General features: G+C 48.5%; 2 protein-coding genes across 2 annotated transcripts; both read right to left on the bottom strand.

Moving 5' to 3' along the window:
- Positions 1–16,477: 16,477 nt before the first annotated feature.
- Positions 16,478–152,119, bottom strand: INPP5D (inositol polyphosphate-5-phosphatase D). Its single transcript, XM_081491016.1, has 27 exons — positions 151,819–152,119; positions 133,606–133,669; positions 96,281–96,431; positions 93,813–93,987; positions 89,758–89,898; positions 81,136–81,223; positions 75,082–75,162; positions 74,858–74,929; positions 73,330–73,453; positions 61,908–62,014; positions 59,922–60,024; positions 57,376–57,572; positions 56,851–56,968; positions 51,201–51,297; positions 50,545–50,683; positions 48,495–48,603; positions 48,239–48,327; positions 44,950–45,031; positions 41,144–41,233; positions 38,676–38,789; positions 37,295–37,377; positions 33,889–33,976; positions 29,559–29,708; positions 27,198–27,294; positions 26,330–26,596; positions 19,052–19,685; positions 16,478–17,679 (listed from the first exon to the last, which is right to left on the bottom strand). The coding sequence occupies exons 1-27, from the start codon at positions 151,950–151,952 to the stop codon at positions 17,677–17,679; spliced, it is 3,597 nt and encodes a 1,198-aa protein (XP_081347142.1). The 5' UTR covers positions 151,953–152,119; the 3' UTR covers positions 16,478–17,676.
- A 28,962-nt stretch (positions 152,120–181,081) lies between these two features.
- NEU2 (neuraminidase 2) lies at positions 181,082–183,586 on the bottom strand. The gene is made up of 2 exons (XM_081486526.1): positions 183,386–183,586; positions 181,082–182,020 (listed from the first exon to the last, which is right to left on the bottom strand). The coding sequence occupies exons 1-2, from the start codon at positions 183,584–183,586 to the stop codon at positions 181,082–181,084; spliced, it is 1,140 nt and encodes a 379-aa protein (XP_081342652.1).
- Positions 183,587–236,599: the final 53,013 nt, after the last annotated feature.

Raw genomic sequence — 236,599 nt, 5'->3', positions numbered from 1 at the left:
TCTCTGAGCATTCTCCATGGGTAACCTGCTGAATCTGTGTGATTAAATTGTCATGTGGGCAAGCCAAGAGTTGGAGATCTGGAAGAAAATTCCATGATCCTAGATACACACCTGCCTCCAGGCCAGTGCTGAAAAGGATACCTGGGTTGGGAGTGGCCCTGGGCAGGAACAGAGGAGGGAGGAGGGTCTTTAGGAAAAATGGAGTAGTTAGTTCCCAACTAGCTACACCAGCCTTACCTGGGGAGGAGATGTTTTAAATGCACATTCCTGCGTTTACCTCTCCCATGTCCTCAGAGCTACTGAGTCAATTTCTCAGTGGGTGGCCCCAGAACCTGTATTTTTATTTTTTTAAAACTTTTTATTTTGCATTGGGGTGTAGCCAATTAATAATGTGGTGATAGTTACAGGTGGACAGCAAAGGGACTCAGCCATACATATACATGTATCCATTCTCCTCTAAAGCCCCCTCCCATCCAGGCTGCCACATAACAGGGAGCAGGGTTCCCTGTGCTATACAATAGGTCCCTGTTGGTTACCCATTTTAAATATAGCAGTGTGCACATGTCCATCCCAAACTCCTCTAACTATCCTTTCTATCCGTCCTCCCCCCCCCACCCCCTGCAACCATAACAGAATCTGTATTTTTAAACAGCACCTCAGGTGATTTTTATGCACACCTGAGTTTGAAGGTCCAGTAGAGCTACATCAGATTTTACAGTCATTAACAGGTTACTGTAGATTCTGCACCTAAGTTACAAATAAATGTTTTGAATGGCTTGCTTAGAACAGTTTGCAGCTTAAAACAAGCAGTATTCGTAGGCTATTTATTGACCACAAAATTTGGAACTTATTATAGATAATCACGATGGTGTGATCACTCACCTAGAGCCAGACATCCTGGAATGTGAAGTCAACTGGGCCTTAGAAAGCATCACTATGAACAAAGCTAGTGGAGGTGATGGAATTCCAGTTGAGCTATTTCAAATCCTGAAAGATGATGCTGTGAAAGTGTTGCACTCAATATGCCAGCAAATTTGGAAGACTCGGCAGTGGCCACAGGACTAGAAAAGGTCAGTTTTCATCCCAATCCCAAAGAAAGGCAATGCTAAAGAATGCTCAAACTACTGCACAATTGCACTCATCTCACACGCTAGTAAAGTAATGCTCAAAATTCTCCAAGCCAGGCTTCAGCAATACATGAACCGTGAACTTCCAGATGTTCAAGCTGGTTTTAGAAAAGGCAGAGGAGCCAGAGATCAAATTGCCAACATCTGCTGGATCATCGAAAAAGCAAGAGACTTCCAGAAAAACATCTATTTCTGCTTTATTGACTATGCCAAAGCCTTTGACTGTGTGGATCACAATAAACTGTGGAAAATCTGAAAGAGATGGGAATACCAGACCACCTGACCTGCCTCTTGAGAAACCTGTATGCAGGTCAGGAAGCAACAGTTAGAACTGGACATGCAACAACAGACTGGTTCCAAATAGGAAAAGGAGTATGTCAAGGCTGTATATTGTCACCCTGCTTATTCAACTTCTATGCAGAGTACATCATGAGAAACGCTGGGCTGGAAGAAACACAAGCTGGAATCAAGATTGCTGGGAGAAATATCGATAACCTCAGATATGCAGATGACACCACCCTTATGGCAGAAAGTGAAGAAGAACTAAAAAGCCTCTTGATGAAAGTGAGAGAGGAGAGTGAAAAAGTTGGCTTAAAGCTCAACATTCGGAAAACTAAGATCATGGCATCTGGTCCCATCACTTCATGGGAAATAGATGGGGAAACAGTGGAAACAGTGTCAGACTTAATTTTGGGGGGCTCCAAAATCACTGCAGATGGTGATTGCAGCCATGAAATTAAAAGACGCTTCCTCCTTGGAAGGAAAGTTATGACCAACCTAGATAACATATTAAAAAGCAGAGACGTTACTTTGCCAACAAAGGTCCATCTAGTCAAGGCTATGGTTTTTCCAGTAGTCATGTATGGTTGCGAGAGTTGGCCTATAAAGAAAGCTGAGTGCTGAAGAATTGATGCTTTTGAACTGTGGTGTTGGAGAAGACTCTTGAGAGTCCCTTGGACTGCAAGGAGATCCAACCAGTCCATCCTAAAGGACATCAGTCCTGGGTGTTCATTGGAAGGACTGATGTTGAAGCTGAAACTCCAATACTTTAGCCACTTGATGCAAAGAGTTGCCTCATTGGAAAAGACCCTGATGCTGGGAAGGATTGGGGGCACGAGGAGAAGGGGACGACAGAGGATGAGATGGCTGGATGGCATCACCAACTCGATGGACATGAGTTTGGGTAAAATCCGGGAGTTGGTGATGGACAGGGAGGCCTGGCATGCAGTCACAAAGAGTTGGACACGACTGAGCGACTGAACTGAACTGAACTGATATGTTATCTAGGATTAGTAATTATATTATGTAAAATATTCCTCAAGCCGTGTACTATCACATGTGCACGCTAAGTCGCTTCAGTCATGTCCAACTCTTTGCAACCCTGTGGACTGTAACCCACCAGGCTCCTCTGTCCATGGGATTCTCCAGGCAATTTTAATGATTTAATAGGAACAACAGAAACCCTTTTTACATGTATTCACTGAAAGTCAGTTAAGTCAAAGATGAGAAAAGACCCACAGTGGTCCTTGGGGCTTCCCAGGTGGCGCTAGTGGTAAAGAATCTGCCTGCCAATGCAGGAGACCCGGGTTTGATTCCTGGGAGGGGAAGATACTCTGGAGGAGGCATGGCTACCCACTCCAGTATTCTTGCCTGGAGAATCCCATGGAAAGAGGAGTCTGGCAGGCTATAGTCCAAAGGACTGTACAGAGACATGGCATGCAGGCACATGCAGTGGTCCTAGAACCTGGGCATCATCAAGACCATTGTATCATGAGATCTGAGTTTTGTTTTGCTGCTTGCGGGGTCTGATGCCAAGATGCACAGCCAATTAAACGGCAACAAAATGCATTTGCAATGAACAGAGAGCAAAGATTCACTTAAATTTAGCATTCTGACTTCATTAAAAATCTTTATCCCCGCGCATAGAACACACTGTGAAAAAGAAATTAACAGAATGACATGAAACAACCCCTCTGTCATCTGGAAGTCTATATTTAGAAACATTTCTAAATGTTTCTGCACCACTGGGACTGTGCAAAAGATTTTCCTTTTCATTTTGCTACAGTATGAACCAGAACCAAAAATGTAAGATGCTAGTTTTAATATTTTTTGTTAACACCACATTGTTGAATGGTGTTATATGCCAATGACGAGAGAGAATGGGTAAAAAAAACCTGTTGTCCATATGTTGCAGCATGAATAATAATTGCATGAGTGGAAACAAAGAAAGAGTGAGTCTCAAAATCCTGTGCACTGTATCAATTACCGTGTCTCAGGATGCCACTCAGTGGGCTCAAGGACATGGTTCTGGGTGTCAGAGGTGCCGTCCTCATGGGTCTTTGGAGGTAGGACCCCCCAGAGCCTGATCATCTTGAGGAAGCCTTACTTGAGGAGCTTCTGGGTACAAACAGTGAGTGCCACTGGGTATTCATTATGATTTTCACTTTTCATTTATTACCTTCAAGTGTGCACATGCGCCTAGTCGCTTCATCTGTGTCTGATCCTTTGCAATCCTATGGAGTGTAGCCCACCAGGCTCCAATGTCCGTGGGGTTCTCCAGGCAAGAATACTGGAGTGGGTTGCCATGCCCTCCTCCAAGGTATCTTCCCAACCCGGGGATCTTCCCAACCCAGGGATCGAACCTGCGTCTCTTATGTGAGTACACAGTATTTTACCCTTCTTGCAAATGACTGAGAAGGTAACTCGCCTCAACTAGTCAAGGGTGAAGTAGGGATCTGAACCCAGCTCTGGGTTCAAATCGTTCTCCCTCTTCTATTACACCTCTTTGTCCCCTTGGCATATGAATCATGTGTTCAGCCTTCGGAACGGTGTTTCTCCAAATGTGAAGCCCTTACCTGGCACCAGCATCAGAATGCTCTGGGATGGGTGTTGAAATTCAGATTCCTGGGCACCATGGAGACCAGGGGAACCCTTCCTTCTGGTGGGCCCAGGAATCTGCACCCTCACAAGTTCCTCTGGTGACTCTCATGCATAAAGAGCTTTGAGTACCATTACTTTTGAGGCATCCAGACAGGCCACTCGGAGACAGCAGCCCACCATGAAACCAAAGCAAAAACTTCCACCTACTTTTGCTTCGTCTGCAGCAAATTGCAAAATCCCAGCCTGGTTTCCACCTGGCGCTCAGTGTGCGCTTTTGAGTCATCTTGCTTTGTGATCAGGTGGTATTTACTTGAGGAATCAAATCCTCGTATTAACATAAGCAAAACATAATTAGAAAAATCTGTTATAAAAACCATTCTGCTTTCCAAGCCAAATATAAATGACTTTGGAGTAAGTCATGCCAGGAATCCCACTTTGTTAGCTCACGTAATTAAGAATGACTCTCTTGCCAATGCTGTCAATGTCTATTTTTCTTAATTGCTTGGACATGTGCCCCCTCCTCCCCCAACTTCTATTCCCAGTGTATGCCTAGTTTGAAAGAGTTGCCATCAGAAGATAATCTTAAAAAAAAATCCCGGAAAACCCAAGGATGATCCTACTCATTTTTGTAGCAAGCTGTGATGGGTTTCGCCCGCCGTCCCTTTGCCCACCCCCACCTCACCCACTCTGACCACAGTACTCTCCTTGTCTGGAGGCTGACCCCAGTGGCCAGCATCACCATGTCAGCTTCCTGGCCCTCTAGTCTCTGGTTGAGTTTGGCCAATGGGAAGGACCAGCAGGAAATAAAAAGGCAGGAGAAGAGGGAAGTCAAAGTGTCCTAACCCCATGCACTTCGCTACTGTTATTATTATTTTTTTTTAATGGCTATAGCTTCTCGTGGGAGTGGGGGCCCTCTTCCTGTCTTTAGCTCTCACTGCCTGGGGTAATATCACACCACTTCAGATCTCTGGGGAGTAATGGCTTTCTGCTGTTGCACCATCCTTAGATGCCTGTATCCCCAAAATAGTCTCCTCATTAATGTCTCTCTTGAGTGTGCCATATCTTATACATATCTATTTACAATCTTGGGTTATGTGCATACAAAGATGTCTAGTCTACCCAAATTCCTGGATTAATTTGCAAATATAATTATTGAGTTAAAATTATTGGGTTTATTTTCAAATATATATATATATATATATATACGGGGAAAATATTAAAGAGTGATAACCTACACCCTCCCACCTTCCTAAGGAGGAAAGAGTGTTGGTTCATTGAGGAAATATAGAGATGGACCATGGGGAATGGAAAGATGTGAGAGTCTAAATTTAGCTGGATAAAAGAGGGATTGCATGAGCTAGGACAGAGAGAGGAGACTGAAGAAGAATCGGTGTAGAGGTGGGTGGTGGAAAGAGAAGGAAGGAGGGAAGAGAAAGGAGAGTGGGCTGCCAAGAGGTGGAGAGAATGCGGGAGAATGGTTTTGAGGATTTTAAAGCAGCTTTCTGTAGATTACACAGTAGATTTCCTGCTGCCCGGCAAGAAAACTTTCAGTTATGATGCACATTTCTCTACAAGGGTTTTTTTTAAATTAATTCTTATTGAAGTATAGTTGCTTTACAATGTTGTGTTAGTTTCTGCTGTACAGCAAAGTGAATCAGCTATTGTTTTGTTCAGTCACTAAGTCAGGTCTGACTCTTTGTGACCCCATGGATTGCAGCCAGCCAGGCTCTTCTGTCCATGGAATTCCCCAGGCAAGAACACTGGAGTGGGTTGCCATTCCCTTCTCCAGGGCATCTTCCCCACCCAGGGATCAAATGCAAGCTCTCCTGCATCTCCTGCACTGGCAGGTGGATTCTTTACTGTCTGAGACACCAGGGGGTGGTATCAATAGTGTATATACGTCAATCCCCACCTCCCAACTCCCCTACCCCTCCCCTGTGCCCCTTGGTATCTATACATTTGGCTGAGGGGGTTTTGAAACATACGAGTTCTTGGACATGTCTCCCATGAAAAGGTGGAATCTATTTCTCTTCCCCTGGAACATGGATTTACTTTGACTAGATGGCAGGAGTGGTTCTGCATGAAGGCAGAGGCTAGGCCAGCAGTGTTACAGCTGCTACTGAGGTCCCAGCTGATGGCCAGACCTGTCAGCGAGCGAATGTTCATATGGTTCCAGCTCCCAGCCTTCAAGCCCACCGTCTGACAGTGGATGGAGCTGGGACAGGCTGTCCCCGAAAAACTCTGCTTGAATTGCAGATTTGTGAGCCAAATAAGGGTGAACCAAAAAAAGTGGAGTGGTTAGTTATATGACAATGGATGAATGGGATGGTTAGACTTGGGTTTCTTCAGTTGGCCTAAAGGTGGACTAGTGTTTGTCAGAAACAAGGAGATGATATGGAAAGAAGGTTTTTTATACTCTTACCAGCCTCCTGAAAAACGCTTCTTAGGGAGAGTTGAATACCTAATATTAAAACAAGCTCTGTATGTCTAGTATGTGGGAGGTACTTAATACATTTACATATTAGATGAGCAAATAAGCCATGTGGGGTGAGGAGTGGGACCCTTGGAAGGTTGCTTCAGTACAGTAGCTACTGAGGGTGGGTTTCTTTGACTCAGAACCTGGCTAAGTGGATGACCCAAGTTTGGGTTGGAGCTCATTTGTTCTAGTTAATAGAGAAGGGAGGTCCAGTGGCTAAAACTCTACTCTCCTGATGCAGGGGGCCCAGGTTCGATCCCCAGTCAGGAAACTAGGTCCCACATGCTGCAACTAAGATCTCAAATGCTAAAACTGAGAGTTCACATGCTGCAACTAAAAATCTCGCACACCACTAAATCCCAGCGCAGCCAAATAAATAAATTTCTAAAAATATTAAAAAACAAGAGAGAAGAGAGCCAGGAGACAGCTAAATGATGTATCTATATGTAAAAAGGAGGGAAAGTTCAGTTCACTTCAGTCACTCAGTCATGTCAGACTCTTTGCGGCCCATGGACTGCAGCACGCCAGGCCTCCCTGTCCATGACCAACTCCCGGAGTTTGCTCAAACTCATGTCCATCAAGTCGGGGAGGCCATCCAACCATCTCATCCTCTGTTGTCCCCTTCTCCTCCTTCCTTCAATCTTTACCAGCATCAGGGTCTTTTCCAGTGAGTCAGCTCTTCACATCAGGTGGCCAAAGTATTGGAGCTTCAGCTTCAGCATCTGTCCTGCCAATGAATATTCAGGACTGATTTCCTTTAGGATGGACTGGTTGGATCTTCTCACAGTCCAAGGGATTCTCAAGAGTCTTCTTCAACCCCATGGGTCAAAAGCATCAATTCTTCAGCACTCAGCTTTCTTTACAGTCCAACTCTCACATCCATACATGACTACTGGAAAAACCATAGCTTTGACTAGGTATACTTTTGTTGGCAAAGTAATGTCTCTGCTTTTTAATATGCTGTCTAGGTTGGTCATAGCTTTTCTTCCAAGGAGCAAGCATCTTTTAATTTCATGGCTGCAGTTACCATCTGCAGTGATTTTGGAGCCTCCCAAAAGAAAGTCTGTCACTGTTTCCATTGTTTTCCCATCTATTTGCCCTGAAGTGATGGGACCAGATGCCATGATCTTAGTTTTCTGAATGTTGAGTTTTAAGCTCTCCTCTTTCACTTTCACCAAGAGGCTCTTTAGTTCTTTTTCGCTTTCTGCCATAAGAAAACATGTGTCTAAAAGTTAGTAGTGGAATTTTTCAGAGAGAATGCCATTTCTTGCAGCAGACCACCTTGGAGGGTAATGGCTATAGCAAAGTGACGACCCCCAAACATGGCAAGGATGGGTTTTGAGTGCAATGGAGAGCCATGCTGTTCCATAGCACAAGGTAAGAAGACTGTGGCGAGATCTAAGCAGAGGGAGGGCCAACGCAGGGGGTGGGACATCCCAGAGAAAGTAGCTTAGAGAGAAATTTCTACTCGCCAGGCGATGTTAGAATTTTCAGAACAAAGATATCTACTAGTTATTTGTGAATTGGCTGTGATATTTTGTGATGAGGCAACCAAATCTTGACCCCAAATTTCAGTGAAGTCTGTCTTCCACATGAGCTTTCCCTCACGGACCAGAATGGGGCAGAAAAGGGTCAAAACCCAGAAATACAGAAGAAATATGGAAGTGGAACTGGAGACCACTGGAAGACACATAGCTCCTTAGGAATCCCCTTCTTTGATGTTTCCTCTGGAAATTAAAATACATATCTTCAACACATCACAGTTTATTTAGAATTAATATTGTACAACTTCATGCTTCATAGGGCTTCCTTGGTGGCTCAGTCAGTAAAGAATCTGCCTGCAAGGCAGGAGACGTGGGTTCGATCTCTGGGTCAGGAAGATCCCCTGGAGAAGGGAACAACAACCCACTCCAGTATTCTTGCCTGAGAATCCCATGGACAGAGGAGACTGGCGGGCTACAGTCCATGGGGTTGCAAAGAGTCAGACACGACTGAAACGGCTTAGCACACACACACCATTTCAAGTGAAATGTTTAAGCCTGACAATCATAAAATTTCATTTCCCACCCTCCTCTATCTTTTATGTTACAATTATCATAAGTATTTCATCTACATACTCTATAAAATCTACAATTAAAGTGTCATAATTATTGTTTTACACAATCATATTTTAAAGAAATTAAGATAAAAAGTCTTTTCTATTTATCCACATATTTTACCATTTCCAATGCTTATCATTCTTTCCTGAAGAACGGGGTTTCTATCTATTGTCATATACCATCAGCCTAAAAAATTCCTTTAGCATTTTTTTTTGGTAGTTGATCTGTTAGCAATGAATTTTCTATTTTCTTTGATCTGAAAATGTCTTGATTTTATGTTCATTCTTGAAGGATATTTTCACTCTGACTAGAATTTTGGGTAGATTTTTTAAAATGTCTCTTTCTCTGCTGAGATTTTCTGTCTTTTGCTCCAGGAATATTTTCCTTTATGTCCCTGGGTATAATCATAATAACTGCTATAACATCTTTATCTGCTAATTTTAATGTCTGGAATGGGGTTGATCTCTGTTGCTTACCTTAACTCTAAGATGGGTCATGTTTGCAGATTCTTTCTATATAAAACAATTTTGGATTATATCCTAGATATGGTGAATGATATTGTATCCTGGATACCGTGAATGATAAATTGCAGATCCCCAGAATTCTGTTATGTTCCTCTGAAGAATGTTGACTGATTTTTTTCTTGTTTAAGATTGTGTGGCTGCACTCAAACTGCAAAACTCGTCTCTCCTGAGATGCTAAGTAGCTTGTCCAAAGACGGGCAGCTAATTGGTAATAAACATTAGCTAATTATGAGTTAAATGCATCGTTGACAAGGGAGCCAGGGACATAAAAGAAGCCGGGCGTGCTGCAGTCCATGGGGTCACAAAGAGTCGGACATGACTGAGTGACTGAATTGAACTGACTTGACAAGGAATATTTACTTCTCTAAGTTTTCATTTGTGTTTAAAAATGCAGCCCTAAAACAAACACTCCCTTGGCTTCCACTTGGTTGTCTTTGACGGAAACTCTGCAGTTGGTGTGATTTACTCCCTTTGCTCTTTGCTTGCTACAGGCATGTACCTGATAGCAGCAGTCCCCAACCTTTCTTGGCACCAGGGACAGGTTTTTGTAGAAGACAATTTTTCCCCATGGACCAGGTGTGGGGGATGGTTTGGGGATGACTCAAGTGCATTACATTTCAGTTCAGTTCAGTTCAGTTCAGTTCAGTTCAGTCGCTCAGTCATGTCTGACTCTTTGCGATCCCATGGACTGCAGCACGCCAGGCCTCCCTGTCCATCACGGAGTTTATTCAAATTCATGTCCATTGATTCAGTGATGCCATCCAACCATCTCATCCTCTGTCGTCCCCTTCTCCTCCTGCCTTCAATCTTTCCCAGCATCAGGGTCTTTTCCAATGAGTCGGTTCTTCTCATCAGGTGGCCAAAGTATTGGAGTTTCAGCTTCACCATCAGTCTTTCCAATGAATATTCAGGACTGATTTCCTTCAGGATGGACTGGTTGGATCTCCTTGCAGTCCAAGAGGCTCTCAAGAGTCTTCTCCAACACCACAGTTCAAAAGCATCAATTCTTCGGCTCTCAGCTTTCTTTATAGTCCAACTCTCACATCCATACATGACTACTGGATTACATTTATTGTGTACTTTATTTCTATTATTATTACATTGTGATAGAGAGTGAAATGATTGTACAACTCACCATCATTTGCCCTCACTGAGAGTCTTCATATGCGTCTGCAAGTAACTGATTCATCATGGTCTCTGTCCAGTCACACCTCTCTGCTAATGATAATCTGTATTTGCAGCCTCTCCCCAGCATTAGCACCACCGTCTCAGCTCCATGTCAGATCATCAGACATTAGATTCTCATAAGGAGGTGCAACCTGGACCCCTTGCATGCACAGTTCACCCTACGGTTTGAGCTCTGATGAAAATCTAAGGCAGCCACTGATCAACAGGAGGGGTTGCTCAGGAGGTTAGGGTTAGGGTTAGGGTTAGCAGTGCTCAGTCGCTCAGTCATGTCCGACCCTTTGTGACCTATGGGCTGTAGCCCGCCAGGCTCTGCTGTCCAGGGAATTTTCCAGGCAAGAAATCCTGGAGCAGGTTGCCATTTCCTACTCTGGGGGATCTTCCTGACCCAGGGATTGAACCCGTCCACAGCTCTTGCATTGGCAGACGGATTCTTTACCACTGCGCCACCTGGGAAGCCTGTGAGTGGTGAGTACCAGCTGTAAATACAGATCAAACTTCCCAACGCACCTGCTGCTCACCTCCTGCTGTGTGACCTAGTTCCTAACAGGCCACTGACAGGTACCAGTCCAGGGCCTGGCGTTGGGGACCCCTGCCTTATAGATCCGAAGTACTTCCTTCCAGCTGCAGAAACAGCTAGGTTTGTCATAGCTTTTCTTCTAGGGAGCAAGTGTCTTTTAATTTCATGGCTGGAGTCACCATCTACAGTGATTTTGGAGCCCCCCAAAATAAAGTCTGTCACTGCTTCCATGATGCCATGATCTTAGTTTTCTGAATTTTGAGTGTCTTTATCTCCAAAAAATAAGTCTCAGGGGAAGTGTGGTGTGGCAGTTATTCACTTCTGGGGTGACATGCCCCTCCCCTCCCTTGGGGACATTTGGCGATGTCTGGTGGGGAGTGTGCTGGCATCTGGTGGGCAGAGGCCAGGGGTGCTGCTGGACACCTACAGTGCACAGACAGCACCCCACAAAGAGTGATTCGGCCCCCAACGTCAATAGTGCCAAGGTCAAGAACCTGACCCCATGGTGAGCACCCCTTGTCCCCATTTTTAGTTCCAGGAGGGTTAATTCCTCAGGTTTACTCCTACAAATGGAGGCTTGTATGTGCCAGGCCTGCTGTTGCTTTGTTCTAGTCCATCCACAGCTGTGACAGGGACAGAGTAAAGGGACAAAGCAGGTGATTAAATAGTTAATCCCACTAGGGGACTGTAAGTAGAGAAAATATGGGAGACCCCTGTAAGTTAATGATTACTCCGGAAAGTAGGTTTGCTTCACCACAAATCCAAGCAGGCTTGCTTAGCAACAAAACCATGCAGCAGAAGCACAAGGTATGCCCCCCAAACAGTAAAAGGGTGGTGGCATGAGACCCACATCTTGCCCAGTGAGCTCAGTAAGTTAGTGATCCCTAGGACATGCTCTCTGCACACATAAAAAATGAAAATTTGTGGGCCTAGCTTTACGATGCAGGAACAAGAAAACTCCTTTGCATCAGGAGGAGCTGATGATGAAAGCATGCCATCTACTCAAGAAAGACAAAGAAGGTCTTCTCCCCCTCCCCACTTTTCCTTTGTTTATAAAACTGGAGCCCAGTAAGTTCCTGGGGCACAGAACTTCTCGCCTGCCTGCTTGTAAACCTCACACGCATCTTGTTCTAATAAATCACTTATCTATCACTTTGCCCCTCCATGAATTCTTTTCTGCACTGAGACATAAAGAACTGTTTGTACCAGAGCTCTTTGGGGCCCCCAGAAACGACACCCAGTGGTCTCAGCTGGACAGGATGGATTCCTGGTGACAAATTAGAAAAAACATGGGAGGACCAGGGGAAATCGCAAGGAGACCCAGCCCTACTGTGGATGGAGCCCTGCTGACACCGGACGTTGGGGCCGAGGCTGATGCCAGGTCCAAGGCTTGGGCTCTCCTATCACAGGGATCATGAGTGTGACCCAAGGAAGTGACCTGTCAGATCTGGAACCAGGACCTGGCCCTAGAAGCTAGGAGCGAAGGAGTCACCCAGGAGGAGGGGTTCTGAGATGCTCATGGCAGCTTCTACATCAGTGAACTTTGAAGCATCCGAGGCTAAGACAGAAACATGAAGAATTACGTGGTTTTGTCAGATCATCAAATTGATTACAACTGACATTTGCTCAGGGTAGACGTGCAGCTAGGGTTATTTATTTATCTTTTTAATAAGAATTTTTTAAAAGAATGCATTTAAGGATTCTCTTCTTTACCTTCAGTGTCATTGACTTTTTGTTACAAATTTTATTTAATCTTCAGAGTGATTTTTTTTTAAAGATGACACCTCTTTATTTTAATTATTTTGGCTATGCCATGGGACATGTGGGATCTTGGTTCCCTGACCAGGAACTGAACCAGTGACCCTTGCATTTGGAAAACCTCCAGGGAAGTCCCCTTTTGAAACAAATCTTTTTGGCCCCACTGCACTCAACATGTAAGATCTGGAATTTTAGTCCCGTGACTAGGGATTGAACCGATGTCCTCAGCAGTGGAAGCTCGGAGTCTTAACCACTGGACCACTAGGGAAGTCCCCACAGCCCGAATGATTTATCTCAAGTAGGTCTTCTCATCTTCACAAGGACCCCATGAGGCTGATGTTACTATTCTCTTGTTTGTACAGATGGAGAAGGGAGGCCAGGTTAAGTACTTAGAGAAGGTCGTACGGTGGGTGGGCAGTGGGGCTGGGGGTGCCCCAGACTCCAAGATCAAGATCCAAGATCACACCACAGGGGCGATCATTCTAAATACTTAATCCTAAAACTTTCTCCCAGCAACCCCTGGAGGAGATCATCGCATGGCCTTTTGTCCACACACGTGGCAATGTAACCTCTGGCTTGTGCATCTGCCTCTTGCGGAAGCCAGGGCTATCGTCTTAGTCCTTTCAGCTCCTCTGGGCCTGCATGGAGCCTGACACACTTCGGCACATTTAGGCAGTCCAGCTCCAGAGTCTGCTCTCAGCCATTACGTACACTGAATGCTCTTTTAAAATAACTGAAGCGAGACGAACCACTTCTGGGGATGTGCTCAACGTGAAGTATGAAAATTCAACTTGCATCCCGTGCACCAAAGCCTGATTCCACATAATGCTGAGGATGGCCTCAGCCTCGGCCCTGCCCCCTCCTTCTCAGGGGCCCCGCCAGCGTGTCCCCCGGTCCCTCCTCCTGGCGTCCCCCTGCTCTGCACACCAGGTGGAGGTGAGGCATGTGAGGTGCTGAGGCCCCCGCCGGGGTGCTGAGATTCAGGTGCAGCAGGCTCAGGGAGCCCCTGAGAGGGACCTCCTCCGACCTCTCGTGCCAGGAGCCTTCCTACCCACGTGAGCAGCCGCCTGTCATTGCTCGAGCCCCTGCAGGGTGAAGCTTTGGCTGTGAGTCATTTCCTCCGCGGCGGTGAGGCAAGCAGGAAGCCAATGGAGGGAGGAGCAGACATGTCAGAGCCAAGTCTCACAGGGGACAGAGTGGCCCAGGACCGCGTGGGTCACGGAGCTGCTGTGGGGTGACCGAGATGATGGCCAGCCGTTCCCGAATGGCCAGGAGCACCGACCAGCACTGCTGTGGTGTCTGGCTGGATGCCAGCTCAGGGGCTCCCTACGTGTTCCTAGGTTTGCTCCCCTTGACTCAGGTCCTCAGAACTGCTCCATCTGTGTAGGTAAAGTGATCCAGCTGGTCCTCTTGGCCTCAGCTTGTCCATCTGCCTCATCCAGTCCCCTAGCCTCAGCTAGCCCATCTGGCCTCAAGGCTGTTTATTTTCTAGGCTTGCCCAGGCTCACCCTGCCCCTTGGTTCCCTTGCCCACACGGGAGGCCTCTACCCACCTCCTTTGGGGACCCCCCTGCAGTCCCCGAAGGCCCAGCTCAGCGGCCTCCTTCATCGCTGCCTGAACCTTTTCCTCCTTCTCCGCATGGAGAACCCTCAAGAGGCTTCTCACACAATCTTGTCTTCCAGGAAGAGGGAGGGACTAACGCTCATTGGAGGCCTACGACGTGCCAGGCGCAGATGCACGCTCACTGAATCTGCACAACCACACCACGCCCAAGGCTCCCTTCTGCCCATTCTACAGGTGAGGAGACTGAGGCTCAGAAATGCTGTTTGGTACAAGATCACATATTTAGGAAACAAAAGACAAGATATTTAAACCTCATTCCTTCCGACTCCACAGCCCACGGTACATACCAGCCCTCCTTGAGGTGGTCCCCCTAGATCGTAGCCCTTATCCTAAGGCCCAGCACATGCTTTTAACTTGTGGTTGAGGGAAGACCGCGAGCCTTCACACCTGGTGTAGAATCACTCCCAGCCCAGCCCGGTGGTGGTGGAAGGCTGGAACCTAGCGAGAGGAGATTGTCTGTGCCTGGACTCGACCTGCCGGCGCTGTTCCCCTACACAGTGTAGGCTTCCCAGAAAGGAGGCTGGCAGGGTGGGGTTGGGGAGGGGTGGTTTCTGTGTGTGTAAGGGGGGTGTGTGTGGGGGTGAGACCACACATTTGCATCACAAAGAGTCTCCTGCTGGAGTGAGGGCTTCCTTGGGCTCGCTGCCTTGCAGAATGCTTCTAGGCCTTCAGATCGCTGGATCTCCATGGAAATTAGTCCGCCAGAGAAAGAAGCTATTTTAAGGACATGGGACGAGAGACCCTGTAGGCTGGGATAGAGAAGCTAGCTGTGGGGGAGAGCGTTTCTGAATGACTCACTCATTTCCCTTCTATGGGGGTGGGGGAAAAAATGGCATGGAAAAAGACCGGCAGCCCAGGGAGGAGTGGCACAGCCGACTCTGACACGCGGAGCCACGGCCGCCATATTGCCGGTGGAGACGCCGAGTGCACGCCGCTGAGAGAGAGAGAGAGAGGCCTTCAGGATCTCAACACCTCCCGTGGCCATCAGATCCTCTGCTTCCAACCAGCTTTCCTATCACGCAATGAAGCAAAAAATTGCTTCTTAAAAAAAAAAAAAAGTGACTGCGGCAGCTTCTGTAACCTCAGGGAACACAGAATTCACCGCAGGGGCAGGGGACGCCTTTGTGAGGAAAGCTTGTTTAATCCCCGCCCTTGGTTAGGGAGCTTGGTGAAGAAGGGCTAAAACCACACAGAGGTAAATCACTTCAGGTGGTAAAGAGGTGGGAATCTCTGCGTTCCCCTCTCATGCTGCTATTTATTGAACAGGGACTCTGGTGTTTGGGAGGCCCAGGGTGGGAAGCAAGCAGACATGGTGGAGAAATCTGGCCCCAAGAGATGGTGGTGGACCCAAGCCTGGGGAGAAAGGTGGTCAGGGACCTTGAGGGGTGGGTGGGTGCAGGGCTGAGCAGCTGAAAGGACAAGAGTGAAAAGCCTTTAATCTCAGTTTGCAGTTTCAGGCATCAGGGAGGGCCCCACTGTCCATCAGCTTACAGTCAAAGTCCTGTTTGGTGCTGAGGCAACTGGTATTGGAGCTTGGGGCCATGGTGGGGGGAACACTGAACCTGCTCAGGGTGCTAGAACTCAGACCATTGCTGCTCCTAGAGTCACTTCTCCTGGGAGCCCTCAGAAATGGCAAAGTGGATGTCCATTCCAGGTCGGGGTGGGTCCAGGCAGCACCCACACTGGCCGTCTGAGCTGGGCGCTGCTCCCTGACCCGTGAACAGTGCATGCTGCTCCTGCAGGTGGGAGCCTGTGACCTGGCAGATTGTTTACACATATTTACTGTCTCTGGAGCTCAGCAACGAACACTTACAAAAGCCAGGAGCAACTGGTGGCTGCAAGGCATCCCTGGAGTCTGCAAAGACATGTGCCATCTCCAGCGAATCCTGGTCTTTTTTGTTGTTCAGTCACTCAGTTGTATCTGACTCTTTGCGACCCTATAGACTGTAGCTAGCCAGGCTCCTCTGTCCATGGAATTCTCCAGGCAAGGATACTCAAGTGGGTTGCTGTGCCTTCCTCCAGGGGATCTTCCCGACCCAGGGATCAAACCTGCATCGCCTACACTGGCAGACAGATTTTTTACCACTGAGCCACCAGGGAAGCCTCCTGGTCCTTGGCCAACTTCAAACCCATTCTACAGAGTCCCCTCTGTCAGGACAATGCTAGCCCATCTCCACTGCAAACCTCCATAACCATCCCTCCCCAGGAGGCCGCTCAGCAGCCCCGACAGCCTAGAAGCACGTCTGTGGCTGAACGTCAGGAAAAAATGCCACACAGATGGGAGCTGAGGAAAGCACAATTTATTGGTCATGCAGACTGACACACGTGGGGATGTGAGATGCGTACCCATCCTCCTGAACTCACACACACTTCTGGATTTGGTTTCCTACATTAATTTCGTTAACGTCAAAAAGCAACAGACACACAAAAATGTCACCAGTCCATTCTCCTAGTAACCAAGGAAGCAGGGCCAAAAGCCACAGAGTTCAGAAAGAAAAGACTGCTTTGAGGGCCAGGAACCAAGAGGCCTGCCCTCCCCAGCAGCCAAGTGGGAAAGGTGGTTTTCTGCAGCAACTAAGGAACAGCAAAGACTTTTCCATCAGCTCGATGAGATACGGCTCGGGGTGCAGCTCATTCCATGGCCTAGCAGTGCCTGCTCACCTGGAGGGCACGGGGGACTTGGTACAAGCCTGGCATCACCAGCCTGGGCTGAAGCCGAATCTGTTTACTGGAGAGCAGGAATTGATTTTCCTTCTACTTCTGACTGAAGAACTTGGGTGACCCAGAGAGATCCCTGTTCACAGGGGCTCAGCTGGATCCCAGCGGCTTTAGCTATAGCAGTGTGCATCACTGAAGCTAGACAAGGCCAAGTTCACTGTACCCTAAATTAACCACACACTCAGAGCTCCCTAAAGGCCAAGCCCTTCCTCACTCCAGGAGGGCACTGGCCTTAATTTTTAATGCTTTGTCCAAACCACTCAGGACATACTGCTTTGAACTGGAAGGGGGCGGGGCGGTCTGGGAATGTGGTTTTAGTTGACTGAAGACTCAACCTGTAATGTTCATAAAGCACTTAGCATGGTACCTGCAGGTGCTGAGTGCTTCACACATGTAACCATTATTATTATTAATATTATTATTACTTATATCTCCACCCAGGAATCAGCACTCTAGTTCCTTTCTTCAAAATGCCAGCCGGAACAAGGCTCTTGGGTCCCAAGTACCAAGATCAGCTGGGGGCCCAGGTGTGCGGGTTGTTGGGTGCCCATCCAATGTGCTGCTTCTTCCAACTTCAGCACTGACGGTCAGGTTTCACAGCCAGTGCACCTTACCGACCACACAGAAGCTAGGCTCTCTCTGGAAAAACACGAAGCCCTGTGCAGGAAGCTGGGTAGGAGGAGTGAACAGGGGTCCTGGGAGAGGGTCCTAGTGGCTTCGTGTTGCTCCTCTGGGCTCCTGTCTCACTGGCGGCTCACCAGGGGCTTCACTGCAGGATAAGAACAGAAGACTCAGCACTGCGTCATTGCCAGGCCACAACTAACTCAAGGGCCCCATGTCTTTGCACGCCCCAAGCTACAGCAGGCTTCCCCTGACAGTGTTGAAGAGGGCCAGCACACTGTTCTCAGAACTTACACATATTCTAATAGATATGTATATGTGTTATATGCATACACAGTAATATGCAATATAATGAAATAATATGTAATAGATAATACATAGACTTTACATCTAAATTATAACATACAGTAATGATATATAATAAAATTTAGCCCTCCCTATAAAACTATGAGGCAGGTTCCACTGATTGCTCATCCACTGACTGATGAGCAAACTGAGGCCCAAGGCCCATAGTCAGAGACTGGGGTGGGGGAGAGAGCTGGGATTCAAACCTAGGACAGTCTGGCTCCAGAATCTGCTCTTAACCACTATTTGTTTTGCTCAAAAAGAAATCTGTTTTATAGGAAAGAAGGGGACATTGAGTCTGAAGTCTCTAAAACACTGGGAAATTTTGAAGAACTAACCCTAATGATGATGATGATGAAATAGAAATGATCTGGGCTCTTTTATATTTATGAAGCCTTATTCTTCTGTGATGTTGGAGAAGACTCTTGAGAGTCCCTTGGACTGCAAGGAGATCCAACAAGTCCATCCTAAAGGAGATCAGTCCTGAATATTCATTGGCAGGACTGATGCTGAAGCTGACGCTCCAATACTTTGGCCACATGATGCAAAGAACTGACTCATTGGAAAAGACCCTGATGCTGGGAAAGATTGAAGGCAGGAGGAGAAGGAGACGATAGAGGATGAGATGGTTGGATGGCACCACCAACTCGATGGACATGAATTTGAGCAAGCTCCGGGAGTTGGTGATACACAGGGAAGCCTGGCATGCTGCAGTCCATGGGGTCGCAAAGAGACAGATAGGACTGAGTGACTGAACTGATTCTTATGGGCCTGACATAGAGGACTCAGTTTACCCACAGCCCCTCCTTTAACCCTTCAACTGTAGGAGCAGGGATTTTTGGGTACAGGCTGGGTTTGAAGTCTGTCTTCACCTCCTTTCTCCTTTTCAGTTCCCTGGGAAGGGTTTCTCGGAACCCACTCCTGGGTCAGGTTGGTCTATCGCATACATGGCCAAGGATGACAGCCCACGTGCCCCAGAGCAAGTTCCTAGCCTGGTGGGTTGCAGCAGGTGCCTGCGCACGCAGGCACCCTCAGAGCACGCATGCACCGCCCGCGCAGGTCCACTGAACATACTCCGGGACACGGCGGGGTATCACTCACACGCACGCTCACCCACGTGCACCTGTATCACGCCCGCGCATGCTCACCCGCCTGCCCACCCGCCCGGAGCGCACCTGCATGGTGGTCCGGCTGAGCGGCGCGTCCTCTGGCCGGTGCTTGGCGTGGTGGGGCAGCTCGGCGTTGTCGCGGTAGTCGCGGCCCTTGGAGTGCTGCAGGTGCAGGACGGCCGGGCTCTTGACTGGGAGGGGCGGCCGCTGCCCCTGGGCGGGCGGGGGTGGCTGGCTGAGTTCCGACCTGGAAGGTTTGATGGGCCTCTTGACCGGCACTGGGACCGGCAGTGGGACCGGCACCGGCACCGGGACCTGCGAGCCGGCCGGGGCCTTGGGCTTCCCTTGGCTCTTGTCCCCGCCCGGCGGACGGCCCTCGGAGGTGGAGCAGGTGAAGGAGCGGACCCGGGGCGTGGGGCTGAGGAAGGGGGCGGGAGGGGGCGCCGGCTTGCCGGTCCCCTTGCCGCCCTCGGCTTCCTGGGCTTTGGAGAGCAGGATGCTGGGTGACACGATTCCCGGGTCCGGGCAGGGCGGGGGCTCCTTCCGCAGCATCTTTGGGGACTCCTGCTCTTTCCTGGGAGCCGGCTTCGGGAATGCGCTCACGGACCCGTACAGCGGGTTCTCAAACATCTCGGGCTTGGTCAGCTGCGGCTCCTCCGGAGGCAAAGGTTCCCCCACGCTCTTCGCTATGTCGCTGGGCCTGGACCGTGGGAAAGGGGACGCACAGGGAAGAAACACAGATGGGGAATGATTGCTGAATGCGTGCGGGGTTTCCTTTGGGGTGATAAAGACCTTTCGAACTGGATCGAAGTGGTGGTTGCCTTAACACAGTGAAGGCACTTAATGCCACCTAGTTGTTCACTGGAAAAATGTTAGGCTTCATTTTATGTTATGTGAATTACACTGTGGTTAAAGAGACAGGAGCAGGAACTCTTACTCTTACTCTTACACTGATGGTCTCACAGGTAGCCTCAACTCTTCCCTTGGACGTTTCCCACCATAGAAAACTGTCCACACCAGAGCATCACTGAGCAAGGGGGACTAGCGAATTCTGCTCTGAGCCGCAGAGGAACAGAAGCTTACCAACAAGCAGGCCGCCCACTCCGTGACCTCCTGTGCTACTGGAGAGCCCTAAGTTCAGAAGCTCGGTTTAACAGAAGCGTGGAAGCCCCCCAAGTGTGAGACGCTGCCCCTGGCACAGGTGGTGGGTGTGAACCAGATGAAATCGGTGCTCACGGGACCCACAGTCCCTAGTAACATGATTCTTTCCTCTGCATAAAGCCCTCTCCCTGGAGAGCTCCTGGTGAGCACGGTTTCCTTTATGCCCTCAATCAGAGTGAGAAGGAAACAAGGGTGTTCATGCTGAAAATTAGAAGCCTCCTCGAGAGATGCATGCGTCAGGAAACAAGCCAGTAGTGAGAAAAGAGGCCTGTCTGATTTATGGACAGAGAAGGAGGTCCAGGCTGTCCCCAGGGTAGGTAAGAGCTTCCTTTGTTTGTGTTTCCTGATTTACTTCTGCTTTTGCTGGAGGTGGTTTCCTGCTGAGTGAACCAGGAGAACCAGGAATGGGGACACGTTTTGCTTTCTGGCCAGGGGCGTGATCTTCCAGGGGCGCGTTCTGTGTTCTGCAAAAATGAGGAAGCTGTTGAGAAGAAAACATGGGTCCCTTGGAAAACACACCGAACCGTTCAGGGCACGACGCCTTGTACTGATGGAGCATGTGCTGAAATGCTGCTCAGAAGTTGCTGAACGGCCACGGCTAATGGACTTTTTAGGGAGCAGGCGGGCAGGGGACAGAGGCGAGATGTCATCCTCTCGCTGGGGCCAACGAGACAAGAAGATGTGGGGTTTCGGGACACGGAGAATTGGGCTGCCACTCATTACTCTTTGGAAAGACCTGGAAGCAGTTGCCTAAGCAGAAGGCCGCCCCTCCCTTCCGGGCCATCCTCAGCACCCACTCTGGATCCCCAAAGACCTCTGCTCTGAGTTAGCCTGGGGAGGAAAGGGCAGAAGGATGAAAGCAGCATTGGGTGAAACTTTACCTGAAGTTTCGGATGAAAAGGCCAGAAGGAGAAAAGAAAGGTGTGTGGCCTGCTGCCTGAAGCTCGCTGTCAGTGATGAGATAGGAAGGATCCTGCTTGCAGAGAATTAGGGGCAGGGCCAGGAAGACAACCCTGGATGCAAGCATTTTGCTGATTGCAAAGATGGGCAGGCAAGCAAACTTCCCTCAAGGAGGGGGATTCTGACACTGTCAGAGAGGGGAAGGCTTGGTGGGGGCGGGGAGAACTGGGGAAGACCGCTGTTAAAAAGTCCTTAATTCCTTGGTGGGAAGTCACGAGGAACCAGCTCCCGTAGTAGCCACGGCTGTGGAATCAGCCAGCCCATCCCCAGGGTACAGAGTGGATTCCTAGGGCCAAATGACTTCACTCCTCAGATCCAGAGTCTGTTCTTTTCTAAAGGAGCAAAGCACCAAGCAGGGTCTGAGAAAAGCCCTCTTTCTCTCTTTTTTTCTTTTTTCTCTGTTTAAACTTTTTATTTTGTATTAGGATATAGCTGATTAACAATGTTGTGATAGTTTCAGCAGTACTTGGATGCAATCTCAAAAACGACAGAATGATCTCTGTTCGTTTCCAAGGCAAACCATTCAATATCATGGTAATCCAAGCCTATGCCCCAATCAGTAACACTGAAGACGCTGAAGTTGAACGGTTCTATGAAGACCTACAAGACCTTTTAGAACTAACGCCCACAAAAGATGCCCTTTTCATTATAGGGGACTGGAATGCAAAAGTAGGAAGTCAAGAAACACCTGGAGTAACAGGCAAATTTGGCCTTGGAGTACAGAATGAAGCAGGGCAAAGGCTAATAGAGTTTTGCCAAGAGAACACACTAGTCATAGCAAATACCCTCTTCCAACAGCACAAGAGAAGACTCTACACATGCACATCACCAGATGGTCGACACTGAAATCAGATTGATTATATTCTTTGCAGCCAAAGATGGAGAAGCTGTATACAGTCAGCAAAAACAAGACCAGGAGATGACAATGGCTCAGATCATGAACTGCTTATTGCCAAATTCAGACTTAAATTGAAGAAAGTAGGGAGAACCACTAGACCATTCAGGTATGACATAAATCAAATCCCTTATGATTATACAGTGGAAGTGAAAAATAGATTTAAGGGACTAGATCTGATAGACACAGTGCCTGATGAACTATGGACAGAGGTTTGTGACACTGTGCAGGAGACAGGGATCAAGACCATCCCCATGGAAAAGAAATGCAAAAAAGCAAAACGGCTGTCTGAGGAGGCCTTACAAGTAGCTGTGAAAAGAAGAGAAGCGAAAAGCAAAGGAGAAAAGGAAAGATATTGCCATTTGAATGCAGAGTTCCAAAGAATAGCAAGGAGAGATAAGAAAGCCTTCCTCAGTGATCAATGCAAAGAAATAGAGGGAAACAACAGAATGGGAAAGACTAGAGAGCTCTTCAAGAAAATTAGAGATAGCAAGGGAACATTTCATGCAAAGATGGGCTCGATAAAGTACAGAAATGGTAGGGACCTAATAGAAGCAGAGGATATTAAGAAGAGGTGGCAAGAATACACAGAAGAACTGTACAAAAAAGATCTTCACCACCCAGATAATCACGATGGTGTGATCACTCACCTAGAGCCAGACATCCTGGAATGTGAAGTCAAGTGGGCCTTAGAAAGCATCACTATGAACAAAGCTAGTGGGGGTGATGGTATTCCAGTTGAGCTATTTCAAATCCTGAAAGATGATGCTGTGAAAGTGCTGCACTCAATATGCCAGCAAATTTGGAAAACTCAGCAGTGGCCACAGGACTGGAAAAGGTCAGTTTTCATTCCAATCCCAAAGAAAGGCAATGCCAAAGAATGCTCAAACTACTGCACAATTGCACTCATCTCACACGCTAGTAAAGTAATGCTCAAAATTCTCCAAGCCAGGCTTCAGCAATACATAAACCGTGAACTTCCAGAAAAACATCTATTTCTGCTTTATTGACTATGCCAAAGCCTTTGACTGTGTGGATCACAATAAACTGTGGAAAATTCTGAAAGAGACGGGAATACCAGACCACCTGACCTGCCTCTTGAGAAACCTGTATGCAGGTCAGGAAGCAACAGTTAGAACTGGACATGCAACAACAGACTGGTTCCAAATAGGAAAAGGAGTATGTCAAGGCTGTATATTGTCACCCTGCTTATTTAACTTATATGCAGAGTACATCATGAGAAACGCTGGGCTGGAAGAAGCATAAGCTGGAATCAAGATTGCCGGGAGAAATCTCAGTAACCTCAGATATGCAGATGACACCACCCTTATGGCAGAAAGTGAAGAAGAACTAAAAAGCCTCTTGATGAAAGTGAGAGAGGAGAGTGAAAAAGTTGGCTTAAAGCTCAACATTCAGAAAACTAAGATCATGGCATCTGGTCCCATGACTTCATGACAAATAGATGGGGAAACAGTGGAAACAGTGTCAGACTTTATTTTTTTGGGCTCCAAAATCACTGCAGATGGTGATTGCAGCAATGAAATTAAAAGACGCTTCCTCCTTGGAAGGAAAGTTATGACCAACCTAGACAGCATATTAAAAAGCAGAGACGTTACTTTCCCAACAAAGGTCCGTCTAGTCAAGGCTATGGTTTTTCCAGTAGTCACATATGGATGTGAGAGTTGGCCTATAAAGAAAGCTGAGTGCTGAAGAATTGATGCTTTTGAACTGTGGTGTTGGAGAAGACTCTTGAGAGTCCTTTGGACTGCAAGGAGATCCAACCAGTCCATCCTAAAGGAGATCAGTCCTGGGTGTTCATTGGAGGGACTGATGTTGAAGCTGAAACTCCAATACTTTGGCCTCCTCATGCGAAGAGTTGCCTCATTGGAAAAGACCCTGATGCTGGGAAGGTTTGGGGGCACGAGGAGAAGGGGACGACAGAGGATGAGATGGCTGGATGGCATCACTGACTCGATGGACATGAGTTTGGGTAAACTCCAGGAGTTGGTGATGGACAGGGAGGCCTGGCATGCTGTGATTCATGGGGTTGCAGAGTCAGACACGAGTGAGCGACTGAACTGAACTGATAGTTTCAGGTGGACAGAAAAGGGACTTAGCTATACATATACACGTATCCATTCTCCCCGAAACCTCTTTCCAACCAGGCTGCCACATAACATTGAGCAGAGTTCCCTGTGCTATCCTGTAGGTCCTTGTTGGTTATCCGTTTTGAATGTAGCAGTGTGTTCATGTCCATCCCAAACTCTCTAACCGTCCCTTCCCTCTGGCAACCATAAGTTCATTTTCTAAGTCTGTGAGTCTCAAGGAGAGCCCCCTTTCTAACCACATGACTTCGGTCCAGGGTGACCAGTCGTCCTGGTTTGCCCAGGACTTAAAGTGTTTCCTGGGATGTGGAATTCCTAGTGCAAAAGAAGGGGACAATGTTGGGCAAATTGGGACAGCTGGTCACTCTGCTTGGTTGTTATGCAGTGTCAGGAGGACTGGGACACCCCCTTTCTCATAACCTCTCAGGCCGCGTGGGAGGTCAGGAGCAGCAGAGGACTGCAGGCAGGCATGGGAGCTCCCAGCTTCTTGCCTCCAATCACCTCCTTGCTGAGAAGGAAGCTGAGCACCCACCCCACCCTGTATCTACGATGTCCCCTTTCTGAAGCTAACACCTGTAAAACAGGAGGGAACTGCTGGCCACCGTGCTCCCAGCTGTGTGCTTAAACTTGAACTTGTGCTGTGTTGAGGTTAACACAAAGAGACATTTACTTCGGGAACTTAGCAACATTTCACTCGAACAATCCCCCTGTTCCCTGTGCTGGTTTCTGTTTGCCGGGGCTGCCAAAGAGGTGCCTCCGGACCCACCATACGGTGGCTTTTGTTCTCACTTTTCCAGGAGAGGAAGCTAGGCTGCTTCTCCTTCTGGGTTTCTTACGGAAAGACTAGAGTCCATGATGTTATCAACAAAGTGTGAAAAATCGAGGTATAGAGACAGACAAGGCTGAGCCCTCCCTGTCCGGTCCTGTCCTCCTTCCTTCTGTCCCTTCCATCCTTCCATTCATCTGTCAAGTTTTTTTTTTTTTTAAGAGAACAAAACTTAAGAGAATTATAAACTGCCCTTCAAGGCAGAGGAAACTCCATCCAGGCCCGGTGAGAGAGTGTTGGGAGTGGCAGGAGATGAGGGGAAACATGTTCTATAGCACGCTCTTTGCTGACTCTGAATTCACGACAGAAAATGCCAAGGGGAACGTGGGACCTCAAGAGAGGGGGAGACAGACCCAGAGCGGTCCCCCCGAAGCCATCATAAATGGTACCAGCATCCCCCAAAGAAGCCTATGCTGATGATACTTTGCGCATCTTCAGTCATTGTTAATTAAGGTCTGCACTTTTAATTTCCGACACCCTGTGGTTACGGGAAATCTGGAGGGCTCTGGAGCCTGCCTTTGCAGGAGGCGCACATGTGGGTTTGCTTGGTTAAGGCAGCGGCTGTGCGGACTTCCCCCAGGCTCCCAGCCTCTGGGCACGTGCTACCTGGACCAATTCTCGATGCAGGCCACCCTTCTCTAACCTCTGGGTTTTTCCCGAAGTTTCACAGCCAAACCCCCTCCCTCTGTGGGCTGACTGCTCTCCTCCCCTTGGGAATTCCCAGTTCCAGCTGCTGCTTGTTCGAATTGGTCTCAACAGCACACAGGGAAAGTTGCACCCGAGAGCAGGAACCACCGCGGTTGAGAGGAGACCGGGGAACTGGAGCTAAGGAGGGAGTCCTACCCGGAAATTCCCATCTCTGCTCTGCAGGGCCCTCCGGGGAGTGGGAGGTTGACGGGCGTTTACTGCTTATAGAAATGTATTTTTCAATGAAGGTTGTTTTTATAGGACTGTGATTTTCTTTGGCAGTATGTTTAAATTTTTTTTCTCCATGTTTTTTAAAAAATCTTTCAAGGGACTTCCCTGGTAGTCCAGTGGCCAAGACTCCACACTCTCAGTATAGGGAGCCGAGGCTCGATCTCAGGTCAGGGAACTAGATCCCACTAAGAGTTTGCATGTCACAACCAAAGATCCAGTGTGCTGCAACTAAGACCTTGCACAGCCAAATAAATGAATGTTAAAAAAAATTAAAAAACGCTTCCAGTTTACACCAATAGCGTAGAAACTGGAAATTCCACATGCATTTCTCAAGAACCTCCTGTGTTCTAGGCCCCGAGGGTGAGTCTGACCAAAGTGGGACATGCGTCCCCACCCTCAGGTGGCTTCTATTCGAGGCCCAGGCTTCCTGGTGGTGAAAAGCCAGGGAAGGGCGAGGTCATGGTAAAGAGGACACTCACCTTGACTCCTGCGTCCTCAGGCAGGCGCCCCGGGTTGCCGTCGACGATGTAAACTTCTTGGGTGATATGGGTGGTTGGGAGGGTGGCGTCGGGGGGCTCTCTCCCCTTCCAGGCCCCAGGGCGGAGTCCTTGAGTGGCTGGTCGTAGCTCCAGGCAGTGGGCTGCTGGTCGGGGGACAGGGTCTGCTTCAAGTGCCCGAAGGCCCCCACCCCCATGTAGCTGGGGTTGATGATTTCGGTGATACCGGAGCTACTGCATGGAGGGACCCTGTAGGGGGAAGGGGGGGACACACACAGTCACACCTCACGGCTCCTCCGGGGCAGCACTGGTCTGAGGACAGTGTCCTTTGATGTCCCTCAGGGCTCCTCAGGCTCTCCCCAACCCCAGTGACTTTCCCCCTTAGAACAAGTGGGGGCTTTTAGCTCTGGAGCCACAGCTGCTAATGTCCTTGGTCCTCAGGAAATATGACACCCATCCAGTGTGATCCTCTCTGTAGCTGCTTCCTCCTGGAGTGGGCGTCTTTCTAGTAGGCTGTGCCTTCCCAAGGCAGGGACAGCACCTAACGTGCCTTGGTTTCTCTAGAACCTGACACATGGAGGTACTCAGTGTTGGTTGAATTGGACTTTGTAACGCAGAAGAGTCTCCATGGCCTTGTCACATTCACACCAACCTCCCCTGAACCTGGGGTTTGAGGTCAGAAGCCTCGGAGCTGGAAGCAGGACAGGCCTCTTGTGGCTGGTGCTTTCTTTCCCTCTGAGTCCTTGCTTTCTCTCTTTCCGCTTCCCCACTCCCTGTCCTGGGTCTAGAAAGCCAGGCTAGTTTGTAGTGAAGCCCTGGCTCTTACCCACCCCCCGGCCCCCCAATCTACCTGTTGGCAGGTTCCCACTGCTTCATGGGGTCATGGTTGGTAAGGCTTTTCAGGGACTTGGGTCCACTGGATTCATCCCGCTCCGTCTTCACAAAGTCTGCAAGAAAGGGGCCAGGAAAGAGCACATGAGAGTGTGTGAGGGTGCAGCCCCCAGGGTTTGGGTCAGGATGGCTCAGAGGTTTCCACTGGGGTGCTGAAGCTGGAGAGTGAGTACTGGCTGCCTAAGGGCAGATTCTGAGACCTCGTGTGTGTTCGGTGGTTGATTAGTTATGCCTGTACGGCTCCAGGGCTGGGAGACTGGGCACGTATGACCCAGAATTGTCATTTCCTGCGGCATCTCCATCTCGGTGGTGTCAGCGAGGGACAAAGCAGGCAGCTATTTCTTGGCAGATCCAAATAAAAGAAATACAACGAGGTAGTGCTGCAAGAGCACTGAGTGCCCAAAGCCAACCTGTTCACAAGCTTAATGGGGAACTGGGACCCCATCTTCATAACTAACTCTGGTTGTGGTTGCAGGGATACCAGGTCCCTCTCAGTTCTAGATCCTGCAAGGGAAAGGAGCTCCCAAGGGCAGAACCAAGAGGCACACCAAAGGGAGGTGGCACCTTCGATGCCCAGAGCCTTCCACGACCAGGGGCTGCCAGACTGTCCGCATACACGAGTCCTGCTATCTTGTTGTTCACGTGAGCGGCAGGACCCCGTCACGTTTACAAACTTACAGATGCTTCAACCTGCGCTTTCACCTTGGACCAGCCACTTGGCTTGGTGTGTGACCTTCAGCCAATCACTTAACCTCTCTGTGCCTCAGTTTCCCTGTCTACCAGCCAAAGACAAGACCTGGCTCTTGGAGCTATTGTGACAGAGAAATGAGGTGGCATTTAATAGATGATCATTTCATGCATCAAGTATAAAATGAAAGCCTGACTCATTTTAGACACTTACTTGAGCACTTTTGAGCAAGAATTAAAGCAAAGAGGAAAAGGAAAACAATGATCTATTGTCTGAGAAGGAAGACAGACTTGATTAACATATTTTGAGCAGCTCTGTGCCTCTCAAATCATTTATTATTTCAAGCAGGGAGGTTTTAATGGGATGGATACTATTGAGAAGGACACATGTTAATTTCTAGGTTTCAAAAAATCTATGCAGGGTTCAGAGAAAACTACAAATTCGCATCTTTCTTGTGTTCTCTTTATGTTACTAGGTCTCTTGTCCACATTTCAATAGTCTCACAGTGAAGTTGTGACAGTTCTCATCTCAGAGATGTGACATCTGAACTTGCCTAATGCAGGAGCCCCCAGCCTTTTTGGCACTAGGGATCGGTTTCGTGGAAGATAGTTTTTCTACAGACTGGGGCGGGGGAAGGGGGTGGTGGTTTCGAGATGAATCAGGTACACACTTACTGTGCACTTTATTTCTAATATTAATACCTCAGCTCCACCTCAGATTATCACGCCTTAGGTCCCAGAGGTTGGGGACGCCTGGCCTAATGGGAATCAGCAGATTTTTCTTTGGAGACCCATAGGGAATGACTCTCTGATGCCGGCATTTCACATGGGGTGAGCAAACACTGGTGATGAGCATTTGCTCCCAAGCTTGTCTGCATTGGTGTCCTTTCTGAGCCACAATAAACACATCCTCCCGATGGCCAGCCAAAGTAAGCAAGTGGCAAATAGGGGGAAGAGAAAGGTTGAGTTCAGGTTCAAGGAGGTGCTAGGGGACTCTGTCAGAGAAGAGAAGGCCACGGAGGGTGGCTGGGATTAGGATCAGGAAGGGCCAAAGAAATGTGCTCAGGATGAGAGTGGGGCTTCCAGGTGCATATGGTGCGTGAAGGCGATACAGAAGGTGCAGAAGCCCAGGGTGGGTACCAGAAGGGCAGGCTGCAGACACATATGAGGGCATATGTGTATATACGAGTGCGCACCATGTGGCCACGAGGAAGAACAGGAACCACATGGGAAATTCTAATCTCAACTGCAGCTGTGGTTTCAATCTCCCTCGCCCCTCAGCCAGGAAAGAGACTGTGAGTAATTGGCAGGTCTGTGCGCAACCCTGGTCGTCCTGGCGGAGGTGTTCACATGGAGTGACAAGGCCTGGAAGGCTCAAGTGAGAGCAGAGGACCTGGGAAACCTACACGCTTCACCTCCTTAGAGATGTGAGTTGAGTGGGGTCGGGGAAGGGTGATCTGAGGCTGTGGACTGTTGCAGTTCTGTAGGGAAACTCTCGCACCTATGGAGGGTTGGGCCAGATTGTCTCTGAGGCCCCCTCCAAGGCTGGCGTTTCGTCTGAGGTCTCAGCAGATGGAATGGTCCATGCCTGTTCCCTGCCCAGCGGTGCTGAGAAGGCGGCAGGTCCACTTACCGTAAAGCTTCTCCCTCATCTTGCCCTGGGAGGTCTGCAGCTTAATGTCCCCCCGGAAGTGACCCGTCATCTCTCCGTGGTGGGTGAGAGGTGCGTAGATGGGGAGCTGAGTTTCCGTGGCTTCTAACCGTAGAGCAATGCAGCCCTCGCCTGCGGAGGTGGGGGGGACAGTAGTCAGGTCAAGACCCCCTCATTTCACAGGAGAAACACCATGCATTTGTCCTGGAGATTTAGCCCCCTTCCCAGAGCTGCAGTGGCCAAGGCAGGGATGATGGGACTAACCTTTCAGAACAACTCCTCAGCAATTTGAGGAAAACAGCTCAAACCTTCAGTGAACTCCACGCAGATTAGTGGGTGCAAGAAATTAAATCATAGAAAATCCAGCAGAAAACCAGAATTAAATACTAATCTGATTGCTGGAGAGAAGGATAACCTCCCAAGGTTTGAAGCAGTGTGAGAAATGACAAAATAAGACTGAAAGATAAGAGGATATAAGAGTTTAAAACTTCTGCATAGAGGAATTTAAAAAAAATGGAAAGAGGACTGAGGCCATTCGGTGCAGCCAGCTTCAGAGGGTATTTTATCTGAACGCCTCAAAAATCAAATCTCCAGCAGAGTAATGGGCAGACTACCCCACAGACATTTTCTACAAAAAAAGAAATGTTAATTTCATTACTCTAAATGAAAACCAATTCAGTCTTCTGAGTCATCAAAAATGCAAATTAAGGCAGCACTAAGGGACTCTCGCACAGACATGAAACTAGCAAAAGAATTAGGAAGCAAAGAACAGTGCCAGTAAGGATCTGGGAAGACCTGTACACTTGGACACGAGAAGGTAAACAGGGCAAGATGGAGCTTTCACAGCCCTCAGTTTGATGACGAGGGCCAAGAATTACAAACACATGTACACGTTGCTTTAGCCAGGAAACATGGGAGCTTGTCCTAAAGAGATGATCCAAAAGAATAAATGTAGCCGAAGGAGACTGAAAAATGTCCACAAAGAAGAAAACGCAACCCCTGTCCACTGTTGGTGGGAATGTAAATAGGTGCAGCCGCTGTGAAAACAGTATGGCATTTCCTTACAAAAAAAAAAAACCAACAACTAAAAATAGAATTGCCTTATGATACAGCAATCTCACTCCTGGTCATATATCTGGAGGAAAGGAGAAAACTCTAATTCAAAAAGATACATTCACCTCTATGTTCATGGTAGCACTATTTACAATAGCCACAACATAGAAGCAACCTAAATGTCCATTAACAGATGAATGTGGTGTACATACAACAATGGAATATTAGCCGTAAGAAAAAGAAATAATGCCATTTGAGGCAATAGGGATGGACCTACCGCTTCTCAGACTGAGTGAAGTAAGTCAGACAGAGACAAATATCATACGATATTACATATGGAATCTGAAGTGTTGTTCAGCATATTTACAAAATAGAAACAGACTCAGAGACATAGAAAACAAACTCATGGTTACGAAAGTGGAAAGGGAGCACCGAGGGGATAAACTAGGAGTTTGGGATTAGCAGATAAAAGCACTACATGTGAAATAAATAGAGTCATACTGTATAACACAGACAGATATATTCAATATCCTATAATAAACCATAATGGAGAACAATATGACAAAATATATATCTGCATGAACTTGCTGTACACCAGAAACCAACACATTGTAAATCAACCGTAGTTTAATAAAAAATAAAAATATCCACAAAGAGCTCCATTTCAGCATTATTGATAACACTAACAAAAATAATTGGCAGAGCCTCAACAGTGGTAGTAAGGAATACTTTTAAAAATGAGGACATAAAATGATTGAAAGCTAGCAAAAAAAATGAAGATACAGTAAATTCATGGACTATTATGAAACTGTTAGAAGCAATCATCATGAAGGCTGGGTTGGAGGATCATGGAAAATGTGTCTTATCTAATACTAGGTGAGGAAAGCAGACTATAACTGGTATCTCTGTGGTAATTATTCATATAGAAATCTATGTGCCTGTGGATGAACACTGGAGTGAGAAAGCAAATAAATATGAGACTGATGGATGATTTTTCTTCCTAGTTATTAGTATGATGGGCCTTCCAGGTGGCACTAGTGGTAAAGAATCCACCTGCCAATGCAGGAGACAGGCATGGGTTCAAACCCTGAGTGGGGAAGATCCCCTGGAGGAGGAAATGGCAGCCCACTCCAGTATTCTTGCCTGAAGACTCTCATGGACAGAGGAGCCTGGCGGACTCCAGTCCATGGGGTCACAAAGAGTCGGACATGAATGAGCATCTGAGCACATCAGTATGATGTGCTAATTGTCAGCATGAACACCAAGAGAAAGAAACAAAGGAGGACCTCAGTGTTTGAAAAGAAGATGGAGCCTCAGACCCGCATGCCTGTTTCCTGTCAGCAAACCTCTTGACACGCAAGCACCACGTGGATCCTTTTTCTTTGCTCTATCAGACTCCTCGGGCTCTACCCACCCCTGCCCTGGCTCAGGGACCCTCTTTTCCAGTGCTGTGGTGGGAGGGAGTGCAGGGCACGATTCTAGAGCTGCGCTGTCTGGGTTCAAGTCCAAGGTCACCCAGCCACTGCCACTGCTGGGTGACCCTGGACAAGTCACTTCATTTCCTCACCTCTGCAACGAGGGTGGTGATGGCACCTAGATCCCAGGGCTCTGGGCAGAGCCTGCAGAGCGGGCAACAGACACACGTGGGCACCCTTCCTGTCTGCAGCCTCTCTCTGCTTCCCAGCTTCTACCAATCAGCATTAACCACCTGCAGATTCCTTCCACTGGAAACAGACACCCTCCCTGGACCCCACTGCACATGCTGGTGGGCCTCACGCCCTCTGCCTCCTTACCCCACTGACCCCCTCACCGCACACAGTTCTCCCAAGTCCAGAGATGATCCCCGGGGCTCTCGGTCTGCAGGACGCAAGTCTTTATTTGGCCAGATCTCTCAGCCACGTTTGCTGTCATAACCACCCCCCCCACCCCCCCCCGAGCAGCTCTGACGGTGTCTGTGACCCCAGTCTTCCATTTTCCTCCCACTTCTCTGGCTGAGTCTCCTTCTCCTGCTCCTACCCATAGCTGACCCAGTTCAGGAAATGGAAACATTACCTCAGCTACGCAAACCACGAGTGCAGGGCCGTCCTCCACCCTCTTCCCCAGATTCCCATGGTCAAACAATGTCCCTTCGCAGTACCTCTCAATTTTAAACTCTCTCTTATTTACCGTCACCGCTTTCATTCTGGCTCCCTCATCCATCATGTTTTGTTGTTGTTGTTGTTCAGTGGCTCAGTCATGTCCGACTCTTTGCAACCCCGTGGACTGCAGCTCACTAGGCTTCCCTGTCCTTCACTATCTCCCGGAGTTTGCTCAAACTCATGTCCACTGAATCGGTGATGCCATCCAACCATCTCATCCTCTGTCACCCCCTTCTCCTCCTGCCCTCAATCTTTCCCAGCATCAGGATCTTTCCCAATGAATCAGTTCTTTGCATCAGCTGGCCAAAGTATTGGAGTTTCAGCTTCAGCATCAGTCCTTCCAATGAATATTCAGGGTTGATTTCCTTTAGGATTGACATCCATCATGTTGATGGATGTTTGCAGTGGCAAACTCTAAGTTTCTAAGTTGCAAAGCTGACTGTGTTATCATCTTGCTTGACTCTTCAGTGGCTTCCTGCTGTCCCCAGGATGTGGTATTTACCCCTAACCTGGCTTGTATGGAGCTGCCAATCTGGCTCCTTGTCTCCAGCCTCTGTTTGGCTACCTGTCCCCTCACTCCATGCTCTAGCTGCACTATACATACCAAGTTCAAGGGCAACGCTAACACCTCGCTGGAGCCAGGGGCAGGCTGAAGATCTTAGAAGATGGTGTCTCTCTAAGAGGACAGTTGTTGGGGCCTCAGGCCTTCTCAAACCAGTCTGGGCTGGGCATTGAGGAGTGCCAGGTGGACCTGGGCTCAAATGAGGGCTCAGCCAGTTACCACCCATGTGACTCACTTTACCTCTCTGAGCCTCAGTTTGCTTATTGACTAATGGAGAAGATAGTGTCTGGTTCACAAGGTCGTGTCAAGATCAGTCAAGTAGGATTTCAAGCGCCTGGCATGGAATCCGACATAGGAGAGGCTCCATGGATGGGAGGGGCTGTGCGTCCCTGTCGGGAGCCCGATGGGTCGGCAGGATGACTTCCTGGTAACTGTACCTCTGGCAGGACCAGGATGGGCAGCTGGTGGGTTTTTTGGTGAAGGAGATAGCTCCTCTCCCTGACATGGGTGGCCTCGATCGCAGGTATGGTACCTATAGCACCTCTCCCAGGACCCTTACCGTAGGATTCGTCGCTGTCGGAGGACTTGATGCTGATCAGGATATGCTGGTCCAGCAGGTACTCGGGGTCAGAGATGATGGGCTTCAGCTGCAGAGAGAACAGCATGGGTTAGCATGGACAGGCGGGGGACAGGCTTGCCAGGGGAGGCAGCCCAGAGAGACGGGAATGTGTGGGGAAAGGGACATAGATGTTCTTTTTAAATTCGAATCTCTGCTTTTCCTGTCCAAGAGAGAAGGAAGGTACTCGTATGTCCACCCTGCCCAGTATGGTGGGGTTAACTTCCTTTCCGACCCCACAACCCCGTTACACTGCACCCGGGGCCCTGTGGAGAGAGCCTGATTCCAAACATGCCTTCACCCACACCGCCTCCCTTCCCTTCCCACACCCGCCCACCCCATGATCAAGGTGGGGACAGGGCCATGCTGATATTCAGACATCCTAACGCACCCCTCTCCCAACAAGAGTGCAGCCCTCCCCTTGGCCCCCCGTCCTGGGATGGAGGCTGCATTGAAGGGGGCACCGCAGGGCCTGCCTTCCATCTGGGAAGGAGGAAACCTGTGTCCACCTGCAGGAGAGCTCCCCCCAGATGGGCCTGGAGGGTCCTGTGGGTTGCTGGAGGGTGGCTCAACAAGTGGAAGGCATAGACCCCAAGTTCCAGCCCGTCCCCGAGTCCCTGCTGGTGTGGCCGGGGGCATGGGGCAGGGCCGGGGGCACAAGCACAGCAAGGGGCTTTGCGAGGCCACCTGCTCCTGGGTGCCAGCTACTGCCTGTGACTTCTTCCCAGCTGAGGGCTGTTCCTCGTGTGGACCCCAACACAGAGGGGCCTAAGAAAACACTCACAGGCTGCCCCCTTCCCTCCCCTCTACAGACACCAAGAGACCCCCTAGTGCAGGCCTCTGGGTCCATGTTGACTGATGGGATGGGCTCTATTCAGAAAGCTCCAGAACAGGTGACCGGACATGGCGGTGGGAACTCTGGGCCATTCTTGAGGCTCCAGCGCTGCCCCCAGAACTTGGTTCACTCACGCGCAGTGACCGCTGGCTCGAAGTCAGCCCCGGGGCCAGGGTGCTACTGAGGCTGGAAGAGGAGCCCCCCACCCCCCACCATCACCATCATCACCGGGCAGCAGGGGAAGCGGGAGGTGGAATCTGAACACAGAAGATCTGAGAGGGACAAGACACCTCGTGGGGGGCAGGGAGCCTCATCAGGTGCCTCGGCGGGGTTGCAGAGGGTGAGGAGAGGGAGTGACAGAGGGGGCCCCTGAGGTGCTGGGGGAGCAGAAGAGACCGAGAGCAGGAGAGGGCCAGGAGCCAGGCCAAGGAGCTGACATCAGGGGCCCCACCGGATGCAGGAAGAGGGGCCAGGAGCAGACGGGCGCTCCAGAAAGACCCCTCGGCCAGGAGGGAGGGATGGAGCCCCCTGGGAGGCAGCAGTGGGGTGGGGAGGACGGGCCAGAGGCAGGAGGGGCAGGAGCGGGGACGTGGGGACTGGGATGCTGGCATCGTTCCCGACTTCACAGAAGTAAGAAACGCGCTGTCTGAGTGCTTCCTGGGGGCGGCGGGAGACGGTGAGGTGGGGCGGGGTGGGGGCTGAGCTGGGACATTGCCTTGGAGCCCAGGGCCACTGGGACTTGGGTCCTGAAAACAGCACCAGATGGGGACTGTGTCAGCTCCGCCCCAGCCTCTTGCGTGCAGCGTGCATGGGTGCTCAGTCATGTCTGACTGCGATCCCATGGACTGTAACCCGCCAGGCTCCTCTGTCCATGGGATTCTCCAGGCAAGAATACTGGAGTGGGTTGCCATTTCCTCCTCCAGGGGATCTTCCAGACCCTGGGATCAAACCTGGGTCTCCTGCGTTCCCTGCACTGGCAGGTGGATTCTTTACCACTAGAGCCACCTGGGAAGCCCCAGCCTCTTGGAGGACCCCAGTCTGAAGTATACCCAGACTAGAAGACTTCGGGACTCCGACATAGGTCTTTTCATGTGTGGTCCACAGGTCGGTTCCAATCAACAGTTAAGGCCAGTGCGGGGAGTCCAGGCGCCTGAGAGCTGCCTGCCCACACCAGCCTGAGGCCGTCCTTTAAAACTCACTTGGGGCATCACATTCCAGGGAATCTTCCAGGGGGGCCTGAAACCCCTGCCCTGTGTGAAAAACTTGCCCGGCCCTGGACACTTCCTCTACGCCCCCTTCCCTTCTAACTGATAAAGAAGCAGGGTCCTATTCCATGTGTCTCCAGAGTGAACACCAGACATGTCCATTATCAACATAACATCACAAAAGCAGTGCTGGGTCCCAGTTTTCTGTAATAAAGACAAATGTGTTCCCACTAAGGTTGCCTGCAATTCTACCCTCTGCTTGCTGGGGGCCAAGGACAGGTCAGGTCCTCTGTGCATCCAGAACCAACACAGTTTTCTCTACTCCTTGGTGTGATCCTCTGAGCCTGGGCTGAGCAGAAGGAACACTGCAGGGGAACTGGGGCCTCAGGCTGTGGGTCCTGGGTCTGTCACTGCAGCTGTGCGACCATGAACAAGCCTCTCTGGGACCTGCCTTCTTTCCTCTGTAAAATCACGTGGTCAGATGACACACCCTCTAGACCCCTTCCAGGATCTATTAGGGGAACTGAAATCCATCTAGGAATATTTGGGCCACTAGGTGTGGGTGAGAGTTGGACCATAAAGAAGGCTGAGCCCCACAGAATTGATGCTTTTGAACTGTGGTGCTGGAGAAGACCCTCGAGAGTCCCTTGGACTGCGAGGATATCAAACCAGTCCATCCTAAAGGAAATCATTCCTGAATATTCATTGGAAGGACTAATGCTGAATTTGAAGCTCCAATACTTTGGCCACCTGATGAGAAGAGATGACTCATTAGAAAAGACCCTGATGCTAGGAAAGATTGAGGGCAGGAGGAGAAGGGAACGACAGAGGATGAGATGGTTGGATGGTATCACCCACTCAATGGACAGGAGTTTGAGCAAGCTCTGGGAGATAGGATTGGGGGCAGGAGGAGAAGGGGATGACAGAGGATGAGATGGTTGGATGGCATCACTAACTCGATGGACATGGGTTTGGGTAAACTCCGAGAGTTGGTGATGGACAGGGAGGCCTGGTGTGCTGTGATTCATGGGGTTGCAAAGAGTCAGACATGACTGAGCGACTGAACTGAACTGAACTGGGAGAGAGTGAAGGACAGGGAAGCCTGGCATGCTGCAGTTCATGGGGTCACAAAGTCAGACATGACTGAGCGACTGAACAACAAAAGGTGCAGGCCCACGTTTAACCGCTGCTGTAAAGAGTGTCATAAACCACCTTGAAAGAGAGGCAGCCGCTTCTGCCCGGCCGGAGCTCTGCCACTGGCCAGCACCTCTGGCTAATGAACGCAAAATCGTCTTTGTTGTTGAGTTACCTTCGGGAGAGTTTCGCCAAACTTCACCACCAACTCCCCTTCGCTTCCTTCTTCATTTTCTCCTTCCTGACTCTTGACGAAACCTGTTGGGGGGAGAAGGAGGCAGGTTTTCAGAACAATGGCCCAAGAACCAGACAGAGAAGACTCCTGAGGTCACTCCACCAGGACCAGGGAGGACACCCACCATCCTCTTATACCTGTTGGGGCCACAGCATCGTTGAGGGGCCAAGCTCGCTGGAGATTCTGTTTTGATTCAGGGGATGGTCATTTGCCAACACGGTCTAATTATTTTTAGGAGACTCAGAGATTTCCCTCCCTCTCGGCTCCTCTTTGCCACAAACCAGGCAAGGGAGGAATCATCACATCATAGGCGAGGAGGAGATTAGGAAACATGGGGGCTCTGGCTCATCCCACGCCACTCAAGATAACAGCCTTTTGAAATGCTAATTTAAGCTTCCCAACATGCTGTTTCCATAGAAATGTATGCAAATGTCTCGAAAGTTTATTAAAAACACCCGCACAAAAATCCTCGTCATTTTTGGAAGTGCTATGCCCTTGCTCGGTGAACTGGGACCCGGGAAGACTTCAGGGAGAAGGCGGATCTGTCACCAGGAGGGGAGCCCAGGCGGTCTGCAGAAGAAGGGAGGTGGGACGGCACTGCAGCAGGAGGCACATGTCTTGTTCCCAGCTTCTGGAAGCATCTGTCATGCTGTCACACAGGGCCTGCTATTGTGGGGTTGACTCCCCACTTCCTAGTCCAGGCTATCTCCTCGAGGAGAGCTAGAAACCACACAGACCGCCTCACCATGGAGCGGCTTTAGACAATATGCCTAGAAATGTCACCTAGAAAGACTGTTTCCTAAACCCAGTTGTGTGAGAACTGCTCCTAGCTGACGGGAGGCTGTCCATCTCTAGCTCGTTTTCAGATGCTCAGACCAGCTGAGAAAGATGTCTGAGAGGCAGGAAAGAGGAGGGGAGCCTGGGGAAGAACAGCAGCTGCCCCATCCCGGTGCTGGCCTCCACGAGCTCCGGACCTTTGCCCAGGACTCTCTGGTCGCGCCAGAGCCCCGGCTTGGGGGACCCACGAGTGGGCCAAACTCCGCCTGGCAGGGCAGGCAGAGGATCCGGTTGCCCTGCTGCCCACCTGGTGCGTCTGTGCACCAGGGACCACCTCGACCCTGGAGCAGCAGCATCGCAGGTCACTGGGGGCCCCTCTTATACTGTCCACCCGCAGCCCCACTCTCTGACCCCTCCCCACCGAGGCCCATCAGGAAGGCTTTCCCAGAGACAGAAGAGAAGCGCCACCAAGGACCAGGCTTTGGTGAAGGGGCCCTGCCCGCGCCGCCCCCGCCAGAAGGCAGTTAGTTGAGCGAGCACGTACTCTCCAAGCAGCTGGAGTGGAACTCCAGGTAGAATTTGGTCTGGGACTTGGTCTTCAGTGTAGCGTAGCACCCGAGAAACTCGATCTGCCCTTGGCTGTCGGTAGTCCCGGGGCCTGGAACAGGGGAGAGCAGAGGTTCGGTTCCAAGTGTGTCCGGAGACGGAGCGCTTTGATCCAGCCCACTCCACCCCTGCAACAGCGAGCTCCCTCCTCACGTCCAAGGTCTAAGCAGAGGGAGGGTGTCCCCTAAAATCCCACCACCCACGCCAGTAACAGCCTCTCTGATGAGTCCAAGCTGGTGCAGGGCAGAGGGAAGAGTTCTACGCTCAGCTCTGCCACCAAAGCTGTGCAGGCCCGGGGTGACACCCTTAACACCGCGGCCTCCCCAGGGGTTCCGGCAAAGAGGGCTGGTAGATGCCCAAATGTATCTTGTTTCTAAGATCACACAGTGAGGCAGGCCTGCTCTTCCTTCCAGGCACGGTTCCTCCTCTTCCTTACTCGGAGCTCCCTACGCTCACGGGTACCCAGGTAACTTGCAAGTGCAGTCTTCCTTTAGATGATGCTTTTGTGAGGGTCCTGAGACTGACTGTGAACAGTGTCCCATCCTTCTGCACAAACTCTGAGCCACCTGAGAGCAAGGACACACACCCCCTCCCTCTATCCCTCCCCTCCTTCCTGCTTTCCTTTCTTTCTCCCCTTGATTGAAGACAAACTGACAAATATAATCATGTATATTTAAAGTGAACAACAGGCTGATTTGATACACACAAACACTGTGAAATGATTTCCAAGGTCAAGATAATAACACCCATCATCTCACATAATTAACTGTTCATTCATGTGTTTTGGTAAGAACGCTTAGGACCTACCCTCAGCAGATTTTAAATGTACTATAAGCTAAGTCACTTCAGTCGTGTCCGACTCTGTGCGACCCATAGACGGCAGCCCACCAGGCTCCTCTGTCCCTGGGATTCTCCAGGCAAGAACACTGGAGTGGGTTGCCATTTCCTTCTCCAATTGTAAGTGTACAATGCTATATTATTATCTATAGTCGTCATGTGGAATATTAGAGCCCTGGAACTTCATTCATCTTATAACTGGAAATCTGTAACCTTTGACTTACCTCTCCTCCCTCTCAACCTCACCAGCTCCTGGCAACTACCACTGTACTCTATATGAAACTGGCGTTTTTAAATAAAGACCCCACATATAATTGATACCATATGTATATCTTCTACTTGTTTCTCTGTCTTATTTCACTTAGCTTTCCTCTCTCTTTTTTTTAAACACCCAACACCAAGGCCATGCTCCACTTAGGCAGACGTTAATCCTGGTCATCGGTGTTGGTGAACATCTACTGTGTGCTGAGTTGCAGTGGACAGAGGGGAAAGCTGACTCTGGGGATGGGATGAGGGTCCTCACTGAGCGTGTGATGTATGGGCTGCTTTATCAATGCTGCAGGAACTCAGAGAACAGAGAGAGGGGTGGAAGCCAGCAAGAGGTAGAAGATTCTGGAAAGGCACAGAGGCCAGAACTAGGAAGGAGACAGGATGGTGGGTCAAGGCATGTGTGGAGAGTGGAGGTCACATTGCTGGGGCCATGGATGTCAGACCAACAGCCCACGGGCAAGAGTGTCTCAGGAAGACAGGGTTCCAGCCTCGTTGACACGAAGGATGAGGAGCAATCCAGGCTTTTCCAACCTGTGTTAGGCCTTGCACACTGTCTGCTGACCATGGAAGTGGGGAGTGGGCAGAGGAGGTTACAACATGGCTCCCTGGTCACCCAGGCCCAGGGCTGGACATTGCTGCTGACAACATCCAGGTCTCTGCTCAGATGAGCCTGGCCTGGCAACCATGGCTGAGCTGGATTATTTGCAAAATTACCTGCAGATCTATAGAGTATTATTTACTCCAGTATTTCCTCAAACACAATCATCTGCATCCCATCTTCACGATTTTTACCGCCTACCACGCACCTGTCCTAATATTGACTTAACATTTCCTTTAAATAGACTTACTTTAAAACCTTAAATAAATGTATTTAAATAAAAGAGTGCATCACAAGACTACATGGAAAACCGGTGTTGCTTGAAGAGTCGCATTTAAAGTTTATTTAAAATAAACGCATTACTAATAAGCGTTCATCCATGTCCCACCCAGAATCGTCTTTGGTGACGTCTTTGTGATCTGTGGCACATCTTGGGAATCACTTATTTTTCCCAATTTTAAAGACTGTATTAAAACTGAGGCTTTAAGAAGCTGGCACGCTTGCCAAAGAGAGAAACATGCTCTGGACTGAAATCATGGTGAGGTTTGGACATGAAGGAACCCAACGTGCAGACTGTGGGCTTGCCCAGAAGGATGAGCCTTTATCTAATGCAGGCAATTGATTGCTGCAAACAGCAGATGAGCGCCCAGCCCTCCTGTCTGCATGGAGGACAGAGGGACAGACACTCCCCCACCACTTACCGTTCTTGGAGACAAACTGGGAGGTGACTCCTGCCTCAAATGTGGCAAAAACAGGGCTGTGGTCACTGGTCATGATGTCACTGGTGCTGCCTGCAGGGGGAGGGAAAGAATTTCTGAGCAGGGGAGGAGAGATCCTTCTGGTCGCGCCAAGGATGGCGAACGCACTGCAGAAATCAACTGATGCTTACGGAAACCTCCACAAGTTTCATGGTTTCGTATGGTTATTCCATTACCTTCCACAATCATGCTTGATAGTCTCTGTGAAAGCCTGTGACCCTCTCCTCCATGGCTAAATATGCCCGTAATAGTTTTTTTTTTTTCCTAAAGACTTGTGAGTTTTTAAATATATAGATTGCTGTGTGTGTGTGAACTGTGGAGTTTTTTTTATGGTTTAAGCACTTTGCTGCCTTGATGAGGAGCTCACGGCCCAGAGTGGGATGGGATTTCGGGTCACTGAGCCCATCATTGTCCCCCAACTCACAATGCCTCTGGAGAGTGTGGAGGTGATGAAAGAGTAGACACTGAGTATAGATGATTTGTTTAAGGAGCTTGGCACTCAGATGAGAAGGGAAGGCAACGGAGCATGTTTAGAGGGGATAACAGAAACAGCAGAGGGTCTAGAAGTCTAGAGTTCTAAGTGCTTGTGATAGAGTTACATGGAGACGTTTGGCTGAGTACTCAGGGCTGGAGATTTTATCTTCTCCTCTGGAGTTAGGATGTTAGGTGGTAGCAGAAGCCACAAGGATGTTGGAGGTTCAGAGGAAGACATGAAGGCTGAGAAGAGATGAGGATGACAGGCCAATGACGAGACATGTCCAGCATTAGTGGGCAAAAGGACACACAGCACAGGAGACTGAGGAGACAGTGAACAGAGATATATCCTTCTCAATAAAGCATGTACAAATCAGCCACAAAAAAAAAGAGATAAACATACCATCCCTCCAACAACCAAAGGGAATGGGCAGAAAATTCACAAGAGAAATACAATAGATGTCCAATAAACAGGAAAAAAAAAAGCTCACTGGCAAACAACCATCAGAAAGACAACTTTTGAGAACTTCCCTGGAGGTACGTGGATAGGCATCTACCTGCCAATGCAAGGTACACGGGTTCAATCCCTGGCCTGGGAAGATTCTACATGCCTCAGGCAACTAAAGGCCAAGAGCCACAGTTACTGAGCCCCTGTGCCTCAACTACTGAAGCCCGTGCGCTGAGAGCCAGTGCTCCACAACAAGAGAAGCCACTGTAATGAGACGCCCAAGGACGGCAATGAAGGCTAGCTTCTGCTCACAGCAACTAGAGAAAGCCCACGCATGGCATCGAAGACCCAGGACGGCCAAATATAAATTTAAAAAATACATAAACAGCAAAATCATTTTTTTTTTCTCCAAAAAGACAACTTGAAACAACAAGGAGATGGATGGAGAAAGAGTGAGGAGAAGCAAGACAGTGGGGAGGCTGGGACTAGGGGAGAAGGAGGGCATGAAACAAAGGGCTCAGGTGAGAAGCTTAGCCAGGCCAGGAGGAGGGCACCCCGTCACTAAGACAGAACGGAAGGGGGAGGCGGGACCCCATCTCAAACGCGCTTGGCCATTGGCAGGAAGAAGTCAGTGAGGGTCAGTGTCGTGTGAAGCAGGAGATGAGGGAAGGGGGACAAGTGTGGGGCCACAGATTCTTAGTGGAAATAAAAGAGTAGTTAAAGGGTGGAAAAGCGGATTTGTTTTAATTGTTCTTTTAAAATACTTTAGATGTGGGGGACTTCCCTGGTGATTCAGTGCGTAAGACTCTGAGCTCCCAATGCTGGGGGCCCAGGTTAGATCCCGGGTCAGGGAACTAGATCCCACAGGCTGAAACTAAAAGTCCGGCACACAGCAAACCACATCGGAGAGCCTGTGTGTTGCAACTGAGACCCAGCACAAACAAATAAGTATTAAAACATATTTTAGATGTGTATTGAACATGATAGAATTAGCACTAGAGGAACTGCTTGCAACCTGGGAGATGGCCTCCCTGCGACTGTGTGCCTTGTGGGTCCCGCCTCCCACGGTCAGGCTGGGCTTGGCCACGTGACTTCCTTGGGCCAAGAGCACACCAGTAAATGTGAAGCAAGCAGAGATCAGGCAAGTGCTTCCACAGCTGGGACTTGCTGCCAGGAATCCCCAGACCCAGGAAGCAGCAGCCTGAACCAGCCTGCCGGCTGGGAGTGGATTTTCAGATAGACGTTACGCAGCCAGAGATAACTGATACATACTATTGATGTTACCACCGGGAGACTCAAGCCCAAAGTTTACCCCCACTTCCTGAGTCAGGACATTAATCCCTTTTGTTTTCCCAATTTCTTGCCCACTTGCTACTCACTAAACCCTCTTCAGCGTGCCATGAAATATCGTAGGCAAAACGTCACACCTCTTCACCTTCCCCTTCATGTGCAAACCTGGCCCTTCCTGGAAGACCCTGCAGCCTCCTAGGTGAGGCCTGGCTTTCCTCCCCTTCCCGACTCGGCCCAGACCCTGGGTGGGAGCAGGGAGGCAGCTGTGTCCTCCCAGCTCCTCCATGCCGCTTCCAGACCAGTCTCCCTCCTTCTTTCTAAAGAACCCCATGATGGGCTGGCTTTGAAAGCCAAGTTTAGGCTCAAAAAGCGGGAATGCCACAGGCCGCCACTTTCTCCTGACTCTCCACAGAGGCTGGTCACAGAAGGCAGACTCAAGAGTTGGCAGGACTCATGGAGCTGCGGGATGAGGGACAGACATCGCACAGAGAGAGGACCGGGGTGACGGCCGGTGGCAGCAGGGGTCACGGGCCTGGAGAGCATGGGTGTGGAGGGGCATGAGGAGGGGATGTGGAGCCTTTGTAGGTTTAGATGCAGAACAGTCCCTTGGCTGTGGCTGTTAGTTGCCTTTCCACGCACCTAAAGGTGAGTGAAGTCCCTTCTGGGGACAGAGCCCAGAGGCCAGGGGACCCCAGGGCACATGCCTTGAACTAGCCCAGGATAGCTGCTTTGGTCCCTTCAGGGCAGCAGAAGGCATGCACAAAAGAGAGGAATGAAAATCTGGTCAACTGTGTGGGACCTGAGCTGAATGTGGGGATTTGCTGGTCCCCAAAGAAAGTGCTGATTCACTGGAAAAGACCCTGATGCTGGGAGAGATTGACAGCAGGAATAGAAGGGGACGACAGAGGATGAGATGGTTGGAGGGCATCACTGACTCAATGGACGTGAGTTTGAGCAAACTCCGGGAGATGGTGATGGACAGGGAGGCCTGGCATGCTGCAGTCCACGGGGTCACAGAGAGTTGGACACGACTGAGCGACTGAACAGCAACAACAGCAGCAACAACAACAGAGGGTGGGAGGCCTGAAGGTGGCCACTAGGCAGCAGCAGGACCCCCACTCTGTGGGGGTGAAACAGGGCTGGATAGCTTTTCCATTATTTAATATTGCATCTCATGCATTTTTCATCAATGTAATCCAAATCTCCCCAAATATGTGTGTGTATACTCATGATATGTATTAGGTTGAACGATATGGATGAACCAATAGTTAACTATTTTTGACTTATGAAAACACCACTTCCATATGGTTTAAACCTAGTAGACTCTCTTCAAAAAAATAAATCTAGATTTAACTGCTCCCTAATTCAAATGTTTCCCAAACCAGGACATTTACTATGTTGCAGTCCGAGATGGGACAGGATACATTGCCTCTTTGAGGTCACCTGACTGGAGCTGCAGGGAGTTCTCCCAGTTTACAGATGGACGGACGGCAGCCCTTTAACTTAGGGAAGCGAAACTTCTTAACTTGCTACTCACCGTAGGACTGACACACCACGTGTACCAGGGGGTAAGACTTCCAGAGGACTCGGTCACACCAGGAAGGCAAATTGTACTTCATCTGCAAGTCAAAGTCAAGGTTTTGTAAAATGCTATCTAATAGATAGCTAGTTAGCTAGCCAGCTAGTTACAGATATAAATAGATAGATAGATTTAATGCAGGGAACATGAGTTCAATCCCTGGTCTGGGAAGATTCCACATACCTCACAGCAACTAAGCCAGCATGCCACAACTACTGAGCCTATACTCTAGAGCTCGTGGTCCACAGCAAGAGAAGCCACCACAATGAGAAGCCCGCACACCACAAGTAGAGAGGAGCCCCCACGTGCCCCAACTAGAGCATGTCCACTAGCAGCAACGAAGTTCCAGCACAGCCAAAAAACAAAAAAACCTCTATGGCAACTGTTCTTTTAGTGTCCACCCAAACCCCTGAACCCAAGTCCAGCTGCTTGCTCAGGGCTTCTGTGTATGTACCTGTTCTCCTTAGCTCACACACTCCACACTGCTGACCACCGACCCTGGCAAGTCTCTCAGCCTGGCTTCTGTGATGCTTCGAGCTGTCTGCTTGGTCCTCTAACCACCTACATCCACTTTTCCTGTCTCCTTCATCGTCTCTGCTTCTGCTTTCCCTCTCAGAAGGGAGATGACCCCACATCTGTCCATAGCTCTTCTACGTTCATCATCCACACACTCCTTGGCGACCTCACCTATTCCCATGGATCTGACCATCTTCTCTGTGCAGACAGCTCCCAGATCTATGATCTAGCCCTGGCATCTTGCTTTAGCATCAGTCTAGCATTCTTAACTGCCCTCTGGATGTTTTCTTTGGGATTTTCCACTCACTTTACACAGTGAGTCTGAAAACAAGCTCTATTTTTCCCCTCGGAGCCAGCTCTGCCTTCTGATCTCACAGTTTGTATTAACGTCAGTCAGATGGATCAATATATCCTGCTTTTCTTCTTTCATTTTCACCATTTCCCTCCTGCTTCAGGCCCAGTTATTTCCCAGCAGGAGCCTCCTCATTGGTCCCCTGCGTCACCCTCATCCTTTACACTGACGCAGACTGGTCTTCTCTGTGTATCACCATGATGCTGCCAGCCCTTCAGGTGATCTTGTAGTGGCTTCCTGACACAGGTGCCCATCCAACAGGTGAGAACGCTTCACCTGGCATCAAGGACCTTCCTCTCTGCCATCTCAGGAGCCCATCTCTTTCTCCTCATACTCAAGTCCAACTAGACCATCCTCTCATACTCAAGTCCAACTAGACCATCCCCTCACCACCTCCAAATGTACCCCTGTGGGCCTGCCCCAATGGTGCCTTTAAACCAGACGAGCCCAACCACACTCGTCTGCCTTTAAGCCAGACAAGCAGCCAGTGAGCACCTCACGAGGTGTCCTGCCCCAGGTCTCAGCCTCCTCGTGGAAGCAGTCCTGGGTCTGCTCTCCTCCTCTCTGCTTTTTTCCCCCTCTAACTGCTGCTTTGTTCAAGCATCTCCCCAACTCTTGGCCTTTCTCTTCCACTTCCATCCAGTCTCCCATCTGCCCCTGAGCCCAGCTGTTGCCCAGAACTCACTCCATTTCCCCAGGCCTCTAGTGGCCCGGGAAGCTCCCCACTGCAGGACCCCTATCCCCCAGGACCCAATACAGGGCTGGTCACCCTGGACCGGCTCCCAGAAGGTGATGAGTGCCAGAATTTCCTGCCTCGGCATCTGCTCCGGCAATCCTTTCAACCTGAAGTGGCTCAGCCCCCCTCAGCCCCTGTCCTGCCTCTTTGTTGAAATCCAAGTGCCCTTCAGGCACCACAAAGCCCCTCTTCAAGAAGCCTCCCGGATTCTTCCCTGCCCTGGTGGTCATGTCCCTCTGTGAGTACTCCTCACAGTATTGGGCATCGCATTATATTCTATCTCTGGTTAGGGCTTCCCTGGTGGCTCAGATGGTAAAGAATCTGCCTGCAGAGCAGGAAGGAAGATACCCTGGAAAAGGGAATGGCTACCCACTCCAGTATTCTTGACTGGAAAAGCCCATGGACAGAGGAGTCTGGCGGGCTACAGTCCATGGGGTCACAAAGAGTCGGACACGACTGAGTGACTAACACTTTCACTTTCTAACTAGTTGTGTCTTTATCTTGTCTTTCCCACTATCAACTCTGTGAGGGCAGACATCTAACTCATCTTTGATCTCCCACCAACTAGGACAGTGCCTAACCCATCACAGGTCATCGGTAAATACCTGTTGAACAAGAATGAATGAATGGTTTATAACAGTTTCCTCACTGTTCCATGGAACACAAGTGGTCTCATAAGATATTAACTGATATTTCATGACCAACTGGATTTGGCACATGAATTTTCCCATAGAGAACCAAGTGCTCATAAACCTGTAAAGGCACTGATTAGTCCCGAAACAAAGAAGCTAGTATAATGATGATTCACTTGGCAGATTAGCAAATATATTTACAGGACTTTAAAAAGAGACAGAAAATATGCAAACAGCTCATACAGCTTAACATAAAAAAACCCAAATAACCCAATCAAAACATGAGCAGAAGACCTAAACAGACATTTCTCCAAAGAAGACAGACATATAGATGCCCAACAGGTACATGAAAAGATACTCAATATCGCTAACTATTAGAGAAACACAAATCAAAACTACAATGAGGTATCACCTCACACTGGTCAGAATGGCCATCTTTATTTTTAAAAATCTACAAATAAATGCTGGAGAGACTGTGGAGAAAAAGGAATCCTCCTACACTCTTGGTGGGAATGTAAATCGGCGCAACCACTATGGAGAACAGTAGGGAGATTCCTTAAAAAACCAAAAATAGAGCTGCCATATCATCCTGCAATCCCACTCCTGGGCATATATCTGGAGAAAACTCTAATTTGAAAAGTTACATGCATTTCAATGTTCATTGCAGCACAACTTACAGGAGCCAAGATGTGGAAACAACCTAAACGTCCATCAACAGATGGATGGATAAAGAAGATGTGGTATACAGTCACGCACACACACACACACGCACACGTGTGAACAGCAGCATCGTGAGCCAGCTCCTTGTAGTGGCCATGTCTGTTTGCCCAGCCTCTCCTTAGAGGAGGGTTTTCTCTGTGACAAGATCAACATAGCATTTCTAGTGCCATTTCTTTTTTGTCACCTAGTGGATGAGGGTTCTCTTCACTTCCTGTTCACCTTTATGGGAATGGACAAAGGAGGGGTGAGATGTGCAAGGCGAGTGGAGACGGAGAACAGGAAAGGACTCACCCCCGTGGCTTTCTGCTTGGTGTAGGCGTATTTGTCCCGAGTCATTCTTTCAAAACGATAGGTGGGTGCGAATGTGATTTCTTCTTCCTCTGAAATCAAACAAAACAGTGGGTTCAGTTTTGACTTCCCATGTTTCACATCTGGGCAAGTTTCTCTTTCCCAGGCATCACTCTTCCCCCGCAGTGAGGATGTTTGGGAAAAAGGGAGACAGGACGATGGAGGGAGGGGGCCAAGAGAAAATGATGGTGGTTCTCACCAAAGTGCAGGAAAACCTTCTGCTCCTTCCTCTCCATGAGCAGCTGGTCATGGGACAGGAGGTCTGCATACTGCTGCTGCTTGATCTTCTGAATGATGGTTTCTGCCTCCTGGAGCAAAGACATGGCCGGGCCGCTGGTAAGACGACCCCTTTACCACATGACAAGGGGCACATCACCTGCCTGCCTGCCTGCCACACCGGGACTCCGAGCCCCTGAAGCTGCCCCAGACCCTGGTTCTAGAGATGTCAAGTTGGTGCTTTTTTACACTCAACCATTTAATAAGGAAAACCCTGCAAGTGTAGTGAAGTGCAAGTGTAGTGAAGTATCAACTCAATAATGGAAGTTTCTGGCTGCTCTAAATTTGCAGAGGGACACTATTTTTGCACACAGACTTCTAGCATCCTTTTTATAAGACTTCCTTGTTAGGTATGTCTCCCTTGCTCTCTCACTGTCTCTGTGAGACAGCTTGTTCATAAAGCTATGAAAGGATCCGAGATCCTGGCCCCTGACTCTGTGGGCACCAGGCCTCTGTGATCTGGGCTCGGACTCTGAGAGTCACCATGATGTTGGTGGGCTGTGCCAGCCTCAGGATCCAGCTGTCCTCTCTCCCAGGACTTATGTTATATCCAAACTCCGGCAGATGCACTGGGCTGACCCTCTGGGGAGCGAATGGCTGTGATGGCCCCTTAATTGTGAAGGGTCAGGATCTGTAGGGCCCCTGTCCATCCCATCCCCTCTGCCTGCTCAGTCAGGAGGGAGAGGAAGAATTCTCAAGAAGGAGGGACGGTGGGAGGAGTTGAGGAGGGTGAGGGGGGTACAGATGGGCCAAGAGCCGGTGTGTTAACGGGAGGCCAAGGAAGTGCAGGATGTGGAATGCCTGGGAAAGCATCCAGGAGCAGAGCCCCAAGGCCCAGGTCCAATCCCAACTGTCAGAGATCTGTGGCCGACCCAAGGCCATCCTCTCAGGCCGCTTGTGTTCTTGTCTGTAAAATCAGGTCTGTCTCCACTGTCCCCTCCCCGCTCACAGACACCAGTGCAAAGGACTCCTGTTACACAGGGAGCAGACAGGCATGGTTCTGCTCTCAGGCCTGGCCCGCTCACAGACACCAGTGCAAAGGACTCCTGTTACACAGGGAGCAGAAAGGCATGGTTCTGCTCTCAGGCCTGGCCCCTGGCCCCTGCCCCCTCTTTCAGGAGCACAAAAGTGACAGAATCTCGTTGTTATCATGTCCAGGGGCCACGCCAGTCTACCTCCTTCCCAGGGAATCCTTTGTCTTCCCCAAGGGAGCAAGGCCGTCTGTGCCAGGGGGCCCCCTCTGACTGCTGCTCATTGGATGGGCGTCCAGCTTCAGGAGTGTCTTCCTTAGGCTGCCTGGTGACTCATGATTTGGGGAGAAACTGAGCTGGTCCCCTCAGAGTTCAGCCTTTCCTCGGGATCTGGGACTGGTGAGTTGAGAGGCTGCTGGTGGTCAGTTAGGGCACCGGAGCAGCAGAGAGGTGGTAGGCAGGGGTGGCCAGAGCGGTGCGTGGGAAGTAGGTGTGAGCAGAAAGTGAAAGTGAAAGTTGCCCAGTCGTGTCCGACTCTTTGCGACCCCATGGACTATACGGTCCATGGAATTCTCCAGGCCAGAATACTAGAGTGGATGGCCGTTCCCTTCTCCAGGGGATCTTCCCAACTCAGGGATCAAACCCATGTCTTCCATATTGCAGGTGGTTTCTTTACCAGCTGAGCCACCAGGGAAGACCAAAAATACCGGGGTGGGTAGCCTATCCCTTCTCCAGCAGATCTTCCCGGCCCAGGAATTGAACTGGGGTCTCCTGCATCGCAGGTGGATTCTTTACCAACTGAGCTACCAGGGAAGCCGGGGTTGAGCAGAGGTCAACGGTAAAGAAAGGCAGTAGCTCCATAGTCGGAACAGTGTAGAGTCCCAGAGGAGTGGCTGCTCTGGCCCAGCTCAGTCCGTGTGTCCCCACAACCCTCCGCCCTGAGCCAGCTCAAGGGAGCCTCTGTCCCGTGCAGCCCCGCCCCGGCCAGAGAGAGCCCCTCACCCAGGTGGGCAGCTCGACGCGGTAGTTGAGATCCCCGAGCCAGAAGAGGTGGGTGAAGCGATGAGTGATGTTAAAGGAACTCAGCTTCTTGTCTCCCAGGGCCAGAAACCGGAGAATATTCATATAGTTTTGGTTTCGCCTAATGAAACGAAAAAGCAGCCAGCTTAGCACAGGGTCGTGGGTTCCCTACTCCATGGGCCAGGAAGTCAGAGGGGGACATGTAGGGAAGTGAGACTTAAGTCTCCAGCAACCACCCATCTGATGTGGTCCCTGGGCTGAACTGGGAATGCAGGGCAGGGCCCCGGGAGCATCCGCTCTGCAGGGACATCAGCCTTCTCGATGACTCTGCTTGACTGGGCCACCAACAGGTAAATCGGGCTTTCACCTGTGACGGTGCCCCAAGGAGGCTTTCCTCTTGAGAAGCGGCGTGGTGTTTGGGCGTCTCTGGGGTTAGTGACACAAGGAAGTGTCTGTTCTGTCCCCTAGGCAAGATTCACCCACACCCCTGTGCCGCAGTTGCCTGTGATGAGACCACAGGAAAAGCCCTTAGAGGCCAACAGGGCAGGGTCTCGGCCCAGGGCTTACGGGGTCTAGCCATTGAGGTCTGTTTGGGCAAATAACCCCGACAGCTGCTCTCAGGCAGTGAGCTCCATTACCTGAGTTTCTTTTCGCTTCCTGAAGTCAGGTGGCTGTTAACAAATCCCAAGGAGGTTCCGTTGAACATGAACGATACCCCAACGGCTCCTTTGTTCCCTACAGGGGGGAGAAGGGAGAAGTCAGAACACCCGACAGGCAAAGCTGCCAAGTGGTGGGAAATCAGGGTGAAGCCATGCCACTCATCAGGAGAGAGCAGGCGTGGGGAAAAGTGGGGGCCAAGCAGAAAGAAGAGCAGCTTCGTCCAGGGTGAGAGATGGCAGGGGATAGGGACTGGGGCGGGGGGTGAGAGTCCTCCAGGACAGCAAGAAAACGGGGTGAACAGCCGGCAGCCTTGGGGTTCTCGGCAGGTCCAAGGGAGGAAGCTGCTGGTGTAAGTCATCCTGACATCGTCCTCTAAGCAGGTGTGTGTGTGTGTGTGTCTGTGTGTGTCCGTTTCCCCATAGGCCCAAGCAGGGCCATCAGAAATACTCAGAAACCTTGAGAAGAAGATGCAGAAGGAGCAGCTGGCAGCTGGGGTGGGGCTGACCTTGCATCAGCAAACCCCAGCTTCCTGGAGAGGCCAGAACCTGCACTGAGACCCGTGGTTCTCAGAGTGCGTTCCCCAGACCAGCAGCATCAGCACCACCTGGGAACTTGTCGCAAGTGCACATGGCAGGCCCCGCCCTGGATCTGCTGAATCAGAGCTTCAGGAGTTGTTGTTCAGTTGCAAAGTCGTGTCTAACTCTTTTGTGACCCCATGGGCTGGGCTGTAGCCCTTCAGACTCCTCTGTCCATGGGATTTCCCAGGCAAGAATATCAGAATGGATTACCATTTCCTTCTCCAGGGGATCTTCCTGACTCAGGGATCAAACCCGCATGTCTTGCATTGGCAGGTGGATTCTTTACAATTGAGCCACCAGGAAAGCTCTAAATATATTACGTTTGTTGTTATTTAGTCACCAAGTTATATCCGATTCTTTGCGACCCCATGGACTGCAGCGCTGAAGGCTTCGCTGCCCATCACCATCTGCCAGAGTTTTCTCAGACTCGTGTCCACTCACTTTGAGAGTGGGAGCCAGTAATCCCTGTCTAACAAGTCCTCTGGGTCGGGAGTTCGGCCAACACTGTCCCACCACCAGCTAAGGATGGTTTTTACATTTTTAAATAGTAGGGGGAAAATCAAAAGAAGAATATTTTGATTAAATTGATATGAAATTAAAATGATATGAAATTCAGAGTCTATAAACAACATCTTATTGGAACACAGCTATGCCTTTAGATAGAGTCTAGTAGTTACGACACAGACAGCGTGACCTGCAGAGTATGAATTATTTACTATCTAGTCTTTTAGAGGACAAGTCTGTCAGCCCTGCTCTAGGTGGTTCTGACACATGCCAAAGTCTGGGAACCTTCTCTGCCCATCATGGTAGCTGTGAGACGTGCTGGTCTTGACTGAGATGGGCTGTGAATATAAGAGACACAACAGAATTGTAAGCCTCAGTAGAAGAATGGACTGTAAATTATCTAATAAACCTTTAAATTGAATATCCACTGAAATGGTAACATTTTGAATGTATGAGCCCTGGTGCCTCAGACGGTAGAGAATCTGCCTGCAATGCAGGAGATCCAGGTTCAATTCCTGAGTCGGGAAGATCCCCTGGAGAAGGGCATGGCAACCCACTCCAGTATTCTTGCCTGGAGAATTCCATGCACAGAGGAGCCTGTCGGGCTACAGTTCATGGGGTTGCGAAGAGTTGGACACTGACTAACACTTTCACTTTCATGAGGTTTGATAAGATATATTGTTAAGATTGACTTTCCTTGTTTCCTTTAATTTGGTACTCAAAATTTAAAACCACCCAGCTGGCTAACATTCTGTCTGGGCTAGATGAGAGTGCCCTGGGGACAAGCCAGGCCTGGGCCTCCTGACCCACAGCTCTCTCCCCTCTGCCCTGGTGATGACTCCCCTGCCCCCAGGAGGCCCCTTCTGCTAGCTTTCTCCCCAGCCTGGGGCCTAGGTTTAAGTCCCTGCCCACCACATCCTTGTCACAGGGCCTTGGGCAGGTTTGGGAACATCACTGTAGCCTCCAGAGCCGTGTCTGTGAGTGGGACTAACGATAGTCCTGCCCCCACAGGGTGTTGGTATTAAAGGATACACAGCAAGCATTTAGCACACGCGGCCTTGCACCAGGTCCACCCTCTAGGAGGTCTCAGCTCTTCCACCAGTCATCCAGCACCCACTGAACTCCTGCCCTGTGCTAACCACGGCTGGGAGCCATTTCAGGGGAAGGAAATGGGGGGAGATTGGCCTCAGAGGAGAAGAGGAGGGGAGGAAAGCAGGGACTGGGAAATGGTGCATGCGAAATCTCCTGCCTCCAAGCTGCCCTCCGAGAACCATGAAACTCAGACTGCCCAGGCCTGCTGCCTCCCTCTCTGGTCTTGTCCCGTCATCCTAGAAGGCTGAGCCCAGGGACCACAGGGCCTTTGCTTCGCTGCTCCTGCTGCTTGGAATGCTCCTCCCTTACCAGGACACTTCCTCAGCTCTCTGACTTCTCAGAGAGGCCCCTAGACCCCCACCCACCTCACGTAGCCCCTGGAGCCGCCCACCCCCTACCACACACTCTTTGCCTGCATGCTCACTCCCCACCAACCCACTGTCAGTCTGTCTGTTCAGCTGTGGGAGCAGCCCCGTGTACGGTGGACAGGAGCCTCGGGGGCCCAGCACTGTGCTGGGTGGGGCTGGGGGCACAGTCAGCTCCCTCCCACTGAGGGGTGGTCCTGTCTTATAATGGGAGGTCTGAGCAGGCTGTGGCTGGCGGCTGGTGGAGGGGACGGGTAGCCCCGGCAGAGGGGCTCGAGGACTAGAAGTGGGTTCCTGGGCAGCAGAGGGCGTGGGCGTCAGAGCAGGGCAGCTGCTGCCACAGGAAGGAAGGAGGACAAGTGGGTGTGGATGCGGGCAGCTTGCGGTTTGTCAGCAGAAAGGCTGAGGGAGCTTTTCACATTCAATGGCAGCAGTTCTTCTATTTCCTGTCACCTCTGGGGCTGTCCTGTCCCTGACGCCAAGCACCAGAAATCGTTGGCCTCACCCTCACCGCCACCCACGGCCCCCGTGTGGGTGCACCTGCCCCCATGGACTCCCCGCCACTCACACACAGACTGACAGGCTCACACTCACACACAGACTGACAGACTCACATACACAGACTGACAGACTCACACTCACACACAGACTAACAGACTCACTCATAGACACACACACAGACTGACAGACTCACACTCACAGACTGACAGACTCACACTCACATACTGACAGACTCACATTCACACAGACTGACAGACTCACATACACACAGACTGACAGACTTACACTCACACACAGACTGACAGACTTACACTCACACACACAGACTGACAGACTCACATTCACACAGACTGACAGACTCACACACACAGACTGACAGACTTACACTCACACACACAGACTGACAGACTCACACACACAGACTGACAGACTTACACTCACACACACAGACTGACAGACTCACATTCACACAGACTGACAGACTCACACACACAGACTGACAGACTTACACTCACACACACAGACTGACAGACTCACACACACAGACTGACAGACTTACACTCACACACACAGACTGACAGACTCACATTCACACAGACTGACAGACTCACACTCGCACACAGACTGACAGACTCAAACTCATAGACTGACAGACTCACACTCACAGACTGACAGACTCACACACACAGACTGACAGACTCACACTCACAGACTGACAGACTCACACTCACAGACTGACAGACTCACACTCACAGACTGACAGACTCACATTCACACAGACTGACAGACTCACACACACAGACTGACAGACTTACACTCACACACACAGACTGACAGACTCACACACACAGACTGACAGACTTACACTCACACACACAGACTGACAGACTCACATTCACACAGACTGACAGACTCACACTCGCACACAGACTGACAGACTCAAACTCATAGACTGACAGACTCACACTCACAGACTGACAGACTCACACACACAGACTGACAGACTCACACTCACAGACTGACAGACTCACACTCACAGACTGACAGACTCACACTCACAGACTGACAGACTCACATTCACACAGACTGACAGACTCACATTCACACAGACTGACAGACTCACACTCGCACACACAGACTGACAGACTCACACTCGCACAGACTGACAGACTCAAACTCATAGACTGACAGACTCACACTCACAGACTGACAGACTCATACTCCACACAGACTGACAGACTCACACACACAGACTGACAGACTCACACTCACAGACTGACAGATTCACACACACAGACTGACAGACTCACACTCACAGACTGACAGACTCACACTCACAGACTGACAGACTCACACTCACAGACTGACAGACTCACATTCACACAGACTGACAGGCTCACACTCACACACACAGACTGACACTCACACTCACAGACTGACAGACACACACACAGACTGACAGACTCACACTCACAGACAGACTCAGTCACTCATACACACAGACTGACAGAGTCATATTCACTCACAGACTGACACAAACACAGACTGACAGGTTCACATTCATATGCACAGACTGAGAGTCATATTCACACAGACTGACAGACACACATACACAGGCGGACTAACACACTCACAAACAGACTCACATACAGAATGATAGACTCACACTCACACATACAGACTGACAGACTGACATTCATACACAGTGACAGATTCTTATTCACACAGACTGACAGACACACAGACAGACTCACACTCACAGACTGACAGACTCACATGCACACAGACTGACAGACCCACTGACACAGACAGACTCACACACACACACTCACTGACTGACAAATTCACAAATACACTCACAGACAGACTGAAAAGGCACAGAAAACTCACACACACATTCAGATTCAGACTCACATACTCTCTTACACACACACAGACTCACACATACACACACAGACTCAGACACACACACACTCACACACATACATACGCAGCCCTCCGCGTTTGTGTCAGTTTTCTGAAGCAGCCTGACTGGTCCCACTGGCTCACGGCTGATACCAGCATTTCCACCTCCACCTGAGTCTGTCTAGATCTAGACCAGGGGTCACAACCTATAGCCCGTGGCCGAATCAAGCCCCTGCCTTGTTTGTAGGTACAGTTTTTTAGAACACGGCCATGCTCTTCCAAGTTCCTGCTGTCTACAGTTGCTCTCATGTGATGCAGCAGGGCTGAGAAGATGCACATGGACTGAAAAGCCTAACATATTTACTACCTGACCCTTCGCAGCACGGCTGCTGACCCCTGTCCTTGATCCCTGACACTCAAGGTGGGGTCTGTGGGCCAGCGGTGCTGACACCACTGGGAGTTCGTCAGAAACACAAGAATGTCAGGCTCCTGAGAGGTGCTGAGTCAGAACCTCATTCTGCCAGATCCTCAGAAGCACTGGGGTAGACCCCAAGTGCACGTAGCCTGGGAGGATCATCTGGAGCACGTGGAGGCTGGGAGGATCACCCATCCCAGAAAGGATGGACATGCGAGTGTGGGCAGAAATGAGCTTACGCAGAACACACACCCCTACCCCGGCTCACCCAGTGTGTTGGCGATGCCCGTCTTCACGTTGTCAGTGCAGATGTGGCTGATCCGGTTCTCGTGCTCCGGCTTGGCCAGCACCACAATGCGGATGTTCCAGAGGGTATGGATAGCGATCTGGCGGGGAGGACAGTGCTGTGACTCTGGGCCAGGACACAGTGCTTGACCCCAGAGCAAGAGTTTCCACCCAGCCCTTGTCCCAGGTGTGGGGCACCCTGTTGGTCATCCTTATACTTTGGGGTACCCCTAAGGATGCCTCACAGATGACACAAAGTGTCTTAAAGATAGAGCTGGCAATGACTAGATTTCAAGGAAGTAAAGGTTACCTACAAGCTCGGGCAAGGGAGAGGGACGACCGCAGTGATCAGCAACGCCCAGGGACACCATTAATTATTGGATACAGGTGACCCTTTCTGGCCCTGGATGGCAGGGGGACCACTGAGCACACTCTTGCCCCTGAGATGCTCCCAACTTGCCAAGCCCGCTGCCCTGGCGTCCCACCCGGGGCCGTGGCCACTGCTCACTGTTTTAAAGGTCATGCTGGTGATCTCTTGCAGGGAGTGTTTGAGTATCTCCAGCCACTCCTTCTCTCCCAGGGGGTCCTCCTGGGTCCCAATCACGTAGATGTCATGGGGGATGTAATCAGCTGAGTCGTCCCGCGTCTTTCCCTGCCCCTTGGAGAGAAACCAGGACGTGATCTTCTTGGGAGGGGGGGCGTTACCTTCAACAGCAAAACCCAACACCAAGTGAGTCAAAGGTACATCAAGAGAAGTCAGAACAGACGTGGGGGAAACACGGAGAGGGGGCAGGGGGGGTCACATAGTCACTAAAAACCGGTCAGGCCACCCAACGAGATACCTTAGATACAGAGCTAGGTAGTATCGTGTCCCAGGATGTTACACTGCTTTGTAAAGACAACATTAAGCTTCAAAGGCTAGGAACACCCGAAGATTCCACATAGCAACTTGAACTCATAGCACAGATGTCAGCCACTGTCCTAGTCTTTGGGGTTATAGTGGTAACTGGGACATGGGCCTTGAGGAGATGACTCTCCATTGGTGGTGAGACAGTGCTGTCAGCTGACAGGTTTAGGATGGAGCCTTCTAACCCATGGTTAGGAGACAGCAACGCTCTCATTGCACAGGAGAGGTCTCAGCTGAAAACCAAGAGAGGCCATGCAGGAGTCAGCCAGAGGAACCGAAGAGCCTGGAGCCCCTACCCGCCGCCCACCTCCACTGCCATTGCAAAAGCTGAGGCGAAACAGCTCAATAAAGAAACAATGATAAAGATTTATTTCCCCCAAAATCTCCTTGGAGGTTGAGTCAACTTTCTTTTCCCCTAGAGAGATAACCGTCCTGGCTCATGACTGCCAAGAAACCAAGAACTGGAGTGACCTGACCTCTGCTCCCGCTGTGGCTCAGGGTGGGAACATAAGCCCTGGGGCCTGGTGGTCTCTGCTCAGGGAGACCCTCCCACACTGCCCTAGTCAGCTGCTTCCATGGCGTGTGAAGGGCATGCCTGCAGCTGTTCACCTGGACAGTGCACAGCCAAATCAAAGACTTCCATGCTTGCAGAAGGAAATAGGGGAAAGGGACGGGTGCCTGTGTGCATGAAACCCCAGGTATGAGAGCTGAGGGACTCAGGCGGCCAATAAGAAACAATGGCAGGGAGTGAGGGACACAGGAACTAGGCCAGCATTCTGTTGGGTTGACCAAGAAGTTTGTTCCAGTAAAACCCAAATGAGATTTCTGACCAACCCAATACTTCAGCGTGGCTGTGACTCTTCGGGTTTCTGGGCATGAAGACCTGGGGAGGCTGAGGCTAGTGTAACCAGGATGGGGGCAACTCTCCTGAGTTCCCTAAGTCCAGCCCATCTTCCACCCAGCGAGATGCCAGGAGTCCCATGTAGCTTTTTCATTCAGATTCCTATTCCCTCTGCTCAGCCACTTCCTCTCAGGTGACTGGTCTACTGCATAGGGAGGGGGGTGGCCCTGATTCTGCTCCAGACCAAAGTGGGGGAGACATACCCAGTTAAATTCAAATTTCAGATAAGCAATGGATAGTTTTTGGAATAAGTATGTCCCGTGCAGTAACTATCTAAAATTCAAATTGACTGGAACTTCTGTATCTACTTAATTTTTTAAAATTTCTAACTGAATATTTTAACTAAGTAATTACTTTGTATAATTCATATTAGTATAAAAATGTGTATTAGCACCTGAGTATACACTATGTGTAGTACAATGGATATTTGGTGTATATTTGCACTTCTAAGTGAACTGTTATGCTAAATAATTATTTAGAGTAATTATATTCAGTATATTATAGTATATTAATGTAGTTAGGCTATCATATTTGGTATATATTAGTATGTAAATACATATAGCATATATATTTAGCATAATATATATTTAGTATATATTTCTGCTTCCCAGGTGGCTCAGTAGTAAAGAATCCACCTGCCAATGCAAGAGACATGGGTTTGAGCCCTGGGTCGAGAAGATCCACTGGAGTAGGAAATGGCAACCCATTCCAGTGCTCTTGCCTGGAAAATCCCACGGACAGAGGAGCCTGTTCAGCTACAGTCCATGGGGCAGCAAGAGTCGAACACGACTGAGCAATTGAGCACACACAGGTATGTATTTCTAGCTAAATTCTTATACTAAAAAATAACTTGTTGTTTACGTGAAATTCAAATTCAGCTGGGCATCATCTTTTTTTTTTTTTCCTCTTTCTCGCTCAATAAATCTGGCAGCCCAAATCAAAGAGGAGGTTCCTTCTTCCAGGCCTGAAGCCCCTTGGCAAGCTGCCCAAGGCTGGCAGGTGCCCAAGGGCCCCTTCACCTATATATTCAAACTCTTTACCTAAAACTTTCCATTTCTGACAACTACGTAACCCCTTTCAGCTGCACTTGGCGGCTGAGAATCCCAGCGCTCCTTTCTTCTGCCTCTGGTCTCAGGATGGGTACCCGCATCTAGGGACCGGGGGTGGGGCAGACAGACGAGGATGCCCGAGGCAGCAAAGCAGAGCCCGCGGCGGGGCCGGGAGGTGGGGCGGCAGGCGGACCCACCCATGTTCCAGGTGCCGATGAAGATGGTGATCATGTCGGGCTCCGGCTGCTCCGAGTGCTTGTTCTTCATCTGCTGGAGGAGCTGGCAGAAGCCTTCTCTCTTCTAGGGATTGAAGGGCAGAGAGACTCAGAAAGGCCTCCGCCTCCCTGCACATGACACTTTCAAAGGACTGGTCAGCTTCGAGAAAACTGGGGGGAGTGCGGATCAGTGCCGACTTCCAGCAGAGCCATCTGGAAATACGTACCCGAGGTCTTAAGAGAGCGGCTTCTCTCTGACCCCGCCCCCAGCTAAGGAAAGAACCAGGGACCCTGCGAAGACCCGACCACATCGTGGGGACTGCAGCACGTGTTTCAACACAGAAAATCCTAGAGGCCTTCCTGTCCAGCCTTAGGAGGTGAATTACTGTTTTATGGATCATCCGTAGGCTAGAAGACCATAGATTTTAAAAATATGGGTGCAAAAACACTTCATCAACAAGGGTAGCTAGTCAAGATACATTGTTTGGCATGAAAAGCTAATTGACAGAAAGCTATGAACAGCACCATTGCATTTGTATTTTTAAAAAAACAAACAAAAACCACCTGAAAGATAGAATCCAAGGATTACTAGTGTATATGAGTGTTTCTATTTTAAACTTTTTATTTGTATCAGTTGCTTTTTTACCAATAAGAATTAGATCACTTATGTAATGAAAGAAAATTTAAATTAAAGAAACTAATGAGACAGAAAAGACCCCACAAAGGCTGTCCTTCCCTGTAGTCTTCACCTTGTTGTCCTGGTACCCTGCAAGGCACAACGTGGATGTGGCCCTCTCGTAGCTTAAGTTCAATAGCAGAGGCGGACAAAACAAGTGTGCCCCAGAGTTTTAGGCTGCACCATGTGAAATTAGCAATATTTGACGGTCTCAGGCCTCTGTAGATGTCAATTACCTATTATTCAATCTAATTTAATTGCAAATCTAAGTTGCCGCTGAAGAAAGCAGCTCACTGAGAATTGTGATGGCTGTCTTTATGGGAAATCTGCGTTTGGCTAGGGGTGGCTCAGAACTACGTGCCTCGGTTTACCCTCATGCTTCATCTTCTGAGCACATGACCATGAGCAGAAATGGGTTTTGGACCTCTGCCCATGGGCCCAGCACGATGCCTCCCCCACTTCCTTGTTTTTCCCCAATTCCTTCTCTATTATTCCTCCCAGTCCTTTTCACCCTCTCAGCCAATTCTGGGACTCCCCTCAGAGCCCCCACTGGCCTCCCACCAGCTCACCCCTGCCACACAGGTAGAAAGAGCCGGGTCCCAGCACGCGACGGGGCAGTCCCCGTGGGCCCGTGCCGGGAGCCCTGTCCCTCGGCCGCGGGGCCGACACAGTCAGCCACCCTTGATGTGCTGGGAGCCCTGTGCCTGGCTCAGCGGAGCCGCAGGCTGCAGGATAAACAGCAGGGCCGCGAGGCTAGGTTTCCGCACCTGGTTGGCATGTGTGAGGTGAGGGATCAGGTCATAGAGACCCTGTCTGTACAGACGCCTCCGCAACGCCCAGATCCCAAGTTTCTCCATCATCCCACCCCCCTCTTATTCCAGCAGCCAGACGTGGTAGGGAGTCTCACTTCTGCTTGGGGGCGGTGCAAGTATAGAAATGGAGGAGGTGCCTGTTGAGACTCAGATTTAAATCTGGGGTGTCTCCGAGGGCCTCCGGGCGCATCCCAGGGAAGCTCAAAGCCTCCCAACGGGGCTCAGGGCTGGTAAGACGTGGATGATAAAGGAGGCACTCTTCCACAGGCTGGTGTGGTGGCAGAGGGAGAGGATGGGGCTACTAGCTGGCCTGGAATGCATCCCCCCACCTTCCTGGGCTTGGCTTCAGGTGGGAAGTGGGTGTGAGAGCTGAGTGAGCTGATGGTACCCGGTACCTGCTTCCAGGCACACAGCAAGCCTCAGAAACTATGCCTCCCTCACTCCCCTCCTGGCTCGTCCTAGGGCTTTGTGGTCACTTACTTTGGAGTCAGCAAACACGTACTCCTTCCGCAGGGTCTTCTCCTTCTCCGTTTCCACCAGGATCACCAACTTGTTCAGAAACTTCTGAGACTTGATGAGCTGCAGGACTTAAGAGGTATGGAAGTTTACTTTTCTCATCATCCTCCAACACATGCAGAGTCTCCAGGGCACTCTGGCACTCTGGCACCTGACCTCCGCATTCCTGACTTTTCCAGGCCCAGGCTGAGCACCTAATCTGTGCCTGATCTCCCAGATTCTTGCTCCTCGCTGCTCTTCCAGGGAGGAGCTCAGGGTTGGGAAGGGTGGAGCCTGGAATGGGAAGAGGTGGCCTGACTAGGGCAGAGACAGCGTGCCTGTCCATCTGTTCAGCTCCCTCCCTCTCTCCCTTCTTTCTCTCTCTCTCTCATCCTCCTACCTCCTTTCCTTCCTCTCTCTTCCTCCCTTCCTTCTTGTGCTTGTTTGTAATCTATATCTAAATGAAAAATTAAATATTTGCATTTCTATCAATGATTAAAAGAGGCTCAAATCATTATGAACAATAGTACTTCCCAACTCCACCTCCCTCCAGTGTCCTGCTCCCTAGAGGCACTCACTTTCAATTCCTTGAATGGATTTTTTTTGTTGTGAATTTCATTAATACTTCGTGTCTTTAAATAAGATGCTTATATTGCCACTTCCTGGTGTTTCAGTCTTAGGTATTTCCTATTACATATGGACTTCCCACCATAGAGGATGAAGATTTAGCTCTCTTCACATTTACAGCCTCTTTCCCCACCTCACCATTCCCCTCCCCCTGCCAGTGTATAATTTCAGTGCCTCCACCATCCCTCTAATAATTACATCATCATTTTGGCTGGATAAGCATTCCGTGTTTGTTATTATGGGAATGCTCTTGACAGACAAGCCTCCATTGGTTTCTTTCTCCTACACAACTTTCTGTTTTTTCCTTGGAATTAATTGCCATATTTTTCCATTGGTCCAAACTCTCTCCCTCTGTAATTCTCTTTTCCATGAGGCCAAGCGCTTTCATCAGTTTCATCGTCCTGAGGGTTTCTCTCCCAGGGGCTCTGGGACTTCTCTCCAGACTGGTGACCTCAAGGTCTGATGCAAGAGCCATCACTTAGGGCCCGCCCTCTCCATCATCCAGGAAATCCATTCACATCTGTCTCACTCGTATTGGACCCTATGTCTTCCTCTTCCTCAGTTTACGCCTTCATTTTGGTAGAGCAACATCTCTAGCAGCTTTCCAAGAAAGAGGGGATGAGGTGAGACACTTTTGGAGGCTTCGCAGGCCTGAAAATCCTATACTCACACTTCCTTGACACAGCTTTAAATAGGGAATAATTTTCCTCAGGGCTCTTGAGACCCTGCTCCATCATTTCTGGTTTGCAGCATTGCTACTGAGACATAAAATGTCATTCCGATCCGCCTGCAGGCAGAAGAGTTCACACAGCAGGCCTGACTGCTATCCTGGGAGAGTCTGCTTGAAGGTGGCCCTTGGTTGGCATCCAGGGCCTTGGATTTGGGGAGGGTCCCCAGCATGCCCAAAACTAAGAGCAACTCACTGTGCCTGTGCTACCTGTATGAGCAGTGTGGTTTATGCTGAATACTAGTTTTCCTCCTGGGCTACAGTGCATGGGGTCACAAAGAGTCGGACATGACTGAGCAACTAACACTAACTGGGTTTCCCTGAGAGTCTGGACTCTGGGTGTGTATCAGGCTGAAGGTGCCTATGCGACCAGTTCAGTTCAGTTCAGTCGCTCAGTCGTGTCCGACTCTTTGCGACCCCATGGACTGCAGCACACCAGGCCTCCCTGTCCATCACCAACTCCCGCAGTTTACCCAAACTCATGTCTATTGAGTCGGTGATGCCATCCAACCATCTCATCCTCTGTTGCCCCCTTCTCCTCCTGCCTTCAATCTTTCCCAGCATCAGGGTCTTTTCAAGTGAGTTAGCTCTTCGCATCAAGTGGCCACAGTATTGGAGTTTCAGCTTCAACATCAGTTCTTCTAATGAATATTCAGGACTGATTTCCTTTAGGATGGACTGGTTGGATCTCCTTGCAGTCCAAGGGACTCTCAAGAGTCTTCTCCAACACCACAGTTCAAAAGCATCAATTCTTTGGTGCTCAACTTTCTTTATAGTCCAACTCTCACATCCATACATGACTACTGGAAAAACCATATCCTCGACTAGACAGACCTTTGTTGGCAAAGTAATAATGTCTCTGCTTTTTAACATGCTGTCTAGGTTGGTCATAATTTTCCTTCCAAGGAGTAAGCGTCTTTTAATTTCATGGCTGCAGTCACCATCTGCAGTGATTTTGGAGCCCCCAAAAATACAGTCTGCCACTGTTTCCCCATCTATTTATTCTGCTATGTGACCAGCCCCCAGTGAAATCCTGGGATGCTGAGTCTCTAACAAGCACCCCTGGTAGACGGCATTTCACACGTGTTGTCACAACTCAGCGAGGGAGGAATTCAGCTCTTCCTGTGTGACTCCGAGGGGAGGGGCTCCTGGAATCTTGTGCCTGGTCTCTCCTGGACTTCACCCCAGGCACCTTTTCCTTTTGCTGACTGTACTCTGTGTCCTTTCAACTGCAGTGAATCACAGTGATATGACTCCTTGCTGAGTCCTGGGAATTTCCCCAGAGACTCAGTTAACCTAGATATGATCTTGGGGACTCATGTTGTTGTTTAGTCACTAAGCCATGTCCAATTCCTCTGTGACCGTATGGACTGTAGCCCGCCAGGCTCCTCTGTCTATGGGATTTCCCAGGCAAGAATACTGCAGTGGGTTGCCATTTCCTTCCCCAGGGGATCTTCCTGATCCAGGGATGGAACCCAATCTCTTAACATCTCCTGCATTGGCAGGTGGATTCTGTACCACTGAGCCACCTGGGAAGCACTGGGGACCCATGACACAATCTGTAGTCTATCTTTTGCTTTGAAGTTTTTGGGATCTTTTCTTAGAATCCGGTATTGTGACACTTTTCAACACTGCATGTGCCTCAGGCTATGTTGGAATATGGTGGGCCGTTTTTAGTCTGAAAACTGGTGTTGTTCAGTCCTGAGAACTTTTCTCGAATTATTTCTTTAATGAAATTTCTCACCGATTCCTTGTTTTCTCTTACTGGCTGATTATGTTGGTACTGGATCTCCTGGACTGGTCTCCTAATTTTTAAAAACCTCTTCTCTCCGATTTCTCTTCCTTTTATCCTTTTGTTCTACCTTCTGGGAGTTTTCCTCAATTTTATCTTTCCACCCTTCCTTTGAGTTTTTATTTTAAAAATTTCTGAAAAAATTCTGCTATAATGTTTTATTTCTTCTTACCAATCTCCTTCCGCTCCCTTCCTCCTCCTCCCTTTGCTTCATTTTTATTTTGTTCTCTGAATGTTCCTTGAATAGCATTCTGTTCTGGTTTCACGGCCCAGTTTCTTTTAAACCATCATAATTTATTTCCTCCAAGTTTGTCTTTTTGCTTATTTCTGCCTTGAATCTTCTCCTATTACAGGCTTCCCTCCAATGACTGAGGGTCCTTGGGTCCCAACAGTGATAGTGGGGGACTGTCCAGCAAGACTTCTCCACTGAGTGGTCTCATGGGCTGATTCACAGGGAACCTCTTTATGGCAGTGTCTTTAGATTTTTGTCCCTGGATTGGTCATCTTCCTGCCTGCAGGCTATGGGCCTGACTGGCAGCATCCCAAGCTGGGCAAGGATAAAGGCTGGCATCTCAGCATTCAGAAATACCCGTTATCGAGTCCTCGGTGTTTGGTAGGATCCTCTGCTCTCACCATGCCCAGGGTCTCCTAGTCCCTTACCTCCTCAAAAATAAACTTCAGGTCTTCTGCCTAACGTGAGGGGAAGTCACTGGCTGTGTGGCATGGACGGGGATCTGGTGGGTCTAACTCTTTAAAAAGATTTTTATCCAATCCTGCTGTTACAACCCCAGCTTCACCCTCACTTCAGGCACCCCTGATACTATCAATCTCTCTGCCCTTTGTGGTTCTGTGGTGTGAGTCAGGTGTCTCAGCTTTTCCTATGATACATTTAAAATTTAGCTTTTTTGGTTCTTATAGTATGGTTATCATGATTCATCCGCTTTCCAGAACTGTGTTGCAGTCATTTTCTTTTCTGTTTTCTTTGTCCCTCTGAGTTTTGCCTTTAGGAAGGGAAATCCTGTGTGTGTTCAGCTACCCTCTTGAGCTGAAGTCTCACTCAAGGGAAATCATGGGGGTCCCGTGCTCTCAGAAATCCCATAGGCCTTATCAGCAGCAGTAAATGTGCCATGGCATGAGTCTTGCCCACAGTTGGAGTGCCCCAACTCTTCCAAATCTGCTGCTATTAAGCTGTGTCTCCTGCCTTCTGAACATCTGGGCTTCCTTCACATCTACCTGCAGGATTGTGTGGCTTCCTGGGATGTGAGGTCTTGCTGGCTTAGAATTAGTATTAAAGTGAAAGTCACTCAGTCATGTCCGATTCTTTGCAACTCCATGGACTATACAGTCCATGGAATTCTCCAGGCCAGAATACAGGAGTGGGTAGCCTTTCCCTTCTCCAGGGGATCTTCCCAACCCAGGGATTGAACCCAGGTCTCGTGCATTGCAGGTGGATTCTTTACCAGCTTAGCCACAAGGGAAGCCCAAGAATACTGGAGTGGGTAGCCTATCCCTTCTCCAGCAGATCTTCCTGACCCAGGAATCGAACCGGGGTCTCCTGCATTGCAGGCAGATTCTTTACTACCTGAAAGAATTGGGGGAGTCCCAATTAGTATTATTAACACTAATATGAGTGTTAGCAGGTTCAGTAAGTGGCCCACTTGTTCCCACACCTAGTAAAAGAGAACCTTGTTGGTTCTTCTTCCCCTTGTCCCTCTCCATCTCATCTGTATGGGTATGGGCAGGTCTACCTCCAGAACCTGCAGATCACAGGCTTCCAAAGTAGCTCAGACAGTGAAGAATCTGCCTGTAATATAGGAGACCCAGGTTCAATCCTTGGGTTGGGAAGATCCCCCGGAGAAGGAATGGCTACCCACTCCAGTATTCAGTATGTCCATGGAGAATTCCATGGACATAGGAGCCTGGCGGGCTACAGTCTATGGGGTCACAAAGAGTTGGATAGGACTGAGCGACTAACACTTTCACTTTTGGGTTTCCCTGGTGGGCTCAGGTGGTAAAGAATCTGCCTGCAATGCAGAAGGCCCGGGTTCTATTCCTGGATTGGGAAGATCCTCTGGAGAAAGAATGACTACCCACTCCAGTATTCTTGCCTGGAGAATTCCATGGACAGATGCAGGCCACAGTCCATGGGGTGGACACGACTGAGTGACTGAACACACCTCCAGAACATTCCTAGTCTGTCTATTTTTTCCCCATCTCAAGCCACCACCACTTCTTGCCTGGCTACGGTCACAGCCCTTTAATTGGTCTCTGCGTGTCTGCCTGCCTCCTGCCATCACTTATTCTCAGCACATCAGCTAGAGTTCATTTTAAAGGCAGATCACACCACGCTCCTGCTTAAAACCTCTTTAATGCCTGCAATGCGGGAGACTTGTGTTTGATCCTTGGGTCAGGAAGATCCCCTGGAGGAGGACATGGCAACCTACTCCAGTATTCTTGCCTGGAGAATCCCCATGGACAGAGGAACCTGGAGGGCTACATTCCATGGGGGTTGCAAAGAGTTGGACATGACTGAGTGAGTAAGCACTGGTGGCTCATTGCACTTAGAGAACATCCTGGATCACCAAGGCCCCGAGACTGGTGCCCAATCTCTGCAGCACCTGTGCTCCAGCCTCCCCGCCTCCTCACACCTTGAACTTGCTCACTCCTTGAAACCTCTGCCCAAGGGCCTCTATCCCTAGTTTCTGCATAGCCAGCATCTTCCTGATGCTCAGCTGTCAACTCCAACGGCATTTTGTCATTTCCTCCACTACTGTCATGTCCTCCTATTTAAGTTCCCAAACGAGAGTTTACCACTCCCTAATGCTTTCCTGATTTGCACACTTGTTTCTTTCTCTCCCTGCCCCTTCCTTGGATGTAACCTCCCTCAGGACTAAGAGCACACCTGGCTAGCTCAGTGACACATCCCCAGCATTCAGCAGGTTTTAGCTGCTCAGTGAGTGAGAACATTATGATTTCCTTACAGAGCAGCTGGCTTTTCCTCCGTGTGGGAGACCTTGATGCCAAAGCTACTAATGAATGTGGTGACCAGAACAAGGCAAGGAAGCTCCAACACCTGCAGCTAGAGATTTCCTCCAAGAGGGCAGCACTTTACAATAATAACCACGACTGGAATCTGACTGTGTGTCAGAACTGCTAAGAGCACACCTCATCCCACTGGGCCTCACAGCAGCCCTATAGGAATCCATTTTACAGATGTGAACATGGAGGCTTGGAGTAGGTCAGTCACTTGCTCAGGGTCACACCATTACTAGCCGTGGATGTGAATGTGGTTTACCCAGAGCTCCTTGTCCCTGAGACACACTGCCTCGCCAGTACCAGCTGCAAAGAAGCCACCTAAACACACAGCCACGTGCACTGTGCTCTTTCACTGACCTCACAGCTATTCATTCATTCGTGCACTCAGTATGTGTTTACTGAGCACGTATTCTGTGTCAAGCACTGTTCTAGACTTTGGGAATTTAGCAGTGGACAAAGACCCCTTCCCCCCGGGCCCTGTGGCACCCACATTGATGGTGGAGGGGGTCAGGGATTTATAAGTGACATTACAAGTGCTCAATTGGCAATTACTGAGCATGCACCTACTGGGAACCAGGCCCTGTGTGAGAACTTGAGGATTCCAGGGTGAGTAAGGGGAAGACCCCACTCTTTGGGGGAGAGGACTTGTGAACAAGTAATTGTGTTCTCACATGACAGGTGCCATGACAGAGGATAAGCCAAGCCCCATCGACCTTGAGGGACAACAGGAGCCGGGCTGGTGAGGCCCCAGACAGCTGGCTGGCAAGCCCCGGGCATTTGAGCTTCTCTTTTAAGGGCTCACAGACCCACACTACAGTAGTTCATCTGGGCTCCAGCTGGGTTTTCTCAGGGCCACTCATCTCCAGCTCAGCTCTATCCCCCCTCCAGGATCTCATGGCACCTCCCCATTGTCCACAACCCACAAAGGTGTACACTCACCCCCCCGACGATAAACCTGTCCATGCTCCCCAGCCCCCAGGAGAACATCTCCAACTCTTACTCTGCATTCAAGGCCCTGCCCACATCTGGGACCCCATGCCCCACTGCTCTTCCCTCTGGGGCCACAACAAGTGACATTTGATTTCCCTAACACCCTGTTGCATTCCTTGCACATGCCTTTCTCTGAAACTAAGTCCCCTCCCTTACCACATGCTTGAACTCCTATTCAGCCTTCAAAGCCCCAGACAGAGCCACCTCTGTGGTGTGAGGCTTCCCTGCACCACCTTACAACAGAGCTAATCAATCCTTCTCCAGGGCTGAGCTCACATCTGACACACGTTGTAACACATGCTCACGTCAGCTTTCCCTCCTAAACCACAGATTCTTGGAGGGAGGGCTAAACTCAGGGCTGTCCCACAGGAGATGTTCAAAAGAAAAATGTCCATTGAATTAACTGACAAGAATTCACAGTGCTTCTCAGAATCCTGCCAGGCATTTCTTTCAGTTCAGAAACCTCAAGTGCTCTAGAGCCAGCGGGCGCTCTCTGACAATCTCCTTACTCATCTTCGGCTTCCGTTTCCTCTTATGAAAATTGGGTCCGCCCCTTTCAGTTGTAAGGCAGTCTCCATGACAGTGAAGAGGAACTTAGTGTTCTATGCTGATCTCTCCAGAGTCCTCCCTGCTCACACCTTCATTGAGTCCCCAGTGCTCCTGCTCAGCTTGGCAGTGGACGGAGCAGCCCCACCCCTGCCCTGTGCCTATGAAAGCCTGTCACCGCCCAGCGTCCAGGAGCTTCACTTCCTGCTCTGTTCTGCTCACTGCTCAGCCCCGCCTTCCTCAAAGCTGCCTTGGAGGAATAATTAGATAATTACACCAGGATGCTGGTGCTCATGCTCAGTTGCTTCAGTTGTGTCCGACTCTTTTCAACCCTCTGGACTGTAACCTGCCAGGCTCCTCTGTCCATGGGATTCTCCAGGCAAGAATCCTGGAGTGGATTGCCCTCCAGGGGGTGGTGGCAGCAGTCAATGTTATTGAGCATCTGCTAGACGCTAGGCACTGTGTGCTTTGATGTCTACTTCAGACTCATGGCCGCCCTACAGGATGCTGCTATACCCATTTGACAGAGTAGTAAACTGAGGACACTGCTCTGTCTCTACTCCAGGAGGAGCTTCTACTATGTCCACAGAGTCATGGGCACACTGTAGTTCTTGGCAATTTCAATCAGGTATCTCTCCACCAGGATTAGGGCTGGGGCCTCCATACTCCATTTGTGCAGTAGCCCATTATTCATAGTTCCAATCTGGTTGGTCCTGGATCACTTGCATATTCCTTGCTAGAGAGGGCTCTAAATCAAGCTCACAAGCAGCTGAACTGAGACTCCAGGCTGGGCTTGTGACACCTCCCTGCTCTGTCTACCTGCTTCTCCAGGCTGTGTCCCACCTCCTGCACGGGGCTGGTCCCCAGACTTCTGTCCCCTTGCGGCCCTGAGAGCATCCCTCAGACTTTGGTGCCTCAGCCCAGGTGGGACTCAGGAGCAGGTTGCAGGACAGGGCAGACGCATATGGGGCAACCCCCGTCCCCTGGCCTCTGCCTGGACACTTTGTGGGGCCAGTGCTGCTGCTAGGCACAGGGAAGTACTCTCACACACGTTAGTTCATCTACTCACGACAAGCCTATGAGACATTATTATTATTCCCATTTTACAGATGAGAAAATGGAGGCACAGAGCGGTTAAGCCACTAGGCCAACATGATACAGCAAGCAAGTGGCAGAGCCTAGATTTGAACTCGTGCAGTCTAGCCTTGGAGCCCATACAAGTTCTTCTCCTGTCCTACTATTCCCAGGACAGCATCTGGCATCGAGTTTTTGTACAATCTCGCCACCCATGGAGGTCCAGCTCTAGGGTTTCTTGGGGCAATGGGAGGAATCTGCAGGGCTTGGCTGTCAGGCCAAATATCTGCCCTCTGAATATTCAGCTCAGGACAGTGTTCTCAACGGGGCAAGGCTGTGGCTTGTGTTGTGTTCCCTAGAGACCCGTGTGGGACATGCCGTGACCTGCTCTCGTCTGCCATCTCTGCTGGCGAGAGCTTCAGGGCAGGTGGTGCTGACCCAGGACAATCTCTCAAGGCCACTCCAGCTCAGGGCTAAATAGCAGAGGGCAGACAGCATGGAGCCCACGCTCCCAACAGGAACCTGCTCTGCAATGCTAGTGAGGCGGGATTTCTCCAGCTTCTCAACTCTGGCTATCAGTCATGGTCTCCAACTAGAACCTGTCTCTAGAATATTCTATCTATCCCACAAAGCCAGGTCTCCAGCAGAACCAGACGAGAATTCCCCGCTTCCAGACAGCAAGAAAAGGGTTTTCATGTAGCCACATGTATACAATGACTGTGTGTATGTGCATGTGTGTATAACTACAACACACATGTAATGAAAAAATATTCACCTTTACTCTTTGCAAGGGCTTCCCTGGTGGCTCAGATGGTAAAGAATCTGCCGGCAATGTGGGAGACCTGGGTTCAGTCCCTGGGTTGGGAAGATCCCCTGGAGAAGGAAATGGCTACCCACTCCAGTATTTTTGCCTGGAGAAACCCCATGGGCAGAAGAGCCTGGCGGGGGTCTCAAAGAGTCAGACATGACTGAGCAACTAAGCACAATGACTCTTTACAAAATTCCTGTGATGTTTTCTACTTTCTTCTCTGTTCTTTCTCTTCTCATACCACTTTATTAACAACAGAAGATGCTGATCATGCCTGGGATTGCCAGATAAGATACAGGATGCCTGGGATTCCTTTTCAGAAAAAGGCATACCTTTATAAATATGCTCCAAGTATTGCATAGGACATACTTATACTAAAATTTTTCATTGTTTATCTGAAATTCAAGTTTAACTGGGTATCCTGTATTTTTATTTGCTAAATCTGGCATCCCTAGTTATAGGCTACTAAACAGATTTTGAATCCCTGAAGGATAAAAAAATACTGTTTATGGACCAGAGGGACTTTGTCTTCAGGGGTTTGAAAACCTGAACTGGAACACAAACTGTTGTATTAGGGTGGAAATTTATTTAAGGGATGAGTCTGTGGTGCTTATTACTGTCTCGGGGACTCTGTCAGCCATGTGAGGATAAACCTAGATCAAGTAAGGAAATATGGCTCAGAAAACATCATGTTATGATACATGGGCTCCCTTCCCCCCATTTTATAGATGGAGAAACTGAGGCTTGGAGCTGCCCCCTCCCCGGCAGGCAGGGCTCTGAGCCCAGGCAATGATGTCATGGCCATATCAGAGCATTTTCCACCACTCTGCTCTGTTGCCCTTCAAGGGTCCTGCCCCCAAGAGCCTCTCTCTAGCCTTTCTCTTTCCCTGACCTTGCCACACTGCTGGCTCTCACTTTCCATCCTCACTGACAAGGCTGCCAACTCCAGACTCTGACCCCAAACTTGCCTCCTACCCCCAGTTATTCTCCATCCATCACCTGTGGCTTTCAGCACTCAGTAATAGCTGAAATCATCCTACTGCCGTACTTACTGGCCACTCAGTGCAATGGGATGTAAATTCCACATGGGCAGAGTCTTTGACGGTCCTGCTTGCCCAGGATCCCCAGTGCTTGGCCCATAGCAGCTTCTCCATAAGCCTTTGGTGTGGGAACATTTTCCATTTTACTGATGAGACTGTTTGAAATGCAAAGCCTCGGCTGCCCAGAGTTGACCCCTATGTGCTAGGTTTTCCTAAGGAGCCTTACATGTAGATTAATTCACGGGGACCTTATCATCCCCATTTTACAGATGAGGAAACTGAGGCCCAGGAAGGTTAAGGGTCGTGTGCAAGGTCACACAGGTGCTAAGTGGTAGAGCTGGGAATGTCCAGTTTGAATTTAGAGCCCATGACATTAATGCCAGGCTGAACTGTGTCTGTGCTACCCTAGGGATGTGCTACCCTGATTTGATCCAAGCACAAGGATGACCACACACATCAGCCCACCTCCTAGCGGGAAGAGCACGTACGTATGCGGAACAGCCACCCAGGGCCAAGTGTAAGCTCGTTTCCCCAGAGTGGGAGGAAGCAGGCGGAGCGTCTGGGGCAGGCCTCAAGGTGCAGCGGGCACGAGAGGGGAGGCTGAGAGCTGGAGGGGCACACAGGCAGGGCGGGGACTGGGAGGCACCCCAGGAGAGGGTGGAAGGCTCCTGGCAAGACTGGCTTTCTCGACAGCCTGCTCCGCACAGCTGGCGACCACAGTAAGGATATTAGCAGAATGAGAATTTTACGGATGCGAGGGGCCTTACTTTTCTTGTGGGTGTAGAACTTGTCCTCAGAGCTGTCCTTGGACTTCTTAATGATCAGTTTCCCAGACTCGACATCAACTTTGAGCTGCAGTTTCTGAGGAATCCCCAGAGATTCTGCCTTCACCTATGGAGAGAAGGAAGAAGAGGGAAGGGGAAAAAGAGATGCTGGTCATCCCTTCTCGGTGCTTTCTCAGCACCGTCCATGAGCCCCTCGTCCGTGTGACCCGGCGGCCCTTGGCCGTGTGTCCCTCCTGTGTGGGACCTCTGGCTTCTATTTCTGAGCATCCTTTGTCCCAGAGGGAGTTTTTGCTGGCAGCTCCTGAGGATCGCTAAAATGTGGAAGGAGCCCAGCTTGTCCACTGTGTGCACATCGGCTGTTCCACCAACAGGTTTGGTGGAGGAAGATGGATGAGCTACTAGAAGATGCTTTATTTGCTGTTTAATCTGACAATGCTCAGAAATCTGATGAGTCATCTCCTTCCACAGAGGATTTTAGTAATAGATTGAAGCTCCCAGGCCTTGTTACAACCAATATGTGAACTTTTACTGATAACAATTAGGAAGAAGACAATTGTCTAGGCACTCGGAAGATGGACATGTATCCTTTTTTTCCCTTTCAGCAATAAGCAGTATCTCTTGGCTCTGTACATTTTGCTTTTATTTTATTATTATTATTTTTACCATGAGGTATGTGGATCTGGGCTTCCTTGATAGTTCAGACGGTAAAGAATCTGCCTGCAATGCAGGAGACCTGGGTTTGATCCCTGGGTGGGGAAGATCCCCTGAAGAATGGAATGGCAACCCACTCCAGTACTCTTGCCTGGAGAATCCCATGCACAGAGGAGCCTGGAGGGCTTACAGTCCATGGGGTCCCAAAGAGTCAGACAAGACTAAGCAGACATGCGTACACACATATGTAGTTCCCCAACCAGGGGTCGAAGCCTCACCCCCTGCAGTATAAGCACAGAGTCTTAACTACTGGACCACCAGAGAAGTTCCAGAGCTACATCTTAATACAGAATTTTCACCAGGACTCAGAAGGACGTGGGAGTGGGCATCCCATCCGGTTTCTGAATGTGGAACCAGTGCAGGATGAGATGCTCCACAATGTTGGGGGATTACAAGAAAAGCAAATTTCTGGGCCTGGAGAGTCTAACTCAGTCACTTTCAGGGAAATCATAGGAATCCCTTCTCTCCCCCTAACCCGTACTTCAAGGCACTATTTTGCAGCCTGCTCAGGGGGCCGCCTGTTTGATGACACTCACTGCCCCCACTTGGAGAAGGATAAAGTTTTGGTGTCTTGGGTCAATGAGAAGCTCCTCCCATGGGATCCTCCCCATGAAGAAGGCTCCACAGAGTCCCCGGGGCACCCATCCTAACATTTCATCATCTTTCCAGGGAGTCGGTTCTGCTGACTTCCAACCTCAGCCAGCCATCGGGCTCCCTGCTGAGCCCAGAGCCCTCCTTCCACTGGCACCAGAAGGCCCACCAGCCCCCGCGTGTGGAGCGCAAGTCCATGGACACGAACCTCAAACGTGACTGGCGGGATGAGCGAGCGCCGGTGGGGAGACTCTGGACCCTCGTGCAGCAAGCCCTTGACCTGTGGGTGGAAATGCATGGGGCCTCAGGTTGGGAGGCGATGAGAAGCCAGCCCGGGCTGGGACAGGGTCACGGGGATACCAGGGCATTCTCCGAGGGAAGAGGGGGCCACAGAGAAGCCCAGGGAAGCGGCAGGATACCCCCCACACACACCTTATCTTCAATAGAGGACAGAAGACTTGTCAGTTGGCTGAGCTTGGCCACCATGTTGATGGGACTGGCCTCGCCAGGTACCTGGGATGTGAGAAAAAGAGCAGATAAGGACGGGATGCTGAGGGCCAGCTGTGAGAGGCATCAGGCTGAGCCTAAAAATACACTTCCAGAGCATCTCTGGGCCAAGGGACAGGCTAGGGGAACTGCTGGGGTCAGAGGTTACGAGGTGATGCCAAACGTGTTCCCAAATGGCTGGACTGTACATCCTTGCTGAAGCGGGTACTGTCAGCTGAGCCTGCGTGTTTCTGTTAGAGAGGCAACCGTTTGGTACTTTTCACCAAAATGAGTTGAACCAGGCAACAAAAACAGGCATGCTACTGGACAAGAGATCAGCCTGAAATTATTTCTAAGTTCTGATTTTAGGCTTCATCCTGGTTTCCCCACCAACAACCTCACAAGTAGGATTACCATCCCTCTTTGCAGGCAAGGAAATCAGGGATATGACATGTACAGTCATCTCAAAATTACCATGACCAAAAAGCACGCCTTCCTTCCTCCTTCCCTCAAAATCTGCTGCTCTCCCAGGGCTTCTCACCGCCTCTACTTGGTTGCAGAAACAAAACCCAAGGCCTGTCCTGGATCACAACATTTCCACCCGCCTACGTGTATTGCTTCGATCGGCGCCCCTGCTGGACTTCCAAAACACAGCCAGGCCCTGCTCCTAAGCCCCTCACCTACCACCAGGAGAAAAAAGACATCCAAACCCTTAAGGATTCTATGTGACCCACTCCTGAGCCCCAGCCACGCCCCTCCACCCTTCTGATCTGCCCATGGCCTGGAGGCACACTTTCTGAGGAATCCGAGAAACATAAATATCACCAAGGGAGGCCACTTCCTAGCCATTCAGGTCTCAGAGTCACAAAGAGGTCTTCCCCGACCACCCGAGCCAGAGACATCGCTGCTAGATCACCGTCATATCGATTGTCTATGTGTTTGTTGTCTGTTTTCCCTGCTAGCACGTAACCTCCGTGAGGACTGGGGCCAGGAGAACTCTGTCCACTGCTGTGACCTGGGGCCTTGGCCAATGAAGATGCTCAGTAAAGTTGTTCGATGCGCGCGTGAGGCTCAGAGAGCTGACGTTACATGTCGGAAATCACACAGCTAGTGAAGGCATGGCAGGACGTGAAACCATGTCTGCTTGGCACCAAGTCCACAGTCTCGAGCATTTACTCACTGAAGAAATATTTACAAAGCCTTGATTCTGTGCCAGACACGGTGCCAAGGTGCTGGAGGTATAGAGCTGAAAGGACCATGTCCGCCCTCCAGAAGGACGAGAAAACCAGACTGGACTATTCCAAACACTAAGCAGAGTACAAAGAGGGTGATCACCAAACAGGTGCCGCCCCTTTACCACCCCCTGCCCCCTAGTAAGTCAGCCAGGTCACACAGATGTCTGACCTCAATTTCCCCTGGAAAACGGAATGGGTACCCACTCTAGTCTTCTTGCCTGGAGAATCCCATGGACAGAGGAGCCTGGCAGGTTACAGTCCCTAGGGTCACAAAGAACCAGACACAACTGAGCAACTAACACTTTCATTTTTCCACTGACCACTTTATCTTTTAAAACTATTTTTATTTATTTATTTGGCTGCACCGGGTATTAGCTGCGGTATGTGGGATCTTTAGTTGCAGCCTGCGGGATATTTTAGTTGCAGCATGAGAATGCTTAGTTGCAGCAGGCGGGATCTAGTTCCCTGACCAGGGATTGACTTTGGGAATAGGAGTGTGGAGTCTTAGCCACTGGACTACCAGGGAAGTCCCCCACCAGCCACTTCAGTACATTCCTTTTGCCATCACTGACGGCCATCACCTCTAACCATCAGCAGCACGGCCACTACAAGCACCCCCACCACAACCATCACCACCATCATCACAGCAGTTAATATTTGTCGAAACTTTTTGTAATTTTTTTTGGTTCGGCCCTTGCTCCTTGGTAAAGCTCCCAATCAGTCTACAGTTGCTATTGATCAAGGGAAGCTCTTGCTGGAGTGGAGCTGAGATGCAGGGAAGGATGGAGCAGGTGGGACAGGACAGGAGTCCTTGTTTTCCGGGTGCTTTTCTCAAAGAGTCAAAAAGGTAGGCAGACTCAAGCCCCACCTCCTCCCCCAGACACTCTGGACCGTTACCCGGTCATCATCACCAGGTGGTAGGATGGTGACTTCCCCAGTCCCTCGTGGAATCTGTGTCTTTTGGGGCAAAGATGTACAAAGTAGAAATGAAGCTACCGACAAAGCGGAGTCAGTTCTTGGAACAAAAGGTATCAAAGAAAGCTGGAGTTTTGCCTGTGCTACCTTGTTAGGTAGAAGAATGCACAACAGTACGTGCACCGTGAACTTCCAGATGGTCAAGCTGGATGTAGAAAAGGCAGAGGAACCAGAGATCAAGTTGCCAACATCCACTGGATCATTGAAAAAGCAAGAGAGTTCCAGAAAAACATCTACTTCTGCTTTATTGACTACGCCAAAGCCTTTGACTGTGTGGATCACAACAAACTGGAAAATTCTTCAAGAGATGGAAATACCAGACCACCTGACCTGCCTCCTGAGAAGTCTGTATGCAGGTCAAGAAGCAGCAGTTAGAACTGGACATGGAACAACAGACTGGTTCCAAATCGAGAAGAGAGTACATCAAGGCTGTATATTGTCACCCTGCTTATTTAACTTACGTGCAGAGTACATCATGTGAAGTGCTGGGCTGGATGAAGCACAAGCTGGAATCAAGATTGCTGGGAGAAATATCAATAACCTCAGATATGCAGATGACACCACCTTTATGGCAGAAAGTGAAGAAGAACTAAAGAGCCTCTTGATGAAAGTGAAAGAGGAGAGTGAAAAAGTAGGCTTAAAGCTCAACATTCAGAAAACTAAGATCATGGCATCTGGTCCCATCACTTCATGGCAAATAGATGGGGAAACAATGGAAACAGTGACAGACTTTATTTTGGGGGGCTCCAAATCAGTGCAGATGGTGACTGCAGCCATGAAATCAAAAGACGCTTCCTCCTTGGAAGAAAAGCTATGACCAACCTAGACAGCATATTAAAAAGCAGAGACATTACTTTGCCAACAAAGGTCCGTCTAGTCAAGGCTATGGTTTTTCCAATAGTCATGTATGGATGTGAGAGTTGAACTATAAAGAAAGCTGAGTGCAGAAGAATTGATGCTTTTGAAGTGTGGTGTTGGAGGAGACTCTTGAGAGTCCCTTGGACTGCAAGATCCAACCAGTCCATCCTAAAGGAAATCCGTCCTGAATACTCATTGGAAGGATTGATGCTGAAGCTGAAACTCCAATACTTTGGCCACCTGATGAGAAGAACTGACTCATTTGAAAAGACCCTGATGCTGGGAAAGATTGAAGGCAGGAGGAGAAGGGTATGACAGAGGATGAGATGGTTGGATGGCATCATTGACTTGACGGATATGAGTCTGAGTAAGCTCCAGGAGTTGGTGATGAACAGGGAAGCCTGGTGTGCTGCAGTCCATGGGGTCACAAAGAGTCGGACACAACTGAGCAACTGAACTGAACTGAACTGAAGGCACATGACCATGAGATGGTGGGTATGTCTGCCCGGCATGTTTAAGATATATGGGCTCATCTACACTTCTCATCTACTGACTCTTCTAGTTCTGGGTTTTCAGATGGGGACATTGAGTCAGAGTGGTGAGTCAGTTGTCCAAGGTCATGCTGTTGGTGTTGATTTGAGATTTGGGTCACTGGGTCTCAGCTGGTAGGTGACCTCTGGGGACATCTGACGAGGTCTGGAACATTTTGGGGTTGTCAAAATTGGGGGATGCTAAGGATATCTAGTGGGTAGAGGCCAGGATGTGTTAACATCCTACACTGCACAGAACAGTCCCCCACAACAGAAAATGACCCGGCCCCAAACGTCACTAGCATTGAGGTTGAGAGCAGAATTCACAACTCAGCCTCAATGTGGGAGAACTGGTCTGAGTGCCACCTGTGGCTTTATGGAAGCTGACCCAGTTATTTCACTGAGCTTTTCAGTTGCACTTCAGAGGATGTGGGCTCCAAGGTTAACAACTCTCCATTCTCAACGTAGGGCAGACCCAGGGCTCTCCCCAAACCTCACATTTTGCTAATGCTGCACTTTGCACCTCCCAGCAGTTTCTCAGCTACACTCCACACAGGGGTCCCCATCTTGTCTCGCCTACCTAAGAAAGGGCCTCGTGCTGGTAAGAGGCTGCCACGGCCGGATGTGCCAGCCAAGTCGTTTCACTTACTCCCTCACATAACCCTGCAGTGGCAGATAGAAATATGCCCATTTCACAGATGAGGAAAGTAAGGGTTGGGGCATAGTCATCTATTGAACTTGGATGTTTCTGATGCACAGCTCAGGGTTCTTTCCTCTACCCCGGGCGGCCTGGGAACTCCCTTTTCCATTTGTGAAATTTCCGAAGTCATCAACACAGTCTCTGCTTTTTCAAGTCAGAGTCTCAGACAGGAGGGTGGTAACCGGAGCCCTTTCTCTAAATCCTTATGTCACCCCCCATCCCGTCGCTGCTCTGTCCTGCCACTGAATGCAAACATGGTGGCCGTGGCACACAGGGCAGCACGCTGGGGCGTGACTGCTGTCAGGTTATCTGGAAGCTTCTCCCTCTTCTGATCGACTTCAAAGGTTTGGGTGTGTGTTCTAATAGTCAAATTATTTAAATTTTAGTGTCTGGTAGGGCTCCTGTTTTGTCTAGATTCGCTTTTACTTTCCCGGAAATGAACCCATCATTCACTTGAGGAAAGCAAAATACATTTGCTTGTTTTTTTTTCCCCTGATGAATTTTTAAGTTGTATAAACAGAATACAAAAACAGTTTCTCAGTTAAAAAAAAACTCCCCAAAACCATCTGGGCAAACGTGACCCAGGTCGCTTCAACTCCATTCCATCCCCTCCTTGTGGTGACCAAAGTAGCCTTTTGGGTATAAACACGCCTGGTACAATTTCCATGTGTAGACTTACACTCTAGTTTATACATCGTTCAACTGTTTGCTTTTTCCACCCAACAGTATGCCTTGAAGATCTTTCTACATCAATGCATCTACCTTAATTCAGAATTCTGCATCCTACTTCTTGCTTTTAGACACAAAGCTACAATAAACACCTTTGCCAACATCTGTGCAAATGTGTAAACCCTAAGGGAGCTGCCTACAGGTAGCTGGCTTGATTACAGGATGCTGGGGATTTAACATTTTCATGCAAACGACTAAATTGCATTTCAAAAACCATTTGCACTCACAGCTGTAAGCGATGAACCCGCGAGTCCTGACCCCCATGTTGAAGCCAAGTCCCGACTTCACCAATCAAATTTGCCCACTGGAAAGGCAAGCAGAGGTCTCCCTGCTTTCCAGCTCATTTTTGGCTACTAATGAGGTGTTACTAACATCTCTTCAAGGGTATTCTGGCGATTCCCAGTCCCTCTTCAGTAAAACAGCCTTTTAAAATCCTCTCCCCATTTAAAAAATTTGGTTGCTTTTACTTAATCGTGTGTGGCAAGGTTTGCCTTTTAAACATATTAATTCTGTTTTTAGCTTTGCTGGGGACAGTTTCTGTGACACAGACAACTTGGCAGGCCTTGATTCCCAGTGTGTGTTTGTGTCTGTGTGTGTGTGTGTCTGTGTGTGTGTGTGTGTGTGTGTGTGTGTCTGTGTCTCAGGGGGCCCACCTTCACCTGCTCCGGTAAGAGGCAGGACCAAACCATTAAGCCCCTCCAGTTTTTGTCAGTTTCTGATGAGAAAAGGCCCTGCCTTGTCTCCTTTATTCAGCACTAATAAGGGAGTTTTGCTGGCGGTTCCTCAAATCAAAATTCAGTGGGGGCGTGAGGCATAAACCTTACTGGGGGCAGGATCCTGAAGTTCCTTCGCCCTAAAGGTGGGGGTCCAACAAAGTCCCTGGGACATTGGTTACCTCTTCTCCCCCTCTCCCCCATTCACCCCCCTCCCAGGCCCCTCCCGCACCTGTTTCATCAGCTCCCAACTTCTTTACCTGAGGCCGCGGACGCAGGCCGGGGGAGAGCTGCTGGTCAAACAGCCTCTGCAGAGATTCCAGGGTAGGGAGGGTCCGGATGACTTCTCTAGGGGCAGGAGACAGGGTGAAGGCCAAGCATTAGTGAGGACCAGCGTGGCATCGCGCACACAGGCTCCAGCTGGAGACGCAGTATGGTCACACCCACTCTGGTAAAGGCAGGGATCCTTCGCAGAAGGACAAGCCCAGGCAAAGATCCAGGCCTGACAGAGCCCCCCACTCCTGCCTGTCCCCCAACGGGACCACACTGGAGCCGAGATGCAGAAATCTGATTCACCTTTTTTTAGCCACACTCGACTGCGTAAGCCTGTAGAAACTCTGAATCTAGCAACCCAAAACTACTTAGAAATAATTGAGTAATCCGTGGTTCCCAACTTGAGTGTTTATAAGAATCACACCCTCACAGAGTGTTAAAAATGCAAATGTCTGGGCCCCAACCTGATTTGGTTTGGAATCTGCATTTTAATTTTGTGCCCCAGGGGCTTCCGGTGGGGGCCGTCTGTGCTTTTCTGGTTCAAATCCCCTCCTAGCAGCTGAGGTGGATGCCCCGGGGAGGTCTGTCATTGTCTGATTCACTGATAATATCAGGACTTGATTGATTCTTTGTTCCCACCTCATCTTCTATTTTCCCATTGTTTTGGACAGGGTGGGCAGACAATTTTGAGTTCTATTTTTCACCTATTATTTCATCAAAAAACTGTTTCTGTTTTTTACACATTTAATATTCTTGGTGGCTTCCAAATATTCTATCAAGTAAATGTGCCAAAATCAACTGCTAGATATTTGGGTTATCTTGAGATTTTGGTAACTATAAGTAAACGCTGCTGTGAACAGCTTTGTTCATATAGCTTTTCTATTTTCTTTTATTTTTTAAAAAATTATTTTTAATTGGAGGATAACTGCTTTACAATATTGTGTTGGTTTCTGCCACATATCAACATGGATCAGTCATCGGTATGTGTATGTCCCCTCCCTCATGAACCTCCCTCCCACCTCCCACCCCATCCCACCCCTCTAAGTTGTCACAGAGACTGTGTCACACAGCAAATTTCCATGGGCTATCTAATTTTACCTAAAAGGTAATGTATATGCTTCAATGCTACTCTCTCCATTCGCCCCACTCTCTCCTTCCCATCCTGTGTCCACAAGTCTGTTCTCTATGTCCACATCTCCATTGCTGCCCTGCAGATAGGTTTGTCAGTATCATCTTTATAGATTCCATATATGTGTTAATATTTGTCTTTCTCTTTCTAACATACTTCACTCTGTACAATAGGCTCTGGGTTTATCCACCTCTTAAGACCTGAGTCAAAGGGGTTCCTTTTTATGGCTGAGTAATATTCCACTGTGTATATATACCAAAACTTATTTATCCATTCTTCTGTCAATGAACATCTAGGTTGCTTCCATGTCCTAGCTATTTCTTCTTTACTTATTTTCAATTATACTTTTAAGGCAACCAGAGATGATGGCTCTTGATCAATATTGCTGAGCCCTTGAGTGATGGTGGCCTTGGGCACTGTTCCAGCCTGCTCATCATCTGTGCTATCTGAATTCTGTAGCTCTCTACTCTGTCTCTTTCAGTGGACATAACAGTACATTTCAATACTGATGGATTGATTTGCATATCTTTAATTTCCAATGTCTAAGTATTTTTCGGTGTGGTTGGTTTTTACTGTATTTCTCTCCCTAGAAATTTCATGTCCTTTGTTGGTCTTCTGGTGGGAATTTTGTTGCTATTTTTATACATTGGCATAAACTCTTTACGTATTGCCTTGCTTTTTATTTAACCTAGGTGTTGTGGTTTTTTTTCCTTCATTCTGTTGTTTTCATCCTAAGTAGGCTAGATTTTATTATAAAATGCTTTATAGTTTTGTATTGACCTATTTTTCATCTTTTCTTTGTAAATTTTTTGGCTTAGTTAAAAATTTGTCATTGATATTTACTTATGAGCAATTAGTTGCTCATTTAAATCAATTTCTCACTCTTTTAAAAGTTATGTTATAAACAAGGTTTTGGAGGGTTGTTGTCATATCTTTTTAATTCCTTCCTTCATCTGAAATTTTTAAAAAATATGTGGTGGAAATAAGTTCACCTTTTTCCATGTTGCTATTCATTCTCACTCAACTGCACGTGCTCTTTTTTCCTACAGTTCTTTTGAACTAGTTCCTTGCACAAGTCCATTTTAAATATGGTAGAATTTCTTGCCAGAATCTGTATCACTCATTCAACAAAAACTCTGGAGCTCCTCACGTACCCGGCAATGCCATGTTCACACACTGACACATCTCACTGTTGCAAGGAGGGTGTTGCAGCCTACTGACTTTGATTGGTCATCCTGGGGACTCCTCTGGTAACCAAGGAGGGGGTGGGGGGAGATAACTGGCCCAGGGAAAAGGGGGGAAGTGCTGGCAGACAGGGTTCTTGGTTTCTATCCCACCTCCACCAGAGCTGCTCAGTTCACATAGTGGTATTCCATTTAAACTATCACTTCATTAGAGAATTCTAGGCCAAAAAAATTTTAAAGCACTAATTTGGAACATGTTTTAACATCAACTAGATCTCCCTCACTGTTCTCCTTTTTAAAAATGGCATTTTAAAAACACAAGTACAAATATACAAACTGAATCTTTAGAATTTTCTAAGAATAATGCCGTTATTCTCTGTGTTTCCAACTTGGGTAAAATTTTGAGAAATCTAGCTTTCAGATGTGTCTGGAGATGTTGGTTAGGGTCAGAATGACCAATGACACAAAGGGACTTGAGTTGAAAGACTTGAGCACTGGTCTTATGATACAGAAAGGATTTGTCCAAGGAAGTTATCATCATCAGGGTCCCTAGGAAGCTTGTCTCAGCTTCAGGTCACCAGCTCAAGGGAAGACGAGGAGTAAAGATTGGGCCCACCTTGGTCTCTGTGAAAGTGAAAGTCTCTCAGTCATGTCTGACTCTTTGTGACCCCATGGACTATACAGTTCATGGAATTCTCCAGACCAGGATACTGGAGTGGGTAGCCTTTCCCTTCTCCAGCAGATCTTCTCAACCCAGGGATCGAACCCAGGTCTCCTGCATTGCAGGCGGATTCTTTAGCAGCCGAGCCACAGGGAAGCCCAAGAATACTGGAGTGGGTAGCCTATCCCTTCTCCAGGGGATCTTCCCAACCCAGGGATCGAACCAGGGTCTCCTGCATTGCAGGTGGATTCTTTACCAGCTGAGCTACCAGGGAAGCTCCCTTGGTCTCAGACAGATAGTCAGTTTCCCCAAGATTTCCATTCAGTTTCCATCTAGAACATCCAACATCTCTCAGTCCAGAGCTGCAGACTCAGAAGGAATGTTCTGATCCTTTGTTGTTTTCTTAATTTTTTTCTTTTCCAATTTTTTGCTTCTTTTTGCTTTAGCAAAAATTTCTCATGCAGTTTCTTTTTCTTTTGTTAAATGTTTAATGGAACGATTTTAATGTTTTCCTGTCAAGTGTAATTGGTTTTACATTTGACACATATTGCATTATTAAGGAGGTATCCTTCTATCCCTTTTTAAAAAATGATTTTTAAAAATTAGAAATTACTTTTATCAGGTCTATTAGGACATCTATGCAAATGATTTCTTTATTTTTAACCTACTGCTAAATTACAGTGTTTTATGTTGACTTGCTTTTGGAATGATTTCTTAGATAAAACCTACATTTTTCATACCACTAAATTATATTTGCTAGAATATTACTGAAATATTACATACTTATATTAGTAAATGAAACTGGAAATAGTTTATTATTTTAGGCTATTATCTTGATTAGCCTTCTGGATTGGAATTGTACTTTTCTTGAATATTGAATTAGGTGATTTTTGTCATTCCTGAATAATTTATAAATTATGGTTGTTATTCCTAGTTCAAAGTAGGGCATGCACAGTAATTTTTATGTTTCATATTTCACATTAAATATTTATTACATTTAATTATAATTTGAAGATTTGCAGCTATGTAATTGTATTCTTTATGACTTGTAAATCTTTAATACAAACTATTAAATCTCCTACATTTCTAATTTTAAAAATTTCCTTGACTTTTTTCCTAATTTATTTTTCTTTCTAACTACTGTATCTCTAGCCCCAGAAACAGTATCTGGCTCTTGGTAGCGTATGTCAATTCAGTCATATCTGACTCTTTGCAACCCTATCAACCGTAGCCCGCCAGGCTCCTCTGTCCATGGAATTCTCCAAGCATGAATACTGGAGTAGGTTGCCATGCTCTCCTCCAGGGGATCTTACCAACCCAGGAATCGAATCCAGGTCTCTATGTCTCCTGCATTGGCAGGTGAGTTCTCTACCACTAGGGCTACCTGGGAAGCTCTGGTTCATTGTTGGCACACATTCCATCTTTGTTCACAAATATTGAACAGATTACTGTTTCCAGTGCTTTGCTTGACTGTGGCAATATCTATGCAATCAGGGTATGGCCCATGATGCCTTCAGGAGACTGAGAGCCTAGATTGAGTTTGCATGTTTCACTCATTATTCTACCCCCACCCCCTTTCTGTAACAGAGCATTTAAATCTTTGGCTTTTCCTCCAAGTAGTGTTTTGGCTGCATCACCTAGAGGCCTGATATACAGAGAAGCTTGATTACTCTGGGTTCCCAAACCTATCCCAGTTAGGCTATCGTTGCGTCAAGTGCCTTCCTTAATTCAACTGTGATTTAGGAGATGGTCTAAAAGCACCCAGATGGTTGTGGCTAGTTTTGTTATCTCTATTTTCATCATCATTCTGTGTTCTGGGAACACAGAATGGACACTTCTGTTTTGGGTGTATTCATATCCAGCTGCTCAGTAGGCTGCTGGGTTCTTATTTTTAGGATCACCACCACACTAACATTTCTGGAAAAAAATTCTTGGAAACTTTTTGAAGTGAAGGCATGTGATTAGTACATTTTTACCAATTTTTTTTTAAATCAGCAAAGACTCCTTAGGCTTTTGAAGGATGTCTATGTTGAGTTAATCCCAAGGAGAAATCAGTAGTCTTCCTGGAGATGCTGCTTCAGCATTTTTATCATGTCATCAGAGACTATGAATAATATTAAGTATCGTAATTTTGAAAAGTAATGGTGCTATTCGTAATTAATTACTTTCTGAATTCATCTTTGCTTGTGGCTTAGAAGATTGTAAAAAGAGGTTTCAGTACTCCTGTTTGGTTGTTCTGTGACTGGATCATTATAAGGCTTCTCAATACCTGGATTTACCTCCTTTATAAGCCTAAAAACTTAAAAAAAATATATTTAGTTATCAAATAAGCATCATTTTTTCCCTGCTTCTTGGAGAGCCTTCCCTACCAGCTATAAGTTGAATCTCTAGGACCTCTTTCCAAAGACTATTGTTTTTTTAACCACACATTCTTTGCAGGTGCTTATCTAGCCCTCCCTTGTTATATACATATATATATATGCTTCCCTGACACTGCTCTGTTTTGTGATTTGTTTTATAAATTTGCTTTGAAAACTGTGGGTTTATTTTATGGCCTCCAAAGAAGCAGTTATAATGATGATGAGGTATTTTTGTCTGCTTGGTTGGTTTCTTTATTAAAATCCTTACTTAACTGATAAAACACCCTCTCCCACACTTTGACCTGTTATTTTAAAATCCTACTTATAATTCTTCTTATTTCTCCATTTCAGGAGTTATCAAGTATTTCCAGGCTCTGGAGACTTAACTTTTTGTTCTCTTTCTCTGCAAAAGTTTCTGTCTGGTTCTAGATGATCTAACTTAGGGATACAAATCTTCTTAGAGCCTTTGTGTTGCTGAGGCTCTTTCAGTTGCAGGCAATGACATTGCAATGACATTTTTGCGGGGGAGGCTCTTTGCACTGTTTCTCACTCCTTAGTTCTCTGTGACTTTCCCATCCTCACCCCGGTGTCTGTGTTGGGCTGGGTGGTCTGAGTAGACAAACCTGCTACCTTCGGCTCCATCCTCAGCCCCCAGTTCCAGGTCCCTCTCCTCCACCCACCTCTCAGCATCTACCCCTGCCCTCTTCCCCTCTGTGCGCACTCACCGCTGCAAGGACCTGCCCCACATGTCTCCCAGCTTCAAGTGCCCACTGCATGCTGATGACTCCCAGATGTATATACCCTTACCCTTGAGGTCTCCTGGGAGCTAACTTCTAGAACTAAATCCTTGATTGATGGCTCCGCCCACAGGATGTCTAACAGCGCCTCAAGCCAATGGCAGTTCAGACAAAGATGATCCTCCTCAACACTTTCCTCTTTGACTTTCCCCATCTGAGTAACTGGCATCACCCACCACTCAGCTTCTTACACCGAAAATCTAGGGATCATCCTTGATTTGCCTTCCCCTGACCCTACATCCATCTGCCAGCTCCACCAATCCACACCTGCCCAGGGCACACCAGCTCTCAGCGCCCACATTCTCCCAACCATTGGGTCATTTAACTAACATCTATCAGCTGTTCCCGTGTGCCAGGCACTGTCCAAACCCAGGACTCAGCAGAACGCAAAGCAAATCCCTGCCTCTTCTGACTTCCTTTCTCGTGGGCCAGCCTCACATCACGGCAGCCCCCAGCTGTCTGCTCCTTTTGGTCCGTCTCCTAAGATCCAGTCTCCAGAGCTCTGACTCAGATTACGGTGCCATGCTGAAAGTTCCAGTCTCCAGAGCTCTGACTCAGATTACAGGGCCATGCTGAAAATCTCCACCTGGCCTTGGGAGGCCTGCGTCATGTGGTTCCTGCCAGTGTTGCCAGATAGCATACGGGTTGTTGTTGTTTAGTTGCTCAATTGTGTCTGACTCTTTTGCGACGCCATGGACTGTAGCCCTCCAGGCTCCTCTGTCCATGGGATTTCCCAGGCAAGGATACTGGAATGGGTTGCTGTTTCTTCCCCCAGGGGATATTCTCCAACCAGGGATTGAACCTGAATTTCTTGTGTCTCCTGCATTGGCAGGTGGATTCTTACCACAGTGCCACCTGGTTCCTCAGATGTTCTAAAATTCCATCCCTAATTGCATCTCCAAGCCTGACTATCACTTTGCCTGCGAAGCGAAGACAAACAAGCGGAGGTACAGGATTTAGAAAATCACAGTGTCTCTGCTTCTCACTCCAAGTTAACTGTCCGGTAAATAAAGCGTGGAAACCTAGAGAGCTAGCGAGTTGCGGAAGCTGCTGGCACCGCAAGGGTGAGATGGCCTAGATTCTAGGAAAGTCCAGGGAGCACAGCAGTGTTGGGCAAAGGTGCTGAGTGGCTACATGAAGCTTATGGAGACACTGAAAGGTACAGCTCCTCCTGGACAAGGAAGCAGCAAAGGACAGGATCTCCACTGGAGCAGAAATACAAGCTTGCTACCAGCCATCATGAAATCGTGCTTCTTAAAATGGAAGTGCCGTGTGTGTGTGTTTCCTAGTAATAAATGATTTATAACAACAGTATCATATGGAGAAATAGCTCTCCGTGGAAATCTACAGAAATGATGGCTCTGGGTCCAAAGGCTGAAACTGCATTAGTTTCAAGCCAATTCATTGAAATGAAACCTGACTGGGCAATTTGATGAGTGCTCAATTTGTCAAAGAAATTATTTGCTGAATTTACCAAATGTACTGATTGTGCTTTTAACAGCCTTTAAAAGGAAGGTTCAATTTGATTACTGATGATGAAAGATTCTTTTTTGCATATTAACTAAGTGAAGATAGATAGAGCACCAGAGAAATTGACAAAAGAATTTTGAAACTGATGTTTATGTAATAAAACGCAAAGTAGGGGCTGATAAAATCTCACTCCCATGAAATGCCATTTTTCCAACCAAAATGCTGACCTTTCATTTGCCATGGGATTATTTTGTAATTTCTTTCAGATGCTTTAAAATGTTATTGTCAATTTTTTCAAGCATTTAAAGTAAATTTTTTTTGTCAGTTCTTCAGATAGCATATCAGTCTTAATTTTGTTTCTAGTAATTAAAATATTTTTGTTTTTGTTGTTCAGTTGCTAATTTGTGTCCAACTCTTTGTCACCCCCATGGACGGCAGCATGCCGGGCTTCCCTGTCCTTCACTATTAATTTTAATGGTAATGAAATTAAAACACAGAAAAGAATTGGAATTTTTACCAATCCGTTCTTCAATGAATTCACTTGCAGAACACTGACATTTTGGTGAATCGGCTCACTTTAAAAACCTGCCACCACTGCAATCTTGGGCCATCACCACCCACGCAGAAAAGGGCTGACTTTAATTTATCTCCCCTTGGTGACCTTATGTGCTTATCAAATGTGCTGGCTGCAGCAAGAAGGACAAGGAGCAGCGAAAGCCTTAACCACCACATCCTGAGCAAGTGTGGAAGGGCTAGCAGTGTCCTTCCGCCCATCCCTTCCCATGGCAACTGGCCTCAAATTAACTTTATTTCTTTTTTTTTTTAGACGCAGCCACCACCAAGTTCAAATACCGTGAAAACAAAACCTCCAGCAACCACAGATTTCTAAGTGCTACCGACTGCTCAATTATCCCAAGTGACAGCTGGGCCAAGTGCAGGGATCACCCTAATGAGCTGGTTCCTGGTCCGCTGTCCGCCCCCCTCCCACCCACACTGGGCAGCCATTACCCATAGAGCTCCTTGCAGAGGAGCGTGGTCAGTTTCTTCAGGTGAGGGAGATTGCAGGAGCCCGACTTCACAAAATCAGAGTCCAGGGAGAGCTGAGTGCTTAAATAATCTTGGATGGCTTTCAGATGCTCTTCTGGAATCCTGAAGGGGAAAAAGTAGAAATGACAACATGTTTATTCAGTTCCTTTAGCCATAGACACCAACAGTAACAGGTAGAAGAAGAAATCTGTATTCTCAGAGTCTGCAGCTGAGACACCAGCCTTCAGGAGAACATTTCCTGCACTTGGACAGGCTCCCTGGGTCTCACTGAAGGGATGGAGAACAGGTCAGACAAGCATAAAGGGTCCACAAGGCAGGCTCCCTCTTAACCCACCCATAAAGGCTGTTCTGGTATGTGGAAGGGAGCCATACTATACTGGCTGGGGATAGGAATATTTATCCTTTGACAAGGAGACAGAAGAGCTCTGAAAATGTACAGAGGACTTGCTTTCCTGCTTCATCTATTCCTAAAGACAGAATCTAAGGGCTGAGGGATGCTCTAGTCTAGGGATGGCAAATAGCTCCAGCTCACAGACCAACTCCCAAGTTCATGGCCAAAGGCCACCTGGAGTTCCATGTCAAGGAGGTTAGCAGTCATCGGAGGCTCTGAGGGGAAGTCTCTGTGATGAGTGATGGGCCTGGGGTATGGTAGTGACAGCCTAGGTGCTGGGCCTTCACACCTCCAACCCCTGCTCCCAGTCTGGTCCAGTGCCTTTCAGCTTCTGGATGAAGCACATGGGCCTGAGGCAGGACCTGTCCTCCCACAGGACAGCCCAGCAGAGGCAGAGCCCAGGCCTCATAGCACCAGGGCTGCCCCCGAGGCTGATCATATTTCTACATTCCATCTCCCAGCACAGGTTTTTTTCTGGTTAATTTTAAAAAATTGAATTTTTGTTCCTATAATAATGAACATTGTAATCAGAGCAAGTATGTCCTGAACATACCATACTAGTCACTCTGCTTACCATTTTCTGTTCATTTTCCTTTTTTAAAAAAAATTTTTATTTATTTATCTGACTATGTCAGGTCTTAGTTGCAGCACTCGGGATCTTTGCTTTTGGCATGTGGGCTCTTAGTTGCAGTATGTGGGATCTAGTTCCCTGACCAGGGATCGAACCCGGGCCCTCTGCAATGGTAGCACATAGTCTTAGCCACTGGAGCACCAGGGAAGTCCCTCATTTTCTCCTTTAATTCTCAAATCAATGTTATGAGGCAGATATTACTATTATTCTTATTCCACAAACAAGGAAACAGGGTGGGGTGGGGGAGGGGCTTAAGGACGTTGATTTACATGTGTGAAAAAATTCATACAAGCCTTAAATAGCTGTGCTCCAGCCTTGACATGCAATCAAGGTGAAACTAGAGGTTACAGTTTTTTTTCTGTAGGATCCTGGAAAGAATGAAAGGTTGTTGCTCTTAAGATTGAAAAGATATGGATTAGCCATTTTGACATACTTAGCTTAAGTTAGTTATCTATTCACATACCAGTCTTCATAATATTTAAGTTTCATCTATACTCATTCTGAGTCTTGATCCCGTTTCGGCCTCAGTCTGGTTTACTAAAAAGGACAAATCTCTCCTATAGCATTAAGATATGTACTTTTAACAGTTTTCATGCCTGTTAACTTGTAACTTTGAGGTCGTCAGTATTTGCTTTAGGAAGTTATGTCTGTTAAAAATGTTTGTTGTCAAAAAGTGTTGACATAAAGATGTAGACTCTGTTTATCAGAGAAAGTTGATTTTACTCAGTAGTCTTGTATTAACTATGATCTAACTGATTAGATCTAATTAACTTGCACAAAAGACTGTGCAGTTTGTCTTATAATTAAGAATAATCTAAAGGCAGTCCTCTGTGTACAAAGGTATTTCACAAGCAACATAGATTAACTTGCAACCACAAGGCAGACTCTTAGTTTTTCGTGCTCAGAAGAGAACTAAGGGCAGGCACCATAGTCCCTCCTGTGTGTTCCATCTGCACACATCCATCTCTAAGCAGAAGTTTTAGGCAAGTTCCAGGGCTGTCTGTTAGCTGAAAAGTCACACCAAAGAGGGCTTCCTAGCTGGTTCAGTGGTAAAGAATCTTCCTGCAATATAGGAGACATGAGATTGATTCCTGGGCCAGGAGGATACCCTGGAGAAGGAAATGGCAACCCACTCCAGTATTTTTGCCTGGGAAATCCCATGGACAGAGGAACCTGACGGTCTACAGTCCACGGAGTCACAAAAGAGTCGAACATGATTTAGCAACTAAATAGCAACAACACATCATAGAGGGCCACCTCCTGGTGCTCATTAGCCCTCAGCTGGCCGCACCGCCCTATCTCAGGAGCTGTGTGGAAGCTTGGCTGAACACTGCGTCCTGCCTCACAGGGCCCTGAGTCCCTTAAGAAGACATGGCCCTAGAGAGGAGGGACTGACAAGGAGATAGAGCCAAGAGAACACGTGGAAGAGTCAGGAGGAGCTGGGCAGCTGGGACACCATTGAGTATCTTTGCCTATTTCCTCAGGGACTGCACTGCACTTGGCACCTAAACCCTTCAAGAAATAGAGCCTCAAGGAAACGAAAACAATGGGCTCTGCATGGACTCTTTTAACAAGTATTTGTTATGCAGACACATATATCACGATGATCATGATAATGAATCAACCTATTTAAAGCATATTTAGCTTCTTGGTAAACAGAATGAGGAATTCCAGGAGGGTGCAGAGAATATAGCCTGGTAGGCCTGGAGAAGAACTAGAGGATATGTCAAGGTGGAAATAGGAAAACACCAGGTATCTTAGCAACCGGCAGCGTGTGTTCCTTCAGGCCTTTCCTTTGTATTTTGCCAAATCAGATGGCAGGGGAGCAGCCCTGGGTGTCATAAATGAAGCTTTCAAGCTGGAGATGTTGCATGAGCCCTGCCAATAGGATATTCTTTGGGAGGCCTTTTTCTCATAAAGAAACAAAAAATGTTTTGAAATGATTAATGCGTGGAAATGACTGTGTGCTAATTCATTCACTGAACACAGATCTAAGAGCTCTGACTCAAAGCAAGCGACATGCTGGGTGACATCCCTTGGCCTGTGCTCAAGTCAGGGCCTCTGATTGGCAAAATAACCAACACCCCTCCCAGGTAATACTGCCACCTTGCATCATCCAGCCTGAGCCTGCTAAGGGGGCAAAGGAGCTGCGGGACCTCACTGACATGGACCAATCTGGTGCCACGCATGGGACCAGATCCTGAGAACCCTGGATCAGGGTGAGTGAAACAAACCGGTAAAAGGATGGCATCTCACACCTTCCACCACACAGGCTTCCCTGGTGGCTCAGATGGTAAAGAATCTGCCTGCAATACAGACCTGGATTTGACCCCTGGGTCAGGAAGATTCCCTGGAGAATGGCATGGCAACCCACTCCGGTATTCTTGTCTGGAGAATCCTCTGGACAGAGGAGCCTGGCGGGCTACAGTCCATGGGGTCGCAAAAAGTCGGACACGACTGAACGACTAACATTTTCCACCACAAAGAAAGGAGTGGTACGCTGTGTAGACCTCACAGTTCACACCACCCATGGACTGTTGCTCTGGCCCATCTCCTGGTGACAAGGATGGTGGCCGCCTTTGCACGAGGCCCAGAGCAGATCCAGGCTGCAGTGCAGGCATCTCCTCTGCTGGGACCATCTGAATCAGGGAGAGGTGTTTGCGATGGGAATAGATGCCATGTGAGTTCACGGGAGGCCTCAGCCAAGGAATCACAGCCTAGGCCCCTGAGTCTGGAGCAGGGCCATGCCATTTGCAGCAGAGAATCGTCCATCATTCCAGAATCAGCTCCTGCCCTGGGGCCTGGGGGACACGGAGCATCTGGGCAGGGCTATTCAGTGCCCATTCGGTCACAGCCACCCTGAGAACTAGAGACCCATCATTGGGAGGCCAGTGGGCTCCATGACAGCCTGTGCTGAGGTGGAAGGGGCACCCCCAGGAGGCAAGCACGGGGTGAGCTGCCTGGGCGTCCTGGGGCCCCCAGGTGGAGACTCACCCACTGGTGTCCATGGTCTGCAATCGCTGGAACAATGTCTCCGAGAGGCTTGGCCGGCCGACCTCAGCGGCTCGAGGGTTCTCGATGGAAGCAGGGGCCTCCTTAGTCTCGCATGGCCCCGCAGATAAAGGGATGATGTTTCTGGGTGGCAACTCGGGCGGAGACAGGGTCCCTTCTACCCAAGACAAGACCAGGAGAGCCGTCTGGGCCGAGTGCACCCTCCCTCAGCATCGCCCCCCTCCGCCCCGCCCCGCGCCCTCTGTTGGTGATCTCACCCACCCTCCCATCACGTGGGGTCCAGGCCAGGTGCCCACTATCCCTGCTCCTTTGCCATCTGACTCTGGGGGAGCTGGCCAAGGGCAGGGACCTGGTCTTGGTGGTCTTTGGCCCAGGGCCCAGCAGAGAGTTTGTCCCATTGAGACGTTCTGAGAACACCTGCTGGGATAAGATGGCCACACCAGGCAGGGATGCTGGCCTTGGACGGGTGGAATCAGCCACCTCAGCAGCTCAGCAGGACAGCTGGCTGTGGGGCAGAGCAGGGGCCCTGGACCAGCCGACACGGGGTGCCCATCATGGGAGGAGCAGGGTGAGGAGCAGGCAGGCCCCAGCCACACTCCCACCTAGGCCCCCTTTTCTCTGGACTTTCCAGCCTCCATCCTTCCTTCTCTCTCCCTCCAGACCCTCAGAGACAATGGAAGAGAATGAGGGGCTCCCTCCACCCAAGTGACCAGACTCAGCTTGGGAGATGGGGCTCCTGCCCACTCACTGGGGAAAACTTCCACCCTGCATATAGCAGAGATTGTGGGGGGGTGAGTCCTGAGCCTCTGGGGCCTGTGACATCTTGTCCCAGCCTCTCCCCACATGGAATGGCCACCCGCATGGGCCTGGCCACAGACCTCCGCCAGGGACATCCTCTTTGGAGGATGAGTCCTTGACTTCCTCACCTGGCCTAGGTTCTTTCGATGGTTATGAGTCTGTTTAGAGCCCCAGAGGGGCGTGCAGCACCTTGAGGAGACCTGAGCCAAATCTGACACCTTGGACTGGACAGGTGGGGCGGGGGTGGGGCGGGGTGGGAGTTAGGGGGGGCGGGGGAGGGGTAGGGGTGGGGTGGGTGTGGGGAGGCTCTGCTTCAAGCCAACAACAGGGTCTTGCTTGGGGAAGGGAAACCGGTCATCGTGAGATTGTGCTTCTCTTTCCAGTTCTTTTGGGGAGGCCTTTTTCTAGGGTCGGGGTCTTTCTAGACCACCATGCCCAGAGGGGAAGAAATAGGGGGCGGTTTGTGTGAGAGGGAGTGCAGAGGGCATTTCAGCAGGATGGCATCTCAGGGTCGAGGCCCAGCCTGGACTTCTGGGGACCACTGGGTGACATGCGGCTCCGGGCACAGCCCTGGCGAGTGCCCCAGACTCACGGTGGACGTGTCAGCTCTGGCTATGTCACAGCCGAGGGCACCTCTTTCTGGGCCAGGGGAGGCGAGAAGGGGCACAGCTGCCTCAGCCCATGCAGAACTGAGCGCCTTTGAACACACTCTAGCTGGGCCTCACCTCCAGGAGCAGATGGCTAGTCAGAGCTGACCCGCTGGTGAGGCCGCTGAGGCATTGTGCAATCGCTCGAGGTGGGTCTCCAGGAAGGTAATGGAAAGGGGGCCCGCAGAGGTGGGGGAAAGGACGCCCCCTGCATGGCTGGTAGCCGGGGACAGGAGGAGCCAGGCCGGGGACCTCGGCACCTCTGGGTTAGTCTGTCTTTGCGGGGAGACCCCAGGGGTCTTGTTAGTTCTAGGCCCTGGGACCTGGGACTCAGGGGGAGCCCTGACGGGTTGAGAGGTTCAGTTACGTATCTCAGGGCTTTCTTTTAGGACCTGAACATTAAGGGGAAGAGAAGGGGCGCTCCCTGGCTGCACTGCCTCGCTCTGTCCAACTCTTGCCTGTGTGTCTGTCCCTCCACTGTTAAAGCAGCAGGACTGACTCTCAGATACCTTTCAGGGGCTGTACTTTTTTTTGTTTGTTTTAATGATACTCTCACGAAACACCTTTTTCATCCTTCCAGTTTGGTGCAATGATCTCTTCCTCTCTCCTCTTTACAGCAAAATTCAGCTAATTATTTTGACAATGATTTTAACAGCATCGAGTGTTAACTGTGTACTAGGCTCTGGGATCTACATTGACTCATATGATGACACCAAGAGGTAGACATGATCTTTAGTGTCTCTTTAAGAGAGGTCTGTGGTTCTGAGAGGTTAAGCAATTCATCCGAGGTCACACAGCTAAGAAGATGGGGAGCAGGAAGTTTGACCCAGGTCTGTCTGACCCCAGAGCCTGTGTTCCTAACAGGTCTTTAACCGCCGTGTCACCCACTCTGATAACCGGGCCCGCCGAATCTACAATCACTTGAAGTGAGAGAAATACCCCAGAACTTCACCCCGGGACTCAGATGGCAGGATCCCAAGGCACTCTCCCTCCGTCCTTTCCTACCTGTCTCCTCTTCTGGTTCATCTCCCGTGTCCTCCTCCTCCAGGGGCACAGGATACTGCAGGTGGGTCACCAGACCCATGTTTTCCTTCTTGTAAAACTCGATGAGCTGGTCCAGCTTGGTGAAGAATCTCATGGGGACGCCTTCAGACGCCTGAGGACAAATCCCAAACAGAAGCACATTGAACTGACTGGAACACCATCCAACCACAAAGGCCACCTGCAGTGGAGACCAACGAGACCAAGGAAGTGACCACAATCCAGAAAAAGTCCTGGGCTCCCACACAGGGCCTGGCCAGCATGCCCACACCCTCACAGCCTGTAACCAGCGGCCTCTAACAGCCAGTCTGCAAAAGGCACAAATAGAACAGTTAAAAAAAATTTTTTTTCTTTCAGTTTAAAAGAACATTTTTCTTTTAAAAAGTATTATGTTGCAGAAATAATGCATTTTCATTATGAAAAAAATTTTAAATACAGAATTTAAAAAAATCATCTGTAGTTCCACAACCCCAAGAGACATATTTTCAATAGTTTATTTTTTCTAGACTGTTGTGTATTTGTATGTTTGTGTGTGTGTGTGTTTGGTAGGGAGAGTTATTAACCCTTCTCCCCCAAGAGCATTTATTTTTAAATACGAGAAAAATCTATTCTAGCAATTGTTTTATTTTTATGTTTTTCATTCGATATGATTCTGTTTTAGGAAAACTCAGAAAATGGTCAAGGCAGCACAAAAAACTTCCCTGATTTGCATCTCTGTTGCTAATGGCAGGGCAAAGGGAGGGTAATTCTGGGTTGTTCAATGCCCTGGGGCCAGGTCTCCTTATCTCTTGCTCAACGGCTCCAGCTGGAAACTCAAGTTCGGCTGCAGCCCACGTCACCCACCGAGGCCCCGCCCCAGCCGAGGCTCTGCCCCTGTGGAGGCCCCACCCCTGATGCGGCCCCGCCCCTGCCGAGGCCCCACCCACACGAAGGCGCCACCTCTGTGATTACCCTCGCTGGATCATCAGGCAGCAGGGCAGGATGAAGAACTGCAAGCAGGATATTTAGGGCCTCCGGGATGCTGTGCCCTACGCTCCTAACCCACCATGCCCCAGCGTCCTGTCCATCCTCCCTGTCCAGCTCCCTGATCCACCTCCCCTTGGTGTCCCATCCCAAGGAACTTGCACCATTGTCTCCCCACTGGCCCAGCCAAAAACCCAGAAGACTGCCTCCTCCAACAACACGCAGAGGGCAAAGCGGACGGTGTAAGAGAGGGAAGACAGCCGGAGATGGACCAGGACCCAGAACCTGTCCTTGAGCCCTGCTCCTGGTGGTAACCCCAAGTCGTGATGCGGATGCGTTCGCCTTCAGTGATTCCGCTCCGTCACTCCCCTTTACTCAGGCTCCACACTTGCCTCTCTGTCTCTCTCTCCACATGTATTTGTGTGTGTAGTACAATGCACACATGTATAAATCTATACGTGAGGGCACATCTGTGTATCTGAGTGTGTGGCTTAAGCTATTTAGTAAATTAGTAAAGAGTTTAACAAAAGGGTGTTTTGATTTTTTTCAATAAATTCCCTTGCTTTCACAAAGCCCCACATTAAAGCAATTTCTTTTGAGCATCATCGAACCAGAGAGATCTCAGCAGCGGCCGCCAGGCCACCTAAAAAGTAACTTAAATAGGTTCAAAACCCGAAGTGAGAGGCATAACAAAACTAATTTGACACGACACAGGGTCAATGAATTCAATTCAGTTAGAGCAGTCATGACAGGTGTCATCCTGTTAAAGAATTTACAGCTAATGGGTGACAAGCCATTAGGCATATGGAAAAAGGATGTGAAAATATCAAAGAAAGTCAAGGTGAAATGACTCATGTGTGAGTCTGGAAAAGGGTTCTTAGCTGGAAGATGTCTGGGGAATGTGTGTTTGAGACAGCATATGAACTGTGGGAATTAGATGCCCTGATGCTAAGACATATATTATTTTAGGTACTGCTAACAGCTAAAGCATAAAACAAGATACACCATCATTCTGTGGGCACAGCTGACTTCAGAGACGTTTACGTGACAAGCACCTTAGAAATGATGAAACATGCGGGATACTAAGCGTGCAGAACAGTTGTGTGTGTGTGTGTTAGTCGCTCAGTCGTGTCTGACTGTTTGCAACCCCATGGACTGTAACCTGCTAGGCTCCTCTGTCCATGCGATTTTCCAGGCAAGTATACTGTAGTGGGTGGCCATTTCCTTCTCCAGGGGATTTTCCCAACCAGAGATCGAACCCAAGTCTCCCACATTGCAAACAGATTCTTTACTGTTTCAGCCACCAGGGGGGCCTGCAGAACAGAAGACTCTAAAATTCACCTAAACACTATGGATCCAGTGAGTGGGGAGAGCTGTTGGTGAGAGAGAGAGACACTGGGCCCCTGCCCGTGCTAGGACTGAACACAGAGGCCAGGGAGCCAGGGCCTGGCGAACGTGGGCTGCTGGCCACCAAGGTGGCCCAGGCTCCCAGGAAGGTAAACAATGAGTCCAGTCTCCAGGAAGGCGGAGCTAACCAAGGAGAGGGCGCTCGGTGGCCCTGTTTGTGGAGCGTCGCCTTCCTGCACATGTTGTATCTCAGCTCCCAGGAGGGGAGCAGCCAGGGCAACCTAGGGCGCCTAAGGGATGGGTCTGCAGGCAGCAGTCGACCCCAAAGCACAGACTTGCTGTGCACACGTGGGTCAGTGGGGAGGAAGCAGGCTGTCTGAGCAGGTGGACACAGACACACGGACGCAGAAGAAATGGTGAAGGCAGGATGCCAGCAGGGCCACAGGGCTCCCTGGGAGGGATGTCCCTGAGAAAATGTCCTCATAAGTCTCTGTCATTGGCACTGAGACTTGAAGGGCTTCTCAGACACTCCTTGAGAGCTGAGGTTCAAAGCACATTTGAGAACAGGGGCAGGAGGAGAGAAAGGTCAGGGTGCCCAGGGTTGTGGAGGCTCCTGAGCTGGCCAGACTCATTCAGGGGGGTCTGGACATGGGGGTCGGAGGCTCCATGTGCCCAGGAAGAAGCAGCCCCGCCACGGCCTTCTCATGCCTGTGCTGGGCTGAGATAGGCCCTCCGTCGAGGCAGGAAGATGGCCAAATCAAAGCCGACACTGGGAGTCGGGGCTTCCAAGTGGACAGTGCCTTGACCGTGGGGAACCGGCGCCTGGTCAAGTCCATATGTGCCTGCCCGTGGTGCAGCCCGTTGCCGGGGGCAGGGTCTGCTTGCTGTCATGTCCCCAGGTGGAGCTGCAGGGCTGGACTGTTGGGGCAGGGGCGCTTGGATGGACTTGCAGTACCAGGGTCAGGATGGATACTCGGGGGGAGAGAGGGCCAGAGATGACCCTCAGTGGGCCTGGGAGGGGGTACAGAGAAATGGCTGGGGGAGCGGAGGTAGCAGGGGAGCACTCCCTCCCTTTACACTGCTCCCCCAAACTGATACCCCCAAAGTGATGCCTTTTCAACAATTTAATGTAAAACATCTGACTGCGAGGTCATTGTGTGTATCATCAGATCCAGGCAGGAAACAGATGCCATGTTCAGCTGCAGGGTTTGGGAAGAATTTAGTGGACAGGGTGTAGGAATACCAATAAGAGGGGGTGCGGCCCTCCACCGCCAGTGAAGTGGGGCATCAGTGTCCACCCTGGACCGACCGTGGGGGAGGGTGGACTCGGGACCCAAAGAGGCTGCCAGAGCAGGAGCTGAAGCCTCTGTGAAGCCAACCCCCAGACCCTGCAGGGAGGGGATGGGAGAGGAAGGTCCCCCACCCTCCAACACCCATCTGTGCTTGGCATTTGCCCAACCCAACAGGAAACCAGGAGACTCGGAGGGAGTCCGGGCTTGAACGCAGCTGGCAGCCGCACACGGAGCCTGAGTGACAAGACGCCCAGGAAGCGGCAGGAAGGCAGGGCCCCCGAGTCCTGTGGGCAAGGGCAGCCCCCGCAGCGGGAGGGGGACCTGCCAGGCTTCTGGGGCTGGGGCCACCCTGGGTCCCTAACAGCCGCCAGACTGCCTTCCTCATTCCGCAGACGCTGCCTTCCTGAAGAGATCCCCGAAGTCATTTTGAAACAGAGAAGGAAACCCTGAAGGCCCACGCTAGCCAAGCACTGCGGACGCGGCCCTGCGCAGTTACAGAAGGGGGATTTCTGCTCTGTGACAGCCCTCGCTCCATGAACAAATACAAAAGCCTTCTCTCTGGAGCAGACGTCTAGCGCACAGAGCAGACAGCGTGATCTGAAAAAGCCCATAGCAACAATTCCTACGGTAAGTTGGCTTTTCATTCACAACATGCGGGGCAAAGAGCAGGCAGCCCTCAGGGATCAACTGAATGGACATGACTTTATGTTCATCACCAAAAGTGATACAGAAGGGGGAAAAAAAACACAGTTCAGATCCTGAGACAAAACACTTGACTGATTTCTTGCCTCCCCTTTCCAGGTCTATGGAAATTTCCAGGTGATTTCCAGCAAGATCGTTTCAAGATATGCAGAGAGTGACTCACCAGTCGGACCTGCTCCCTCTACAAGCTGCTAAGTTTTTGAAAGAGAGGGACTCTGCTTGGTTTAGCCTCACATGGTCACCCAAGTGCCTTGCAAGGGTAATGACAGGCCCTAGCCCTGTTTGGGGAGATGTGTGCCTTGCCTGAAACCAACCTCACGGTTGAAAAGCTCTAGCTGGAGACACATTAGTGTGGCTTACTGAGCTGAGCCTGGCCAGGAGAGGTCCCTTCACCCTAGGGCTTGGCACCTGTGCGTACCCACGTACAGTACTCCTGGGAAGCTGCAGGGCACCAGGGAACCCCTCCACCACCCGGGCCACCAGGGTCTTTAAAACAAAGGACAGCAGATGTCCAGACTGTGGGTGGCTCTGGGCTGTGGCCTCTGAGAAATGCTTTGTCCCCAGAACCAGTTCTTGCGCTCTGACGTTCGGGCGTGGTCCAGATGGAGAGGGAGCAGGGCAGGGAGGCCGGAGCGCTGGGCAGGCTGAACTTTCCCAGAAGATAATTTTAACTTCACACCGTCTGCTGCCTCTAAGTGGGGAACTGAAAGGAGGCAAGCCCCACCAACCCCTCCCCACCCCAGGAGGAAGCCGACGAGGGGGTCAGGAAGAGGCTGCTGCCTTCATTTTAAAATGAAAAGTATATAAAAGCATTGTGGAAATTTTACAAATAATGGGAAAGTGTTAAGAAGTGGGGTGGGGGAGGGGATTTGCTCATTACATCACTACAGCAAAGTGTTTCTTTTAAGTCCGTAGGAAAGTCTCTGTGCTCTGCCGTACTCAGTCGTGTCTGACTCTTTGCGACTCTATGGACTGTATCCCTCCAGCCTCTTCTGTCCATGGGATAAGAATCCTGGAGTGGGTTGCTCTGCCCTCCTCCAGGGGATCTTCCCAACCCAGGGATCGAACCTGTGTCTCTTGTCTCTGGCATTAGCAGGCGGGTTCTTTACCGCTAGCACCACTTGAGAAGCCCAGAAGAGTCTCTAGAAAGATCTTAAGTGGGGAAACAGCACCATTTGTCTGCTGTGAGGAGAATGGCAGGGAGGGGTGTGGGTGGCGGGTGTCAGGACGATTTCTGTTTTCCTGGTGCTGAGACCCCCTGCCTGAGGAGGCTGAAAGGGCGATGGAGGCCTTAGAGGCGGTAGTGGGGGAGAGCTGGATTCAGCCCAGGCCTCGGAGCCGTCAGACTTGGGGCTCCCACCCGTCCAGAGAGGCAACGGCCCTGATGGAGTGGAGTGAGGGAGAGTGCGGAATTTGGCTGTCTGGGCCCAGCGCCCCCTCCCACCTCCACCCCCCAGCATCGCTCCCTCCACTCAGGTATCAGCCCTGCCGGGGCTGGACTGCTGCCCCACCCTGTCCTGCCCGCCTCTCACAGTCTGGAAGCCATTTCCTCCAGCCCTATCTCTGCCCTCCCCATCTCTGCCAGACCCTCAAAGGCTTTCCTTGGTCTTCCTTCTGCCCTCAGGACTGGTCTGAATCTTTAATTGCCTCCTCTCCCCTCAAACCTCCAACTTGGGGAAAGGAGGGAGAGGCAGGGGGACCAGGTCACGGGTCTCGTGGTTCTGTTGGGCCCTGCAGAGTTTGGGTTTTGTTTTAAGAGCGGTGTAAGCGGGTGCTGCCCCGCTCCTGCCCCACCCCCAGCATCCCCACTCTGAACTGGGGAGGTGCTGTGGAGGGGGAGGGCGCCAGGGTGGAGATGGACCTGGAGCAGCCTTGTTGACACACCTGGAAGGGGATGGTATCTGACCCGGAATGGACCCCAAAGGTGTCTCCTTAAAAGCCGATCAGCCCTTCCTCTTGGAGACGTGCTTCCTTTCCATGCTCTTCCTTTGAAGTGGCCGGAGCGCCTGGGGCACTGGGGCTAGGGCCGAGGAAGTGGTCAGCAGGCAGAGGATGTAGATGGGGCAGGGAAGCTCAGGGCCTGGCTGGGGCCTGGGGCAGCCGAGCAGGAGACTGGCAAACGATGAAAGATAAGGAGAGATGGGAGCTGGGCTTCTTGCTGCCGGAGAAGGGAGTGGGGAGAGACTGAACTTTGTCTGCAGTATCGGGCTGGAAGGGGAAGCATCAGTGTGAACGCAGGTTAATATTTTTTACGAATGCAAGTAAATACTGATGCAGGTGTGTGAGTGTGTATGTTTGTCCACACACATTTCCTAGTTCTGTCTTGCAGGAGGATCCAGAAGCAATAACTCCCCAGTTGCAATGAGCCAACCTAAATACTGTAGTGCTAAGTCTAGTGCTGAGTTGCTTCAGCTGTGTCCGACTCTTTGTGACCCCCATGGACTGTAGCCCGCCAGGCTCCTCGTCCATGGGATTTTCAGGGCAAGAATACTGGAGCGGGTTGCCATTTCCTTCTCCAGGGGATGTTCCCAATCCAGGGATTGAACCTGCATCTTCTACATTGGCAGGCAGGTTATTTACCACTAGCGCCACCTGGGAAGCCCAGGTGTAAATACTGTAAGTCCCCTACATATGAATGAGTTCCAGTCTGAGAATGGGTTCATAAATCCAATTTTTCTGTAAGTCCAAGAAAGTTAGCCTAGGTACCCAACTGACACAATTGGCCATACAGTACTATATTGTAATAAGTTTATAATACTTTTCATATAAATAATATATAACAAACAAACAAGAAAACATTTTTAATCTTACAGTACGTCACCTTGAAAAGCGCAGTAGTACAGGACAGCAGCTGGCATACAGGGACTGGCATCAAGCGAACAGGCAAGCAGAGTTACTGCAGGAGGGAGAGGAGGTACAGCTGAAGGATCTCCAGCAACAGGAGACGGAGGGCAAGCTGCAATGTTGCTCATGCCTGACGCAGATGGAATGCACGTTTGCATCCTTGGAAGTTCACAACTTGAAGGTCTGTATGTAGGGGACTTACTGTACCACCCTCCACCAGGAAGAACCAGCTCCTTGGATGGCTGAACTTGGAGTCGGAACAGGAAAGGTATAAGGTGAGCCTGGAACATCTCTTACCCCAGAAAGTAAATGTTCAAAAAATGATGCAGATTTGTCAAAAGGATAGGAGTCAGGAGATGATGGAAAGGATGGTTGAAAGGACCATCTGGCGCAATCTGAGCATCAAAATGAATACTAAAAATAGTGATCATTTATTGAATAAAATAGAAGTTCATGAGTCTATACAGATGTAAACAAATGATCCAGGAAAGCTCTTTTCACAGTAGAATGCCAACTAGTAACTGTCACAGGGATGATGGGAACAGTCACCGTTTGGCAACCATCATAGTAATAATGGATTCGGGAAAGAATCAACAGACGCCAAAGATGCCAAGACTAGTGGGTGAGACTTTGAGGAGGAGTGGGCTCTCTAGATTGTCCCAACATATCTTCTTCACAAAAGAGTGCATCCTTTAAAAGGGGAAGATAGTACTTTTTCAAAGAGGAAACTTGGCTAACCCCACCTTAACCAAGTGGCAAAGTTAACTTCCCCAGTAATGGGACAAAGTGACACAGTGCTCTCCTGGGACCAGTACACGGAGGACACAGCAGGGCTTCTGTGGTACCTGCCAAAATGCAGCCCCTGGACCCAGTTACATGGAGTCACCTAAAAACCCCACACTGAGGGATAGCCTACAAAATTACCAGCCTATTCTCTGCAAAAATGCCAAGTTTCATCCAACTAGTCAATCCTAAAGGAAATCAACCCTGAACTGATGCTGAAGCTGAAGCTCCAATACTTTGGCACCTGATGTGAAGAGCCAACTCACTGGGAAAGACCTTGGTGCTGGGAAAGATTGAGGGCAAAAGGAGAACAGGACAGCAGAGGATGAGATGGTTGGATGGCATCATCGACTCAATGGACATGAGTTTGAGCAAACTCTGGGAGATGGTGAAGGACAGGGAAGCCTGGCGTGCTGCAGTTCATGGGGTCACAAAAAGTCGGACACGACTGAGCGACTAAGAAAGTGAAAGTGTTAGTCACTCAGTCATGTTCAACTCTTTGCGACCCCATGGACTGTAGCCTGCCTGCCAGGCTCCTCTGTCCATGGAATTCTCCAGGCAAGAGTACTGGAGTGGATTGCCATTCCCTTCTCCAGGGCATCTTCCCAACCCAGGGATGGAATCAGGGTCTCCTGCATGGCAGGCAGATTCTTGACTGTCTGAGTCACCAGGGAAGCCCCTAACAACAAGGGATGTGATATTTACAAGCAACAAGGGAGCCTGGATTAGACTTTGGTCCAGAGGGGCAAGTATAAATAAATAAATAAATAAATAAATATTTGTTTACATATATAAATATTTGTTTATATATGAGTATATGTATCTTATATTTTATAAATATGTGTAGTGAAAGTGAAAGTCCCTCTGTTGTGTCAGACTCTCTGTGACTCCATGGACTATACAGTCCGTGGAATTCTTTAGGCCAGAATACTGGAGTGGGTAGCTGTTCCCTTCTCCAGGGGATCTTCCCAACCCAGGGATCAAACTGGGATCTCCTGTATTGCAGGCAGATTCTTTACCAGCTAAGCCATTAGGGAAGCCAAGAATACTGGAGTGGATAACCTATCCCTTCTCGCATGGATCTTCCTAATCCAGGAATCAAACCAGGGTCTCCTGCATTGCAGGTGGATTCTTTACCAGCTGAGCTACTAGGGAAGCCCTTAAATATGTATATGCAAAACATATAATTGAATGTTTATTTTTACTATAAATATTAAATAATATCTATATTTTGCTATAAAGGGCATTATTAAGACAACTGGAGAAATTTGAATGGGATCTGAAGAGTTTATGTTAATACCCTGATTTTGATGGTTGAACAATGGTTGTGTAAGAGAGAGTACGTATCATTTAGGAAAAACACATTGAAATGTTTAGGAGTGATGGGTCATTGTCAGCAACTGACTCTCCAATAATTAAAAAAATAATAATAACATGAGAGTAAGAGAATGAGAAACTTATTATGCTAAAATGTTGACTGGGGAAAGTGAATGAAGGGCACACAAGAAGTTTTTGTGCTATTCTTGAAACATTTCTGTAAATTGGATGTTATTTTCAAAATAAAAAGTGAAGAAGATAATCAGAGTGGAAAAGTTCTATATCCTAATCAGGATAGTGATTCTATGTAAACACTCTTTTGAACTATACATTGTAATAAAAAGTTTTAAAAAAATTAGAGTGTGTAACCTAACTCATTTAATTAATGTTCACACAAGAACAGACACACACCCAAAGGCGGAGGGGTTTAAAAGATCTTGTCCAACTCCTGTCAGAATAACCAGGAGATTTTTCACAAAACTAGAACAAATAATTCCAAAATGTACACAGAACTGCAAAAGAGCCAGAATTGCCAAAGCAATCCTGAGGAAAAAGAACAAAACTAGAGGTATAACCGTCCCAGACTTCAGACTATATTGCAAAGCTACAGTAATCAAAACAGTGTGATATTGGCACAAAAACAGACACATAGATCAATAGAACAGAATAGTAACCCACATATAGTAACCCAGAAGTAAACCCACATATCTATGGTCAATTAATCTGTTACAAAAGGGCAAGGATATACATAGAGAAAAGAGTCTCTTCAATAAGTGTGTGCATGCTAAGTCACTTCAGTCGTGTCCAACTCTTTGCAACTCAGGCTCTTCTGTCCACAGGACTCTCCAGGCAAGAATACTGGAGTGGGTTGCCATTCCCTTCTCTAGGGAATCTTCCCGACTGAAGGATTAAACCCACAATGTCTTATATCACCTCCTTTGGGAGGTGGTCTCTTTACCACTAGCACCACCTGGGAAGCCCCTTCAACAAGTAGCAGTGGGAAACTTGGACAGACACTCTTGGACTAGAACACTCCCTCATACTTTATACAAAAATAAACTCAAAATGGTTTCAAGACCTAAATGTAAGACATAAAACCATAAAACTAAAGAAAGCATAGGTGGAACACTCTGACATAAATTGTAGCAATATGTTCTTGGATCAGTCTCCTAAGGCAAAAGAAATATAAGCAAAAATAAACAAATGGGACCTAATTAAACTTAAAATCTTTGCACAAAAAAAAAGGAATCCATCAACAAAATGGGTCAATAAAATCTATAGAATGAAAGAAAATATTTGCAAATTATGTGACCAAAACCAGGTTAATATTTACTGTACAAATAGCCCGTACAGTTCAATAAAAAATACAATAAAAAATGGGCAGAAGATTTGAATAGACATTTTTCCAAAGAAGACATACAGATGGCTAACAAGCTCATGAAAAGATGCTCAACATCGCTATTAGAGAAATATAAATGAAAATCACAGCGAGGAATCACCTCGCACCTCTCAGAATGCCTATGCTCAAAAAGTCTACAAATAGCAAGTGCTGATGAGGTTGTGAAGAGGAAAAAATCCTTGTACATTGTTGACGGGAATGTAAATTGGTGTGGCCACTAATGGAAAGCAATATGGAGGTTCCTTTAAAAACTAAAAATAGAACCAGACTATGATCCAGCAATTCCACTCCTCGGTTTACACCTAGAAAAAGTGAAAACACTGATTTGAAATAATACATGCACCCCCTATGTTCATAGCAGCACAATTTGCCAAGACATGGAAGCCACCAAAGTGCCCATCAACAGACGACTGGATTAAAAAGATGTGGTATACCCATAGAACGGAATATTAGCCATAAAAAAGAGTGAAATGATGCCATCTGCAGCAACATGGATGGGCCTCGAGAATATTATGCTTAGTGAAATAAGTCAGACAGAGAAAGATAAATACTGTATGACATCACTTTAAAGTGAAATCTAAAAAATAATACGAATGAATATACAAAACAGAAACAGACTCACAGATATAGTTATCATACTTGTTATCAAATGGGAGAAGCAAGAGGTGAAGGACAAATTAGTAGCATGAGATTAAGAGATACGAACTACTACATATAAAATAGATAAGCAACAAGGATGTACTATATAGCACAGGGAATTATACCCTAAACACTGAATCACTGTGCTGTACTCCTGAAATTAGCACAGTATAGTAAATCAACTATACTTCATTTTGTTAAAAATGTATCTTGTCTAAAAATGTCTATTTATTTTAATTGCAAAAAAGCTTTTCCCGTCCATATATTTCTGGAAGTCTCTGTACAAAAGCTACATCCTGGAAAAGTCTTGGATGCTCAGATAATCGTAATAATACTGGTATATGAAGAATAAAAGACAATCACTGAACTGCTTAGCGTAAGTGGCTGGAGGTGAGATAGCAGGTGACCCTAGTGGTAATAGTAACCCGCCTGCTAATGCAGATAGACAAAGAGACGTGGGCGTTTGATCCCTGGGTCGGGAAGACCCCCTGGAGTAGGAAATGGCAACCCACTCTAGTACTCTTGCCTGGAGAACCCCAATGGACAGAGGAGCCTGGCGGCCTGCAGTCCATGGGGTTGCAAAGAGTCAGATGTGACTGAAGCGACTTAGCACGTACGCATGCACAATAGGTGTGAACGCTCTCAGCTGACCCGGGGGAGGGGCAGTACTCAGTCACACACACTTTTAGGGCTGGGGCTGAAATCCACTGGTGATCAGGGCAGGTTTTGTTTTGTGACAAGGAGATGGGGGTGGGGTGAGCCTGGTGGGACAGGAAGGGCAGGGGGCTGGGGTAGGTATTGACAAAGTTTCTTTCTCTCCTAGGCCCCACGGGCTTGGTTTAGCTTCTAGGAAAAATAAGAGAGAGATAAGACTGAAGCCAGATTTTAGAGGAGCAGAACCTGACGGACTGTTAGATGGGCCTTGGCACTTAGCGCCCCAGGCAGGGAGGGACAAGGACCCTGGTGTTCTCGTGGTGCACAGGGCAGCGTGAAACTCCTTCACGTGTCTAGCCTGCCACAGCCCCACATGAGCAGGAGATAGGAAGGATGCTCTGTGTGGAGCCGCCGCTGGATGGTCAGAACGTGGCAGCAGTATTCACTGGACAATTTGAAGAGGCCACCTTCTGGCAGTCAAGCTGCAGGGAGCTTGTCTCGGAAAAGGCCTGGTGGTGTGGGTTCTCGTGCCGGAAGGTTGTGAGTGGTACCTGGAGGATGGAGGAGGCGAATGGAGAAGCTGAGTTCTCCAATTCTGGATCCAGGTCCCAGGGAGGGGAGTCCTCCTTTCCATGGGTCTTGTTTTGAAACTGGACAATCCTGGGTATCAGTCCCTTAGGAAAAAGATGATAAGGACACAGTTCCCTGCTGTGTGTCCTGGGTTAGGGGCAGGGGAGGAAGCCCTCTCAGGGGTCTCCTGGAGCCTCTCTGGCCCTTCCCAGGTGAGGGTCCCACTTCTCAAAAGGAAGAAGCTGGAACGGGGCGAGGCGCATTAGCTGTGTTATCTAATTCCCAGTCTCTCCAGTATCACAAGTGGGAGCCACTGCCCCATCCTACAGATGAGAAAACTGAGTCTCGGAGAGGTGGAGCCGCTTGCCTGGTGGTCAGAGACATGGTCAGAAGAGCAGTCAGTGCTGAGGGGACATTTCGAGATGAGGAAGGGGATGGGAGGTGGTGGTGGGGGGGAATTTCTAGGTAGACACGAGGGTGGGGACCAGGCACGGGGCCCCGCCGACTCGGGGTGCAACCAGGTGGCTGGAGATCCTCCACAGACTCCAGCTTCCAGCAGCTCAGTGGGCAGCTGGTGGTGAGAAAGCTGGCATGTGGATGAAGCTCTTATCCAGGGTGGCAATGGGCACCTTCCACACAGTGGCGGGTGGTATCAGGAGGGGAGTAGTTGACACTTGCCATCTGTGGGCACATTCCCGTCTCCACTATCTGCCCCGTGGGCAGGGTTCTAAAGACACTTGTCTGGGGGTTTGAAGAGGGTAAGAGCCAACACCAGGCTTGTTCTGAGCCTTCTCCGGGCAGAAGGGAGGGATGTGGCAGCTCCGGGAGGAGGCGTGAAGCTTAAAGGAAGAAACGGAGAAACTGGGTGTCAGGCCAGCCCAACCGCACCCACCAGTGGCAGCCAGAGGGACATCACTGCTCCAAGTTCACACCGGGGAGCCCCAGAACCAGAGGTCCCGGCACTGGTAGGGGTGGGCTGTGTCTCGTGCCCAGCCAGCAGGCTGGAGTCTCCCATCTACCTTGTTCCAGCCAGCCCCCGTTGCCTGAGGCTGGGTTCTTCAGCTTTGCTCTTGTCTCGTTTTGGGCAGACTTCCCAGAACTGCTTGGCATGGGCTCCGCTTGCCCGCCAGTCTCCACGCTCACTTCTATATCTACATCCTTCCCTGAGTTTCAGGGCTGACACCTCCATTTCTTAACCCACGCCCCCTCCTTGGGCCTGCAGCCCCCTACCACTTGCTTCCTATAGCCATTTCTCCCCAGGTTGCCCTGAATCGGCCACATACCCAACACAGCCAGTGACTGGCAGGCCTGCCTCCTGCAGCCTCCCACCAGCGGAGCCCCGGGTGCCAGGTCAACTCCTAGACGTGGGTGTCCTGTAGGCTCGTTCAGTTTTTTTTGTCCATGAGTGAGATCCCCACTGGGATGTTGAGATCATAATAAAGACCCAAATCTCTGCCTTTCACTTTCCGATATTTGAGCCCTGGGAGTAAGTCCTGCACTCTCCTTGCAGACTGAGCGGCTGATAAAGCACTTTGAACCGCTCACATCAAAGGAACTACAGGCAGAAGGACTGGGAGGCTTACACCTCTGGCGGGTACTGAAATGACAGCTCTCAGATGCATCGTCTGAGGCTGGTGTCATCGTAGTCGGAGTAAGAGGGCAGAGGACGACAGCGCTACCTGCTAGCATGCAGTCTGTGTGCTTTAACAGTGGAACCCTCACCTGGGGGCCCACAGTGAGGACCCTGGGAGAGGAGAGAGGCTGACAGCTTAGAAATCGAATCACACTCAGCATCACAGAGAGGCTGTCAGCTAACTATGGAAAAGGTCTCTCTGCTTTCTCTAAGCACTCACATGAACAGAGGCCTGGAGGATGAAGAAGGGGTGCCCTGCTGTAGAATTTTGCAGCCACAGCCTCCATCATGGTACCTAGGGTTCTGTCACTGCGCTAGAGCATGAAGAACTTACATCCTTGTCCCGCTGATGTTGGGCTTGGCCATGAGACTTGCTTTGATCAATGCAATATAGGCCAAGGTTTCAGTTCCCAGCTCAGAGCTTCATGGACATTGTGGGTTTCTTCTGCCACTCCTGGGCCTCTGTGATCTGATGAGAAGAGGTGCCCCAGCAAGCCGCCAGCCTCCCAGCATGGGCCAAGAATAAAGATGTGAGGAACAAGAGCAGGCCCAGATCTAACTGGAAACCTGGAGTCCAGCTGAGTTCAGGAGAGCCCAGCCTAGCTCAACCAACAGCCCCAGGAGAGGAAAATAAATGTTTGTTGTTGTAAACTACCGAGATTCTTGAGTGTTTCTTACACAGCAAATGCTGACAAAATACAAGTTTGACGAGAAGAATGTATTTTTCCCGAAATTCTACCTCCTCTTATCGAACGTTCACGACATAATTTCTCCATGTACCCATGAGAAAGCTGAAGCTCTAAGAGGTTAGGTAACGTGTTCAATGTCACACAACTTGTATGATCACCAGGACCTTCCACAAGGGACACACCCACTTTCTCTGCACACCAGCTCTCCAGAGGCCACTGTCCTGCTACCTCATCCTTCCTGTAGACCTCCAGGCCTCTCGAGGCCCTGTCATCTATCTGATGAATCTGAACCCCACTGTGGCACCAGAGATCCTGTCCCCACGTCTCCCTCCACTCCCTACATATCTGTAGGCCCTGCCTCTCAAAGCCACTATCTGGGATCAGCTTGTCAGCCCACCTTCTGCACCTGGGCAGGGCTGGAGTAGACCAGAGCTGCACTTGGACTAAGCCTGGTGGGTTAGGGAATTATTCTTTAAAGAGACAACACGTACGCTGAAATGCAAAGGCTGGATGGCGATTGCCCAGGTCACGAGACCAGGAGAGGAAATGCTGACAAATGCAAGTCTGAAGGGAAGAAGGAAGGAGGCATCAGGGCAGGTAGTTACCGAGCAGCATGCGCGCAGTACTGGGGTTGATAGAAATGTGTGGTTTCTCATCACACTCAGGTTCTTATATGGAATGTGGTAGGTGTCTTACCCAATCCCCAGATTCCTTTACCATCTATGCCCCCAGCCCCCTCTCTCCTGGGGGCTCTGTGCTTTGCTGCTCAAGGCTTGAACCTGCAACCTTAAATGATTCTGCTTGCGAACTACAGCCACCTCATTCATTCATGCGAGATCCAGGAGAAGCCGGGCAGTCTGATTCTCTGTGCCCGAACCAGCTAACTCATGCCTGGATGCAGCCCAGCTCTTCGCCTTGATGCGGAACAAACCCGGAGGTGTAATTCTTACTCCAGAGCTCCCTGTAGGGTCAGGCTGGCTCTGAGACTTCACCTGAAATTGTACCTTTGCTTGGCTTCTCTTCTTCACCCATCCTGTGTCCCCCACTCTCTCACTGGATTCCTCAGGGACCCTCTCTTTAATCAGTCATTGATACCCAAGCTGGGGGTCTGCTTCTGAAAGAACTTGACTTTTGACGGTCAACTCCCCAAATCAGTCCTTTGACTCGTCTGTCTTAAGCCCTCCATCAACAGCTTGATCCAAGGATTTACCCTCAACCCAAGCCCCTTACCAACATCAAAGAATTTGGACCCTCACTTGATGGAAGACTTGACCAGACTTAAAGTCCTTAGCTTCCTCTTCCTCCCCCCAATGTGACTGCCCATGAGGACCACCACCCCCCGCTCCCTACTTCTCTCTCTGCTGGGCTCAGCAGACTCTCAGCTCATATCCTACCTCACTCTGTACAGATCAGCTGAAAATCTAACTCTGTGATGGGGCCTCTGGTCCTATGAGTCCCTAAGTTGTCAAGAGGGAATATAGCATGTCAAGTGAGACTGGACACGCTGGGAAACTCAGCACTGAGGTGACAAAATGAATCATGTATTTACTTCCACATTGAGAATGAATGAAGAGATGAATATTGTTTTGAGAAGCCAATCAAACTTACTTAAGTTTCTGTCAGTTTTACCATTTTACAGATGAAGAGACTGAGGCTCAGCAAGGCCAGATGACTTGTAAGTAGCAGCACCAGGACCCCAACTCAGGTCTCAGGGCCCTTAATCTCAGTTCTGTGCTCCTGGACTCTGAAGGCTGCTGTCCGCCAATGTCCCAGCCTGCGTGTTCTGAAACCTTGGGTATGAGGAAGCCTACTTTGAACTCCACCCGAAGGACCTTATTTACTAGTGGATATTACATAATTAAAAGCCTCTCTCCCTTCCTTCCTCCCTCAACATCTTGTGTTGTATAAAGAATTCCAGGAGTGTAGACCAGTGCAGCCATTCTGGAGAGCAGTCAGATACAATTTAGATAAATTAAATATGTGAATATCCCATGACCCAGCAATTTCACCCCTGGGCCTATTCTCCAGGGCTTACCTTGAGCCACCTATGTGGATGGTCATCACAGGTTTGTTTGTGGTGGAGAGACCTTGGGGGAACTGAGTGCCCATCATGGGGAGAGTGGATGGGTAGAGTGTGGCCAAGGTGTACAAGGGGGTGTTATGCAGAAGCTAGAAGCAGACTGGATGCGTATGTAGCAACATGGAAGGGTCCTTTAGTGGAGAACGTAGAAAAGAGAATGAGGACCCAGGTATCACTCAGTACATTAAAAATGCATGCGTGCCAAACAACAGTATGTATTTTGTAAGAACCTATTCAGATACAAAGACACCCACTCAGTGATTGCCTGTTAAAGGGAGGGTTATGCAAGCGCACTGTGGGGCTAAGAGGGATTAAAACAGTTTGTGAAGACTCGGCTTTATAGTGAGAAGGCGCTGCGGCTTTGATCACGTAATCTGATTGCAAAAGCTGGGTACTTTGTTGTGGCCTTTCTCATTTGACCTGAACTAATTACCAAAATCTTCTGGGTCTCAGTTTCCTCCTTGGTCAAATGGGAAGGGAAAAGTGGGCAAGGGGAAGTAATATTCAGTTAGAAAGTAGTGTGGCTCCCCAAAAAAGGCAAAAATCTGAAGCCCGATGTGTGAGTGAAGTAGGCCGGGTGTGAGACACTAGGGTGAGGTGGGGACTATGGCACATTGGAGAAATGTCCGCCGAAAGGGACCAGCTCCTGCTGAGCTCCAGTTATATTCCCATAGGGTAACTCAAACCAAGAGTTGCCAAAATTTCAAAACATTCAAGGAAAGATAAAAATATAGATTCTTAGATAAAAATCTTGTATTTTTAATTCTTGCAGCTAATCTTTTAAAAACACATCACAGCAGCCACAAATTCAGACCTTCGCTCCAACATTCAGTAGTTGTATGGCCTGAAGAACGGCGTTCAGCTATCTAAGGCTGAGCCAGTTTTCTGGTTCATGAATGAGGATTCTCAGATCTACTCAGCCAGGTATTAAAATGGGCTTGTATAATAAGTCCAGAACATGGCTCCACTATCATCAAGGGAGTATCTGCTCTGTGTTGAATATGCTAATTAATACAGTATCAACTCCTGCTTTTCAGATGAGTAAGCTGAAGCTCAGAGGAATGAAAAATTAACAAGAGTCAGGTAGAAAAAAATATCTTCTCCAAATGTGATGAAAAGGAATGGGTAAAACTGAATTGAAATAATGTATAAATGAGGGTCTGGGGATTAAATGGGCTCTACGGAAAGTGGAAGTGATTATTAATCTGTCTGGCCCCTAACAAGTTACAGGAGTCTCTAATTAAGACATCTATGGTTCCAGGGGAACTTCCCCAATGGCTCTGTGGGTGCAGAATTCGCCTGCAAGGCAGAAGACACAGGAAATGTGGGTTTGATCCCTGGGCTGGGAAGATCCCCAGAGGAGGAAATGGCAGCCCACTCCAATATTCTTGCCTAAAAGATCCCATGGACAGAGGAGCCTGATGGGCTACAGTCCAAACGGTCACAAAGAGTCAGACACGATTAAGAGATTGTGCATGCTGCTTGGTCACAGGGACTTCCCTTGTGGTCCAGTGGTTAAGACTCTGTGCTCCCAATGCAGGGGGCTTGAGCTCTATCCTTGGTCAAGGAATTAGATCCCGCATGCCACAACTAAAGATCATGCGTGTTGCAACTAAGACATCTATAGTCTCAGAGGCAGCAGACCTCACTAGGCAGTAGCCAGCATGAGTTTCTCATGGACCAGTGATCTGCTGAGGCCCACCTGTGCCTATTTGTTCTGGCTCAAAACCCAATTTTTCCAGAACCCCAAGAGCTTGTTAAATGTGGCCACTATGGTGGAAGCGCTGGTGAGAGCATTCACGCCACAGAAACTGGCCAACACTGCAGACCAGGGCTTTGGTTTCTTCCCTGGAGAACTGACTGTCAAACATCTGCCAATGCAGGGGACCCCACGCCATTTGTCACTAGCAAAATCATTCTCTCAGTTCTTAGAGGCCTGGTTTCCTGTGTACACGTGCCTCACCCTCTCCGTGGCCCTGATCTCTGGAAGTGACGCTGGATCAGGAAGAAATACCATGAACACCAGATGGTTAACATTTCATGGGGGGAAAGCAGAGGGGATTACTGTTCAGTGAGGAAAAAAACACTTTGTAATGAAGATGGCAAAGGCACAGATCAAAACAGGAAGCTTTTAGCCTGCCTTGCTGGGGAGGTGGGATCGTCTGAAGCTACAAGACGCTGAAAAGGAAGAAGAGCAAATCGTTGTGGTTGGCAGGGCACAGTGACACGTGTGGGCCGTCCAGGCCCCCAGCGGGGCTCACCCTCGACCTCTGGGGGACAGTGGCTCAGTGCAGGCAGACAGGAGTGGATGGGCAGCTCGGGGTAAACATCTGCCCTGCAGAGGAACCGAAAGTCACCGTTTGCAGGTTCCTGCTGCTCTGAGGAAGTGACAAAGGCACCCTTTCATCGTGAGACTGAAGCCCAGGACAGAAAGGGGGAATGCAACAATACCTACTTCTACAGAATCCAAGCCTCATCCGGGGGAAGGAAGAGAAGCCCCCTGAGAGAGTTTGACAGTAGGGAAGGACAAAGAGGCAGGGACCGGAAGCTGTGATGCACACAATGGCTAGGATGGATTCTTTTGTGGTTTGTAGTTGAGTGAGCTTGGCGTCCACCCCAGGCGAGATGCTAGATCAGCTTACTGACAGCATGGTTTGTAAGACATGCTAAAGCAAGTGACGACCCTTGGAGCCAGCAGGAGTTCACTGGGAAGAGACCAAGTTGGCTACTGTTAACATAGTAGAAGGTCAATTTGTGTTTGCTAGCCTGATGAACTAGATCATTTGTTGCATATGACAGAGATCATAGCTCAATTGCCTATAGAGGCAGGGCAGGTGATATAAATGAGAGGAGTTGGCTGGGAGTGAGACAGTAGGGAGAGGTGGGGACTGTGACACATCAGAGTGAAATGCCTCCATGTAAGGTGGGAACTTCCACTCAGCTCTAGGTACATCACACAGGGTCATGTGGGTCTCAGGTTATGAGCTTCCAAATTTTCTAGGGAAGCTAAAAATTCAGTATTATGTAAAATCTCTGAATTTCCATATTTTAAAATTATTTTGATTATTTTTAATTTTTTTTTTTTTTTGCCCACACTGTGTGACTCATGGGATCTTAGTTCCCCAACCAGGGACTGAACCCAGGCCCTGGCAGTGAAAGCACTAAATCCTAACCACTGGACCACCAGGGAATTTCCAAAATCTCTGAATTTTTAAAAATGCCTTTAATTGGTTCATAATTAAAAAAAAAAAATAGGCAAACAGAGCACCGAATCCAATGCAGGGGCTGCCAGTTTGTGCTCTCTTGTATAATCTATATAGATTTCAATAAAGCATTCTGTGGTCTTCATCAGTGATCTTTTGTTGAGGACTACGTGGAGGAATATTGGCTAGGCAGAGAAGACACCAGTGTCGGTCTGGACGTAGGTTTCTGCTGCTATTGGTCTCCCTCTCATTTACATCAGCAATTCCAGTTAGGATCCAGGAAGTGGACTTATAACTGTGAGGTTACCACCAAGCTAGGAGGCATCTCAGATATGCTGGATGACAGACAGAACCAGGTTGAAGCAGAGCTCAGTGATCCAGAGCGAGGGGCTGGCTTACAGAGAAGACCCTCCTGGGCATCAACCCCATGGCGATGCTTGTCAGTATCCCATCCACTCTGCTATTCCAGTTTGGGCATTGTTTGTTAGGTCCCTTCTTGGCACTACCATTTTGGGCCTTTTTTTCCCTTTAATGAATTTTTTATTTCCTTGTCTTTGTTATGCATCCTCCTTCCAGAGCAGAAGCATCCTCCAAAATCAGGAGCAAGACAAGGAATGTCATTGCCACTAACGTACGTCACTTCACCACAGGTCCCAGGCAGCATGAAACAAGCCAAAACAACTTCCCTCCCTGCAGATGACTCGTGTGGAGAAGAGACAAATCTATCAGTATTTACAGACAACAAGATCATGTACCCAGGGATGTCAAGAGAACGTGTTCAAAAAATGATTAAAACTCATAATCATTAATTCAGAATTGCTGAATTACTGAATTCAGTAACTCAGAAAGATATGTAAGCCCATCCTACAAAAGTCATAACACAGACGCCAACAAAACCTAATCAGAAAATGCCATGGAAAAGACAGATTCTGTTTGCCAAGGTAGCTAAAACGACATCACATCCAGTAACAGTGAAGATGTAAGAACTCTATGGAGAAAATAAAAAAGACAGTACAAGAGAGATAGAAAAGAAAATCTGAATAAATGGAAGAGATGCTCCATTCTCTGACAGGACTTGACAGTATAAGGATATGAGCTATCTTCTAATTAATCGATAAATTCAATGCAGTTATATAAAAATTCACACTGGATTTTTTTTTAGGGCCCTTTAAAGCTGATTATTGTAAAATTCATCTGGAAAAGAAAATGCATGGAAACCACCAAAGAATAAAGAAAACCATAAATAGAGCTCGGTCTCTGGGACACACACAATAAAGCCACAGCAACAAAAACATCACGGAACTGAAGTAAGACTAGATTCATCGTCAGCGAAAGAGAAGGAAGATTCCCTAGACTAGGACTCTGTGAATTCAGCACATGATGAGTGGCATAATGAATCAATGGGAAAAGGATGGGTTAATTAATCTATGGTGTGGCTTTCCCTAGAAGACGGCGATAGACTCTACTTTTTTTACCAAATGCAAAAATAAAGAGCTGAACATAAAAGATTATTACAAAAGTGTAGGAGAAAATAATATTTTCCCTGGATAAATAATATTGAGATGAGTGAGCCACAAACCCAGAATCCATACATGAAAACATTTGATTACAAAAAGTTATAAACTTCCACATGACAAACGAACCATAAACAAAGTTTTTAAAAAAATGACAGGCTGGGAGAAAATATTTACATTGGAACTAACAAAAAATTAATATGCAAAACATATGAAAAGCTTTTTATAGTCAGAAAGATTTTTTAAAAGGAAAAAACTGACAAAGAATATAAATAGCCAATTCACAGGAAAAGAAATACACATGGCCAATGCATATATGAAAATATAGTTATACTCATTTCTTTATATTTATACTTATTTATTTGGCTGCACTGGGTCTACGTTGTAGCATGCAGGATCTTTGCAGACGCCAAGTCTTAGCTGCAACCTGTGGAATCTAGTTCCCTGATAAGGGATTGAACCCCAGGTTCCCAGCATTGAGGGTGCAGAGTCTTAGCCACTGGACCATCAGGGAAGTCCCTGCTGATTCCCATTTCTAATGAGGAAAATGCAAAATAAAATATTGAGATTGCATTTTTCCCCACTGTTTGATGAAATTAACAGACGCTGATAATGTCCGGTATTGAGATAATGTCCAGTACTGAGAAGACAGGGGATATGGTGGGTGCAGAGTGGTATCAGGTGTGAGATGACTCATCGGAAGAGGTTTTGGCAGGTTGTTTTGGCTGTCTACAATACAAACATTGTAGATTGCATTCCTTCACCCTAGGAATAGTCATCCCAAAGGGAACCTCCACACATGCAAAGCACAGACAAACCTACTGCTTATTGCAGTATTGGGGTTTTTTTTTCGTAGTAATAACCAAAAAAAAAAAAAAATTAAATTGTCTAAGAGGAGGAGGACAAAATATATTGTATGACAGTTGGAAAACACAAAGGTATATGAAGAAACTAGGCTGGCTCTCAAGACAGATTGCTAAGGCAAGAAAGCAAATTGCAGAACAATATGAACAGCATGATCCCATTTATGAAAGAAAAACAAAAACCCTGTACATTTGTGCAGGCTCAAGTTTCTATGTAAATGCACCCGAAGTGGCAAATGCTGAATTGCTGGCAGTGGTTCCCCTTGCGGGGGGGGGGGGGGGCAGGGGAGGGGGAGGGCAGACTTTCACTTTCTACTCTGTGCTTCTGTTTTGTTTGAACGCTTGTAAAAAAATATATTCATGTTTCTCTTGAGTTGAAAAAGAAAGCAAAAAAGGTATATATATAGAAAGAAAGAGAGAGAGAAAACAGCAGCAACTGTTGTAAGTAGACCTGCCATCCTCAGGCAAGGGTCTTGATGCTGGGGTCTCTCCACTTGCCCCTGACCTGGAAGAGCTCTACCTGAGAACAAGCAGGGGGGCTTTGGGTGCCCTGCCTTGGGGGCTCAGTCCTCGTTCACACAACCCGGCCATTTCTAGTAGAGTTTTATACAACAACAGTGACACATTTTTCAAGAAATTACCTCACCACCCAGTTTATGTGTTGAGTGGTTTAAATTCCTAGAGGGGTTGAAGGAATAAAAGGCAATTTTTTAAAAAAGCTTTTGTTTTTTTTTTCCAAAACATTGTGAATGTACTAAGTGCCGCAGAATTGTTCATGTTAAAATGATTAATTTTGTGTTATGTGAATTTCATCTCAGTTTGTACAAAAAACCACAAAAACAAGCAACCACCACCTCCCCACCCCCGTGGCACCCTGTTATCTACAGAACTGACTCTAAACTCCCAGCGCAGTGCTCAAACCCTTCATATCAACCTGATCTCAACCTTTCACCCCCAGTTTTCTCTACTGGGAGTCCTATTTGGGACCCCACATGACAGTAACCCTACCCCCAAGATTTCTGCGACAATCCTGTTTCCTGTAATAAAAAATTTTTTAAATAAAGGCAAGAAGTGAAAAGTTTTAAAAAGTATTACTATAAAAGTTATATCTTGGCCATGGTTAAAAAGAATCAAAATAGTATGAAAGTTATAAATTGCAAAGTAGAAGCCCTCCTCCCGTTGGTAACCCCAAATGGTAACCCCTATTCTTGTTAACATTTTTCAGATACCTCTTCTGCCAACTCTGATGTTTGTGCAGTACTGTGTATATATTCTACCCCTTAGCAAGCAAACCCCCAAACTCTCAAACGATAATATCATCTTGCACTTTCTTCTTTTAAATTTTGGGGATATTTCCAACCCATTACACGCAGGTCTACCTTAACTTTTCAAGCAACTGGTCAGACTTCACTTCATGTAGCGGTTCCCTGCTCATCACAGTTAGGCGGTTTGCTGGTTCTTCTTGGTCCCCATTTTGAAGTGATCCTGCAGCGAATGTCCTTGTAAGAGTGTCTTAGCCCACATGTCCTGTTGGACACGTTCCTATGGGGAGAGGGTCATTCCTTACGCAGACCAGGCACCACAGATGTTCATGGATGTTGACAACTTGCTCTCCGGGGTGTTAGCCCTGGTGTGTGTTCTTTCTCATCCCATGTGACACTGCCATCTCCCCCACCTCCACATGGTGTTCAGACTTTAACACGGATCTTCACAAATCACTGAGGATCTTGCTTAAATGCTGATTCTGAAAAAGTACGTCTGGGCCTGATTCTCTGCATTTCTCACATGCTCTAGGATGATTAACAGTTGTTGCTGGCCCGAGGACCACACTTTGAGTAGCAAGGTTCTAGAGCAATGCTAGCTAATTAAAAAAAAAAAAAAAAAAGTGAGCCTTATATGTGATTTCAAATTTTCTTGTGGCCTTATTAAAAAGAATTTTGAAAGAGCAGGTGAAACTAATTTGATGATTAGATTTTATTTAACCCACTACATCCCAAATATTAGGATTTCAATGGGCAAAATTATTAAGAGATATATTACATATTTTCTCTCTTTTTTTAAGTCTTTGGAATCTGGTGTATACTTTACATTTTGTCCATCTGAATTTGGACCAGCCACATTTCACGTGCTCAATGGCCACATGAGGCCAGTGGCTGCCACATTCCCCAGTTCTAGAGAATCTCCTGGGCTCTATGGGGCTGAGGAACAATGTCTGTTTCTAAGATCCCAGGGAGCAGCTCAGGACTAACAGGGTGAGAGGCAAAAGAGGGGCGCCAGGAGGCATGAGTGAGAACAGATTCATCAGCCAAAGGATGTGTGGCCCGAAATTGCTGTGAGAAGAGGGGGCAGTAGGAGGGAATTCTGGATGGCAAGAGGACTCTAAGCAATGTAGCTATTATTACTATTATTATTACTATTATTATTACTATCTGCTCCTAGGCAACATTCCCAATAACTTTCTTTACATAAAAAAAATTGAGACATGATTGCCATATAATATTATATTAGATTCAGGTGTATACAATTGTATATATTGACAAATGATTGCCACAGTATGTCACGGTAACTTCTATTGCTGCACATAGCTACATTTTCTTTTCTTACAGTGAGAAATTTTAAGATATACTCTCTCAGCGACTTTCAAACATACAGTTATTAACCATAGTCGCCATGTTGTCCATTGCACCCACAGGACTTATTTATCTTTTCTTTGACTTCACTGGCCCTTTGTTGTGGCCCAGGTCTTAGTTGCCCCACGGCATGTGGGATCTTAGTCCCCCGACCAGGGATTGAACCTCCATCCCCTGCACTGGAAGGCAGATTCTTAATCACTGGACCACCAGGGAAGTCCCCTTATTTGTCTTATAACTGGAGGTTTGCACCTTTTGATTACTTTCATTTTAAGACTCACAGCACACTTAAAATTGTGTACCATTCACTCTAGCTGACCAGGCGTGATACTGTTATTGCCAAATTTTTGCAAATTTTTTCTCTCCCAAATATCATAGGACCGTTGACATTTAAAGATCGCCTCAGTGAGTGCTCAAAGTGCTTCACATAAGGTCCTTAAGACTATTTTTGAGATACCAAATATATTACAGTTTCTAAAGTTAAATTTCAGAGAAACGCATTTACAGTGACAGTTTCCCAGAAGCAGCAAGGCCACGTTTCAACGTCAACGTCAGGGGATTTTATTTCTGTTTCATATTTCAGTTTGAACTTCCTTACCCTTCTTGTGACTTTCCTAAGAGAAAAAGCAGAGGCAACAAATGTTGATCTGCAGGAATCCTTCATACAGAAAAAAGAAGACTTAGTCCAGAGAGTAATTTTGTGGTTCCTGCCTGGCCGAGTGAAAACCACCCAGATTTCAAGCTGCGTACGTTGAAAATCTACTTATATCTCCATTTCTTTCAGGACATGCTGCTTTATTTATTTTTCTGCTTCTTGCTGTGTAACCATTTTCATCATGGGGTCCAAATCTGTTCACTCATACCAGCAGGAATAAACACTTTGAGGTGCAAAGCGAGGGGTGGGGCTCAGGGGTGCAGAGGTCTGGGTGTGCAGTGGGGATGTGTCCTGGGCCATCTGGGGGCCAGAGACTGTCCCAGACGTGGGGCTCTGTGATTGGCTCAGTCCATCTCAAGATTGAGGAGGGGGTGGGCGATGGGGAAAGAAGGGGTGCCATGGGAGTGTCTGAGCCCTCCTCCAGTATGCAAAGTTCACCTTCAAAATAGCCATTTCCCTCTGACACACACAGTGCAGGAAGCTCTCATCTTCTTTACTGTTTCCATTTCCCCTTTTCTCTCACCCTCAGCAAAGGTCCTGTGTTTAAGAGACTGCCCGATTTAAACTCCCCTCCTCCAAGAACTGAGCCGCTGTTCATCTCTTGGCACTGCTTGGATACAGCTGTATTTATAGCTGTACAAGCTCATCGATACGTGAAGAACCTGGACTAATCATTATCTTTCAAAAGCCATCATGGTCCCAGTGGTCCTGGGTACAGGCACATCCTCCCTTTCCCCATTGCTGGGAGCTTAGGAGGGATATTTTTAGCTTTAATTACATATCCCCGAGATGCTTTCCTTTCCAGCTTGCTTTTCTTTGTGTGAAACTCTCGAGGTACTCTGAGGGAGACAGAAATGACAGCTGGCAGACAAGCTCTGTGTCCTTAGCCTGGGAGTCAGCTTGCAGAGGAGCTGCCTTGGGGCAGATGAAGCCTGGGGCAGCTCCTGATTAACTCTGCAGCCCACCCCCAAACTCCCCCGCTGCCTTTACTTCTTCCCAGACCCGTCCTGGCACACCACTGCACCCCTGCATGTAGGCAGAGCAGATTATGAAACAGCGGCACCCATCACTCCCTTCTCTCTGCGGATGTCCTGGTTATAGGAGGAGTCATAGAATTCTAGAGCTCGCAGGCACTTGGAGGTCTCTAGTCCACACCCTTCCTTTTACAGGTGAAGAAATGGAAGACATTCCTCTCTCACTCTTATATTTACGCCTTGTTCAAGCTTTTAGCAAATACTTCAGAGGCTCAGATGGTAAAGAATCTGCCTGCAATGCAGGAGACCCAGGTTCCATCCCTGGGTTGGGAAGATCCCCTGGAGAAGGGAATGGCTACCCACTCCAGTAGTCTTGCCTGAAGAATTCCATGGACAGAGGAGCCTAATTCCATGAGGTTGCTAATAATCAGACACCACTGAGTGACTCACAGTACTGAGCCCTACTCTGTGCCAGGCATTCTCCTAGAGGTTACAGATACAGGTGTGAGCAAGACAGACAAGGTCATAGCTCCCCTGGGTCTTCCATCCTCACAGTGGAGACAGATGAGAGATGAGTGGGTCAATAAATCACAAAGAGTGTCACTGTGGGAGCTAGAACCACAGCTCCTCAGTTGGCCCATGTCCCAGTGCCTGGAACCGATGACGGTGTTTTGTTACATGGTGTTGGAGAATTAAGATGCAGAGGGAATTAAAGTTATCTTGAGTTATTTAGGTGGCACAATCCAATCCCAAGGGTCTTCATAAGGTAAAGAGGGAGGTTGGAGAGTCAGACCCAGAGAGGTGGCATGGTGACAAAGCGTAACTGGCCATCCCTGGCTTTGACAATGGAGAAATGGGCCATGAGCCAAGGATCACAGCTCTGCTAACTCCATGTCTGTAGCTCAGTGAGACCCATTTCAGACTTCCAACCCTCAGAACTGTAAGATCATATATCTGTATTGTTTTTAAGCTACTACATTTATGGTAATTTGTTACAGCGGCAATAGGAACTAATCCCTTTGCAGACAATGATAAGGGTTATAAAGAAAAACAAAACAGGAGTATAATGAGGGCATGACTTTAGATGAGGAGACCTGGACTAACATTGGGGCAGTCAGCTGTGTGGTGATGACAGGGGACAGAGTCTGAGGCAGAGGCCAGGGCAAGTGCAAAGATCCTGGGGCAGGGAAGAGCTTTGGCAGGACTGACTATCCGCTCAACACCTTTCCAGGAGAGAGAGGCATTTTATTGTCTTGTATCTGGAGCAGCCACTGGTTTTTGTTGCAGACTTCTGAGTAACCTTTAGATCTGTTCGTTTAAATGCCTGGTCTCCCTCTTTAAGGCCTGGCACTGTGTCTTCTCCTGGTGCCAATATGAGGTGCTAAGGCCTCTTCATGGGATCCTAACAGTTTACATTTGCCAGAGTCATTGGATTTGGGGAAACACATGTCTCCAAGACTTTAGAACCTTCCCCCCAAGTCATGAGGAAGCACTAATATTATGGAAAGACAGGAGAACACTCTGATTACCATCAGCCGCCTGGAATTTTTTGACTTGGACAGTCAGGAGCAGATGAAATGAAGGGACTTTGGGAACTTCCTACTTAACCTCTTCTGGCAAATCCTTTGGTAAAAAACGACTAAGCGATGACCTACTAATTAATTTAATATTGAGTGGGGTGAGAAATTTGGATTTTTCTATCTTGGTTGCTCAAAATGGGGCACATCTCTGCTAAGAACCAGGCGAGGGCATTAGGGTTAACCTCGAAAGATTTCTTGAGCACTGAGTGGGAAATTGGGGCACCATCTTTCAAGCCAGGTGCAGTTGGGCCTTCCATTTGGCCAGTGGTCACGAAGACTGCCCTGGGCCAGGCTCCGGGGCAGACACAGAGACGAATGAGACCCTCACTGCGTTCCCGAGGCACCCATTGTCCCCTGTGGGAGGCTGCCACAGGGCTGAGTACCACCCCACATGGCAAGGGCGTGGTAGTGGGAAGATGGCAAGTACTGAGGGAACATAGCCAGAGGGAGGTGATTTGGGGGAAGGATTGGCTGGGCTGTTTGCTTCCTCCAATTTAAGGGGAGCTCCTTTTGCTGTAGAAGGTTCCCCAAACACCTCTACTGAATCTACAAACCTGGGGTTCAGGGTGTCATCTTGCTAAGTGCCATGGATCTCCAGACTGAATGTTCCGTGCAGGCAGAGACTGGGTTTGTGAGGCTGACTGTTGGACCTCTTGTGCCCAGCTATTATTTGTTGAATGAATGAGTGGATGAATGAATGGCTGTGTGGAGTCTCAGCTAAGTCATTCTGGAACATGACCACTCAGCTTAAGAGCAGGGTCATTTTGAACCTCATTCAAGAAGGTTAATGGCTCAAACGCTACACAACTCACAGCTGGTTCCGTAGCTGGGGCCAACTTTCTGTGGTTGGGAAAGCAAAAGCCAGTAGACATGGCGGCAGCTTGAGATTTAATCTGGTGCTCACCTTCCAGCCAGGGGGCCTCACTGGAACACAGAACCTGCCCAAGATGCAGAGGCAATCGACCACGACATGAAAAATCAATGCCAAGTCAGTAAATACAGCGGATAGTATGGACCCAATTAAGAATGACAACAGCAGCGAGGGCAAAACAAGTCCTGATTTTAAATGAAATAGGCTTTCTATATGTTTAAGGGTGGCAGCAGAATTAATTCACTCAGTAAATATCTAGTGGGGGCTCCCCCGGTGGCTCAGTGATGAAGAATCTGCCAGAAATGCAGAAGATGTGGGCTCAATTCCTGGGTCAGGAAGATTCCCTGAAGAAAATGGCAAATGGTATTCTTGCCTGGGAAATCCCATGGACAGATAAGCCTGGTCCATGGGGTTGCAAAAGAGTCAGACATGACTTAGCAACTAAATAACAACAACAAATATCTATTAAATGCACACTAGATGCCAGGGACAGCTCTAAGAGAAATAATGAATAAATCAAGCAATAAGTATATAAAGTTAGGTACTTACAAGTGCCATGAAGAAGATAAAGCAGGGTAAGGGGTTTGAGAGCCATAGGTGGGGGGCAGGAGGCAGGTTGATCTTTCAATGGAGTAATCAGCAATTATTTTCTTAGAGGAAAGACTCTTTTCTGTTGGATAGCTCTGAGTAGCCTCTTACATGTACTAAGGTTAGACCCAGAATCTGATCTTGACAGTGAAGTTAGAGAAGACACTAAACCATTCCGCAAGAAGCAAGTAATTGCTAAAATATTGATTGGTTTTTGTGCTTTTTCTGGTTAGAGTCGGAGACAGGGGTATCAAATGCCCTAGGATATGAGGTGTGGAGACAAGTGGCCTGAGGATCTGGCTGGGTGGGAGTGGTCCTAGCAACATGGGTCAGGCCACGGCTGAAAACAGGAGAGACAGAGGATACACATGTCAGACCACAGTTTGTGAGATTCTGGTGCAGTGAAACCTGATGCTCAATTTAAATGTCTCTTTTTCTCCTTTGAAATTCCCCCAGAATAGTCCAAACATTTGCATATTAAGGTACATTTAGCTGCACGTAACAGAAAACCCAATTTAACTACTGTACTTGAACCAAAAGGAATTAACTATCTCACAAACAAGAAGTCTAGAGGCCAAGCAATAACCAGGCTGCTTAACCCTGTTCAGTTAATTCAAAGGCATCATTGAAGACCCAGGTTCATTTCATCTTTCTGGTCTGTCCTCTGCATACTGGCCTCACTTTCCAGTTACTTCCCCTCTTGGTTGCAAGATGGCAGCAGCAACTCCAGCAATCACATCCTACAACAGCTTCCAATGGTAGAAAATGGACACTTTCATCCTATGTCTCCTTCTAAGACAAATAAACCTTTACCAGAAGCCCTGTGGAACACTTCCCATCACATCTCATTGATTACTATTGCATCATATTCCTATCAATTACATTACATTACAATATTCCTGAATATTCATTGGAAGGACTGATGCTGAAGCTGAAGCTCCAATGCTTTGGCCACCTGATGCAAAGAACTGACTCATTAGAAAAGACCCTAGGAAAAGAAAGATTGAAGGCAGAAGGAGAAGCGGACGACAGGGGATGAGATGGTTGGATGACATCAACGACTCAATGGACATGAGTTTGAGCAAGCTCCAGGAGATGGTGAAGGACAGGGAAGCCTGGCGTGCTGCAGTCCATGCGGTCACAAAGAGTCGGACACGACTGAGCGATTGAACAACAGCAACAGCTACAATATTCCTGTGCTTAAACCCACCAACCACAGCTAGTGTTGGCTCCCATGTGGGCTCTGCTTTGGACAACAAAGGAAAAATGGCCCACCTGGGGCAAGGTGGACCGGAAGGCTTAAAGCATGAGAAGCAGGGATAAGATGGCTAGAACGGGGAGGGGGAAAGGGTAGAGACAATCATTTGGAGGTAGAGAGGGCGGATAGAAACCAGAAGAGCTGGAGTCAACACTTACTAAAGATCAAACAGAAGAAAAGTCTTCCGACCCAAAGAAAGACCCAGGTTTGCAAAGCAAACAGGCTGAACACGTTGCAGGAACTATTGATGTGAGGAAAATGACGAGGGTGGTAAAGAATTCCCACCACCTTCAAAGTAGAAAATGAAAAATACTGGTTCCCTGGATTGGGACTGGTACCAGCTTGGCCTTGGATTATTGTATCTTAGTACACTTCGTATACTAAGTGTCTTTACAAATTTTTTTTTTCTTTTAATTTTTGGCCACACCGTGCTGCATGTGGGATCTTAGTTCCCTGACCAGGAATTGAAACTGCACCTCCTGCATGGGAAGCGTGGAGTCTGAACCACTGGACTACCAGGGAAGTCGGGTATACTAAGTTTCTGAAGACAGTAGAACACCACCTCTATAGAATTTTGAGGGAAAATTTGGTCCCCAAGAATTTCATCTTCATCAGATTTCCTTTTGAATCTGATGGCAACTGAAAAATGTTTCGAGATATTCAGAAGCTTGGGAAACAGACCTGTCCTTGTTCTTCAGCAGATTACACTAAAATGAAATGAAACAAAATTAGATTAAAATGCAGGCTTCTAGAATGTGGCCGTCACAGCCTGAAGGGACTGCTTGGTTGCTGTGGACCCCACTGTGGGCCCCGCTGTGGACCACATGGCCGCCAAGTCCTGCAAGGCGGCCCCGTATGCATGGCTTCTGCAGCCCGTGTGTCTTCTGCTCCTCTTGTGCAATGTCAGGAAGTCTGTTTTCGAGCCACATCCTTCACCCAGCGGCTCAGACGGAATCTTTTACTTCACTTGGTGACCACTCAGAACAATAACAGCTGCCACCCTCTTCCTGAGCTAAACAACAATGGCTCAACCGTCAAACCTTCCGGACACTTGTGACGGAACGGCTTTTAGAAAGTTGTTTTGTTTTTTTTCTCTCTCTGCAAAAGCCACACTGACCAGAGCAACGTGACGGTCACTGTCAGGGACCAGGAACTGAGTCATGAGTCTGTCGCCCGAACTGCTCAAGCCACTGGGGTTTTCTTCTAAATGGGGGAAAGAAGACTTGGAGACTATGAGGCAGATGGCTTCAAATTCCCTCTTCACCCAAAGTTGCCTTAAAACTCGAGTCTGTGTGCCTGTCTTGACTTCGACACTCACCAGCCAGTGTAGAATCTCAACCACAAGAAAAGACTGGAAGTTTGCAGCAAACGTCACCTTGACGGGGGACCAGGGGAGGCTTTTATTTTCTCCTTTATTCTTCTGGATAGGAAGGATGTCAGAAAAGCGGCAAGGGTGGGAGGGTCGTAGGATGGAGCTCTAGGGCCCCATGTACTTGAACTATAACATCGGGCTGTTTATGTGCCAGCCTTGGGGCCTCACCTCAGTGCTGATCCAGCTGACCCCTCAGGACTGCTCGCCCTGCCTCGAGCTTGGCCTTGATGTCCCTGGGAGGAAGGTCATTGCAAAAGCCCTCGGGAACCCCACAGCTCACACTGGAGTCAGCGCTCCTCCTGGGAGGGCCACTTCCCTTTCCATGTTGGGGCGGGAGTCAGGGCCTTACAAGAAACACACTCTCTTGGTGTGGGAAACAGGGCTGAGGGATCGGCCCTCAGAGCCCTGCCCACCCTCAGCACCAGCAGCTCAGCCTCCAGTCTGGAAGGTTCCCAGGCTCAAGAACAACAGCTTAAATCCACGGGCTGCTGGGGACGCTATGGAAACCCTCAGCCCCAGGAGCCGAGCTGAGGGCACCTGATAGCCACAAACTGGCCCCCTTCCCACTGCCCCTGAGCACTGCCTAGAACCTTTTAGAACTTCTAGTCTCCCTTCCCCTCCCCTTCTCCGCTGCCTCTGGGCCTCACGTCTGTTTCCCTCTTTTTTTTTTTTTCTATCAGAACTGCCCCCTGTCACTCATCTCTACCCCTCCCTCTTTCTTCTTTCACTTTTTCTTCCTCCCTCTTATTTATTTTTTGTTTTCTTTTCGTTTTTTGGCAAGCGTCTGGGACCCTTGTCCCTAGCCAGGAGTCGAACCCACAACCCCTTGGAAGCAGAGTCCTAACCACTGGACCACCAGGGACGTCCCTTCCTCCCTCTTATCTTTCTCTTTGCCTGTCTCCCTTTTTCCTCTTTCACTTGTTCCTTCTTTCCTCTCTCTTCATTTCTCCTTCTCTCTCCATCCCATTTCCTGCCTTCTTCCCTCCTCCCTCATCTGAACTCAAGGTAGAACCGACTTAACACTGGTTCACAGGTGTCCTTGTCTTGTTCGAGGTCTGTTTCTCTCAAAGCAAATCGAGACTTTAAAGCCATGACGTTGGCTCCCCTTCCCCTACACCTCCTCCCACCCTGCCACTGACCACTCCCCCTGGCTGGGTATTTTACCTGCAGTCTGGGAGGCCTGGGTGTGAGCCCCACTGTACGGCAGAGTCACACCCATGCCCGAGACCACACAGCTGGCACAAGCTTGACTTGACCCAGCTGGGAACTGGTGGTTGGCTTGCCTTCCAGGTGCCTCAACTGATTTACTGCAAAGGCCACATGTCATCTCTGATCAATTATTATCTACAACCGTGGAAGGAAAGGCGGCCTCTCCCTCTGAGAGGTTCCATCTCCCTGGCTCCCTGTCCTCCTGGGACAGAATCCGTCCTTCTCTAAGGCGTTCAATGCCCAGCCGGGTTTGGACACACTTTCTGGGGTCGAAAAATAGAAGGCTTAGCCAGGCAGGTCTGGAGACTGGGCGTGATGCCCCACTGCTGTGGGGCTCAGCGACCTCCATCCTTTAAAGCGTCGGGGTTGAATGAAATTACAGCTTACACGCTTCCCTCCCATCTCTGATTTTTTGTAAGTCTGGGAACGGTGGAGTGAGAATTGAGTCCCCGAGGGTCAGGCTCGCTCCTCTCCCTGAGCTATCTGCGGACCATCACTCGGCCGACTTCACGACGTTGGCAAGGAACAGACAGAGCGGCTCCTTTGGTTTTGACAAAGAGCGGGAGGCCCCGGGTGAGACAGCTAAGGCGATTAGAATAAGATGAAAGTCTTTGCTGCTTCACTTGGCAATGTTTCAGGCCAGATCTTATTTGGGGAGCCTTCTATTCTGGGGGCACCCAACAGACTCAGGTGTAAGGAATGAGTTATTTAGAAACTGTGGCTAAGCTCAGAAAAGAATATGAGGTTTTTGCCTCAACATGAAAAGAGGAACTGGAGTTAAATTAAGCCCTGATCGGTAAGTACTGAAGCTCCGACAACCCCGGGACTTGGCCTGACTGTGCACGCGGTTTAACCAGCAAATCGTGCACAACTGCTCTGATCGTCTTGTGCACTGTTGGGTTTTTGCAGGAAGGCGTATCCTTAGGAGGGGAAATGGCCCAGGCTGCCTCGGCACCCCCAGCTCCCTGTACCCTGGTTACCTGGTCTTGGCCACTAAGGAGGTCCCAAGCCCAGTGCCCGGGTTGGGGACAGATACGTCCAGCAGGGCCCAGTTCTTCTATGAAATCTGCCTGGCTGTCACCCTGACGTAGGCCTCAGGTAATGATGCCTCATCCCCACAACTCTACCCGTTGTCCGAGCCATGGGTGGGCCCCTGCTCCAAGACAGAGGATTGCAGAGAAAGCTGTTGATGGCCAAGCCGACCAGGTTCCCTCTCGGGACTGGCAACTCAGTAATGAGACTGTTGGTGGGAGCAGGGCAGACTCACCAAGAGGGGCTAAGAAAGGGGCCCCTTGCAGAGAAAGCCGTTGATGGCCAAGCCAACCAGTTTCCCTCTCAGGACTGCAACTCAGTAGTGACCCTGTTGGTGGGAGCAGGGCAGACCCCCCAAGAGGGGCTGAGTTGTGGCAGGTAGCACCTGGACAGCAGGGCCCCAAGCCCTTCCAGTCCCAGGCCCCAGCCTTCTCCCTCCTTGCTGTGTGCATCTCCCCCAGGGCTGCCCACACTCCTGGCACGCGTTAGCCAAAGTGATTCTCTGTTCTTTTCGACCCCCACAGCCTGGTGAGGCCCCAGGTTTGGAAGCTGCTGCAGGACTGGCAGCTGTTCCCTGGAAAACGTGATGTCATGGCAGCAAGGAGTGATGGCGAGAGGGTCCAGACCTGGGTGCAACGTAAGACGGTTACAAGCCGTGAGTGCAAACTCTGTACAAGAAGCCACAGTCGGGCCTTTTCCAGCTTACGACCTAGTCATACTTAAAGTCTTCTTCCCTTTGAAGGAATAAAAGAAACCACAAGGGGAAAAAAGATCAAAAGCCCCAACTAACTTTTAACTTGAGAGTTTAAACTCCTTTCAGCAAACCGCCAATCAAGGACACCAACCTCTGTAGGAAAGTTCACACAGTCCTAGACTTGGGGAAAATTCAAGGCCATTGAGCCCCACCAGCCCCCCAGGCAGGCCTCCCCTCGGGTAGTCTTGTCCCTGACAGGTGAGGAGCCCACAAAAAGGCCAACATCCCAATTATGGGCAGCTGCGTAGTCTTGAAAAGACTGTCTATAGTATTAGGGTACCAACATGTGTTCCTAGTGACAAGGCCAAGACATGGGGGCATCCCAGACTATCCAAGAACATTCAAACGGGTGTTCTTTAGATACCACTGCAGATACACGTGTGGGAAGGACCAATAAGCCAGAAGCTACACTCAGCCTGACCTGTGTGTGTGTGTGTGAGAGCGCACTCAGTTGTGTCCTACTCTTTGTGGTCCCACGAGTCCCAGGGACCTGCCTGTTGTCCAGTTCAGTCTGTCCCACTGCCTCCTGAGTATGTGTTGAGTCACTTCAGCCATATCCAACTCTGTGCGACCCCATGGACTGTAGCCTGCCAGGCTTCTCTGTCCATGGGGATTCTCCAGACAAGAATACTGGAGCGGGTTGCCATGCCCTTCTCCAGGGGATCTTCCAAACCCAAGGATTGAACCCGGGTTTCCTGCATTGCAGGCAGATTCTTTATCGTCTGAGCCACCAGGGAAGCCCGTTGCATCCTAGTTCTGCACAAAATGCATTTATCTCCAGAATCAATGATTGCACGCCACCTCCCCCTTTCCACTTCTATTTTCTTTTCAACTAGACCCCGCACATCCTGTCACGGCTCCTCCATGACGTGGTGTCCCGACCCTCGTCTATCCTGGTCGCTCTGCTCGGCACGCGGGTGGGGCACTCCGCCTGTTGGTGCCCCTCACCAGGGGCCAGAGAGCTGAGTGTCACTCCTCTGCCCCCACTGGCAGGAGCTTCGCCTCCTTTATTTGGCCCACCCCCCTGCTGTCTTGGGGCAGCCAGATAAAAAGAGCTCCCCTGGCCTCAGCATCTCTGTTGTCATGCTTTGTGATCACACAACACCCGTGGGGCTTGTCGCACAAACCGTATGGAGGGTGGTTTTCCTGGACTTGGCACACCTGGTATGTCCTTCTTTAACCTTTTTTTCCTTCTCTCTCTCTTTTTTTTTTGGCCAAGTTTCACAGCTTGTGTTTCAGGATCTTAGTTCCCTGACCAAGTATGGAACCTGGGTCCACAGCAATGAAAGTGCCAAGTCCCAACCACAGGACCGCCAGAGAAATCCCTCTTTAACCTTTAGAATGCAGGTTTTACGTGTTTGGACTTTCCATGGGGAAATCAGATGTCGTGATGCCTTTGACAGAACAGGTCTCTATGAGTTGAAAGGTATTATTTCCTGCTCATCCTTAGGGCTGTCTTCTAGCTCCTCAAAATCTACAGTCTGCTGTCCCGCAAGCTCCCTCCCTTCTCTCCTTCACAGCCCACTTACTCTCTGCGGTGCATTTGAATGCACCGCAGAAAAGAATCAACAACCACAGTCACTTTTCTTCTGCATCTGAGCGAGCATCCTTCTTCCCGTTATTTCCCCTTCACACCCACGAACACAGACAGTGTCTGTGGCGCCTGCTCCATCACGCCCCGGGGGGCAGGCCCCTTTGCAGGGTCACTGTCTGCCTGCTGAGCGACCCCAGCCAGGGTCCTCTAGGAGAAAGACAGACTCAGGCAAGCCCCACATCTAGGCTGCCTCGGACACCTGGTTTCTTCCTTCCTTCCTCTTTTGCTGCCAGTATAGGCTCCAGTCAAGGTCATGTTTTGAGGTTTCTAAACGACTTACCTGAACAGTGAATTTATCATCTTCATTGGGCAGAATCCTGTAAGTGTAAACACAGTTCCGGTACCTGAAACAGACCAAGTGCTGAGTTAGAACCTATACGTTCCTTTTTCTGGATGTTGCGGGGCCTGGGGCACCTCTTGCCCCCTCCTGCCCGACCCCCCAGCACTCAGGAGCCTCAGGGGAAGGTGGTGGGGTCCCTGGGATGTGGTTTACTTTGGTGCTTGACAGCTGTGTGGGCTGATCTAAAGGGGTTCTCCACCTGAAAGGGCTTCCTCAACCTTTGGGCTGTCCTGTTGGCCGAACAAAATGGAGCCAGAGGAGGTGTTTGAAGAAGGAATGAGACCCCAGTGGGGTTGAGCACAGTGGGAGCATGCCAAGTGGGAGGTGGGCACAGCCACAGAGGGGCCTCGCTGGCCAGGGTGAGGCTCATGCAGCTTTGGGTGGAAGTCCCCCACCCTCTGTGGCTGCTTCCCTGGGAGACTTTGCCCCATGGGTTCATTCTCCCGAAGGCCAGCCACGATTCCTTCAGGAACCTGGATTTTCCCAGAAGCCATAGGCTGAGCCTCAGGGTAGCTTCCAGCACAGAAGTGCAAGGAATCCCAGATTCTCTTTCTCGAGGCTCAGCCTTCCTCTGGTCCGGAGGACTCCGACACGGGAGGGAAGGAGAGCCACTTTTCTCCTTCCTAAAAGCGTTGAGAGGAAGGGGGGCCCATGGGTGGGTGGTCCAGCTGGGGCAGCCAGCCCACAGACAGCCAGGTGGCAGTAGGCGGCCGTGGAGTTCCCCTGGCTTGGTTGCTGAGGCCACAGGCATAAGGAATTTGGGAGACATCACTTGGGTCTTACACTCTCAGTTGAAATGGCTATTCTATCCTCTCACCCATAATCTCCCATCCCCACTTCCCCCACATGGGATTCTCACGGACCCTGAAAACTTGCTCACTCCTCTAGACCCCCAGGCGGCATTACACTCCGGCTCACAGAGGCTCATGTTGTTTCTATGATCAAAGTGATGCTTCAGTTCAAAGCGGACATTCATTTAACCCCTCCTACGTGCCCAGCACTCAACATTTATGTGTTATTGTTTAACTAGATTTTGAAGTCATATATTAGTTAAGAAAATGTAAAACCACTCAGAAAGATATAAAATGAAAAAAAAATGTATCCTTCCCCAGTCCTGTGAATTCTTTGGAGCTCCTACTTCTTTTTCTAAATCATTCCAGAACATTTAAACATACACATAAATTTATGCATATCTTTTAAGTGCAAATAACATCATATTACATATGTTGTTCTGGAATTTTCTGCTTTTCATCAAAAAAAAAAATTATTAGCAGTCTGTCCAAGTATGTTCCAGCATGTGACCAGCTCATCATTTATTTGACTAGACCATGATGATGAACAGGTAGTTGTGTGTGTGTGTGTGTGTGTGTGTGTGTGCATGCGCGCGTGTGTGTGTGTGAGTCACTCAGTTGTGTCCAACTCTTGTGACCCTATGGACTGTAGCCCACCAGGCTCCTCTGTCCATGGAATTCTCCAGGCAAGAATATCAGAGTGGGTAGCCATTCTCTTCTCCAGGGGATTTTCCCCTACCCAGGGATCAAATCCAGGGCTCCTGTATTGCAGGCAGATTCTTCACCGTCTAAGTCACCAAGGAAGCCTGGACAGGTAGTTATTTGCGACTTTTCACTACTATAAATAGTGCTGCAGCAAACACCTCTGTTCTGACCTGTTGTGTACATTGGTGAATCCTCAGTAAAATCCTTTAGTTTCCCCCTCAGTAAAAAGGGGAGAATAATAACACAGCATCAACTTTTTGTGTAAGTTGAGCATTTAGACTAGTGCTCAAAACACACTAAACACTGCAAGTGCTGCCATTTGAGAGTGGTTGTGGATACCCTCTAGAAGGAGAACAGCTGGTCTGAGGGTTGCAGGCACTTTATATTTTGATAGAGAATAACAATTGCCTTCCAGTGAAATTGTCACATTGTGTCTCCTACTAACCTGTCTCTTACTAACTGGATATGAAAGTGTATATTTCCCCACACCCTGCCAACTGGCTGTTATCAGACATTTTAATCTTTTGCAAATTTGAGAGATGATGGCTGGCTTTAATTTGCCTTTCTTTATGAGGAAGGTTGAACATGTTCTCATAAGTTTTGCTATTTGTGCTTCTTTTTCTGTGAATTCCTTTTCATGTCTTTGGCTCACTTTTTTAAAAAAAATTCATCTTTTGCTTATTTAGTCGTAAGATTTTGATATATGCTACAATATATTTTGGAGTTATTTATTTTTTAACACTGTGTATTGATATTTTTCTTCTTAGCTGTGTAGAGGTTTTACAATTTTATGTGGTCCATCTTACAATTTTTAACGCCTTTTGAAACAATGAATGTTAAAATAAAGTTTTGGCGAATGTTTCAGGTGATTTCACTTCCACATGTCTCTTCATTTTGCATAGGAAAATTTCCTCTCTTCCTCTGACCCTTTTAATTCCCATCTTTCCCATTCCTGTCCTGTCTCCAGATCCTGAACTGACACCACAATAGGCTTATTTCAGAGATGGCCAGGATGAAGCTGTAATTCAGAATCACCTCACCTCCCAGAGATGTCCCCGGGGAAATGGGGAACGGTCCCAGACCCCTACCTCACTCCCCCAATCCCCACCGGCTGCAGCCTCAACCCCATTTGTAGAGCCAGCCAGGCAGACACCCCAGACAGTTGGAAGCCTGTTCTGCTCTTATCTTTCACAGCATGTTCTCATGACACTTCCTCCTGTAGATATGCAAATAAGGCCAGGGTGGAGAACCGCCTTTTATTTGGCTGAGGGCAGATAATTTATGGAAGAGGTGGAACAGGCCCCCAAACATCAGCTTGTAAACAGAAAGAAAGAACACAGTCACCAGGAGGGGCACACACAAAACGCACAGAACAGGAAGGCCCTTCAGTGAATCAAGTGTGGCAGACAAGCCTCTACCGCTTTTTCAAAGGTGTTCTAGAAACACTGAAACGGCTCCGTGTTACTCAAATGGATCAGAATAAAAGCTAGTACAGTAGAAGATACTTTCCCCTTAGATAGTTAACAGTCAGCATCTCCTATGCATGGGGGTGGGGGGAGCACATGTCATCCCTGGGGCCTAATCAGTGGTCTTCAAGGAAACACGTGAGCATCACCACCACCACACACCTGCCATGCACACCCTCTGGAGAGCGGTTGGTCCAAACTGGCTGCCACTGGGGGCTCTGCAGAGAGGTGGAGGTGGCCACTCCTCAGCCTCCCACACTCACCAGCAGCTGCACTTCACCCTGGTCCCATATGCTTGGCATGTACATATAGATGCATGTGCACATGCATAGACAGATACATAACATACTAATATACATATGTTGTTGTTTAGTTGCTAAGTCGTCTCTGACTCTTTATGATCCCATGGACTGTAGCACGCCAGGCTTCCCTGTCCTTCACTATCTCCTGGAGTTTGCTCAAATTTATGTCCACTGATGCTAGTCTAACCATCTTATCCTCTGCTGCCCCTTTCTCCTTTTGCCTTCAATCTTTTCCAGCACCAAGGTCTTTTCCAATGAGTCAGCTCTTCTCATCAAGTGGGTACATACACACATGCGTGCATGCGTGCTAAGTCACTTCAGTGGTTTCCAACTCTTTGCGACCTTATGGACTGATCCTGTCAAGCTCCTCTGTCCATGGGATTCTCCAGGCAAGAATACTGGAGTGGGTTGCCATGCCCTCCTCCAGGGGATCTTCCCGACCCAGGGATTGAACCCACGTTTCTTGCAGCTCCTGCATTGCAGGCAGATTTTTTACTGCTGAGCCACCAGGGAAGCCCACACAAACACATATACATCCACAGCATCTTACACATAGAGTGTTTACAGTGAAGATTCCACAAGTAAATCACCTTTGACAACCACTGCCCTGGAACATAACCCAGACAATGTGCTCATTGGGGACCACGGGTCCTATTTAGCTCTTTCTCACCTCTTAATAATGATTTAGTAACAATTTAGGGGAAAAGGGAGTTAGCTCAAATGGTAGAGCACTCACTTTGCACATGAGGGGTGCCGGGATTGATGTAGTTACAATTTAGGGCGCTAACCCTGGTCCTCAGCTGCTACTCCTTCCAGGGTCTGGGCCACATTTCAGAGCAAGTGTGTTAGGAATATTCCCATCAGAGACCCAGGCTGGGATGATGCTGGGCTGGCCCAGCCTCCCACGTATGGGATCACTCTATTCTCGGCAGCAGTGGTGCACACAGTGAATTTTCCATGCGACTGCCTACAGCCATTGGGTGACTACAGGTGTCTACACTGTTCTCAGCAGATGCTTCCCCCAGGAAGGCACTTTCAGATCACGGTTTGGGAAGTTTAACTCAAATGTTAAGAGGATAAGCAAGTGGAAATAGGAAGAAACTACTTCATGGCTTTTTATTTATTCTTTCAGATTAATGTTACTATTTCTGTGTGACTATTCCTAGCCAAATAACCACTGAGAACATGCCCAGAAGCATCTTTTACTATGGTGAGAGAGAGAGAAATCAAATTCTGAAATTCGAGAACCTCATTAGTGTCTGTCTCACTCTGCCGATTGGCTTAGCGTGTTCCCAAGTTGTTTAAAAAACTCCTTTGTAACTTATGATACTTCAATTCTAATTTCTAATTGTATGTGTTTTCTCTTTTTTTCCTTGTTTGACTGTTGCAGACATCTGGACGAGAGGGGATGGGAGAACAAGGTTTGGAAGCTCTACATTCAAAAAAGCCACTTGAGTCCAATGTAGAACTTAGAGAAAATGTATGTACACCCTACGAACCAAGGGTGCTCACTGTCCACCACCCAAACCGCAAAGAATCCCAGTCAAAGAGAGTGAGGAAAAGAGGCCATCAGTTCAGAAGAGAGGAAGCAGGAGGAGGCAGCCCAGGTGGCCAGGTGAGAGGTGGGGTGAGTGTAGTTGGGGGCCTGGCAGCTCACCCTACCCCAGCATCCTGGGGGTAGCCTTGCCTGAGACCCCCAGGAGGAAGCCCACCTATCCATGCACCACACCACCCCTGCATTACTCAACCCAATCAGCTGGATCTCAGATCAGGAGCTCCCTCTCCCACCCCTGCTAATGCTTTATCTTTGGGAAGAAGAGTTGGGTAGAAACCCACCCCAGTGTCTAAAAAAAACAATCGAATCTAGTTTTTCCTGACAGTTCTTTGCTGGAAAAGAAAAATCACCAGATCTATCAGAAACAGAGCCACTCAAAAAGAGGGGGTACCATTTTTCTAAGAACTCAAAGATGATGTGTCCATGCTACATAGAAGCACTGAAAAAAGAAAATACACTCTGGAGAAGTCTGACTTGTGAGCTCAGTAAGATTTAAGAGACAATTGCTTCTCAGAAACTGGAGAAATCCATTGTGAAAACTGAGCAACAAGAGATAAAAGAAAAAACAGGTCAGAAGTGAAAAACCTAGAGTTCTACACCCAGCATTAAACACCACTAGAGAGGCAGTGAATAGCAGCTTTGTGCTCTGGAGAACTTTAACAAGGAGGAAGATAAATCTGAGAAAGTCAGTCAGTGCAGGAGGAGAGGGAAGATGAGAAATACAGAGGACACAGCTCTGTCCTCCAGCATAAACACAGTAGGGGTTCCTGAACTCACAGGGAGCTTTCTTTTTTTTTCTTTTTCTTTTTTAGCTTTCTAATATAAAAAGAAAAAGTGGAACAGGTAAGTAAATCTAAGCACATATGACTTGAAATTCAGAAAATTCAATGGATGACCCTCTTTTTTTAAGTATTTTTTTATGTGAAACATTGTTTAAGTGTTTATTGAATTTGTGACAATATTGTTTCTGTTTTATGCTTTGGTAAGTTGGCCGCAAGACATGTGGGATCTTAGCTACCTGAACAGGGATTGAACCTGCTCCCCCTGCTTTGGGAGGAGAAGTCTTAACCACTGCACTGCCAGAGAAGTCTCTGGACAGCCCTCTGACAAACAGAATAACAAGAAGAAAACAATACAGTTGACCTGGACATTGTCTTTGCACCCTCTCCTCCGTCCCCCAACAGATCCACTCTCTTCTTCACCCTCCCTGTGTCCAGCAGGCTGGCCTGTCGTGGGCCACGTCACCAATGTTAAGCAAATAGGAGGCACTGGCAGGGTGAGAGGATGGTGAGATAGGGGCATCTGTCCCCCGTCCGCCCCCCCAGCCCCGACCTGCAGGAGACCAGCAGTGGCTGAATTCCTCCACGGGAGGCCCCGATCCTCAGGACCAGCAGTGGGAATGTCTTCCCGTGGTTGTCTGCCCAGGCTACTCCACCATCCCTACGCCTAGCACCCCTTTGATTATGCCATCTATTTTCTGCTGGGATCCTGGCCAACACAACTAGTAAGCAAAACCGGTAGTGAGTAACAGGAGATAGCAACAGCAATAAAATGGGAACCTTAAAATTACAGAAAACCATGCATAATTGTATGCCAGAAAATTTGAAAATCTCAACAAATATTTTTTAACTAAAAGACATATATAACTTATCAGAAGTAACACAAAAACAACAAGGTCCAATTGTATAGAATGGGGAGCCATTAATATAATGGGGAACTGTTAATTGACTATCACACGATAGTCAATATCGTGTGATAAACTGTAATGGAAAAGAATATGAAAAAGAATATGGGTATATGTATAACTGAATCACTTTGCTGTGCCACAGAAATCAACACCTTTAAATCAACTACACTTCAATAAGGTACATTTTTTTAAGTAGCATGAGAAGAAATAGAAATCAAGAAAGATTCAATACCAAAAGACAAGAAATCGAATTATCTCTATAAATGGCTCTGAGGGAAAGCACCTTTGCCAGTTTTTTTTTGTGTGTGTGTGTTTGAAAAAATCAGGTAATGATGATGCTTCATAAATGTTTCCATGATCAAAATCATATAAAATCAATTTCACTTATGAATTAAGATGCAAAAATTCTAAATCAAATTCTGAGTATGATAAAGTCATCATAATCAAGAACAGTTCATTCTAATCATGCAAAAAAAAATAGTTCATATTAGGAAATCTATAAACTCAAACTCTTTACCAGTTAATGAAATATGAAACACAGCTTAATCGTCTCAATAGATATTAAAAAGGCATTTGATAAAAGTTAATACCCAGTTCTTCAAAACTCTTCATAAAACCAGGAAAAGAACTTCTTCAACATGTCAAAAAAACCCCAAAACCCACAACTAGCTATTATCAACTGCTAACTACGTGCCAGATACTGTATTAAGTCGTTCCCAGGTAGCACCAAGTTTGATACTCATAGTACTTCTGTTTGAGGTAGATATTTTCTCTTCTCAATATCCTCCACTGTAATATCTTAGAAATATCAGCCAATGTAATAAAATATGAACTCTGAATAAGAGTTACAAGTATTTGGAAAGTAGGCCACAAAATGATTATAATTCATGTATGATTTGATTATTTAGCAAGAAAATCCAAGAGCAGCAAATGAAAATAATTTTCAACAATGAGGAGTAAAGTGATAGAATAAAAGTGAATTTATAAAATCAACTTCTCTGTATGTTGTCAGTTACTCCAAAAGGGTAACTGCAGAAGAAAAGATATTCACAACAGTAGCAAAGTAATAAAATAATCAGAAGTAATCATACTAACAAATATGTAGGACCTGTGAAGAAAATGACTAAGTTGAAAATAATAGCGACTGCTGTATTTATTATTAAGACAGAAAAATACTAAAATGTCCACTGTCCAAGTTGTATTATGGATTTCATGCAATTACAATCAAAGTTCCAATAGTGGACTTCTGTGGTGGACCAGGGAAGTGGTTAAAAATCCACCTCCCAATGCAGGGCACATGAGTTCGATCCCTAGGTTGGGAAGATTCCTCATGCCGTGGAGCAACTAAGGCGCAACTACTGAGCTCACATGCCCTAGAAGCGGTGCTCCTCAACAAGAGAAGGCAATGAGAACCCTGAACACTGCAACTAGAGGGTACCCCCACTCACTGCAACTAGAGAAAGCTGGCACGCAGCAACAAAACCCTCCACGCAGCCAAAAATAAATAATTTTTTTTTAAAGCCCCACCAGTATTTTTTCCAACTTGTCAAAATTATTATCTGGTTCATCTGGAAGAATACTTTAAAAGAATAGATATGCAAATCCTAAAGTAAAATAGTTTATAAAACTGTGGTAAGGTAGTCAGTGTGAACTTGGTGTGAGAAAAGCAGACAGACATGGACCAGGCTAAACAGCCAAGAAAGAGATATAGAAGACTTAATACATGGTAAGAGAGAAGCCACGAAGAGCAAGGAATAAGTTATTCAGTGAGAGGTTTCAAGAAAGATGGTTACTTGAGAAAAATACTCATAAATCTTTGTCTTACACCATTCATTAATTCCAAAGAGATTAAACTGTTCATTGTAAAACAGTAACAGCAAAACAGAAAAACCTACATTTTCTCCATCTGCTTTTGCCAAATACTGTGCTAAGCATGTGATACACACTTTTCATTCAGTTCATCCAACAGCACTACATGGGTATTCTTATCCCTGGTTTTCAGATGAGGAAACCGAGGCCCCATGGCGTTAGCCAATCTACCAGAACTTGGAAAGGGAGAGTGACCTCTTAGCCTGAGTCTATTAGCTCTAAAGGCCCACAGGAAGAAAAAGAAACAAAATTCCTGGTGCAGAAGGACTCTCCATTGGGAAGCAAAGGGAAAAAAGTCACAAATGAGCAAGATTGACAGACTTTACAAAAACTTACAACCTCTGAATGTGGGGGGAAAAGTCATAAAGTTTAAAGGCAACCACAGGGAAAATATTTGCAACAAATCTGATATAAGGAATTCATGCAAAGAGGTGATAACAGAAAAACCACAGTTTCAAAAGAAAAAAGGAAAAGAGAGAATGAAGCAGACCATCCTCAAGAGAGAAATGATGACAGTCAATAATCCAAACAAGTTTACCACGACTGTAATCAAGCAATGGAAATCAAAATGAATGGAAACTAGCTACCTTTCACCTTGTAATCCAATATATTTTTAACATGAAAATATTCAGTAAAGGGAGGCTGGAATGAGGTGGGTGCTCTTTGGCACTGCTTACCAGAACATAAATTATAACAAGATTTCTGGAAAGCAATTTATCATTTTCCATCAAGAGCCTTAAAAACATTATCCTTTGATCCAGTAATTCCTTCCCTGGAAATCTATCATCAGAAATGTCACATATTTGCACAAAGACCTTCATCACTGTCATATTTAAAATAACAAAGCACCGTTAGTAACTTGAATGTCTGACAATAGAAGAGTATTCTATAAATTATGGTGCGTCGTGTCATAGAATTTGTGCATCTATTAAATATGATATTTAGGAAGAAATGTTAACTAAATGAGAAAATGCTAATGTTGCTAGAAAATGCAGACTAAAATTACATGGTATTAGGCATATACTAATATAATATGGAGCTTAAGAAACTTATAGGGGTATGTATGTGTCTATCTATGTATAGACATATGTATCTATCTATCTAGCTATATATATATAGAGAGAGAGAGAGAATATAAATGAGAAAATACAGCAACAAATTAACAGTATTTGTGTTAGTCTCTCATCTCAGTGATTGGGTAATTCTTTTCTTCTTTAACACCTTGAACTCTATATGTTTTACTTAATACTGTATTTTTTAAGGTTACTTGAAAAAAAGTGCAAGGAGAAGGGGACAACAGAGGATGAGATGGTTGGATGGCATCACCGACTCAATGGACATGAGTTTGAGCAAACTCTGGGAGATGATGAGGGACAGGGAGGCCTGGCGTGCTGCAGTCCATGGGGTCTCAAAGAGTCGGACACGACTGAGTGACTGAACTGAACTGAACTGAAAAAACGCTGCCCTGTTTATCAGAAGGTCTATTTCTACACTGCCTCTGACACACAGGATGCCCAGCAAGACTCTCCCCTCCGGAGGACAGGTTTCTGGTTGGCAAGTGAGGAGCTAGACCAGCTGATCCTTTAGTGTCATTTACAGTAAGTAATGGAACCCAAATAGTCTAGGTCCTGGCACTTGGAACACAATGCTTTTCTCAATAATGGGACAAAGGGACTGAGAAATCAGCAGGAGAGAGAGGTGGGAGCTGGTCCACAGAGCTGCCCGGGGGGCCTGGTCTGCTGGGCTGTGGACACTCAGGCCACCTCATCCGCTGCTGGGCTTCCTTGGAGCCTTCGGACTCTAGATCCCTCAGTCTCTCCCTCCTGTGTTGGTAGTTAATCAGTCTTAAGATGGCCTTCGCATCTCGTCTTTCTCTTCATTCTCCCAGCTTCATTCAGCACTTCTTCCCGGCCCCTGTGCCCTAGACCCCCATCTCTCTCAGACCTCCAGGCGCAAACCGGGCCCCCGGCCCCGCAGCCGGCGGCCACTCGTGCGTCATCCACATCCTCTTCCTGCCTCATCTCTCTGAGCACTTCCTCTGAGGAGGCCCCACATGACAGCTCAGTGTCTCTCCCGGAGGCTCCAGGAAGCCCCAGGAGTGACGCTCAGCCACCGCCCTCCTCTCTCCTCCTGCTGCGGAACGCTCCTCACAGACGCCTTCCCTCCTCTGCCTCTGAGATGTCGCTCCTCATTTGGTAGCTGGTAAAAACTCACGGCCAAGAGCCTGTCATACAGAGCGACGTTCAGTCAGAGGAAGAAAAATAGAGTACGTTAATGGCGTGTATCTGGCATCTAGAAAACCAGGACCGGTGAACCTATTGACAGAGAAGAAATGGAGACGCAGGTGTGGATACCGGGCTGGTGGCCACGGCGTTGGGGAGGAGAGGGTAGGACACACGGAGAAAGGAGCATTGACACAGACACTATCGTGTGTAAAATAGATAACCAGCAGGAAGCTGCTGCACAGCACGGGGAGACCCGCCTGGCACTCTGTGACGACCTAGAGGGCTGGGGTGGGGAGGAGAGGGAGGCCCGAGAGGAAGAGGGTATATGTATATAATTATGACTCATTCGTGTTGATGTACGGCAGAGACCACAACAGTGTTGCACGGCAATTATCCTCCAATTCGAAAAAAAAGGAACAGCCAGTGTTCAGTGGGTGCTGACTATGTCTGTTTGTCGTCCACATTCTCCCGTTTTATCCTCTCAGCGACAACAACAGAAAGACAGATCACCCCATTTTTTACATGGGCAAAAGATATGAACAGACATTTCTTCAAAGAAGGTATACAAGTGGCCAAGGAGCAGAGGCTCAACAACATTCGTTCTAATGCTCAGCAACATTAGAGAGATGCCAACCAAAGTCACAATAAGAGGCTACTTCACATCCACTAGGACGGCCATTATCAAAATGATAATAACAAGAGTGGGTGAGTGTGTGGAAAAATTAGAACCCTCAGACCCTGCTGATGGGAATGAAACAGCACCACTACTGTAGAAAAGATGGACAGTTCCACAAAAAGACAGAATTACCACATGACCCAGCTGCTGCTGCTGCTAAGTCGCGTCAGTCGTGTCCGACTCTGTGTGACCCCATAGACGGCAGCCCACCAGGCTCTGCTGTCCCTGGGATTCTCCAGGAAAGAACACTGGAGTGGGTTGCCATTTCCTTCTCCAACGCATGGAAGTGAAAAGAGAAAGTGAAGTCGCTCAGTCGTGTCTGACCCTTAGCGACCCCACGGACTGCAGCCCACCAGGCTCCTCCTCCACGGGATTTTCCAGGCAAGAGTACTGGGGTGGGGTACCATTGCCTTCTCCACATGACCCAGCAGCTCCACCCAAGACAGTTGAAAACACACGTGCATAAAAAAACTTGAACTTAAATGACCACAGCAGCATCATTCGTAATAGCACAAAAGGAAGACCAACCCAAATGCCTGTCAACTGATGAACAGCTAAATAAAATGTGACCTCTTAATAAAATGGGCTATTATTTGTCCATGAAAAGGAATGACTCATACTACAACATGGATAAATCTTGGAAGCATGCCAGGTGAAAAAAGTCAGATTCTAAAGGCCACATATTATATGATTCCATTCCTATGAAATTACCCAGAACAGGCAAATGGTCAGAGACAGAAAGTAAGTAAATCAGTGGTTGCCACAGCTTGGGAGGGATGGAGATGGGAAGTGACTCCTAAGAGGTTCAGGTTTTTTAGGAAGGGGAGGGGTGATGAAAATGTTCTGGTGTTAGATGGTGGCAGTGGAATCACCAACTCAATGGACAATGAGTTTGAGCAAGCTCTGGGAGTTGGTGATGGACAGGGAATCCTGGCATGCTGCAGTCCATAGGGTTGCAAAGAGTCAAACAGGACTGAATGACTGAACTGAACTGAACTAATGGTTTTACAAGGTTATGAATGCACTACACACCACTGAATGGTACACTGATTCTACAGGATGTGAGTTTTACTGCAATAAAAAATTAACTCAAAGAGTGGGCATTTCCCCAGTGAGGTTGCTGGGTGGGTACAGGGAGGTTAGCATCTCGCAAAGGCTAGAACTCACATGAGGCCCAGCCAATCACAGAGGGCTTGCCCCTAAGGACCTCATCACATGACCTGAATTAGCGAGGGAAGAGCCTCCACCGCTGGGGCAGGGAGGAAGGCCTAGAGCACCACCTCTCAAGGCCATGCTGGGGTTCACAGTCCAGGAGATGGGACCACCCAAAGGAGAAGCTCCGATGTCTGTGCACAGGTGACTCTCACCTGTCAGGTAGACAGGTGATCAGTCTCTTTGGTTGTGTCCGACTCTTTGAGACCCTACAGACTGTAGCCCGCCAGGCTCTGTCCATGGGATTCTCCAGGCAAGAATACTGGAGTGGGTTGCCATGCCCTCCTCCAGGGCATCTTCCAGACTCAGGGATGGAACTTGGGTCGCCTGCGCTGCAGGCTGATTCTTTACTGCTGAGCTGCTAGGGAAAAACAAAGCAAAGCCAAGCCTCCCCTAGTTCTGGAAAAACTGCTCTAGGGCGCTAGGCCGGGGCGCAGAGAACCTGGAGACACTTGGCTTGACTATGGGTTTTCTGAGTCACCACACAAAGAAAGTGCCAGGAACCCGCTGGATGGAGAGGCCTCCCCAGGCACATCACGCCCTCTTGGTCCTGCACGCAGAAGGACTGCTCAGAACAGTGGTCCCTGAACAACTAGAGAGCAAGCTGGACAATCTCTTACACAAACCAGCTTTTAGGAGCCGTGGTCCTCTGGCGCTGACTACTGTCTGCACCAGCATCTCTCACCCTTTGTCAATACCAGATAGGAAAAATAGTCTTTTTCTTTGCATGTGCACAAAAGTAATTCATGAGCAGTATTTGTCGCTGTTGTTCAGTTGTTGAGTTGTGTCCCACTCTTTGTGACCCCATGAACTGCAGCACGCCAGACTTCCCTGTCCTTCACCATCTCCCAGAGTCTGCTCAAACTCATGTCCATGGAGTCAGTGATGCCATCCAGCCACCTCATCTGCTGTCGCCCCCTTCTTCTCCTGCTCTCAGTCTTTCCCAGCATCTGGGATCAGTATAAATTTTGCTAAACTTAGAAAGGGGATTGGAGGAAGGAGGATTACATCAGACCCATTCACACCTCAGTGAATGGCTTTACACCTCTCCAGGACATTTCTGCCCTACCCCCCTGCCAAGTCCCTTCTCTATGCTCCATCACGAGGGGTCTCCCCTCCAGGCCTCCCCTGACTCTACACACACCCAGATTTGCTGGCGTCTCTCTCTTTCTCTCTCTCAGGAACAGTAAGTTCAAGTCCTAGTCCTGTCATCATTAGTACTGTGAACATGCAGCAAGTTACCTAACCTCTCTGGGTCTCAGTTTTCACATCTGTAAAGTGGGGATAATAACCACACTTCCTCCGAAGGCCAGTGTGGACAGTGAGTGAGTTAGTGTGTGCAAAGAGCTTAGAACAGAATCTGACATGCAGGTTGTCTTCTGCTGTTATTTTTAGGCAGAATGCATTAGTGTCCACCTTCGGTTTGCAGAGAAGGCTGCAATGGTATGGCCTGCCCTACCTCAAGGGGCCATAACCTTCTTCCTAACAAGTAGAATGCCTTCTCGGAGGGCACTTTTGGTGATGAAATGTCCTTCTGGGGTCTCTTTATCTTTCTGGCTGTGCTCACAAGGCTGCCAAGTCCAGGCTGCCTTGTACTGTCCCTGGGAAGGCGGCTGTAGCTTTGCCTGGGCAGCTTGTGGTCGGCCAGGTGCTGAGGGAAACTAAGACCGCGTCCTTGCCACAGCTGGCTGGGCCAGGCGTCAGTTACGGAGTCACGGGTAGCACATGCCTGCCCCTGCCCCTGGGAGGGAAGCCAACTCTCTCCCGTGTGGTTTGGTGGGAACACCACGGGACCAGGCAGCTCCATCCTGCATGGTGGCTGATGGACCCAGAATATACAGGCTTGCTCCCGGGGGCTGGGCTGCCCTTACAGAGATGGCAGTGTATCTCTGACTCCTCTGGGCCATTGTTCTAGTTCAACCCACCCAGCCAGGACAAGGAGAGCCTGGCCCCAACTGACCCGTGATCCCACACGTGGATGGACCCGAATTCCCAAAGGTGTACCTCTTCTCTGCAGCATAAAGCACATGGCAGGGGTGCTGGCCTCACGTGGAAGCACAGTCCTGGCAGGAGAGGAGGACACAAGCTTGACGGTCTCTTAGCATCCTCCGTACCAAAGGGGCCGGACGGCCCCCTCAAGGAGCCCCCCTGACCTCCCTAGTCTGCTAGCGGGTTGGAGTGGGGCCAGGGGAGCGTGACATAGGCCCCGCCCAGAAGACCCACTGCCCCTCACGATCTCAAGCCCCTTGTTGCAAGAAGGCAGAGAGGGACTCCGTCCGTGTGGTCAGCTGCCTGGGGTCCTCCCCTCCAGCTCTCTGCACCCTGAGATGGGCCTCGGGGTCCCCCTGAGTTGTGGAGGAGGCACCTGTGTCTTCTCGCTCCATGGCAGGTAGTAGGGCTGACCTCCCGAGAGGAAGTGCGTGTTTGCTAGGCTCAGGGGCGAACATGCACGCGTGGATCACGCATGGATCACGTGGGCCACTCTCAATCGCAGCCTTGTCTTCTGGCGTCTCCTTCACCCCCTCCTTAGTTCCATTTAAATAGGCAAATCCTGTCCTCTTTGCCCCCCGCAAGCAGGCCACTCCCAAGGAAGCTATCCTCAGTTCCTGGAGCTCCAAGTACCTCAGCCTAAACCAGGCATGGGAAGCCCCCTGCTGCAACCCCCTCTCAACTGGAGGGGCCAGGAATATGTTCGAGCCACTGGGGTCCAGGCAGCGCAGGTCTGGGCACCCGGGGCCCGAGGTCTTTTCCCATATACATTTTTCCAGCATAGGAGAGCCAGTCTTGGAGGCTTCCTTCTGCTTCCTCGCTCACTGTGGAGCAGGGTCATTAAAAGGCCTTGACCCCATAGCTGGCTTACCTGGGATCCTGCTCTCTCAACAGCTCAGAGAGAAGCAGAGGGTAGAGCATGATGCCTGGGAAACTGATGCTTGTGGAACCCCACTGGGGTGCCCATCGCTGGCCGAGGACCAGGAGGGCAAGGTTTTCACCAGTCCCAGGAACAGAGAAAGCTAAGGATGGGGTGGGAGGGTGGGGGGTTGTTTTTCAAGAAGTCAAACCTCTGTGATTTAAACAACTGGCTTTTTGACTTTTTTTGTTTTGTATTTTAAGATCACGTTCTTCCTGCCTTTTCAGTGTTGTTAAAGGATACTTCCGTGAAACCAGCGGCTGAGAGGCGGGAGTCGGATGTCTCTTTAGCTAGGTTTTCATTTTTAAATCTCTTTAATTGGCAACATTACAGGTGGTGGCGAAAGGAGGTCTCCCAGGGTTTTGGAAAGTTCGGTGGTTCGTGGTGTCCCACAGCCTACAGGGGTTCCTGCCCCTGCGGGAAGCATGACTCCCCCCCACCTCCACAGAGCCAAGGGGAAAGGGGAGCCCCAGGCAGGCCTGGGGTTAGCGCCTGGCCTCACGGCTGGGCTCCCTGGCGAGGGTTCCAAGCCCTGGTGTCTGGAGCTAAAGGAGCCTTGAGCTGGAAGACTGACAAGAAGCCCAGCCCTGGACTCAGAGGGTGGTGGATATGGGGTGGGGTGTGGGCCACAGGTACCCTCCCGAAGAGGCAGACCCTGCACAGTTGCCGAGGCTCCGGGAGTAACTCATCACCTGGGAGGGGAGGGAAGGAGAAGCGAGACGGAGGAACGAATGCCGCACACCCTCTGGGAATCTCAGTTTGCCACCAGCCAGCCCGGCGGTGTGGGGGCTCCCCTGGTGGCTCCGACGGTTAAGAATCCACCTGCAAAGCAGGAGACCTGGGTTCGATCCCTGGGTCAGAAAGATCCCCTGGAGAAGGGAATGGCAACCCACTCCAGTATTCTTGCCTGGGAAATCCCAGAGGAGCCTGATGGGCTATACAGTCCACGGGGTCGCAAAGAGTCGGACACCACTGAGCAACTAACACACACACACACACACACAACAGGGCGGTGTGGACAAAGGCCTCAAGCTTTCTGAGGTCTGCCCACCTGCAAGGTCAGGGGCGGTGGGACTAGAGGTTTCATGGCTTCTCCCAGCTCTGGCCCTGGCTGTCACAAGGCTCCCAGTTTGCAGTCAGAGACCCATGTTCCAGTCTGTAGCTGAGCCTGACCACGGCTCCCTGGTCAAGGGGCTGCTGTGAAGGTTAGTGAGCTGGGGCCTGGAAGCTCTCCAGGTCTCCAGGGGAGGGGGAGAGCTACAAGTGGGCTGAGGGGAGACAGATCAGGACGTCCCCACTGTCTCTACGCCCAGGTCGACGGGTCCCCACAAGGGCTGTGCCTGTGGGGAAGACTGAGTCTGCTTCCCTTCCCCTCAGGTGTGAGAACTGGGGGCTCAGGAAGCCAACCTTGGGAGGGTGAGGCTCTGATGCAGTCAGACCTCTGGCCAGGCGGCCAGCTAAAAGCCTGGGTTACTTTCTAAACACTCCCAGTTGACCCTGTAAACACCGTGGCTTGTCTCAATGCTACTGGAACCCAGGCTCACACTGGCTTGACAGGCACAGGACTGGGGTGGCAGCAGTCTGTCTGTCTGGGTGCAGCCTCTGGGGACAGACAGCGTTGACCTTGTCATCACTCGGTTAACCTGTCTGAGCCTCAATTTCCACATCTGCAAAAGGGGCCAATAAAAGGACCTGCAGTGCAGATTGTCGTGAGGTTGAAATAGGTTGACGCACAGAAAAATGCTCAAACTGAACAAGCTCCGAATAAGGCCCGTGGTCCATAACCCATTTCCCCTCCTGCATGGATAGCGGTAGGGTCTGCCTGCTCAGAGGGACCCTTCTGCAAGCCCAGGGGTGCTACCTGAGAGGTGCAGGTGAACATACCCTTCCCCCATCACGCCCAAGGCCCCAGCGGGCATGGTTAGACCGCAGGGCGGCAGAGTGGCAGGGCCAAGGGCCTCCCTCAGACATTGGTGGAGAAGGGTGTTTCAAAAAGGAACCTTCAGCAAGTGGCCGGTTCCCCAGTTTTAGGACAACTGGCGCATTCAGCAACATCCCAGAGCTGGGGGTGGGGGGACAGTCGATGGTGGCGAAGAGGCCTCAAAAGGTGGGGACACAGCTGAGGGCCGAGGATGGGTGAGAAGTGGCTCCTGCTGTTGGTAACGTGACTTCCTCTGCTCCCAGGGCCCCAGATACAGCCTCTGATACTTTCTTGAGTGACTCCCCGTGTTCACGGCTCCCCAGACAACAGCTTCCTCTAAAGACCCACACCCTGGCACAGGAAGGGTTCCCTCTTGCCACTTCCGTTCTTCCAGAAGGATTTCCCAACTGGGCATCTTTGACCAACACCTGAACTGACCCAGCTGCTTTCTAACACACCCACCACCACGGAGCCCTGAGTTTCCACCCGGCTCAAAGGGCCTGGAGACCCCCCCTTCCTCTTGGCCCCTGGAACCTCTAGGAAGCCCCTGGCCCTACTGCTCACTGGTCGCTGGGGTGTGCGGCCCAGGCCCCAGGCTAGCCCTGGAGGGCTCCTGCTCTCAAAACCCCAACTCCAAGTTCGATCAGTTCCCCCGAAGGGCCTCAGCTGGACCCACCAACAAACCTGGGGAGTGCACAAGGTCGCTGGACTCAGAAACAACCCCATCCAAGGGCAGGGGCCCTGACGTGCCCCGAGCCAGCTTGCCCTGTGCCCAAGCGGCACCTCCATCACCTCCGTTGCCAGCCTGGGCCGGGGTGGGCAGGTCGGGTACTCACAGCACACAGAGCGCGTAGGCCCGGGAGATGGACTCGCTGGCACGCACGAGGAAGCTCCCGTCCTTGCCCGTCCTGGAGAGCAGCTCCTCTGCCTTGGAGCGGGTGATGTTGCCGTGGTTCCAGCAGGGGACCATGGCGGGCGTGGGTCTCCCTGGGGCCGGGCCCGGCGGCCTCGCCACAGGACTGGACAATGCACTGACGGAGGAGCTGGGCCCTCCTGCACTGCGACCCGCCGTGGGTTCCCTTTCAGCCGCCCCAGCTGCTGCTGCTGCCACCAGCTTGCTGACAGACTTCCTGTTTCAGGCACTCGGCGAGGGAAAGGAAGCTGAGCTTCAGAGAACTTCCTCATTGCAGAGCCCAAGCAAGACAGCCCTCCACCTTCCCCCTCACAGCCTGCTGCCCCTCCCTCTCACCAGCCCCCCATCCCGCCCGCGCCCCCCACCGGCTCCTTCCTTTAATGGGTCTCCGTCTCTGGCATGGCGAATATCAGCTCGAGTCCTTCTGGGGGAATCTATCAGCTCCTCTGTCGTCAGGAGGCTCAGGGCCAGCCTCTGAAGGAGCGAGGCCCAAGTGTTGGCCATTCCGAGGCCCATGACCCGATGCCCTGCGTGGGGCAGCCACGCCCTGGACATCCACCCCAGCCCTCTGCCCTACCCCCGAGCTTTCCACCTCCCTGTCCACTCCCTCCAACATGCCCATGGGTCAGAGGCTCACAGGGCCAGGCTTCTCAACTGGGGCTGAGGCCTGCTCCCCACCTGCCGCCACCCCCAGGCCGAGCAAAATCAGAGGGAGGGGTACCAGCCGAGCCCCCCTTCTCATACTGAGACACACATGGCCACCCGGGCACCGTTCAGCTCCTGGGAGCTGGGAAGACCTTGGGTGACACCACCTGTGGGCTCCCCAGGGACGGCTCTGCGACACTTTATACCCATCGTGGGGGCCGGCAGGTATATGGGAGCCCGTGGCAATCCTTCTCCAGGGCAGCACATCCTGACCCCTCTGGCCCAGCTTAGGGACATGCAGAGGGAGCTGGGAGGGCTCTTGGGACATGGACCTTTTGCAGGGTGACAACTGGATCTTTCTGGGACACTTGGGACACTTGCGCATGCCCCCCCGCGTGGGGCAAGTTGGCCATCTGGCAAGGATGGCGTTCCTCCCTGAGTCCCACATCTCAGGTAGAGTTGGAGTTGGAGGTGGAGGTGGCCAGGCATTGTTGCCTTGGTCCACAGCTCAAAGGGGGGGGGCTGCCTTTGGGGAGGTGGGGACCACCATCCAGGATCAGTAGGCACCCTCCTTGGACCCCAGACAGGGAGCCCTCAGTGCTCGGGTCAGCACACCAGGGTGAAGGGGCAGGTGCCGACCTATTGCACAAGACCCCCAGTCCCGTCTCAGCCCTCAGCCAGCCCCCTGACATGACAGAAGAAGCCGCGTCCAGGCACCCGGGCCAGGCAAGCCTCCACTTGAGTCGGGTCCTCTGCATCCAAGCTGCAGGAGCTGGTTGGTTCTTTCTCCCTCTCAGTCTCGGTTTCCTCTTCTCCGCCTAAAGGAGAGCAGCCCCAGAGGAGCTCACGTGTGCCGGGAGCCCCCAGGGCCTGCCACCCGCAACAGTTGATGCTGAAAAGCAAAGCTAAGCGCTCTGATTCCTGAATCCTGGACGGGGCTCACCTCCTGCCTGAGGGAAGAGCAGACGGGGATGGGGGGCGGGGAGGAGATGGTCAACTCAGGCCTGAGGCGGGGGAAACTGGGCCCATTAAAGGGACCCCAGGGGGTGGGCTGCTACCCCTGTGGGGTCATCTCCGGGGTCCTCTCCGGCATGGCCATCCTCCGGCAGGCCTTCTTGGCTTCTAAGGGCAGTTCCTTTTGGAAACCTAGCCCAGCGATCTCCCTGGTCCCGACATTCACCACCTCAAAGCCAGTTCCTCCTCAAAGCCAGTTCCTCCCCCAGCTGCTCTGAGCTTCCCCTTCCCTACCACTGCCCCCTCCCTCCCCCCACCAATGCCCTCTCCCTTGCTCCTCTGTCTGAACCCAGGGAAGAAACTCCCAAGCCTTCTGAAAGCCCGCATCAAGGCTGAGCTAGGTATGGGGCCACCGACGTGGGGCTAAGAGACCTGCTCCTGGGATGCTCCCACCATATACTTCCCAGGCTTCTCGTTCCCCTGCTGAGCTCCACCAGCTTCCTCCCTCGAAGTCCCCAGGTCCCTCCAGGGTCCTTCAGGAGGACCCGCCCACAGTGCTGGCCCCCTAGCACCTTGACCAACTTATCCACAGAGACCCTCTAGCACATCCAAGACCCTTCCACTTATATCGATCTCCCTCAACACTCCTTCCCACCCGCCTTTCCTCACCCCTGTTCCCACTGAGTCCCATAGTTCAGCAGGGTCGGGGTGGCCAGTGGGACTGTCCCTGCCATTTGATCCAGTGTGGTTTCCCTTTGACACACACCACGCATACAAGACAGACTCAACACATACAAGATGGACTCAACACATACAAGACACACACAACACATACAAGACACACACAACACGTACAAGACACACACAACACATACAAGACACACACATGTCATTCATGTTCCTCTAATTTTTAAGGTCCATCCTGTCCTGTCCTCCTGTCCTGCCTTGTCCTCTTGAGAAATCTCTATGCAGGTCAAGAAGCAACAGTTAGAACTGGACACAGGACAACAGACTGGTTCCAAATCGGGAAGGGAGTACATCAAGGCTGAATATTGTCATCCTGCTTATTTAACTTATTTGCAGAGTACATCATGTGAAATGCCGGGCTGGATGAAGCACAAGCTGGAATCAAGATTGCCAGGAGAAATATCATTAACCTCAGATATGCAGATGACACCGCCCTTATGGCAGAAAGTGAAGAAGATGAACTAAATAAAGAGCCTCTTGATGAAAGTGAAACAGGAGAGTGGAAAATGTTGGCTTAAAACTCAACATTCAGAAAACCAAGATCATGGCATCTGGTCCCATCACTTCATGGCAAATAGATGGGGAAACAATGGAAACAGTGAGAGACTTTATTTTCTTGGGCTCCAAAATCACCACAGATGGTGATTGCAGCCATGAAATTAAAAGAAGCTTGCTCCTTGGAAGAAAAGCTGTGACCAATCTAGATAGCATATTAATAAGCAGAAACATTACTTTACCAACAAAGGTGCGTCTAGTCAAAGCTATAGTTTTTCCAGTAGTCATGTGTGGATGTGAGAGTTGGGCCATAAAGAAAGCTGAACGCCAAGAATTGATGCCAACTGTGGTCTTGGAGAAGACTCTTGAGAGTCTTCAGTCCCTGGACTGCAAGGAGATCCAACCAGTTCATCCTAAAGAAAATCAGTCCTGAATATTCATTGGAAGGACTGATGCTGAAGCTGAAGTTCCAGTACTTTGGCCACCCAACGCAAAGAACCAACTCATTTGAAAAGACCCTGATGCTGGGAAAAATTGAAGGCGGGAGGAGAAGGGGACAAAGGAGGATGAGATGGTTGGATGGCATCACCAACTTGATGGACATGAGTTTGAGTAAGCTCCGGGAGTTGGTGATGGACAGGGAAGCCTGGCATACTGCAGTCCATGGGATCGCAAAGAGTCGAACACGACTGAGCAACTGAACTGAACTGAACTGATCCTGTCATGGTAGTCTGAGGCAGGTTGGAAAAGAATTTCCAGACACAGAGCATTTCAGAAGGGAGTGAGTTTATTATGAACAGAGAGCAGAGACAATGTGGGTGCTGCAAGCTCAGCAGGCCAACCTCCTGACAGACCAGGGAGAGCTGACAATTTTCGCGGGTTAATAGCCAGTTTCTATGGCCTCAAGACAAAGGAAATTCCTGCTGGAAGGTTGGCATTAGGTGATTGGTTAGGGCACTATATGGTGATCACTGAGGTGGGCGTTTTTGCCTAATTTGGAGTCAGGAAGCCTGCTGGTGATGATCAGGGGTGGCGGGGGGCTTTTGGGAACGTTTACAAAGCAACTCAGTCAATTTTTGGAGGAGATCTTCGTTCTGGGCTCCGCTTCTGTGGCCTTGGGGCAGGACTCCACACATCCCATCTTCACTTCCTTCCCAACCCAATTACCTAAACCGTCTGACACTGTCAGCTTCCTTGTCCCGCAGCCCTTCTGCCCCTGACATTCAGAAAACCCCAGCTTCTGGATCAAAAATGCCCTTATGGTGAATGGGGCCTCAGTAAATATTTTCTTCTGCAGGGCCCCTGTCTACATATAAACAATTTCATTAAAACCTGTCTTTCAAAATTCAGGGACCCAGGTAAGGTAGGAATTTCTCAATGACAGTTTAGAATAAGGGACAGAGAGGAGATAATTATGTATGTTCCGTGTCCAATCGGCACCCTAGAAGACTCTTTGTGATGTCTTTCTCTTCCTGCTCAGGTGCTGTTTTTTACTGTCAAATGCATCTGGCTGATTTTATATCCCATCCAGCAAGAGGAGGGGAGCAGGGCTGCTATTATTCACAGTCTGGTGGCATTCAGAACCTGTTCATTTTGAGACAGCATCAGTCTCCTGCCTCTGCATTTTCTAACCCCGTTCTTTTATGTCATTACTCATGGCACTGCTTCATCCTTTGTGCCGCCCGTGAATACTGGCTTCCAGGCGTCCCCTCTGAGGTTGTTCCTTTGCTTGCTTGGTACCCATAGATCTTACCTAGAGCATGCCAGAAAAAGCTAACAGGAAAGGAGGCAAGATGGCAGAGTAGGAAGCCTCTGCTTCTGTCTCTCTCTCACACTCTGTGTGTCCTTGTCTCTCTCTTTCTCCTTCCTTTCATTATCCCTCTCCCCTTCCCTTCCTTCCTCCCCCTCCCCTTCCCTTCCTCCCTCCCTCCACCCACAAACCCTGAGCCCACCTCCACCCGTGGTCACACCAAAATTATACCTTCTTACAGAGCAACGATCTAAAGAGTAGCAGGACAGATTTCCCACAGCTGAAGATGTAAAGAAGGGACCACGATGAGATGAGCAGGAAGGGTAGAGACGCAGCAGAGTCGAGATCCACACCCCCTGGGGTCGGCAACCCCCAAATGGGATGACTATCACAACCACAGGGATCCTCCCCAAGGAGTAAGGGGTCTGACCTTTACATCAGTCTCCCCAGCCCAAAGGTCCTGCACTGGGATGACAAGCCCCCAGAGCGTCCGGTTTTGAAAGCCAAGCACAGCTTATGTTCAGAACAGCCAGAGGGCTCTAGGAACCAGAGACTCTGTTCTTAAAAGACACACACAAGACGATGTAACAACATCTTACATATTCTGAGACCCAGTGCGGAGGCGGTAGTTTGAAAGAACCCTGCTAGATCAGACGTATTTGCTGACCTTGGAGAGGCTCCCAGAGAGGGTACAGGCAACTGGGGCTCCCCTTGGGGACAGGGACACAGGCACTGTCCATTTTGGGGAGCTTGTTGTACCCCAATAACAGCGGCACTGGCAGGAGCCATTTTGGAGTCTTCCCTCTAGCATATTAGTGTTGGGGACTCACCCCCGCCCACCAGTGAGCTGGTACCAGGCCCCAGCTAACTCTGCACTGGACCACACAGACAACCATGCAGAGACCCAACCGCACTCACGAGAGGACCAGCAGAGGCCCCAGTCCCCTCTGGGCTGCACAGCCAGCGATGGGACAAGCCTACCCTGTCCCCCAGTGGGCCCACATCACTGCCTAAGGCATGGCCTTGCAGTCGCCTGGGCTGGGGTCCAGTCTCATCTACTAGTGTGCCCACAGTACCTGGCCTCACCACAACAGAAGGGCACACGCCGCCATACGGGGCCACTCCTAGAGCCTAAAGCTCTGGTGACCAACAGGGAGCTCTCTGTTGGGCCCCATAGGACACCTCCCATGTAAGGCCACTTCTCCAAGATAGGGAAAGGTAACCAACCTACCCAACACACAGAAATAAACACAGAAAGTTGGGGGAAATAAGGAGACAGAGGAATAAGTGCCAAATGAAGGAACAAGATATAACCTTAGAAAAAGGACTAAACAAAGGGGATATAAACAATCTACCCCATAACGGGTTCAAGGTAGCGATCACAAGGATGTTTACCAAACTCAGGAGAGGAGTGGATGAACACAGAATTTCAATACAGTTAGAAGACATAAAAAAGAATCGAAAAGAACAGAAGAACACAATAACTGAAACAAAAACACGCTAAGAGAAATGAACAGAATGTTAAATGATACAGAGGAGCGGATCAGTGACCCGAAAGTCAAAGCAGCGGGAATCACCCAAGCTGAACAGAAGACAGAAAAAGAACTAAAAAAAATGAAGATAGTCTGGGACTTCCCTGGTGGTCCAGTGGCTAAAGCTCTGTGCTCCCAGTGCAGGGGGCATTGGGTTTGATCCCTGGTCACGGAACTAAGATCCCATATGCCACAGCTAAGACCAGTACAACCAAATAAATGCATCAAATAAATTTAAAAAAAGAATTAAAAAAAATGAGGATAGTTTAAGACACCTCTAGGACAACATCAAACACACTAACAGCTGCACTGTAAGGGCCTCAGAAGAAGAAGAGAGAAAGGGTCAGAGGATGTATTTGAAAAAAATAACAGCTGAAAACAGCCCTAACCTGGAGAAGGAAACAGGTTCAGGAAGTACACAGAGTCCCTAATAAGATGGACCTGAGGAAATCCATGCTAAAATGCATCATAATTAAATGGGAACGACGAAAGATAAAGAGACAATCTTAAAAGCAGCAAGAGAAAAGCAACTAGTTAGATACAAGGGAACTCCTGTTAGACAATCAGCAGACTTTTCAGCAGAAACTGCGTAGGCCAGAAGCGAGTGGCACACAGTATTCGAAGTGATGAAAGACAGCCTCTTCAGTGAATGGTTTGGGGAAAGCTGGATAGCTACATGCAAAAGAATCAAACTGGACTGTTCTCTCACATCATGCACACACACACAAAAAATGTTTACTGGGTTAAAGACTTACATGTAAGACCTGAAACCATGAAACTTCTGGAAGAAAACGTAGGCACGATGCCATCTAACATCAGTACTAGTAATATTTTTTGGCACTATATCCTCAGGCACGGAAACAAAGCCAAAAATAAACAAATGAGACCACATCAAACTAAGAGGCATTTGCATAGTGAAGGAAGCTGTCAACAAAGTGAAAAGGCCACCTACTGAATGAGAGAAGATATTTGCAAATGATATATCCTACAAGGAGTTAATGTCCAAAATACACAAAGCACTCATACAACTCAACGTCCAAAAGCCAAACAACTCAATTAAAGGTGGACAGAGCGTCTGAATAGAGCATCTCTAGAAGTTCTGGAAAAAATAGACAAAACTTCAGTGTTGAAGAGACGAACTTCCATGGCAGGTGCCAAGGCATAGGCGGGACTCTGCTTCTGAAATTTCCGGAGGTGGCAAGCGACAGAGACAGGAACCAAGAGAGAGGTGCGATGATCCCATGGGACCATGAAGCTACTTGTCCAGGGTCTTTCCGTCATGGACAGGAAGCAGAGTGGGTTTCAAGGTCTGAGAAGGGGTCAGACGAGGAGAGGGCTTATGGAGTCCCAGGTGTCAGGATGAGGGGTGAGGGGGAGGAGGTAGAGATGTAGGCCCCTTCACACGTGACGGACAATATTTCTAAGTATTAATCACCATGCTTCCCTTTCCCTCCTTTGTTTACTGAAGCTCTTTACTGTATCCCAGGGCTCCTCAGTCCCCACCAGCCTTGGCAGAATTGGTGTCAACCATACAGTCTTATGGGAAGGAAGTGGGGGAGTGAAAGTGGTTACTGAGTCACCAAGAACAAAGGGAGATGAGATAGTTTTATGTGTCAATGTGTCTGGGTCAGAGCACCCAGATATTTGGTCAAACGTTATTCTAGATGTCCCTGTGAAGATATTCATAGGAGTGATTAGCCTTTGAATCAGGAGCCTCTGAGTCGGTTGCTCTCCATATCACGGGAGGGCCTCATTCAGTCAGTGGAAGGCCCTAATAGAAAAAGACGGAGGCTCCCCAAAGAAGAGGGGATTCAGTGAGCAAACCGCCTTCAGACTCAAACCATAGCCTCAGCTCCTCCCCGAGTCCCCAGCCTGCAGCCCCACTCTGCAGATTTGGGGCTTGCAATTAGTAAGCTAATTGCTGAAAATAAATCTCTCTGTGTAACCGCATTCCACCGGCATCGTTTCTCTGGAGAACCTAATACAGAAGGAAATACTTGACTATGAAGTTTGAAAGCTGCTCACTCGGCCAGCATAATCAGGAGTGAATTTCCCTCACCCCAGACATGACACAAAGGCATCTTGGGGCTGTAGAAGCGCGTGGAGTGGCCACTCACAGAGAACCAGGTAGAACCAGGAGGCTCGAGCCTTTGGTGATCAAGCACCATCCCTCTCGGTGCCAGGGGTCCAGGTCAAGGGGGTCAGAACCCCTCCCAGAAGGAGTGACACCCTCCTCTGTCCTGATTAACTTACCTCCCCCCATGTTTGTCTGTTGTTTTCGTCACTCTGTTGCGTCCAACTCTTGGCGACTCCGTGGACTGAAGCATCTCAGGCTCTTCTGTTCAGGGGATTTTTTCAGGCAAAGATACTGGAGTGGGTTTCCATTTCCTTCTCCAACCTCCCGCCATGGGCCCCTCTCAAATCGAAGGCCAGAGATGACTGTTACTGAGGGATCAAACCCTCGACCCTCTGCTGGGAAGGAAGTCTTCTCCCCGCTCAGCCCTCTCTCTCCCAGCCCCCCTCCCCACTTGCTCTGGGGGGTCTGTCGGACTCCTGGCCCCCCCCCGCCCCCGCCTGCTGACTCCTCCACTTCTGTGGCTGGCATCTTTGAGGGGACCTTTCCTCATCCTCTCCCCAGGCCCCTGAAGACACCGATTGGCTTCTCTTTGGGTCCAGCAGTCCTCAGAATGCTTGGCTGGGCCTCTCCCAGGCCCCTAAGCCTCAGGCCTCCTGAAGAGTAGGAAGGTGTTGCCTGGTTCACAGCACCGCCCAGCCCCGCACCTTCACCCCCCCCCCCCCCAAACCAGGCCCTGAGTTACACACAGAGGAGCGAGGCCAGGGCCACAAATCTCACTCGGTCATAAATCTCTGGGGTCTGTGGAGTTAGGTAAGGTGCCTGGTGACGTGGGTGCTGTCAACTCGGCCAGGGTCTCAGAGGGGACCCTCTCAACTGGTGTCTGGGGGGCCAGAGCCGTGGGAGGGGGTTCCAGTTGGCAGATGGGGTCAATGACACTCGCTGTTGGTTTATCAGCCTTGGTTTGAAACAGGGCAAGATTCTGGTCATTTCTGGAAATAACCTGAAGGGGTCGGATTCTGAGCCTTGTCCTTCCCCGCCACCAGGGGGAGCCTCGAACTCCGCCCTCTGCCCAGGAGTCCTGTGAGACCTGCTGCCGGGCTTGTCACTTTCCAACGGTCTCGGTTCACAGATTCGTGTACTAACGAGGTCAGCAGGAACGGATGCAGGGGTCCAAGGGCTCACAGAGTCCATGAACTCTGCTCCAGAATGTCCCTGGAGTACCACAGGCCTGGCAATGAGCCACTCTCCCCTTCTGCTGGAGACGAAATGGACCAGAAACTCAAATGGACCTGAACTGCCACAGGGAAGAATGAAGCTCGACTTTGGGGAGAACTGGGTGACGGACACTCACAGCCACGAAAACAATGAGGGTCCTTCGCCAAGATTGTTAAGGACACCAGAAAATATTCATAATACAATGTTAAGTAAAAAGAGAGAGCAAGAAAAAATAAAAAAAAAACTCAGGGAACTGGAGATGCTGATTCCAGCTATGGAAAAAGCTTTATCTTGAGAAATCACCAAATACGAAGATTGCAGAGTTAGGCGGCAAATCTTCCTTCTACTTTGTTCTTTATGACCACATACTACTTTTATGAGAGTAAAGATTAAGTAAATTAAAAAGACAACCCTGATTCTGAACACTGTGTGTGAAATCCCACGGGGCAGCTTGGCTTCATGTGGATGGCTGCTGGCATTCCAGGTGACACCTCCCCCAGCTCTCCTCCCTCGGGATTCATGAGGAAGAGATGCATTTTTTTTCTTTAACTGAAAAGTAATACATTCACAGAGTAAAAAGTCAGCCAGCACAATGCGAAATAAGTTTTCCTGCCATGGCAGACCCACCCGCATACCCCACCCACGGTCACCGTGTGTACAGTATAACCTGCTCAGTCGTGTCCGACTCTTTGTGACCCCATGAACTGTAGCCCACCAGACTCCTCTGTCCACGGGATTCTCTAGGCAAGAATACTGGAGTGGGTTGCCATTCCCTTCTCCAGGGGATCTTCCTGACCCAGGGATCGAACCTGCATTTACCTGCACTGCAGGTGATCTCCTGCAGTGCAGGTGGATACTTTACTATCTAAGCCACTAGGGAAGTCCCCCCACTGGCCCAGGGCCAGCATCTTATATATTCTTGCAAAACTTTCTGCACATATGCAAGCATATATTTGTAGGTCTTTTCTTTTTACCCTGTTGTACACCTTGCTTTTTTTACTTAGCGATGTTTCTGAACATTTCATGGAGCTTTTTCTTTGTATCTACCATGTTCTTTTTAAAGCCAGCATACTATTCCTATAGCCCACCACAGTGCATTGGACCAGGCACCTGTTGATAGGTACTTAGACCGTTAACAACATTTGCTGTCACAAACGACATGACAACCTGCACACTGGCCATTCATCTTTGGGCTCTGTGCAGTCAGGTGTCTGCAAGATATATACCCTAACATTAAGAGCAACTTTAGGGTAAGGGCCCAGTAAGTATTACCCAGTGGCTCCGCAATAAAGAAGCTGCCTGTCGATGTAGGAGATGCGGGTCTAATTCCTGGGTTCGAAAGATCCCTTGGAGGAGAAATTGGCAACCCACTCCAGTATTCTTGCCTGGAGAATCCCATGGACAGAGGAGCTTGGTGGGCTACAGTCCATGGAGTTGCGCGTGCACACACACACACACACACACATACACAAACACACACACACCAGTAAGCAGCTTGAGTTTCTGCAGGTGTTCTGAATGATTTTGTCAGGTCAAAAGATCAGATTCCATCCAGGCTGAGATGTAATTGCACTCATCTCACACGCTAGCAAAGTAATGCTCAAAATACTCCAAGCCAGGCTTCAACAGAATGTGAACCATGGAATTCCAGATGTTGAAACTGGATTTAGAAAAGGCAGAGGAACCAGAGATCAAATTGCCAACATCCGCTGGATCATAGAAAAAGCAAGAGAGCTCCAGAAAAACATCTACTTTTGCTTTATTGACTACGCCAAAGCCTTTGACTGTGTGGATCAGAACAAAGTGTGGAAAATTCTTCAAGACATGAGAATACCAGACCACCTGACCTGACTCCTGAAAAATCTGTACGCAGGTCAAGAAGCAATAGTTAGAACTGGACATGGAACAACAGACTGGTTCCAAATAGGGAAAGGACTACATCAAGTCTGTATATTGTTACCCCGCTTATATAACTTATATGCAGAGTACATCATGGAAAATACTGGCCTGGATGAAGCACAATCTGGAATCAAGATTGCCAGGAGAAATATCAGTAACCTCAGATATGCAGATGACACCACCCTTATGGCAGAAAGCAAAGAACTAAAGAGCCTCTTCATAAAAGTGACAGAGGAGAGTGAAAAAGTTGGCTTAAAACTCAATATTCAGACAACTAAGATCATGGCATCCAGTCCCATCACTTCATGGCAAATAGATGGGGAAACAATGGAAACAGTGAGAGACTTTTTTGGGGGGGCTTCAAAATCACTGCAGATGGTGACTACAGCCATGAAATTAAAAGACACTTGCTCCTTGGAAGAAAAGCTATGACCAACCTAGACAGCATATTAAAAAGCAGAGACATTACTTTGCCAACAAAGGTCCATCTAGTAAAAGCTGTGGTTTTTCCAGTAGTCATGTATGGATGTGAGAGTTGGACTGTAAAGAAGACTGAGCACTGAAGAATTGATGCTTTTGGACTGTGGTGTTGGAGAAAGCTCTTGAGAGTCCCTTGGACTGCAAGGAGATCCAACCACCATCCTAAAGGAAATCAGTCCTGAATATTCATTGGAAGGACGGATGCTGAAGCTGAAACTCCAATACTTTGGCCACCTGATGCGAAGAGCCGACTCATCGGAAAAGACCCTGATGCTGGGAAAGATTGAAGGCGGGAGGAGAAGGTGATGACAGAGGATGAGATGGTTGGATGGCATCACCGATGCAATAGGCACGAGTGTGATCAAGCTCTGGGAGTTGGTGATGGACGGGGAGGCCTGGCGGCTGCAGTCCATAGGGTCTCAATGAGTCGGACACGACTGAGCGACTGAACTGTTGGCCTCCTGGCACCACTTTCATTCCATTTTATTTTACTAACTGTGCCGTGCAGCTTGCAGAATTTCAGTTCGCTGTCCAGGGATTGAACCTGGGCCACAGCTGTGACAGCGCTGAGCCCTAACCACTGGACTGCCAGGGAGTTCCCTGCAGTAGAATCTTTATGTGACTTTAACCCTCTTATTTTTAAAGCTCTTTCTGCTCTCAGTTTTCCAGATGTCCAGGGCAAAATATGTACAGAATTGTTGATAGGGAAAATACCGGAAGAAGGGACCCATCAAGTTTCTGTTTTAGTAGCTCAGAATTACATGATAAGTCAAGTGAAGGAAAAGGTAAGAGACGAACAAGCTCAAGATGATTACAAAGCTCCCCGGCCACAGCAGTGAAAGCCTGGAATCCTCACCACTAGGCCACCAGGGGATGGTCCTGGCTCCATTTTAGACAGCTCTCTTAGCAATACCGACTCCACCTTCACTTTCCTTTACAGGCAGCTCTACACCTTCCTTGTATGAGGCCCACGCCGAGTGTGTGAAGCCAGGCAGTCAGTGCCCGAGGTAACTGAATTGCCAGAATAACTGCCACCCTCTGCAGGCTCCCTGACCCCTAGAGTCAGATTTGCCAAACTCTGGAGACAGTAACTCTGACCCTCAGACTTGGATACCCCTGCCTGGGCCACCTGGCCACCCGACTGCCACTGACCTGTCCTGGGCTGTCATGTAATTCTGAGCTACTAAAATAGAAACTTGATTGGTCTCTTCTTCCGGTATTTTCCCTGTCAACTATTCTGTACATATTATGCCCTGGACATCTGGGCATGCTGCCCTGGGCCCCTTTGCCACCACACCCTCTGTCCTGGCACTGGGCACTTCCCAAGCCTGAGTCGTGATCACCCTCCCTTGGCAGAGCCTGTTGCCATCTCCCCTAAATGCGACTTCTGCCCACAGCTGTGGGGATTACGTGCCAGCCCCTTTCCAGCTTCCTGTTCTGTTCCTCTGCCTCTCGGCCCTGGCAGCCAGCAGTTCTCTTAGCTGATGCGCCAAAACCCAAACACTCGGTGGGTTCCAGCGTTATTCCCATCAGAATCTTCTGCCCAGTGTCCTCAGATGCACTTCCTCCTCCTGTGTGGTTGCCCAGGGTCTCAGGAAACCCTGGGTGTCCTGACTACGTCCTTGCCCGTCAATTGGCCCCCAGAACTGCCTGGAAGTCCTCTCTGGATCACCCCTCTGCCCCCTCTTCCACCATCCCCCCATGGCACCCTCTCTTCCCTGATGCTCCAGACTCCCAGGCTGCCGGAAGCAAGGGCTTTTTTCCAACACTTGTGCTAAATAGCATCGCTTCTCTTGGAGCCCGAGACTGGAGCCTTCACAACTTTGCTTGCTCAGAGCGTTTCCTAACACGACTTGCACTTGCCTTGTTTCGTGTGCAGCTCTCTGGCGTTCTGTGCTTAGTCGCTTCAGTCGTGTCCGACTCTCTGCGATCCTATGGACCGTAGCCCGCCAGGCTCCTCTGTCCATGGAGTTCTCCAGGCGAGGATGCTAGACTGGGCTTCCATTTCCTTCTCCCGGGGAATCTTCCCGACCCAGGGGATCCCTTCCTTAACCATCACCTCCTCAAGAATCCACGTTTGCCTTATTCATCCCTCAGGGCTGTAGCATCCCGCCCAGAGTGCCAGGTAGTAGGTATCTTAGCACAAGCTGCCATAGCAAAACATCACAGACCAGAGGCCTTCAATACTAAACATTTGTCAATACTTTTTCACAATTCTGGGGGCTGGAAGCCTGAGATCCTGATACAGATGGCTGCTTCTCACTATGTCCTCACATGGCTTCCCTTCAGTACCTGTATATATATAGAGAGAGAGACAGAGACAGACAGACAGACAGACACACACACACACACACACACAGAGGTATCTCTCTTCCTCTTACAAGGTCACCAACCCAATAGGATTAGGACCCCATCCTTAATGAACTCATTTAATCTTTTTTTTTAATTTTTAAAAAAATTTTAATTGAGGTATAGTTGATGTATAATATTATATAAGTTTCAGGTGTTACGACACAGTGATTCACAATTTTTAAAGGTTATACATCCAATATAAAATATTGGCTATATTCCTTGTGCTGAACAATATATCCCTGTAGCTTATTTATTTTTTTTAGATCTGTTTTTTTTTTTGATGTGGACCATTTTTAAAGTCTTAAATTTGTTACAGTGTTGTTTTTGTTTTATATTTTGTTTCTTTGGCCACAAGGCATGTGGGATCTTAGCTTCCAAGCTAAGGATCAAACCCACGCCTCTGCATTGGAAAGCGAAGACTTAATAAATGGACTGTCAGGGAAGTCCCGTGTATTAATTTTATACATACTAATCTATACCTCTTAATCCCTTACCCATATGTTATCCCTTCCTCCTTTCCCCACCCTACTGGTAATCACTAGTTTGTTCTCTGTATTCATAAGTCTGCTTCTTTTTTTACTCACTAGTTTGTGGGACTTTTAGATTCCACCTATAAGCAATATCATACAGTATTTGTCTTTTTCTGTCTGACTTATTTCATTAAGCATAATGTCCTCCAAATCCAACCATGTTGTTGCAAATAGCAAATTTTCATTGTTTTTTATGATTAAGTAGTATTGCATTGTATACATGTATACCACATCTGTTTATCCTTTCATCTGTTGATGGACACTTAGGTTGCTTCTGTATCTTGGCAATTGTCAATAATGCTACTATGAACTTGGGGTTGCATATAGCTTTTTGAATTAGTGAAATTTGGGGTTTATATACCCAGGGGTGAAATTAAAAATTCATTTAATCTTGATCACCTCTTAAAAACCCCATTTTGAAATATAGTCACGTTAGGGGGGTCAGGGTTTCCATATGTGAATTTGGAGGGAAAACAATTCAGTCCATAGCAGGATCCACTAAATATTTACTGAATTGTAACAGCAAGGAGATCAAACCAGTCAATCCTAAATGAAATCAACCTTGAATACTCACTGGAAGGATTGATGCTGAAGTTGAAGCTCCAGTACTTTGGCCACCTGATGCAAAGAGCTGACTCATGGGAAAAGAGCCTGATGCTGGGAAAGATTGAGGGCAGGAGGAGAAGGGGATGACAGAGGATGAGATGGTTGGATGGCATCATCGATACAATGGACATGAATTTGAGCAAACTTTGGGAGATAGTGAAGGACAAGAAAGCCTGGCATGCTGCAGTCCATGGGGTTGCAAAGAGTCAGACGCGACTGAGTGACTAAACAATAACAACAACAATATCAGTTAGTGAATGGCTTTCTACCGGCAACCACGTGTAAGACCCTGAGCTAAGCTTTTGGCATGAACTGCCTCATTCAGTCCTCATGAAACCTCACAAGGGAGGTCCTGTCATTATCCCCATTTTACTGGTAGAGAAACTGAGAATGAGAGAGGTAAAATAATCCACCAGCAAGATAGTAGCAGATCTGAGATTCTAGCTCATGTCTGCTGAATCTCATAACGGCTGTGCATGCTCCACACCTTGCTTTAGGTGGGCCCAGAATTCTGTGCTTGACTCTGAAATTCTCAGGACAGAGCCTTTGCTCCATTCACCTAAATCCTCCTGGAAGCCCCTGATGCCCCCACCACAGCAGTCACCCAGACCATTGTTAGAGGTAGCACAGATGCAGGAGTAGCTGGGTTCCAGGCCTGGGGGGATGGGCCCCTGCATAAGGTTTCAGAGGAGAAACCTTAAGGTTTTTAAGGACCTTGGAGATGTGTGTGAACCACAGAATCAGAACAGGTTCCTGGTAGAAGAAAATCTGGTGGAATAGTCTATGCAGTCCTCTAGGCTTTGTGTGGTGAGCTCAGAAATGACTTGACGAGCACCCTGTAGACTGTGGCAGAATAGCCTGGGCTGGCTATCAAACCATCAGACGGCAAATCCCTTCCCACCAGAAGGTGCTTGTTCAAATTATAACTGTGACCTCTTTGATGTCCCAAATCTAAAGTTCCAAGCCCTGGTTTGCAAAGAACATCCAGATGCATCTTCTTACAAGACTTGCTTTGGTCCCATCACTCCCTTGCTGAGAATCTTTGAGTAGCTCTTACGGCCTATGGAACAAAGTTCAAAATCCTTTCCTTGCAAAGACTTTCTAATCTGGCCGCTACCCACTCCTCTCCTTATTTCCCATCCTGCTCCTGGGGGCCTGGCAAGAGTCCTCCTTACCCCCATGTCTGGACTGGCATCTACTCCTACCTCTGCCCATTGTAGCTGAGCCCTTGAAATATTTGTAACACAAACCTTGACCTTTGGACCTAGCTCCACCCCTCAGACCCAGTTCTCCTTCCCTTCCATCTCTCATAAGCTCCAGTCTTTGCCCCAACCCTGCCTTTTCCCCTCCCCACGTCCACACACTCAGCCCCTATCACACACAGCATCCACACCCTAGACTCCTCTCCTTGGGGCTTCCGGTCACCTCATCATCCCCTCCTCCTTCCATAGCTCCCCGAAAACCTCCAGCCAGACTGCCTCCTGATGGGATTACTGACCCTCACCAGACAAGTCCCCCTGCCAGGCAACTTAGCACCGAACAAACCCACAGCTCCAACCAGTATGGTGGCCAGGGTTTTCCAGACATCAGTTCTGCCTTCCTTATTGGCTGGCCGACTGAAACCTGTGTTTTTCTAGTTCATCTTGCTTTCCTATTTCAACTCTCCACACTCTTCAGAGCAGCTCGTTAAAAAAAAAAACAAACCCTAACTTTCCTGCCCACAAACAGTAGATGGGTCTCCCAGACCACTCGTGAATGCATCCATGTCAGCCTTTAGCCCTATGGTCCTCTCATATTTCTCCAGGGTTCCCTTGTCACCTGCTGGGACAGCTCCCAAACCACCCTGACCCTTCTGGATATTCTCCTCTCCCCTAATCTTACTCCTCCCCTCCCCCATAAGCTAGTTCAGTGTTTTCCCATCTTTAAAAAACCTCAGCAATCTTCTCTGCTAGTGGTTCTCAGCCTTGACTGTGTATTTGAAAGGCTCCACCCCAGGCCAATTAAATAGACATGTCTCTGCTGGGATGCACACATCCTCTGGCTTGGTCCATGGGCAGCCACGACCGAGAGTCAGGCATCCACTTGCCTCCTCCTTGCCTGGTCTGTCTTTTTCCCATTACCTGATGACTTTGTCCACCTGCCTGATGTGAAGAACCAACTCATTGGAAAAGACCCTGATGCTGGGAAAGATTGAAGGTGGGAGGAGAAGGGTACGACAGAAGATGAGATGGTTGGATGGCATCACCTACATGACGGACATGAGTTTGAGGAAGCTCGGGGAGTCGGTGATGGACAGGGAAGCCTGGCGTGCTGCAGTCCATGGGGTCACAAAGAGTCAGACGTGACTGAGCGACTGAGCTGACTGACTGACTGATGACTTTGGGGAATGGTTTGTCCTCACTCACTGTCACATTTCGTCACCTCCCATTGAAACCTTCTCATCCAGATCTCCACGGACTTCCTGCTCATGAGTCCCCATCACAGCACGTGACCCTGGAGGCCTCTCCTGCCTCCCTGCAGTGCTTTGGGTTTCTTCTGGAGAAAGACCATCCCATCTCATGTCCACCCTCTAATACACTGGCATTTCCCCAGCTTGTGTTCTTGAACTGCTGTCTATCCCATGCTCTCAGGGTATTACGCCACTTCACAGCTTCCAAAACTGCACTTCCTACCCTGACCTCCTTCCTGGGCTCCCACCCACACTTCCGGCTGCCTTTGTGCATATCCAACGGACACGTGAGCCCCACCTCCTCTGAGTTTTCCATCTGCACATCATAAACCTGCTCTTCCACATGCATCGCCTATCTAGATTACCCAGTCTCCCAAGCCAGAGTCTGAATGGCATCTTCATCCCCACCCACATCTGCCGGATCACCGATGGAGCCCTGTGGGATCCACTCCCTTTGATGCGCCTGGTTTCATTCTACTCTTGTGTGGTTTGTCCCCTGCATTTTCAGGAGGACCTTCACCAGCCCATTCTCCCTCAGGCTCCTTACCAGCCCACCCACACCTCTCACTCTGTCCTCCACATTTCTACCAGGGTTCTCTCTCTAAAATGCAAATCTGAGCCTGCCCTTTCTCCAGGTGAAATTCCCTGATCGTGCGTGCTAAGTCGCTTCAGTCGTGTTCAACTCTGTGCGACCCTAGGGACTGCAGCCCGCCAGGCCTCTCTGTCCATGGGATTCTCCAGGCAAGAGTACTGAAGTGGGCTGTCATGCCCTCCTCCAGGGGATCTTTCAGACCCAGGGATCAAACCCGCATCTCTTATGTCTCCTGCATTGGCAGGCAGGTTCTTTACTACTAGCATGACCTACACTGTTCCTCTAACGTTGGATGGAACTCAAGCTCCCTGGCAGCTCATACCAGGCCCTTCAAGGTCCACACCTCGCCCACCTTTCCTGGTCTTTCTGACCCTCTCCCATACTCACTCCAGCGCTGCTGTGACCACATCTGATCCTCGCATGTGTCCATTCATCCCTTCATCCTTCACTTAACAGATATTGCCTGAGAGCCTGCCCTGTGCCCAGATGCTGCCCCAGACCCTAGGGCACAAGGCCTCTGCCGCCCTGAAGCTCCCACCCTGTGCTGTGCTGTGACATGCCCACCACCTCACTCCTCCCCACTCAGGCAGGAAAAGGGCAGACTAAGGAATCTGACCTCCTGGCTCTGCTGCTTCCCAGCGTATAATAAAATTATGGTTAAGAGGCTTAGTTCCGCTCTGCCTCAGTTTCTTCCTCTGTAAAATGGGGGTGCTAATAGTGACCTGCCCCACGGTGTGGTTGGGAGGACTGAATGAGTGAATCCCTGCAAAGGGCCTGGAATGATGCCTGCTGCCTAGTCAGGCCTCAAGAGACATTCACTTTTTTAAAGATTTTTTTTTAATGTGTACCATTTTAAAGCCTTTATTGAATTTGTTACAGTATCACTTCTGTTTTATGTTTTGTTTTTTTGGCCTCAAGTCATGTGGGGTCTGAACTCCCTGACCAGGATTTGAACCTGCCTCCCCTGCATTGGAAGGCAAAGTCTTAACCACTGGACCACCAGGGAAATCTCCAATAGACGTTCACTTTTGTTTTATACCCTCAGCTTAATGCGTAACACACATTGAGTATGCACAATGAGTAACTTGATGGATTAAAGAAAAAAGCAAAGTATTTAGCACACTGAAAGTTAGGTTCTCACTGAAAATCGGTGGCCCTGGGGTTCTAAAACCACACTCAGAATGTCGCACTGAAAGGTCTAGAAAGGAGAATGCTCCACACGCGGACAGAATATGAGTCAGATGACAAGGGCTAGCTGAGCACTCTCTGATCCAGAGCCTCCTTGGGTGGAAGAGAGGGTCTGACGGAATGAAGGAAAAGGAAAGGACGTGATCGTGGTCAGGAGGCCACTTTTGTTGCTGGGACCCTTGAACGTCCAGTCCAGGGCAGGAGTGAGGGTGGGGTTACCTGCAGGGGCCTGATACAGTCCACGCCTAGACTGTGCGACTCTGAGCAGTCACTCATCTCCCCAGATCTCTGTTCTAATTTTGTCAGATTGTGAACAAAGTTCAAACAGGTAATATTCAGGGCCCTTTTGACCTTTTTGATTCTAGAAAACTGAAAGTCACTCAGTCGTGTATAACTCTTTGCGACCCCATGGACTGTAGCCTGCCAGGCTCCTCTGTCCATGGAATTCTCCAGGCAAGAATACTGGAGTGGGTTACCATTTCCTACTCCAGGGGATCTTCCCCACCCAGGGGTCAAACCCTTGTCTCCTGTGTCTTCTGTATTGCACGCAGCCTTTTTTTTTTAACCACTGTGCCACCGGTATCTACCTCTGGTCTTTAACCAGGTTATAAACCACATCAGAGAGAAAGCGGGGGCCATGATTTATGAATTAAAGGACAAATGCATGACACTCATCTTTTCTGGGCGCTCAGCTGTGTTAAAGTATAAAAGCAGAAAGCTCTTTCAGGGCATTTTAAACTCATAATGGGGAATTGGGCCTTCCATTTACAAACTAAACATTTCAAGAAAATTCAACTGCTCATCTTTGACTCAGTAATTTCTTTCAGGGGATTCAATTTACAGAAATAACAACAGATAAGGACTAAAAGGTACTCACAAATGTTTTCATCTCAGTGTATTTATATCAGAAAAAAAATGTAAGTAACTTCAATTTTTTATATTCAAGGAATAGTTAAATAATTTGAGGTGCATCTCTTGATGTCTTATTTTTTGCAAGAAAATGGTGTGGAGGAAATGCTTATGATATAACCTCAAGTGGGGGTAAAAAGCATGATTCATTGTGCAGCATATTCTCAATTTGGGGAAAGAAAGAAAAGTTCACAGATTAAAAACCCAGAAGAAAATGTGCCTCTGGTTAGTGGGATTATGGGTGGGTTTTTGGGTTTTTTTTGCTTCTTTGTACTTCGAAATATTTGGCACCTATTACTCTGAAACCCTCCCCTAAAAAGAAGACAGAAATGGAATTTAAAAAAGCAACACCTTGCCAAAAGTACAGTCAGCTTTCTCACTTCTGCTTGGAGCAGCATGATTTAAGCATCACATTTCAATGTTGGATTCTTTTCTTTCGTCTGCACGTGGTGGGGATGAGACGTGAGTGGGGATGAGACGCGGGTGGCAGTGTGGCCTGAATTCTCACAATGCAGCACAGGAACCTTGAGCCCTGAGCTCTCCGGCTCCTCCTGGCTCCGCATGAATCTCCACTTTCTCGGGCGCACTGGGCTGGCAAGTCCGCACACCAAGGCTGACATCCCAGCTCCCTCTCCGCCCACTCTGGTGAGGCCAGGAGGGAATGCCCGGGAAGGCGGCACGGTGCCCAGAGTTAAGGACACAGGCTCTGGAGATGGGCCAAGCAGAACTCCATGTCCCAGAACCCACATGCATGAATCTTTTTGAACTTCTTGGATGTTCAGGAAGAGATGATGGAGACCGCTTGGAACAGATGTGCGAACGTTGGTTTGGGCTCAGAAAACCCAATTGCTCCGCTGGCTCTGTCTCCAAGTGGCTGGCTGTGTGGTCTTGAGGAGGTCACCACAGTCCCTGGGGGAGGAGAGGAGAGGAGAGAAACTGTGTGAGTGTCGTATATGGGTGCATGAGTATGTGCACACGGGTGTGTGTGCACGGGTGTGTGTGCACGCGTGTTTATGTGCATGGGTGCAGGTGTGTGTGTATGTGTGCATGTGTGTCTGTGCATGGGTGCACTGTGTGTGCACAGGTGCATGTGTGTGTGCACAGGTGTGTGTGCGTGTGTGTGTGGCTTTGGCATGATTAAAACTCTTAGGGAGGAGGCAGATTCTGCTGTGACCATGGTGCACCGCACCGAAAGATGACTCTCATGGCTTTTTCATTTTTGGTCTTGACAAATTTCAGACAGCGTCTGCTGTCATGAGACAGAATGTCAAGTGGCCGACTTCGTTAAACTTGTGTCCCATGATCTTGTGCACCTGGCACGTGAGTTTGTTAAAGGAACAAAGGCCGGTGGTAGACTTGTAAAGAGCAGGAGGGCTGCCCAGATGGAGAGCCTGTGCACACAAAGGCTGCAGAAGCTCTCTGAGTAGCTTCATGGCTTTAGAATCTAGCAAAAATTCACTGCCAACCTTTCTGTTAGGTTATGCTAATTAGAAATGTATACTTAAGCTACAGAATGGCCAAGGAGGGACCAGACTTAACCTGCCAAGTGCCCATAGGTAAGTTCAGGATTTGCGACAGAGGAAGGGCATTAGCTGAGCCAGGGTCAGGGTGGACCACAGCTGAGAGAGGAGGGCACAGTTGTAAGAGGTCAGCAGAACATGACCGGGCTGCAAATCTGCTGGTCCCAAAGGAAGGTTCACTGAGACCCCATGGACCTTTATTACAGGCCCAAAAAACATCCTTTTCTGACCAAGTTAGATAGATGTGCCCAGCCTTACCTTCTCCTCTGAAGGCAGAGCGGAAGCCAGGAAAAGAAGGAGCTTTGCCAATCTTTCTTTCCCATCATCAACCACCCTCATCTAGGGGCCAGGCCTTAAATCCCACCAGGGCTGTTTGTATCAGGAAGACCACCAGGGTGGCAAGGGAGGTTGCAGAACTGAGAGGATCTTCCTGCATCTTGAACAAAGTACTGAGCAGGTTGGGTTCTATTCCAGGGTTTCTTCAAGTTGTCAAACTTCCGCACACATCAGAATCATCTGGAGGGCTTGTTAAAAGCCAGCTTGCTGGGCGCTCCCGGCTGCCCCCAGAGTTTCAGATTCAGAAGGTCTGTTGGATTCAGCAGGACCTAAGGGTTTGCATTTCTCACGGCTCTACAGGTGATGCTCTTTCTCTGCGGACCACATCATGGGAGCCTCTGCTCTGTATACACGGCAGATGGAAACCCATGGTGTGGACCCCAAAGGCAACACCAGGGAAAGGCCAGAGACTGAGGTCCTGGGGCCGGCAGGCAGCTGGACGCTGGTGAGGTGCTGGGTCCACGGCTGTGCCTCCTTGAGGGGCTGTTTCTGCAGGACTTCCGCTCGAGTGCCACCGCCTCGTATCTTGTTGTTCAGTTGCTGAGTCGTGTCCAACTTTTTTATGACAGTAGCCCACCAAGCTCCTCTGCTCATGGGCTGTCCCAGGCAAGAATACTGGAGTGGGTTGCCATTTCCATCTCCAGGTGCTCTTCCTGACCCAGGGACTGAACCCATGTCTCCTGCGTTGGCTGGTGAGCTCTTTACCACTGAGCCATCAGGGAAGCTCTGACCACATTTACATTCTCTGTATCGCTAACCTGGACAGAGTTGCAATTCGCTCTAAGTTGCTCACATGTTTGTCATCCACTTCCTCCCACGAGGTCCATGTTTCTTGAGGGTAGGGGTTCTGTCTTGTTACTGTTGAATCCCCAGCTCCCAGAACATCATCTACTCCATGGCTGACACTAAAAACACTCTGCTGTGAAAGGGCAGCCTTAGCCATTCCAGGGAAGCAAGCCAAACTCTTGGCACCTGGAGTGGGTGGTGTAGGAAAGGGGGCCTTGGCCATACTGCTGACCATGATCCATCCCTGGGTCCTTGGGGGACCCATTCTGCAAAGTGTCAGCAGTGCGTGTGGCCACAGAAGAGACCACGGCATGTAGTTAGCTCTTCAATCAGTTCCCATGAGCTATCAGCTGTTTGGGCAGAACAAAGACAGGTCAGTCAGTCAGTTGTGTCTGACTCTTGCAGACCTCATGGACTGTAGCCCACCAGGCTCCTCTGTCCATGGGATTTTCCAGGCAAGAATATCGGAGTTTGTTGCCATGCCCTTCTCCAGGGGATCTTCCCGACCCAGAGATCGAGCCCAGGTCTCCTGCATTGCAGGCAGATTCTTTACTGACTAAGCCACCAAAGAAACTCCAGACCTTCCAGAACAAAGAGGGGAAATAAATGGGGACATTTTGGAAATGATGACTCTGTCCCAGGGGTTCTAATAGCAACAAGAATGCCGACTCCTCGGCTCTGATTGTGTTTCTGAGCTCTGGTCGCTGGACGACAGATATCTGGGAGGTCCCTGGTCCTCAGGAAACCTGCCCCCATCAGAGAGGCAGGGGCTGTAGAGATGGCGCAGGGTGTAGTGAGGCTCCATCGATCCTATTTGACCAAGAATAGAAGGACCCGGGTGGGGCTAAGGATTCTCAGGATACCAGCCTTCAATATAGGCTTCGCACCTGGTGCCAGTGGTAAAGAACCCACCTGCCAGTGCAGGAGACATAAGAGATGCGGGTTCGATTCCTGGGTCAGGAAGATCCCCTTGGAGGAGGGCATGGCAACCCACTCCAGTATTCTTGCCTGGAGAATCCCAGGGACAAAGGAGCCTGGAAGGCTATGGCCAATTCCACATTTAATAGGTCAGGAAGCGTCCTGAGCACTACCCCCTTGCCCACAGACTGTAACTCTTGGGACATGGCCCAGATCCCTGAGGGCTGACTGGTGGGAGTAGAAGGTTGCCATGGTAACACAGTCTATCTACCCTCTCCTGAGGGTTTGGAAGATGAAGTCCTTTCAGATCAGGAAGGCCTGGGTTCCCCGTGATGGATGGGGGGATTCTGTCATTGCAGTAAATGTTGTGACACAGGGAAGTTAGACTTCAACACTCCCCTTTCTCCTCCCTCAAGTCATCAGATGTCAGGATGGATCAAAGAGAGGAATTACATGCGGGCATGACAGAAATGTGGCAGAGGATGAGATGGTTGGGTGGCATCACCGACTCAATGGACATGAGTTTGAGCAAACTGCAGGAGAAGGGCAGGGAAGCCTGGCGTGCTGCAGTCCATGAGGTCACAAGGAGTCGGGCTTGACTCAGGGACTGAACAACAACAGCAAACACGACAAAAATGATCCCTTTCCTTGCTTCTTGTTTTCTGTATGTTTTGGGGGGGGGCACTGTGACCCTGAGGTGTCCTGGGATGCGCTTGTCACGCTCAGAGCTGAGCGCAGAAGCAACCCCTCCCTCACCACACCCAGTCCCCCTTCTCAGCTGCTGAGGCAAGAAGACCAGGGTCGTGTTGGTTTCTTATTGTCACGGTAACAAACCCCCACCCACTTGGTGGCTTAAAACTGTACACGCTTATTCCCCTCTGGGATTCCTAGGTAGCTCAGTGGTAAAGAATCTGTCTGTCAATGCAAGAGACTCAGAAGATGTGAGTTCGAGCCCTGGGTCAGGAAGATCCCCTGGGGAAGGAAATGGCAACTCACTCCAGTATTCTTGCCCGGAGGATCCCATGGACAGAGGAGCCTGGTGGGTTATAATCCATGGGGATTGCATGTCTGACTTGCAAAGAGCTAGACACGACTGAGTGTGCATGCAAGCTGTTCTCTTCTAGTTCTGAAGGGCACAGGCCTAGAGGCAGTTTTGCAGGCTAATGTCAAGGTACGGGCATGGCCATGCCCCCTCCAGGGTCCTTCCTTGCTTCTCCAGCCCCCAGAGCTACATTGCTTGCCCTCCATGGCCTGTGGCTTCTTGCAGCTTCGAAGCCAGCAGTGCAGCGCTGACTTTCAGCATCACGTCCTCTCTGTCTGTACTCAGCCCTCTCCCTGCCTCCCTGTGCTACAGATCCGTGTCATCACGTCTACGTTCTCCAACCCCTGGCTCACCTAGGATGACCTTCCTGCCTCAATATCCCCAGCTTAACCCCATCTGCAAAGTCCCTATAGTCACGTAAAGCCACAGTCGCAGGTTCTAGGGGCCAGGAGGCAGACATTTTTAGGAGTCATTATTCAGCCTACCATACCAGGCTTGTCACAGGGCCTTGGCACCCCCTCCCCAGGGGCAGGTATGCCAGCAGCCACGTCCACTCCCCAGCCCCAGAATCCCTTTCTCCGTGGCCTCCCAGAGGTGGTCCCCAGGCCCCAGGAGTCCAGGCCTCGGTTGCTGTTGCTGGAAGTCAGGACATAGATGTGGAAAGGCTCCCATGACTGTCACAGGTGGAAAGGGCACACCAGAAAGTGAAAGTGAACGTGTAAGTCACTCAGTCGTGTCCGACTCTGTGACCCATGGACTATATAGTCCACGGAATTCTCCAGGCCAGAATACTGGAGTGGGTAGCCTTTTTCTTCTCCAGGGGATCTTCCCAACCCAGGGACTGAACCTAGGTCTCCTGCATTGTGGGTGGATTCTTTACCAGCTGAACCACAAGGGAAGCCCGCCCGACCCGACGGTTAAAAAGGGCATGCTGACAGACAGAGCTGAGGTGCGCAGTAGCAGCTCTGAGTCGATCCCAGGGCCAAGGGGGCTCCCAAGCCTGGAGCCCCAGGTCTCCCTGCCCGTGCTGAGGCAGGTGCGGGCGAGGCCAGCCTCCCCTGTTCCCTGCATCTGGGCCCTGCTTGTGGGGTCACCCGGCGGAACACTGAACAGGGCTGTGCCACCAGCTCAGGCCAGGCAGTGGGTATACAATGGACACGCACAAGAGTACAAACACACACACACTGCACCAGCCCCCAGGTGTCCCAGGCAGTGGCAGTGGGCTCACAACTGGCCAAGGTCCCCAACCCCCATGTGGCACAGCCTTGGGGGCGGGGTGCTGTGTGATTGAATTAAGGACCCCCTTCCCCAGGCTTCAGAGTCTGAACTGCTTCTAACATTTCCACCCCAGAAGTCCAGGCCTGAAGCTCACTTGTTTGTTTGTTCATTTGTTAGTCAAGTGGGCTTCCCTTGTGGCTCAGCTGATAAAGAATGCACCTGCAATGCGGGAGACCTGGGTTCGATTCCTGGGTTGGGAAGATCCGCTGGAGAAGGAAAAGGCTGCCCACTCCAGTATTCTGGCCTGGAGAATTCCATGGACTAAGTCCATGGGGTTGCAAAGAGTTGGACAAGACTGAGTGAGTTTTACTTTTTAGGGGAAGCTGGGAGGAGGGGAGGGGCCTGCTGGAAGGAGTATCAATCTGTGTGGGTTTGTGTGTGTGTTGGGGGGGAGCTTCCCAGGTGTTGCTAGTGGAAAAGAACTTGCCTGCCAATGCAGGAGACATAAGAAATGTGGGTTTGATCCCTGGGTCAGGAAGATCCCCTGGAGGAGGCCATGGCAACCCACTCCAGCATTCTTGCTTGGAGAATCCCATGAACAAAGGAGCCTGGCTGGCTACGGTCCATAGAGTCACAAAGAGTTGGACACAACTGAAGTGACTTAGCAGGCACACATTCATGCGTGTGTGTCTAAGGACACAAATTACAGTAAAAATTCAGTTTCACTGAATGTATCCTGGATTGGATCCCAGAACAGAAAAAGGACATTGGTGGAAAAACTAGAGAAATCTGAATGAAGTCCAGAGTTTAGTTAATAGTAATGTACCAGCGAAGCCTCCTCGTTTTGACAAATGTACCACAGTTACATAAGATGATAATATTAGGGGAGACTGGGTGTGGGGTGTTCAGGAACACTCTGTACTATCTTTGTAACTTTTCCATAAATCTAAAATTATTCCCCCCAAAAAGTTCATTAATAATATTCAGTCCCCTCCAATTTTTTAACTAAAAAGTATTCACTTTCAAAGTTTTACAACCCAACACAATATACTGATGTGGAAGTTTAATTAGCAAATCTACTATTCAGTTCAATATTTATTTTATTATTGAGGTATAACATATATAGAGTGAGGTACGCAAACCTTGTGCTCACAGCTCATATTTTTTAACACATGGAATCACTCACTCACCAGCACTAGATCAAGCAAGAGAAGGTCTCCAGCACCCAGAAGTCTCCTTCTAGCCCATCTTTAGTGAACAGCCCTCTTCCACAGAGCTGGCCACTGCTGATTTATTTGGAAGATTGGTTTAGTCTGTTCTTGAATTTCGTATAAATAAAATCATAAAGTGTGTACTCGAGTCAGTCTTCTTTTGCTCAACACAGCGTCTGAAAATCACCCATGCTGCTGTGTGTAGCGGTTCATTCTTTACTGTTGTGGTGTTGATCAGGAGCAGTCGAGTCTGACTCTTTGCACCCCCATGGGCTGCAGCACGCCAGGCCTCCCTGCCCTTCACCATCTCCTGGAGTTTGCGCAAACTCATGTTGGACACGAGTAAAGCAACTTGGCATGCGACCAGACAACCTCTGTGAAAGGAGAGCATTTATGAGAGTGATTTTTTCTTAAACTTTTGTATTGGGGTTTGTGTTGTTGTTTAGTCACTAAGTTGTATCCAACTCTTTGTGACCCCATGAGCTGCAACACACCAGGCTTCTCTGTCCTCCACTATCTCCCAGAGTTGCTCAAACTCATGTACATTGAGTCGATGATGCCAGCCAACCATCTCATCCTCTGCTACCCCCTTCTCCTCTTGCCCTCAATCTTCCCCAGCATCAGAGTCTTTTCCAATAAGTCGACTCTTCCCATCAGGTGGCCCAAGTTTTAAAGCTTCAGCATTAGTCCTTCCAGTGAATATTCAGGGTTGATTTCCTTTAGGACTGACTGGTTTGATCTCCTTGCAGTCCAAGGGATTCTCAAGAGTCTTCTCCAGCACCACAGTTTGAAAGCATCAGTTCTTCAGTGCTCAGCCTTCTTTATGGTCCAGCTCTCACATCCATACATGACTATTGGAAAAACCATAGCTGTGAATGTGACATTATTTGGAAAAGAGTCTTTGCAGATGTAGTTAAGTGAAGGATCATCCTGGATTGTTCAGGTGGGCCCTAAGTGTCCTTAAAAGATACAGAAAAAAAGCAAAGAGGAAGGAGGAGAGGGCCATGGGAAGATGGAGGCAGACCTGAAAGTGATGCAGCCACGAGCCAAGGGAGGCCCAGGGGTCTGGACGAGGCAGGGAAGGATGCGCCCTGTGCTCCCTTGAGGGGAGCACAGCCCCATGGACACCTTGATCTGGGGCTTTTAGCCTCCAGAACTGTGAGAGGGTAAATTCCTGTTGTTTTAAGCTTCTGAATTGGTGGTACTTTTTTACAGCGGCCCTGGGAAACTTACACAGTAATATAAGCCAGCTTACTCTTCCTAGAGCCTGCCTTACTCCCTGCAAAGCCGTGCTCACAATCCCTGCTCTAAAGCACTGAGGACACACAGAGAGACACACACAGACAGACACACGCACGTCTCTGCTAGTTTGCATCTTTGTCCCAGTCTGTGCCCAGGAACATGATGAGCTAAGAAGAAATGGGCTGGACTAGATAGTTCATGAAGACCTGCAGAAAACCTGGGCTGTGGGGGAGCAGGCAGGCTGACCCCAGGGGCCCCAAGAAGCCAGGTTCCTTCAGTTTCTGGGCTGAAAATAGAATCCTCTGGGGAGGCTGAGACAACGGAGGAGGAAAGGAGCCCGGCGGCAGACACACACTAGGCACACGTTTGGTCACACGTTCAAAAGAGGAAAACAAGAGGCCACCTCCCCAGTCCAGAGGGGCCTGGGCAGAAGAGAATCGCCAGCCCCTTGGTGGCCAAAGCCCTCGTGGGCAGCACCCAGAGGGCTCGCCGCTCACTGCGGCAAAAACTCAGCTGGGAAGGCTTGTTGCAGGGTGAACATGACAAAGACGATCTCCTCGTAATCGTCTGATTCATACAGACACCCAAACAGGGGTGACCCATCGGGGCCGGTGCCCATGCTCTGCAGGTCCGAGTAAGCGCAGCTCCCCGGGGCCAGCAGGGTGGGCTCCGACCAGGTTGAGGGCGTAGCGGGCCACCGGTTGAGGCACACACCCAGGTCAGATCTCTGCCGTGGGTCAGTTGGGTGGGTGTAGAGCAGCCACCAGTCCGGGGGTTTGGAGCCCGCGTGGGGGCTGGGGAAGCTGACGATGCTCCCTTGGCAGCCGTGGGGAGGCTCCACCAGCTTCCGCACCCGCTGAGTCTCCTCGAAATCCAGGCCATTGTTGGTGCTCTGGGCCTGGACCCTGGCTCGGAGGGGGCTTCTGGCGTTCAGATACACCACCCTCCGTTGCCCATCCCCGACTTCGGCCACCTGGCACTCCAGGGTGTTCTGGGCCACGAAGCTCCCTCTCGCCCACGTGCGCCCATGGTCGTGGCTAACCAAGCAGAAGGCAGAGGGGGAAGGCGCCTGCAGGGAGCGGGGGCTGCGGTAGGCGTAGGCCGGCACCACGAGGCTCCTGGTTGGGTTGCGCAGCTGCAGGCCGTGCCCGGGGCCCACCGCGAAAGTGGCCCAGTCCTTGTGGGCTGAGGCAATGACCGAGTCCGTGAGGTCCGTGGCGGGGCTCCAGGACCTGCCATGGTCCTGGCTAGTGACCTGGCACAGCCGTGTCACGTTGACCCTGGTCTGAAGCTGGTGATGCTCTGACACCTGCCCGGGGATGGCGATGAAGAAGAGGAAAATGGTGCCCGTGGCCTCATCATACAGGGGGCTTGGGTTCATGGACCGGTAGCCCTCCAGCTGGGCTTGGGAAACCGCCTCCTGAGAATGCCACTGCGGGAGAGGAGAGGAGAAGCATAACCCGGGGAGGGCCAGTGATCGTGGCAAGGGTGGTGCTCTGGGGGCGGGCGAGTTAGCGTGAAGGGTCGTGGAGGAGAACTCTTGGTCTAGCATTCATTCATCCTCACAACACTTCCCAGAGCAGGAGCCAGGGCTCCGCCTCACTCCCTCCAAGATGGCCCAACCCCACCCAATCCCTCCAGCACACATCCGGGACAACCATGACATGCTAGACCTCAAGTACAAAGATGATTCGGGCACCAGTCCTTCCCAGCTCCATCCTGGTTCCTTCAACTTAACAGCTCCAACCAGCTTCCCCTTCTTGAAAAGCAAAGCCTTAGGAATAACCAACGGTCTGCCAGCGGGGACCGAGCGTGACAATCACCTCCCATCTTTTATACATCATACTCTATTAATGCGGTCTACCAGGAGGCAGCACCATGGCCCTAGGACCCAGTGAGCTTCCATAATCTCTGAGTCTATGTCATAGATGCTGCCGCTCTGCTGTCTATCCCTGTTCATTAAGGCGAGAATACTGGAGTGGATTGCCATGGCTTCCTCCAGGGGATCTTCCCAACCCAGGGTTCGAACCTGCATCTCTTATGTCTCTTGCACCAGCAGGTGGGTTCTTTACCACTACCAGGGAAGCTCCTATTCATTAATAACCATCCCCCAATGAGTAAGTCTAAGGGCAGACACGTGCCGAGGGTCTAACACCCATAGTCTTATCTAACCCTAACCTCTAACTCCTGGGGCACAGGTAGTACTACCTCCATCCTACATCTGCAGACTGAGAGGCTTAGATAAGGTAGATGAGCCTCCCAAGGCCGTAGCTCTGGTTAGCCATGGAACAGGACATGAACCCAGGTCCCTCTGCTTCAAACCCATGCTCTAAGCAACCACAAGGAAACAATGACCACACAGTAAAGATAATAACAATATTAAATCCTTTATATGTGATAAGCCAGCCTTGGGGATCTTCATCAGACTTACTTATCTACGTGCTGGAACTTCAGGACCCAAGCAATCGCCCCAACAACCCACTCCAGGTTAATTTTACTCAGAGGATCACTACCTCCCAGGTAGGTGATGATGAGCTGGTCCCCCATCAGCATCTCAAGGATGTAGGGGAATCTTTCCAAAACCAGTTTCCCTGACTGACTTGTACCAAAGCAGATGCCGCCAGGCCAGCCGAAATTATTCTGGGTGAACCCGTGTGAGATCCAGGAGATCGCCTGGGGATACATTCTCTGTCCATCCCTGGTGATTCCTTGAGCTCTGTCCCCCAGACCTCAGCCATCTAAGGGTGGGCTGGTCCCCACAGGCCCAGCAGAGCGGCGGTAGCCCGTCCGGCCTTACCTGGACCTGGCAGGTGGACGTGTCGTAGCTTCCCCTGCGCAGGACAATGAGCTTGGCATGCTCATCCTTTTTGCTCATCCGCTCTTCCGCAAAGGCCAGCAGGGTCTTCTGCTGAGGCAGGTAGAGCAGAGCCGGGATCCTGTAGACGTGGGCTCCCAACTGGAACACCCTCTCCCTCTGCAGGACGGGGCAGGATGCCATGGCGCTGGAAAGGGCACAGGAAGAGATGAGTCCCTGGCAGTCCCGTCCTGAGATGCACCAGAGCCGCCCTCCCAAGCAGGTGCAGCTCCCCCTCGGGCCACCTGACCATGCTGGGGGCCTGTCCCCTCCCCACAGGGTTCATCCCCCGTTATTACTCGCCCAGCCCCTGTTCACTCACTCTCACATCCCTCCCATGGAGTTTGGCAGCACCTCTGTCCATGTGATGTTAGGAACGGCTATTTGAAAAAGTGTATTTTGTGTTGTATTTTTATTCCTGGTTGACAAACCTCCTCATAACAGATTTCTGATAACCTGCAGCTACTTTTGCCAGACCCAGCATATTCTTAATCAAACCTGAGCCCCTGGGGGGATGAGAGGAGGGCTGAGTGGCATTCTGCAACTGTCCAGCCACCACAAACTGACACATGTGAGCTTTATATAACTCCAGAGCCCCAGAAAGTTGTCTTCGAAAAAAAGGAGGTGTGGGGAGGGGGTGGGGAAAGTGAAAGTGTTAGTGGCTTAGTCTTGTCCGACTCTTTGCAACCCCATGGACTGTAGCCCAGCAGGCTCCTCTGTCCATGGAATTCTCCAGGCAAGAATACTGGGGTGGGTAGCCAGTCCCTTCTTCAGGGGGTCTCCCCAACCCAGGGATCGAACCCAGTTCTCCTGCATTGCAGGCAGACTCTTGACCATCTGAGCCACCAGGGAAGCCCGAGGGGTGGAGGGAAGTCTTGATTCTTAAGGTTCTCCTCTCCAGATTGCTGAGACTGCCCAGTTAACCCTCCATGTGGACTCCAACCCTGGGGAAGGGGCAGGGCGTTGGGAATGGAACGGAGAGGCCCCTGACAGCTCATTCAGGCTCAGGGGATCCTCCAGAGCTACAAGAAAATGAAACTTAAAAACAAGCATTTCAGGGGTCTTCCCTGGTGGTCTAGTGGCTAAGATTGCACGATTCCACTGTGAGGGGCACAGGTTTGATCCCTGGTCAGGGAACTAAGATCCCTCGTGCCATGAAGTCAGAAATGAAAAGTCAATAAATAAACATTTTAGGAAGTTTCCTTGTGGTCCCGTGGTTGGGACTTCACCTTCCAATACAGACAGTGCAGTTTCAACTGCTGGTCAGGGAGCTGAGATCCCACATGCCTCATGTCCAAAACCCAAAACATAAAAAAAAAAAATACAGAAGCAGTATTGTAATATGGGCTTCCCTGGTGGCTCAGTTGGTAAAGAATCTGCCTGCAGTTTAGGAGACCTGGGTTTGATCTCTGGATTCAGGAAGATCCCCTTGAGGAGGAAACGGCAACCCACTCCAGTATTCTTGCCTGGAGAATTCCATGGATAAAGGAGCCTGGGGAGCTACAGTTCACAGGGTTGTAAAAGTCAGACACAACTTAGAGACTAAACAACCACCACCAATATTATAACAAATTCAATAAAGACTTTAAAAATGATCCGCATTGAAAAAAAATCTTTAAAAAAATTAAAAAAAGCATTTGGCTAAAAAGCGTGTCTTCCCTGGTGGCTCAGATGGTAAAGAATCTGCCTGCAATGCAGAAGACCCAGGTTCAATCCCCGACCCGGGAAGATCCCCAGAGGAGGAAATGGCAACCCACTCCAGTATTCTTGCCTGGAGAATTCCATGGATGGGCCATAGGCTACAGTCCATGGCTACAGTCCATAGGACTGACATGTCTGAGTGACTAACACACGCGAAAAGTGTGGCAAGGGCCAAAGGGAACTTGGTGACCATGAATGACATGAACTCCATTGGTGCTGGGCCACCTGGGTCCCCTTCAGGGGGCTGAAGAGAACTTCCTCCTGGTCATACTCCAGGAAGGACTGTATTTGATGACTGGTCTGCCCAGAATATATAGACCTGATCCCCTTGTCCTGACTGATACCCTAAAGCATCCCAGCCCCAGGGCTGCCCATGGGCTGAGCCAGAATGTCCTTCAGATTCTCAGCCCAGCTTCTCCCTCTGCACAACCCCCACCATCCTCCCTTCCTTTCCACTGCACTGACCCCAGGAGGCTCCCCTATAAAAGTTCTGCATTGGAGCCTACTGTCTGGGGAGTCCCACCTATGATGTGAGTCTGGGGAGGGAAGTAGGAAGCTAGGTGAGGTCTAAGAGTCACATGGCCTCCTCTGTACACCCTTTACAGTTCAGTTCAGTTGCTCATTTGTGTCTGACTCTTTGCAAACCTGTGGACTGCAGCACGCCAGGCTTCTCTGTCTGCCACCAACTCTTGGAGCTTGCTCAAATACATGTCCATCGAGTCAGTGATGCCATCCAACCATCCCATCCTCTGTCGTCCCCTTCTCCTTCTGCCTTCAATCTTTCCCAGCATCAGAGTCTTTACCATTGAGTCAGTTTTTCGGTTCTTCGCATCAGGTGGCCAAAGTATTGGAGCTTCATCTTCAGCATCAGTCCTTCCAATGAATATTCAGGATTGATTTCCTTTAGGATTGATTGCTTTGATCTCCTTGCTCCCCAGGGAATCTCAAGAATCTTCTCCAACACCACAGTTCAAAAGCATCAATTCTTCAGCGCTCAGCTTTCTTTATGGTCCAACTCTCATATCCATACATGACTACTGGAAAAACCATAGTTTTGACTAGATGGACCTTTGTTGGCAAAGTAATGTCTGTGCTTGTTAATATGCTGTCTAGGTTGGTCATAGCTTTTCTTCCAAGGAGCAAGTGTCTTTTAATATCATGGCTGCAGTCACCATTTGCAGTGATTTTGCATCCCCACAAAATAAAGTCCATCACTATTTCCATTGTTTCCTCATCTCTTTGCCATGAAGTGATGGGACCAGATACCATCATCTTTGTTTTTTGAATGCTAAGTTTTAAGCCAAAAATTTCAGTCTCTTCTTTCACTGTCATCAAGAAGCTCTTTAGTTCCTCTTTGCTTTCTGCCATAAGGGTGATATCATCTGCATATCTGAGGTTATTGATATTTCTCCCAGAAATCTTGATTCCAGCTAGTGCTTCATCCAGCCCAGCATTTTACACGATGTGTTCTGCATATAAGTTAAATAAGCAGGGTAACAATATACAGCCTTGATGTACTCCTTTTCCAATTTTGAACCAGCCTGTTGTTCCATGTCCAGTTCTAACTGTTACTTCTTGACCTGCATACAGATCTCTTAGGAGGCAGGTAAAAGCAGTCTGGTATTCCCACCTCTTTAAGAATTTTCTGCAGTCTGTTGTGATCTACATAGTCAAAAGCTTTAGCCTGGTCAATGAAGTAGAAGGAGATGTTTTTATGGAATTCTCTTGCTTGCTTTTTCTATGATCCAACGGATGTTGGCAATTTGATCTTTGGTTCCTCTGCCTTCTCTGAGTCCAACTTGAACATCTAGAAGTTCTTGGTGCATGTACTGTTGAATCCTGGCTTGGAAAATTTTGAACATTACTTTACTAGCGTGTGAGATGAGTACAGTTGTGCGGTAGTTTGAACATTCTTTGGCATTGCCTTTCTTTGGGATTGAGATGAAAACTGACATTTTCCAGTCCTGTGGCCACTGCTGAGTTTTCCAAATTTGCTGGCATATTGAGTGCAGCACCTTCACAGCATCATCTTTTAGGATCTGAAACAGCTCAGCTGGAATTCCATCACCTCCACTAGCTTTGTTCGTAGTGATGCTTCCTAAGGCCTGCTTGACTTTGCACTCCAGGATGTCTGGCTCTAGGTGGGTAAACACACCATCGTGGTTATCTGGGTCATTCAGATCTTTTTTGTGTAGTTCTTCTGTGTATTCTTGTCACCTCTTCTTAACATCTTCTGCTTCTGTTAGGTCCCTACCATTTCTGTCCTTTATTGAGCCCATCTTTGCATGAAATGTTCCCTTGGTATCTCTACTTTTCTTGATGAGACCTCTAGTCTTTCCTATTCTATTGTTTTCCTCTGTTTCTTTGCATTGATCAGTTAGGAAGGCTTTCGTATCTCTCCTTGCTATTCTTTGGAACTCTGCATTCAGATGGGTGTATCTTTCCTTTTCTCCTTTACCTTTCGCTTCTCTTCTTTTCTCAGCTATTTGTAAGGCCTCCTCAGACAACCATTTTGCCTTTTGGCATTTCTTTTTCTTGGGAATGGTTTTGATCACAGCCTCCTGTACAGTGTTACAAACTTCCACCCATAGTTCTTTAGGCAGTCTGTCTATCAGATCTAATCCCTTGAATCTATTTGTCACTTCCGCTGTATAAATTGTAAGGGATTTGATTTAGGTTATATCTGAATGGTCTAGCAGTTTCCCCTACTTTCTCCAATTTTAGTCTGAATTTTGCAATAAGGAGTTCATGATCTAAGCCGCAGTCAGCTCCCAGTCTTGTTTTTGCTGACTGTATAGAGCTTCTGTTGCAAAGAATATAATGAATCTGATTTCAGTGTTGACCATCTGGTGATGTCCATGTGTAGAGTCATCTTTTGTGTTGTTGGAAGAGAGTGTTTTCTATGACCAGTGTGTTCTCTTGGCAAAACTCTGTTAGCCTTTTCCCTGCTTCATTTTGTTTTCCAAGGCCAAATTTGCCTGTTAATCCAGGTATTTCCTGACTTCCTACTTTTGCATTCCAGTCCCCTATGATGAAAAGGACATCTTTTTTGGTGTTAGTTCTAGAAGGTCTTGTCGGTCATCATAGAAATGTTCAGCTTCTTTGGTGTTAGTGGTTGGGGGGCATAGACTTGGATGACCATGATATTGAATAGTTTGCCTTGGAAATGAACAGAGATCATTCTGTCGTTTTTGAGATTGCACCCATGTATTGTATTTTGGACTCTTTTGCTAACTATGATGGCTGCTCCATTTCTTCTAAGGGATTCTTGCCCAGAGTAGTAGATGTAATGATCATCTGAGTTAAATTCACCCATTCTAGTCCATTTTAGTTCACTGATTCCTAAAATGTCGACGTTCACCCTTGCCATCTCCTATTTGATCACTTCCAATTTACCTTGATTCATGGACCTAACATTCCAGGTTTTTATGCAATATCGTTCTTTACAGCACTGGACTTCACTTCCATCACCAGTCACAGACTGGGTGTTGTTTTTGCTTTGGCTCAGCCTCTTCATTCTTTCTGGGGTTATTTCTCCACTCTTTTCCAGTAACATATTGGGCACCTACCAACCTGGGGAGTTCATCTTTCTGTGTCATATCCTTTCACCTTTTCATACTGTTCATAGGGTTCTCAAGGTAAAAAGACTGAAGTGGTTTGCCATTCCCTTCTCCAGTGGACCATGTTTTGTCAGAACTCTGCACCATGACCTGTACGTCTTGGGTGGCCCTGCAACACATGGCTCATAGTTCCATTGAGTTAGACAAGGTTATGATCCATGTGATCAGTTTGGTTAGTTTTCTGTGATTGCAGTTTTCATTCTGTCTGCCCTTTACACTTGCTTGCATTTTCTCTATCATGTACATGTATCATCTATTTAAAACTTAATTCAACATTTTTGAGAAAGAAATATAATCTATCATTATTTTACTCAATCCATTATGAATGTTATTGCTTGGACACGTGATTGCCTAAGAATATGTGATTGCCTAAACACGGGTGGAAGAACAGTCTTCATCATAAAATCTAGACCTGCAAAGGGTAGTCAAGAGAATGGGGCTTGTAATACATAATGGTGTTGCTAAGTTGAAACTTTATTAAGAAACCTAGATGGGAAAGAAATATAATTAAAAATAGAAATGAAAATCGAGTAGAAAGATGCAGTTCAACAGTGTCCTCTAGAAAATCGATCAAGGGTTTGTTTAAGCTCTTAGGTATTTACCTAGGAGAGGAATTGCTGGGTCAGGTGGTAATTCCGTGTTTAACTTTTTGAGGAGCTGCCAGACTGTTCTCACATCAGCTGCAACAGTTTACATTCCTACGAGCAATGTGTCAAGATTCTAATGCCTCCACGTCCTCATCAACACTGGCTATTGTGTCTTTTTTAATAACAGCCATGCCAGAGGGTGTGAAGTGGTACCCGATTGTGGTTTTGATTGGCATTTGATACAATGATGGCTAATGATGTTGAGCATCTCTGCATGTGCTTTTTGGCCATTGGAGCTGGACTTCAGCCTGGAGGCAATAGTAAGATTTCAAACTGCTTTAGACAAGGGAGTGATCTTACCTGATTTACTTTTTAGGAAATCCCTCTTTGGGCTTCGGGGGAAAAGGGACAGAAAGTGGGTCTATTATTTTCCAGGTGAGAGAGGAAAGCAGTAGAATGAATAGGATTGGGAGAGCAAACTGGGGGGGAGTTGAGAGTGACCAGTTTAAAGCAGTCTGAATTGATTTCTACAGCCTCTGTGACTGTTCTCTGGATTCCTCTTTCAGACCCTAATCTCCTCTAGGGCGGGGACAAATTGATTCATTCATATTGCAAAACTGTATTGTGTTCCTATCTTGCGCCTGCATTGTTCCAGAAACTTGGGATGTTTCGTGGATGAAACAGAGATCTCGGCCTTATGGAGTCTGTGTTCTAGCAGGGATGAGTGGGTTATTATTATTGCCTCAAACCAAATAGTCATCACTAGGGTTGAGACCTGTCCAAAGACCTGATGAGGATGGCCTTATGTGATCTCACTAACGGCTTGCTCTGTAAAAACCTGTGGGGCTGACGGTGACTCCCCTGTGTGAGAGATGTTGACGTGGAGTGGGAAGGCTGTGGACACATGCCAACCCCAGGCCCTACGGGCTGCTAGTGTAAGTATTTGTCATGTGTATATTTAGAACCAAAGCTGGCACAGGACGGGGCTTCCCAGATGGCACTAGTAGTAAAGAATCCACCTGTCAATGCAAGAGATGGGTTTGATCCCTGGGCTAGGAAGATCCCGTGGAATAGGCAGTGGCAACTCACTCCAGTGTTCTTGCCTGGAAAATTCCACAGACAGAGGAACCTGGAGGGCTACAGTCTATGGGGTTGCAAAGAGTCAGACTGAGCATGCATGCACCCTGGCACAGGACAGGGGAGTGGGGAGGGGAAAGGGGACCCCAGTGTCTGCTGAAGAAGTCTCTATCCTCAGCCACTCAGTGTGGGCCCCAACACACACACCCACCAGCAACACCAGTTCCCAAATGTAGTCACAACAGTAACAGCAAATACTTCAGTGGCTCTTCCAAAGTGCTAGACACTCTTTAAGTACCCTACAATAATTTTTAAATGTTTTGTAAATTGTATTTATAGACTCTATCACTTACAATACAAATTACAAGTATTCATTCATTTAATCCCCACAACTCCCCCATGACATAGGCACTATTATCAGCCCATTGTACAGATGAGGAAACTGAGCTCAGTCAATCCTCCAGTGTCTGAGCTGGAGCTACAAACACTTCTAACCCCATGCAATACTGCCTCCAAGAGGAGTTCTGGAAAATGCCATCTTCCTGCATCTTATGACATTTCCAGTGACGCTGCAGCACCCCGTGTAGTTAGCTGGCCCACTGGACCCTCTTCTGGGTCCAGATTAGCCTCAGACTGGCCTAGTGGGAAGAGAACTGAATCAACAGTCAAAAATTCAGAATCTGAATTTTTGGTAGGTGGTAGGTAGGAATTTTTGGTAGGAGTGGTAGGTCCACTCCTAACAGGTGTGCAAAAAAAGTGAAAGTGAAAGTCGCTCAGTCATGTCTGACTCTTTGCAACCCCATGGACTATACAGTCCATGGAATTCTCCAGCCCACTGTACTAAAGTGGGTAGCCTTTCCCTTCTCCAGTGGATCTTTCCAACCCAGGAATCAAACTGGGGTCTCCTGCATTGCAGGCAGATTCTTTACCAACTGAGTTATGTGCATCTTTGGGTAAAAACCCATCTCCCTGAGTTGTGTTGCCCTACCTGGCAACAAGGGAGCTGTAGGGATATCTCATGGTCCCACCATCTCCGGGGGGTGCCGAATGGGGACCTGACTCCTGGGGGAGGGGAAGGTCCTCAGCACAACCCAGTCTGACCTGTGGCATCAGGCAATCAGAGAGAGGACAGTGTTTGATGAAGTGTTCAAGAAGCTGCCATTTCAGAGGTCAAAAATAGAGGCATAGCAGCGATTCAGTTGGTCCCACCTGATGCTACCAGCCCTGCCATGGCTTGTGGCCTTGTGGGTGCTGAGCCCATAGCAAAGCACCTTATAAAGGACACTCACTTGTCTCCACATGGCATCTCAGAAGCAGGGCCGCTGAAAGCGGATAAGGGAGACAGCAGGTGGATTTGAGCCTGGATCTGCTGGATTCCAGAACCCGCGCCCCTAACACTAGGACTGCCCAGCAAAAGACCCACAGCCGGGACTCTGAGGCCTGAAAACCTTGCTCAGAAAGCCTTGCTCAATGGAGGGTTCCTGCCTGCCTCTCTCCCTCTCTCGTTGGGAACACAACCTCACAAACACCATCCAGATCCAGGGGCCCTGTCACCAGCATTCACCTACCCACTTTCAGAAGATGCTTTTGCAGTTTATAAAACCATACTAAGCCCCTTATGTGTGCCAAGAAACAGATGAACAGATGGATCCTAGTCCCTGCCCTCCAGGAGCCCAGAACAATGAGAGCCAGTAAATCTGGGGAGCAGGAGAGAGGACCCCGCAGCCTTCCCAGAGGAAGAGCTTTGACCTTGGGGCAGCTTGGGGTGGAACATTTGCCCCTGGCTACCATGTTGAAATAATGCCTCTCTCCAAAGCAGACAGATGTGGGCACCTCGTATGCCAACAACACTGGCAGAGCCAGGCAGTGGGGCAGGAGCCTGAAGCTTGGGCAGCCTCTCCCTAAAAAGACCCCATTTCTGCAAATCAAAACCACAACGAGGTACCATCTCACGCCAGTCAGAATAGCTGCTATCAAAAAGTCTCCAAACAATAAATGCTGGAGAGGGTGCGGAGAAAAAGGAACCCTCTTACACTGTTGGTGGGAATGCAAACTAGTACAGCCACTATGGAGAACAGTGTGGAGATGTCTTAAAACACTGGAAATAGAACTGCCATATGACCCAGCAATCCCACTGCTGGGCAGAACTGAAAGGAAACCAGAGGAAACCAGAATTGAAAGAGACACGTGTACCCCAATGTTCATCGCAGCACTGTTTACAACAGCCAGGACATGGAAGCACCTAGATGCCCGTCAGTAGACGAATGGATAAGGAAGCTGTGGTACATATACACAATGGACTATTACTCAGCCATTAAAAAGAATGCATTTGAATCAGTTCTAATGAGGTGGATGAAACTGGAGCCCATTATACAGAGCGAAGTAAGTCAGAAAGAAAAACACCAATACAGTATACTATCGCATATATATGGAATTTAGAAAGATGGAAACAATGACCCTATATACGAGACAGCAAAAGAGGCACAGATGTAAAAAACAGTCTTTTGGACTCTGTGGGAGAAGGCAAGGGTGGGATGATTTGAGAGGGTAGCGTTGAAACTATTATTATATTATCACATGTGTATATTATCACATGTGAAGTGGATTGCTGGTTCAGGTTCGATGCATGAGACAGGGTGCTCAGGGCTGGTGCACTGGGATGACCCAGAGGGATGGGATGGGGAGGGAGGTGGGAAAGGGGTTCTGGATGGGGGACACATGTGCTCCCGTGGCTGATTCATGTCAATATTTGGCAAAAACCACTACAATATTGTAAAATAATTAGCCTCCAATTAAAATAAATAAATAAATAAATAAATAAATAAATAAGACCCCATTTCCAGAGGACCCAACACCTCTGCTCAGGTCCAGCTTGCCAGGATTCCCATCCCAAAATGGGACATCTCTCCACACCCCCACCACTGAGCATTGATCTGGAAGTTCAGACTATCGATAAATCGAGGGCAGAATTAGAGGCTCTCCTGAGATGAGCCTTCTCCCCACGTTCCCCATCTGACATGTCCTCTGGACACCCTGAGGATAGAGTGGATGCCGTCATCTAGGGGTTGAGGGGCCATGAGCTGGCCGGTACTTTAAAATCGCCACAGCCTTCGGCATCCCCAAGGATCCCACCCTCACTCCATGATTACCTGGTACAGAAGAGCTCTGGCTTATGCCAACAAAGAAACAGTTGGGTTGACTCGTTGAGAAAGTTGTGCCTCGAGGAGCGTGTTCCAGTTTGGATCCCAAGGCTCTGAGTGGGAAGTCAGGTGTGTGAGCAGAGGCCGTGGGGATTCAGCTTCCAGAACAGGGCAGCTCTCCTATCCTCCAGCCTCACCTGGAGCCTCAAGTCCTCCTCTGTCGAGCTCGTGCCTATAAACACCTACGGGAGGCCAGGACCTCTCGCCCACTCACCTGCTCCCGGTGTGCAGGCCCAGCCTTGACCTAGTTAGGATGCTGCCTCTCATTAGTCAGGAAGCAATCTGTCTAGTTCTCTCCACAGTCTTGCTGAATCAGAATGAGCCACAGGAAGCCTGAGCCAAGCTCGTCCCTTGAATGAAACCAGGGCCCGGGAGGGTCTGGAAGGGCAGCAACAGGGAAGCGGAGGGGCTGGAGCTTGGGAGAACACAGCTCCCCTTCGGGCTCTGCAGCTGGGTGAGTAGGGCTTCCTGACCTCTTGGGACCTCAGTTTCCTCCTCTGAAAAATTAAAGCAAAAATAACACAGTGGGCTCCAAGCCACATGAGTGCAGACCATACACCTCAAGGGCTACTACCCCCCAGAATCCAGAGTGTTTCTGGATGGACCTAGAGGTTGTCAGACCATGTGAAGTCAGACAGAGAAAGACAAGTATCCTATGATATCGCTTATAATATTTTAAAAAGTGGTACAAATGAACTTATCCATAAAACAGAGTACAAAATAGAGTTACAAACATAGGGCACAAACTTACAGTTACCAAGGGGTAAGGGAGTGGTGAGGGATAAATTGGGAAATTAGGATTGACATATACACCCTACTATATATAAAATATAAAGTATCTAAGTATTAAGTCACTTCACTTGTGTCCAACTCCCTGGACTGCAGCCCGCCAGGCTCCTCTGTCCATGGGGATCTTCCAGACCCAGCAATCGAACCCATGTCTCTTGTCCCTTGGTAGCTCAGCTGGTAAAGAATCTGCAGTTGGTAAAGAATGCAGGAGACCCGAGTTGGATTCCTGGGTTGGGAAGATCTGCTGGAGAAGGGATAGGATACCCACTCCAGTATTATTGGGCCTCCCGGCTGGCTCAGACAGTAAAGAATCCGCCTACGATGTGAGAGACCTGGGTTCGATCCCTGGGTTGGGAAGATTCCCTGGAGAAGGGAATGGCTACCCACTCCAGTATTCTGGCCTGGAGAATTCCATGGACTGAATAGCCCATGGGGTCGCAAAGAGTTGGACACAACTGAGCAACTTTCACAGCTCATGTCTCCTGAATTGACAGGTGGGTTCTTTACCGTTAGCGCCACCTAGGAAGACATTTTAAAAAATGTGTATATATATATATATAGGTATAATACATAAACTTCATATAAATTATATAAAAATACCAATATATATTTATCAGTTCAGTTCAGTCGTTCAGTCATGTCCAACTCTTTTTGACCCATGGACTTCAGCACACCAGGCTTCCCTGTCCATCACCAACTCCCAGAGCTTACTCAATCTCATGTCCATCGAGTTGGTGATGCCATCCAACTATCTCATCCTCTGTTGTCCCCTTCTCCTCCCACCTTCAATCTTTCCCAGCATCAGGGTCTTTTCAAATGAGTCAGTTCTTCTCATCAGGTGACCAAAATATTGGAGTTTCAGCTTCAGCATCAGTCGTTCCAATGAATATTCAGGACTGATTTCCTTAGAATGGACAGGTTGGATCTCCTTGCAGTCCAAGGGACTCTCAAGAGTCTTCTCCAACACCACAGTTCAAAAGCATCAATTCTTCGGCACTCAGCCTTCTTTATAGTCCAACTCTCACATCTGTACACAACTACTGGAAAAACCATAGGTTTGACTGCTGCTGCTGCTGCTAAGTCACTTCGGTCGTGTCCAACTCTGTGCGACCCCATAGACAGCAGCTCACCAGGCTCCGCCGTCCCTGGGATTCTCCAGGCAAGAGTACTGGAGTGGGGTGCCATTGCCTTCTCAGTAGGTTTGACTAGATGCACCTTTGTTGACAAAGTAATGTCTCTGCTTTTTAATATGCTATCTAGGTTGGTCATAGCTTTCCTTCCAAGGACCAAGTGTCTTTTTATTTCATGGCTGCAGTCACCATATGCAGTTGATTTTGGAGCCCAAAACAATAAAGTCTGTCACTGTCTCCATTGTTTCCCCATGAATTTACCATGAAGTGATGGGATGGGATGCCATGATCTTAGTTTTCTGAATCCTGAGTTTTAAGCCAACTTTTTCACTCTCCTCTTTCACTTTCATCAAGGGGCTCTATAGCTCTTCTTTGCTTTCTGCCATAAGGATGTTATCATCTGCATATCTGAGGTTATTGATATTTCTCCCGGCAATCTTGATTCTAGCTTGTGCTTCATCCAGCCCAGTGCTTCTCATGATGTACTCTGCATATAAGTAAATAAGCAGGGTGACAATATACAGCCTTGACATACTCCTTTCCCTATTTGGAGCCAGTCTGTTGTTCCATGTCCGGTTCTAACTGTTGCTTCTTGACCTGCATATAGATTTCTCAGGAGTCAGGTCAGGTGGCCTGGTTTTCCTGTCTCTTGAAGAATTTTCCACAGATTGTTGTGATCCACACAGTCAAAGGCTTTGGCATAGTCAATAAAGCAGAAGGAAATGTTTTTCTGGAACTCTCTTGATTTTCAGATGATCCAACAGATGTTGGCAATTTGATCTCTGGTTCCTCTGCCTTCTCTAAATCCAGCTTCAACATCTGGAAGTTCTCGGTTCATATACCTTTGAAGCCTGGCTTGGAGAACTTTGAGCATTACTTTGCTAGTGTGTGAGATGAGTGCAATTGTGTGGTAGTCTGAACTTTCTTTGGCATTGTCTTTCCTTGGGATGGAATGAAAACTGACATTTTCCAGTCTTGTGGCCACTGCTGAGTTTTCCAAATTTGCTGGCATATTGAGTGCAGCACTTTAACAGCATCATCTCTGCATGTAATATATAAAATAGATAAGTAATAAGGACCTACTGTATAGCACAGGGAACTCTACTGAATACTCTGTAATAACCTATATGAGAAAAGAATCTAAAAATGATGGATATATGTAAGTGTATAACTGAGTCACTTTGCTTCACACCTGAAACTGACACAACACTGTAAATAAACCAGACTCCAGTGAAAAAAAATTTTTAGACAAAGAACATTTCCAATGCATCATTGATGAGCCATCAGTGCTTTTCATCAGTTGAGTGAATGGCTGGTGCCACCTTCCCAGGCAGAGCCGACGATGTGAGGATTACACATGAAAAGTCATCCACATCTCTTAGCCCAGCATCCGACATATGGCAGGGACCCGCTAGATGCTAGTGCCAGGCAAGGAGCCCTTTACTTCTGTACCCACCGTAACCAAGCCTAAGGCTCCATGGGCGGTGAAGATGAGTCATTTGCTGGCCCACAGCCAGAAGATATAACCTTTATCACCCCAGTTCATAACCATTGTTGGGGAGGCTGCAGGAATTAGAAATGTCAAAAGGTAGCCTCCTTCAGTTCCAAGTGCATTTCTTGCTTCAGTCTAGACCCGGGGTGAGGGCAGTCTCCGTAATGTGTTCCCCCTCCCTCCTCTGGACACAGTCCTTTCTCAGCATATTTAGCTCAGAGTCAAGTGCAGACACACCTTGTCACTTCTCTCCTGGGAGGTCAGCGCCCCCTGGATGATGGTTCTGGGCCCTCTTGTCCCTGCTCTGGTTTGTCTCTGAGGTGACCTCAGAGACACGGTCACTTGGCTTCAAAGTTTATCTTTGAAAGCTCCACCCAAAATCCAGCCCACATGAAGGCCCAGTGAGCTCCCACCTCCAGCTCTGACTCACACTCCACCGGACGTCCATGAATCCCCTTGAAGTGGATGCATTTACGTTCCTGTTTTTCTCCTGCTAATTCACTGGGCTGCAGAAGGGGTTCTTTTAAAGTGGGTTAAGTGCAGGAGTAATGACGCATTGCAGAAACTGTGACATATCAATAAAATGGGATATTGTTGCTTAGTCACTCAGTCATGTCTGACTCTTTTACTACCTCATGGACTGTAGCCTGCCAGGCTCTTCTGTCCATGGGATTCTCCAGGCAAGAATTCTGGAGTGGGTTGCCATTTCCTTCTCTAGGAGATCTTGCCAACCCAGGGATTAAAACTTCGTCTCTTGCACGGGCAGGTAGATTCTTTACCACTGAGCCACCAGGGAAGCCCAAGGCACCAATTAATTAAAATCATGCTTTGAAGACTAGACAATGAGTGAGAAAATGCTGGAATGGTGTAAAGTATAAAAAATAGGATACTTAACAGTATATAAGGTAGGATCCCACTTTTGTAAATGTGTATATTGTCCACTCAAAACTAATATTAAAAATAAACAAAAACCCTATGAAAAATATGTATTGATACACTGCCCAAACTTAGCATGGTACTTGGAATAAAATAGATATTTAGTAAATGTCTGTTGAATGTAAAATGAATAAATAAATATTGTCAGTAATTAATGTTGACCAGGAGGATGACAAATGATGTTTATTTACTTCCTTGTACTCTTTCAGGCACACATGAATTTTATTATTATGTTAAAAATAATGGTAAGTAATAAAGTGAAAGACTTTAAATGTGGCTGGATAATGCCTATTAACTTCATTCTGGCCAGATCATCAAGTAGGGAAATAGGCTTTCAAAAGGGCCTAAAGATTACCTATAAAAATGGACTTGACTCAGCATGCAAATTCAGCTTACATTTGACTCCAAAGGACTGACTGATGAAGGGTTCAAAAGTATTTGTTCACCACATCTTGTGGTAGCCAACACCACACTCACTTGGGAAGGAGATGGAGAGGAAGATCACAGAGATGCTCCCAGAGCTCCGAGGGCTTATTATTTATGTGGGGAAACAAGTCAAGCCCACAGGGAACAGAGGCCAGGGGAGACAGGGGCATGGTGGTGTCAGGCGGACAGTGATGGTGGCAGTGCTGAAGAGCGAGGGGAGAGGTGAGGCCAGGAGGAGCCTTGGAGACTTTCTGGGCCTGGGCTGGGCCAGGAGGAGGAGCGAAATGTACAAGGAGCTGGACCATCTCAGCAGGAGGGCACAGAGCGCCCAGTGGGTTCCTCCACTGGAGAAGGCGGGAGAGGATGCCTGGAGATGAGCTTGTATGGAGACAGTGGAGGGGGCACCAGGCGTGGCAGGGCCATCAGGGCTTTGAATGTAGTCTGCTTCCTTTCTGCTGGCTTTCGTGACTCTCCTCTATCCTTAATGCTCTGCAATCCCAGTATGGCTTGTCCAGGTGTGAATTTATTTACCTTGTCTAGGACTCAGCACACTTTTTCAAACTCAGAACGTGTGTCTTTCTTCAGTTCTGAAAATCTCTCAGTCATTCATGCTTTGAACGCTGCCTTTTTCCCACTCTCTCTTTTCTCCTTCAGAACAGCCTATTAAATGCAAATTGAGTTTTCTTGATTTAGTCTCCAAATGTCTTTTGACTTATTTTTCACATTTTTCATCTCTTTGCCTCCTGGTGCTTTATTCTGTGTGATTTTCTCGGATATACCTTCCAAATTACTAAATCTAAAATTGTGTCTAGCTAAGATTTTTTTAAATGCAATATTTTTTATTTCTGTGATTTCTACTTAGTTCTTTGAATTCACTTTTTTAAAAAATTAATTCCCTCAGCACTAAAAAGAAATGAACTAACAAGCCTTTGAAAAGACATGGAGGGACCTTAAATATATAATACTAAGTGAAAGCAGCCAGTCTGAAAAGGCTACATACTGTATAATTCCAACTATGTGACATTTGGGAAAAGGCACATTAAGGAGACAGTAAACAGTCCAGCGGTTGCCAGATTTCATGGAAATGGGGGTAGGTAATGAATAGGAGAGGCACGGATGATTTTTAGGGCAGTGAAAATACTCTGTATGATATCATATGATGGACATATGTCATTATTCATTTGTCCAAGCCTATACAAAACCAAAGGTGAATTATAATGCAAACTATGCACTTGGGGGTGATTATGACATGTCAATGCAGGTTCATCAACTCTAACAAAGGTCCTGCTCTGGGGGGTGGGGATGATGTTGATAATGGGGGAGGCTGTGCATGTATGGGAGCCAAAAGGCATATGGGAACTTTCTGTACTTTCCCCTGGATCTTGCTGTGAGCCTAAAACCGCTCTAAAAAGTAACATCTTAACTTTAAAAACATGATTTCTTATTCTTATTTTATAGATTTTATTCCTTTATCTCTTTAAGCACCTAAACATACTTATTTTTTAAGTCTTTTATATTCTAGTATTTCCGTTTCCTCATGGGTCAACTCTCTTATTGTTGTGGGATACTTTCCTTCATACTGGACTTCCCCAAATATTTTATGATTTTTGTGTGTGAGCTCACCCCCGATGGGAATGATCTTTCGGGTGTGTGGTGGAGTTGTTACACTAGTACCCCGATTGTGAACACCTTCCCTGGTTGTCCCCGTGTAAGTCTCAAGGGTTCATGGTTTCTCAACTTTCCTTCTCAGTTCCTGTCTTAGGCTCTCTGTCCTCTGTGAGTGGTGAAAGCTTGGGCTACAGGTGCAAGACCAAATTATCCTCAATTTCTAGAGAATTTTATTTCTATTCATGGCCTGTACATTTAAAAAAAATTTCTGAGCCATAATTTCTCTCTAAACCTCTTGCTGTGTTCAGGTCCAAAGGCTTTGATTCTTATCCCCCCATAGCTGTTAAATTAAAACAAGCATATCTCCTGGTCATGGAAGTACAGTCTCTAAAAAATGATCTGTGAAGGAGATATAGAATGACTTAAAAATAACTTATTTATCTAAGGCACTGGAGATGAAAGATTATTTCTCTTTCTTGCTCTTGGGACCAAATATATATTTATATCACATATATATGATTTTATCTTTTTTCTAGAATTTCTGAGTGTCTAGGAAATTTCATGTGATCTTGGACAAGCTATTAATTCTTAATGTCTACATGGCTGGCCTTCTCATCATAAGACTGTAATGATGACTAAACAAAATAATTCATGCAAAGTGCTTAGACTAAAACCTGGCCTGGGGCAGTCAATAAATATTATAATACTAATTCCTGCTTCAGCTCATTTCTTTTTCTTGACGAGACCTGGCCACTCACCTCTATATACTTCAAATATTTTTTTAAATAACCACAACTTTTTTTTAACCTCAAGCTTTTAAACTCCTCTCCCTTCCCCACCCCCAACAGCAAACTCAATACAGTAACTTATTAATCCTAAAAGAAAGCCTCTTAAAATGAATTAAACTTACTACACTTGAATATTCAACTTCTGCTAAAGTTTAATTATAACAATTACTTTAAAATAATTGGTTTATGATTATTAAATCCATGAATGATTTACCAAAAATTGTTGCCCAGAAATCTTACCCAGAAATCATGCAAAGATGGGAACAACAAAGGACAGAAATGGTATGGACCTAACAGAAGCAGAAGATATTAAGAAGAGGTGACAACAGTACACAGAAGAACTGTACAAAAAAGATCTTCACGACCCAGATAATCACGATGGTGTGATCACTCACCTAGAGCCAGACATCCTGGAATGTGAAGTCAAGTGGGCCTTAGGAAGCATCACTATGAACAAAGCTAGTGGAGGTGATGGAATTCCAGCTGAGCTATTTCAAATCCTGAAAGATGATGCTGTGAAAGTGCTGCACTCAATATGACAGCAAATTTGGAAAACTCAGCGGTGGCCACAGGACTGGAAAATGTCGTTTTCATTCTGATCCCAAAGAAAGGCAATGCCAAAGAATGCTCAAACTACTGCACAGTTGCACTCACCTCACAAGCTAGCAAAGTAATGCTCAAAATTCTCCAAGCCAGGCTTCAACAGTATGTGAACCAAGAACTTCCAGATTTAGAAAAGGCACAGGAACCAGAGATCAAATTGCCAACATCCACTGGATCATCAAAAAAGCAAGAGAGTTCCAGAAAAACATCTGCTTTTGCTTTATTGCCTATGCCAAAGCCTTTGACTATATGGACCATAGCAATCTGTGGAAAATTCTTCAAGAGATGGCAAAACCAGACCACCTGACATGCCTCCTGAGAAATCTGTATGCAGGTCAAGAAGCAACAGTTAGAACTGGACATGGACCAACAGACTGGTTCCAAATTTTGAAAGGAGTACTTCAAGGCTGTATATTGTCACCCTGCTTATTTATTCATATGCAGAGTACATCATGTGAAATGCCAGGCTGGATGAAGCACAAGCTGGAATCAAGGTTGCCGGGAGAAATATCAATAACCTCAAATATGCATAAGACACCACCCTTATAGCAGAAAGTGAAGAATAAGTAAAAAGCTTCTTGATGAAAATGAAAGAGGAGGGTGGAAAATTTGACTTAAACTCAACATTCAGAAAACTAAGATCATGGCATCCCGTCCCATTACTTCATGGGAAATAGATGGGGAAACAGTGGAAACAGTGAGAAACTTTTTTGGGGGGGCTCCAAAACCACTGCAGATGGTTACTGCAGCCGTGAAATTAAAAGACGTTTGCTCACCAGAAGAAAAGTTATGACCAACCTAGACAGCATATTAAAAAGCAGAGATATTACTTTGCCAACAAAGTTCTGTCAAGTCAAAGCTACGGTTTTTCCTGTAGTCATATATGGGTGTGAGAATTGGACTATAAAGAAAGCTGAGTGCAGAAGAATCGATGCTTTTGAAGTGTGTTGTTGGAGAAGACTCTTGAGAGTCCCTTGGACTGCAAGGAGATCCAACCAGTCCATCCTAAAGGAAATCAGTCCTGAATATTCACTGGAAGGACTGACATTGAAGCTGAAACTCCAATACTTTGGCCTCCTGATGCGAAGAACTGACTCAGTGGAAAAAACCCTGATGCTGGAAAAGATTGAAGGCAGGAGGAGAATGGGATGACAGAGGATGAGATGGTTGGATGTCCATCACCAACTCGACGGACATGAGTTTGAGTAAGCTCCGGGAGTTGGTGATGGACAGGGAAGCCTGGCGTGCTTCAGTCCATGGGGTTTCAAAGAGTCAGACACTACTGAGCGACTGAACTGAACTGATTTCCCAGAAAATACCACAAGAGCTCTGGTCTAGGGCATCACAGTTTTTGAAAGGGATTTCTCATTGTCTTAGTCCATTCAGGCTTTCTGTACACCATATACTGAGGGGCTTATAAGCAGCAAAAATTTATTTCTCACTGTCTGGAGGCTGGGAAGTTCAAGATCAAGGTACTGGTAGGTTTGATGTCTGGTGAGAACTCTCTTGGGCTTCCCAGGTGGCGCTAGTGGTCAAGAGCCCGCCTGCCATTGCAGGAGACATTAAGAGATGCAGATTTTCCCCCTGGGTCAGGAAGATCCCCTGGAGGAGGGCATGGCAGCCCACTCCAGTATTTTTGCCTGGAGAATCCCCATGGACAGGAGAGGCTGGCAGGCTACAGTCCATAAGGTTGCAAAGAGTCAGACACGATTGAAGCGATTTACATGCACAAGAGCCCTCCCCCTGGTTCACAGATGAACATGTTCTCTCTGCATCTCCCATAGTGGAGGTGGCGAGTGAGCTGTCCGGGATCCCTTTTTAAGGACACTTGGGTTCCTCACTGGTAGAACCCTCAGAACCTCAGCACCTCCCACAGACCCCATCTTCTATATCATCACAACGGGGAATTGTTTTCAACATATGAATTCGGGCTGGGGGTGGGGACATAGTCAATCTATGACACTCAGTTTCATCCCAAATACTTCCACAGTAGAGCAGTGGACAACTGTTAAAAAAAAAGAGTGAAGGATTTAAAGTGTGTTGAATTGGAAAACTACCAAGAAATAGATACAGAGCAATATGTACATACTGTGGTCCTGCCTAAGTAAAACAAAGTATATAGAGGTGTGTGTGTGTGTGTGTGTGTGTGTGTGTGTGTGTGTATGAGAGACAGAGGGAAATGGTATGTAAAGAGAACATTTCTAGAAGGATTCTGCAGGAAACTGTGAGCTGAGGTTATATAAAGTGTTTTGGAGCAGGGAAGTGACAGGTTCGGGACGGTACCCGCAGACTCGCATGGCATGCTGAGTGGATGCGCTGGAGAGGACTGGGAGGCACTGGGAGAGCCTGCAGCCAGGAGATCTGTTTAAAGGACGTGGCAGTGGTACAGGTGAGCGTTGATGGGGTCTGTTCTGAAGAAGGGAGATGCAGTGGCGAAGGAAAAAAGAAACTTGATTCATTTTTGAGGGGCTTCCAGCAGTAGCCCCAGTGCCTAGGGCAGTACCTTCACTCCCTAGGTGCTCATCAATGTATGAAATGGATGGTCTCCTGTATAGAAGACTTAGAACTCAAGCCCCTCTAGCCATCTGCTTGGCAACTCCAGACAGCATCCCATAGGCCCTCTTCTCCGAGTTTGCTCACCCAGTCCTGGACCCGGGAAGCAGGGGCAGGAGACAGGGTCCACATTTCTCTTGTGCGCTCTGGCCCTGCCCTCCTGGGAGTGTGGCGCCAATTCCTGCCCCACCGCCCTTGCTCCACCAGGTCCCCCACCAGCAGTACTGCAGGCACCTCTGAGCTGGGCTCTGTGTTTACGTGGCAAGGAAGAAGTGTCTCCAAAACGCTGAGGGCCTGGCCTCCCTTAGGACCTAAGGGGAGACAGGAAAACAGAAGAATGAGAAAGAGGGAAGAAGACAGCCAAGAAAATCAGACCTAACCCTATACTCAGGTACACTCTCACTCACGCACACGCATGTACCTGCCATCATAGCACTGTGTACTCAGGAGGAGCTTAAAATAGGTTTTCTGAATGCATGAGACAGTGATGGAGACAGGGCAGGAGGATGAGGACTCTCGGGAGGGTGGCGGATAAAGGAAAGAAAGCGGATCCTCCTGAACAACAGACATTCCCCCAGACCCCACACATGTGAAAGCTCCACTGGGAACTTTTGGTCATTGAGGACATGGAGGGGAAGAAGGAATAATTTCATTCATTCTGGTATCTGCTGAGGCTAATATGGGATTTGGTTTATAGTATCCTGCTCAAATGTTTGTTGAATGAATGAAGGGGTGTGTGGATGGATGGATGGGTGGGTAGGTGAGTGGGTGGATTGATAGGTGGGTCTATAGGTGGGTTGACGGATGGATGGATGGATGAGTGATTGGATGCGTGGGTGGGTGGGTGGATGGCTTGATGGATGAATAAACGACCAAGTCTATTTAGCTTTCAGAGGAAAAACTGAAACCATAATTTCACAGTAATCAGAGGGTTGTCATAGACAGCTTTCAAAGCCGGCCCTCAGCGATTCCTTTACCTTGGGATTCATGCCTCTGTGTGACCCCCTACCTCTGAATGTGGGCTGTGCCTGATGACTTCCTCCCAGTGAGTAGAATATCGTGCGAGTGAAGGGATGTTACTTGTGTGTGAGCAGACTACAAAGCCAATGACTTCTGTCTTCTCGGACTCTGTTACCCAGGCCGGGGACAAGCTGCCGTGATGGAGGGGCCCTTGTGGGGGCCTCGGGTCCACAGTCAGTGAGGAGCTGAGACCCTCAGTTCAACAGAACTGACTGCTGCCAGCAAGCTCATGAACGGGAGGGAGATCCTACCCAATGGAGCTTTGAGACGCGGTCCCCACCCCATTGGCGCCTGGAGTGCAGCCTGGGAAGGACCCTGAGCAGAGAACCCATCCAAGCCATGCTCTGATTCCCAGCTCACAGAAACCATGAGACAGCAAGTGTGTGTTGCCTCAAGCCACTACCTCTTAGGGTAGTTTGTTGCCAGCAAACAGATAGCTAATACAATGGCTGATTTGAGTTTAATTTAAAAATGGACACGATGGCAATTAAACTTGACAGATGATGGCTGTGGTTCAGACCCCAGGTTTTGATACTGATTAGATGGAATTTGAATCCTGGATTTCCACCTTACTAGCTGTGTGGCTATGGGCCAGATGATCAGCTTCTCTGGGCCTTTATTTCTGTGTCTTTAAGACAGGTATAATTCTCTGCACATAGAGCTAGCACAAGGATTACATAAAACAATTGTATAACGTACTTAGCCCAGGGACTTCCCGGGTAGTCCAGTAGTTAAGACTCTAGGCTCCCAAGCAGGGGCCCTGGGTTCAATCCCTGGTCAGGGAACTAGATCCCACATGCTGCAGTTAAAATCCCACACATGGCAATGAAGATCCCATGTGCCGCAGTTAAGACCCAGGGCAGCAAAAAAGAAAGATATTTAGCCCAGGACCTGTCACTGAATAGAAGGTTGTTGTTCAGTCGCTCAGTCGTGTCTGACTCTTTGTGACCCCATGGACTGCAGCACGCCAGGCCTCCCTGTCCATCACCAACTCCCAAAGCTTGCTCAAGCTCATGTCCATCAAGTCAGGGATGCCATCCAACCATCTCATCCTCTGTCATCCCCTTCTCCTCCCGCCTTCAATCTTTCCCAGTATCAGGGTCTTTCCCAATGAGTCAGCTCTTCGCATCAGGTGGCCAAAGTACTGGAGCTTCAGCTTCAGCATCAGTCCTTCCAATGAATATTCAGGACTGATTTCCTTTAGGATTGACTGATTTGATCACCTTGCAGTCCAAGGGACTCTCAGCAAATAGAAGGTAGCTATTAGCGACAACAACAGCAATAGTAACAGTAACAGAGAAAGGTCCTGCACAAGGCAGTGAGTGTCCCTGCCTGGAAGGGATTGAGCTGAATCATGACATCACGTGCAACCTTTTCCAAGTCTTAGATGGAGCTGCCTATGGGGCTGCCTGGCCAAGACCGTGGGCTGGGGGGCCAGGTGTCACGGGACCACCAGGCTTACCTTGCACCTGGGTGCAGCACCAGCTGCTCCTGGCTGTCACTGAGGGTAGCGCCTTCCCTCCTGCACGGCCTCTGGTCCTGGTGTGGGGCCGCCACCCCGGCTGGGCCCATGGGCGCAGGAAGGTAAACACCCAGGCAGGAAGTGATTGTCACGGGCACAGGGCCAGTACGCGGCCAGGCGGGTCTGAAGGTCAGGAATGCTTCCCAGGGAGCCCTTTTCAGCAGAGGTCCAAGTCTCCAGTGCAGGTTCTTGGGGAGCGGAGGAGTCCAAGAACACCCCCCTGCTCTGAGACCCTGACAGGACACAGGACAGGAGAACAAGAGCTGTCCAGAGGGCTCTAACCCCCAGGAACTCCTCACTGGCAGGTGAGCAAATGGTTTGAGTGTTTTGCTTTGGTGTTTTTTGTAATGAAATGAGATGAAATGGGATGGAAAGCAGGCTGCAGCCAGGGCAGCATAGGCAAGACCCCAGGCAGATAAGTGAAGGGAGAGGCAAGCCCACTCACCCTTCATCGAGAAGGAGCTTCAAGAGAGAAAACAGCCCTGGGTCTCTCACTCGCTTTGGCTTCACCATTCTCCCCTATGGGACTCAGTTTCACCACCTGGGAATTGGGGTCATAATTCCTTCCAGGCTCCTCTCCTGTGAAGGCTACAGGAACAAGTGAGATAATGAACATGACTGGCTGCAGAAGTTGCGGGGCCCCATGAGAAATGAATAAGGGAGCCCCTTGACCTGGATTCAATCCCTGGGTCGGGAAGATCCCCTGGAGAAGGGAAAGGCTACCCACTCCAGTATTCTGGCCTGGAGAATTCCGTGGACTGTATAGTCCATGGGGTCACAAAGAGTCAGACACGACTGAGCGACTTTCACTTTCACTTTGATCAAGCATTACTAAGAATTCCAAGAATTAAGCATGTTAAGATGATTAAGAACTGCAATCACAGAGCGTTAAACCAAGTGAGGGGTCCTTCTAAGGCCAGGGTCTCCTGTGATTGTGTGGGTCACACGCCCGTGGCTCCAGCCCTAAAAATAAATGTACATGTAAACTGTGACGGGCTAAACAAACTGAGATGACTATGTGCCCGTGGCTCGAGTCTCAGGGTCAGGGAGCACACGCGGGGACGGAAGTCACAGCTGTGAGGAGGGTGCTGTCTGCAAGGCTGCTCCCCTGACTCCGCACCTGCTGCTCAGGGTCCTATCTCAGAGGCCCCAGCCTCCCACCTGCTGAACTTGTGCCCCTGGCCGGCATCCAGCCAGAGCCTGGTGCGATTCAAAGGTCTGGGGACACAGGTTTCTCAGACGTGGCAATCAATGGGAGACTGTTCTTTTCAACCTTGATTTAAAGTTTCGGGTGGGCATGTGCAGCGGCATGGATGGATCGTGAAGTTATTATACTAAGCGAAGTAAGCCCAGAGAGACAAGTATCATTTGCTATTGCTTATACGTGAAATCTAAAAAAAAAAAAAATGATACAAGTGAACATATATACAAAATAGAAATAGACCCACAGACATATTAATAGAAAACAAACTTATGGTTATACCAAAGGGAAAAGGAAGGGGAGGGCTGAATTGTGGATTAATAGACACACACTACTACATATAAAATAGATAAACAACAAGGAAAGACTGTAGAGCACAGAGTCAATATTTTATAATAACCTCTAAGAGGAAAGAAGCTGAAAACAATAGGTATATATTTATGCATAATGGAATCACTTTGCTGAACACCTGAAACGAACACAACATTGTAAATCAACTATACCTCAATAAAAAAGATCTAGCTTATCAATTACACTAGCCAAAAAATAACCCCATAAATTAAATTAAACTAAAGAGGCCTGGTGGCTCAGTTGGTAAAGAATCTGCCTGCAATGCAGGAGACCGGGGTTTGATTCCTGGGTCAGGAAGATCCCCTGGCGAAGGGAATGGCAACCCACTCCAGTGTTCTTGTCTGGGGAATGACATGGACAGAGGAGCCTGGCGGGCTACAGTCCATAGGGCTGCACAGAATTGAACATGACCGAAGTGACTCAGCACACCTGACAATTAAATAAAATCTGGGATGTTCATCGTCCCTGGCTAAACCAAACTGGGACTTGTGACAGTTCTGCCGAGTTCTGACAATGGTAACTGGAAAAATGCCTATGGTGCCTGTCCCCCACTGCACCTTTGTCCTCCCCACACCTTCTCCCTCTTGCCTCTTGCTCTCAGATTTTCTCTTCCCTTTCCACTGCTGTCCTGGCTGCCTCGGCTCTGCTTAGCCTTGCAGCAGGAGAAACCAGGGTGTCCGGAGGCGTCTTAGGCTTTCTGGTCTGTGAAAACAAACAATAGACTATCTTCCTTGACCCCACCCTCAACTCTACCCCTTCCTGGGGTCCACATTGTCTTGAAAACCCTCCCTCGGAGGGGCTCCCCCCAGGAAAGGCAGGAGGTCATGTGATCAGAGATCATTGAAGGAGGAAGATCATTGCTTTAAGAACTCGCCCATGGGAGACCTCTCTGGCCTCTGTAAAGGCAGCCCAGGAAACTTATACCAGTGGACAAACCAGCCCAGAGACTCGGAGGAAGGAAGCCAGGTCGAGTCGCTGTGCCTGCTGGTTCCACCATTTACACTGTAGCCACTGTTTGTCTCAGCGGCTGGCGACCCATCAGCCCCACATCAGACAGCATAACTCCCAGGACGAGTCCTTTCCACATGTCCGAGAGCCCATCGCCTCCCTAAGTAGGGGTCAGCACTGACGCTTTAAAGTTAGCCCCCAGCATCACCCTAGAAAGGCGGGAGTCCTTCCTTTGTTCTTTCATCAAATCATCACCAAGCACCTTGGGCAGGTGAGGCTTTGGAGAGCGGCTGGGGGCACACGTGGTACCAGGGCTGCCTTCAGGCTGGCAGAGGAGAACCAGGACAGAGGCTCCTCCTACACGAAGGGGGCACAGAGCACCCCACCCCCAAGTACAAGGCTGGTTATGGGGTCATGGGGCTGAGAGGTGTTTTGGTCGACCAAGCAGGGAGTTATATCTCTGAGCCCGTGGGCTGTTTCTTTCCAGATCCCCACTTGGCATCTTCAGGGAACTTCTGGGGCAGAGCAGCCAGGCTGCAGGAGGAATTTTCACCTTGGGCTCCCTTTCCCCAACTTTGGAGCCTTCGGGCTCAGTGGGTGGGATGAGCCTTCGGGCTCATCCTGGATCTACAGGATGTGCCCAGGGAAGACTGTCAGCCTGACTCCTTTCTTTGGCCAACAGAGGTTCTTGAAGCCCAGCTCCTGGGGAGACCAGACTGGGTCTGGACAAAAGCCTTCAGCACAAAAGAGGGAGCATATGTCTAGAGCATCCCTTAATGGGTTTCCTTTGGGAGAATGTCTCTGGTGGCTGATTAATCACCTGGCGGTCTGGGAACCTGGGTCAGGGCATCTGTCAATCTTTCTACCTTAATAGGCCTTACCTTCAGAAGGGAAAATAATGGGGATCACCAGAGGGCTATCAAGGAGGCCTGCATGGAGGAGGTAGCCTTTGAGCTGAGCATCACTAAACAGCCTTACATCCCTTCTTAGTTATTCTACAAGAGAAGAAGAGCTGATGAGTACAGTTTTGTATATGATGAAGTAAGTCTCTCTTGAAAAATAAAGTAGTCATTTTTTCACACTTAATCCTTATTGAATGTTGCAAGTTCTTTAAATAGCATTCTGTTACATAGAACACATTCCCAAGGAAGGGACAGCAGGGTTTCAACAAGGTGAAATGGGAGCCCTGCAGGGCCTGGGAATGGCGGAGGCAGAGGCATGGACCTGGGGAAGCAGGAATTTTGTTTAAAGGATGCTGAAGGAACAGGTTTGCTAGTGCAAAAGGAAGGTGGAAGGGGGTGACCCCAGCCCATGAGGTCCAGACCCGGATGGTCCCCCAGAGATCACAGCAGGGGTCTGTATGGCCAGCATGTCCCAGGGGCACCCACTCCTCACTTCTGGACTCCAGCACTAGTTGGCTTTTGCCCCCATCGCCTTCACTTTTGGCTGGAGGTTTGTGCAACAGTGCACAGCCAGGAATTCTGACCATCAGTTATCCAGGTCTTCGAGGAATTTAAAATGAGATGTTGATTCATTATTATTTAATGAATGTGTTTCCTATCAGAAATAAACCCTTCAAACCCCAGACTCTCCAGTGGACAAGAAGCTTGGACTATGCCTTAAAAAGTTCAGAGACGCTTGGGAGCCACTGGGGCAAGGACCAGCTGGGATGAGGAATGCAGGCAAGTTAGACCTGAGGACCTCGACCCCTCGGCTCTTGTCTGGAAGTGACAAGGGTTGGTCTTGGGTGGCTGACTTGGGGAGCATTGTTCACTCCCTCGTGCTAGTCTGTATGACCTGCTTGTGTCAGTCTCTCAGTCGCGTCCAACTCTTTGTGACCCCGTGGACTGTAGCCCGCCAGGCTCCTCTGTCCTTGGAATTCTCCAGGCAAGAATACTGGAGTGAGTTGCCATTCCCTTCTCAGGGAATCTTCCTGACCCAGGGGTCAGACCCGGGTCTCCTGCATTGAAGGCAGGTTCTTTACTGTGTGAGGCACCAGGGAAGCCTGCGGTGTGACTTGCTTATCTCCTGTTTCAAACCACCACAGCGGTGCGCTCCTTGCAGACTGACGCCTCAGAGAACCCCGCATTCAGCTGGTCAGCATTTGCTGCACGCTTGCCCTGGGCCAGCAGCGATAAGATGTTATAAGATGATCAGAGCCCCTGCCCCTCTCCCAAGCTCCCCACCTGCACTCCAGGCCTGTCAGCCGCCCGCACCCTGTTACTGCTGTCCAAGGAAGTCGATTAAAAAAACCCCATTTCCTGTTCACAGCTGATTCAGTTGTCATTCTTGAGCCAAAGTAGATTCCCATCAAGTCCCACTAATGGGACAAAAAGCTTCCAAGTATTTTAAATTTATAACGCCTTGGCATAATGGGCTTTGTTTTTCATGATGCTCTCTAGATGCAAATCTGCTCATAAAAGCGAGGACATCTATAAAGATATTTTTGCTCTCATCTGAGTGACAACAACATTCCTGTGTGGATTCTTGAATACCGGAGAAAAGCCCTCTTTTCTGCTGAGGTCCTTTTTAGGAAGTTAGCTTTGAACTTTAAAAATGATTTTGAGGTTCTTTATTTCTGGATTTAAAAGGCATCTGGCACGTTGACAATTTTTCCTGGTGCCTGAAATATCAGAGCCGTCCTCTGGCACTAACTTGCTACAGTTTTCTGGCTTCTTTGGAATTGGTTCAGAGCCGAGATCAAAGTCATTTGCGGTTGGCTAGCACGGCTTACAAGTCAAGGGTAAAACAGGGAGAGATGCCAGCTCAGGGTCAGAATGAAGCCATCTTGATGCTCAATCGAAGATAAACAGACCCACCTAAGCCATGCATGCAAGAGCATTATCGAGGCTGATTTGTGTATCCACTGGCGAAATATCACAGAAACTGTCAAAATAAAGAAGTATGGGTAGATATGCAGCATCTTTTAACAGGCTGTGGAAGCCAAGATGACCCTTGTGTAACCACTGGGGCACAGGCTGGATCAATGTCTACTTTTTATCTCCTTCTGAATTTTCTGTAATCTCATATGTCTGTTTTCTCGGGAAAGGCTGTTTGCTTTAAATAAGAATGTCCTAAATTAAAAGCAGTGAGAAATAGTTTAGAAACGCTACTCTCAGCCACTTTGCCAGAGCCAGGCTGCCTCCACCACTTATGCGCTGTGTGACCTTGGCTGAGGCAGTTAATCTCTCTGAACCTCCGAATTCTCTACTGTGAAAGTGGAGGACATGGGACAAGGACAGTAATGATCATATAGGCTCGCTTTGAGTGTTCGATGAGATGATGAATGAATCGATGATGAACTACTCAAAGAATAATAAGTGTGGTTCTCACTACTTTTATCCCAACAGGCCTTGAGCAAGAAAATGAATGCTTTTTTCCAAAATATAAGTTGATTTTAAGTAGCAGGGAGGAGGAGTTCCCTGGCAGTCCAGTTGGTAGGAATCAGTGCTTTCACTGCTGAGGGCCTGGGTTCAGTCCCTGGTCGGGGAACCAAGTTCCTGCAAACCAGAAAAAAAAAAAAAAAAAAATAGCAGGAAGAGAATTTGTCGGCTCACAATAACTGGAGAACTGAGAACAAAACAGGAGTGTGTGCACGAGAACCCCCAAATATAAACAGAACAGGCTTTCTTGGAAAACTTGACCCAACCTTCCTCACAGGCTCTGAGCTTGTCCAGCTTTGAGGACCTCCCTTTCTCGACCACACCATCATGCCTGCCAGCGGTCAGCTGGGAAGACCACACACCAGCAAATTCTCCCTCAATGTGTCAGCATGTTGGATCCAAGGAGTATTTTCCTCCAGTAAACATTTCTTGGTGAATGAAGCCAAAAACCTAATGCTCAAAAAAAATTGTTTTCCTTCCAATTTTATTGAGATATAATTTACAGGCAGCACCGTGTAAGTTCAAGGTGGACAGCATAGTGATACATCATGAAATGATGACCACAGTAAGTCTGATAATCGTCTCTCATCTCATATAGATACAACATTAAAGAAATAGAATCAAAAATAGATTTCCTTGTGATGAGAACTCAGGATTTGCTGTTTAGCAACTTTCATACGTAACACATAGCAGTGTTATATTTATCATGTTGCACCTTGCGTCTTATAACTGGACATTTGTACCTTTTCAATGCTTTCATCCAATTCCTCCTCTCCACACCCCGTACCTCTGGTAACCACACACCTGATCTCCTTTTCTACGAGTCTGCTTGTTCGTTTGCTTTTGAAGTGTAATTGACTGACAATGCTATGTTAATTCCTGTTACACAACATAGATGGATATTTCTAAACATTTCAACAGGATCATCAAGAGGTCTAGTTAAAATATGTCATCATACAAAGGTATTATATAGTTATTGCTATATTCCCCACTCTGTACTTTCCATATCTGTGACTCATTTATCTTGCAGCTGGAAGTTTGTATCTCTTAGTCTCCCTCAGCTGTTTCTTTCCTTCCCTACTCTCCTCCTCTCTGTCAACCACCCCTTTGTCCTCTGTATTTACAGTCTGTTTCTGTTTTGTTGCATTTGTTCATTAGTTTTGTTTCATAGCTTCCACATGTAATGAAATCATACATTATTGTTTTTTCTCTTTTGACTTATTTCACTTAGCGTAATAATACCCTCTAAGTCCACATATGTTGTTGCAAATGGCAAGATTTCATTCTTTTTTGTGGCTGAGTAATATTCCATTGTGTATGTGTGTGTGTGTGTGTGTGTATGTGTGTACCAAATATACTCTATCCATTTATCTATTGATAGGTGCTTAGGTTGCTTCCATGTCTTGGCTGCAATGAACATACAGGTGCATATTAGAATTCGTGTTTTTATTTCCTTCATATAAACACTCAGGAGTGGATTGTTGGATAGTATAGTAGTTCCATTTTTAATTTTTTGAGGAACCATCCTAATGTTTTCCACAGTGGCCACACCAATTTACAGTTCCACCAACAGTGCACAAGGATCTCCTCCACATCCTCACCATCACTGTTATTTGTTGTCTTTTTGGTAACAGACATTTTGACAGGTGGCATTGCATTGTGGTTTTGATTTGCCTTTCGCTGATGGTGGTTAGTGATGTTGAGCATCTTGGCAAGAGTCTGTTGGTCATCTGCCTTTTTGGACAGATGTCTATTCAGATCATCTGCCCATTTTTTAATCAGGTTTTTTTTTTTTTGGTGTTGAGTTGTGTGAATTCTTTGTACAGTTTGTATATTAACCCCTTGTAGGATGTATCATTTGGAAATATCTTCTCCCATTCAGTAGATGGCATTTTCATTTTGTCAGTGGTTTCCTTCTATGTGCAAAAGATGTAGTCCCATTTATTTATTTTTGCTTTTGTCTCCCTTGCCTGAGGAGACATATCCAAAGAAATGTTGCTAAGCCTGATGCCAAAGGGCTGGCTGCCTATGATTTCTTCTGAAAGTTTTATAGTTTCAGGTCTTACAGTTAAGTCTTTAATCCATTTGGAATTTATTTGTGTGTATGAAAGAGTAGACCAGTCTGATTCTTTTGCATGTAGCTGTCCAGTTTTCACAAAACCATTTACTGAAGAGGCTCTCTTTTCCCCATCATATACTCTTGTCTCTTTCATTTTAGATTAATTGCCTGTACAAATGTGGGTTCATTTCTGAGCTCTCTATTCTGTTCCATTCATCTGTTTTTGTGCCAGTACTATACTGCTTTAATTACCCCAGCTTTGTAGTAGAGTTTGAAATCAGGGAGCATGATACCTCCTGTTTTGTTCTTCCTTCTCAAGATTGTTTTGGCTATTTGGGGTCTTCATGCTTCCATACAAATTTTAGAATTATTTGTTCTAGTTCTATGTAAAAAATATCATTGGTATTTTGCATTGAGTCTGTAGCTTACCTTGGTTAGTATGGTCATTTTAACAATATTCATTCTTCCAACCCGTGAACACAATATATTTTTCCATCTGTTTGTGTCATCTTCAATTTATTTTACCAACATCTTATAGTTTTCCAAGTACAGATCTTTTATCTCCTTGAAAGAGAAAGTGATAGTTGCTCAGTCATGTCCAACTCTTTGCGACCCATGGACTATAGGCTGCCAGGTTCCTCTGTCCATGGAATTCTCCAGGCAAGAATACTGGAGTGGGTAACCATTGCCTTCTCCAGGAGATCTTCCTGACCCAGGGATTAAACCCAGGTCTCCTGTATTGCAGGCAGCTTCTTTGCCATCTGAGTTTATCCCTAGATACTTTATTCTTTTTGATGCAATTATAAATGGGATTATTTTCTTAATTTCTCTGGTAGTTTGCTGTGTATAGAAATGCAACAGATTTCTGTGTATTAATTTTGAATCCTGCAATTTAACTGAGTTCACTGACTTCTAGTAGTTTTTTCTGGTGTATTTAGGATTTTCTATGTATAGCATCATGTCATCTGCAAACGTAATAGTTTTACTTCTTTGGATTCCTTTTATTTAGATTTAGATTCCTTTTATTTCTTTTTGTCATCTAATTCCTGTGGCTAGACTTCCAATGCTGTTATCAAGCAAGGGCTCTTTCCCCCATTGGCACTAGTGGTAAAGAACCTGCCTGCCAATGCAGGAGACATAAGAGACATGGGTTGATCCCTGGGTTAGGAAGATCCCCTGGAAGAGGGCATAGCAACCCACTCCAGTATTCATGCCTGGAGAATCCCATAGACAGAGAAGCCTGGTGGGCTATAGTCCATGGGGTCCCAAAGAGTTGGACATAGCTGAGCAACTAACACATCTAGATAATACAGGATAATCTCCTTATCTCAAGATTCTTAATCACATCTGCAAAGACCCTTTTGCCATATAAAGTAACAGATTCACAGGTCCTAGATATTGGGACATAAACATTTAGGTGTGGGGCGGGCGAGTGGGCATTATTCATTGAACCCCTGAGAGATACAAGAGTTTTCTTAAATATCTTTGACATGTTTGGAAACCATGAATGACTTTTTGACATTTTTTTTAAAATTTCTAAAGCCATGTAATCAAAAGTAAAATATAACATGTAATATAGACTCTTTGCAATGAACATCACATAATGTTTATTTTTACACAGATCTATTTTTTTTTAACTCTGGCCATGCCACATGGTATGTGGGAATCTTAGCTTCCCAACCAGGGATTGAACCCACACTGCCTGCATTAAGAGCACAGCGTCTTAACCACAAAACTGCCAGGGAAGTCCCTATGTGTGCCAAGTCACTTCAGGCAAGTCTGACTCTGTGTGACCTCATTAACTGTAGCCTGCCAGACTCCAGGCAAGAATACTGGAGTGAGTTGCCGTTCTCTTCTCCAGGGGATCTTCCCGACCCAGGAATCAAACTCGTGTCTCTTCTGTCTCCTGCTTTGGCAGGTGGAGTCTTAACCTCTAGCTCAGCTGGAAGTCCCTATACAGCTCTATGTTTTTTAACTTTGGCTGACAAATGCTGGGTCAGTGGTGTCTGCTGTTTTGTTGAAACCCTCTGGCAATTCCAGTGTTTACGTCTGAGACTCTGTTGTTCCCAGTCCATGTGAACATGCCCAGAGTATGTTTTTGCCCAATCCTAAGCAGTCCAAGGCAAAAAGAGGTTTTTTGTGTGATACCTCTGGGGTTTAGTTCTTGCAGGGGTGGTGGTGGTGCAAGAATATGGTTTTTCTAACCTCAGAGGAGCCGTCCAGGGGGTCAGCAAAGACCTCCTTCTCACTGAGAACCTGGACGCAAGTGCGTGGCAGTGTGTCTGCTTCCTGCTGGTGCTCGGGACTGTGCCCACGCTGTGTAAGGACAACCTCACGGGAGCTGCTCTCTTGCCCCATCCTCCACATGGGGACACATCTGAGGATCAGCTGTCCTGTGAGCTCAGTTGTCCCTGTTGTAACCACAGGACACTCTGAGCCCCAGGTCTGAGCACTTCAGGGAGCAGGATAGAGATGAGGGAGGGGGAACCTGAAGGTTCAGACTGACAGAGTGTTCCCATCAACCTCAGGAGAGGATGAGGAAGTTGAGTGCAAGGCTCTGGAAGTCCAGGGGCTGATCAGCATTCCAGGCAGTATTCCGGAAATGGCAGGTAGGAACCATCACGTGTTGGCTCTGATCCACACTGATAACTGCCCAGAGAATCTACTGAGTTCAATTCAGTTCAGTTGCTCAGTCGTATCTGACTCTTTGCGACCCCCATGGACTGCAGCATGCCAGGCTTTCCTGTCCATCATCAACTCCCGGAGCTTGCTCAAACTCATGTCCATTGACTCAGTGATGCCATCCAACTGTCTCATCCTCTGTCATCCCCTTCCCCTCCCGCCTTCAATCTTTCCCAGCATCAGCGTCTTTTCTTGAAATGAGTCTGTTCTTCGCATCAGGTGGCCAAAGTATTGTAGTATCAACCTCAGTATCAGTCCTTCCAATGAACAGTCAGGACTGATCTCCTTTAGGATGGACTGGTTGGATTTCCTTGCTGTCCAAGGGACTCTCAAGAGTCTTCTCCAACACCACAGTTCAAAAGCATCAATTCTTCAGTGCTCAGCTTTCTTTATAGTCCAACTCTCACATCCATACATGACCACTGGAAAAACCATAGCCTTGACTAGACAGACCTTTGTTGGTAAAGTAATGTCTCTGCTTTTTAATATGCTGTCTAGATTGGTCATGACTTTTGTTCCAAGGAGCAAGCGCCTTTTAATTTCATGGCTGCAGTCACCACCTGCAGTGAATCTACTGAAGGAAAGGCCAATCTTGGCTTAGAAGGGGAAAGTGTTGTGATTGATTTGTAATGTTTGTCAAGTCAAAGGGACAGGAAAAGGTGGTCCGTGTGCACCTGACCTGCCATTCCCTGTAGGAAAGAAGGCTTTGCACGCAGAGTGATGCTTGGGAAGCCAGGGGAGAAGCTGGGTCTTACCTGTGTGCCCCTGAGCAGCTCTGCTGGCAGAGTCTTGGCTTCCTCATCTTTAGAATGAGAGAGACTGGTGGAGCGCCTTCCAGCTCCCCGAGAGGGTGACAGGCTGTGAATGGGAAGAACGTTACCCGTAACCAACTACTCAGGCCTTCCTTTGGGGTCAGAGGTCTGAGTGGCCTGGGCCCGTGACTCTGGTCTTGGGAGAGGGCCTGGGATTTCTTCCGCCTGGTGCGGGTCTGAGCCTGTGTCCTCAGCCCCACTGGCCCTGGTCTGCCAGGAGGAGACCATCCGCTTGGGTGGACTCCACAGACATGCACTGCTCCACACGATTCTAGGCTTCCAGACTCGCTGAGGTGGAGCAGGGCTTCACCTGAACCCCTGGGGGGGCTCATTACAGCCCAACTGTCCCCTCCCCTAAGACACCTTCTTCCAAGCCCGGGCTTCTGGAAGGTCTAGGGTGGGGTTGGGAATCTGCATTTCTTAAAAGCTCCCAGATGCTGCAGCTGCTGCTCAGAGTGGACCACGTTTTTGGACCCACTGGCATAGAGCGAGGGAAGAAAGCCTCAGTTCAAAGAGCAATGAACCAGGAGATGTCTGGCTCATCCAAGTTGCTTCAGTGTTTCCAGAATGTCAGTCACTTACTTTCCACATGTACAATTCTTAACATATCCATGTACCATCTGTGCCATTAATATTGTCTACAGGCTGGCTTTAAATTGAATTCTCTATTTTCATCCTAAGCATTAATATCTATGAAATCGCAGCCTTGATGTGCTATTGGATTTCTCCTAAAGATACATAGAACATGAAACTATTGCAGTTTTGCATGTTCGACTCTTGTACCTCTTAGAATCAGCCACTGGTTCAAATCTCCTTCAGCTGCAAGGAGCAGGGAGGGACTGTCTAGATTCATCCAGATCTCATGAATATTTTGAATGAGAGACAATTCAAAGAAATCATAGTCCCTCAATGACTCTGCTAGGTTGTTTGCTTTTAAAAATACCTTCTTGATTACTCACCTCAGCGGAAACAGAAACCCCAGCCCCTCTACCCGGCTGCCCCCACGGCTCGTGGCCTTTCACCTCCTCCAGCACCCTGTTCTCTTTCGCTCTCCGCACGTCCCTCTTGGCCCACCTTCAAGGCTCAGGCACGCTCTGCCGGTCCTGATTCCAACAGCCCACGCCTCCATGTGCCTCAGTTGACCTAACCTCCCGCATAAACCTTCCTCGGGGCCTGCCTCACTTCCCTGCTACCCACAGGGCCATGGGGAGATCCCAGGACCACGCTGGGAGGCGGGCGAAGGCCCTGGGATGCCACCAGCACCGCAGAGATGACAGAAGGTGCCAGAGAGAAAGAGAAGCCAGAGGAGGAGCAGAGTCTGGGCTGATGAGGGAGGTGAGGAAATTCCCTCCTGCTGGCCCTCTGGGGCCCATATCTGTGAGGAGACCCCGTCTGTCTCAAGAGCCAGGGCTGAGCACAGGGAGACCACAGCCGTGCTCAGTGAGTGAGTAGGTGGAACCCACAAGGACACAGCTGACCAGTTAAACTCACGTCCTAAAATCAGTGTAAAAACCTAGATCTACACAAATAGGAAAGGCCAGATTTGGACAGCTGGGAAGTAATGCACAAGAACCCCTTCAGGGTGGGATAAGAAAAGATTTTAAGAGATTTTATAGGAAAAATATGAGAACAAAACAAACACCCCAGCTTGCTGATGGTCAACCAGGAATGAGAAATGGGAAAGTTATTTCTCCCTCCCTCTGTATGTGTGTGTGTGTGTGTGTCTCTCCCTCCACACCAGCTGCCCCTGCTACACACATACATGGCCAGTCATGGCTAATTCAAACTACCTCCCTCACCCCCATGGCCATCCAGCCCAGAGCCCCTGCCTACTGGTCTGATCTCCACCTCAGTGCTTATCTCTGGGAGAGGGAATCTGATTGGCTCAGCCCAGCCTCTGGCTTGACTCCTCCTGGGTCAGAGGTCCACTCTCTGGGGTCAAAGGTCCATCCTGTTCTGGTCAGCTATGGCCAGGAGGCTGGGGCGGTGGTGCTCCCCTCCCGCTCAAGGTCCTCCCCATGCAGGGCTGAGGATGGGGCAAACACTGTAGGAAGGGTTCTGGAGCAGGAAGAAGGAAGGATGGCTGCCTTCTGTACAATCCCTGCTCCCCAGAGCCATTTTGAGAAATCAGGTTGGTATTGAGATTTTCCTGACCAGAGATGTAAGTACCATCTTCATTCCCTTGCCAAGTACTATAAACTGAGTATTCATGTCCTTCCAAGGTTCATATGTCAAACTCCAAACCTGCAATGTAATGGCATTTGGAGATGAGGCCTTTGGAAAATATTAGGGTTAATGTTTATGGTTAATAATCCTAATATTAGGTAAGTATTAGGGTTAATAGGTCATGAGGGTGGGGCCCTTCTGATGGGCTTGTTGTTGTTCAGTGGCTAAGTCATGTCTGACTCTGCGACCCCATGGACTGCAGCATGCCAGGCTCCTCCATCCTCCACTATCTCCTGGAGTTTGCTCAGACTTATGCCCATTGAGTCGGTGATGCCATCCAACCATCTCATCCTCTGTCGTCCCCTTCTCCTTCTGCCTTCAATCTTTCCCAGCATCAGGGTCTTTTCCAATGAGTCAGTTCTTCGCATCAGGTGGCCAAAGCGTTGGTGCTTCAGCTTCAGCCTCAGTCTGATGGGACTAGTAGCTTTATAAGAAGAAGAATATAGTTTTCTCTCCCCCTCCCCCCTCCCCCCCATTTCTCTCACCCCTCTTCCTTCTCTCTCTCTGTCTCTCCTTCCTCATGCACAACCCAGGAAAGGCCATGTGAGGACGTATCAGGAAGGTGGCCGTCTGCTGGTCAGGAAGCGGGCCCTCACCTAAACCCCAGAACCCGACCATCTTGATGTCGGACTTCAGACTCCAGACTCCAGAACTGGTAGCAAACAAATTTCTGTTGTTTAAGCCTTGAGTCTATGGTGTTTTGTTAAGGCAGTCCTAGCTGACTAAGACATCACCAGGTCTTGTCATTTTTAGCAGGCAGGCCTTTTTATAACTCCTCAAGGATTTGGGTGGATACATGAGTTCACGGCAGCTCCACTGTGTGAATGGCCCCACTGCTAGAATCCAACAGAGACCCAGTGTAGGGAGGGCAGCTTCCTAAACATGAAGATCCCTGTCTGGCTACTGAGATGACATCACCCACTTTCACACAGTCAGTTTTGCACTGTGCCTGGGAGCTCGGCTGCCCTGACCCACCTCCCTTTGGCTGGTCCCCAGACCTTGGCCCACAGGCGGGCGGGAACTTACCAAGGGTGGTGGCCAACGGAGGCCACTCTCCCCAGAAGGAGTGGCCCTGTCCCCAGCTCACTCTCTCCTATTGCTCGCAGCCTGTCTGGTGGTGGGGGCGTGGGACAGAGGGTCAGTGTCCACGGAGTAGGTAAAATTCTCTTAGCAACGGGACAGCTCTGCAGCAGCTGGCTCTCCCTTTGTTTTGAGAAAGTAGGTTGCGCCCTGTCCTTCCCCCACCAGCTGAGAAGGGCTGCTGTCCCCGTGGTGCCCAGAGGGGACGGGACTCTCGGGAGCTGCCACCAGCCAGTCCCCCAGAGATGAGGCATAGATTCCACTCACTGGGGCAGAGACAAGGCCCTCATGAACCCTAGAGCTGTTTTGTTTTGTTTTCAAACCCCATACCTGTTTTTTTATGTCGACCATTATATCAGTTTTATAATCTTGGAGTCTTTTTAACACCCAAATGTAAAAACGAGTTAAACAAGTGGCTCATTCATTTAGCTTGCAAAAAGTAAAAAGCACAGCCTGGGAGTATCGTTCTGGGTGTTGATGCCATGCCAGGAGCCATAATCCCATCTAATTCTTGCACTTTCAGTGCACAAATGAGAGACGCTTCCAGAAGGAAAGCAAAGCCAGAGGAAAGGCGAGCTCATGTTTGGGATGACAGAGGATGTTAAGCAGTTCCCTCCTGCCAGCTCTCTGGGGCCCTGAGTGAGGGCCCACCGCTATCTCACAGCCCAGAGCCCGGCATGGGGCAGACACAGGTGTGAGCGGAAGGAGCGCACCCAGGACGCCACTGGCCGGTCTCACTCCATGGGAGCCTGGAGAGCACCGTCGTCCTCCAGATGGCGAGTTGAGGGTCGAGGGTGTGTCAGGGGCCCATCCCCGGAGCCATGCCAGGACTCTAGAGGCCCTGAAGCTTCAGCCTTAGACACTGGAGGAAGAAATGAGACCACCCAATGCGAGCTGGGGTGTGCAGGAAGTGAGCTGGTAGGGGTCACCATGAGAAGTCAGCAAACAGGTGACTGTGGCCACAGCCACTTAGAAGAGGACACCCCCCACACCTGGCTTGAATCTTTGCACCCAAACTGCCCAGGGCTCCCCACAAAGACTCCCCACATGGAAGGAGAGGGGTGCTGAAAAGACTTGAGTGCCTAAAGGAGCCTGTTGGCCCGGCCCCCAGACATCCCCCAGCCTCACGTCCTGCTCTGTGCTTTCTCCCCTGGTCCTCCCTGACTTCCTACGTGCTCCACCTCCCAGGGTATCTCTCCACCCTCTCCTGTGCTCACCCACTCTCCTCCCAGCGGCAGCAGGGTTCTGGGACTAGCAAGACCAGCATTCAAATCCCGCCTCAGTCACTTGCCAGCTGTGTGACCTTGGACAAGTCACTGAGTTTCTCCGAGCTCCAGGATGTGACTAACAATGGTAGCCTCCCTCCCCAGGGTTGTGTAGGAGGAGCAAATGAGTCAAAGGGAAAGTGCTGGAAGCAAGATGACGCCTGAGCTCCTCTGAGGGCAAGGTCGCGGTGTCTGAAGCTCAGGGCATTTCCCCTCCAAAAGAGCCTCAGTTGTTGTTCAGTCTCTCAGTCGTGTCCCACTCTTTGCGACCCCATGAACTGCAGCACACCAGGCCTCCCTGTCCTTCGCTATCTCCTGGAGTTCGCTCAAACTCATGTCCATTTAGTTGATGTCTCAGTTCGGTCCCTATTTCCTGACCCGGGTCACCGCTGTCCTCCTCAGACTTCAAGCCTGAGTCCTGAGCTCTTCAGAGACCAGGATGGGGCAGCCTGGGTGACCAGGAGTCTCCTCCTATCCTGCGGGCATGGCCTTTCCCAGCCCCAGGCAGGACTTGCAGCTGGCCGTCCACCTGTGGGGGGCAGCAAGGTGATTCCGAGAGGAGCCTCAGGCTATCAGATCCGGTGCCTCTGGGAGGAGCAGCAGTCAAGGCCACAGAAGTAGATGAGATCCCGAGATGGGAGCAGCAGGAGAAGAGAAGGACAAGGAGGACATTGAAGCGGGAGTGGACTCGACCTGTGAGCAGGGAGGGAGGCAGGGCTCTCGGGCCCTCATCCATTCATGTCTCAAATGAGGAGGATGCCAGACGTTAGAGGGAAGACTGAGAAGGACAGCCTTCACCTAAGGCCCCTCTATGGCTGAGGCGGCCAGGGTCCAGTGGCCGCGGCAGGGGTGGGCGAGGGAGTGAGCTGACCAGTGTTGTGTGTGGCTGGATGCCGGGGTCTCTGACCAGTGTCTGACCAGCCTATGGTCTGGAAATCTCCACTGTATCCACCCACGCCTTGAAGAACCAGAAAGCCCTGGCTCGGGTGTGCCCAGCTCATAAATTGAGAGTCATGAACCACAGCAGTCCCCATCAGGAGCAGATAGGAGAGGGTCTTAATCCTTTCTCTCACCCTGGCTGACGACCAGCAACCCCTGAGGACATCAGCTCTGGCCTCCATGCTTTCCTGTCCCTCCCCAGGCTCACTGGTTAGGCTTCCAGATGCAGCAACCATGTCCTTTTCCAGGGCAAGAGGGGCCTTGCCAGCTTGGAGGGGTGGTTCTCCAGGTGTGGTCCCCACACCAACCACAGCAAACGCTAAGAACTTGTTGGAAACACAGATTCTCGGGCCCCACCCCCGACCTCCTGCATCTGGAAGCTCCGGGGTAGAGCCCCCAGAATCTGTATTTAACTGTCCAGGTGATTCTGAAGCCCCTGCATTGTGAGAACCCCAGAGCCCTGAGAGCAAAGTGTCCCTGCGACATGGAACAGCGTGGATGGGTCTCCGGGGCCCAATGTCACAGGAAGAAGTCAGACAAGAGAGAATGTTGTGAACGAGTCCATTCACACAAAGGACAGAAACAGGCAAAGCTAGTCCAAAGCTAGCTGTTAGAAGTCAGAGACTCCCCTCGGGGGCCAGGGAGGAAACGACAGAGAGTTTCAGAGGCCTGAGTGATGTTCTGCTTCTGGGCCTGGGTGTGGTTACAGAGGTAAACATTCAGCCTCTATACTTAGAATATGGGCACTTTCTGTATTCTACTATACTTAGATTAAAAAAAAAAAATTAACTAGATGACAAGGTAAAAGAAGCATCGCCTCCCTTTTCGTTGTACAGCCAAATAATTGGCTGAACTCACTTTGGGATGACCTAGGGGTCTGCTCCGGGTTACAGAGAGTAAAACATTGAGAGTTCTTTGATCCTTGGCCAATAAGGTTTTATGACTTCAACCCGAAAGTGGCCTCAACGGAAGACAGGATGGGCTGACCAATTAAAACCAGCAAGGAGCTGTAGGTCCACACGTCTAAAACTGACGCTGTCATCTTGGTCAACGCTGCTGCTCCCATTTCGCCCCTGGTTTATAGGTAATATTTCCAGAGAACAAGCTGCCTTATTCAGTTACTTTCACAGTTTATCTTGGAGGAGACACCAGGAAATCAGGTTGCACAAGGAGAGGCATTCTGTGGATGTTTGACTCTGGGTTGGGGTGGGGGGCGGGTTGGAAGCAAGCAGAAGAATCTTGCCTCACCTGCCAAGGAATTTTCCAGGCGAGACACTTCAGGACGGTGGGGACAACCAGAGAATGCAGCTCCGTGGCCTGTCTGCCTGTGGGCTGGAGGAGATTCAAAACAATGTTCTTTATGAGGGTAATCTGGGCCCTCCTGGAGGGACGCTGTCCTCCGTCATTTCCCTTAAGGATGTCGGCTCTCCCCGACCCCTCCCCTGTTCTGCGTGGGAAGCTAACAGACAACCGGATGGGCCACCTCTGGGTACTCACTCCAGCTCAAGATAATCCCTCCAAATGTTTACCGAACATTCCACCAAAGGGAGGAGGGCCAGTCCATGTCTCCTTCTGAAAGGCCTCTAAAGTCTCCCCCGGGGCTTCCCTCCTGGTCCAGTGGTTAAGAGTCTACGTGCCAATGCAGAGGAAACAGGTTCGATCCCTGGCCCGGGAAGATTCCACATGCTGCAGAGCAACTAAGCCCAAGAGCCATAACTACTGAAGCCCATGCACCTAAAGGCCCTGCTCCCCAACTAGAAAAGCCACTACGATGAGAAGCCCCTGCGCCGCAGCTAGAAAATAGTCCCCACTCGCTGCAACTAGAGAAAGCCTGAGTGCAGCAACAGAGGGCCAGTGCAGCCAAAAATACATAAGCAGATTTGAAAAGTAAAAAATGATACCATAAAAACCCTTGAGGGAAATCCCTTAGTATTCATAATTTCTCCTGAGCAATGGTCGATTTTTATCCCTGAACGAAGGAGAATGAGTCACTGACCCTTTCCTGTTTTAGTACCACACTATCTCAATTACTGTTGCTTTGTAGTAAGTTTTGAAACCAGAACATGTAAGTCCAACTTTATTCTTTTTCAAGATTGTTTTGGCATGGATTCTTGAATTTCCACATAAATTTTAAAATCAGTTTATTAATTTCTGCAAAGAAGCCAGCTGGAATGTTGGTTTGGATTGTGTTGAATATCTAGATCAATTTGGGGAACAATACTACCTTAATGGGGGCTTCCCAGGTGGCACTTGTAGTAAAGAACCCACCTGCCAAGGCAGGAGACGTAAGAGACACAAGTTCGATCCCTGAGTCGGGAAGATCCCCTGGAGGTGTGCGTGTGCGTGTGTGGGGGTGTCTGCTAGTTGCTTATTGGTGTCCAGCTCTTTGCAACCCCATGGAGTGTGACCCACCAGGCTCCTCTGTCCTTGGAATTCTCCAGGCAAGAATACTGGAGTGGGTTGCCTCTCTAGGGGATCTTCCCAACCCAGGGACTGAACCCTGATCTCCTACATTGCAGACAGATTCTTGACTGTCTGAGCCACCAGGGAAGCCCTGGAGGAGAAAATGGCAACTTACTCCCAAATTCTTGCCTAGAAAATCCCATGGACAGAAGAGCCTGGCAAACAACAGTCTCTAGCGTCATAAAGAGTCAGACACGACTGAAACTATTTAGCACGCTCACACACACCACCTTAATATTAAATCTTCTCGTCCATGAAAATGGAATGTCTTTCCATTTATTTAAGTCTTCCTTAATTTCTTTCAACAATATTTTATAGTTTTCAGAATATAAATTTTGACCTGCTTTGTTAAATTTATATTTTTTAATATTTCTGATCATATTACAAGTGAAATTCTGTTTTAAAATTTCATTTCTGTTTTTTAAGGAATCTCCACAGTGTTCTCCATAGTGGCTGTACTAGTTTGCATTCCCACCAACAGTGTAAGAGGGTTCCCTTTTCTCCACACCCTCTCCAGCATTTATTGCTTGAAGACTTTTGGATAGCAGCCGTTCTGACTGGTGTGAAATGGTACCTCACTGTGGTTTTGGTTTGCATTTCTCTGATAATAAGCGATGTTGAGCATCTTTTCATGTGTTTGTTAGCCATCTGTATGTCTTCTTTGAAGAAATGTCTGTTTAGTTCTTTGGCCCATTTTTTGATTCGGTCTTTCATTTTTCTGTAATTGAGCTGCAGGAGTTGCTTGTATATTTTTGAGATTAATTGTCCGTTGTTTCGTTTGCTATTATTTTCTCACATTCTGAAGGCTGTCTTTTCACCTTGCTTATAGTTTCCTTTGTTGTGCAAAAGCTTTTAATTTTAATTAGGTCCCATTTGTTTATTTTTGCTTTTATTTCCAATATTCTGGGAGGTGGGTCATGGAGGATCCTGCTGTGATTTATGTCGGAGAGTGTTATGCCTATGTTTTCCTCTAGGAGTTTTATAGTTTCTGGTCTTACGTTTATATCTTTAATCCATTTTGAGTTTATTTTTGTGTATGATGTTAGAAAGTGTTCTAGTTTCATTCTTTTACAAGTGGTTGACCAGTTTTCCCAGCACCACTTGTTAAAGTAATTAGCCCCCAACTAAAATAAATAAATTTATTTAAAAAAAAAAATTTCATTTCTGGTATGTTCATTCTTACTGTGTAAAAATACAGTGGATTTTGTATGTTGATCTTATATCATGAGATCTTGCTGAACTTGTTTCCAAAAGTTTTCTTAGGGAATTCCTTAGGATTTTCTAAACACAAGATCATGTCATCTGCAAATAGAGTTTTACTCCTTCCTTTCCAATTTGAGTATCTTTTATTTATTTTTATTGACCAATTTCTGCAAACAGAGTTTTATGCCTTCTTTTCCAATTTGAGTATCTTTTATTTATTTTTATTGACCAATTTCTCTGGTTCAAACCTCCAGTGCAATGTTGAACAGTAGTAGTGGGAGTGGGCATTCTTATCTTCCTTCTGATTTATAAGAAAACGTCCAGTCTTGAACAAGTGTGATAGTAGATGTGGGGTTTTCATAGATGCCCTTTATCAAGTAGAGGAAATTTTCTTCTTTTATCTGTTTCATTGGCTATTTTTACCATGAAGGATTACTGGATTTTGTCAAGTACGAATTGATGCCAAATACTGGCGATATCATGTAGTTTTGTCCTTTGTTTCGTTGGTATAGTGCATTATATTAACCAATTTTTGTGTGTTAAAACAACTGTGCATTTCTGGGATAAATTCTACTTGGTTATGGTGTATAATCTTTTTTATGTATCAGTTTGCTAGTCTTGCATCAAGGTCTCTTTCATTTATATTAATAAGAGATATTGGTGTATATTTTTCCTTTTTTGTGACATTTTTGTCTGGTTTTGTAATCCCTCCATTTTTTGTATTTGTGATGCCTCGTCTATAAAGCAACACTTTAGTAGATAAGTATTCATTCCCGAGCTGGCATTCTGTTTCATCGATGACTCCCTTGTTCCATTACCACACACCTTTTATTATTGCAGCATTTTATGATATTTAGGAAAATTAGACTCTATTACCTATATTTCTCAAAATTTGAGCTAGTCTTGCCTATCTGCCAATCTTGCCTATGAACTTCATATTCATTCACTCTCCAATGAGAGTTTTTAAATTGGAATTTTTTAGGTGGAATGGCACTAAAACTCTGTATTAACATGGTGAAAATTGACATGTTTTTCATTTTCCATTTTCCCATCCAAGAAAAACCAATGCTTTTCTTTAAAAAAAAAAACAACTTATACTTTTCTAAAGATGTCAGTTTCTTCCATCTCCCACGTTTTTCCTTTACATAGGTTATATTTATTTATGCAATTATCCTGCATTTTCTGATTTTGTTTCTACTGTGATTGGGAATTCACTATTTTCTTGTTGTTGACATGAAGTCAATCTATCCTATTCTGGCCCTGGGCTGAATTCTTTATAATTCCAATAATTTCCATTGGTCCTTTGGGCTTCTAGGCATTCAAATCATCTGCAAATAGCGGTTTATTTCATCTTTCTTTCGACAGCATTTGTTTTATGTCTCATTACTTTGGCTAAGCCCCCAAGAAACAAGTTAATAAAGATGAGAGCAGCATCTTGCCCTGACTTTTCAGCATCGCTGCATTCAAGACGTGCTCAGCGCCCTTTTTCATGATGATTTTTCCTTCTAGTCTTATTTCTAAAGGTTTTTCCTGGAGACTTGTGTTTAATTGTGTTGCTAACCCACTGGTAAGCTATATTGTATTAAGACCACCTAATGATTGTGAAACTGCCTCTGTTCTATTAAATTACTCTGAGACTCTTTTAATTAGGGGATTAAAACAGCCCATTCAACAGTTCATTCTTATTCTGTACTGATTTCTTGAAGGTATAAACAGAGACAGCTTTATTTTTCCCTGTTAAGGCCATCAGTTGTCTTCTGCCCACACCCACTAGCCTGCTGCCGAGCAGGGTTCTCAGTGGCTTCCTGTCTGATGCCATAACTTCCCCATCTCCTTCAGTTTTTAGAATCGATTCATTTCTGCATCTAAGATTCTGTCCTTCTCGTTTTTTTTTCTCAAAAGATTTATCAACTTAATTTTTGAATAGGTTAATACATTGACATAACCTTTAAAAAAAAATATTAAATGGTATGTAAAGTCTGCCTCCCTTCCAATCCTATTTTCCAGCTGCCCAGGCTCCCTCCTCTAATAAAAGTACATGTCTATATGTAGACATTGATACTAAGTTTTTGTAACTCTTTCCAGAAGTTTTTAGGCACATCCAAATAAACTTGAATTTATTTTCCCCTTTTACACTGGTGAAAACATGATACTCTTCTGCCCTTTTGTTTTCTTGAGATACCCTAGGATTCTTTCTTGATAAATACGACTGCATCTGATTCCATTGATGGAAATGTTTAGACTTTTCTAACAGTGTGATCAGTTCCTGATTAAAATTATAGCATCTTCAATCTGTTTCTCTTAGACAAAGCTGCACAGAGGCACAAGTACTGGCCACTTCCCACCTCTGCAAGCAGATCCACAGAGCAAGTTCCTGCAGATGGAATTGCTGGGTTAAAGCATATATGTTTTTTACCTTGATAGAGGTTTCCAAACTGCCTTCATCAGGATGGAATCAATGTAAAATCTTACCAGTGATGATTCGGGAGGGAGGTGCCTCTGGTTCTTCAGCTTCACCAATCACTTTTCAAAGTTTTGATTCTTTGCTAATGTAATATGTGCAAAAATAATTTCTCAGTGTGGTTTGGAGTTCCTCTCCTCTTATGAGACACGGGGGTGAAAATCTCGCATGGATTGTTAAGATCTGTATTTTCTGTGAGCTATCCCTTCATATCCTTTGCCCATTTCAACCGTGTTCATGTTCTCCAAAGTTTAAACTCACACTGTTCAAAGTTTCTTTTCCTTTCTTCTAGCACAGGCTAGACTGTTGGGATGGGAGATGGGAGATGGGAGACCTGGCCTGGAGCCACCTCAACATCCTCCTCCCTTCCTAGGGCTGGGGGAGGGAGCAGGGGCAATCCCCTCTCATTGTGGTGGCTTCTCTTGTGGAGCAAGGGCTCTGGAGCATGGGCTTCAGTAGTTGTAGCATGCTGGCTCAGTAGTTGCAGCTCACAGGCTCTAGAGCTCTGGCACATTAGTTGTGGCACATGGGTTTAGTTGCCCGTCAGCATGAGTGATCTTTCTGGACCAGGGATCAAACCAGTGTTCCCTGCACTGGCAGGTAGATTCTTATTCTCTGTACCACCAGGGAAGTCCTTCTTCTTCTTCTATTAAGGTGGGATGCAGGGGGGAGCATACCTCCTTCAGTAATCCCCTTTTTGGCTGGCTGATGCAAGCTGCAGCAGAAATTTCAATAGAACTAAACCCTGTTTGGCCTTAGCAGGAATCCCAGAACAATAGGAAAAATCCTGCTCTGTACCTGTGATGCTTCCTTCCCTTTGTTTTATGCTTCTCCTCTATATGCGTGCACTAGTGCATGCTCAGTCGCTTCAGCCGTGTCCAGCTCTTTCAACCCTACGGACCATAGCGCACCAGACTCCTCTGTCCATGGGATTCTCCAGGCAACAATACTGGAGCAGGTTGCCATACCCTCCTCCAAGGGATCTTCCCAACCCAAGGATCGAACCTGCATCACTTATGTCTCCTGCATCAGCAGGTGGGTTCTTTACCACTAGTGCCACCTGGGAAACCCCACTAAAGTGTGAGGACCTCCAAATATTGAACTCCTAACTACTGTACTTGAAACTCTTTGGTTCCTTGAGGAACTGCTTTAGAAATTCCATTGTCTGCAACTTTTCTGTAAATCTAAAGTAAAAGGTTTAATTTTTTTAACTTCCATTGCCTGTTTCTCTAGCCTCCTATGTCCCTACCATAACCTGCAGGAGACACCTGGAGTCCTTTCATTTGACCTTTTCCTTCCTCCTTCGCTCACAGTGACATAGCTCCATGGTGCTTTGACTTCTGCTCCTTATGCTTGTTACTAAAGGCAGTGGCACCCCACTCCAGTACTCTTGCCTGGAAAATCCCATGGATGGAGGAGCCTGGTAGGCTACAGTCCATGGGGTCGCTGAGAGTCGGACACGACTGAGCGACTTCACTTTCACTTTTCTCTTTCATGCACTGGAGAAGGAAATGGCAACCCACTCCGGTATTCTTGCCTGGAGAATCCCAGGGATGGCGGAGCCTGGTGGGCTGCCGTCTATGGGGTCGCACAGAGTCGGACCACGACTGAAGCGACTTAGCAGCAGCAGCAGCAAGACTCTTGAGAGTCCCTTGGACTGCAAGGAGATCCAACCAGTCCATCCTAAAGGAGATCAGTCCTGGGTGTTCATTGGAAGGACTGATGTTGAAGCTGAAACCAATACTTTGGCCACCTGATGCGAAGAGCTGATTCATTTGAAAAGATCCTGCTGCTGGGAAAGATAGAGGGCAGAAGGAGAAGGGGATGACAGAGGATGAAATGGTTGGATGGCATCACTGACTCGATGGACATGGGTTTGGGTGGACTCCAGGAGTTGGTGATGGACAGGGAGGCCTGGCATTCTGCGGTTCATGGGGTCGCAAAGAGTCAGACACGACTGAGTGAATGAACTGAACTGAACTGAACTGAACCATTTTTTACCAGCAAGAATATTTGGTTTGGTTTTTCAGCCTCTGACTCTCTCCTCCCTCATGTTGCAGGTTATGTATAATGTGGATGGATGGATGGATGGATGGATAGATAGATCTTAAGAAAAAACCTAAATGAACTTTTTGGCCACCCCATCTATATAGGTAGACAGATGGATGGGTAGATAGGTAGACAGATGGATGGATGGATAGATAGGCAGATGGATGGATGGATAGGTCAGTGGATGGATGGATGATGGATAGATAGGTGGGTGGAAGGATAGATGGATGGGTGGATAGATAGATGGATGGATGGATAGATAGATGATAGCTAGATAGGTAATGGATGGATGGATGGATAGATGGATAGAGAGTTGCATTCATATAGATGTCCCACCATTCTCTGGCATTTAAGTACTGTCCTGTGAAAAAGAAATGCCTTTACCCTCTCTATACCACTGTCTCGGTCCTAGGTTTAAAATTAATTTCACTGATTTCTGCTGCATTATTGGGAAAAGGAGTGCTGTTAACACTTGATCTATCACCGTCCATTTTATCCTGCACATGAATTTTGTCCCTGTGTCTAACCCACTTTTGTCTTCTATGTGTGTCCCAGGCTGCTAGGATGCAGTGCTGAAGGAGGGAAGTGGGAAGCGTGTGGTCCCAGAGGAATGCAGCAGCCTCATGGCCTTGGGAACACCCCTTATCTCCCTGTGTTCTATTGTTCTCACCTCTAAAGAGACAGTTGTTTGGATTAGAAACTGTTATTGTTAAGTTGGTGTTCAAGGAATTGTCACTATAACTTGTATTCAGCCTTCCAGGGTACTCCGGTAGGCTCAGCGCCGGTCACAAAGGACAATTTTCAAGTCCAGCTTCCTGCCAAACATGCCTTCTCTTTGATCTCAGGCCTGATGTCTCCTTCAAACTCCTGTTTTCTTTCCCAGTGTATCAACTTCAACAGCTTGCAAGGAGAACCAAGATTCATCTCTCCTTTTCTCCCTCTTGAACCAAAGCAAGTCAGCTAATCCAGTTTGGAAGCTCTGCCTCCCGTCGTTCCCAGGCTGCCCCCTGACTTCCTCCAGGCCTCTGCACAAACTTGCTCTAGAGAGGCCCCCCAACTGAACCTGAGCCCCCTCTACCCCACCGTGCCTGTCCCCTCCCCCCTCCCTCGCCACTCCCTTATTTCTATACCCTCATCTTTCCAATTCACCCTGGTCTGGGTCTTGCAAGGACCCCCCCCCACCTCCTGAACCCTAATCCTAACCCAACAGGGCCACAGCACAGCTGGAGCTTCACCCCACGTGCAGAGCCTGTGGGTGCCTGGACCTTGCCCCAACTCCCCTTCTCCCACTGCTTTTCTGATCTGGCCCCTCCCCACCTGTTCCCCACTTTCTGAATTTCCTCTTCAGATTTTCCGAGGCTCCTGTTCTCTTTGGGTCTCCCATTCCCTTCCTCTCCTCTGTTGCCGCTGAGAACACCAAGACATTTGCAGTGGCATCTCCTCCAGGCGCAGGGGCAGCAGCGGTCTTCCTTGCGGTCAGCTGCTTTTCCACAATTTCTGCAGCCGGCACGTGTTACACGTGTGGTTCTCAAAGTGAAGGTCGTCCTGACGGCAGAGCAGCTCCCGGGGTGGCTCTCCTCCACGCTGAGGCTTTCCTCCCAAAGCAGAGACTTGATGCTTTTTTGTCTGGTGTGCCCAGAATCTTCCTCACTAGCTTTCCTTCTTTGCTCCAGGGGAAGGAAAGAAAGAAAGAGAGAAAGAAAAGGAAAGAAAGGGAGAAAGAGAGAAAGAAAGAAACGAGGAAGGAAGAAAGAAAGAAAAGAAGAAAAAAGTCCTTGTCGTTTATAGCTCAAGGCAAACACTGCTGCTTACCTGGGAGGAGTCTTAGGTACCAATTCAGTTCTAGGACAGGAATGAAATGATGCAGGTGAGCTGGGTTGAGCCAACCTGCCTCCCTCTTAGGGCCCCAACTTGCCTGCCCCTGAGTCAGTGCATTCAGGCCCTTCCTGCTGTCTTGTCAAGTCACAGCTAAGGGGCCTTCATTCTCCCACCCCTTTCAGGTCACATTCCCCCGCCCCGCGGCCCCCTACCTGGATAGCTAACACATCCCAGGGTCGCAGTGCCCTGGGGCCTCCCTGGAAATGAAGGCAGTCTTTAGTGTGGTCCTGTTGAGCCTTTTCCCCAAGTGTTCCTGCCTGAAGCTGCCAGGGTCTCCCCCTGCTTAGCCCCTGCTTGGCTGAGCCCAAGCCCAAGGCCCTGGCCCCAGGCGCTGACCTTGAGCTGCCCTCCAGAATGTTCTGATTGGCATGAGAATGAAGCTCCCTGACTCAGGCCTCCCTGTGACCTGTTCACCACAACTCTTCCTGGCAAAGCACCTGCCACTGTTCCTGTTCATCACTGCCTCCCGGCCCTGTAGTCTTTACTCCCTCCTGTAGCCCCCGTTAGCTACAGGAAGGCATGGCCAGGTCTTGCTGGGCCACCCCAGCACCTAGAAGGCCTGTTCAGAGCAGGTGCCCAGGGCTCTCATCTAGAGCCCACATGCTTCATCCCCTGGCCCCTGGAGGACTCTTCCTCCATATCCTCTTGTTTTCCACCATCCCTCCACCCCAACACTTCTTTCCCTTGTAAGAGGCAGAAGGGGACATTGAAGGGACAGCACCTACTTCAGTCCCTTCCCCCTGCTGACCTCTCCCCCTCTTCCCTCCCCAGCCCTGCTGTCCGACAGGACTTCTGTCTTCTACCTCCGACCAGCGGCAATGCCACTCAGACCTGCCCAAAGCAAAGGGCATCTTGGTCCCCGCTCACTCCCACGTCTGTCGAGGATACTGTGGTTTTGCTCAAGGCTGGTCCTCAGACTCACAGCATCGGCATCCTGAGCCCCGCCCTGGACTTCCTGAGTCAGAATCTGCATCTTTATAGCCCCTGCAATGAACGCCTGAGAAGCCCTGGTCTAGGAGACGCATATCCTAGAGCCCATCATGGCATCATCCGGCCCCCCTTCAGCAGCTGGCTTGCATTGCCACAGCTGGGCTTGTGGTCAGCTCACCCACTCCCTTCTTCATCACCTACTCCCATGAGTCCTGACCTCCCAGGCAACTGACTCATGCAGGGAGGCCCCCTGGCCCTCAGCCCAGTGCCCGGAGGTCTAATGGTTGCTCTTGGCTCATGTACCAGCAGCCACACAGCTAGCAAGGAGAGAGGACCCGCCTTCACTTACCCAGGCCAGCCTTCAGCCAGTCCTTACAACAGCATCTTCTGACCCCATCACAGGTTCCCCCAACAAAGTCAAGCAGATGTGGCATGATCCTTGCTGTACCATTTACCAGCTGTGCAATCCTGGGCAAGTGACCAAAGCTGTCTCGCTTGCAGCTTCCTTATCTATGAAATGATGCTAATGATCACTTCCACCTCACAGAAGGAACTCAATCATTTGTTCGTTGTTGTAAGCGGCACGTGTTTACAGCATGCTGTTGTGTGCCGGGCACCAGGAACAGCAGTGAACAAACCAGACCAAGTCCTGCCCGTCTGGAGCTTCTTAAGGAGGGAGTGTGGGATGACATGGAACAGATATGTGTATGCTGTGCCAGCAGGTGCCAGACGTGGACATCATGGCACACATGCTTATGAGTGAGTGAGCTAATGAATGGATGGATGCTATGCAGTTTTGCCATAAGGGCCCCCTTCCAATCACAAAGCCACCCTCCCACACTTCCACCCTGAAGCTACCCGAAACAGGAAGATATGGGGCTTAAAGCAACTGGGAGTTTAAGAGAAATAATTGGGCTTTCCAGCAGTTAACGGAGATGGAAGAAGTGTAGCGATTATAAAAACACTGCAAAGTTAGAACACATCTGCCTGAAATAGCCAGTAACTGAGGTGAAATCAGAACTGTTTTTTCCAGGTTTCACAGATTATGTGTTTGCATGTGTACATGTGCGTGTGTGGTGTTAAGGATGAAATACATTTTTCAGGCTTTCAGAGCTCCCTCATTTAAAGATAATGATAGAGAATTAGGGAACATTCTCCAGGGTTCCTGTCACTGTGAGGTTCCCTCTGAGGGCTCTCTGAGTTGCCCTGGATCACAGAATTTGAAATCTGGCTAAAGTGAAGGTGTTAGTCACTCAGTCATGTCTGCTGACCCCATGGACTGTAGTCCCACAGGCCTCTCTGTCTATGGGATTCTTCAGGCAGGAACACTGGAGTGGGTTGCCATTTCTGTCTCCAGGGGATCTTCCCAACCCAGGGATCAAATCTGGCTCTCCTGCATTGCAGGCGGATTCTTAACTATTTGAGCCACCAAGGAAACCCTGAGGCTTGGCTAAGGAGGCCCCAAGAATACCCACCCAACCCCGTGTTTCCCGGACAGGAAACTGAGGCCCTGACTTGCTCCGTGTAAGTAGGAGATTACAAGCAGCAGGAAATGGAGACTCAAACCTAAGTCCCCTGACTCCCAGCAGAGAGTACTTCATGATATATTGTGATGGCTTCCACGAATTCATAACACTGGCGATCGTTACTGATATAACCAGGCTGCGTGGTGAATGCATCACACCAGCCAAAGGAAGCCAGACGCCAAAGGCTGCAGTTCCATCGACACAGTAGTCATGAAAAGGCAAACTAGGGGAAGAGATCAGTGGTCAGTGGTCTCTGGGGCCAGGGGCAGGGGAGGGGCTGACTATAGTGGCACACAAAGGAATTTCAGGGTGACTGAATGTCTTGTGTCTCCACTGTGGTTACATGAACTGTCTGCGTTTGTCAAAACTCAGAATCATACAATTAACAAAGACACATTCTACTGTGTATTAAGTATACCTTAATTTTTTTTTAAACAGCCTAAAATAATGGGGCTTCACTGGTGGCTCTGATGGTCAAGAATCTGCCTGCAATGCAGGAGACCCGGCTTCAATCCCTGGGTTGGAAAGATCCCCTGGAGGAGGGAATGGCAACCCACTCCAGTATTCTTGCCTGGAGAATTCCATGGACAGAGGAGTCTGGCAGGCTACAGTCCATGAGATCACACAGAGTCGGACACAACTGAGCGAC

Source organism: Giraffa tippelskirchi, chromosome 5 (assembly GCF_054371585.1).
Source record: "Giraffa tippelskirchi isolate mGirTip1 chromosome 5, T2T-mGirTip1v1.2.pri, whole genome shotgun sequence".
NCBI classification, from domain to species: Eukaryota; Metazoa; Chordata; class Mammalia; order Artiodactyla; family Giraffidae; genus Giraffa; species Giraffa tippelskirchi.
Note: the sequence above shows the minus strand (reverse complement) of the source record. Positions and strands in the feature narration are given on the sequence as shown.

Excerpts from the sequence above, each read along its gene's own strand:
- INPP5D (XM_081491016.1), bottom strand. The coding sequence starts at position 151,952 with ATGGTCCCCTGCTGGAACCACGGCAACATCACCCGCTCCAAGGCAGAG. Across the intron at positions 133,670-151,818 it reads GCCTACGCGCTCTGTGTGCT|GTACCGGAACTGTGTTTACA; the intron begins GTGAGTACCCGA and ends GGTCTGTTTCAG. Across the intron at positions 37,378-38,675 it reads CCACTCCAGCTGCTTGGAGA|GTTTCGTCAAGAGTCAGGAA; the intron begins GTACGTGCTCGC and ends TCCCCCCAACAG.
- NEU2 (XM_081486526.1), bottom strand. The coding sequence starts at position 183,586 with ATGGCATCCTGCCCCGTCCTGCAGAGGGAGAGGGTGTTCCAGTTGGGA. Across the intron at positions 182,021-183,385 it reads CGTCCACCTGCCAGGTCCAG|TGGCATTCTCAGGAGGCGGT; the intron begins GTAAGGCCGGAC and ends CCTCTCCCGCAG.